Consider the following 253,536-nt stretch of genomic DNA (forward strand, 5'->3'; position numbering starts at 1 on the left):
AGTGCCTGAACTACAACAAGGATGAAGCTCATGTAACTGTCTGAACTACAAGGATGAAGCTCATGTAACTGCCTGCACTACAAGGATGAAATCCACGTAAGTGCCTGAACTACAACAAGGATGAAGCTCATGTAAGTGCCTGAAACTACAACAAGGATGAAGCTCATGTAACTGCCTGAACTACAACAAGGATGAAGCTCATGTTACTGTCTGAACTACAAGGATGAAGCTCATGTAACTGTCTGAACTACAAGGATGAAGCTCATGTAACTGCCTGTACTACAAGGATGAAACCCACGTAAGTGCCTGAACTACAACAAGGATGAAGCTCATGTAAGTGCCTGAACTACAACAAGGATGAAGCTCATGTAACTGCCTGCACTACAAGGATGAAACCCACGTAAGCGCCTGAACTACAACAAGGATGAAGCTCATGTAACTGCCTGCACTACAAGGATGCTCAAAACACATGTAAGTGCATAAACTACACGCACTGAAGAAACATACCGGTATTTAAGCACATGCACATTTACTGCAATCAAGAACCTTCAGTTTTATGTTTAATACTACTACCACCATCAAGTAAAAGTTATCTATCAATACTTGTGACATGGAAGTGAATAAATAGACAGCTGTAGGATGGGAGCTCAGCAAACCATAATCATCTGATCCTTTCATTTTTGATGAGCTTCAAAAACAAAAGGATCTTGTTTTTGTGTCTTGGTGATGCCGGGGGGGGGGGGGGGGGGGTGTGTAAAGAGTGTGAGGGGTAATGAAGTTGATCAGATTTTTATTCCAATTATGTCATCTAAATTTTACTACACATTTCTGTGTATAAAAGGTGTACTTCATGTAAAACAGCAATAATTCTACTTAAAATGAAACTGACTTGGTTGCCAATTTGACATATATTATATGGAAATATGCTCAAAATATACTTGAGGAAAACTGACGTAAAAAAGTTTATACAAAACATCAACATTTGTATATAAAATAATAACAACAACAAAAATTTTAAAAAAACATGATATTAAGCATGAATGGGTAAAGGCATATACTAGTATTGTACACGTATGTATGAAGGGGTGGGGTGGGGGGTGGGGGGATTGATATTACTGGTACCATTAGGTTGTGTGCACAGTATGAAACTACATGGACAATACAGGTGAAGGTGATCATGCGTCGTGACGCGAGAATGTGAACTGAGGTGCGGACACAACATTGAACGGGGCCTAAACATCGGAGATGTTTGTCAACATCAGACTTTTACCTTCTGTACAGTGTTACCATCCAACCAATCAGAACACAGCATGAAATCAGACGAAGTGGGTGTTAGTATTTTCTATTAAACAAGGTAATGATTCAGGAAAATGATTAGTGTTAGTATGTCATACCAGGTGCTTGAATGGAAGAGATTAAAGTCAAGACTGAACAAGGCATTCCATTTGAATCAGAGACAGTTTTGATGTATGATAGAACCGAGAAATATTTCAAAACTGAGAGCATCTGAATCCCTCCAACATGTCCCCCACCAAAAAATCGCCAAATTTTAACACTGTAACAAGCACTGATTTCAAATACATTAGATGTTACGTCTTAACAATGGAGTGTTGATACCACAGAAAAGTTTTAATGATCTATTTATTTGATTGGTGTTTTACCCAAGAATATTTCACATATACGATGACGGCCAGCATTATGGTGGGAGGAAACTGGACAGAGCTCGGGGGAAACCCATGACCATCCGCAGGTCGTTGACAGATCTTCCCTTGTACGATCAGAGAAGCCAGCATGAACTAGATTTGAACTCTCAACGATCACAATAGTAAGAGCTCCTGGGTCATTGTGCTGCACTAGCATGCTAATCATCAGGGCAAGGAGACCCCTGACATAAAAGTCTTAACCAGGCATTGAAACCAAACACGTTTCAATTGATAATGATTTTAGTAATATGACAGGTATTCCTTAAGTAAGTGTTTTAGCAAACCAGAACCTCTAATTTAATACAAAATTTTACAGAAACTACCTGCTACATAACAGTGCTAAAAGTTTTGGCTCTTAATCTGGTTTGGATTAGCTGACATGTTGGTTTGCTGTTTCACTCATGAATATTTTGTTCATTTGATGCATTCAGTTTCATGAGTGGAAAACGCGAGTGTCTGGGTAAGCCACAGGCCTTTGGCCAGTTACAGACGTACATTTTACTTTGGTCAGTTACAGACATACATTTTACTTTGGTCAGTTACAGACATACATTTTACTTGGCCTTTGGCCAGTTACAGATGTACATTTTACTTTGGCCTTTGGCCAGTTACAGACATACATATTACTTTGGCGTTTGGCCAGTTACAGACAGACATTTTCCTCTGGCCTTTGGCCAGTTACAGACATACATTTTACTCTGGCCTATGGCCAGTTACAGACATACATTTTATTTTGGCCAGTTACATACATACATTTTACTTTGGCCTTTGGCCAGTTACATACATACATTTTATTTTGGCCTTTGGCCAGTTACAGACATACATTTTACTTTGGTCTGTAACCAGTTACAGACATACACTTCACTTTGAAACTTTTAATACTTTTGCCAATGTATTTCAAATTACATGAAAACATGTCTGTCTTTTGGATAGTGTGTCCAATCTGAAGACAGTGGCTTCAAGTGAATAATTGATAACCACCTGACAGAGACAAAAAGTCCACTGCAAATTGAATAAGTTACCGTCCACAAAATACAGATATTATCACTTACCCAATTCATCAATACTTTCGTCCAAATGTTTTGTCTGAAATTATAAAAAGAAAAGGAAACAGTTAACAAACCATCAATAATTTTCAAAGCTGACTGTCGGGAATTAGCTGATAAACAAGATACCTAAAATTTACCTGACAAAGAGCTGCACAATAGGTAATGGCAAAACAAAATTACCTCCCAAACCAGGACTTCATTTCCCCCAAACCAGGACTTCATTTAGGTTCAAAATCTTTACATAAATCCATACACAGTAAACCCCTACCCCATCCCCATTACCCACAGGTGTGTGTTTACCTGCTGTTTGACGAGGTTAGAGTACACCCCATTCTCCACCTTCATCAGCTCATCATGGCTCCCCTGTTCAACAACAACGCCGTTCTGGATGCCAACGATGACGTCTGCACCTCTGACAGTGGACAGGCGGTGAGCGATGACAATGGTGGTACGTCCATGGCTAGCCTGAAAATCACGGAAAACAAATACACTACACACATCTCAAATACACATCACAGACAGTTCGTGGAATCCAAGTATATGTATATGTGCTATAAGCGGAAAAGTGACAATGAGGCAGATTATTCTATATTGCATTTAGATATAGAGTGTTGGACTTTTCCAACTCTTACCATTGTAAAAATTTAAAAAGACAGTATAAAGTATCACACCTCTGACAGACAGGCCGTGTTCAATCCAAGATTCCTTCATTTTATTTTAGAGGAAAAATGAAGTAGCTGACATGAAAAAATATCGTTTATTAAAAAAAAATTAAATAGAATAAATAAAAACCATTCTTGAAGAGTCAATTAATTTTTAAAAGTGCATGAAAATGTTAAATGTTCTAATGCAGAACTTCATGTGGGGTTTTTCCTTCCCAAAATTCAAGGCCTACGTCCATGTAGCTCATATAATTTCTCAAATACAAACACCCACATGTAGGAAGTGAGCTACAATTTGGTCATACACTTCTCCCAGGACTGGAACTTTAAACACAATCTCAAATATGCATAAAAATTTAAAAACCAAAAAGTATTGAGGAAAATAAAGAAAAATGTGCCAAAAAAAAAAGAGAAAAAGTTTATCACTGTAGATATTGCAACAGTACAACTCTTGTCAGAGTGCAAGAAGACAATGCCCTGGGAACTGTCCTGTCACAATTCTGTACTTTTCAATGATCTGGCCAATTTTCCCAGTTTCTTATTTTCAATTACCATCTTTTAAGGTTATTCAGGCCTTGCACAAACATATTTTTTCATAAATTTTGGATAATCTGGCTTCTGTACGACAAGACAAGGTTGTGTCAGCAACCTTGGATGGGACCTCCTGACAGCAGCAGTACCTTCTCCAGGGCCTCCTGAACAATAGATTCACTCTCCATGTCTAAAGCAGACGTAGCTTCGTCCAGCAGCAGGATTTTGGGATTACGGGCGAGGGCACGAGCAATGGCTACACGCTGCTTCTGACCACCACTGAGCTGAGCGCCTCTCTCTCCTACTAGCGTCTCGTATTTCTGAAAATACACAACACTGTGCTTTAGAAAAGATCTGTCAAGACTATCAAGTATCAAGACATACTAAACTGATTCATTTATACCACTGCTGTGTTATGCTTTTTTCAATCACTCATTAATTTGACTGGCGTTTTACGACGCTCTCGCTAGAATATTTCACTTATACGACAACAGCCATCATTATGGTGGGAGGAAACCGGGAAGAGCCTAGGGAAGAGAAGAGCCTAGGGAAGAGCCTAGGGGAAGCCCAAGAACATCTGCAGGTTGCTGGCAGAAATTTCCACGTACGGCTGGAGAGGAAGCCTCCTCACACACTTACTGAGAAACCTCTATTCCTGGAGAAAGGAGGATGCATATGTTGGAAGTCGAGTGGATTACAATATTTGTCTTAGGATGTACTTGGCCTATGTAAATGAAGTTATGTTCTCAAAGGTATCAACCCTGTAATAACTTTCAGTAACTTGACTGTAAACAAAATTCAAGCATAAACTCTATAAGGTTTGAAGAAAATGTATGTATGCTTGGGATTTAACATCGTACTTAACAATTTTTCAGTCATATGACAAAGAGGAGTCAATATGTGCATGTTCTTATATTGTGTCTTCCTGTGGCAGGGTAAATCCATGCCACGAGTCAATGCCACGAGTCCATGCCAATAGTCCATGCCATGAGTCCATGCCACCAAAGTGCTGCCACCACTGAAATCTCACAGCAAAAAACACCAGACAGGACACCCCACCCAGTCACATTATACTGACACCAGGCCAACAAGTCTTGTTTCCTTGCTCTAACCTCTCAGTGCTGAGTGCCAAGCGAGGCAGCAGCAAGTACCATGTTTACAGTCTTTGGTATGACCCCTGAGAAAATGCGTTCAAATAACTAACCTGTGGGAGTTGCATGATGAAGTCGTGAGCGTTGGCCTGCTTGGCAGCCTCTTCTATCTGCTCTGGACTGATGTCCAACCGACCGTAGCGAATGTTCTCCGCGATTGTTGTCCCAAACAGCACAGGTTCCTGACTGACCACTCCGATGTGCTGTCGTAGCCAGCGGACATTCAGAGTTCGGATATCACGGGAGTCCACCTCCACCTACAAACGGGAGTGGAATTATTTATTTGATGGTCATTTCACATCTTACTCCAGACTGCTTCACCGCAAATATGATGGCAGCCTTACATGTGGAGGAAACCACAGTGCTTGGAATAAACCACCGACCTTTGGTAAGTTACTGACAAACCTCTTGTACTGTACATTATACAGGTTTTACACCGTACTCAAGAATATTTCACTTATATGACAGCAGCCAGCATTATGGTGGGAGAAAACCGGGCTTTGTAACTGAGAGGTGCAGTGTAAATCCCTAAACAAAATTATCATATACACGCATAGCATGAGCTACTGTCAAGAACTTTGGCAAGATTTTCCCCTGCATATATGCATATTCTTTCGTTCTTTCCTTTGTTACAACACAATTATCTGTGTATTTTCATGCTCATAAAACATATACCTATATTTCTGAAGTCCTGCTACGTCACAAAACAAAATGATGTATTCTACTACGATTCGAAGCTTTTGTGTATCTCGTCCTTGAGTCTCCCATTATTTTATTTAAGCTCAGAAAATGGGTAACCAACTTGGAGCATAAAAAGTCAGCAACAAAGAAAAAGTTTTTCTGTCAAACATTAAAATGAAACTTTGCCATTTAACACATGAACATTGCAATCTACCTTTACACACGCCGCTGCAAGGTGTAGACGTTTGTGACAGTTTAATTTAGGATGGAACTACTCTTGTATTATATTATCTATTATACAGTAACAGTGTAACTGCATTGTCTGAGCGATTATTGCCTGGACACATGTATCACACAAGCCATCATCCAGGTATTATCCAGGTATGTGTGAGATTGGTCAGTATACTCTCCAGGCACGGTCAAAAACAGAAAGGAGCGATGAACTAACATAAAATCTAACATCTACGCTCAGAATATACCCTAATCTCAGACAACATGTAACCTACGACAAAGCGTGAAAACATGAAGAATTTATTTCCCACAGCATATATGTAAGCATGACAATGCTTGAAATGGTGACAAACTTTTTAATCACGTAACATCAAAATATATGATTATATACTCCTTGGTTAAAGCCACCCTCAAGAATTTTCCACCTATATGATGGCAGTCAGTTTAATGGGTGGAAATTGGGGCGCCCAGGGAAAACTAACAACTTTTCACTGGGTAGTGGATTCTGATATGCACTCCGTCCAGACTTACCGTGCCGGAGGCTGGATCGTAAAACCGCTGCAGAAGCTGGACAGTGGTACTCTTACCACAGCCACTTGATCCCACCAGAGCAACCGTCTGGCCAACCTTCACCTGAAAGCTCAGACCATTCAGCACCTGGAAAAACCAGCAAATTCACATATTAAAATCCCACAATAAATATGCAAAACTTTTGTTAAACTTGAAAATTACACAAAATCTTATATAGTAGAATATGACTCTTTCGTATTCAATGTGACATTCAAAACATACAGAGACTCACTTTCATTTCGAATGAGGCTTTCCCACACTGACTCACCTTAGTGTCCTCTCGGGACGGGTAGGTAAAATGGATGTCCTTGAAGGTTATATTACCTTGAGCGTCAGCAGGTTTTTCACCTGCCTCTGAGCTGCTGTCTATGTGAGGATTCTGTGAGAATTAACAAAGGGGTATTCCAGGTAAATCCCCGATAATGAGGTCGAAGTTCAAGCATTATATCACAGGTAAATCAAAGCTAGGACAGGTATATCAGAAACATTACACATAAATCAGAACAATATTGTAGGGCAGGTGCTATTTTCAAAACCATTACAGGTAAATCTTTACTAGTTAAGGGAATCTCAACCAGTGGAGCCTACAGGCGATCTACACTTACAATAGGTAAACTCAGGTTCAACTTCTAAAGCAAAAGAGCACCGTTCATAAATTGCAACAACTAATTTGACTCCCAAAGTGATTAGTACCTACCACATAAAACCATAGCTACATACATGTATTTGCAGCATCGATGATAAGGAGTTCAATGCGACACATACAGCTGTTTACCTTGGCCATTAAACATAAAACACATTCCTCATGTCTCATGTCTAATTCCTCGTTCACACGGGCAGAGTTAAAACTGGTTTAAATCAGAAAGTGGATTTGAGCCAGTCTGACGTCATTCTGAACAGAAAACCAGGGCATTTAATTTGGTTTATTGTCCCTACTAATGACGTGACCAATTTCAGGTTTTGAGCTGGTTTATCTGTGCAGTATGAACGGTGACTGGATTAAATGCCCCGGATACGTGGAGGTCAGGGTGACGTTGCAATTTCTAAAACAGGTTTAAATGTGACCCCTGTGAACAGACAAATCCCTGAAGTGGCTTAAACCTGCATGGCCACTTGGTTGTGTGAATGCACACATTTTCGCACACAACTGGCTTCGATTTAAACTGGCTCAGAGTTGATCTGGATTAAATTTTGCCCCTGTGAGCGAGATATAACACAATTCAGAATCAGACTCAAGTCTATTGATGTAAACCCACAACTATATTTACCGCAATGGGAATTTGCTCAAGGGAGGCAACTGCTTACCTTGTCAATCATTGTATACACAGCATAAGCTGCCCCCTCTACCAGTAGAGAGTGTCTGTAGACTTGGGGCCGCATTGCCCATGGAAAATGCACCAATGATGACACTGAAGAACACCTGTGTAAAAATATAACAAAAGAAACTTGTAGTGTATCTGCTCTAAAATCCACATAAAAATGCATTTATTGAGAAAGAAAAAACCTCAGATTTCCTCCAGTATTTATTAATTTAATTGGTCTTATACAATGTATTAGAAAAATATTTCACACATACTATTGTAGCCAGTTTTATTAATTTAATTCTTTTATAGGTGTTTTATGCCGTACTCAAGGTAGAGATTCATACAAGTCAATTTTAGACCCGATTATTATGTGGTAAAATTCAGTTAAAAACTGGGTGGGGGGGGGGGGGCATGCTTTTCCTTATTTTTTTAAAACTCGAAGCTTTTTTTTATAGTGCCTTTTCGTCTACATTTTTATTCCTCCTTTCACTGTTCAGGCCGTGTAATACTCACAATGAGGGACCCTCCCTGCGGAATAGTCATCGTCTTCTCGGATTAGTTTGGACCCGTACCAAAAGCCAAGCGCGTACGAGCCAAACACTACCAGCCAGATGAATCCCATGCCAAGCCCGGTGATCATGCCTTTCTTCACTCCGGTTGTTCGAGCCTCCAAGAGGTTGGAATCATACCTGTGGAACGAAACACTGAATTAGAACAAGGTTCATCTGAGTATATGGTTAGTCCTCAGCGTCAATTTCCAACTGTCTGTCAAAATCACCTTCGATCTACCACATCCACAATCCTCATCCCTTCTTAACCTAGAACTAATGGTTTTTAAAAATTTTTTTTAGATTTTCTGGGGTGATGCTGCGGAATAGTCTCCCTAAAGCATGTGAAAAAAAAACAAAAACAAAAAAACAAAAAAAAACATGGAAATCATATAAAAAAAATATGTCTGTTAATTACGTGTGAATTTGTCTATGTTGTATTAGATTGTACATGTATAAAGGCAGTGCCCATCTTAGCTCAGGTTCATCTATATATTATATACACTGCATAGACTTAACTTTTAGTATGAATGTGCGGCATGTATGCGTGAGGGACTCCAGGAAGATTGGTCCTCCTCAGAAATCAAAGTATTATTATTATCACAACATAAATACCAGTAAGGGCAGTGATTTTTTTTCATTCATTTCATTATAGTTGATCTTCATACTCAAGAATTTTTTGCACTTCATTGGTTAGTTTTATAGGTGGAGGAAAACAAAGTGCCGGGAATAAACCACTGACCTTTGACAAGTAACTGATGAACTTACTTTTGTGATGTACATTCAGACTTATTTAAGTTTTCAACAACAAAGGGGGGAATTTGTGGAAATTCCTTTGTCAAGCAATTCTCTTAAAAATATAAATGAGCAATGCAAAGACAATGGGTAACTGCAAACTGTTTTTTTTTTTTTTTTTTTTTTTGTCAGATGGGTGTCCTGGTCGGAAGTATAAAACGCAAGTATTAATTTGTATCGTGTCAGTATGTGTGGACCCAATCCTCGGCACACAGAATGACACCGGCTCCAAAGATCACAACACTGTCTCTGACTTATTTCGCCACACTTATATGTACCCTTAGTCTTGACCTGTCGTATTGTTCCTGAAATTTATAGGCTTGATAGCCCTAATTTTGAAATTTGTCACGAAAGACTATTAAAAATTTGAAATAATACTTCACAGGGTAAGGCACAATATATAGTTTTGCAGTCCACTGCTATGACTAAATCTGATGGCACATGGTACATGGTACATGCATACTGGTATTACATCTTGGTGATTCCAGGTCAAATGACCTTGAAAACCTGTCCTTGAAACACTTTCCCTTCATTGTAACACACTTTAATAACGACAGTGTGCTATTTAGTGTGACATGGCCACACAAATGTCGGCCAAAGCTTTCACCAATGAAGCTGTCACTCCATACATGTACATCAGCAAGGTAACTTAAAAAGTTTTAAAGAAGATAATCTTCAGATTTTTGGTCTTCTTCGCCGATATTTTGGATATCATGTTATTTTTCTATGAAAGTCACAAGAAACATGATATGGTTTACAATTAACATCCATGAAGCTCAAACTGTGTATATTTCCTATCTGTTGTTCCCTTAATTTCTCAACATTTCTGCAAATGAAAGAGAACATTCAGTGCAATTTATGGACAATTGTATCATTCCATTTTTTGGAGACAAAACTACACTGGTTGGATTGGCCAATTTCAGGGTTTTCACAAAAAGTATACTTTTATCAGTCTACAACCCAATATTGCCTTCAGATGTGCCTGAATAAACACCTCGTGACCATGTGAAAAGGTTGAAGAATGACAGTAAATCAGATGTTATCAGTTGTTATCTAAGTTTAAACAGAGCTTTTATAAACCACTTACAATGCGATCCACAGATTTGTTCTACCAAGAGCAAGGTAATAACGATGGAAGGTGTGCTCTAATTCCTCAAACTATTCACATATCAAAGAGCGACTTACAGTGCCATTTATGCATCCTTTTTCATTTAATTCTGAAGACAAAAAAACTACATTGTTTGGGTTGGCCAACATCAGGCTTCACAAAAAGTTATATTTTATCAGTGTATACAGAATAATGCTTTCAGAGGAGGGCTTGAATAAAAAAGGTTGAAGAATTATCGTACAAGAGGTATGAATGAGGGGCAAGTCTCACCTTACGCACTCCTTCCGCTGGCCTCCAAACGCCACCACTGTCCTGATAGCCCCCAGCACCTCCTCTGCCACTGCCCCTGCTTTAGCATACGCCTTCAACTCCAGGCTTGTCATGTCCGCAGCCATCTGGTGACAACATCATCACATATGTATGGTCATCCACCGCAAATTAACAGGTTATATAGTTATTTGATTGGTGTTTTACTGTGAGCTCAAGGAAATTTCACTGACAGAAAACCAGGCACAGCCTTAGGAAACCAACGACCATCCGCAGGTGAGCAGACCTTCCAGCGAGGAAAACAAATGAACAGGTAACTGACAAACCATGAAATTGGCATGAGATGGGTTTCAGCCTGTGACCTCAGTGGTCAAGAGCTATAAATGGACGGGCTATACATGTACCCAGATTCCAAAAATTTTTACAATATGAAGGAGCAAATTTCTGTGCAATTTGCAGACATTTTTAATTTCATTTTGGAGATAAATACTACATGAACATTGTTGGACTGACCAATTTCAGGAGTTCACAAAAAGTATACTTAGATCAACCTACAGAGAAAAAATACCCTTGGGCTATGCTTGAAATAAGCATCTTGCACAAAAGCAGAGCAGCTGAACCAGGGATTACACTAAAATATTGAACTCTACTGAACTCTGTGAATCTAACCAAATAACAAATAGTATGGAGAAAACATGACAAAAAATAAAAATACTGTCATGGTGAAGAAACAAAATGAACAACCAGGGAAGCCACAGGCAAGCCAAATACCCCAATCACACATTGAAAAAAAAAGTCCTGTGGTCATATGTGTTAGTTGAGATGACATTTCAGAGTCTCTACGGACATCCACAACAACACAATATCTACAGTCAGATTCAGTGACTGGGCACATGCGGCAACAAGAACCCCATCAGAAAGTCAACATCAGCCTTAAACAATAAGAAACAGCAGAACAGTTTTGGTATCGATGCTTAATGGAGTTTCAGGCCCCTGGATCATGAAGCGACCTTCATCTTCGATCCTCGAGTCCTTGCTGTTACGTTTCAATGGCCATTGTTTGCACATTTTGTCCACCAACATGTACATGTTTTATGATTTATTTATTTCACTGGTGTTTTACACTGTACTAAAAGAATATTTCACTTATCTGACGGTGGCCAGCATAATGGGGGGAGGAAACCGGGCACTGCCCGGAGGAAACCCATGACTGTCCTTGGGTTGCTAGCATACATTTATTATGTTTTGGCACACCTGTTAAGTATGAAGGATAGATCGTTTCTGCTAACTGCCAGGATGTTTCCAGCCGTACACAAAATGCACTCAGCTTTGACATGAGGAATGCAGCAAAGATCCACGCAGGACTAACTGCCAGGATGACCAGAGTGAGTCTCCAGCCGTACACAAAATCCACTCACCTTTGACATGAGGAAAGCGGTGAAGGCCATTGTGCGACTATCTGTCAGGATGACCAGAGTGAGTTTCCAGCCGTACACAAAATCCACTCACCTTTGATATGAGGAAAGCGGCGAAGGCCATTGCGCGACTAACTGCCAGGATGACCAGAGTGAGTCTCCAGCCATACATAAAATCCACTCACCTTTGACATGAGGAAAGCGGTGAAGGCCATTGTGCGACTATCTGTCAGGATGACCAGAGTGAGTTTCCAGCCGTACACAAAATCCACTCACCTTTGATATGAGGAAAGCGGCGAAGGCCATTGCGCGACTAACTGCCAGGATGACCAGAGTGAGTCTCCAGCCATACATAAAATCCACTCACCTTCGACATGAGGAAAGCGGCGAAGGCCATTGTGTGACTAACTGTCAGGATGACCAGAGTGAGTTTCCAGCCGTACACAAAATCCACTCACCTTCAACATGAGGAAAGCGGCGAAGGCCATTGCACGACTAACTGCCAGGATGACCAGAGTGAGTTTCCAGCCGTACACAAAATCCACTCACCTTTGACATGAGGAAAGCGGCGAAGGCCATTGTGCGACTATCTGTCAGGATGACCAGAGTGAGTTTCCAGCTGTACACAAAATCCACTCACCTTCAACATGAGGAAAGCGACGAAGGCCATTGCGCAACTAACTGTCAGGATGACCAGAGTGAGTTTCCAGCCATACACAAAATCCACTCACCTTTGACATGAGGAAAGCGGCGAAGGCCATTGTGCGACTATCTGTCAGGATAACCAGAGAGAGTTTCCAGCCGTACACAAAATCCACTCACCTTCAACATGAGGAAAGCGACGAAGGCCATTGCGCAACTAACTGTCAGGATGACCAGAGTGAGTTTCCAGCCGTACACAAAATCCACTCACCTTCGACATGAGGAAAGCGGCGAAGGCCATTGTGCGACTATCTGTCAGGATGACCAGAGTGAGTTTCCAGCCTTACACAAAATCTACTCACCTTCAACATGAGGAAAGCGGCGAAGGTCAGTGCGCGACTAACTGCCAGGATGACCAGAGTGAGTTTCCAGCCGTACACAAAATCCACTCACCTTCAACATGAGGAAAGCGGCGAAGGTCAGTGCGCGACTAACTGTCAGGATGACCAGAGTGAGTTTCCAGCCATACACAAAATCCACTCTCCTTCAACATGGGGAAAGCGGCGAAGGTCAGTGCGCGACTAACTGTCAGGATGACCAGAGTGAGTTTCCAGCCGTACACAAAATCCACTCACCTTCAACATGAGGAAAGTGGCGAAGGTCATTGCGTGACTAACTGTCAGGATGACCAGAATGAGTTTCCAGCCGTACACAAAATGCACTCACCTTCAACATGAGGAAAGCGACGAAGGCCATTGCGCAACTAACTGTCAGGATGACCAGAGTGAGTTTCCAGCCATACACAAAATCCACTCACCTTCGACATGAGGAAAGTGGCGAAGGCCATTGTGCGACTATCTGTCAGGATGACCAGAGTGAGTTTCCAGCTGTACACAAAATCCACTCACCTTCAACATGAGGAAAGCGACGAAGGCCATTGCGCAACTAACTGTCAGGATGACCAGAGTGAGTTTCCAGCCATACACAAAATCCACTCACCTTTGACATGAGGAAAGCGGCGAAGGCCATTGTGCGACTATCTGTCAGGATAACCAGAGTGAGTTTCCAGCCGTACACAAAATCCACTCACCTTCAACATGAGGAAAGCGACGAAGGCCATTGTGCGACTATCTGTCAGGATGACCAGAGTGAGTTTCCAGCCGTACACAAAATCCACTCACCTTCAACATGAGGAAAGCGACGAAGGCCATTGCGCAACTAACTGTCAGGATGACCAGAGTGAGTTTCCAGCTGTACACAAAATCCACTCACCTTCAACATGAGGAAAGCGACGAAGGCCATTGCGCAACTAACTGTCAGGATGACCAGAGTGAGTTTCCAGCCATACACAAAATCCACTCACCTTTGACATGAGGAAAGCGGCGAAGGCCATTGTGCGACTATCTGTCAGGATAACCAGAGTGAGTTTCCAGCCGTACACAAAATCCACTCACCTTCAACATGAGGAAAGCGACGAAGGCCATTGTGCGACTATCTGTCAGGATGACCAGAGTGAGTTTCCAGCCGTACACAAAATCCACTCACCTTCAACATGAGGAAAGCGGCGAAGGTCAGTGCGCGACTAACTGTCAGGATGACCAGAGTGAGTTTCCAGCCGTACACAAAATCCACTCACCTTCAACATGAGGAAAGCGGCGAAGGTCAGTGCGCGACTAACTGTCAGAATGACCAGAGTGAGTTTCCAGCCATACACAAAATCCACTCACCTTTAACATGAGGAAAGCGACGAAGGCCATTGCGCAACTAACTGTCAGGATGACCAGAGTGAGTTTCCAGCCGTACACAAAATCCACTCACCTTCGACATGAGGAAAGCGGCGAAGGCCATTGTGCGACTATCTGTCAGGATGACCAGAGTGAGTTTCCAGCCTTACACAAAATCTACTCACCTTCAACATGAGGAAAGCGGCGAAGGTCAGTGCGCGACTAACTGCCAGGATGACCAGAGTGAGTTTCCAGCCGTACACAAAATCCACTCACCTTCAACATGAGGAAAGCGGCGAAGGTCAGTGCGCGACTAACTGTCAGGATGACCAGAGTGAGTTTCCAGCCGTACACAAAATCCACTCACCTTCAACATGAGGAAAGTGGCGAAGGTCATTGCGTGACTAACTGTCAGGATGACCAGAATGAGTTTCCAGCCGTACACAAAATGCACTCACCTTCAACATGAGGAAAGCGACGAAGGCCATTGCGCAACTAACTGTCAGGATGACCAGAGTGAGTTTCCAGCCATACACAAAATCCACTCACCTTCGACATGAGGAAAGCGGCGAAGGCCATTGCGCGACTAAATGTCAGGATGACCAGAGTGAGTTTCCAGCCATACACAAAATCCACTCACCTTCGACATGAGGAAAGCGGCGAAGGCCATTGCGTGACTAACTGTCAGGATGACCAGAGTGAGTTTCCAGCCGTACACAAAATCCACTCACCTTCAACATGAGGAAAGCAGCGACTAACTGTCAGGATGACCAGAATGAGTTTCCAGCCGTACACAAAATGCACTCACCTTCGACATGATGAAAGCGGCGAAGGCCAGTGCAGGACTAACTGCCAGAATGACCAAAGTGAGTTTCCAGCCATACACAAAGCCGATGATGATTCCGGCCAAACAAGCCGACATCCATTGGAAGAAACTGCCGATCTTGTCACCCAATCCCTCTCGGATCTTGTTCACGTCACTGAAACAAATGTTTTTAAATGTGCGTCTTGGTAAGACTATCATGAAATTCCTGCCACCTACATCTGCAAAATTACTATTACCAACACAGCATACTGCATCTTCCTAATTCTGACCAAGCCATGGTTCTAGGGGACGTGTAAGTTCTATTTAAGCATTTAATGTCGGAATAAAACGATTATAAACTGCGAAAAAATGAATAAGAGGCAGAATTTTGCTACATTCCTTTACTTACTCTGACAGTCTTGTGTTCAACTCTCCAGAGTCATTCATGTCAAACCAGCCAATCTCCTGCCTCAGAATATTCTTGAAAAACTTCACCCTGATGAGCTTGGTCTGACGTTCAGCGGCCATCGCCCACATGGACACCTGGAGGTAGCCCACCAAGATGACTGCACAAGCAATACCTGGTCGACAAACCACAAAAGAACTTGTCACGCTGAATTCTTATCTGAGACAGAACGGATGTGTATGAGACTGCATGTATTACGTCTATTTGATATTTGTTTTATTGTTCTCTAAAACTTTATTACTGTAATTCTTCAACCTTTTCGCACTGAAAGTTGGTCTTTCGTATGTGAAAAGGTTGGGGAATTAGGGTGGGGAATGTTTTACTTGAACAATGGTGGTCAGTTTTATTGGAGGAGGGAAGAGGAAGGCCTGTCATAAACCATCGACCTCTGGCAAGTTACTACCAGCCTTTCCAAAACCTGACATGCATACTTGAACTCCTTACTGGTTCAAGACAAGATGATTTAATGATCATTAGACTGTGTAAAAAGCAATATGAGTGTAGTTGACTTCAAACCGTCATATGCACCAGACCCAGTTAACGTAGGAGTGTAAATACAACACTGTCAACTGTTCGCCTGATTGGGATTGAACTCACACCTGGTGATGCGACAAGCACCTTAACCAATTAGCCAGGCCCTGCTCTAAGATTTATCTTTGAGTTTTTTTATTGTAACAATGATCAACTTCTGTCTCTGATAAACTAGAAGGCACTCCAAAATCACAAACCTCCACCCCAGCTAAATGTGAAAATTTCCGCCATAAAAACAAAAAAACAAATACATTTCTATCCAAAAATTTTTTCACCTAAAAGTTTCTGACTCAAAATTTTTATTTTAATCCAAAATGTTTTCATTTCTTAACGATTTTTCTTACCTTGATTTTTGTTTTTTACCTTGAAGATTTTAAATTTTATACAATGAAGACATTTTTTTTTTCTACACTGAATATATTTCGTTCTTCAAGAACTATAGGTTCAAGATTCACCAGGACAGCGACACAACCCTTTCGATTTTATGCTACAACTGAACCTGCCGGAAAATGAATCAATCATGCAAACCTTCCTGGTTAGGCCAGACCGTAACAGCCGAATGGTCCAGCACCATCTCTGAATAGTAATAATAACTACTCACCTATGTAATATTAACTACTCACCTATGTAATATTAACTACTTACCTATGTAACAGTAACTACTTACCTATGTAACAGTAACTACTTACCTATGTAACAGTAACTACTTACCTATGTAATATTAACTGCTTACCTATGTAATAGTAATTACTTACCTATGTAATATTAACTACTTACCTATGTAATAGTAATTACTTACCTATGTAATATTAACTACTTACCTATTTATTAGTAACTACTTACCTATGTAATATTAACTACTTACCTATGTAACAGTAACTACTTACTTATGTAACAGTAACTACTTACCTATGTAACAGTAACTACTTACCTATGTAATAGTAACTACTTACCTATGTAATAGTAATTACTTACCTATGTAATATTAACTGCTTACCTATGTAATAGTAACTACTTACCTATGTAATATGGACTACTTACCTATGTAATAGTAATTACTTACCTATGTAATATTAACTACCTACCTACGTATTAGTAACTACTTACCTATGTAATATTAACTACTTACCTACATGTATGTAACAGTAACTACTTACCTATGTAACAGTAACTACTTACCTATGTAATAGTAACTACTTACCTATGTAACAGTAACTGCTTACCTATGTAACAGTAACTACTTACCTATGTAATAGTAACTACTTACCTATGTAATAGTAATTACTTACCTATGTAATATTAACTGCTTACCTATGTAATAGTAACTACTTACCTATGTAATATTAACTACTTACCTATGTATTAGTAACTACTTACCTATGTAATATTAAATACTTACCTATGTAACAGTAACTACTTACCTATGTAACAGTAACTACTTACCTATGTAACAGTAACTACTTACCTATGTAATAGTAACTGCTTACCTATGTAATAGTAACTACTTACCTATGTAACAGTAACTACTTACCTATGTAATAGTAACTGCTTACCTATGTAATAGTAACTACTTACCTATGTAATAGTAGGCAAACGTCTTCATCTGCTCGAGAAGATTGGGTACCTCTGTAATAGGCACGCTGTGGTTATCACGCAGATACCTGAAATATATCAACATAAAGCAGTTCCACAGAAAAATGTATCCAGATTAACCATTTGGCTATGTTTTTATCTTTAAGGTAAAAACATTTATTTATTTATCTTATTTTATTTCTCTTTTTTTTTTTAAAGCCATACTTGAGAATGTTTCACTGCTAAAATGTTGGTCAACTTTTATTGGTGGAGAAAAACACTGTCCTGAGTAAACCACCAACTTTAGTTTCATTATTAACCATTTTAGTATATTTATTTATTTATTTATTTGATGACATTATATTAAACACAGAATGACGTTTGAACAAAAGATAATACATTGTATTTGATTTATTTATTTATTTGATTAGTGTTTTTTGCCGTACTCTATAATATTTCACTTATATGACGGTGACCAGCATTATGGTGGGAGGAAACCGGGCAGAGCCCAGGGCAAACCCACAACCATCCGCAGGTTGCTGGCAGACCTTCCCACGTACGGCCAAAGATACATTGTAAACTATAACATTGTAACATTTCTGAGGTAACAATATTCCAGTAGAATATGATCCTACCCGAAAGATGAATAGAACTCTGGGAATCAGGAAAAGACAAGTCCAATTTATAGTCACGCTCAAAACATTAGGTCACATGCAGTAAACACAGACACATTTCCCACCAGCCTTGACTGTAACGGCACTGACGTTATATTTATTTATCTGATTAGTGCTTTTCGCCGTACTCAATAATATTTCGCAGCGGCCAGCATTATGGTGGGAAGAAACCAGGCAGACCCCGGTGGAAACCCATGACCATGCGCAGGCTGCTGACAGACCTTCCCACGTATCACTGACGTTATACAACAACCACTGGTCAGTGCAATGCAGTGTAAGTCTTGTTGTCCGGGACGTACTCACTCTTGTATCGTCACGTTCCGAAAGTATTCATCAGATGTTATACCCTGCTCTCCCAAAACTCTGAAGAGAACGCCATAGCCGACAAAAGAGTCCACCATATCTCCAAACACGATAATCATACAGGGCAATGCTGCCCCATGGACACAGGCTCCAAGTGTGCCCAGTATCATGAGGATGAAGTCCAGACATGTAGCAAAACGGAACTGCAACAGGAACATCGCACATATAGTCAGTGCCAGTCAATCAAAGAAGTTCTCTATGTACAACCCTATAATTAGCCACTAGCCAGCCAGTGGTGTACCTTTGAAATGTCTCCGGAATGATAGCAGAATGGCTGTGGAATGATTGTAGAATGACAGTGGAATGCCTGCTGAATGGCAGTGGAATGTCTGTGGAATGGCTATGGAATGATTTTGGAATGACACTGTAATGATGGTGGAATGGCTGTGAAATGGTTGAGATTTGCTTGTGGAATGGTTGTGAAATGTCACTGGAATGATTGAGAAATGCCTGCTGAATGCCTATGGAACAATTGTGGAATAAGAAGAGATTGGAAACTTAAAAATACACTCAGCCTTACAGGATAAATTACACAGGATTATCACCTTTCAAACCTTTACGTGAAGCAGTTCTTCAAATAAAGTTTTGACAGAAGAAACAAATATATCTAAAAAAAAAGGGAAGAAAGCGTAAAATTTACCAGACTCATTCAGGAGCATCAGGCTTACTCAAAACTCAACAAATTCTTTAAGTTTATACCATAATACAACCCACAATACGGACGTATTCAGCTTTTTCGTACCAGACGCCATACATGTACTCACCAGTTCAAAGGTTCCCACCATTTTGATCTCCTCTTTCTTTTTTGCATCATCTTTTCCGTTGTTCTCGTCTGCACCACCGGATTTCCCATTAGGCATGTCAACAGCCGCACCATTACTCATATTTGCAGATTTCCCTCCTTTTGAGTCTATCAAATAAAATTTACAATAATACAGAAATAAGAACTTGGGAAGAAATATTACAGAGCTAATAATGTGCAGTTAACAGCTCAATGCACAGATTTCTACATGTACTGTCACTCATATTCATGACAGAAATCAGATTTAAGTGTTGAGGGTACTGAAGTGGCCAGGGTTATCTTCACTTCGAATTGGTACCAAGGCTACTAAAGAGCTCACCAGTATGATACATGTGAATGCAAAACTTCAGCTCAATGCATAAAACTGACTTTGTGAATTTGGTAATTTAGTGTTATTAATATGCTCAAGGAGCATCATTGTGCTTCATATGCATGCGAAACTTCAGGTCAATACATGCAAAACTTCAGGTCAATACATGCAAAACTTCAGGTCAATACATGCGAAACTTCAGGTCAATACATGCAGTACGTTTTAAGATACCAACCCTATCACATTGTTTAACAGTGATTCTAATACACACATCCCATCAACAATGGAATATCACCCCCACCCCCACCCCCCATCTCCTTGGATATTCTGTTCTACGTGTGTGCAAACACTGAGGTTAATATATGTAGTACATTTTGAGAAACCACCCTTAACACTTTGTTTAACACTGATTCTTATACACAATACACTAAGTCAGGAATTCTAGTAGTTATCATGTTTGGTTGGAGGGGGGGGGGATATAAAATATTTACATGGTAAGTGTCGAAATTGTCAGCAGTATCAGCTGACACACTCACTGTAAATATTTCGTATCCCCATTAAACCACACAATTAATAACAAATTCATTATCCCAAAGTGCTTCAAAGTTGTACTAAATTTATGGAAAAAAAAACAAAACAGGTGGTTGTTAGATCTGATACAAATCGTGTTTATTAATAGCTTGTCATGCCACGACAAGCATCCTCATTTGCATATAAACCGTTCACTTTTAAGCGGCCAACTACACTGAAAGGCAATGTAAGGCAAACAACTTGCGAAAAGTTCAACAGCATTGACTTTAACGGAAAACGAAAACCAGAAGCAGGAATTGGGAGGAAGTATTCACATGAACGAGGTCTCTGGTTTGATCACCGCAGGGATGGTAAAAAACGGTCACTTTGGATTTATAGCAATGTTGAAAGAGCCAGTTTTGTAACAGATGAAGAGAGATTTCACTCCTGACTTAGCTGATGTGCAGTTAACAGCTGTTGTGGGAGAATTACATGTTGACACATGACCTTATTGATACACTGCTAATGATGACAGGCCTTTGTGTCCAGTGACTGCCATTATCTGTGCTAACCTAAAGAGATTTCGTGACAAAACTGTCGTACCTGTGGCTCTCACACAGTGGTTTGTGTATTTCCTGGAAAACTTACACAATGTTTGACAGCCGAGACATGAAAGATGCCAGTGTTTTCTCTCCTACAGTAGAGTTGCAATACCATGTTTCATCCCTCAAAAGTAATCACGCGGGCGTTGCCACAACCCAAAACACTGTGGATGTTATTTGTTGACATAGATTTGATGAAAGATGCAACAGGACATAACGGATCAAATGAGGATTCCGTCATGACACCACCCAACGATTCGCAATCGTTCTCGCGATGATTTTTGTTAAGTTCATCAACACTCTTTTTAATGTACTTCCACTCTGTACTGTCATCAGTGAAAACCTTGAAAGTTTCCTTACTCACAGAATGCATATTTTCTTTTCCTCTACGACAAAAATATAGTATAATGTGGAACTGCGCTTTGTTAAACAGGCCTACTGTTGTTTGAGTTGACATGAACATTGAATGGTACATTTTATCTTTGTACTCCTGTGAAATTACAGGATGATGTTCTACGGCGCCATTTCACAACCACCCAAGTTCAACGAGGGCTGCTTGGAAAACAACATTTGAATCAGAAAAGCAAGAGTCTCAAATTTCTTATCATGTGGTGGGCTCTTAAGGCACCGGCTCAGGGAACACCTGTTCTCTAATAATGTGAATTTGTAGCAGTCTTCCCCAGGCTTTCTAGCATCCACGTAAAAATTTGTCAGAGCCTCATTTAGTTGAACTCGTCAAACCTTTCAGTCAGCAAGTTTTTGTTTCTCTGCTAAATACTCCCTAAGGGTGTTGGCAGCTGATTTGTTTTGCTCGCAGGGTGTTACTCGAGTGTAGTCGCTGTCCTTTTTCGATAATCTTAGCTGCGGTCGCCTCGTTGAAACGTTAGGTTATCAACATTATTCTTGACAGCTGGCAGATGTCAAATTTCACACGCATCCAATTCGGTGGTGCGGAAGCAAGGTTTTACCATGTCAGGTGTGTGGAAATGAGATTTCGCCATATCGGGTTTGTGGGAATAAGTTTTTGCCACATCAGGTGGGTAGGGAACCTGAAATGAGCCCTGATCAGAGGGTAACTGAACAATCAAATAGCTCAGAAATTACTCTGATAACAGAGTGATAATAAGGGGATAATAAAGTAATTTACGGTATTTAATATGTACACACGGAATCAACAAGGGAATATCCCCTTTGTGCTATTCTGCTCTACATGTGTGCAAACCCCGAGCTCAATATCTGCAGAACTTTTTGAGATACTAGCCCTTACATTTTGTTTCGCATTGCTTTCTCTATTATTCGATGTTGACACCATACTTTGTACAAGCGAGCTAAACATGTACCGACAGAGAACCACTCTTATATGATGGCGGCCAGCATTTTGATGCAAAAAAACTAGGCAGAGTCCAGGGGAAACCCACGACCATCCACTGGTTGCTGCCAGACCTTCCCACGAATCACCCGATAGGAAGCCAGCATGAGCTGGACCAACTCACAGCAACCATATTGGTGATTAAGAGGCTCCTGGATCATTGCTCCCCCTCAGGTACGTAGGCCCCCAGGAGCCAATCAGCTGCAGTAGCTTTTTTAAACACTTTTAAGTTTCCTAAATTCTGACAGAAAGATCATCTGGTTTGTGTTAACAATTCATGCAGTTTATTTGAATGGGTTTTTATGCATTTATTTGATTTGATTTGGTTTAACCTCACAGTGAAGGACTTAACACATATAATTGTGAGGATCACCATGGTGAAAGCTCTAAATGCCCAACACCAAGCAAAGAATCAACATTCCTTTTTTTGAAGCATCATACTGCAGTACACATACTGGTAATAGGGGAGATTTGTGAAATCCGGCCAGTTCCCTCCACAGAGCATGAAGAATAATGTCATAAAACATGTAACAGTTTTCTGCCCAATGCCAAATAAGTGAAGAATCAGCTACTCTGTTCTACAGGCACAATACTGATGTACAATGAACTGCTTTCTGCCCAATGCCAAATAAGTGAAGAATCAACTACTCTGTTCTACAGGCACAATACTGATGTACAATGAACTGCTTTCTGCCCAATGCCAAATAAGTGAAGAATCAACTACTCTGTTCTACAGGCATAATACTGATGTACAATGAACCGCTTTCTGCCCAATGCCAAATAAGTGAAGAATCAACTACTCTGTTCTACAGGCACAATACTTCTGTACAATGAACTGCTTTCTGCCCAATGCCAAATAAGTGAAGAATCAACTACTCTGTTCTACAGGCACAATACTTCTGTACAATGAACAGCTTTCTGCCCAATGCCAAATAAGCGAAGAATCAACATTTCTGTTCTACAGGCACAATACTTCTGTACAATGAACTGCTTTCTGCCCAATGCCAAATAAGTGAAGAATCAGCTACTCTGTTCTACAGGCATAATACTGCTGTACAATGAACTGCTTTCTGCCCAATGCCAAATAAGTGAAGAATCAACATTTCTGTTCTACAGGCATAATACTGCTGTACAATGAACTGCTTTCTGCCCAATGCCAAATAAGTGAAGAATCAGCTACTCTGTTCTACAGGCATAATACTGCTGTACAATGAACTGCTTTCTGCCCAATGCCAAATAAGTGAAGAATCAGCTACTCTGTTCTACAGGCACAATACTTCTGTACAATGAACAGCTTTCTGCCCAATGCCAAATAAGTGAAGAATCAGCTACTCTGTTCTACAGGCATAATACTGCTGTACAATGAACTGCTTTCTGCCCAATGCCAAATAAGTGAAGAATCAACATTTCTGTTCTACAGGCATAATACTGCTGTACAATGAACTGCTTTCTGCCCAATGCCAAATAAGTGAAGAATCAACTACTCTGTTCTACAGGCATAATACTGCTGTACAATGAACTGCTTTCTGCCCAATGCCAAATAAGTGAAGAATCAGCTACTCTGTTCTACAGGCACAATACTTCTGTACAATGAACAGCTTTCTGCCCAATGCCAAATAAGTGAAGAATCAGCTACTCTGTTCTACAGGCATAATACTGCTGTACAATGAACCGCTTTCTGCCCAATGCCAAATAAGTGAAGAATCAACATTTCTGTTCTACAGGCATAATACTGCTGTACAATGAACTGCTTTCTGCCCAATGCCAAATAAGTGAAGAATCAACATTTCTGTTCTACAGGCATAATACTGCTGTACAATGAACCGCTTTCTGCCCAATGCCAAATAAGTGAAGAATCAACATTTCTGTTCTACAGGCATAATACTGCTGTACAATGAACCGCTTTCTGCCCAATGCCAAATAAGTGAAGAATCAACATTTCTGTTCTACAGGCATAATACTGCTGTACAATGAACTGCTTTCTGCCCAATGCCAAATAAGTGAAGAATCAACTACTCTGTTCTACAGGCATAATACTGCTGTACAATGAACTGCTTTCTGCCCAATGCCAAATAAGTGAAGAATCAACTACTCTGTTCTACAGGCATAATACTGATGTACAATGAACCGCTTTCTGCCCAATGCCAAATAAGTGAAGAATCAACTACTCTGTTCTACAGGCATAATACTGCTGTACAATGAACTGCTTTCTGCCCAATGCCAAATAAGTGAAGAATCAACTACTCTGTTCTACAGGCATAATACTGATGTACAATGAACTGCTTTCTGCCCAATGCCAAATAAGTGAAGAATCAACATTTCTGTTCTACAGGCATAATACTGCTGTACAATGAACAGCTTTCTGCCCAATGCCAAATAAGTGAAGAATCAGCTACTCTGTTCTACAGGCATAATACTGCTGTACAATGAACTGCTTTCTGCCCAATGCCAAATAAGTGAAGATTCAACATTTCTGTTCTACAGGCACAATACTGATGTACATGTACAATGAACCGCTTTCTGCCCAATCCCAAATAAGCGAAGAATCAACTACTCTGTTCTACAGGCATAATACTGCTGTACAATGAACTGCTTTCTGCCCAATGCCAAATAAGTGAAGAATCAACATTTCTGTTCTACAGGCATAATACTGCTGTACAATGAACAGCTTTCTGCCCAATGCCAAATAAGTGAAGAATCAGCTACTTTGTTCTACAGGCATAATACTGCTGTACAATGAACTGCTTTCTGCCCAATGCCAAATAAGTGAAGATTCAACATTTCTGTTCTACAGGCACAATACTGATGTACAATGAACCGCTTTCTGCCCAATGCCAAATAAGTGAAGAATCAACTACTCTGTTCTACAGGCACAATACTTCTGTACAATGAACAGCTTTCTGCCCAATGCCAAATAAGCGAAGAATCAACATTTCTGTTCTACAGGCATAATACTGCTGTACAATGAACTGCTTTCTGCCCAATGCCAAATAAGTGAAGAATCAACATTTCTGTTCTTCAGGCATAATACTGCTGTACAATGAACTGATTTTTGCCCAATGCCAAATAAGTGAAGAATCAACATTTCTGTTCTACAGGCATAATACTGCTGTACAATGAACTGCTTTCTGCCCAATGCCAAATAGGTGAAGATTCAACATTTCTGTTCTACAGGCATAATACTTCTGTACAATGAACTGCTTTCTGCTCAATGCCAAATAAGCGAAGAATCAACTACTCTGTTCTACAGGCATAATACTGCTGTACATGGAACTGCTTTCTGCCCAATGCCAAATAGGTGAAGAATCAACATTTCTGTTCTACAGGCATAATACTGCTGTACATGGAACTGCTTTCTGCCCAATGCCAATTAAATGAAGAATCGAAAAACTGTTCCTGAAGAGTAATGCTATGGAACATGTTACAATATGTATGCGACTGACCTATAACCTCGACAGGGGGTAGTTTTTTACTGGGACTGTTCTCATCATCTGTTTGTACAGGGGAGTAGGACATCTCCATGTCGCCCTTGTCTACTTTGACTGGCACTTCTGAGGCAGACACATTTCCTGAAACAACAAACAGTTTACAATGTGTACAACACAGTTTACAAATGTATACAACAAACAGTTTACAAATGCATACAACACAGTTTGCAAATGAATACAACACAGTTTACAAATGCATACAACACAGTTTGCAAATGTATACAACAAACAGTTTACAAATGTATACAACACAGTTTACAAATCTATAGAACAGTTTACATATGTATACAACACAGTTTACAATGTATACAACAAACAGTTTATAAATGCATACAACACAGTTTACAAATGTATAAAACACACAGTTTACAAATGTATACAACACACAGTTTACAAATGTATACAACAAACAGTTTAAAAAAAATGTATTAAAAACATATTGAAAATGTATACAACAGTTTACAAATATATAAACAGTGGGCAAATGTATACAACACATTTTCAGGTCCCCTTACTACCAGTGACAATTATATAATTTATAACACAATATTCAGATGAAAAGGTAATTTAGATAAAAACAAATGAAACAGCTGACCATGGTTTCTAGCCATATAAATGAAACTTACACACCTATATGTAATAGAATCTGCAACTTTCTGATCTTTCATACACAAGCTCTCGGATTCATCAGCACCCACTGTACTACCTGTCAGGCTTTGAAATTAAGGTCACATATACTGTACTGCACTAAGTCTTTACCATATCTGCGCCCAAAAGTTTACCTGTGCGGGCATTCTGAGATCTCTAGACGTCTATGTAGATTTGCTTCAACTGCTACACTTGATCAATCACAGGTAGTACTATAGTGTGATTTTGTTTTAAATTACAAGAAAATGGTTTAGTGCACATGTACTTCAGCATGGATGTCTTGTCCTTTGTATGGATTGCTGCATCATAAGAATTACTGTGTTTCCTTGGAAACATACATGTAGCTACAGCAGATGCCAGACAACGCGAGTTAATACATCATAAGGTACAAGGCACAGGGAAGATAAGAAGTCAGTAACCATGGTAACGGTCGAGTTTGTGACATGGTAATATGTGTATGTATGTACAATGGGATCAATGAGTTGACAAATCATTAGCAAATCAAACAGGAAGTCACAAGCTACAGAAAACTGTTCAAATACATGTACTAAAACAAGCCAACTGCAAAGATCAAAAAATTATTTCTTACTTAAAATGTATTAAATTCTAATTGTTGCTCGAGTTCCGGGGGTTAATGGCAAGCTGTATAATCTAAAATTGAGCTCTTACTTTTGCTGAACATCAGACTGTTGCCATGGTATAAACATGGATGTGTATTTTAGTGCTGCACACTTTCATATTTACGTATTTGATTGATTGGTGTTTTATGCCATAGTCTAGAATATTTCACTTATGGTTAGCATTATGGTGGGAGGAAACGGAGCAGAGCACACGGGGGGGAATCCACAACCATCTGTAGGTTGCTGCCACACTTTCATATTTACGTATTTGATTGATTGGTGTTTTATGCCATAGTCTAGAATATTTCACATATGGTTAGCATTATGGTGGGAGGAAACGGAGCAGAGCACACGGGGGGGGGGGGGGGGAATCCACAACCATCTGTAGGTTGCTGCCACACTTTAACAGACATAAATCTTCATTTTTAGCACACAAAAGGGCAATGTTGGACATTGTACGAAACTTTTTGAATGTGATAAACTTCAGAGCTCCAAAACATACACAATACTAATGACACGCGCTAAGAGGTGAAGGACTTCCAGTCTTTATATCAATGTTTAATGCACATCCATTTACACAACATCAACAATGGACCAAACCTATCAAATCCAGAGATTTACCATGAAACCTACACTTACTTGTATATGTACCTTAGTTCCACTCAACACAAAACACTAGCAATGAGGCTTTATAACGTCATAAAAATGGAAAATGTCTCCAGAACAAAAACCAAAACAAACCAAACAAACTAAGCGCCAGTAAATGCCCACTAGCTTTCCATAACAGATGCAGTAAGATGCCTTTTCCAGGTGCCTGATACAAGTACATGTATGGTGTAGCTTTACTGTGTCTTACTGATTCTGCTGCTAACCATCAGACCTGCACTATTCGGCTTTAGAAAGTGATACTGTGTCCACCTGATCAATGTTAACTTAAGACAAATGTGTCTAACTTTCAGTATACCAAAACCTAAGAGTTTTAGAAGGTTTTAAATTTTGACTTAGGTCAGAAATGGCTTTGTGTGCAATCAGCCCCTGGCGTCATTACTTTAAATACGGCTAAAAGAGAGCACGGAGTAAGATGAATAGTTACTTATGATACTGCTGCAGAATGTCCCCAAGGGGCTTTTATAGAACATCTTAGAAAGGTGTTTAAGATTTGTTTAGAACATAGAATTATATCCTAGTGACAAAAAAAAAACAAACTATGTTTCAGAACCAAAATAATATTTTAAGCCGTATATTTTCCTCTAGAAATGCACTTTTTGGGGGGGACAAATTTTTAGATCTATTACGGTATTTAAAATGGGGTGTAGGCCTGATAATAGCCCTGTACATGTATACAGTTCTCCAGCATAAAACCCCAGGGTAGGCCCACCTGGCTCCTAAGGTCAACACAAAACAAGGTCAATTTCAGGCAACTCTAGGGCAGGTTACATCAGCTTTTCATCTCTTCTTTTGCTCCCTGATTTTCACAAAACATGAGGCGTGATAAACGTAATAGCTTGTCAAACTGCTTCACAATAACCCATGTGTATCTGACAGTGTGGTTAAAAATGATTCATTTAATTATCAATGAGTGTAATATCAACATACCGTAAATCACCTAAAGTTCAGCATTTTTATTTATGTATTTAACTGATTGGTGTTTTATGCCATACTCAAGAATATTTCACTTATACGACGGCAGCCAGCATTAGGGTGGGAGGAAACCCAGTCAGCATTTTCAAGTGTACATGTATTTGGCTTGACTGATCTACCTTATGATTGTAAGACCACTAACAAGTTTCTGTGAAGTTTAATCAATTTCTTAAGAAACACTTCTTAGGCTTGTAGGCTTCAAACTGTCATTTAAAGCCTTCATGTGCTTTTAAAAGTGCACTTTGACACACAAAGCTTGCACAGAAATACAGTACATGTAATTAGCCTGTGACCTTTACAATTATGTACCCGTACGAGAAGTTGCCAGTGTTTCCCAACTCTCTCCCAAGTAATACCCCACCTTTCTTCATAACCATAACAAGCTTAAAAGGCAATGTTACAGGAGAGAAAAAACAGAAACATCACAATTTCACTAGAGATTTAACAAAGTTACTCATGATGTCTCAGTCTGTGGGTTCTAAAGGTGTTTTAAACTTCAAAGCTATTCTTTGGATGGTAGGGTATGATACCATATTGGAAGAATGTAAGTTTCAGCACCAAAAATAATATATAATCACATATATATATATATATATATATATATATATATATATATGTATTTTTATTTTTTAATTATCAACACATTAAAAGGGTCAGGAATTTCAGTAACAAAACTGATCAATCAAAACAAGCCATTTGTCAAAAAGTCCATTCACTCTGGATGAACAGGTAGTTCAGAATACCAACTGGTACTAATCCTGCAGGTAGGCTAAGCTACAAAGCCATTAGCACCGGTAGTAATTAACAAGTACAGGTGAGCTAATACATCCACAACTTAAGACGCCAGGTAACTCAGGTAGGCTTCTCTTTCAGCTCTGGACGAACAGGTCACTGGATCAGTATTAGGGCATGAGAGTTTTTATTTTAAGACTAAGAGGACGCCTTATTAAATAAGACATTAATGACAAAAATTAAAATTAGCCATTAAATTCAAATCCTGAAACAATCAGGAATGTTATCTCAAACCTTGTTACTAGGTCTGACCTAATATGTTAAAGACGTCTTTGTTATCTCGGAGCCAGGTGTATCAGTAATGCACAAGATGTACATCATTAAAGTAATAACAAATAACATATGTTTGAACAAAAACAAAAAAAAAAACAAGAAAAATGAAGCTGGTTGGTGCAGGGACTTGTTACATTTCCTGGTTCCATACACCATTTACCTGTCTAGTTTTCTCGATACAGTCATGCCTTAATTTGACCTAGCACGGCATGTACACCACATTGGCTAAGACAACACACATCAGATAATTTGCATGTGTATACATACCTTACTAATTCTAGACAAAAGAGCAGGGATTACTGTGGGTGGGAATCGTCCCAAACAGAACCACAGATGTGAGGTAGCCTCAGATTTGTCTAAAGCAGCCCATGAATGACCCCCAGCCGGCAGGCAGACAAGTTTAACACATGGACATGGCCACTAGCCTCTCCCTGGTAGCCCCATGATTCACGATTCCTGCACATGCCCACAAAGGTACATGAGCAAATTGATCAATAATCTGTTGCTAGGCAACAATGGCGCTCGTGTCAGGAGCTGTGTTTACAGCAGAAGAGGATAGCTACTGCGTTCACCTCGACAGCCTGAAAGGTACAGCTGTTGGGCTGACTACACAAACTAGCCTTGGTATTTACACTATCCATAAATAGTAGTTCTTGGGGGAATCTGGAGGATAACATTTTAAAGTACTAAATACAGTAGAATCTCTAAAGAAAAGACAAAAAACTAAAAATAATAATAAACAAATACAAGAAGAAATGAGTGTGTATAGAAGTGAATGTGACACACACAAACTCCTCATGCAGATTCAGCAGAAATCTGACCGACTTTGTTAGTTTGAACAAATAGGAAGTACTCTATCCTCACATAAGCCTTTATAATACTAATAATGATGATACTAGTAATAATAATAATTCTTTATTTCAGACTGAATATTCCAGATTTCATATTTTAACGAAGAAAAAGGGATATAAAGATGTATAACTTATTTGACAGGTATATTTCATGGGATTGTGAGCTAAAAATAAATGATTATAAAGGAGGAAAGACTCATCAGTACATGAATATGTAAAAAGCATTGCAGATTGAGACCTGAAAAAATACGCATGTTTTTCCTACCTCCTTCAACCGGAGACCTCTTTACCACCCAATCCCCCATCTCCCAAACCTATGGCTATTTAATTAATTATTTAAGAATCATTACAGAAGTGCTATAATAATAATAATAATAATAATAACATGATTTTGGGTTTTAACAATATCCTTTCATGAATTATTGATCCTTTTACAGATAAAACCTCACACAGGGTCCTGGGATACAGCACAAATGAAAACAATCAAAACTCATGAGACCTAGCATACACTGTGTGTCATACATATCTTTGTATTGTTTACCTGTAAATGAGACATGTTCATTTATAATTAAGCATCAGTGTGTCACAGATGCTCAATGCTATCCGCAGTTCTGTCCAGGGGACAGTTTTTCACCGACTCTCCTGTGCAGAGGCCAGCAGGACAAGTCAATGATACCTTGCTGTACCCATTTGGACAGACAGGCATCAAGCTCCAGGTTGTATGTCAGCAATAATAACAGTTTTTGGCTTTGCTCTTCAATTAACCCTCAAGTCAATGTACATACATGTACAACCACATTATTTGGTCTAAGTACCAGCTCTGTTGATCACTCTGTTGGAAAGAAGACAATGGAAAGAGTAAAGGCAGAGGACTTCTCACAGCTCTCACCCACAGGCTGCAACAAAAGCCAAACCCATCCTTTATTTACATGTCCTGCTCATGTATGTAATATTTTGCTCATGTATGTAATATTTTGCTCATACACAACAATATGCTGAACACAGGAAATCAGTTATAAGCCAGTTATCGTTGTTACTGTATCAGAAGGTCAAGTACACGCAAACATATGTGTTAACACGAACACATGTGAAACTACTAGTTGTCAACAAACCCACCATGTGGGCACAACTGGGTCAGGCCATCCCACAACTATGTTTGGCACTTCACCTGTCAAGTCAAGCAAGTCAAGAATGGGAACACTTATTAGAAACACAACACCTGTATTCAAGTTTACCTGTATTCAGAGCCATCTTTAGGCAGAGCAGGAAAAAACTTAGCTCTTGGGTGACGAAATCTTCAACAGGTGAATAGTTTTTCTTTGTGAGGTCAGGTATCAGCATACACTATACCTGTGACAATCAGTCCATCCCAAATTGGAGGTATGTAGACTACATTTACCTCAATGTAAACAAGTGTTCCCTTCCTCACACCGCAGAACCCTTAACAATGGTCAGTCAGTGAAGTCAACAGCCTATAGCAACAGTTGATCTAAGGCCATGACCACTGAAGCATGGCAGCATTTTTTATATAACGCACATGTGGGTTAATCCAGTTGTGTGGGGAGGTCTCGGACCATGCTTTTTAGGTATGGGTGTACATACATCAATGCATCTACAATGCTTAGGACATATGCACCTGTGATGATACTATTGTACTAAATAACTCAACAGCAACAACAATCAAAACACGAGGTGGAGATTAGGGCTTAGCCAGATTATTGATCAGATTATGAGATTAAAGGCTCCTGAACAGAAGTTAAATGCTTACTTTATGAACACCTACTGCTTACATAGAATATAGGAAACACTGCATGGCTATCCAGTTATTAAGAACAAGTTATTACCGTAATTCTTCTAATTTTTGTGACAGATATTAGTAGTGCTGAAAGTAGAATATTACATTTCTTTACCAACCTTTTGGAAATGTAAAGATATGAGTATGTTGTTTATCAGATAGTCTAACCATGTGAGGAAAACGAAAATCAATATTCCTGCTAGAATTACTCATATATTGGCTAAAATGAGCAGACTAGGTGTCCCAAAAATTAGAAGAAATAGGGTATGGATCTTTGCCTAAACACCCCATACTATAGGCTGAGATTCATATATAATAATCTCAGCTCTGACACAGCAATATTTATTTATGGTGGGAGGTAACCAGGCAGAGCCTGAGGGGAAACAAATGACCACAGCAATATTTAACTGTCGGCTTGTGTAATCAAATCAATATTTAATCATTTTTCACAATAGTAAATGAGAAAATCCTGAACTTTGGAACTTTGGATTGTAAAAGTCAGTAGTCATGGTTGTTTTAGCGAATTTATATTAAGATCATCTTTCAAAAATTCTGTCCTGTTTTTTGTTGTTGTTGGGTGTAACGAGATCCTATCAGAAAATATAGGGATGGCTGGTTGAGAATTCCATAGCATATATGTGTAGCATATAACTGTATTACAGAATGATTTTCATGAGGACTACTCTACATGTCATTCTTCAACCGTCTCTGCGACCAATATTCTGAAACATTCTGAGAGAACTATGGGGTGTAGAGAAAATTGGTATTTATGAAGCTTCCGTTTCTTGTGACACAAACAAATCATTTTCATAACAATTGTGTGCATAAAAAAGAGAAACTGCTTTAGAGGTTGAAAAGACTGAAGATTTACAGAAGTTTCCATTGCAGAATACCCAGACTGAATGGAATTAAAGGTACACTGAGTGAATCCATGTACACTGTAACGTGAAGCCACGTACACTGTAACGTGAATCCACGTACACAGTAAAGTGAATCCACGTACACTGTTAAGTGAATCCACGTACACTGTAACGTGAATCCACGTACACTGTAACGTGAATCCACGTACACAGTAAAGTGAATCCACGTACACAGTAAACTGAATCCACGTACACTGTAAAGTGAATCCACGTACACTGTAAAGTGAATCCACGTACACTGTAAAGTGAATCCATGATTATGGCTCAATACTACTGGATATTCATTTATTTCATTTGTTTGGTGTTTAACGCCATACTAAAGAATATTTCACTTATGGCGACAGCATTGGTGAGAGGCTTCTGGGCCATTGTCTGCCCTAGAATGGTAGCCTTTGGGCCACTAGAGGCATACCAGTCTACCTGCCCACCTGAATGAACTGCTTGTGCCTTCATTTCCTATCAGGTATATTTTTGAAAGGACTGTTAAAATTTGTTTATCACATATACATGTAGGATGAAAAACTCAAATTATATACACTTGTGAGGAAAGCCAGGTTTATAAATGCTTAAGCAGAGCTACATCTAGAAAATCGAAAAACTGAAAAACCCTGATCACAAAATATCACAAAGGTGACATATGATGGCCCTGCAAGACTTAAGAGTATTTAAGTCTGTGACTGAAAGAATTTGTACGAAAACTTTTTTAGTACACCAGTACTTTTTTTCAATTTACCTGTTAGTTTTAATACAACTTGATTAGTTTGGGAGTCTTAACGGCTGTAAGGAAATCACAGCACCATTAAATGACTGCACCATTAAACCACTATGTTCCTCACTAACCAAAAACATACACCACAGCCAACCCTTCCAAATCCTACTTACATAAAAGATTGAATTTCTAAAAAAACATTCTTGTACATGTAGCATTTTATTTTAAAAGCATGACTTAAGAGAAAAGCTACCAAAAAAAAAAAAAAAAGAAAAAAAAACATCATCTAATCAAAATTTTTGTTAAAATAGGTTGGATTTGATGCAGCGACCTCACGCATGAGGTCAAGACTTCCATATTGAGTCAGGTCTGATGGATCTGCCGTAACAAGGTCAATGGTTTCCCACAGCTGACGCTTACCTGTACATGGACCGCGTATACATGCCGTTTCATCTACATGGGGTTGATTCACAGGACTATAGTAATGTTTGACAATGGTGAATATGTCCTGCCATTCAGTACACCCATTATCTGCTCAGGTATATACCTGTATCCTCACACAGTATGCACAGGTGTACTGTAAATTTCATCAGCTTAAAAAGACCTACTGGTACAGCTAATGTACACAGCCACTACAAACTTGTGAGTTAATAATGTAAATTTTGTTGATTTGAACATTTGCAATGGTGGGATAAAGGTTAATTTTCTTTAATTTTCACATTATTGAAATCTGCACTATACTAAGAGCATTAATTTGAAAAAAATTACTGAATATTACTATTTAAAAAAAAATGCACTTCAAAAGTGAGCGAAATATATTAACAATTTAAAACAGCTATACATGTACAAATAATATCAAGCTCATTATTCCTGCCAAAGGGTGGTGTTTTTGCCAACCTCTTGCTGACTATCATCATATATGTACACGTATATCCACACACATCAGTGTAACAGTCTACACGATAACACCAAACGCCAATCACAGAAATAACTAACTAACATACATGTATGTCTACTTGCGCAGGAATATGTAGCTAATTTCACATGCAGTTGGCAAAGACGGGGTCAGAATTAAGGTACATGTACATGGGCTATGTGCACAAATGCGATAACTACTGTTTGTGTGTTTAGTGAAACGTGTAATTTATGATCCCAACCGAAAGCTAGCAGCTGGCTGTTGACTCTGCCAGGCTGGACTAAGGTGATGATAAAGGGCAATACAACCTTGCCATATAAGGGCAACACAGCCACGCCCACCCACCAACACAAAATGCACATTATCATCACAAACTGACAAACCACCATGACTACAGTTCAAATCCTTAACATCGTCACAACTCTTCATCCCGTACAGCATGATAATCCTTCATCCGTCACAGTATGTGACAAAACTGAAATCAAAATACCCAATCATGTACAATGTTACTGATAGTAACTTAGATGTATATGTATACCTGTAAACAGGAAACATGTGGATAACTAGCCTATCCTCTCTCTTACCGTTTGCTGTGTCAGGCCTGGCAGCCTTGTACCCCAATAGTTTGGGTTCGTCCATGCTGGACTGGTCTCTTTTTGATAGGACGCTGGTCAGGGAACTCAGTATATTAAGCTTCCTTGTAACACGTTCTTATCTAAAAGAAAACAAAACAGAACTTTGTAACAGACTGAGGTTCATCTTTCTCGTGCCAAGCCAGAATACTACGATATTCATATACTCACTTATTTATTTGATTAGTATTATTTTGACTGGGATTAATGTTGTACTTAAATATTTAATTATATTTAATATTTAATATAAAATTTCAAAAGTAAGTCAAAAAAAAAACAGCAGTCAGTTTTGTGGGTGAACAACACTGGAGTGACAACCATTTAATTTGCTATGCTATAACATTAAGAGGACAATATTTTCTACCCACTTCGTCTGTCACTACCCCTTTTCCTTAACCTTTCGCATATGATAAAGCAATTTTCAGTGGAATTTATGCACACTTTTAATTTGAATTTGAAGACCAAACTACTTAGGTTGGATGTGTCATTTTCAGGGATTCACAAAAGTATATTTTTTTCAGTATACACACAATAACGCCTTAAGAATATGCCTGAATACACACCTTGCAAACATGCAAAAAGGCTGAAGAATTACAGTATAAAGAAAATGGTCTCTTAAGCTTATGGACTGTGTTACAGATGTAACATTATATAACATCCCACAACATTACCACGAGCTCGTTACATGTTACATGTAGGCCATGTAAACTGAAATGGAATTAATACATGTATGAACAGATTTTATCTGTGCAAATTAGGACAATGAATTAAACAAATTTATCACAGATGTGCCTGGTCAATATTTAGTAATACCTTAAATGACCTAAAAATAAGACCACAAAAGAGCATTTTTGGTGGCAAATAAATGTCATAAGATATTACTTCTGGTGCTGAAATTTACATTTTCCCTGAAGTATATCATCCTTCCTTTCAAACACCTCTCAGAGAAACTTTTTAAATTTATAGAACTTCCGGAATCTGAAAAAATGAACAACTCAGTCATGGACAAATTTTTATATCATTTAGGGTAGTTATGAAGATTCCGGGTTGCTACATTTCTAAACCAGATTACTATCATGACTGGTTCACTAAGAGTTTTAAACATTGGACAAATAAATAAATAAAAAATAATAGTTCATTTCGTGTCACATTAACCGATAATTTGACATGATTATCTCTTCGCCATACAGAGTATGAGTAAGTATCAGAGCCATACTTTGTGGTATTGATGTATACAGTACCAGCTGTTACACTTTAGGCAATGACATGAGCAAAATTCACCATAGAATTTATTACTTCCATTCTTGTTGTCTGTGTTACTGAAACACTGCCTTTTCTTTTCACCAAGGTGCCTTTTGAGCCTCACTTCAGTCTGTTGAGAAAACTTTATTTTTTACTTTTTTTTGAGTGTGTGTGTATATGTAACAAGCCCGCCTTAGTCTGTTTCACCCCACTCGCCCACCCACAAGCCAAATAAGGGTGGGTAGATATACATTACACACACGTACAGGACAGACATTATAGTTTCAGATAGACTTTGTACATGAGAATGACTTATACCCTGTTCAAATTTTCCCAAATCCACAATAACTTTGCTAGCTGGATGAATCAATAAGATGGCCATTCACATTTCTAGGGCAGCATGTAACGCAGTCTGACAGGTTGCTCCATGCACCAAATGAACACTGTCTGGCTGTTCTGTTTCACTCTTCTTGCAGAATCATCTACAATACTGTCCATGCACATTTCTGGGGCAGCATGTAACCCAGTCTGACAGGTTGCTCCATGCACCAAATGGACACTGTCTGGCTGTTCTGTTTCACTCTTCTTGCAGAATCATCTACAATACTGTCCATGCACATTTCTGGGGTAGCATGTAACGCAGTCTGACAGGTTGCTCCATGCACCAAATGGACACTGTCTGGCTGTTCTGTTTCACTCCCATTGCAGAATCATCTACAATAATGTCCATGCACATTTCTGGGGCAACATGTAACGCAGTCTTATAGGCTGCTCCGTGGACCAAATGGACACAGTCTGGCTGTTCTATTTCACTCCGCAGGGGCACAAAAACTGGGTAATTTTTAACAACATGATTAGGAGTTTATAAACGGGAGAAGCTAAGATTTTCTAAGTTAGCAGCTAATAATAGTTTCAAACTACAGTACTGTATTTGACCTGAATTTCATCCACAACTAGATTACTTTTTTGCCAAATTCTGAAAGTTCTTCTGATCTTAAAAAAACGGTTGATTTTGTTTTTGTTTTCTTTATTCCTTTGCTTTATTTTCCTCAGTTGACCGTTTTGTAGTGTTGAGGTTAATCTGCTGGTCATGTTGAAAAGAAAGGACAATATCTCAGTAACATTTGTTTTTTTGTTGTTTTTTCTTTTAAACATTTGCTTAATCCAGCCCAAGCCATGCCAATAACTTGTATACCTAACTGTCCAATAAACAATGTCGGCTGCAGTATGAGGGAACGATCCAGTTTGATAGAAACAGCCAATTCAGTGTAAAGACTCACTGACCTCGTTTATTCATTATTTCATAATGATTTTTGGGAAGGCCAAAACGTTGCAAGTGCAATTACTGACATGCCAGGAAACACAGGTATCCCATCTCAATTACAGGTATTAACCCATGCTGATTACAGGTAACAAGCTGGAGGTCTTAATATCCTACTAAGACTCACCTGACAGCTATATGTGCACACCTTTACCTAAGTGTAGTCTAACAGTGTCCCATGATTCAGTACCTGGACATACAGGTACACAGAGTTATCCATGCGCGAGTAAACGCCCTGTTTTTATGATAATGCCTTCCACTTGTAGAATACGATAATGCACGTGCTGTGGTATACCATAGATGGTAATACAAAGGGGAGAAAACTCTTTCACACAGTTTCATGCCTATATAAAGCCATCTTTAATACACTCATGTCCTAGAAGCACCATATATGGGCATCTCCACAAGTCTATTCAAGTCAGCCATGCTTCAATGTATGGCAGGACCCCCACCATATGAAGCCGTCCAAGGCTGACTGCACCAAATAACAGGCACGCATTCCCACAACCATGAGAAATCAATATTAATAGCAGAGAGGATATTGATGCTGTTTCACATACCACCTGTACAGATCGAGAACTACATGTGATACCTGAGAGCCATAATCACATGTAAAAACTACAACTAGGTCAAGCAGATAGCCAAGGCACGTGGCTACAGTTCTACACAAAGTCATACTTGTCTGTCATGTGACCGAGACACTAACAAACTACTGTATTTCCACAGAAGTTCAGCAATTTAAAGTAACACATCTTGCTTGATTCAGACTGACTCTTCCACCATGCAGGGCCACTTGAGATTTTTTTGGTGACATTTAATTAATATCTGATCAGTTGAACTCCACTGCTGGCATCAAAAGTGTTATTTTATGGCCTTAATATGCTCCTAAAAACGAATCCTCAGGTGACATTCAGTAGTCTATACCCACTTCCATACCAAACATATTTGTTCATTAAAGTACTACTCTAATTCCTCAATATTTTGAATTTAAAAGAGCGGCTTTCAGTGCAATTTATACACATTTTTAAGCTCACTTTGGAGACTAAATTACAATGGCAGATTGGCCATTTTCAGGGATTCACAAAAAGTGCAATTTCATCAGTCTAAGGGATAATGCCGTCAGAATACGCTTGAATAAACACCTTGCAAACATACATGTAGGCCAAAAGGCTGAAGAATAACAGTACTCAAAGTCTTAAAAAACAGTCTTAAAAGGTCTTAAATTGACATGATGCCAGAACTACAGTTGTTTTTTCCAATTTCACAACAAAAACTCTTCAAACAGGCTGGACAAAGGTAAGATGGACAAATCAATGAGAATTACACAAAATGTTTCACCTGAAGAAAGCTTAACTTAAGCTGAAACAGGGAACTGAGATTATTATTATACCTATTATTTATGTATGTTTACGTACAGTACCTGATAGATTTATTTATTTATTTGATTGGTGTTTTACGCCGTACTCAAGAATATTTCACTTATACGAGCGGCAGCCAGCATTATGGTGGGTAGAAACGGGGCAGAGCCCGGGGGAACAGTACCTGATTGCGGACTAACCCATGTCATATAGGAGACTATATATGTTATAATATACTACAGGGGTCAATTAACACCTTTCAAACTATCAACCAAGAACAGGTATTTCACCACTCATAATCAGTGTCGTTGATTTACGGGTTAACCTGGTCTCGGGCACACGCTTGTTAATACAAATGTTCAGTCTTTGTGTTGACGCCATGACGTAACAATTTCTTTCACCAAGAATGAATGAATGATTATGTCATTGCTTTGCCTCAGTAAATACAGTCTAAATACAGTCTAATGTTGTCACAAGACATCAGGCATGCGAGATACATTAATGAAAATGAACGGCGGAGAACCTGAAATGCCCGGTCAGTCTACAACCACCCACTGGCAAGTGACAGGAAAGCTATCATCATAATAAATACATTCAGCGTACATTAAAACAAAGCTGAAGTGTGAAAAGGGAAATTACACAAATCTATATACAAAGCTCATGTCGGAAATCCAGAAGATTCCCTGTAACTGTTTGACCATGCATGATGAAAGCTGTAGTTTGAACGCTTTGAAGAGACCAGCATGTATATATACTCAAGAGTTTTGTCAAGAAAACGATCAGTGCACTTGATTTAGATGTTTTTGCTCAATATGTAGTCCAAATAATTACCCTTCACAAAATACATGCATCAGCCTCATCCGTGCACAATTACTCTTCAAGATCGGTAAGAAAGTTCCAAGAAATTCATAAAGCTTATTATATCTTTTCAAAATATGGTATCATCTTTAAGCGATTAATACTAGCATAACGGGTACAAGTCTGATATTTTCTGAAGGCCATAACTTGAGCTATTCCTGGAAAATATAGAAACTTTGATTTGATTAGCAAATATGAATTTTTTGCACAAAATCTCTGGTATAGCCTCTTTAAAGAGATATTTGCAACAGCCAAAAAACTGTGCTGCTATTTTAAATATCATCTACATAAAGTTAAGATTTCCAGACGTCTATTGACATGTCTTTGAGTGGACAATGGAAGTGTTATTTGGGGTTTCTCTTCAACCATTCACTCACTCGTCGTTATATTTTGAAACGTGGCCGAAGATTGACTTTTTTTACTGGGTTACCCCCTCTTGTAGAGTACAAGATGTGAGATATTCAGTGACATTCAAATAACATGGCACTGCGTTGTAATTATGCGCAATACCATGTAATTCCAGTTTGGTTGTACAGATCTTTGTGAATTACGAACACTTTATGATACATTATCGATAGAAAGGAAGGTTTTATAGTAGACTTATAATTCGCTTTCAAACGTTACATTGTTTACGTGTGCGATTCACCAGCAAACAAGGCATTGTGGGAACCCCTGTGCTGCTCTATTTGCATGTTGTCTGGTGGGCGAATAGTTCACACCAGTGTTGGATTTCCTCTCTGATTCTCTTAATTGACACTCAGCTTAGTTAGCAGTCCAATGTATGATCATGTTTTCATATTTAGCTGAAGGAACTATAAAAATCTGAATTTCTTTCGACAATATATCCCTTCAAAATTCCATCTAAAGACAAACAGTACATTCATAAACACCCATCCAGCCAACTTAGTGTTCACCATTTACAGTACAAGCTTCAGTAGCTACATGAGGTAGCTCTTTTCTTCTAGCCGATTCTAGATGAGCACATCCGTATGTACACGTGTAGAGAGAGGGTTATATCTCCGGCTTAGATGTGACTTATTTTTTTATTCTTTTACAATGTGCGTATATGTGTGTGTAAATTACTAAAGACAAAAAATAGAAATTTTGTCAACAGCATACTGATATGAAAATCAAGAGTTATTCATGACTATGTATAGCTATAAATGAGTTCATCCCCCTCGGGGTAAATGTTAATGTTTGTGGATGTTTTTATTTTTTTGCACTCTAATGTAAAATAAAGTCTTAACGGAACTGTTATGTATTCACCATTGTACGTTTGTTTCCTGTCAGGCTTGCCTGCCTGTATACACATGCCATGAAATCCTGTTTCACCTCACCGTTAATAACTCGTGATGCAACACGCGTGTTATACGACTACCATAAATAATGCAAATATATCTGGTGGTCCACAAGAGACAAAAAACAAACCTCCGCAATTCTCAGCTTTTCAAAATGTTTCAAAATTAGATTTTAATATTTCATACAATATCAGTTGATGGATATCATAGACACATTTCATCATAATTTCAGCATTATAGGTGAAATATGTACACGTAGTACTGAAACTGCATTAAAGTCATGTACAATCAAAAGTGCATACCTGAGTGATCTGAAAGATGCTTGTGGTCATTTCAGACTTAAATGAGCATGTGCTTTCAAATTTGTACTGTCTTTTTATAAAAAGTAAATGTGTATATCATCTATTAAATTATGAGCATGAAATCTGAAAGTTTTACATTTTAAATCAGTCTGAATAATTGCATACTGTATATGGTTACATGTTTTTTCCCCCTAAAAAATCAAAAGAAACATGTGACTATCAAATGTCATGTACAATGAAAGTCCATACCTGAGTGATATGAAAGACTTAACTGAGCACTTCAGACTTAATTCAGACTTAATGACTGGACCTACCTCTCCAGACAGCCATATCTGTCAACATTGTTTAATTTGTTTCCACTTTCGCCACACACCTGACTACAGCCAAAATACAGCCAATCAGTCAAACTGGCAAGTTTAACATGAATGTACATATATGAAAGAACATCCTAGTTTTCGAGCATACAGATCTACTGAGACATGACAAACACATATACACAGATGTAAAACTACACAACACACCTGTAAAACGCATCCAATAGCCGTGACTTCACTGCTGAGAGAACATATGAAACCAGGTATACCACAAACTCAGAGCCAGCATACTGTTCACACAGGTCATATGTTTAGCGGAATGATAGCACGGACAAAGGCACTGACCATGATAGTGTGACAAATGTACAGAATACTGCGACACGGTGACAATATATAAAGCCCACTGTGTTAGAGCTGAAGGCAGACAGTGTTACACATACATTTTGTAACATTCTAAGGGTGCATAAAGCTGCTTGCATAACTGTGAATCAATTCCATGAATTATGATTTAAAAATAACTCCGAACTCAGCTCTCGTGAATACTGCAGTGTCATTCTCAAACACGCATCCAGTATCACTATAATAAAAGAGTATTCAGAGTTATCTAGCATTACCTGGAACTCATTCATGGACTATGAATTTGAACTTTGATATGGAATTCATGCCTGGAATATCCACGGTCTGCCCGGCATCATTGAAACTGCTGACCGCTTCTCTCGTGTGTTATCGGCTTTATTTCCTATTTGTATAATTTCTTACATACCTTTGTCTTTGGGAGCTAGTGTTAAACGTTGTTTTGGAAATTGGACCTTGCGATTATCGACTTGGAACGCCCTTTACGGATTACGAATGGTATATGAATGTCAGACATAACGCTTACATTTACAATATATTTGATTTATTATTTCATTCGTGTTTTACGCCGTACTCAAGAATATTTCACTCATACAACGACGGCCAGCATTATGGTGGGTGGAAACCGGGCAGAGGCCCGGGGGAAACCCACCACCATCCGCAGGTTGCTGACAGACCTTCCCACGTACAGTCGGAGACATTTACAATATAAATCTAAATCACCTGCATAGCTACTCCAGAGTCAAGATCTATATGGCTTAATAGCAGGGTTACATGATGACCACAGGGATAGTTTTCTGTTCATTCCCATTTTGCCTGGTGCAATGTCACACAAGAAACATTTGACATCACCCATCGCTGATGTATAGCCACAAATAACGTCATACCTCCAAACGCGTATGACGTTAAGCCTGTTTTGTCGTGACATAAGGAATATTCATCATGTCACAACTGGAAAATTTTACAGAAACTTACAAGCTTGTGGAATGATTATGGTCTGCTTGTGGAATGATTGTGGTTTGCTTGTTGGAATGATTGTGGTTTGCTTGTGGAATGCTTGTGGAATGATTGTGTGTGCTTGTTGGAATGATTGTGGTTTGCTTGTGGAATGATTGTGTTGTGCTTGTGGATGATTGTGATGTACTTGTGAAATGATTGTGGTTTGTTTTGGGAAGATTGTGGTCTGCTTGTGGAATAACTGTGGTTTGTTTGTAGAATGATTGTGGTGTGCTTGTGAAAAGATTGTGGTTTGTTTGTGGAAGAGTATGGTCTGCTTGGTGGAATGATTGTAATGTATACACTGAAAGATTAGGTACATGTAATTTGCACTTGCACAGGTATACATACACGACATGAAAATGTTGACGAGTGTTCTTTTGTAAACAGATGACATGTACACATGTATATGCTTAGGAACAGAAAAACATTCCAAAAATGTTTCCAGCTCTTAGCTCAGGCGCTCAGGTAGAATTTTAAACCTCTTGAAATGAGTTAACATTATTTCATCACCTTAGTACATTCATACAGGTAACTGGGTCAGCCTAAGTACATGTACATATGCCTAGATAAACTGTCACAAACCGGGTTAATTTAACCAGCAATCCTAAAACTGAAGTAAATTTACACAAGCATACTGATAAATATCAGATCAAATATTTTTAGATAAGCTCCTACTGATACTGTATGTAGGTCTGTAGGTCTCAAAATGTTTGGTAGGCACGCTATTGTGGTAGGATCAAAGGCTCTCATACACATGTACTTGTCAACTCTCAAGCTCTTTTCATCCAAAATCCCATTCACACAATGAATGTATTAAATCTCACAAAAAAAAACCTCACTTAAAAATATGCAAAACCATTTTCTCCTCGGAACTTCATTCAATCCTAAACCCCAAAAAGCCCTGCTCCATAAGACTCAGGTCAAATCACATGGGTTTGCTGCTCAGAGTGTCATACTCAAAATAGGAAACAGACAACTTGAGCCATCATGTGGAAGATCAAAACCTTTGGTAATTCACAATGATTAGCCTCAGATCTGAGATGAGCTGAGACTTATACGTCAATCACCCACAAACTGCCACACCCACCAGGTATGCTACATGTGGATGACCAACCACCTGACTTCATTATATCAAACCAACAAGAATTGGATCTTAGGATATGCAACCTTACCTGACATATATACAAACACTATTGATCCGCATAAACTATCTTAAGACTTAGAAAGTCATACTATAGTCTTAACTTGTATTGTTCCTGAACTTTTATTTATACATAGCTCTCTGGCCGTACATGGGAAGTTCTGTCAGCAACCTAGTCAATGGTCATGGGTTTCCCCCGGATTCTCCTAGGTTTTCTCCTACCATAATGCTGGCCAACGTCATATAAGTGAAATATTCTTCAGTAAGGCGTACAACACAAATCAAATACATCATTTAAACATAAGTGCAACTTTCAATTTTGTCTTGGTCAGGTCTTAGTATTACAAACTGTGTTGAGTTTTAATAACAACACAAATCTGGATAGCTTTTATTTCCTGGCACTAAAGATTACAATTTTGACAGCCTCAGACAAATGTGTCAAAATTTCAACTTCTGGTCTGAAATGGAGAACCTTTAGAGCACTCTGCCAGATTGGGTTCAGGGTTCAAGAACAGCTCTGTGTCATTATGTACATGTACTGATACAGGTACCATGCCATGGTAGCCTGACTAAAGACCTTTATATTTACACTACAGGTGTGTCAATTTCCTCTGCTCAGTAGCTAGTCCATCTGTAGAACATGTAGAATTACTCCGGCCATCTTTACAGAATTCCTTGTTGGGTGTAACCTGACCCTAACAGAAACTGAATGGTCAGTTGGTCACGAATTCTGCTTGTTTTTTTTTTTTTTTAATTCAGGTTTGAAGACAGGTATGTAAAGGAAATTAACATCAGGAGAAACAATATATTGAAGATTTAAAAATTCCAGTAAAAAACTTTTAGAGCTAGCATGGCGCCCATTTTTAGAGAGTCAGTTGGGTTACCCCTAACAAACATCTTTTTCATACCAGTCCCACTCACCCTTTTAAGGTTACGTGACCTTACGCTTTAGTATTTCAGTGTAACTGATCTATATCATGAGTATACAATTCCAATATTTGTTCTATTTCTTTGATTAGTGCATTACTCGCAGCACAAGACTGATTACTTCACTAGACATGACGATGCACAGGTATGACCTATACAACGTAGTGTACAGCCAGAAGACAATAACGCCTGAACACAGCTGTGTACAACCTATACAATGTAGTGTATAGCCAGGAGATAACGGCAGGAGATAATAACGCCTGAAGACAGCCTGAAAACAGCTGTGTGCAACGTATACATGTACAATGGAAAAAATGTACCCTGGACAACCACCTTGACGTAAACCTGCTGCCAATGTAATAAAAACCTGGATCTGTTGTTCAATGGTTACATATAAAAAACCTTCACTCAGAAACCATAAATCACTTGGCCAGATAGCCCTACAAGTCTCCTAACTTCCCTCCAAAAGCACAGTATTTAAATATCACTACGTGGTGAGCCCTGTAGACGTATTTGCCAGCATGTGTCTCCCCCAAGTACATGTGCACAGGATGAATGTATATTATAGTGACAGATGGGTCTCAAAGACAGGGGTTCATCTGATGAGATGGGCTACATAACCTTACCTAAATCTGAATTTACAATGGGTTACTACAGAAAACATTCACCTCCTGCAGTCAGACAGTACTATATATACATTAATACCATTGGAATGGACCTGCCACTCGCACACATCAGCTACCTAGGGCTCCTTTTTTCGTCAAATTCTGCCAGATTCCTGCATATTCAAATGGTCGTTTCATCCATCCTCTTGAGGTAAGCCAGAAAGTTTCAATGTGACTTTGCTATTAAAATTGGATTCCAGCATTCTCTTGTAATATATACCCTGCAGCAGCATGTCTGTTTAATATAAAAGTGTACCCGGTACATGGAAAAGGGTACGTGGAAACGGTGATCAAAATACTGTTGAGATCAAGTGACCTCAAACCACTATAAAACAGCCATACAAATACACTACCAATGGGGAATTTAAGTCACTAGTACAACTACCCTACATGCTTCCTCATGGCCTGAAACCATACAAATACACTACCAATGGGGAATTTAAGTCACTAGTACAACTACCCTACATGCTTCCTCATGGCCTGAAACCATACAAATACACTACCAATGGGGAATTTAAGTCACTAGTACAACTACCCTACATGCTTCCTCATGGCCTGAAACCAGGCAAACAGTGACCTGAAACTTTAGCAGAGAGCTTCCTGAAGGTCTAACATCTCAGTCAATAGATTTACTTATTTATTTACTTGATTGTTATTTCACAACATACCCAAGAATGTTTCATTTATACAATGGCTGTCATTTCAATAAATGTGGGAAACTGGACTGACTGGGTATAACTTACCACTAACTTTTGGTATTTAAGTTCCTGACAAAACTTTCTTACATTTACATGTGAAATCTTAATACGCACACCACATTGATGCAAGACAGCTGGTCACAATCAAAAGTTAGAATATCTAGTATCAGACTATAGGCACTGCACATGGCCACATGGGCACGGTTGACAGCTTACTGTCATCAGCTCAAGTCAAAGATGCACAAAAACGGAGAGCAGTAGATGTAAATGAAGGCATAATTTGCAACATACAAACTGGTGTGCCATAAGTTAGCAAAACCGTCAACAAACGGAATTGTTTTAATATGGACAAAATCTAACTAATGCTTCACATTTGTACTTGTCGCCAACAGTAGCCTTGTAAGTAATTAGTGTACAGCTCAACCATCACACCTGAAGATCCTACCTGCTCAGGTAATTGGCGCTATCTGCCGTGCCACACTGCTCTAGCTCTCCTGGGCGTTCTGATAGCACACACTGAGGGCTGGGGTATTTAAGTCATCCAGCTACACTTGAGGTCTACCCCAGCTTGTCTGTACTCACTGACCTAAATCCGTGGTGTGAGGTCAAGCAAGACCTGCCAGTGACTGACTAAAGATTGCACCATCCACAGAAATACCAACTAATGAGGCCCTGACAGAGGCAGTAGTAGGAGAGGGCTGCTTGATCTTCATTCATCGTAAAGCTAGACTGCTGGGATGACTAACAGCCGAAGTTATCACCAGTCATATCATTAAATAGCTCTATTTGTTGGGTTGTCTCCCTATATGGAAATCATTTATAAATGTTCAGACACAATCTAGCATCCTCAAACTCTAGCGAGGAAACGTACATGTAAAAAACAGGATCCACGTACCAGTAATGCGACAGATGTATTGTAGTTAATAATAAACTAACACTAATAATAACAACACATTATTTTCTAAGGGAGATCAGTTAGTTACAAAAACAATCCTCTCTGAGCCCCTTAAGCATACACACATTCACACAAAAGGTTATTTACAAAGTTTATACAGTTTATAAAAAATATAGATAAATCTGATATAAGATGATCAAAGACTACATACAATGTAGCACATCACAGACAATTTCGTACTTAATCAACAGAGGCATATTTTGACCTGAAAAACATTTCCGTTTTTTTTTTTTAACATTAACATTCTGTATAGATTATAGTCCATTCCACAATGTCACCTCAGAATATCTAAAAATTTTAAATAGCATTGGTTGCATGTTTTGGAGGGATGAGGTTCATTGAGGTTCTAGATTGAAGGTTAGCGTAGGTAAACTGGCTGAAAGGGTAGCTTGGGTTTAATCCGTTAAGGTATTTAATCAGTAAACAGTTTAATGCAATTATGAACAGCTATATACCAATCATCCTAATAATTCATGACACTACCTAGTAAAACGAGTTACAGACAGGCTGTGTATACACCTGTAGTGGTCAAGTGTAATGTACATGTAAAATAGTTATAATAGACATGTGACATACAAATAGTTAAATCAAGCTATAGACTGGGCAGTCAACTGTGTCCAGCTTGTTAACATAGTTAAGTAGATTAAGTGTGGGGATTAACTTTCCACATGTGCATTTGACTCATCAGTCAGTGCTTGTAATTAAAGAACAAGTTTATACCTGAAAGCAGCAACTGTTACTAATAGTTAAGTAAACAAACAATTGTAAGTATAAATATGGTTGTTTCTCAAGTAGAGAGGGGAAGGAAAAAGGGTTTAGGGTTGACCTGTAAGGGCCTCAGGGTCTGGTCACTCCCATGGTGTTATGTATAATAAATTCCTGTTGTTAACTGAGAATGCCTTGGAGAGTTTTCCTATCTACGTTAGACATGGAATGAAGATAAATGACGGTGACCATCTTGGTCACAATTTTACTTAAGACCCTAACCCGGTCTTACAATACTCCGGAATATTTCACGAGGATGCCAATTTCACGAGGAAGCCAATTTTAGGGCTTCACAAAGTATAATTTTGTCAGTCTCCCACGGCTTCCTCTGGGTCAGTATAATTTTGTCAGCTCAACCTCTGGGTAGGTATAATTTTGTCAGTCTACAAGGGCTTCCTCTAGGTAAGTATAATTTTGTCAGTCTACAAGGGCTTCCTCTAGGTAAGTATAATTTTGTCAGTCTACCAGGGCTTCCTCTGGGTCAGTACTTCTTTTAGCCAGTCATTTTAGCCACTCATCAGATTCTGTAGCCAATACTATTTTTCTTTAGCCATACTTAAAGTTTGCGGTCTTAATCTCTTGTGATAATCATCTGATTGAATGGAAGCAGTATCCAGGACTCTTGTAGATCTCCATCTGTAATTTGTTTTTATCTGCCTTGGTGTAGCTGCTAGAATCAGTTAGGTCTCTTCCAGCTCTATCTGGAGTTTATCAAATGTTACATTTAGAACAATTGCCCCTTAGCAGTATGTTTTTGTTTATTTGAACAAAAAATCAATCCCTTTTTCAACCGTTCTGTGTAGGATCCAAGTAAAATGTGATTTCCTCTATGAGAAAAATTTGTTATGAAATAAATTTGTAAATTGTTTGTTTAAATGCAGCATTATGATGAATACATTGGAGTAACACAGTATGTACCGGCACATACAGTATTCTGAAACATTTACTTTATTTCAGATCCCAAAAAAATAGTTTATAAAGTAGATAAGTTTAAATTCCTCATGGAAGGTAAATTCATTCACACGTGTAACTCTACCTTGCTTTATCTCCCTTGATAAATTATTTAATGTAAGTCAACTTGCAACAGTGCTAAACCCCCTTCGTAGATTTTTGTCAAGTAATCGCCATATACAACTGTGTTGTTGTTGTTTCGCAGAGATGAGGCCATTTGAATTGAAAGTAGGCCTAAGTGGATTATTTTCATTAGAAAAGTTGCGAAAATCTGCTAGAAACCCCAGAAAACTCTCAAGGTAGATTTTGCATAACATTAGTATTTTTTCTTAACTAAATAAATTTGTCGCCAAAAACATTCCCATTTTTTTTCAAATTTTATTGCCATTTCAAAAAAATTGTTCTAAATTTGCGACAATGGCGACTGCCGACGGAAGCCCTGGTCTACTGAGCGATACCCTCAGAATATGCTTGAATAAACATCCTACATACAGGAGAAAAGCTTGAAGAATTACAGTAGTATGTTTAAAAACCAAAGGGCAAGTCACTGACAAATTTTCCAGCCTGTGTCACATTGATGCAGGACAAATTTGAGGTAATTTATTGTAACTGCCACTAGGACGCCATGAGAAGGTACACATACATGTAATGACAAAATATAAATGAAATACATCAAATTTTATCAACATCAGTGCATATTTGAAGCAGCTATTGCACAGAAACCAACAGCCAATTAAAATACAGCAAATCATTCAATATGCGTGAGGAACCGTAATCACTGAGGGTAAATTACACAAACGACTGCATGCACAGAAAATGTCATAAAAATCTGACATTATTTAGCGCCATCATTACTCAAAAACCAACCACCAATGAGAATCATGGAATTCACTAAATATTCAAACTTATTCATGGATTAGGCCGATTCAGGGATTTGATCTTAGGTCTCACATACACCATGATGATGTAACCTGTGAGTTTCCAACCAGAATCAAGGAAAACTTTAAATATGCAAACTTATCCGCGGATTAAGCTGATTTAGGGATTTGATCTAAGGTCTCATGTACACCATGATGACGTAACCTGTGAGTTTCCAACCAGAATCTCGGAAAACTTTAAATATGCAAATCTTATTTATTTATAAATTGACTTATTTATTTCAATAGTGTTTAAATTACGCCATACTCAAGAATATTTCACTTATACAACGGCCAGCATTATGGTGGGCGGAAACCAGCCAGAACCTGGGGGAAACACACGATCATCCATTTTAACTAGAATCAGACGTTACACAAATGACTGCAAGCAAAATTTTGTAAAAATCAGAAATTTTTTTAGAGCAGTTATTGTTCAACCAATGAGAATCAAAGATCCAGAGAAAAAGTGTATCCTGAAGGTTGTGAAATGGCGGGCAGAGAGTACGTGTTTCCGTAAATCAGTGGCCAGGGGTGTGACAGCACATGTATTACACAGACTCATGACACCATCAACAGAAACCTGTACATCAACTACATGTACATGTAGGTCACATTCCTTCAGTTGTTCACATGTGTACATAGAGTATATCCTCAGCCACCTCCCCCCCCCACCCCCAACACGAAACACACACACACACACAAACTATCATGCCCCCTCCCCCAAGAGGTACAACTGGTCCATCTATTCAGCACAATCATATCTATACAATATCCACTTGAGAATTACTGAAGCACAACACTGACACAAGACAACTTTCTAGAATTGTGTCATTTTTTTTTTTTTTTTTTTTCCAAAATGATCATTTTATATTTTTCATCCTATCAAAATCACTTTCTATTCAATTCTTCGAGTTCGAATTCAGTGAGTACTTGTTAACTATTAAAACATCACATTATTCTATAAACACTGGATTAAGTAGAACAGTTTTCCTTTCTCATGTTCCTGTTTTACTTACCCTAACACTTCAGCCTTTTCAACCAACAGCAGTATTTTCAAACATTACGAGAGAACTTACGATCAGAAATAAGGGCCACATTTTTACGGGGATTTAAGAGGTTAATTGCCTCTTTAGTGACACAAGCAAATCATTTTTAGTATCATTTTCAAAATAACTGTTTGCTTAAAATGCAATGAAAGAGTGCTTTAGACGTCAAAAAAGTTGAAAATTATTGATAAACAGTATTTTTATTTACATGAAAAATCTGTTTTACACATAAAACATGTATACTCATATAATTCAAATAAACAAAAACAAAACATCTACACATGGCTACACACCAAACACAGTCCTGACACTGGATGATCATCTGCACATACAGTCAGAGTACACCTGTACTTATCTTCCTTCAAAATAACTCACTTGTATTATAATGCTGTACTTCACATCAAGTTTACCATTTCTCAAGCGACACATTTACCTTGATTTGGTTGATTCGTCCACCTTACCTAGTCATACGAGCCTGATTAATTTCTTATCAAGTGTTGGCATCAAAAGTATCATTTTAAGGCCTTATGTCCTTCTTCCAGAGCATTTTTATACATCAAACTTTAGGTGAAATCCAGTAAAAACAGAACTTGTTTTCTCTGGTGCATTATTCATGAGGTGTTTTGATCGGAATCAGGGAACAAATGTTTCTCAGTGCTTGGATTCCGCATGTATTAATTAGAATTCCCTGATTCATTGATAAAACAGGTGTTCTACACAGCATGCATGATGACACAGTATACCACCATGTCCACACACTCAAAACAGTTGTCACAAACTTATAAAACTGCCGATCATGTTCACCTGTATCCTTCAATCCTTGTCATATCATTTTCGTATTACATCATATTCTATACCGTGATATCTTTACCTAATGAACCAGTTAATACACCATAAATGCACATGTGTTATACTCTGATTTGCTGGGTACAAACAAAACAACCTGTACCCAAAGTGATGCACATGCTACACGTGATAGATACACGTAAATGCACAATATAAATCTATTTATTATAGAATATGAGCTAACTCCACATGTTTTCATCCTCATCCCTAAAATAACATTTACTCAGTGAGATAAGGCACAACTAATTTTAACCACCAGGAAGCCAACCATGCATCCTCAGATATCAACTTGACTCATCACTGTATTTGCTCAGTGGATAACCCTACATTTTATGCAAATACATGTATCTTGTTTTCCTATACAGTACATGGAGGGTGACGCGACATGCTCCATAAGTCCAAGTTTGAATTGAACAATATGGTATGTTTGGTTGGTAAGAATGAAGGGAAGAAAAAAAAACAGCTTTACCAATAAAACCATCAAGCACATTACAGTACAGCTTGCAACATAAATCAATGTTATTTCGAATGAGATTAAAAATAAAATAATAGGCTCTGCTATACACTCTGTACATGTACAGGGCACAGAATCTTTCCCATCCAAATCAGCTGAAATTTAACCCCCATTAGTAAAACAAAACACAAATTCTTCACTTTAGTAATTTGACTGTTGTTTAACGCAATATATACTGCAGAATTTCTCACTTTTATGATACATAACGGTCAATGATATGGGTGCTGGAAACAATAATGCCAGGAATAATCCACCGGCCTTTGGTACGTTACTGACAAACTTTCTCACATTTGACATACAGACTTACAAGTACAATCATGATAATGGTGGGAGGAATGAATGAATGCTTGGGGTTTGATGTCATACTTAACAATTTTTTTTGACAAAGAGGAGATATAAGGTGTGTGTACATACACTGTGCCTTCTTGTGGCACAGTCCATGCTTCTTCCTCCATGCTGGCGAAGTGCTGCCGCCGATGAAGTATCATGCTGAAGACACCAGAAGTGACACTCCACCCCGTCACATGATCATTATACTGAGACTGGGCCAACCAGTCCTGTTTCCTTTCTCTAACCTCTCGGTACTGGGCACCAAGAGAGTATAATTTAGCTGTCATTGTTGCACATGGGCATTGAGATTTTTCAATGGTTTGAATGTCCTTCAGGCAAGTAGTCAAAAAGAGTTAATTTTGATCCGTAAAATGATCTTCCATACAGCACAGTTTTTCAATCTCTGAACCAATCAACCAATTTAATAGCATGATGATATATTTATTTATTTAATTGGTGTTTTATGCTGTACTCAAGAATATTTCACTATACGACAGCGCCCAGCATTATGGAGGGAGGTAACCGGTTGGCAGACCTTCCCACATGCTGCTGGAGAGGAGCCAGCATGAGTTGGACTTGAACTCACACCGACTGCATTGGTTAGCGGCTCCGTGAGCCTGGAGGCCCCACATGATGATATAAGAGCTCATGATCAGTAACATGACAGTAATTGTATGACTGCCATATCAACCTGCCTGTATTTAACAATAACGATCACAATATTAAAATTTGCATAATTAAATTTTTACCAGAACTCAACACAGTACATAACTACAGCCATGACCAGGACTCGAGGAGGAGCTACATAGAATTCTTCTGACTGAGGTTACAGTGCATGTGTACTCCATACATGTTTTAAGAGCTTGCATACGCTGATAACTGTGACGTAATAAAGGAAAGAACTATAGGGATCATAGCTTTGGGTCAGCTTCACAAGAACAAGTTTTATGATTCCTCCATCTGGGCATCTTTTTAGTTGGCTAGGCTAAAATATTTTCAGATATGAAGAAACACTGTTAATGCCTTATACAGCAAATTATAGTGTCAACTGAATATTACTTTTAAATTCTGGTAAATTAAGTTCACATGAATTCAATGTAAGGAATATTAAAAACATTTAAGCCAAATTTAGCTTGCATAATATCACCCCCCCACCCCCAAATTACATGTAAGCCTGTTTTAGGGTATGTTGTAATTTAGGTGTCTCTAAATGACATCAAAATGTGCTAGCTTGTATTTGACCCTAATGATCTCCAACAAGGAGACCTTACATTTCCTGGTCATATTATCACAGATACTGATACCAAAACAGACTGACTCATGCTTGACACTATCGGTTCCACATAGACACTGACAACTCATACATGTGTGTGTGAAACTGTAAACATACACACAACTACAATGATCCACAGATTTATTATATGTGCCTGGTATACAGTGTACAAGTTCATGGAAAAATAAGAGATCAAGGACCCAACCCTACTCCACTGCCTCCAACTCTGTAACTGAAACTCACCCTGCCACCTCACCCTGCCTCCTCACCCTGAACTACAAAGGTCCAGACAGTGAGGTAGGGAGACGTGACCCACCCTTATTGGGTTCCATACATCTAGGTATATACTTGTCTCTGATTAAATGTGGAGTGGTGGTATTTTGACCGGGGTGGTCTGAGTTAATCCTCTTAATCTATAAACAATAGTCTTTGTGTAATCACTCTCAGAGGCCTGGTAGATTACATTCAACGTTGCATACTGACTTCCTTATAAACTAATTTGGTACTGTTGTGACATAGGTACATATAAAGTGTATAACAACTCTTTGACTGGTCATAGTATTAGGGATTTTGTGGGTTCGTCACTAAATAAACTATGCAATTTTCAGGGTAATTCAACACATTCACCATAGAAATTCAATCCAGAAGGACACAGAACAGAAGGACCACAACTCATGTCAAGTTGAGCTTTCCATGGGATCTTTAAACATGGTGAAAGAATTCGCTGTGGCACAGCTGAAGTTGGTAGCGCACCATACTACACCAAAACGGTTTGCAGCACGCCTTACTACACCATAAGAGCTGGTAGTGCTCCATACTACACCAAAGGGGTTGGCAGCGCACCTTACTACACCATAAGAGTTGGCACCATACTACACCAAAGGAGTTGGCAGCGCACCTTACTACACCATAAGGGTTGGTAGCACACCATACTACACCATAAGAGTTGGCAGCACACCATACTACACCAAAACGGTTGGCAGCACACCATACTACACCAAAACAGTTGGCAGCGCACCATACTACACCATAAGGAGTTGGCAGCACACTATACTACACCATAAGAGTTGGTAGCACACCATACTACACCATAAGGGCTGGCAGCACACCATACTACACCATAAAGGTTGGCGGCGCACCATACTACACCACAAGGGTTGGTAGCGCACCATACTACACCATAAGGGTTGGCAGCGCACCATACTACACCATAAGAGTTGGTAGCGAATCATACTACACCATAAGTGTTGGCAGCACACCACACTACACCAAAACGGTTGGCAGCACACCTTACTACACCATAAGGGGTTGGCAGCGCACCATACTACACCATAAGGGTTGGTAGCACACCATACTACACCATAAGGGTTGGTAGCGCACCATACTACACCATAAGGGTTGGTAGCACACCATACTACACCATAAGTGTTGGTAGCACACCATACTAACTACACCATAAGGGTTGGTAGCACACCATACTACACCATAAGGGTTGGTAGTGCACCACACTACACCATAAGGGTTGGTAGCACACCACACTACACCATAAGGGTTAGTAGCGCACCATACAACACCATAAGGGTTGGTAGCACACCACACTACACCATAAGGGTTGGCAGCACACCACACTACACCATAAGGGTTGGTAGCACACCACACTACACCATAAGGGTTGGTAGCGCACCATACTACACCAGAAGGGTTGGTAGCACACCATACTACACCATAAGGGTTGGTAGCACACCACACTACACCATAAGGGTTGGTAGTGCACCATACTACACCATAAGGGTTGGTAGTGCACCACACTACACCATAAGGGTTGGTAGTGCACCACACTACACCATAAGGGTTGGTAGCACACCACACCACACCATAAGGGTTGGTAGTGCAGCATACTACACCATAAGGGTTGGTAGCACACCATACTACACCATAAGGGTAGGTAGCACACCATACTACACCATAAGGGTTGGCAGCACACCATACTACACCATAAGGGTTGGTAGCACACCATACTACACCAAATAAGGTTCACAGGCACAGAGTCCCTCATGGTTTCACTCATAACTCGTACATCAAAGATCAGACCAATAGTCATATCAGTGGTTCGGGTACGAAGAACCTGTAAACTTCACAAACAATATTATTCTGGCTGCTGCTGATCTGACTGATTGACTGTCAGACGGTGACTTCGCTGGACAACGTACAAGGCAGTTTTGGTACGGGCTACTGGCTCAATTTTACTACTAAACAGGGCCAAAAAGGATGTCTTTCTCCATCTTATTGCGTGTAAGGCAAACATTACAAAATCTCTACCAAAAATTCACAGCTCCTATTCAAAAAGACATAAATTTGTGTTCTTTCTAATAGTTTGTCCCCGAGCAAAAACAGAAATCCCACCAACGCAGTCGTTGTGAGTTCAAGTCAAGATCATGCTGGATGTCTCTCCGGTCACGTGTGGGAAGGTCTGTCGGCATTGTACAGAGTTTCCCTCGGGCTCTGCCCAGTTTCCTTCCACCATAATGCTCACCACAGTCATATAATCCAAACATTCTTGAGTGCGACGTAATACACCAATCAAATAAATAAATCAAAACTATCTTGTTCTGATTATGACACTGCGGGGGATTGCGGCTATGACGATCTACATTCAGCAAAAGTAATCTCTTTGAGAACAGAATCTCGGGTATTACTGATCACTGAAAGCAGACCAATTACTAAAGAAAGGATAACACATATTAACTATACATTTTTACAATTACAGATGATTAATACTCCTTTGTATCAGCCTTTTCACATGTATGGTACAGATGTTGTTTATTTTTCTTTGTAATTTGAGAGTATTTCATTATTCTTATTCTTGTGTTTGAATTACGCTGACTCAAGAATATTTCACGTATACGACAGCAATATGGTTGGAGGAAACCAGACAGAGCCCGGGGAAGCCCACGATCATCTGCTGGTTGTTGGAAGACCCTAACACGTACAGGTCTAAATTAAAAAAAACCAATAATATGACTACCTGCTTTGAAGCTATGATGTTTGTGAAGCTAATCCGTATTCAATTTTTGTGTGTAACTAAAATGTATTTTAAAGTTGCAAATTTCACGAGTGAAAAAGTTGAGGACTAAAAGGCTACATGAAAAGGTATTACGGTATTAAAGGAAAGGTATTACGGTATTAAAGGAAAGGTATTACGGTATTAAAGGAAAGGTATTACGGTATTAAAGGAAAGGTATTACGGTATTAAAAGAGGAGCTTGGTGTTAAGGAACATGTGGAGAGATTAAAAGATGAGCTTGGTATTGAGGAACATGTGGAGAGATTAAAAGATGAGCTTGGTATTAAAAAACATGTGGAGGGATTAAAAGATGAGCTTGGTATTAAGGGACATGTGGAGGGATTAAAAGAGGAGCTTGGTATTAAGGAACATGTGGAGGGATTCAAAGAGGAGCTTGGTATTAAGGAACATGTGGAGAGATTAAAAGATGAGCTTGGTATTAAAAAACATGTGGAGGGATTAAAAGATGAGTTTGGTATTAAGGGACATGTGGAGAGATTAAAAGAGGAGCTTGGTATTAAGGAACATGTGGAAAGGAAAACCAGAAAAATAAGGATATTTTTTCATTTTTGAGGTACATTTTATAATTCTGAATAGCCCATCTATTTTAAGTCTATTTTCCATCAATGGTTTGAAATATTCAGAACTGATGTCATTTATGAACACACTGGGAACGCGGCACAATTAAGCCTAGCTTCCTACAATTCAGACTCTCTCCCCCAAAAAGTTATAGCCCAAGCAGGCCATAATTTCTGCACTGACTGGTTGGGTCTTTACAAAAATTGTGGTTTATAACGCCATTTTTACGACACAAGAAGACTTAATCTTTTGGACTCTAACTCACAGGTTAAGCTACATCACATACTACGTATTAAGAAACATACACCAAGTGTTCCGTGCATATCTTTTAATGCAGGTACACCGCGAGGTACAGCTTTAGGAACCTGCGGATGGTCGTGGGTTTCCCCCGGGCTCTGCCCAGTTTCCACCCACCAAAATACTGGCCGCTGTCGTACAAGTGAAATATTCTTGAGTGCAGCGTAAAACACCAATCAAATAAATAAATCAAATCTGCTTTACGCCATGTAACTTGTGTATATCTGTTGGCTGTTGATTACATTAGCAGGAACAGAAAGCCAATACATGGTATATAACAAATTTATTGCAGTGAAGAGCTCTAAGACAAGAACTTTTACTTGTTAGCTACTTTATATAACACTTGTTTATAGAAAAAGGCAGATGTACATGCATGTAGTTACCTCCCTTGAATACATATTCTGCCAAAAAAACAAAAAAAACAAAACAAAACAAAAAAAAACATGGAGATGTTTTTATAACAGCAGACAATTTACTGACATATTATCACTATGTAATCCTACGTTACTGCAGGATTCCAAGTGTATTAATTCAAAACTCGCTGTCAGTTGTGGGCCATGTGCAAATATACATATTCAACAGACAGAACCTTTGAAACAACAGAGTGTGTAACGCCACACATAGCCTGGTACATTTACCTCCCCAAGTAACCTGGCAGGGTTAGTAACACCTGTTCATTTCTGCATATAAAGGGATTTGAACTTGTTTATGTGTTAGATTTGTTCATACGATTTATTTTTACCTACACACAGGTGAAACATTTAGGAGATTTAGGAGGCGGTGAAAGAGAACGGCAACATGAAATATACTGGATTTTTTTTTGGCTTCCTCTTCACTTTTTGGAGCAAAATTAATTTTGACACCTTCGTCTTGGTGTTTGTTGTGAACCTGGTTTCACACCTCGTCAAGTCCCTGGTATGCTGAGCATTCTCAGGTTTTGACTTACTACAAAACAAGGTTCAGTGATGTCAAGTTACACAATGTTACACAGAAACTATGCTCCCTTGAATCTGTTACGCTAAGCTATTGTTAAAATTGCGTCACACTTAGAGTGTTACTTCAGTCGCAAGAGAAACCACTGAGGAAATATTAAAATGATATGAAGTATACCCTATGGAAGAGAGTTAACGTCACAGTTCAAAAAGATTTCAGATGAATAACTCTAGTTAACCTCTACAAATGAAAAGTCCTCAAAAACAAAATCTTCAGCAGTTTCTGTTAAATATTCCTGTTGTGACTTGACAATATTAGTTACACCGTCACTCAGTGATAGGATACGCAAATACATGGTGTCAATACTCCTCATATTGGGCGGGAGATCAAAGGGAGATAACCTATTTAGCAGACACATTTGACCTCGTCTGTATGATTAGAGAATATATCTGTACCCCCACGTGATCGTTGTTGTCCAATGAAAAATGGAGTATTTTGTCTGATGCAGGCTAATATTCCTTATGTGATGACAAATTAGGCAGATATGACGTCAGGTAAGGCAGATATGCCGGAATGACGTGTTTGAAAGTATGACGTCATTAGTGCGGTGGGCCTTGACACTGAAGTAGCTCTTTAAGCTTAAAGGAGAAAAGTTAGATGCACAAAACAGGAGCACAGAAAATAACTGACATGCACTAAATACACCAAAAACTTTTAAGTGCACAGATCTACATTGAGTATACTGGTATACACCCTCATCTAAAATCAGATGTCTTGGCTGTAGAAATTATCTTCAAGACTGATAAAATGTTTGCGATGACTGCACGTGGACACTGTACCACTGTGCCCCTGTGTCAGAGGTTTTCTACATATAGTCAGATGCTGTAATTCTTCAACCTTTTCGTTTGTTTGCAAGGTGTTTATTCACGCATATTCTGACATTATACTTTTGTGAACCTCTGACACTGGCCAGTTTAACTCCTGTAGATTTGCCTCCAAAATCAAATGCAATCTGATGATGATATGCCGTGATTGGTTTTCCTTACGTGGGCCTACTCTAAGGGCATTTTGGCCTCCGGTAGCTTGAGAATGTTTTTTAGTCACTGAGTTTAATTATTGACAATACATTCTCATCAGAATGTTCCTCAATTCCCCCAAAACGGAGACTGATGGATCTACTGTAGCGCTCTTGGTCTATGACTCTCTCAGTTAGAAGTTTCTAACATTACATTTCGCCAAGCCTTTAACATGGTTTTGGACATCGCTCGTTTCGCTTTTGTTTGCCGTAAGTTAATGTTTGATATATTTAAGTTCACGCCCAATAGTTTCAACGACTTCCTGAATTTTTTTGTTGTATATTTTCCACGGTTAGATCCATGTGGGCTCTGAGTTGCTTAATGTGCTGGTGCTCCTTAGGGCCTCCACCGGGAGCACGAGCAAAACGTGGTTACTCCCTACCATTCAAAGTTGCTCTTTTCACAGATGAAAAGGTTGAGGAATCAGGGTAAATGGTGCATATGTGCATAACCATTACCAGCTTCGTAAAACCTTTGGAGACTTACACGTTTTTCCGACCAAGCAGCACATAAGGAAAGTAATCAAACCTTTTTGATGAACAACAACTAAAAAGACTGAACAAACATACTGGTCACAGTCAAGCACTGCTTCTTAATTTGGGTGCCTTTTTGAGTCACAGAATTTGGGCAAAATGAAGAAAATGTTGAAATATGTATGTAAGGATGCATGTAACGCAACACCAAATTCAAACCTTTATACAATCTGTATAAATTGACGCTTTTAATATCAACCGAAAGTCTACAAGCAAAATTCTGACTCCGAAGCTATCAGTTTAACCCAGAGCTGATGACAAATGAAATTATGACTGAGACAAACCACATGCCACATGTGACATTTGTCACAAAATGTACAGATCTAGATTTCACTCTATCTTTCTGCCAATATTTCACACAGGACAACAATCCTCCCATTAAAATGACCCTCAAAACACAATTTATACATATCATAATATAAAGTCACTTTCGCATTTCAAACAATCACCATTTTTTAAGAAAGAAAAGTCATGAGATCTTACAGTTCACAAGAGCTGGGTGCTAATTTTAACTCAAAAGCCTACGCTTTAACCTAGTGGTGGCACGATTACTACATTAAATATCTGTTTCACTGTACATTCACAAATATCACACTGTAAACTTTATATCAAAGAAAAGAAACATTCTGCTTGCTGCTTGTTGAATGAATCACGCAAGCAAACAGGCATACGATAGTTATCCTGGTCCAGTTACATTGTTAAACACAGCATTCTGAGTATTTCTAGACCAGTGACGTCTACAGACTTGCAATCAACATCACTGCATTTTGTTATTTTGTTATTTTGTTGGCTAATTCTGCTTAAGCCGTCATGACACGGGATGTGAACACTTGGGACAAAACCCTCAATAACCATTATGCGTGAGAATTTGCCAGCTATCACACTGTCACCATTGAAGGAGCCACCGTCCGACTTAATTCAATTAAATTAAATGTTTAGGTCTATTTTCAACAATTTCCGATATTTACCTGCCTCAACGTTTAATCATTGACATGAAAGTCCAATCAGTCCATTCCACAAATCATTTTGCATAACAAACTGGGCCTTTAAATCAACCCTAGAATGGCTGCACACATCACTTTCTCACCTGGATCGAGGAGAGAAGTATCTCTTCAACCACTCATAAACGTTTAAATCCGGGTTAAATAAACTGGGTGCATCCAAAATTCAGATTGTATCTGAGGCCACGTGCAGGAAACATGGATAACCAGACAGCTGCGCAGGCCATAGCCACAAACCTTGACTTACATCAGTTGTAGGCTTCGAAATGAACTACGTTAAAATCTGTTGGTTTGTACTTTCGGAGACAGGAGAAAAGTGCCTGAGGTGCCAACTGGAAGAGCTCTGGCATTACTCCAAGAAAATCAAATAGAACGTTGTCTATCTCTAGTGTTAGGGAAGGTGTAAAGGTTCTCAAAACTAGCGAAACCTGACGTCAGAGCAATCTGGGACAACAGACACTGTTGAAAATAAACTGACCTTGACGTTTAATTTTTATAAGGAAGGCAGCTTGCTATAGGTAATGTGGGTACGAATACAGACATAGTTATCTACCCTTCTCTACAGCCTAAGCAAGTGAAAAACATTCTGGCAGCATCCCGTGCAAAATGAATCCTGTGCAAAATGAATCCTTCTGAATTTTAATTAAGCCCCTGTTCCACATCCATCTCAGAATGTTGTAATCTGGGAGATTTCCTCCCCAGTATTATTTTATTCTGCCCGAGATGATGGCCTTAACAAAAATCTACTTACCAAAACATCAAGAATCCAAACCACACTCGCACCATTATAGAATTCGAGCAAACATTTCAAACAATTTATAGTCTAACCTATGCTCCAATTGGGATTGCCCATTTCCTTCCGGATACACCTCAGTGTAAGGTATAGATGAATGAGCTGTATCAAAAGTATACCTTAGCCACAAGCATACACCTCAGATATGCAGAACACTTAATGAATATGAGATAATGTACTGTATCTCAGATACACCTTGGCAACTTTGAAAAAAAAAAAATAAATAAACACTAAGAAAATACACCTCAGATACACTTCAGAAACTTTGAAAGGTAAAAAGAAATGTATGATGTACCACAGGTACACCTTACAGACTTGGCAAGTTTTAAAATAAGAAATCAGATTTAGACATTTACTTCAAACGAAATGGTGACTACAAAATTACAAATGTTTGTGAATGTACAAAAAAAAAGTTTACTAAATAAATACAAGCTTTGCCTCACCTTATGCTGATTTTTCAGTTTTTTGGGGCAAATACTGACCAATCAGAGAGTATAAATATATTTTCTGCCTCAATTATTCCAAGATGACTGCCCCTAACAATGTGCATGTCCAGGCTGTAGGAAAACAAACCTATTATACATAAGACAGATGCTTCCTGGTGCAAAATTTGTTACATGTGTAGGCATATGAAATGTTCTAAATTGCACAGAAAAGAGCTTAATCAAGCAGTTAGAAAGCGTCATGTAAATGTATATCACTGTTGTTGCTGTTGTTGTATGCCAGCTAAGATTTACACATAGGCCTACTATAAACAAAGAACTGCATCTACAAACTTATAACTTGATTTATAATTTATACAACCAGAATATTTTGTGTTTTGAGGTAGTTTTCTATCAAAATGAAAGTGAAAACAGTATGTTAAATGGGAGTTACACTCAGGCACATCCTCCTGGCAAATAAGCCTATACCTCAGCTATAACTCTGGTACACCTTCCCACGTACGACCGGAGAGGAAGACAGCATGAACTGGACTTAAATACAGAATAATCAATACATTGAGGGTCACATGACCACCCTTTCTAGTTTAAAACAAAATGACCGGTCACTTTTTGCCACTTCGCTAGTGACCAGTAACGCCTAGTTGTACAATATAACGTCAAGAAAGCTCTGCAGAAATACTCAGTCTATCTGGAAAGATGAAAATTATACAAATCCAACAGATACAACATTGCTCACAGCGATTCAGAAATAGGCATTTTCCTATGCAATAACGTTGGGAGGACTGTTTTCTTCACCCACGTTTGTTACTAAGGAGATCACGTCTTACAGAATTGTATCGTTGGCACAGACACAATGTCTAGAATTCGATAGGCTAAGTAATGCCCTGCGTTCGCACCTAGGCTTTGCCTATTTCATATCAACTTTTTAAAATGTAACTTTATGTTGGCATGGGTGAAAAACTGGATCAAAACTGTGGAGAAAAAAAACAATTTCTAAAGTCTAAACTCCATCCTTACCTGTACAAAAACACTTTTTGACGGTACCTCTTCAGTGTAGTCAGAGGCAACAACTACAACATCAAGCACTTCACGGCAACGCCTTCATCCCCTGCAAAACAAAGAAGTCATGCTTTTCAACTGGTGTCATGGTTACGTATTTCAAGTTTGTTACTCGTATTCGTGAAAATACATTACAGTATAAATGTAACAAAACTTCGCTTGGGCTAATTACCTGCTACGGTTCACCAATCTCTGATCGAAAACACGCGGGAATGTGTCACGTGACGTGAAAAACAAGCCTTCTTTTACCGTAAAACCCATAGAAAACGAAAAGAATGGACATCTGTGGAGACCCGTTATCATCCCAATCGCCAGCAAATACCAGATATAAAAAGAAATCAATGAAATAAATAAATAAATACTGTTAGTTCAAAATGTTAAATTAATCTAACGTTTCTAACTTCCAGGAGATGAAATCACAATTGAAACTTCTTAAGCAACATGTTTTGTTGTTTTTTTTTTTACCTCAAAAATTGTTTTGACTCCATATGGATACGGCAATAAATAAAGAACCAGGGAGCGATTACACAAAGCCTTTTCTGACTTAAGTCAAAGTCTGAAACACAATCTTAAAGTTTACATTTGGGCTTTCGAAATGAAAATTTTGTCCCCCTCCTCAGTGTAATCTTAAGACAAATGTATCCAAATTTCAACTACTAAGTATCCTAAGTACCAAAAACTAAGCATCGTAGAAAGTTTTTAAATTTTGACTCAAGTCTAAAAGGGCCTTATAGAATAAGCCCCTGGCCGAGGAATCAAGAAGCGATCTTAGACTTAAGTCAAAATTTCAAATCATTTAGTTGAGTTATTTAATATAGTTATTTCTTACTTAACTAGATCAAAATATTGCTTGACAATGTAAATTCTGGGTAAGTTATTGTAAAACAAATTTCAGCTAAAAGATTGGAAATGACTCCACAGTTTTGTCTTAAGTTTAAGAATACTTCGTGATCTCTGGACCTGGACCCGGTTGTTGAAAAGTGTATTGGCCAATACCGGTATTAAGTCATATTATATATTAACGATTTTTTAAAATTTATTTATTTATTTATTTGGTGGGTGTTTTACGGCGCACTCAGGCATATTTCACTTAAGCGACGGCGGCCAAATGGAGCAGCAGCCAATTTAGCTCATATTTGGGGCCAAGTACAAAGTGAAGAACTGGCTTAAGGGTTACAGTTAAACCATGCATTATATGTTTTAACACAGTATTGAACAACTGGGCCCTGTACTAGGCTAAATCAATGCAAGCACTACATTCAAAGAGGAAACATTTTAGGCAGAATAAATTTACGTTTTGTGTCAGTGCCTGAGATGTGAGGTGGCAGAGTCTGGTACTACTCCAAGACAATCAAACAGAACGTTGTATAGCTCTACCCCATAGTGTTAGCAAAGGAGTAGAGGTGCGTGGAGCCAGCCAAACCTAACGTCAGAGCAATCTCGGACTACTGGAATTGTTGAAAATATACCTTTATTTTGAAAATATACGTTTAATTTTAATAAACTGAATTTAATATCCCTGCAGTGGGCCTATATAGACTAAATGAAAGCAATACAATCAAAGAGGAAAACATTTTTGTCATTTTTTTTTCTGAAAGAAAATCATGTTTCCATAACAACCACTGTATAACCTACACGTGTACAGCACGATGTACCATTTTCAACTTGGCTATACATTGTCATTTTCTACATTCGTTATACAAACATGATGACAATATATTACCCTACCACATTTTCCACAAAATTTTAGCGTGCTAAAATGTTTTCATGTTGACACTTTGGTAATGAACGAGCACATCATCTGACCCAACGAGCCCTATAAGTCAGCGGGATTTCGCTTCTAATCTCAAACTATCCCAGGCCGTAAATGAAGTAAAGCGTTGTCACAAACTATGGCAAACTGAGCGGAACGCCTCGGGATAGGGCCGTTTTCATCACTCCTTTAATCCTGTTGTAAAACTGCAAAACAGTCTTCATTTTCCCTGCAATATTGCCTATTTCATATTGTGACCTTAAGTCACATATTCATTCATTCGTCGGCCCATTTAACAAGTAACAGCCTGGATCGCATGTTGACATACCGGTACCGGTATATTACTATTGGTAGTTAGCCTATATATACTTCTGTACCGTGTATTTATTTTATCTATTTGGTTGGTGTTTTACGCCGTACTCAAGAATATTTCCCTTATACGACGGCGGCCAGCATTATGGTGGGAGGAAACCAATCAGAGCCCGGGGAAAACCCACGACCATCCGCAGGTTGCTGGAAGACCGTCCCACTTACCGCCGGAGAGGAAGCCAGCATGAGCTTGATCTGTATGGTGTATGTAATGGCCGTAAATAGGTTTTATGTGATGCAAGACTTTATAAATGGTACTTGTTGCTGCCTCGCTTGACACTCAGCCCTGACAGGTTAGAGCAAGGGAGAGAGAGAGAGAGAGAGAGAGAGAGAGAGAGAGAGAGAGAGAGAGAGAGAGAGAGACCAACACACACACACACACACACACACATACACACACACACATCGAAGGACTTCTCGTCATATAACTAAAAAAATGTCAGGTACAACGTAAAAACCAAAGCAAACAAATACAGATACCATATATGTATAGGTCAAAATATAAGATCATGTGTTGTATGGTGTATTAGACAAAATGTGACTGGGCGAATTGATTAAGCCATGCGTATAATGGGATATCTCTTTCAGTGCATGTACGTGTTCGGCTACGCCTATATACTTATGCCCTAGTCGACGTACGTTTAGGCATGTGTGGAATTACACACGCTCTGTTTGGGATGTGGACGCAGGTGCGGCTTATAGGACCTATATGCCAATTATATTAACGTGTTTAATCTATTATAGGTCTATAGAAGCTTAAACCACTGCTCCTGTCGTATCTGGTGTCGCTAAACTCCCCTGAAGGAAAAAGGCTGGCCTTTATACTAACTGCCAATGTGGATTATATCAAAATATATCTATGATTCAAAACTCACATAACATTACATCAGTTGATCTAGATTTGTCAAAAATGTGGATGGTCCACCCCTGTGAGTAGTATGGAATTGAGATCGGAAATTACGCTGTCTGTGATATACGAAGGAAAGAGAACGCACCGTGAGGAATATGCGGAAGTTGCAGATATATTTCACCTCGAGTATATAAGAATATCTTATATCTTATAACACAGGAAAATTCCCTAGTAATACCCTAGTTCTTCAACATTTTCAAGCTTTTCTGCCAACAAAATTTTGAAACATTCTGAGAAAACTATATGAGAGTGTAGAGAAGTAATTTGCACATTTTTTTAGGAAAAATGCATCTTTAGTGAGACGAATAAACCATTCCCGAGTCGTTCAATTCCTAAAAATTGTATGCACAAATGCCACTGAAAAAAGTGCTGTAAAGATTGAAAAAGTTAAAAATTTACAGTAAACAATGGAACCCTGCGCTCTGAAAGCAGGATTAGGCATCACTGAGTCTGAGTCCAGATACAGATAGGCCTCAGTGTGCGCTCTGAAAGCAGGATTAGGCATCACTGCGTCTGAGACCAGATACAGACAGCCCTCCGTGTGCGTGCTGAAAGCAAAATTAGGCATCACTGAGTCTGAGTCCAGTCTGAGTGTGCGCCCTCAAAGCAGGGTTAGGCATCACTGTCTGAGTCCAGATACAGATAGGTCTCAGTGTGCGCTCTGAAAGCAGGGTTAGGCATCACTGCGTCTGAGTTCAGATACAGATAGGCCTCAGTGTGCGCTCTTAAAGCAGGATTAGGCATCACTGTCTGAGTCCAGATACAGATAGGTCTCAGTGTGCGCTCTGAAAGCAGGATTAGGCATCACTGAGTCTGAGTCCAGATAGGAATAATCCCCGATGTGTGCTCTGAAAGCAGGGTAAATTTAGGCATCACTGAGCCTGGTAGTTTTGAGTGCAGACACAGATAGGCCTCAGTGTGCGCTCTGAAAGCAGAATTAGGCATCACTGAGTCTGAGTCCAGATACGAATAAGCCCCGGTGTGCGCTCTGAAAGCAGGGTAAATATAGGCATCACTGAGCCTGGGTGTTCCGATTGCAGACACACATAGGCTCCGGAGTGCGCTCTGAAAGCAGGGGTAAATACAGGCCTCATTGAACCTGAGAGTAGAGAGTAACGCAGTTACAAATAGGCGTAAGTGTTACTCTGGGGTAACATGCAGGTTTAAGCAGAGCTTGATCAACGAATCAACGGGTTCGAATCCATGTCTCGCTGTTTCGGTTATACGTCTTGAATTTGAAGATTCCTTAGGCCAAAATTGGTGGCTGGTGTCATGTATGGTGTCCGCATATTGGTGTCTGGTGTCAGAGTACTGGTATCTGATGTTAGCGTACAGGTGTCTGGTGTCGGTACATCAGTGACTGGTGTTAACATACTGGTGTCTGGTGTCACGTCTGGTGTCAGCATATTGGTAGGTTGTCATGCTTAATGTCTTCTGTGGCATGCTTCAGCCAGTCAGGCAACACGTTGGTATCGTTCTGCCATGAAGAGACTACACGATGCCATGTACATCCGTAATACAGCAAAATCCTTTTATAATTTAGTCTGTAAAAGTTTTCTTTGTGAAAATAATTGATTGAATTTAAAACTTAAAATAAATCCTTACTATTGTCGAGTGTAACGTGATGCCGAAACCCGCTTATCTCTTTTTAGGACGCCGATGGAAACGTCATTGGTTGTGCCCATCATTCAAAACTGGAGCGTCTTTTTTAAACATGTTTTTGACGGTCAGATTAATTAAGCGGGGACAGAGGAGGGAACAAGGGTCAGATGAGGGAACTAGGGTCAGATGAGGGAACCAGGGTCAGAGGAGGGAACCAGGGTCAGATGAGAGCACCATGGTCAGAGGAGGGAACCAGGGTCAGAAGAGGGAACCAGGGTCAGAGGAGGGAACCAGGGTCAGAGGAGGGAACCAGGGTCAGAGGAGGGAACCAGGGTCAGAGGAGGGAACCAGGTTCAGATGAGAGCACCATGGTCAGAGGAGGGAACCAGGGTCAGATGAGTGAACCGGGGTCAGATGGATACATTGAGATAAGATGAATAATCCAGGCTCAGATGAATGGGCCAGGGTCAGATGAATGAACCAATGTCAGATAAGTGAACCAGGATCACAATGAATACACCAGGGTTAGATAAGTCAACAGGGTCAGAGGAGTGAGTCAGGGTCAGATGAATGAACCAGGGTCAGATGAGCGAATCAGGGTCAGATGAATAAACTAGGATCAGATGAATGAATCAGGGTCAGACCAGTGAACCAGGGTCAGATGAATGGAGCAGAGACAGACGAATAATCCAGGCTCAGATGAATGGACCAGGCTCAGATGAATGGACCAGGTTCAGATGAATGAACCAGAGTCAAATGAAAGAACCAGTAAGATGAATAAACCAGGGTCAGATGAATGAACAGGTTTCAGATGAATCAACCAGGGTCAGATGAGTGAATCAGAGTCAGATGAATAGACAAGGGTCAGATGAATGAACCAGGGTCAGATGAATACACCGGGTACAGATTAATAAACCGGAGTCAGATGAGTGAACCAGTCGGATGAATAATCCAGGGTCAGATGAATGGAAAAAGTTCAGAATGAACCAGAGTCAGGTGAATAAACCAGGGTCAGGTGAGTAAACAGGGTCAGATGAATAAACCGGTGTCAGATGAATGAACCAATGTGCACGACATTCCATAATCCGAGGGGAACAAGCCATGGTATTAGGCAAATAGACTGACCAGTTTGGTGCGGTTTGTTCCCGGCCAAAGATAACCTACAATTCAAACTGCATGCACGTATACTGGTGTACAAAATGATAGAGAAACGTAACACAGTCGCTAATATATATTTAGCCAGATAACTTTCAGTTTAAGTTCAAAAAGTTTTGTCGCTGAGCTTTAAGGAAACGGTCATACTGACAATCACTATTTAAATTCAGCCAGTATTATCTTTAGGTTGTTTTGTTCCACTTTTCTCTTACGTAATATCAGCGACTCCATTAAATCCTGTTCCGGGAAACATGATAGTAGTATCTATAAGAGTGTATCTTGGCATTCAGGGGACATAACCCGTTCACATGAGATTAGTTACTCCGATCGTCTTGTTCAGTTGCCTTTGGGCCTATTTGCTGGTACACGTTTATTTCGCCGGGACGGCCCCAAGAATATCGTCTGCATTACCATTCATTCATTTTGCAGTCGTCAGGTTAAGGATGGCGACGCTCTCTGGCACGTGCGTTACCTTGGTGATCCTTTTGGCGGACTGTTCCTTAGGCGCCAATCTAACTCCCAATGGTAGAGTTGTGGAGGACCCTTCTCAGAATGCTGCTCCTCCAATGACACTGGGTACCATTCGGACTCTTAACCTGGCCCACCCCCAAGGGGAGTCCGTTTGTGATTGGAATACCAGAATTACGCAATTCCTTTTGGATGAAACCAAAGACAGACTCGAACTCAAGTTCAACCTGGAGAAAAAAATCAATGAGCTATACGAACAAATTGAACAAATGAAAAGTCTCTTCGTGAAAGAAGAGGAAGAAATATCAGGCAAGTCGCTGAAACTTTTCCTCCCTCTTTTTTACCTCTTAAAGTTATTAATTTCATTGCGTATATTATATGGATCGTTTATGAATTTACATGAGGCTTGACATAAGTTAATTGAAGGCATCTTCATTAAATATTCGACCAAACATGTAAGTACTCTCTAGCATGTTTCAGGGCTATAGAACAATTCAAAACAATGAGAATCAGCATGTTAAATATATGAAAAAAGGACAAAATTAACATTAAATTTGAGAACTCCGATATATGGAACGATGATTTATAAAGAAATATTCTGTAAAGTTTAAGCAAAAAGTCTGTTGTCTGAGTGATTCTAGGATGTATTCTGTTATATATAGTGCCATATTCAACAAAATGTCCCGTTAGTCTACCTCAATGTTCATGTTCAATTAGTAGAATACGTGTGCCATATTCAACATAATATCCCGTTAGTCTACCTCAGTGTTCATGTTCAATTAGTAGAATACGTGTGCCATATTCAACATAATATCCCGTTAGTCTAACACAATGTTCATGTTCAATTAGTAGAATGCGCGTGCCATATTCAACATAATATCCCGTTAGTCTAACACAATGTTCATGTTCAATTAGTAGAATGCGCGTGCCATATTCAACAAAATGTCCCGTTAGTCTAACACAATGTTCATGTTCAATTAGTAGAATACGTGTGCCATATTCAACATAATATCCCGTTAGTCTAACACAATGTTCATGTTCAATTAGTAGAATACGTGTGCCATATTCAACATAATATCCCGTTAGTCTAACACAATGTTCATGTTCAATCAGTAGAATACGTGTGCCATATTCAACATAATATCCCGTTAGTCTAACACAATGTTCATGTTCAATTAGTAGAATACGTGTGTCATATTTAACATAATGTCCCGTTAGTCTAACACAATGTTCATGTTCAATCAGTTGAATACGTGTGCCATATTCAACATAATGTCCCGTTAGTCTAACACAATGTTCATGTTCAATTAGTAGAATACGTGTGCCACATTCAACATAATATCCCGTTAGTCTAACACAATGTTCATGTTCAATTAGTAGAATACGTGTGCCATATTCAACATAATATCCCGTTAGTCTAACACAATGTTCATGTCCAATTAGTAGAATGCGCGTGCCATATTCAACATAATATCCCGTTAGTCTAACACAATGTTCATGTTCAATTAGTAGAATACGTGTGCCATATTCAACAACATATCCCGTTAGTCTAACACAATGTTCATGTTCAATTAGTACAATACGTGTGTCATACTCAACAAAATGTCCCGTTAGTCTACCTCAATGTTCATGTTCAATCAGTAGAATACACGTGTCATATTCAACAAAATATCCCGTTAGTCTAACACAATGTTCATGTTCAATTAGTAGAATACGTGTGCCATATTCAACATAATATCCCGTTAGTCTAACACAATGTTCATGTTCAATTAGTAGAATACGTGTGCCGTATTCAACATAATATCCCGTTAGTCTACCTCAATGTTCATGTTCAATTAGTAGAATACGTGTGCCATATTCAACAAAATATCCCGTTAGTCTAACACAATGTTCATATTACATCAGCAGAATACGCGTGCCATATATTCTAGCATCACCCAGATAACAGACTTTCTGTTAACTTTAACGGACTATTTATTTAAGAGTAGATATTTGTGACAGAAGGAAATGAAATTTATAAAGCGCACCCATATATTATATTATGCTATAAGAGCCTTTTTTCGGCATTTCCATTAAACCTCCCGTTGGGTTTTTGTTATCTATCTTTAAAACTGGTTTAGCACATTCTAACCGATGGTTATAAAATCATATAGCTAATAGGCCTATGGATATATCCTGTAAATTTGGAAAACACTGTCAACCAAAAAACTGTAAGAGAGACGGGAAAAGTTGCGTTATAAGTTTCCTTATGTCGAGATTAGATATATATATACGGGCGAGGCAATGCTGAGACGCACAACTCTACATGGTTAAGATGTGTCATGTTGGTGTTTACATATTTGTGTTCGCGCTAAAGACCTCCAGTGTCAAGAGCCGGCTCCAATTCCGTGTTTACTGGAACCATCTTTCAACGCTTGCCGCGGCAAAGGTTGGAATTTGTTGACTCATTTCGCTGTAATGAAGGCTGATCCACACAATTCCGGTTAAGTTGGGGACATTTATTTATATATTTGACTTTCAATGTCGAATAACACCATACTTCCAAAAATACTTCACTTATAACATTTTTACGTGTGAATGTATGGAGAAAGACCATAATGCACCGAGTGAACCACCGACATTTGGCATGTAACTGACGGACTTTATCACAATAAGACACGATGAGCTTCACCAGCGTCACAGTGATCTGCATGCTTTATTGATGACGTTATTAACCGACAGCTGATTGTCACCAAGGCCTCAAAAGAGCACTATACTCTCGGGAAAATCCCTGCCAGACACTGGGTTTGAACGCCCACCCCATGTGTCTCAGTGATTCAAACCATCCTTCCCTATTCGAGCAGGGCAGAGAATATAGCCTTATTTATAATCATGAATATGTCTTATAATAAATCGATGTAATATAAATGTATTTCGTAAAAAATCCGTTACTCAATTAGTTTTCAATGACCGCTTAGCAAATCTTGTATATATTCAAAACACCCTTAAAACACTACAGTTAATAATTATATAAATGCTGTAAAATCTGGGAGCCAACACCTTATAAATGTTTTGTAGCCCGATGATTATTTCCCGTTTTAGACCGCTTAGGTGGCTTAATAGTTAGAGTGTCCACGTCGACGTCTAAACACTCGGGATCAAACTCGGGTCGGGTCATACCAAAGACTTTATAAATGGTAATTGTTGCTGCTTCTCTTGGCGCTCAGCACTGAGAGGTTAGAGCAAGGAGACGGGACTGGTTGACCCTGTGCCACTATAATGTGAATGGGTGGAGTGTCATGCCTGGTGTCTTCGGCATGATACTTCAGGGCGGCATTACTTTGGCGACATGGACTCACCCGGCCACAAGTAGACACAGTACATACACACACCTAATGACACCTTGTTGTCAGTATGACTGAAAAATTGTTACGTACGACCTTTAACCCCAAGCATTCATTCATTTATTCATTTCCAAGTAACGTAATGTTAAATTAAGATATTTAACATTTTATACGATGGAACAACATCCACAATTGTTAATTTGGCATATGGTGTCAAGATAGTGTTAGATTACAACGTTTGCAAGTCTTTAATAAACTGTTTCATTTTTAACAAGTGTCGATCTAACATCGTAAATGGTTTCCCCGCATTCACTATGCACGGGGAAAATTTTAGATTTAACTTGCCAAAGGTCCATGGTTTACGCCAGGCACTCTGGTTTCCCTCGCCCGAAAAACTTTACCGTCATCGTGAAAGAAAAATGCAATGAAAATGAAAAATTATTGACTATGACATTACGGAAAATTCAAACGACGACAGTGTGAGAGCTAGCAAACGGTCATATACAACCGGTGAAATACGGCCTTTTGTCAAATACATGCACCGATAGATAGTCTTTCCTCTTTACCACACGCTTTGGGATAGAGTACATAGATGGATTTGCTCGTTGTGTATGAGTCAATTCAGCTTCAGAAGAATTAAAAATATTCCGTACAAAACCAGACACTATAACACGAACAATTCTTGACCATTTCGCCTTTGATCCTCAATACTGACTGGCCGTTGCTCTTCTCATTTGGATAGCAAGGCCGCCATGTGGTAAACTTGCTTATTGATGATAAGTGGCAGGGATCTATACACACGGCCGAAGGGAGAACATTAGACAATGATGAAATACTACAACAGCGAGCTAACAGAGCTATTTTTGACTACTCGACTCCACTCTTATCTTTACAAGCATGGCCAATTAACTGGCAAACTGGCGCCTATACATTTACATACAAAATTGTACGACTGAAATAAATACATGTACATTGAACTTAAGTACGTGTACGTTACAACTGGAAGCAGGGCGTGGTCGAATGATTCAAGTGCTTTCGTTTAAATCGTTATAGATCACACGAGACGAAGATCAACATCATTCTCGGATCGTTATAGATCACACGAGTTGTGGGCTCAACACCATTTTCGGATTGTTATAGGTCACACGAGATGTGGGCTGAACATCATTCTCGGATTGTTATAGGTCACACGAGATGTGGGCTGAACACCATTCTCGGATTGTTATAGGTCACACGAGATGTGGGCTGAACACCATTCTCGGATTGTTATAGGTCACACGAGATGTGGGCTGAACACCATTCTCGGATTGTTATAGGTCACACGAGATGTGGGCTGAACACCATTCTCGGATTGTTATAGATCACACGAGTTGTGGGTTCAACACAATTTCGGATCGTTATAGGTCACACGAGATGTGCGATCAACACCATTCTCGGATCATTATTTGTCACACGAGTTTTGCGATCAAGGCCATTCTCGGACATGGATTTCCATGGAGACCACTTGCCTGAAAAGTTACTCAGCACAAGGAGTTAAACAATTTCAAATGGATGTAAGCCGATAAATATGTTACACTTTTCGCATGACTACAACCTCTGGAAAAAGCAATCACGCCAGACAGGGTTAAACACAATAACGTAGGACCTCAACCAAAGTGAAAGGAACTGGATTCGAAATCACGGCCTGCATTTTTTTTTCTTTTGCATACAGTATGTAGTATATTTGTTACATGTTCACGCTACTTTCCACATTGTATATGTTCTTGGAAATGTGTTTAGATGTATGTGTTTAGATGTATGTGTTTAGATGTATGTCATTGTTATTCTATAATCGGGGATCTGTGTACATGTAGCTCCTGTAAAACTATCTGTTAAAGCTCGAATAAAAAAAATCGTCTTTACATTAAGTTTCTTGAATCTTGACTCTTGAAACCATTGTGTAAAGTGTAGTCTAATGTAGCCTGACCCCAGGAGCAAAGTCTGCCCCGGGGTGCTTTACAGAATCCAAACCATCCTCATCTATTTTCTGGTGCTTATAGAATTTGGACATGTCGTAAACATTTGGGAGCACATGTGGAGATCGGTGGGGTGTTCTGGTTTCTCTCCAGGGGGACCTTCACCTATCACCCACTGAAAACAGATCCGAGCCTCAGGGAACTTGTTTACCCATTTAGTGTATATGGAACTTTCGCAAATATGGCAGCCTCATTTATATTCCATCTATGTTCGTTACCGAGAACAACTATAGTGCTTAGGCCCATGAAGGCTTTCCTACTTCATGTATATTCAGTACTGCTTTCAGTCATGCATCGTGTCTGTTTTATTACTGTATCATACCGTTTAAGTGTACATAAAGTCCAAAGTAATGTGTGCCTCAAATGAAGGGCAGCAGGGAAAGGTGTCTGGAAATATTTCAATTTTTTTTTTCTTACTAAGAAATTTATTTATTTGATTGGTGTTTTACGCTGAGCTCAAGAATATTTCACTTATACAACGGCTTCCAGCATTATGGTGAGAGGGAGGTGGGCAGAGCACGGGGGAAACCCACGACCATCCGCTTATTGCTGTCAGACTTTACCACGTATGGCTGGAGAGGAGCCAGCATGAGCTTGACTTGAACTCACAACGACCGCATTGTTGAGGCCCTTGTGTTATTGCGCCACGCTGGTGTGGGGCATTAAAATTGTAAAATTTAAATTACATGAAAGCAGTTTTGAGCACAGTACGTGTCAAATGGCGCTTGGAATGACACTGTGACTCGCCGAATGCGTTAATAAAAATACGTGCATATGATGAAAACAAGTGGTGTATAAGTAGCAAAAACCTGATGGGATGTCACTGGTCCCAGTATGGGGAGTCCAAAGTTCCAAATGCATCTTTCTGGGTTGAAAAAATGCTAAGAAAAAAAATCCAATTATTTTGTGGACAGTTTTTAAAGTGCGCAACTTAGATTGGTTCCTGCTAAACAGGTAATCTTTAAAAAAATCAAAAAGATTGTAAACTATTTCAAGGGACTCTAACTTTAACAGTAAGCCTCTATATGCTAAACTCCGTCAAACGCTTTGGAAATATCAAAGAAGGGGAGGTATATCTACTTAACCTGATCTAATGATTGCACGATATCAAAATATTTATTAATAGTTAAACAGGAGGGAGAAAGCCGTGTTAATTTGAACTCGTACTGCGAAATGTCACTTAGGAACTAACGAAATACATTTTGAAAGGCAGCCGTCTCAAAGCCTTTACTAACATTGCTTTACGAAGAAACGAATGGCTTGCGCTTACATTTGCCTTTACCAACGCTAATATGGAAAATCGCTTTACTAAGGAGAAATGTTAAGTAAACGGGATAGTATTAGTGCACTCCAAAAAATAATCTTTTAATTTTAACGAAAGTCTGTTGTCTGAGTGATGCAAGAATGTATTCTGTGATGATAACATGGCAATGTGTCATACTCAACACGATATCCTGTTAGTCTGATACAATCTTTATGTCGAATTAATCGAATGGGTGTGCTGTAATGAACAGAATAATCTGCTGGAATAACAGAATAGATTCTAGCATCACTCTGACAACAGTCCTTCTGTTTAATTTAACACATTTTCTTTAGTGTACCACGATGGATTACCCTCAATAAAATTCTCGAGCTCACAAAATCCGGACTAAATGTTTTCAATTTTTTTCTATATATTACTTAGGCTCTCCATTATTTCATTTGAGGTGGCAATGATTTCAAAAAGACTATTATCAGGAGTGTTATGTCTTATATGTTTGATGGGATTTGACTAATTTGAGATTAAGGCTTAAGACAGACAACCGTCTGTTTGACGGTTGAAGAAATCGGAGGCCAGGAGCAAACCGCTCATTTTTGTATAACTTGACAAACAAACCGCACACGTAACAGTAAAAGCTGGATTCGAACCTTTGACCACATTGGCCAATGGCCTGACATAGTCACACGGAACCATGGAGCTTTAGTGAATCAGAAAAGCAAGCGTAAAACACTAAATTATATGTATACAAGTTACCATTGCATGTACCATTCTCGTTGTCCCCCACGACATGAAACAGAAGATCGCCACTGATAACAAGTTCACTTTTACTTTCGCTTTCAGGAAGCATGTCGGCCAGGCTACAGGGAGCCAACACGGTTGATGCCGTAGCATTCTCAGCTCAGGTGGAATCCCACTTGACCGGACTTACGAGGGACCAGACCATAGTCTTCTCCTCCCCACGGACGAATCTCGGCAACGCCTACAACTCGAAGACGGGCGTATTCACATGCCCAACAGCCGGGCTCTATCTGTTCACGGCGACAGTTCTCAGCAACCTGGGGGACCGCATAGAGACAGAGATTATGCTGCACAAATCAGAAGGTGATATGAAACAGGAGAGCGTGGCAAAACTCTACTCCGGGGCCGCCAGTACCGAACGGTACGGCTCCGGCAGTAACACTGTAGTACTGGAACTGGCGAAAGGAGACACGGTGTGGCTAAGGGAATATAACGGTCTGGGCTCCTTCGTCTACCAGCAGTGGAGCAGCTTCTCTGGAGCGCTCATCCAACGGCTTTAACTTGTCTACGACAACTTTTTGTTGTATGTATAAACACAAAGAGCGCCACAGCTTCATAACAAAACCATGACGAACATTAAAACTTTGGTAATACGGCTGTAATGATCGAGAGCTTTCTTTTTTTTAACCAGCAATAATCCATATATGTTTATCAGAGTCATTCGTGGTCACAGTGTTTGAGTGTCCAGTGTTTTCATACACGCCCATGTCGTGTTATAACAACATTGCTCACGTGATAATTTGAATTATTTGGTATTCCCATAGTCTGAAGGTCAGCAATATGAATTACCTTGTCGCCACAATTCAGCATTTCACCATTTAAATATGCACATTAAGCCGTCATAATCTAATTATTTGATCAGTTGCCTCCCGTAAATGTGCCAGCACTGCAACTCTTATTTGATTTTATTTGATTTATTTGATTGGTGTTTTTACGTACTCAAGAATATTTCACTTATACGACGGCGGCCAGCATTATGGTGGGTGGAAACCGGGCAAAGCCAGGGGGAAACCTACAACCATCCGCAGGTTGCTGGCAGACCATCCCACTTACGGCCGGAGAGGAAGCCAGCATGAGCTGGACTTGAACTCACAGCGACCGCATTGGTGAGAGACTCCTGGGTCATTACGCTAACCAACTGAGCCACGGAGGCCTCCGCTTATTTGAATGTCGTTTGATAATATGACACAGTCTAACATTTGATAACATGAATCTCCTACCTGGTCCTTACAATCTAACATTTGATAACATGAATCTCGCCGATGGTGTATACAATCTAACATTTGATAATGTAATTTGAATCCCCATGTCCAATTATTTGACCCTTGATAAATTGACTCCGCTTAATCCTATTGTTAAACAGTTAATAATTCAAATCCGTTGTGTCGTAGTGTATGATAATCTGATTCCCCGGTGTCCTATTGTCCTATCAGCTGTGTATTCTTGTTTGACATTTGATCATTTGAATCCGCTGTTTACCATTGTTTGACATTTGATAATTCGAATCCACTATGTCCTATTGTTAACATTAGATAGTTTAAATCCGCTACGCTACCATTGTTTGGCATTTGTTATCTTCAATATACATATAGTCTCCCATTCGATTATTTGAGTCTTGTGAAGGCCTTGTCTCTGTGTTACCAAAACAATTTATAACCTATAATTTGTAGAGCATGGTATAACCTCTAATCCGTAGAGCATGGTATAACCTATAATCCGTAGAGCATGGTATAACCTCTAATCCGTAGAGCATGGTATAACCCACAGAACATGGTATAACCCACAGAACATGGTACAACCCACAGAACATGGTATAACCTCTAATCCGTAGAGCATGGTATAACCCACAGAACATGGTATAACCCACAGAACATGGTATAACCCACAGAACATGGTATAACCTCTAATCCGTAGAGCATGGTATAACCCACAGAACATGGTATAACCCACAGAGCATGGTATAACCCACAGAACATGGTATAAATGCATGCATAAATGGAGTAACCCATGGAATTATTTAGTAATGTCAAACCATTTTCAAAACGTAAAAGTGTTCCCTGCTTTCTTTCGTTTACAGCCACTGACAACATGGCCGCATCACTGTCTTCTGCTTATGGATAATAATGAATACGATAAGAAATCAATTCACAGGCTGTCATAGCCTGTCGGTCTAATCAATTGATTTAGATCTGATGTATAAAAGATGTCTGAAAAACTTATTGCGTGTTTTTATTTCATGCTTGTGTTTTTTTTACAAAAAGTTCTTACATATTTATTTGTATAGTTCCTTTTTACTGTAGTCCAAAGTTATAATGAACATTTATTAAATGTTAACTGTCGTAAGCTGAACAGCTGGGTTCAACCTCGAGTCATAAGTGTGTGGTATGAGTATATGGGGGTGTCATATCTGGTGTGTTCAGCATGATACTGTGAATCGATTGGGTGTCATATCTGGTGTGTTCAGCATGAAGCCGTTATTGTATGAGGTGTCGCATCTAGTGTGCTCAGTGCGATACTGTGACTGGATGTGGTGTCATATCAACTGTGGTCAGCATGATACTTTGAATCGATGGGGTGTCATATTTGGTCTGTTAAGCACGATACTGTGACTGGATGAGGTGTCATATCTGGTGTGTTCAGCACGATACTGTGGCTGCACGAGGTGTCATATCTGGTGTGCTCAGCACTATTCTGTGACTGGATGAGGTGTCATATCTGGTGTGTTCAGCATGATACTGTGAGCGTGTGAGGTGTCATATCTGATGTGTTTGGCACTATTCTGTGACTGGATGGGGTGAGACATCTGGTGTGTTCAGCATGATACTGTGAGCGTGTGAGGTGTCATATCTGATGTGTTTGGCACTATTCTGTGACTGGATGGGGTGGGACATCTGGTGTGTTCAGCATGATACTGTGAGCGTGTGAGGTGTCATATCTGGTGTGTTCATCATGATACTGTGAGTGTATGATGTGTGATATCCGTTGTGTTTAGCTCGATACTGTGAGTGAATGAGGTCTGTTATCCGATGTGCTCAGTGCGATACTGTGACTGGATGGGGTGTGATATCTGGCGTGTTCAGCACGAAACTGTAAATGTATGAAGTGTTACATATGTCAGATGAATGGAATTGTCCGCAGGGAAATAAGGTTGGATTTATTTGAAACATTTGAAAGTTTGGTGTCTTTGAGGGTTTTTCTCTCCATTTTGAAATCAGTGACGTCACATCAGTATTTTGCCACTTCATACGCTCGGACTGCTACAGAATTCATCCTTTAAAATGCATTTACATAGAGGTCGATGGATGGATTTGTAGTGAAATATTTCAGGCAAAAATACTGATGCGACGTCAGTAATACCCTCACTACAGGTCAGTACAGGACATCAAGTAATCTGAAATTGAAATAAAAAAACATTTTACCAGCTTTGAAAAATTCAAGAGAAATAAGTCGAATTAATTTCATGGACAGTGAAGGATTTCACCATGCGAAAGGTTCTTCTAGAGGAGCTTCTCAAAGAGAGGAGTTTATCCGGGCCTTTCTGTCACGCCGATATACCATACAAATAATCGCTTTATTGCTTTATGCCATACAAATATCGCTTTATTGCTTTATACCATACAAATATCGCTTTATTGCTTTATACCATACAAATATCGCTTTATTGCTTTATACCATACAAATATCGCTTTATTGCTTTATGCCATACAAATATCGCTTTATTGCTTTATACCATACAAATATCGCTTTATTGCTTTATACCATACAAATATCGCTTTATTGCTTTATACCATACAAATATCGCTTTGTTGCTTTATACCATACAAATATCGCTTTATTGCGGGGTGGAGAAGCCGCACCATCAAATATGTCAGTCACCATCAGATACTCTCTTAACGAAGGCGGTACAAGAAGTACAGCCAATTTGGGGAAAAGTACTTGTCGTGCAATTGCCAAACGTTCAGACGTCAAATTGTATGTGGATTCTTAAACACTCCAAAAGTCTCTCTGAAGAATTACAGACTCTGAAATACACGTACCGTATAAGGACATCTCCACCTGTGGTTTCTCCACTGAGTATACTACAATTATTCACAAGGATTTTATAGATAGAACTTTATCACTAATTCTATCGGTGCTTAATAAAAGGCAAACAAAGCCTTCTTCGGGTCAACAACATACAAAGGATACCATTCTTGGGTTGTTGCAATGTTCATCGAGTTGCTTGAATTTCTCATCGATAACATCTCACAGTGTGGATTTTTTGGAAACCATATATCAACGGTGTATAGGTATTCCGATCGGTACAAACTGTACCCCCACGCCGGCACCTTTTGGCCGACCTATACCTGTTCTCATATGAATACGGCTATATGCAGACACCATTAAGGAGTAGTCCTCTCCAGGCCAGACATTTCTCATTCACTTCACGGTGTATTGGTGACCTGCTATAGCTGTAAACAATCCGATTATAGAAAAGGCTGTGAAAGATAATATACCACCTTCGCTGGATTTAAGGGAAACCACAGACACCTTCGCTGGATTTAAGGGAAACCACAGACACCTTCGCTGGATTTAAGGGAAACCACAGACTTTCCAGATGATAAATCTTATCAGGGCCTATATTTGTACAAAGCCAAAATGGTTTGCTCTCTGTCAGACTTTATGACAAGAGAGATAATTTAGATATACCTTACTTAGATAGCAATATAGATTTAAGGAAACCACAGACACCTTCGCTGGATTTAAGGGAAACCACAGACTTTCCAGATGATAAATCTTATCAGGGCCTATATTTGTACAAAGCCAAAATGGTTTCCTCTCTGTCAGACTTTATGACAAGAGGGATAATTTAGATATACCTTACTTAGATAGCAATATAGATTTAAGGGAAACCACAGACACCTTCGCTGGATTTAAGGGAAACCACAGACTTTCCAGATGATAAATCTTCTCAGGGCCTATATTTGTACAAAGCCAAAATGGTTTCCTCTCTGTCAGACTTTATGACAAGAGGGATAATTTAGATATACCTTACTTAGATAGCAATATAGATTTAAGGGAAACCACAGACACCTTCGCTGGATTTAAGGGAAACCACAGACTTTCCAGATGATAAATCTTCTCAGGGCCTATATTTGTACAAAGCCAAAATGGTTTCCTCTCTCTCAGACTTTATGACAAGAGGGATAATTTAGATATACCTTACTTAGATAGCAATATACCGAAGGATTCCGCATATGGCGTGCCCGTAGCCCGCCTTGTCGCATTTGTTAGATCGTTTTTTATGTGACGATTTCAATCAATGTCACAAGTTATTACTCAAACAATACTCGTCCCTGCTTCATTACTATGATTAATTCCGCTTACCCTGGGGCTATACATAGATATTTTATTATCGACAACTTATATGCTAGCATAGTACATGATTTGGAATACTGAATTCACTCATACGCCTGGAATGTTTTTTGTGTCTTTCCAACATCACTGAAAACTGTTGACTCTTTTTCCATGAATCTGTCCTATTTTCGTACTTTCGTAGTTTGTGTTAAACGTCGTTTTAGGAATTGGCCTTGCGAACATTGACCTGGAACGTCCTTCTTTGTTAACGGGTGGTATACGGATGTCTGCTTGGACACATAGGTTTCCAATATTAATGAAAACTGTTGTCTGCTTCTCTTTGCCTCATTCCGTCACTAATGTCGTACTTTACGGGACTATGCTTTCTTGGTTCATTGCTCCATCTTAGTTGCATGCTGGTATAAGAATGTGTGTTTCGACGCATTGACTTAGTTGTCCTTCATCTGGTATATATTTCATTTTAGTATAACTATTAATACTGTTCACTGCTTGTCTAGGCATGACTCCATCCTAACTTCTTACCTTGAATACTTTCTCAGTTATTTGATGATTAGTGTTGAACACTTGATGGAAATCGGCGTAGTATTTCACCGGTTAGGTGCGACCATTTGCCAGTTTTATAGCTCTGGTTATACCTTCTATTTATTTATTTGATTGGTGTTTTACGCCGTACTCAAGAATGTCTCACTGATAGGATGGCGGTCAGTATTATGGTGGGAGAAAACCGGGCAGAGCCCGAGGAAATCCATGGCCATCAGCTGGTTGCTGCAGACCTTCCCAGGTACGGCAGGAGTGGAAGTCAGCATGAGCTGAACTTGAACTCAAAAGTGATATCTCTTTCTCTATCTTTTTTCCTTTCTAATTTCGTACTTGATGTACTTTCTTAGTTCTTTGGTGGTTTGTGTTAAACGTCGCCTTGGGAATTGGCTTTGCGATTATTGACTCTGAAGGTTCATTTTGATTAAGGACTGATATACTCATGTCTTGTCTGCTTCGAGTGAGTGAGTGAGTGAGTGAGTGAGTGAGTGCTTGGGGATTAACGTTGTCTGCCTCGACGCATAGATCCTAATCTACCTGGGGCCGTTTGCATGAAGGGATCGTAAACCTAAGTTGATTGTAAATCACTAAGATCACGATCGTAGCCATAGTTACGACCGACACCCTCTTTCACGAAGGGATTGTAAGCTACGATAATCGTATCTTACGATCAGAAATTACAATCTTATCGACCCTGTTGTAAATATTTACAGTTGAAGTTAAGTACAAATATTTGCCATAGGCAGACATAGGCAGCTGAATCATTATGAACTCTTTTGACATGAAGGCGAGGAAAAAGATTTGTTCTACATTTATGCAGATTTGGTTTAACGTCATTTCCGGCTAGTGGTATAACCCGTTCTAATGATCACGTTAGACACCGAAGAGCTATTACACTGTCGTAGATGCTCTGGTTTTACTCTTTATGCCGTACACCTATCACAGTGTCGTCGCTGCTCTGGTTTTACTCTCCATGCTGTACGCCTATCACAATGTCGTCGCTACTTTAGTTTTACTCTCTATGCTGTACACCTATCACAGTGTGGGTGCTACTATAGTTTTACTCTCAATGCTGTACACCTTTCACAGTGTCGTCGCTACTTTCGTTTTACTCTCAATGCTGTACACCTTTCACAGTGTCGTCGCTACTTTCGTTTTACTCTCAATGCTGTACACCTTTCACAGTGTCGGCGCTACTTAGTTTACTCCCTATGCTGTACGCCTATCACAATGTCGTCGCTACTTTAGTTTTAATCCCAAGATGTAATATTTTATACTGAAGAAAGAAAACTCTTATCATAAAAATATATAAATAAATTATATATAGAATGTTAAAAACGTCAGCTGCATGCAGAATTACTTGAACTTTGAACTACATTTGAATATAAAATTTGACCGACAGCAAGCCGGTTTGTTATTTAACGCCATAGTCAAGAATTTTTCACTTATGTACGATGGCGGTCGGTTTCATGGATGAAAGACAAGTGGTTCTTGATGAAGGTACGTGTAAGACATGATGAAGACAAGTGGTTCTTGATGAAGGTACGTGTAAGACATGGATGAAAGACAAGTGGTTCTTGATGAAGGTTCGTGTAAGACATGGATGAAAGACAAGTGGTTCTTGATGAAGGTACGTGTAAGACATGGATTAAAGACAAGTGGTTCTTGATGAAGGTACGTGTAAGACATGGATGGAAGACAAGTGGTTCTTGATGAAGGTACGTGTAAGACATGGATGAAGACAAGTGGTTCTTGATAAAGGTTCCTGTAAGACATGGATGAAAGACAAGTGGTTCTTGATGAAGGTTCGTGTAAGACATGGATGAAAGACAAGTGGTTCTTGATGAAGGTTCGTGTAAGACATGGATGAAAGACAAGTGGTTCTTGATGAAGGTACGTGTAAGACATGGATGAAAGACAAGTGGTTCTTGATGAAGGTACGTGTAAGACATGGATGAAAGACAAGTGGTTCTTGATGAAGGTTCGTGTAAGACATGGATGAAAGACAAGTGGTTCTTGATGAAGGTACGTGTAAGACATGGATTAAAGACAAGTGGTTCTTGATGAAGGTACGTGTAAGACATGGATGGAAGACAAGTGGTTCTTGATGAAGGTACGTGTAAGACATGGATGAAGACAAGTGGTTCTTGATAAAGGTTCGTGTAAGACATGGATGAAAGACAAGTGGTTCTTGATGAAGGTTCGTGTAAGACATGGATTAAAGACAAGTGGTTCTTGATAAAGGTACGTGTAAGACATGGATTAAAGACAGGTTGTTCTTGATGAAGGTACGTGTAAGACATGGATGGTAGACAAGTGGTTCTTGATGAAGGTACGTGTAAGACATGGATGAAAGACAAGTGGTTCTTGATAAAGGTACGTGTAAGATATGGATGAAAGACAAGTGGTTCTTGATGAAGGTACGTGTAAGACATGGATGGAGACAAGTGGTTCTTGATAAAGGTACGTGTAAGACATGGATGAAAGACAAGCAGTTCTTGATGAAGGTACGTGTGAGACATGGATGAAGACAAGTGGTTCTTGATAAAGGTTCGTGTAAGACATGGATGAAAGACAAGCAGTTCTTGATGAAGGTTCGTGTAAGACATGGATTAAAGACAGGTTGTTCTTGATGAAGGTACTTGTAAGACATGGATGGAAGACAAGTGGTTCTTGATAAAGGTTCGTGTAAGACATGGATTAAAGACAGGTTGTTCTTGATAAAGGTTCGTGTAAGACATGGATGAAAGACAAGTGGTTCTTGATGAAGGTTCGTGTAAGACATGGATTAAAGACAGGTTGTTCTTGATGAAGGTACTTGTAAGACATTGATGAAAGACAAGTGGTTCTTGATGAGGGTTCATGTAAGGATGGATGAAAGAAAAGTGGTTCTTGATGAAGGTACGTGTAAGACATGGATGAAAGACAAGTGGTTCTTGACGAAGGTTCGTGTAAGACATGGATGAAAGACAAGTGCTTCTAGATGAAGGTACGTGTCTGAAGTAAATAGGGAGGGGGTGTTCAGAATATATGGCACCCTAGTTTATAATGGTGTCTACTTCCGTGCACTGACCCCTTCGGTGGCCTAATGGCTAGATTGTCCACCTCGCAGTCTGGAGATCCCGGGATGCGTCGGGTCATACCAAACACTTTAAAAATGGTACTTGCTACTGCCTAGTTTCGTGCTCAGTAGTGAGAGGTTAGAGCAAGGAAACAGGGCTGGTTGTCCAGGTGTCAGTATAATGTGAGTGTGTGGGGTGTTATGTCTGGTGTTTTCGGCATGATGCTTCAGTGAGAGGAGTACTTTGGTGACATGGGCTCGCCCTGCCACAAGAAGACACAGTATATGTACACACACCTAAAAACTCCTCGTCGTCGTCATATGACTGAAAAATTGTTAAGTGCGACGACAAACCCCAAGCATACTTACATATGCACACTTCCGACTCAACTCGGCAAATAGGGGCTGTATATGGTCACACTGGATATATGCACAGTTGCAATCAATGCACATAGTGAGATACATATACATCCTGTAAAGCGGTACGATACATGAGATTGATTAAATGCATGAATGATGTCTCTATTAACGAAATCAATATTTGAACCGACATATGCGCAGTTTGAGATTTGCCTCCGAACTGAAGTGTGAAGGAGCACTGATTGGGTAAAAATCAGACATTTTAGGTTGTTGATACACTTAAGTTTCTGCACTGCCATTTTGCTACTGGTTAAAATATATATTAGTTTTGTCTGTTTTGGAAAGAAATGAAAACTCAGTGCCCAGTTTGACTACCCACCCACATGAAGTTTATCAAGGTAACAAAATGCTGTGACTCTATTTTCACCAATCACCGCTCAAAAATTGTGGTCATGCTAAGTCGATTTTTTGATATGTTGTAGAGAAAGTGCCAGATGCATGTGGTGGTATGGCATGGTGCCACCCGAAAGTTAGGGGATAAATATTTTTGAGCTTGAAGTTGACAAATTTACTTAATAAATAGAAAGGAAAATCTATGTGCTCCTGTAACCTATAAGAGACGGCGTTGGAAGGGAGTTAACTCTTTCGAAATTGCGTAAAATCGATGGAGATAGTCAAAGCGCTGTTTGAAAGCCGAGCTCGTGTAACTGCGCAAGGCTGACACAGAATCACGATCACAAACACCGGTCGCCTTCAGCATAATGATAGCGAGACGCGAGACCACGTGACTACTTATTATTTAATGTCTCGCTGTGGCCTGCGCTGAGGGCTCGTGTCGAGACATAAGCACCTTTGCTGCGAGTGTGAGGGCTTGATAGCTGTGTGGTTAACGACTTTCGCCTAAACACTGGACTCTCGGGTCAGCCTATTGTCGTCTACAATAAGGGATCGGGGAAATCCGTGTGAGGACGCAATCCTTGGCTGTTTGAGGAGGGTAATCAGGCGCAACACTACATATCGACGGAGAGTTCACTTATTACTGAGTCTGTTCAAAACACGGGCATCTGGTGTTCACGTCTCGAGAAAAGGACACCCGTCAAATCGGACGTTTTAGACTCCAATTTGGACGTGATTGGAATTGAAATAAAACACAGACCCATTGTAAGCCCGTTCCAGGTAAGACATTTCCTATTTTTAATTGTTATGATAAGTTTTAAAATCATAATATCGTTACTAGTGAATTTACTTGATGGCATTATAAGGGACCAGTGTCTGTATGCTAAGGATGTGTCCAAGGCAACGACCATGTTTTAATGAACTGAAAACGGCAATATGATATGGGATATATTTAAAAAGAACCTACGTCTGTGCCTTGAATTAGGAGGTGGAGGATGTGTGATAACTGCTACCGTGTACATGTATGTAGGTGTAAAGACGTATGAAAGGATTTTTTTATCAGTGCCATATTCGGCTGCTTGTACGGGATCACTCGCAGGATGGCTGGAAATGTGGAACTATGTAAGGGTTGGCGTGGTGCACGGGAGGCTACTGGGGAAAGGGCAACGTTCCATTTGGAAAATTTGACTTGCCACATCGGAAAAGTGTTGTTTATTGGCCCAGCCTTTATCTGATCTCATTAGGCCTATTCTTATAGTCGTGCAGGGGTTGTCAAAGAGGACCGGTGCAAACCAGATTTCATTTGCGGAGCCGATACAATTCCTCACAAGACTGCCATTACTCTATATGTCTGATGCTAAAATAATCCTACCATATGACGTTGTTACATGTCCAGGATCTTTCTGCGTGCTTGATGCGAAATTGATGGCCGTTTGTGTTCGCTGTAGGCTCATAATGAATTGATAACCGTCCATGATGAGCTCCTCGTGAATGTGGGGCATCTGGGACATTGATATTATAATTACATTTAGAGGCACATTATAGATATTTGTACACGTTACCAGCCGTATACGATACAACAACTATTTGTCACCACACGTATAACGGTATGATGCCAAACACATAGAACTATGTGGTACCACATGATACCACATGTATATCTGTACGGTACCAAGTGTAACCTCGTAAGGCACCGCACATGTAGATGCCACATATAATTATATGGCACCACGTGTAAAATTGTAGGTATCACACGTGTAACTATATGATACTCCATATAACTAGATGGAACCCTGGGCAAAATTGTAGGTACCACACGTGTAACTGTATGATACCACACGTATAAGTGCATGGTGCCACGTGTAAAATTGTAAGGTACCACACGTGTAACTATATGATACCACATATAACTATGTGGAACCACGTGCAAAATTGTCAGGCACCACACGTGTAAATGTATGATACCACACATAACATATGGTACCACGTGTATTTATTTATTTGTTTATTTATTTGATTGGTGTTTTAGGCCGTACCCAAGAATATTTCACTTATAAGACGGCGGCCAGCAATATGGTGGGAGGAAACCGGGCACAGCTCGGAGGAAACCCACGACGATCCGCAGGCTGCTATCAGACCTTCCCACGTACGGTATAACTGTATTGCACCACACGTATAATTGTATTACACCACACGTACAACTGTATTACACCACACATATAACTGTATTAAACCACACGTATAACTGTATGGCACCACACGTGTAATTGTATTACAGCACACGTATAACTGGATGGCACCACACGTATAACTGTATGGCACCAAACGTGTAATTGTATTACAGCACACGTATAACTGTATCACACCACACGTATAACTATATGGCACCACACGTACAACTGTATGGCACCACACGTACAACTGTATTACACTACGGGTATAACTGTATGGCACCACAGGTATAGCGGTATTACACCACACTTATAACTGTATGGCACTACACGTATAACTGTATTACACCACACGTATATCTGAATTACACTACACGTATAACTGGATGGCACCACACGTATAACTATATGGCACCACACGTGTAATTGTATTACACCACATATACAACTGTATTACACCACATGTAAAACTGTATTACACCACACGTATAACTGTATTACACCACACGTATAACTGTACTACACCACACGTACATCTGCACTACGCAACACATATAACTTTATTACACCACACGTATAACTGGATGGCACCACACGTATAACTGTATTACACCACACGTACATCTGTACTACGCCACACATATAACTGTATTACACCACACGTATAACTGGATGGCACCACAGGTATAACGGAATTACACCACACTTATAACTGTATTACACCACACGTATAGCTGTATTACACCACACGTATAGCTGTATTACACCACACGTATAGCTGTATTACACCACACGTATAGCTGTATTACACCACACGTATAACTGCATTACACCATACATATAACTGCATTACACCACACGTATAACTGTATGGCACCACACGTATGACTGTATGGCACCACACGTGTAATTGTATTACACCACACATGTAACTGTATTACACCACACATATAACTGTATTACACCACACATATAACTGTATTAAGCCACACGTACAACTGTATGGCACCACACGTACAACTGTGTTACACTACAGGTATAACTGTATGGAACCACAGGTATGACTGTATTACACCACACGTATAACTGTATTACACAAACACGTACAATTGTATGTCACCACACGTACAACTGTACTACGCCACATGTATAACTGGATGGCACCACACGTATAACTGTATGATACCACACGTACAACTGTATTACATCTTACATAAACTGTATTACACCACACGTATAGCTGTATTACACCACACACGTATAACTGTATTACACCACACGTATAATTTTATTACACCACACGTAAAACTGTATCACAGCACACGTATAACTGTATTACACCACAAAAGGTCAAGTTCTGTGACGTTGCAACTGGGATAGGGTAATACAATGTTAAGTCATAACTTAACACATGTGTTATCTTTATGTATCCCTGGACTTATGCATGGGCACAGCTTTTAAAACAGACCACAGTTTTGTTTGTTACTTTCCCTGGTCTTGTCGTTTTTAATGTTCTTTCTGTCATTTTATGACCAATAGAAAGCCTATACGAATATTGAAGCATTCACTGTTCTGCGTTCAAAGCCGTCTGTGCTCCTTGCGTTTCCTTGGTCTGAGATGGAATAAGCGACCACTCGTTGCACAAAAATGTTGATGGAGCTGATGAAAGTGACAGTATTTTAGTATTAATGAAGCGTACCTAACTTGTAGCTCGTTGCAACTGTTCTCACATACGTACATTGACACTTTAAGGTTTGTTTGAAAATGCAGACCAGACAAGGTTTAGTTAAGTAGCAAGTCAGTTGAAATCGCCCTATACTTAACACCTTTACCCCAGGCTTACATTATACCACTAGCCTTCACAGAACAATCCTTTGGCGCTGATGTCCGCTGACCTGTCCTTATGCCCGTAACGTTAAACAACCTTTCCACCGCCATTCCACATGCGCGCCACGGGCACGCCAATAACAGGTATGTGGCGCGCTACTGCGTGGGAAACCCGCTAAGAACTTTTAACACGCCTCGTTTTGTAATACTGACAACTGAGATTTTCTTTTCATAAAATTCCGCCTATTATGGAGCAAGGAATGCTTTACAGGGGAGAAAGATATTTCCCTTTGCAAAATCGATTCCCTTTCTGAAATGGGGTAACCTGCCTGCATTTGTTTCACAGTAATCACGGATTATCTCCCCGTGGTTGACCTATAAATTGCTGAAGACAGAACACCACCACATGTTCCCGAGACGAAGGGGCCTGTCACTAACTACGTCAGGCTTCCTGATCGATTTTAACTGTCACGGGCTGGATGTGGTACCGAATGAAGATCAATAAGTCGCCTGTAGATTCTTGACTGGATCCAACAGCCAATTCTGCGGAGTCGTGTTGAAGCGAAGAAAATGTCGCACCAGTTCTTGTTCAGGAATGCCAATATCGAAGCCACTCTCAGCTAGTCAGGTGATAAGCACGCTAATGGTCCATAAGTGTCCAAGGACGATATTGAGCTGAAAACTCATTTTGACGCCGTCAACAAAGCATTGAAGGATCCCTGAAATAATTTTGATGTCTTAATATGCATTTTTTGGTATGTACAAGAAATTCTTTTAAATACATTTAAGCTGCAGCTTTCCTAAAGCTAAAAAACAAGTAGAGCTCTCAAAACAACTCAGTTTACAGAATAGTCCAATTGGGAGCGCTAACATGGTCCCAGTATGCCCACATTACAGCTCAGTTTTCACGTCATTTACAAAAATTGCCGACCATTGACGGAAAATCTGCATAAAATTCGGGAGTAATTTTGAGACATAAAATATGCCGCAAAAATGAAAATTGATATTTTTATTTATCTAATTTTTCTGGTTTGATTTTTTAAATTTCCCCACATAACCATATTATTCGCTTGAGAGCTATTTTTCATAAATGCTTAAAGACGACGATGCTTTTCTAAAGCGCGTATTGTCATTGCAGTAAAAGTAGTTAACTACAGTTAAACAAACCATTACTTAGAGACAATAGTCAAAGAAAATAAGCTAAATACACCACATCATCCAGAAATGTGTGCAATTTAGGACAAAATAATTGTAAATAGTTCGTTAGTCAATATATTGACTTTGTCAGCAGATATGTACATGCGTAAAATTTTCCCTGTCGATATATTTCCCGTCGATCTGATCATTAAAGCCTCATATCACCCCCTCCCCCACCCCCAATCCATAACAGATTCACAAACAACGTACCTTCAGGATTGAATGAACGATTACGAATAAACGCCACCTGTATTTCGCAATATGTCAGCTCGTTTTTTTTTTGTTTTTTTTTGGGGTTTTTTTTTCTTTCTTTTTTTTTGCTTTATTTCATTGCTGTATTTTACGCAATTTTCGGGAATATTGGACTTGCATGATATAACTGTCGGATTTATCAATAAGTCGAGTTATAAAGAGAAACAGAAAACCAGATTATTCCGCCTGCCGGTGGCATGTAACATCAATCATTTAGTCGTGCAATCCTACGAAACGCATCACACGTAGCACGATCATATATAGGCCTGTACACGGGCCGCTCGTCTTTTGTCCAAATGGACCAATGAAATCCTGGATGGTGGAATTTGAATTTGAATTCGCATGTAAACACTCTCTTTACATGCTTGAAGAGGAGTAAACAAGATAACCAATTAAAGTATTAAGGTCACCTTTAAATGTGAAGGCCGTGGGGTCAATCCAAGCTGTGCTCTCGAAGCATCAAGAAAGGACACAAAATAGCACTGGAAGTGCACGCTCAATATAACCGCGGGTTGTTAATGGATAAAAAGGCCTAGAGCCTTATTTCTACTGTGATATGCGAGCTGTATGCGGTAGTGCGCATGCGGAACGGATTCCTAGCTCTCTAATTTACACAGTATTTTCCATACAGGAGTTCTCACCCGTACGTATTGATCGATCAGAGCGACCAACGGGAAAACGGGACAACCTCACGTGGGCGTGAAACCACGTGACAGTTAAAACAAAAGTAACGTCATCAGAATGAGAAAATAACTCATAATATGACTGCCCAGTTTTTGGACTTTATTGAGAGCTGGCCAGGGTTATGTGTAAAAACACTAACGTGCAGCAATCCATCATTCTTGCGGAAAGTAGTAGGCGGGGGTTGTGGGGGGGGGGGGGGGGGGCACTCGTGAAGGTCATCTTAGAACTAAAGTCAGGGTTTTGCTACTGTGGAAATCCAGTGGCGTTAGCACGGTTGGGTCAAAATGCCCTCTATTAAAACGCTAAATCCTGACCATTGAAGTCGTTAGGAAAAAAGGAAATAATCTCTTGTTAGATGGCGTCAAATTGTCCTAACATGAATACTTGAAATTGAAGCCGTTTCCAAAAGTGTTGATTGTGGCGAATACATTTATGAGCAGGCTCACATAGTTGAAGCGACCTAAATAGCAGCGATTATGGCTATAGTTTGTGAACCATGTTTGAGCTGCCGGTATTTGTAAAGCATTTTCCTAGGCACGTGTTGATGGTCGTTGATTGGCGTTGTGGATTTGAGTATTGCGTTTAGCAACAATCAAAATAAGTATTTAGCTTTATAGACCGGTCCAGTGCTCTGGATTGTATCGTATCCCAATATTTCCATGTAGAAATGAGCCCTTGTCCACTGAGGACGCGAGTTCAAATCCAGCTTTGGGCTATGAAGAATTTTCTTAGGTACGTGGGGACAGTCTGTGTTTACTAAGGGCACTCCATCGATACATCTTTACAAACAGCGTTGAACATCACTCAGTCAGTCAGATGTTCATCAGGATTTTGAACTTTATTTCTAGAATAATTAGATACATCAATATGTTCTGAAAACTATTTTTTTGTATAGAGGAAGTCAGCATGAGCTGGACTTGAACTCACAAAGATCGCACGTTGGCATTTTCTATAATGCTTTAGTTCGTTCTGTTGTTAAAACCCATCTGGAACTAAATTTCCGGAGTAACTGAGTAGGAAGTTTGTCCATCAATGCCGTACATTACTCTGAACACAGGAACTGATTTTAATGGAATCCCTATGTGACTTTAATAATTATGTGTGTCTGTGGTTCACGTGGGAGTCCAAGTGCACATGCACCCTTTTGCGTTAATTTCTTTTAATATCTAATGCAGATATCAGATTTGTGCCAAAACAAACTTATCTCACAAGTTTTGGCTGTAATCGATTATACGTCTGTGTTATGGTAATACAAAAATGTTAGTTGATACTAAGTGTTAAATATAGATCGAGCACGACCAGAATTGAAGTGCAGTGCAAGTGTTATGGCTTGTATCTCATAATGCATAGATATACATATACATTTAGCTGTTAAGTAAAGCTTGGTAGATTTGAAATGTATGTAAAACAGATTTTTTATGTGGTGCACTTTAACCGCCATCTCTGAAAGGAAACGGTAATATTGCATGTGTTACCAGGATGCGCTTAGGTTGCCTAACAGGTACTCACAATGTCCGTGAGGCCTTGACATAGAACGCTTGGCGACGTTTGCTGAAGGTCATTTGTGCTCCATCAACAAAGTGTGTACACATGTACGTCTGACGTGGGAAAGTTTGTCAGTGACTTGTCAAAGGCACTCCGATTTTCACAACCATGCATAAAACTGACCGCCATAGTATAAGTGCGGACACTTTCTTCAGTATGGTATGGAGCAGCAATTAAATAAATAAATGATAATTAATGTCGTTGTTGAAGTTGTTCCGTGAAGCCACTTGTCTTCCACCAATATGGCTTTCAAGTCTGCACTCCGGGGCTTTGCCCGGTTTCCTCCCGCTATAGTGCTGACTCGTCGTATAGGTGAAATATTCTGGAGTAAGGCGTAAAATACCAATCAAATAAATACATAAATAAATTCAAATCTGCATACCACACACGCCGGAGATTTAAGTAACGTTTCAAACCTCCTTGGTTTTGTCCGGACAGTCAGGTTTTATCCAGCTATTAAACTGACCGGTATTCTGTGTGTGAAAAATGATTTGGTATAACGTTCAACAAGGGTAAAATAAATAATTATCACGTTGGCGTACAAAAAAAAACCAAAGAAAAAAAAACCCATAAAAGACCTCAGTGGATTAATACGATAAACATATATTGAGTATAAACCAAATGAAAAGTGCCTTAAGCAACTTGAATAATGGGTTGTGTATTTGTGTTTTATTTAGGCATACATGTTCACTAAGGTAATAAAATCATCTCGACGTGACATGGACACGCATGCGTGCTTCGTATAATTACATCACTGAACAAAGCGCTGTGCAAATATTGTCTTCTTTCATCGTAAATTTTATGACGTAGACTATTTTTTCTTATTTTCTTGTGCGCTTTCTTAGTCGGTGTGATAGCAACCACTAAATCTGATTTGTTGAGATTGAGGATTAGGCCGACTTCTGACGGTTAAAAATCACTACTTCCATATTTTGTCTGGATTTAGTTCATCAAGAGAGGAGAGTAGTCAATGGTTAAAAGATAGGATGTCCAAAATACAATAAATACAAGCATTTATGTAGCAAGGCTGATGAATTTATTGCTAAAACGGAGTAATTTAATGTTGGCAATGTATACGGTGAACGTTATACAGCGGGGCTTCCTCTCACCATAATGCTGGCCGCCATCGTGTAAGTGAAATATTCTTGAATACGGCGTAAAATACCAATGAAATAAATAAATAAATCATAAAGCGTCTTATTTCCAGTTGTTCGATAAACATGTTTAAGTATGTTACAATTAAACATTAAACACGTTTATTATCTGCCCAAAGATGTCTGTTTTATCATTGCAGTTATCTTTTATCGAAAAATTTCTTTATTTTTTAAATTATGTCTCAGTTTTTGGTTCATTTATATCTCAGTAATATTTAGACGTTTCAGGGAGGGTTGTTTTATTTCCCGGTTATTATCCATCTTTTGTGTAGCCAGTATAATGCTGAATTACATTATTTCTTGGATGAGGTTTAATGCCGCATTTCTTTATATCTCGAACATGTTTTAATGACTTATTACCGCATGCATGGGACGAAAGAAAACAGGCTGCAGATATGAACTGCTGGAAGAGACGCGAACTATAGCATATTACCTGCAGGGATGAAGGATGTCTCGTTCTTGTGCACTTAAGCTTGTTACATTCAGCGAGGTGATTTTCCCATGTACATGTGTTAAACGAGATTGTAGGGAGTCATATCTTACTGTGCACAATGTCTCCTGTAAACATACGTAGATGTTAACAGCGGGTGAGTTTGTTTTGACGTCCAAAAACGCTGCCTTGTTGTTCAAACTGAGCTAATACTAATCTGGTTGTTGGCTCTGGATTGGGGTGGTTCTCTCTCTCTGCCGTCAGATGGCGCTAATCTCTTCAGTCACATTCAAGATATACTGCATAGGTCAGGGATCATGACTGGCTGTGAGTGAGTTCTTGGACGATATGGAATTTCTGGCTTGCTGTTCATATTGAACACTTAACAATCTGTTGTTGACGGCAAAGGAAGTTCTTAGACATTACCGAATTTCCGGCTTGCTGTTCATATTGAACACTTAACAATCTGTTGTTGACGGCAAGTGAGTTCTTCGACGATATGGAATCTCCTGCTTGCTGTTCATATTGAACACTTAACAATCTGTTGTTGACGGCAAGTGAGTTCTTGGACGTTACCATATTGAACTCCTGTCAGTGTGACGTTGACTGCGGGTGAGTTTTTGTATGGTATACTGAAAACCACCTTTTAGTTCCCATTGAAACCATAACAGCCTGTTGTTGCCTGCATGCAATGAACTCTTTGACGTCACTTAAAAATGGAATTTTATTTAATTATTTAATTGGTGTTATACGCCGTACTTATGAATCTTTTACTTATAGTACGACGGCCCGCATTGGGAGGGAACCGGGCAGAGTAAGGGAGAACTTAACCCCATCCACAGGCTACTGGCAGACCTTCCCACTTCCTTCTTCATTGTTGCTTTCATTTTTAGGTTGGATTTTGTTTTACTGGAATTTAAAAATATGCCAATCAGAACAGCAAGAAAAGGAAATTAACTGCCTTTTGGCACTGTACTAAATACAACGCCAGTGAAAGTATAATAATAACGAATATAAAATGTTTCTCTAAATTATCGATATTATGGTATATGCTCAATTTATACGCATATTCATTCGCTCATTCATTCATACGTGGGTTATTTTCATCATGCTCGTTTAATCAGTGGCCACATCTGCAGGTCATATACATTACGCTCGCTTTATCCGTGGTTAGGTTGCAAGTCAAATTCATTACTCTAACTTAATTAGCCGATACCTCTGCCAGTCACAAGATGCGAGGAGCTGATCAACTGTTGAGCGTTTTTATGGTCCTACATGTATATCGCTCATCTTTATCATTGGCTTAGGCGTTTCCCATGGACTTTCACTATTGAGATCCTGTGTTCGAATCCATCTTAGGCTGGCACGGCTGCAGATTTACCTGCTGATAACTATTCTATTATGTTTCAATTTTTTTGTTTACGCTTTATTTTAATGAGTCACCAAGTGGGGAGAGATATCTATAATACATGCAACAAGTGCGATAATTAGAGTAGTTGCGAAATCCTTTAATAGTGCTAGTGACCTTATACGTCAACAACGTTGTATTAGTTTCTACTGTAACGGCGTTTTGTTTTGAATGTGATGTCGGGGTGAAGGGGGGCAGTTGGTTAGCGCGCTAGCGGAGCGTAATGACTCTGGAGCCTCTCACCAATGCGGTCGCAGTGAGTTCAAGTCAAGCTCATGCTGGCTTCCTCTCCGGCCGTACGTGGGAAGGTCTGCCAGCAGCGGATGGTCTTGGGTTTCCACCGGGCTCTGCCCGGTTTCCTGCCACCATAATGCTGGTCGCTGTTGTATAAGTGAAATACTCTTGAGTACGGCGTAAAACACGAATCAAATAAATAAATTAATTAATTAATGTGATGTCAAAATGATGAGCTGGAAAGGAAGGTTTGACGTCCATTAAATGGCGCCAAGACCTTAATGGAGAACGGTTCGCCATTGGGTACAGTATAGGTCACGTTTAGCTTTGTTATGTATAAATGGCTCACAACAAACTTCGAAGTCCACTCGACTTGCGTCTTTTGCAGCTTGGTTTCAGATGGCTTGAAAGATCTTCTAGAAATGGTAAAGCCTCATTTAGTGGGCAGAAATTTACGAAAGGAAGCTTTAACATTTAACAACATATCACAATATATTGTTTTAGGCCAACTATATTTTAACAGAATTTCAAAATGAGTGATCATTTCGTATCATCGTTACATTTTTATATGCGTGCGTTTTTAAATGCTTGTTTATTCATTTTACGGCGGCGGACCTGCAAATGGTCGTGGGTTTCCCCATGGGGTCTGACCGGTTTCCTCCTACCATAATATTGGGCGGGTCGTATAAGTGAAATATTCTTGAGTACGGTGTAATAAATCAAATCAAATACATTTACGACGGTGATCAGGTTTATGAAGGGAGGTACACCCCAAAAACACTTGTGTTGTTTGATTCAGTACATAAATGTGTTACCCCAACATAAACATGCGTTAAATAAATGTGACGTGCACATGTTTGTGTTAAAGAAAAGATAAATAAAGCACAAACAAGACACTTGTGTTAATTAAACACAAGATAAGAGTTATTCAAATATGACACAAGACTTTTGTTGGAAAGAACAGAAGTTTGTGTGTTTTTTGTGTGTAACAGTTGGGGGAAATCCACTGATAAATAAAGAACCACATGTACCGTATTTGATTAACATCATATAATCATGTGAACAAATCTTCCGGGGTTAATGGCCTTAATTAAATAATTATTTATTTAGAGTAATTTAGAGTTAAGATTTTCACTTGTACAATGCTGGTCAGGCTTATGCGTGTAGGAAGTAAACTACCACCCTCGGCAAGGTTCCTGACGGAAACGTCTGTTTGGGGTAAAATCGGGCAACTTGGGACGTTCGGGTGTTTAAGGACAGATCACAAAGCAGCTCATCGGGATAATTTTAAGTAAAGTCGAAGTTCCATATAAAGTTCTAAACAAGAAGAGGCTTCATTTGTTGATGAGAACTGAAAGGCGAATCCGGCAAATATTATCCAGTTCTGGACTTGGATTTTTTTATAATTGTTAAAAAACAAAAGACCAGTCTAATATAACTATTTACATAAAGTCAATTATTTTAAAAAAGTGTTCGAATGTACCTGACGTATATATGTCTGAAATTCGCCGAATATGATAACCTTGATAGTTCTCAGTCAATAAATGAAGTTTACGGAAAAGCTGTTTATAGCATGTGCTTGAAAATATGCTCAAATTCTCTGCTATTCCGTAGATTTCATATAAGAGCTATATACGGACAGAATATTTAGTATTTTGGCCCAGAGTGTTCAAAGTTCATCGACTCTAGCGACAGCTGAATTCGAGCCTGCGAATAAATAGTCCTCTTAACAACACAGTACGCCTGGCGAAACAGGTATACATGTACCAAATTCCTGGTGTTCAAGAATCCGCTTAACCTTTTTCGTTAAAAACAAAGAAAACATTAAATGAAGAGCATACCAAGTGAAAGGCCATTAAACACTGTTCATGAGAATATCCTGATTTAGAATTCATCCAGCCGAGTAAAATGGTTCTAAAACATCAGAATCTATAGTCTGTAGTGACCCAGAGGGTATCAGTGACGTCACATTCATATTTTCCCCTGAAACAGTGCGTTTCAAGGTCCATTCAGCGAGTGCATTCACAGATCTACATGTGCATGGGTTTATAACGATGGCATCAAGCTGTGTGTGTTTATTCAGTGGCAAAAACCGGATGTGACGTCACTGGTCCGAAGTTGGTCAGATAGGACTATTTTGGTCGACAGTTTTGATGGGCTTTCATCTGCCACATATTTCATGTTAATGTTTTCTTTGCCTTCAAGGTCCAGTTGTACTCAGATCTATTTGCTCAGTCATTGTCAGGCTTTGTGTTTACAGTGCAAAATATCAAATGAGGAGAAGTATGTAAATTCAGCCGATATGACGCGTTTAGTCAACACCTAGACGTTAATCAAAAGGATAACCAAAAGGATAGCCGTATTTATGGACACCGGGAAGATGCTATACATTCGAAAACCTTTTTCAATAATCGACTTTTGCACGTAATTATACTTTAGAATAATCTCTACATTATAAATTTTATTTATTTATTTATTTATTTCATTGGTGTTTTGCGCCGTACTCAAGAATATTTCACTAATACGACGGCGGCCAGCATTATGGTGCGTGGAAGCCGGGCAGAGCCGGGGGAAACCCACGACCATCCGCAGGAGACCTTCCCACTTACGGCCGGAGAGGAAGCCAGCATGAGCTGGACTTGAACTCACAGCGACCGCATTGATGATAGACTCCTGGATCATTACGGTGCGCTAGCGCGCTAACCAACTGAGCCACGGAGGCCCCCAAAAATTATATTCTTGGTAAATACAGAAAATTTGCTGTGATTAGCAAATATGAATAACCATGTACGAGATGATCGGGTGATGAGTCAGCGAAGGTAATTGTGTATTTTATTAATAGCTGCAAAACCTGAAGCAGCTATATTCAGTACAGTTTTCAAAAGAACATAAGGTGTAGAATCATCAGTACCCAAAGTTCGTCAGTTAGTTGCCAAATGCCGGTGGTTTACTAAAGGCGCTCTGCCGTGTGCGTCATATATATATAACACTGAATTCAGTGGCTATCTTAATGAAATAAATAAATAAATAAATAAAATATACATACAACTTTAATTGTAGGGAAACAATATAAGGCGGTCTATAGCATACAGCTGTGCCGAATGGAATTCTCATTACAATCCGCAATAACAGTGTAAGCCAATTTGACGTCTTTTCTGACTTACGTTTACCCTCAGGATGTTCCCATTGTACTGTAGCCCAACATCAACAACAGCTGTCTCAGCCTGCGGGGCATATGTATACACCCAGCACACGCTATACTTAAAGTATTGCAATCTGAACGAGGGGGCCATCGATCTCGTACATTGTCGAGGTACACACACTTGTTTACTCTTCCTCCACGTTGACACACGGAGTCGGGCTATACTAAACAACTTAGAACTCAACTCATTCGTGTTATATTATTTTCATCGTCTGTTTCACGTGGCTGCACACAACACACAGCTTTACTAAGGACTATCGGCTTAACTTTCAGTGTCGCCTGTAGGAAAGACAGCTGTTTATTAGGTATGTGATAACGTGTGGAAGAAAACAGGAGTCGGGCTAGTTATATTTACTTTGATATACACCTTCCCGCCAGTTCAGGATTGCCCGAGACTTCAACTGTAAGCCCCTTATCTGGGATGGGTGTAATCGACAGTATGACACACGGAAAGACTCTATGATACATATATATCCCCGTTGTATCCCGCCCTGAGTACCCTGAGTACATTGTTGGTGAATTAGTCCAGTGAATCCAGGTCTATTGCAATGCCAGCAATGTGGTGGGCTTCGTAAGCACCTGGTGAGTTCATTTGATTTTTTCGTTTAATTGGTTTGTATTTTTCGCCGGATTCAAAGGCACGTGCTTGTTGTAATCTTGTAGTGTGGTAGGTGCTCCACGGAACTTTATTCCACAATAAAACACACGACTGCCATCTTTTAATTCAGTCATTGATAAATACTATATTTATTTATTTGATTGGTGTTTTACGCCGTACAGACCTTCCCACGTACGGCTGGTGAGGAAGCCAGCCAGAGGTTGAACAGCGACTGCATTGGTGAGACGCTCCTGGGCCATTTCGCTGTGCTAGCGCTCTAACCAACTGAGCCACGAAGGCCCCGATAAATACAATAAGTCAGCACGAAAAAGATTCAAGTGTCAGCAGCAAGTGTTGAACATGATCTGACGTACTTGGTCGTATCAAGGACAGTTACACTCCACTTGTAACGTACTCGTCTGATACTGATGAAGTGTAACAGGCACATTGCCGTATACTGTCATCCAACAATTTAACTTCAATGTCACTTTTTTCTCACCCAAATAGATGTCAAAATGTAATTTAATTATATAATAAAATCCAAATCGCCTTTGTTCAATTCAAGTACATCAGCGTACAGTAATATGGCGTTACATGTACCCACAAATTGCAACGAAGCTGTGCATGACATTTTCGGCATACTGTGTGTGGGTGTTACATTTAAGCTGGGCCTTACATTATGGCTGATGTCTTCGGCATACTGTGTGTGGGCGTTACATTTAAGTTGGGCCTTACATTATGGCTGATGTCTTCGGCATACTGTGTGTGGGTGTTACATTTAAGTTGGGCCTTACATTATGGCTGATGTCTTCGGCATACTGTGTGTGGGTGTTACATTTAAGTTGGGCCTTACATTATGGCTGATGTCTTCGGCATACTGTGTGTGGGCGTTACATTTAAGTTGGGCCTTATATTATGGCTGATGTGTTCGGCATACTGTGTGTGGGCGTAACATTTAAGTTGGGCCTTATATTATGGCTGACGTTTTCGGCATGCATTCTTTGTCCTTAGGGTGTCTCCTTGTAAGATGCACAAGCGTTTATTCTCTACGGTCTAGTCTGTCATTTGCACAAATGTTTCGCTCTGCTATAGTTTCTGACCAGTAAAGGCTCCTGAACTCATGCGGTGGTGGTTAGACATAGCGACAAGGAGTAAGGACACATTTCACGTGCGACTCAGCTTTGTGGAAAAGTCCGCAAGGCTAAGCCTAGTCTAGTCCGACACTCGTATACCACCCGTAAACCATAAAGGAATGTTCCAAGTTGATAATCGTAAGACCCAATTGAAAAACAACCTTAAACACCAATTCCCAAAAGAATATAAAACCGAAAATATATACATAGTGAATAAAGCTGGTAACATATAAGAAAGGATGTTGCTGCCTCGCTTGGCGGTCAGCACTGAGGGGTTAGAGCTAGGAAACAGGACAGACTGGCCCAGTGTCAAGATGATGTGACTGGGTGAGGTGTCATCTCTGATGTCTTGGGCAGGACACTTCAATGTCGGCACCACTTTGGCGACGTGGACTCGCCTCACAACAACAACTATTTCTACACACACCTAATGACTCGTCGTAGTCATATATGAGGAAAACATTGTTAGAACGTATGTGTGAATGCTCGGGGTTTAACGTCGTACTTAACAGTTTGTTAGTTCGACGCAACACGCCAAAGTATACATATATACGTATATAAGTAAGAGGTATTCAGTAGTATTCATTGATGAAGGGATAGACGGTATTCCAGGCATGGGATCCACTTCAAATTTTAAACTCGAAATCCGTAACAAATTTCCAAGTCGAATACAAATATAGGTATCTCAGAAGCGCCATAAAAGGAAATGTGGATGTAATGCCAGCCACGATATGGCTGTGACATTGCCGATGTGACGTTAAGCCATAATCATTCATTCTTGTGCTTACATCCTGCTTAGCCCAGGATTGAGCGTAACCATGACAACTATGACACAGATTGCCAGATGTACTGAACGCTCTGTCCATTTTTCATACAAAACTGAGACATTACGTTGCATTATGTGCCTAATGTGCACGTGCAGGGGATTGAATATGTTGAACAGTTTCAAGCAACGGACAATCTGCAGAGGTCACCATGTGGGCTACCGTACACAGAGCCCCATCTCGGGGTTTATGTGCAATCTGCAGAGGTCATCCTGTAGGCTACCGTACACAGAGCCCCATCTCAGGGTTTATGTGTAGAGCCTAAGTGTGTACAGCGTGTGACAGTTTCTCCCACTGAATACACTGAAGACAGTGTGCAGAAATGCAGCTGTTGTGGTATTTCAATTTTGTTTTCATACAAAGATGGATTTAGGCCTTTGGCAGAACTGGACCTGGACATACCAGTGGAGCATTGTTATGTGCCATTTTGATTCGCTGATCTGTGGAAATGTAAATACTTGTATGTCTATATAAATACATGCATATCTATGTAAATACTTGTATATCTATGTAAATACTTGTATATCTATGTAAATACTTGTTTATCTACGTAAATACTTGTATATCTATGAAAATACATGCATATCTATGTAAATACTTGTATATCTATGTAAACCCTTGTGTATCTATTGTATACATGTTCTGTCCATTTGTTGGGTAATTTTTATTGAAATAAATGTTATTTCAGTACAAAACTGTCTAACTCTCATGTTAATGAAAAATAACAGATCTTGCGATTTGTATAGATGCCTTACCGATATGCAATAACCCAGATCACTCCCCTTGAATGCTGCAGGGTGTCCTACTCGTTATAGAATGTGATGTATTTAACATTAAGTATTTAGCCTATGTGTTTCTTGTTTGACGAAGACAGACCCATTACCCGATGAGTATCAATTAAAATATTTCAAATTTAAAATCAGATTGGTAATTATTTTATGCAGGAAAACTTTTGATACAAACATAGTCATTTATGGTCATTGTGGAAAATACAGAGCCCAAAGCTACCTGGAACGTTCCTGCCGTAACGCCCAGCTTTGGTCATATAGACTTCCACGCTGACGCTGAAAAAAACACATCTCAAACCATACCTTATTTTTGCTATCCACCGTTTCCCTAAAACGCCCGAAATGTAATATGTCAAAGCCTACATTGGTAAACCACCTTTCAGTAGTAGTCCAGCCGTTCAAACTTTCGAATCGAACAACTCAAATCAAAGTCTTCCATGTCTGGATTTGTTTTTCAAGGTAGTGGAAATTTTATCCCACCCATATTCTCTTTAGGAATTGCATGCCCTGTAAACGGAATATGGGGTGAGCTAAAATTTTCGTGGCCCATCACTCTGCACGAAGATGAAAAAAAAAATGTCCAAACAGACGTTGATTTTTTTTGCGTTGTCCGATTGGAAAGTTTAAACGGCTGAATTACTGTTGAAAGATGGTTTACCAGTGCTGGCTTTGACATATTAAATTTCTGGCGTTTTAGGGAATCGATGAATAGCAAAGATAAGGTAGGATTCGAGCCATTTTTTCTTTTTTTTTTGGTGAAATTATTCATTATAGACCAATGAATAATGCACAAAATATTGACAAACACAGATCGATAAACACTGTAGTCCTAGTTGCCATTGCAATGGCTTTCAAGATTCAAACGTAGTTACACCCCTAACACGCCCAGTAGCCCATGCCGTCTTTAATTACTGTATTTGGCTTCAAACTTCGCTCTAGGAAGCAGATTTTTCCAGGCAAATAAAACTCATAAGATAGTCTTTTTTGTGCGCAACATTTTTCAAATGAGAGAATTCTTTCTCATACTCTTAACTTATTTGTTTCTACTTCAGAATTTCGGTACTAGAGCCGCCCCTTGAGGGAGCCACTAACCACCGTTACCATGGAGACGACAGGGAAATCCCCCGACTCGGAGTCCACCTACATCTTGAAGGACAAGTCTCCGTCACAGGTCCGTTCTTACATCGTATTGATCGAACCACAGAAATGCTCACCGTCCTAGTCTCTATATAAGTCAAATTTCTTATCTCCGATCAAATCAGTATATAAAACACAACTCTATATAGAGAGTTAAACCAGAACGTGCTGCTTCCTGTTCTAAGTCCTGGTGTCTGACCCCTTCTGAAGCAAGCTGTTCCCTTTCTAAGTCATGGTGTCTGACCCCTTCTGAAGCAAGCTGTTCCCTTTCTAAGTCATGGTGTCTGACCCGTTCTAAAGAATTCTGTCCCCTATTCTAAGTTATGGTGTCTGACCCTTTTCTCAAGCAAACTGTTCCCTTTCTAAATCATGTTGTCTGACGCGTTCTAAAGAATGCTGCCCCCTATTATAAGTCATGGTGTGTGACTCGTTCTAAAGAAAAGGGTCCCCTATTCTAAGTCATGGTGTCTGACCCATTCTAAAGAATGCTGTCCCCTATTCTAAGTCACGGTGTCTGATCCGTTCTGAAGCAAGCTGTTCCCTTTCTAAGTCATGTATGGTGTCCGGCCCGTTCTGAAGGAAGCTGCTCCCTTTTCTAAGTCATGCGTGGTGTCCGGCCCGTTCTGAAGGAAGCTGCTCCCTTTTCTAAGTCATGCGTGGTGTCCGGCCCGTTCTGAAGCATGCTCTCCTCTTTTCTACATCATGGTGTCCGACATTAAGTAAAGTATGTTGTCCACTATTTCAAGTACTCCGGCCGTAAGTGGGAAGGTCTGTCAGCAACGTGCGGATTGTCGTCGGTTTCCTCGAGCTCTACCCGGTTTCCTCCCACCGTAATGCTAGCCGACGTCATATAAGTGAAATATTCTTGAGTACGGCGTAAAACACCAACCAAATAAATAAATAAAGCAGTAAATAAATGCATATTTTAAGTCATTTTGTCCGGCCCATTCTAAAGCATGCTGTCTCCTTTTCCCCAGGTACCCCATGGCTGGTAATCAGAACTACCGATCAAAGAAACAAAGTTACTTGTAGGCCTATTTAGTTGGTATAGATGAAGCATAAATGTCTTGGCTATTTGTTGAAAACTGTTTCGCTTAATGACATGTCATTAAATACAAGCACTAGTTAGACGTCCTTTGACTTCAGAAGCTTTCTGGGTGACACATTGTTTTGATCTTGCATCACGTATTACCACCATTCACCCCCAAAGTAGTGTCCACCCTATTGTCTATACGTTAACACGGCGGTCCCCTATTGAATACACAACCATCTTGTTTTCCCAAAAAGGGAATCCCTGTTAAGAGTCACGTCATATGGTCCATAGTTTCAAATTTGAATCATACGATCCAGCATTTGATTGGCCAGATTCCAGTTCCAGGTATGTTACGGCAAGAACAAAAAAAACACGTTAGATTTTTGCAGTAAAATGCTCGCATGAGATACATACTGAAACCAACTGCCTACAAACAGTGGACTTTTTCCACTTCCGCTACCCAGATTACCAGGCAGCTCATTAAACATCTCCTCTCGGGTCGTAAGTGGGAAGGTCTTCCAGCATCCTGCGGATGGTAGTGGGTTTTCCCCGAGCTGTGCCCGGTTTCCACCCACCGTAATACTGACCGCCGTCGTATAATTGAAATATTCTTGAGTATGCCGTAAACGCCAATCAAATAAATAAATAAATTAAACAGCTCACAGAAGTTTCTATAAGTGCCTCACGTTATACATTTAAGACGTTGTGGTTGTGATAAAAAATGTGGCACCCACGTAGGGGTCTATATTAGAACCTCAACCAAGGCAGCAGGTAGCCTATATTTTAGAATATTCCAGTGGTCACAAATATAGCTACTGTTATCTCTCACCTTATATGACGCCACAGGACTCTGGTCACACCTCTCACATGACGGATGACTCACGCCACCTTGTGGAACCTGAATCAGACAAGAAGAAAATACAGAGTAACATACCCTTTACCAGCTTTAACTTCATTAACTCGATTGTGGGTTCCGGAATTATAGGTAAGGATCAAACTCTTACGAGTGCACTGCAGATGACGTCATTTTGTTATTTCATCATGCATCACCGATTGTCGCGTGACGTCACTTCTTACCTAACTTAGTTATCAAGGGAAGTAGAGGGAACGTGAGCAAAAAATAGATGCCTATCCTTCTGAAGAGGATAATGCGTCTTTCCAAAATGGTTTCATGAACTCCAACGGACAGAAAATTGAAAAAGGAAACCGGCTCATGTTGGAGTATGATTTTATAACAGAAGGAAGCGTGTGGTTGTATTACCGACTGCAACAACCATCTTGCATTGTATCATACCAAACTTATTTCTGTGTCTAATGAAAAAGACTACATCATACAGAGTAAAACCAGATCAGCGACGACGGTGTGATAGTTGACTAATGGCCACACGTGAAATACGGCCTCTTGTCAATTTTACCTCGGCGTTTATCTAACATCACTTCCTGCCTTCTCCGTACCCTACTTCATCTCCGTGACCTCAGTCATTTGTCTCTGGATTTGACTTCCAATGCTAAAGGTTGATACGTTATGGTTTTGAACTCCAGAATTTCGAACTTATCTCTTCCTAACATTTTCGACGTTAAATAAATTTTGTAGCTATACTTATTACCTACACAATATGATTCGACCTCTTTCTATGTCCATTACTGATTTAATGTAATTTTTAAAATAAGAATATATGATTGTGAATTCTTTACAGAACATTTCGAAAAGCTTCATAAATCTATAAATAAACGTCTTAAACTTCATCATTTATCTCACGTCATTTTTTGTAGCAAAGTTCATACGCAGGAGGCAAATATAGTTTGCTTTTTAAATGAGAAAACCTTTATTAACATCATTTCCAAATGTTGCCATTTTGTGAGATAGGAGGGCTATTCGTGGATTCACGCTGCTATGCCTGACAATATGCCGTCAGCGTTTATTCGAATCTGCCTAACATTTATGCAAAGAATGTTGTGTTTTTAAAATTTTATATTCAGAGTACGTTCACATCTCAGTAAAGTTCTTCGTTTTTCTAGGTATCCCTTACGCCATTAACCAGGCAGGGTTTGGACTCGGGATCCTGTTGCTCGTCCTCGTTGCCGTGGTTACAGGTAAGCTGCCATTTCATTGGTTAAGAGCGCCCGAAAATAGAATTGCCAATAAGTAAACTTATGATTATATCATGGCAGTGTCTTTTCAAATGTTCCCTCCACGTGAATCGAATCAAAAATTTATTCATGGGCAGTTCTGTGGTAAGAGTTATTACTGCATATAAGTATATAAGATTTATGTGTTACTGGTACAACTCAGTTTTTATGAACTGATTATTAGTCATATTTGTGAAAATAAAAAAAAGTGAAAAAAAAGATAGTAAACAGCTTAGAGATAATCTGTAAATATTGTGAATTACTTGTTATATGCATGCCTTGACTTGGAAAAAATGCATGTCTTTATTGTACATAAAATCAAAGTAAACTTTCTCGGATTTTGACTTCATATATTTTCAGATAGTTAACCAGCTTTGGCAAATGTTGTTAGTATCGAAATGATGGAACAAAATAAAACGAGGCCTTCATAGAGAAACACTTGAAGTATGTAGACGTAATACTTGCAGAACAAGGATCGAGCTAAACCAGCCTATAAATTACATACTCATTCGTTTGCTCTAACAACAGAAAAGGAAGCAAAAGATTTATGAGAACGTTTGTGTTCCAGATTGCTCAGTGCTGATGCTAATAGAAGCGGGTTACATTACCGGTCTGACGTCATACCAGGTAGGTGATGTCACGCACCGAGGTGACAGCAAACGTTTACACACTTACACACAGAAGATCACTATAGTCTGTTGCAAGAGTGGTAGGCCCATAGCTGTTACAGGATTCCTTCCAAATGTTTCTTCGAATGATTTGTTTGTTTTTTGCTGTTTGGAAAAGAATTCATTAGATGTGTGTTTCCGTGTAATCTGCAGCTTTTTTTCACTATATTTTCATTTTAAATGATACATGAAAAGGTACTCGGATATGATGAGTATAGTTTAGTTTCAGGAAAATGAAAAAAAAAAAGATATGTCAAAACATGCAGATTAGAACATTTTTTCATTTTCGAGGCATATTTTATATTTCATAATAACCCCTTTGTTTTAAAATGTTTTCCGTCAGTGACCTGGACTTTCCGAAATGACGTAATCGGTGAACATACAGGGAACGCGGATCGCTTAGCGCCCCCATTTCGGGTTTTCCTCCCAACGAAGTTATTTTCACAGATATCACAGTTGACGTCACCACCGTAGGCTACTTAGTTCCGGACTGTTATTCCATATCCTAAAACTCCTTATTCAGAATTAAAAACAAAGCATTCCATGTACCGTGTAACAATGTTTCATCCGTGTGCCTCAATTCACGGCTCTGTCCTGGCTCATTCGTTTACAGCGTTGGTCTCGCAGCAATCAATCGTCTCCTAACCAACACGGCAGCTGTCTGAAACCGTTCCAATGGATAGGCTGCGATTTTAAGTTAGGATCTTTGTCATGTTCCTAGGGAAGGGCGGATGTTTCCTCTGAGCAATCTTGCCCCCCCCCCCCCACCCACTTTCACCGATCAGCCTCACTGCCGTCAAATCCCAGAAAAGTTGTCCAAGACTAGACCAATAAATGTTGGTTTTGTTCTTCCACTCCATGTTGTCATCAGTACACTACTTTCATTCCAGGATTCAGTCTTTAACCGTTATTTCATTACATAAATACTTACAATCTGTACCTTTTTTTTTGCATCATATGGACTTCAAGCAGTAACTTTTCAGAGATTTCCGTGTACGTTCTATTGAAAAGTCGATGGCTTTAAGTGGTCTTACTAACACTTCTTTTCTCAACGCCAGGATGTAGTGAGAACAGCGATGGGCAAGCCAGTGTTTTACATCCTTACCTTGCTACAATTCACCTACCCGTTTATCGGTATGTACACATGGTATTAGCTTACGTTATACCGTACAATTGCTGAGAACAGTTCTTTGGGAAACAACAGTACCGTAGAAAATACTGAGAAGTGCTATTGGAAAGCAACAGTTGGGTAAAGATAATGAGAACAGTGATGGAAAAACAATATTACGGCTCTATATAGTGTGAACAGTGATGGAAAACAATATTACGGTATTACATAGTGAGAATAGTGATCGAAAAACAACACTACGGTATTGCCAAGTGAGAATAGTGTTGGAAAAATAACATTACGGTATTAGATAGTGAGAATAGTGATGGAAAATAACATGACGGTATTAGATAATGAGAATAGTGATGGAAAAACAACATTATTTTATTAGCTAGTGAGAACAGTGGTGGAAAAATAACATTATGGTATTAGATAGTGAGAATAGTGATCGAAAAATAACATTAGGGTATTAGATAGTGAGAATAGCAATGGAAAAATAACATTATGGTATTGGATAATGAGAATAGTGATGGAAAAACAACATTATTTTATTAGATAGTGAGAACAGTGGTGGAAAAATAACATTAGGGTATTAGATAGTGAGAACAGTGGTGGAAAAATAACATTAGGGTATTAGATAGTGAGAACAGTGGTGGAAAAATAACATTATTGTATTAGATAGTGAGAATAGTGATGGAAAAATAACATTATGGTATTGGATAATGAGAATAGCAATGGAAAAATAACATTATGGTATTGGATAATGAGAATAGCAATGGAAAAATAACATTATGGTATTAGATAGTAAGAACAGTGGTGGAAAAATAACATTATGATATAAGATAGTGAGAATAGTGATCGAAAAATAACATTAGGGTATTAGATAGTGAGAATAGTGATGGAAAAATAACTTTAGGGAATTAGATAGTGAGAACAGTGATGGAAAAACAACATTACGGCATTAGATAATGAGAATAGCAATGGAAAAATAACATTGTGGAATTAGATAGTGAGAACAGTGGTGAAAAAATAATATTAGGGTATTAGATAGTGAGAATATTGATGGAAAAATAACATCGGGGTATTAGATAGTGAGAATGGTAATGGAAAAATAATATTACGGTCTGATGGACCCCATTAATAGTCATATATAATATGGCATCCACGCACTTTTTTGTCTTATTTGTATACGTGTAAATTTGTTTCGGTTCAGAGAGGTTTCACATGGAATACACGATCAGAGGGGTAGAACATGACATTTCTGGCATCACTTCACAGAGATATTGCCAGATCATCCACGGAATATTTATTTATTTATTTATTTGCATGAAGTTTTATGTCGCTCTCAAGAATATTTCACTTATACGACGGCGAGCAGTTTTTTGGTGGGAGGAAACTGGACAGAGCCCGAAGAAAACCCACAACCATCGGTAGGTGGCTGGAAGACCTTCCCAAGAACCCATCGAATAGATCGCAATTGAATGGAAAGTTCACAGAAATGCCCTGAAGTAAATACACTATAATATGTGTGCTTTGTTTTCAGCGATGGTGAGTTACAATGTGATTATCGGGGACACCATCACCAGGCTGTTCGTGAGAATTGGCGGAGGTGAGACTGGGGCCTGAATTCAGATAACTCAAAGTACCACCCATTTTAGGGTTAGAGGTTTGAATTTTGAATTGGGGAGGGGGCTGAAGGGGGGGGGGGGGGGGGCTGAAGGGGGGGGGGGGCATAACTGACACAAAACTAAAATAAGTTGTATTCATATACACTGCAACTGTTTTCACCCGCCAGGGCAGTCTTTACACCTGGATCGTCATGAGTCTTCCATTCACCCCCTGGCAAAGTTAAAAATTAAATCATAGATATGAACAGCAAAAAATGGAAAACTTAAAGGAAGACTATGGAAATCAATTGAATATTGAGAATATCAGATGACAAATTCGAAAATTTCCGTGACGACTGGGAAAATTTCCGTGACAGATGGGAAAATTTCCGTGACAAATGGGAAAATTTCTGTGACAAATGGAAAATTCGCCTGACTATTAAAGGGTAAAGTTTGCTGAAAATGAAAAAATCACATAAAGAATATGACATCCAAATGACAAATGGGGAAATCAGATGAAACTGGTTAAAGTGGGCGAAAATATGAAATGAATTTTGGTTGAAGACGAAATATTACATGCCACATCCAAAACATTGTGGAGATCCGCTCCCGTTGATAAATCTGCCAATTCAACAGTACAACCTGATAAATGGCTTCCACACCTCAGTGAAACTGCTCGCTCTTTCTTTCAGAATCCCTGAGTAACACTGTCCTCGGTAACCGTCAGTTTGTCATCCTCCTAGTCACTCTAGTCATCACCTTGCCCATCTCTCTCTACAAGAACATCGCCAGACTCAGCAAGGTAGGCCCTGGATCATGAAGCGGCCTTAGACTGAAGTCCAAATTTGTAGTCTTAACTTAAAATTGTGAGAACTGAGAGTTGTCTTGGTCCTTTATGACGAAAATGAAAATTAATGTTTAAGTTTAAATTTAAGTTCAGAAGTAACACCACAGGTTAAGATTAAGTTTGACTGAAGCTCAAGTCGCTTCGTGATGCTGAGACCACAGTCACGATATGTATGGCCCTTTCTAGCTATACAGCAGGCGATCATTTGACTGTGTAGAGCACTGTAGCTACATGTAGTTCTCATTTACCACTGAATCTTAAGTAGCTCACTCCCATGGTATAGTGATGAGTTCAAAGCAATTTCTGTGTATGTTTGTTTGGGGTTTAACGTCGTACTGAACAATTTTTCAGTCATTTGACGACGAGGAGTCATTCGGTGTGTGTACACATACTGGGGCGATTATTGACCTGGAATTTTTTTATAGGTTGACAGCTGGTATGCGAATGTCTGTTTCGGTCTGGCAAGAACCTGCGGATGGTCGTGGGTTTCCCCCGGGCTCTGTCCGGTTTCCTACTACCATAATGCTAGCCGCAGTCGTATAAGTGAAATATTATTGAGTACGGTGTAGATCACCAACCAAATAAATAAATGTCTGTTTCGACGCATATATTCTTGTGGCAGGATGAGTCCATGCCGTCAAAGTGCTGCAATCACTGAAATATCATGCTGAAGAGACTAGACATGACACCCCATGTAGTCACATTATACTGACACTGGGCCAACCAGTCATACTTTGCTCTAAACTCTCAGTGCTGAGCGCCAAGCGAATCAGCAGCAAGTACCATTTTTTAAGTCTTTTGTATAACCCTATCTGGGTTTGATCCTGGGATCTCCCGAATTCGAAGCAATTCGTCAACCGCTAAATCAATCTACCCACCTCTTAGTCTATCGATCAACAAACCAATCAGCCAGTTCACTCCGCAGTGAACGAATAGACAAGTCAATCAGTCCTCCCCTCAATCAGTCAGTAAACTAATCAACAGACGATCAAGACCTCCGTTAATCATTTAGCCCATCCGTTTTTCGTTTTCCCCATGCAGTGGGCCTTCCTGTCGATCTTCCTGGTCCTCGTCATCCTGGTCATGGTCCTCATCCGAATCCCAGATTTCGCACAGACTATGTAAGTGACTTCACACAGACTATGTAGGTGACTTGGCACAGACTATGTAAGTGACTTCATACAGACTATGTAAGTGACTTCACACAGACTATGTAGGTGACTTGGCACAGACTATGTAAGTGACTTCACACAGACTATGTAGGTGACTTGGCACAGACTATGTAAGTGACTTCACACAGATTATGTAAGTGACTTTACATAGACTATGCAAGTGACTTCACACAGACTATGTAAGTGACTTCACACAGACTATGTGACTATGTAAGTGACTTCTCATAGACTATGTAAGTGACTTCATACAGACTATGTAAGTGACTTCACACAGACTATGTAAGTGACTTCACACAGACTATGTAGGTGACTTGGCACAGACTATGTAAGTGACTTCACATGGACTATGTAAGTGACTTTACACAGAATATGTGATTTCACACAGACAATGTAGGTAACATACCACAGATTGTATGCGTGATTTCATGCAGACTATACAAATGACTTCACGCAGACTACATGCATGTACATGAAAGTGACTTCACACAGACCATGTAAGCGACTTAGCATCGTCTTTTGTTTCAGTCCAACCACTGCCGATTCCTTCACGTTTGCACGACCCAATGTGACCCAGGCTATAGGGATCATGGCTTTTGGTAAGTTTGTGATCTGTATATTTATGACCAGGTAATCAGTCTGTCTGGCTATCTGTCTGTATATTTATGTGTCTGTGTGTCTGTCTGTTTCTGCCGGTGTGTTTGTCCGTCTGACTATCTGTCTGTCTCTCACTGTGTTGCTGTTCATCTGTCTCTCCAAGTGTATGTTTGTCTGTCTGTTTTTCTTCCCATCTTTATGTCTATCTCTTTGTCTCTTCATGTGTATGTTTTACCCGTCTGGCTTTTTGTCTTCCCATCTTTATGTCTATCAGGGGCCTCCGTGGCCCAGTTTGTTAGCGCGCTAGCGCAGCGTAATGACCCAGGAGCCTCTCATCAATGCAGGCGCTATGAGTTCAAGTCCAGCTCATGCTGACTTCTTCTCCGACCGTACGTGGGAGTGAGTGAGTGAGTGCTTGGGGTTTAACGTCGTACTCTGCAATTTTTCAGTCATATGACGACGACCGTACGTGGGAAGGCCTGGCATAAACCTGCAGGTGGTCGTGGGTTTTCCCCGGGCTCTGCCTGGTTTCCTCCCACCATAATGCTGCCCGCCGTGGTATAAGTGAAATGCCTGTCTGCCTATCACCAGCGTCCATGTACCAACATAACGTGTCTATTTAACCGATGTCTGTTTGTCTGTCTGCAGCGAAAGTGCCTCCATAACGTGTCTAGTCAACCGCCTGTCTGTCCGTTTGTCTGTTCGTAGCGTTTATGTGTCTCCGTAACGTTTCTGTTTAACTGCCTCGCGGCATTCATGTGCCAGTTTAACCGCCTATCTGCAGCATTCGTGTGCGGCCTGACGTCTATTTAACCGCCTGTGTGTATGTGGTCAGCGTTCATGAGCCACCACAACGTGTCTATTTAACCGCCTGTCTATCTGTCCACAGCGTGCATGTGTCACCATAATGTGTCTAGTTAAGCGCCTGTCTGTCTGCCTCTGGCCAGCGTTCATGATCCACCACAACGTGTCTATTTAACAGCCTGTCTGTCTGCTTGTATTTCTGTTCGCAGCGTTCATGTGCCACCACAACGTGTTCCTGATCCACGCATCGCTGGAGAACAACACCTCGAAGCGCTGGAAAATCGTCACTCATTCCAGCTTTATCGTCTCTCTCGTCATTATGATGGTTATCGGCGTGGCTGGTTATGTTACCTTCAAGACCTACACACAAGGTAATAAACTATCTACCATCGCTGTGCCTTACGCAGGCTCCTATGGCGTCGTGGATAGGGCGCCTGCTTCCTATACGATAAGTCTGGGGTTCAGTTCCGAATAATAGTCATACTTAATACTTGTAAGATCAGGGAGAGATTGAACAAGGACGTCTCTGACTAAAGTAACAGTCTGAAATACGATCTTAAACTTTATTTTTCGGTTTTTATAAAGTAAAATTTTATCCGCCTCATCAGTCTTATCTTAAGCCAAATGTATCCAAATTTCAACTTTCAGTTATGTTGAAAGTTACAAACAAACAAATCTTTTGTCTTTCTTGTTTCTCGTAGCAAAAAAATTTTATTACTTTTGAATTTTTTTTTCATTTTTGTTGAACTTTTCTCTTATACAATTGCCGTCGGTTTAAAGGTGAAGGTGCCTCGAGTAAACCACTGAGCTTTGGAAATTTACCTAGGGTGAGATAATGAACGTAAAATTGTGCCAAACTGTCAAACTATTAGCATCCATAAAATATCTTAATGCTTTGGACATTTGTTTGTTTGCTGTGAGTCGCATAAAAAAGGAAAGTGTCTGTCTATCTGTCACAACAGACACAAAAAATATGTAAACAGATAAATATTTGAAAAAACTCTATTTTTTTTTCTTTGACTTCTTTAGGTGGTTTTTTAAAAAAAAAATGAAAAAAAAAAAGGAAATGGACGACATATGTAAAAACTTTTTATTTGTTCCCGTGGCTACTTCAGGTGATCTGTTGGAGAGTTATTGTCACAGGGATGATCTGGCCAATACGGGGAGGTTTCTTTTCGCTGTCACCATCATGCTGACCTATCCAATCGAATGCTTTGTTACTAGAGAGGTGAGTGGAGGTTTCTTTTCGCTGTCACCATCATGCTGACCTATCCAATCGAATGCTTTGTTACTAGTGAGGTGAGTGGAGGTTTCTTTTCGCTGTCACCATCATGCTGACCTATCCAATCGAATGCTTTGTTACTAGAGAGGTGAGTGAACTCCATTCTCGTTGATAAATCTGCAAGAGCTTGCTTTATTGTGATATCCGCTGGTGCATACATTGTGAAAATGTACATTCCATCTCTATAATTGCATATTTTGTCTACTGCCTCCTGCAAGACTGAACGAATATAACTTCTACTTCTGAAATTTCGCCTGAATCCTATAGCCAGTAAACATGTCTGCTTATAGGTTCATTCAACCCATGAACAAATTGGACGGTGTGAACCAAATTCTAATCACCTAATCAACCAGCCAAATCAATCAGTCATTGTATCCAGCGGTTTTAATAATGAACAGTTGCAAAGATAAGATAGGATTTCATGGTCTACAGAGAGAGAGAGTAACGCTTACCATACAATTCTTTAAAACATCACATGGCTGATGGTATTGACAATAAGTTAGATAGCGCTGTGCCCAGATTGCTTCGCCACGGGACAAACAGATCCACTGGACTGTGATACTCGCCAATCGCAGTGCTTTCATGCGATATTCATTCTAGCGCGGAAAATAATTACGCCGTGAACAGAGCGAACACAAGATGCGACAGGCGGATCTTTCATCTGTCCCGAATTCAGTACATTGTTATATTACAATTTTCTACACAATTAAGCATAATTAGCCAGGACGGAAAAATAACCGAGATACCGGTAGTATTTGATGATATATTGTAGCCTTGTTAAACCTAACGTCCGCAGTTCCAAAGTACATGTAACTCGATTGTATCGTCGACGTATATAGAGGCTGGTGATATTTTCTGGCGCCAGACAAGAGTCATAAATTGTACACAAACTGCAGGAAAGTTATTTATTAATTATCGCCTTACAAGTGGGTAAAATGAAGGAAGATAATTTTGGGGTGTGATATTGTGATACCCATTAAAATGACACACATGGCGTGAATGAAGCATTGGTGAAGTGCTCGGAAGGAAATGATCACGGGTGAACGCACTAAGCTGGATAGCTGTTTCGTGTGGTGTGTCATTACGCATGCGCAGGACGGACCATACGTGGGATAATCAAAAGCACATTATCCTTTATATCTATGTTACAACATTAGAGAAAAATTACCGCCACTTAATTGTATCAACGTAAACTAGGGATGCATTTGAAAATCACACTCATTAGACGTTAACAAGCGAGTCTGTATTATGTATGTTAGATAGTGTAGGTTGAATGGTAAAAATTGCTTTATACGATAACTTGTACTAAAGCGAATGTAATTACGGTTGAGAGAAAAAATATTTTAATGCCGGCATTAATTAATGTACCTGAAAAAAAAAATGCCATGAAATGCCTGTGATGAGATCATCATGGCCCATCAGGCACCGAATAACGCTATTACACGAATGCTAGTTAATATGCGAAATGAACCACAAAAAATACTGCGAATACTTAACCCATGACATGAACCACTGAGAATACTGGGAATACTTAACACACGAAACGAACCACTAAGAATACTGGGAATACAAGAGTACTGGTAAGACTTAATCCACGAAATGGGCCACTAAGAATACTGGGAAGACTTAATCCACGAAATGGGCCACTAAGAATACTGGGAATACTTAACCCACGAAACTAACCACTCAGAATACTGGGAATACTTAACCCACGAAACGAACCACTAAAAATACTGGGAATACTTAACCCACGAAACGAACCATTAAGAACACTGGGAATACTTAACCCACGAAACGAACCACTAAGAATATTGTGAATACTTAATCCACGAAATGAGTCACTATGAACACTGGGATATTTAATCCACGAAATGGGCCGCTAAGAATACTGGGAATCTTAGAGTACTGGAAATACTTAACCCACGAAACGAACAACTAAGATTCCTGGGAATACTTAACCAACGAAACGAACGACTAAGAATACTGGGAATACTTAACCAACGAAACGAACCACTAAGAATATTGAGAATACTTAATCCACGAAATGGGCAACTGAGAATACTGGGAATACTGGAGTACTGGGAAGACTTAATCGACGAAATGAACCAGTAAGAATACTGGGAATACTTAACCCACGAAACGAACCACTAAGAATATTGAGAATACTTAATCCACGAAATGGGCAACTGAGAATACTGGGAATACTGGAGTACTGGGAAGACTTAATCGACGAAATGAACCAGTAAGAATACTGGGAATACTTAACTCACGAAATGAACCACTGAGAGTACTGGAAATACTTAACCCACGAAACGAACCACTAAGAATTCTGGGGATACTTAACCAACGAAACGAACCACTGAGAATATTCAGAATACTTAATCCACGAAATGAGTCACTAAGAATACTGGGAATACTTAACTGACGAAAGGAACCACTGAAAGTCATGGGAATACCTAACTAATGAAACGAATCACTAAAAATACTGGGAATACTTAACTCACGAAACGAACCACTAAGAATACTGGGAAACCCTCTGTCGTTATTTACAGGATTTATTCACATGTAACGGGGCATTTTCAGTTATTTTCATACGTTTTGCTATAACAAGGAAACCGGAGTGGTTGGCCCGGTGTTAGTATTATGTGACTGGGTGGGGTGTCATGTCAGATATCTTCAGCATGACACTTCAGTGGCGCCAGCACTTTGGTGGCATGGACTCGCCCTGTCGCAAGAAGACAGAGTACATGTGCAGACACCTTTTGACTCCTCGTCAACATGTGACTGAAATATTGTTAAGTACGACGTAAAAACCCAAGCATACATAATTTTTGCTAATTTTCTGGTACAATATGCGCTGTTATACCACGAAAAGAAATTTACAGCTTTCAACTTACATTGCTTTGATGAAGAAGTTTTAATCACCACCAAAGTCCCAAATTTGCATGTTGATATGTGCAATTACATGTACATTATGAGATATTGAATTGATTAGACGGTGTCCGAAAAGGGGAATAAATCTTGTAAATGATAAATCGAAAGTTACATATCTGTGGAATGTCGAAGCGGAAAAAAGTTCTCAAAATAGAAATATTAATAATAAAGCTCCTTTCAAAATGACGAAATTTTTAGGTACAAAAATTAAAAACAACTTGATTTTTTATAGTTCAACGCGTATTTTATGATTTAAATAAACATCCTGAGGATCCATTCCTCCAATGATCTCCAGGCTCTTACAGGCGTCAACGTGGTTTTACATTCCCTGGCGATCACCTGTCTGTCACCAGTGGCGTACATAATAAGCTCGTTCGCACGTGGGAAAGTTCGTCAGCCCGATGATTCTCCATAGTCACACGAGGAAAAGCTGGTCAGGCCGGCGATTTTCCATGTTTACATGTGGGAAAGTTCTTAAGGCCGGTGAATCTCCATGGTCGCACGAGGAAAATTTCGTCAGGCCGGTGATTTTTCATGTTTACACGTGGGAAAGTTCGTCAGGCCGGCGATTCTCCATGGTCACAAGTGGGAAGGTTTGTCAGGCCGGCGATTCTCCATGGTTACACCTGGGAAAGTTCGTCAGGCCGGTGGGAAAGTTCGTCAAGTTCCTTGGCGATCACCTGTCTGTCACCAATGGCGTACATAATAAGCTCGTTCGCACGTGGGAAAGTTCGTCAGGCCGGTGATTCTCCATGGTCAAATGTGAGAAAGTTCGTCAGGCCGGTGATTCTCCATGTTTACACGTGGGAAAGTTCGTCAGGCCGGCGATCCTCCATGACTACACATGGGAAAGTTCGTCAGACCGATGATTACACGTGGGAAAGTTCGTCAGGCCGGGGATTCTCCATGTTTACACGTGGGAAAGTTCGTCAGGCCGGCGATCCTCCATGACTACACATGGGAAAGTTCGTCAGACCGATGATTACACGTGGGAAAGTTCGTCAGGCCGGGGATTCTCCATGTTTACACGTGGGAAAGTTCGTCAGGCCGGCGATCCTCCATGACTACACATGGGAAAGTTCGTCAGACCGATAATTACACGTGGGAAAGTTCGTCAGACCGGGGATTCTCCATGTTTACACGTGGAAAAGTTCGTCAGGCCGGGGATTCTCCATGTTTACACGTGGGAAAGTTCGTCAGGCCGTCGATCCTCCATGACTACACATGGGAAAGTTCGTCAGACCGATGATTACACGTGGGAAAGTTCGTCAGGCCGGGGATTCTCCATGGTCACACGTGGGAAATTTCGTCAGGCCGGTGGGAAAGTTCTTCAGGCCGGTGATTCTCTATGGTTTTACCACCCCGACAAAGAACTGACTGCTGTCCTACAAGAGAACATCAGTGAAATGAGTGAATAAATTCATAGTAGGCCTACATCAAGTTTTATTACTTGGTAAAGTTGTACTCGATGACGCTACGTAAATGGAAGTGCCTTTGAGATCGTCAGATTACACCAGATGAATAAATGCAATCCAATCATCTATCTCCGTGTGACGTTTCTTTCAAACAAAAAACAAATGATAGGACAAATGAACAGCAGTCTGTCTGATAACAAGTAAATCTGGTTCTAAAGCGTGATTTTACCCCACATGAATTTCACGCTGTCTTATTTGCTGTGTATTTCATCAGGTCGTGGAGTTGTCTCTGTTCGCCAGCCGTCAGCCCTCTCCGACCCTCCGACACATCGCTGTCACCGTCACCATCGCCATTCTGGCCGCTGCCCTCTCCATTACCACCGACTGTCTGGGCATTGTACTGGAGTTCAATGTGAGTAGCCATGAGTATGACCTTGTTTAATAACAGTATGTCTCAATATGACCTAGTTTATTGTGAGTATGTCTGGGCATGCTCTACTTTAATACGGGTAGTTGTGAACATAACCTAGTTTAATGTGGGTAGATGTGAGCATGACCTAGTTTAATGTGAGTAGGTCTGAGCTTGGCCTAGTTTAATGTCGGTAGATCTGAGCTTGACTTACTTTTATGTGAACAGATGTGAGCATGAGCTAGTTTAATGTGGGTAGTTGTGAACATGACCTAGTTTAAGGTGGGTAGATGTGAGCATGGTCTAGTTTAAGGTGGGTAAGTAAGAGAATCACCTTAGTTTAATGCGAGTAAATAACCTAGTTTAGTGTGAGTATGTCAGAGTATGACGTGGTTTAATCTGAGAAATTCTTGAGTACGGCGTAAAACACCAATCAAATAAATAAATAAGTTTAATGTGAGTAGGTGTGAGCATGATTTAGATTAATGTGAGTAGATCTAAGGATGACTTAATTTAATGTGAGTAGCTCTGAGTTTCACCTAGTTGTCTGAGTATATATATATATATATGTATATATATAAGCGTCATGTCCGACATTCGTATACCATTCGTAGTCTGTAAAGGGCGTTCTAAGTTGATAATCGCAAGATCCATTTCCAAAACAACGTTTAACACTAGCTCCCAAAGACAAAGGTATGTAAGAAATTATACAAATAGGAAATAAAGCCGGTAACATACAAGAGAGAAGCGGCCATCAGTTTTCAATGATGCTGGGCAGGCAGTGGATATTCCAGGCATGATGTCCATATCAAAGTTCAAATTCGTAGTCCATGATCTAGCTTACTGTGGGTAGGTCTGAGTATGTCCTAGCTAAATATGAGTAGGTCTGAGCATGCCCTAGCTAAATATAAGTAGGTCTGAGCATGACCTATTTTAAGTGAGTAGTTGTTAGTATGAGATAGTTTAATGTGAGTATGCTAAAAATGTCGTTGTTAGATGCGAGTTTGACCTAGGTTAATGAGAGTATGTCTGGATGTGTTCTTGTTTATAAGAGTATATGAATATACATACCATTGTCTGATGGGAATACATCTGAGAATGTTCTAGATTAACATGGGTGTATCTGAGTATCGCAAGTATATCTGAGTATGACCTAGGTTTGTGTGAGTATGTTTAATTAAGTTTAATGGGAGTATGTCGAAGTATGGTGTAGTTTAATGACATGAAAATGTCAGTGTGATCCAGATTTATTTGAGTATATCTGAGTATGGCCTTCTTTAATGCGAGTATGACTCACATTCATGTGAGTATATTTGAGTATGGTATAATTTTATGGGAGTATATCAGAGTACATGTATGTCATGTTTTATGGTGAATGTATGTTATTATGACATGCTGTAATGTGAGTATATTTGAGTATGGCCGTTTAATGTGAGTATATCTAAGCATATTTTACTTTTATGTGGAATATAACTCAGTACGTCACAGTTTAATGTGAGTATATGCGAGTTGTCATGGTTAAATATGAGAATCATGTGAGTTTACCTGAGTATGACCAAGTTTAATGTGAGTTTATCTGAGTATGACCAAGTTTAATGTGAGTTTACCTGAGTATGACCAAGTTTAATGTGAGTTTACCTGAGTACGACCAAGTTTAATGTGAGTTTACCTGAGTATGACTAAGTTTAATGTGAGTTTACCTGAGTATGACCAAGTTTAATGTGAGTTTACCTGAGTATGACCAAGTTTAATGTGAGTTTACCTGAGTATGACCAAGTTTAATGTGAGTTTACCTGAGTATGACCAAGTTTAATGTGAGTTTACTTGGGTATGACCAAGTTTAATGTGAGTTTACCTGAGTATGACCAAGTTTAATATGAGTTTACCTGAGTACGACCAAGTTTAATGTGAGTTTATCTGAGTACGACCAAGTGTAATGTGAGTTTACCTGAGTATGACCAAGTTTAATGTGAGTTTACCTGAGTATGACCAAGTTTAATGTGAGTTTACCTGAGTACGACCAAGTTTAATGTGAGTTTACCTGAGTATGACCAAGTTTAATGTGAGTTTACCTGAGTACGACCAAGTTTAATGTGAGTTTACCTGAGTATGACCAAGTTTAATGTGAGTTTACCTGAGTACGACCAAGTTTAATGTGAGTTTACTTGGGTATGACCAAGTTTAATGTGAGTTTACCTGAGTATGACCAAGTTTAATGTGAGTTTACCTGAGTATGACCAAGTTTAATGTGAGTTTATCTGAGTACGACCAAGTTTAATGTGAGTTTACCTGAGTATGACCAAGTTTAATGTGAGTTTACCTGAGTACGACCAAGTTTAATGTGAGTTTACTTGGGTATGACCAAGTTTAATGTGAGTTTACCTGAGTATGACCAAGTTTAATGTGAGTTTATCTCAGTATGACAAATTAAGTTTGCTGTGAATATGCCGGCTTACTGAGATTATGATCTTATTCACATGAACAACTCCTATCTTATTTTGTCGGTAGGGCGTGCTTGTGGCCTCCCCCCTGGCCTTCGTCATCCCCTCTATCCTGGTCATCAAGCTAAGGGGAGAGCCATACTTCAGCTGGAGGAATGTCGTCCCCACCCTCGTTTTTCTCTTCGGCGTCTTCGTCTCGGTGGTGGGCACTGTCATGGCCATCATGAACGTGGTACAATCAAATACGTGTAACCATGGCGCCGAGCCGGTCTATTGTTACCCGGAGGTAGGAAGGAACCACACCGTTCCATATTTCAGTTACTCTGTGTAGATGAAACGATTGGAGATCCCGAATACGAGTGCATGCTTCGGGATTACTCGGCAGTTGTCGGAAAATGTTTCCTTGTGAAGGTCACCTAAATCTGATATTTTCCGCTTTTGTGCTTGTTCCAGGATTTGGTCAGACGTAACTGGCTGAATGTCCTCCTCAGATCTTAAAGTTCCACTGACAAATTATGACAATAATTAAGACACTAGCCAATGGATTAGAATCACTGCTTTGCTAGTGTGGTCAAACGCTTCTGCTGTTTGGCTCATTTTCAAAAAACACAAAATTAATGTGTGAATTTACAGTTCTTTGATTCAAACATACTAAGTAATTGACCAAATAAGTACTAAGTAATTGTCTACTGCTGAAATAATTGAAGTAATTATGGTTGGTCACCAAGTGGAGATCTAGATCCAATTTCAGGATAAGATCATGTCTGTAGTCTCCAATGCCAAGATCTACTTATTGTGAACTAAGCATAATGGATCAGTCGACCTCTGACCTGCTAGGTAGTTAAATCTCATTATCCAGCCACAGATGCTGCGTCTCATGCTTGGCTGTGACGTCACTCTGCAGCTGACAGTATTTCCTCTGGCGTAAATAGACGCCATCTTGATTCATGTGAGAAGAAATTTTCTCGAGATACGCAAGCGCCCAGATATTTCGTACATAGAGTTTGTCAAAAGTAAAAGAGTCGTGGTGTTCCAAGTAGTATTCACATGAATTCAAAAGCACGGGACCGGTGACGTCACTGTTGCTGCTACAAGTATATGTATACAGGTCTAAAGCGAATTCACTGGTAGAATGGTAATCAGTGACGACCTCCTACTTCAACGTCTGCTAATGACGGGAGATCTTTCTCCAGTCTTGCAGATTTTTTTCTTGTGATGGTTTTTATTTTTTCATATTTATTTATTTATTTATTTTGTTGTTGTTGTAAATGTCACGTATTGTGCTGATATACGCGTACTGTTAGCCTACTGTACAGGATTGCTTGGCACGGATACGTGGAGGCCGACACAGCTTGTACGAAGGGGGAACTGTCTAGTATACACGACCGCTTAAAAGGATCCAGAACTGATTCTGATTGGCTGGTGTGAGAGACAGGCCATCCATGATATGCCTTGCCTAAGTTGAATTTTAGGATGGTACATTTATTTAAGTGTGACCAAGGCTGCAAGATAGCAAACTCTATCTCCACTGTTAACCAATCAGCGTTGATCATGTATCTCTTTAAGACGCGCCTCAGTCAAATACAACAGCCATACAGAGTCTGGTCTGCGATTATCCTACTCATGTTTTCGTCACATCCCTTAGTTACTCGGGTCTCATCGATGAGTAATACTGTTACTCGATATTGACAGCTGAAACGGCTTAGAAGTAAATGCCAGACTATAGCTCTTGCCAGTATGTCTATCTTCCCTCTCGGTATTTGACAGTTTCTGGCAGTTATCTGTTGATATCCTATTATTACATTTGTGAAATATTATTATCCAGTCATGACGTGACCCCTATTATTCACTGTTTCCATGGTGACTGAAAGTTGTAGTACCTGATTCCTAGTTGATTTATCCTGAAAAAATGGTGGGTATGATATGATCATTTCTGGATATGTTACAGTGGGAAATATCAGATTTCTGACAGTATGTATGACTTTGATAAACCACTAATAGCTTTTGGAGGAATTCCGTGGAGAAAATGTTACATAAATAGTAAAGCAATTTTAAAACTGTATAAACTGTACCGCCACCCGTCCTGAAATCTGACCCGTACCTTGCACAGCCCTCAGCATTCAGACGGCCATTTTGACGGGGAGACACTGGTGGGTTGTAAGATAATGGCCTTTAGGAGTATACATAGTCTCGGCTGATTAAACCAAAATATCAAAGGGCGATGTAGGTCTATGGTCCAGCTGACAATGGTGAACAATTATTTTTCTACGTCCTGATGACCACATAACGTATAAGGATATATCCGACAGATCAAAGGCTACCGTGCCTGGTAGTTTGACCGAAGAACTGGTGGCCATTTTCGCAAAACGTCGTATACCGTATACAATGTATCTTCGTACTGTAACGAAGCCTTTCGCTAAGGCGACATCAGGCTTTCCTACAACAAATCAAAAAAGTAATTTGGCCTCAAATTAAATAGCATAGAATTATGACAGAGGTCTTAAAATTAGGGCGTCATGGCGTCATAGCGCGATACTTACCAAGTGAAATTAAAACTCACAAGAAAAGGACACCAATATTACATATATATGTCATCGAATTGTTTTTATTTCATCGATTCAGTAAAACAAACAAGAATTAAAGAATCAGGAATCGATTCACGGCCTCAGAAGTATAAATTGCCGTGGATCTATCTTACAAATCAAATTAAAAGAAGATTACATGTGCATGTGCCATGGTTCGAAAGTCCTTGATACTAACAAAAACATGACGCAAATAACACTAACTTGGCTAGCAAACCGTCACGAATTTAACGCTACCTCGATCTGGCAGGGGAAACGGAAGCTAGGCGCTTTTGTCACAAATAAAGATCAACGTCATTCAGGGCTAGTAAACATTCCGACTTTTGGCGGTGGTATGAGCTGCATGATGGGAAAGTGGCGCGAGGCTATTCTTAGGGTGAATGACCTTAGCCCTAGGTCCCTATTCAAATTCATATCAGGTCACAAATGAAAAGGGTTTTACAATCAAGTGCAAACTGATCTCAAATGGATCATAATTAATTGTTTGTTTGTTTATTTATTTATATGACGCATTATAAAGTGAATGTTTGTTTGTTTGCTTGTCTCAGGTTTCTTTTTGGTGCTTATTATTGCTACTCACAGCAACCAGTTATTTCCTGACCCGAATTGGTTGTTTCGGTATTCACGGATTGTATAATCTGAGATCAGCGAACTTCTGGTCTGCGTGTAATTCATTAATACACTGTTCTTTGAGGGTATAACATCTATTAAACCTTTGTAAAGGACAAGAGGGACGTCGGGTAATGTGATGTTAGAAGCTATAATAACTGACACCCTTAAAAATAGTCTACCTAAAACGGATATTCGGATATATAGAAGAATAATGTAAAATATGTGAATTCTTACATGTTTGGGGATTGTGTAGTAGGCCTACTTAAGCCTATTGTTTGAGATTTAAATGTATTCATTCGGAAATTTTAGTATCTTGTAATTTGTCTTTTCTGAATCCGTATAAAAAGAGAGAACCATGTTTCTCGCCAACTTAGTAGAAAGCAGCAGATCTTCAGAGCTGTAAACATGTTTTAGATAACGAAAACTAACTGTTTGTATCACAAATGAAATAGTACTTAATTTCACCTGGAACAATCAGTTGTGTCAAATTCAGTATTATGTCAAGCTCACAACTCCCTCACAATAAAACATACAATATAACTGGTAATTTCAATCACTTTCAAAAATAACCATACATTTGCAATAATCGTCATAAGAATCACCGGCTTAAACGCATTTGCAACTGACGAACTTAGATTCCTTTAACCTTAGATTCTGCATGAAAATCTGAATAAGTTTGATGCAGAACGCTGATATTCTGGGGTTAAAATGTTGCTCGTACGGGAGGGGAGGGAAGGGAAGGGAGAAAATACGCGGCAAATATTTTGCCCTGTTTACAAGGTTATTCAGGAATGGTAGGGCGACTTTTGCGCGAGATGGATGGAGTATGGGGGAGGGGAGTAGGGGGAGCAGGAGGGGGCAGAGAAGGGGAGAGTACATATTGGCATTGTGGTGTTTCCTTTGTGTGATATTGTAATGATGGTATGCCATAATACAGTGATGTTTGTGCGTATACATGTGTTGTTGAATTTCAAAGTTATATTCCAGAGTCTACATGTAAAACTATACAGATATATTTATTTAATCTATTAAGCGTTATCAGATAATAAATGTTACTCTGCAGACCATCAACATTACCGAGTTGTGTTGCCTTTCTTGTTTTCGAGATAGTCATGAGGAATTTATTAACTTTCTTGTTCTTGTTTTCTTCGCATCTTTCAATATACGTCGACTGCTTCGTGTCATAATGGTGAGAGCGTCCGCCTCTAAATCGGGAGGCCTGGGTTGAAACTCGGGTCGGATCATACCAAGGACTTTAAAAATGGTACTTGTTGCTGCCTCGCTCGGCGCTCAGCACGGAGAGGTTAGATCAAGGAAACACGACTGGCCGGCCCGATGTCGGTATAATGTGACTGGATGAGGTGTCATGTCTGATGCCTGCGGCATGATACTTCAGTGGCCTCAGCCTTTTGTGGCATGGACTCGCCGTCACAAGAAGACACAATCAAGAAGATTGTTACGTACAACGTTAAACCCCAAGCATTCGTCCATTCAATATACATCAGGCCTTATCATACTTCGTCATCACATGGTTAAAATATGCAGGGTTGGAAAAAGGGAATCGGTCTGCAGTAACCTGCGGATGGTCGTGGGTTTCCCCCCACCATAATTCGTTCCATCGTCGAATAAGTGAAATATTCTTGAGTACGGCGTAAAACACAAATCAAATAAATAAATAAAACATTGTGCAGTTCACACCAGACGACACCATATATTTTAGTGCTGTCTCAGATGACACCCGATGTGGCTCCCCCCCCCCACCCCACATTTTAATGCTGTCACACTGATACAGTGTACTTGACACTAGATGTGACACCACACCTTTAGCTGTCTAGCTGAGACGTGCGGTTGACACCAGATGTGACACCATACATTTTAGCGATCTCACTGAGACATTATGGTTAACACCAGATATGATACCACACGTTTTAGCGCTCTCATTGAGACATTATGGTTAACATCAGATATGACACCGCTCGTTTCAGCGCTCTCATTGAGGCATCAAGTGGTTGACCCCAGATATGACCAGACATTTTCATGCGGTTTCCCTGGAACATAGTGCACTTGACACCAGACGTGACACCACACGTTTTGGCTCTGTCTCTCTTAAACATCGTGCAGACACCACCAGATGTGACACACTACACGTTTTTGTCCTTTCTTTTTTATACAACGTTCGGGTATCACAACATGTGACACCACATTTTAACGCTGTTTCACGGACACATCCTTTATATGGATACGGAACTGTGAGCCTACCAGCGTTCAAACAAATGTGGTATTGACTAGATGAATGTAACACTACGAAAACGTGAGCTTCAGAATCTCTGGCATTCTGCTTCATACCTTTGGGCTGTATTTATCATGAATTGGATCATGACGTTGGATATATGAGCGGTTGAAATCAAAGCGCAACTGAGTTACATATTTTGATTGACGACAACCTATATAGTAGCATGATGCACGATTTGAATACCGATTTCATTTAATCGCGTGGAACATTCCTTCATACTCCTTGAAGTGTACGGGCCCCGACAGCACAGTTGGTAGAGCTAACGCTTCGGGAGGAAGCGTTAGATCCAGGGTGAGTCCTGGGTCGAGTCTCACCTAAGACTTTAAAAGAGGAAGTTGTAACTTCCTCGCTTGGCGTTCAGCATGAAGGGGGTAATTCAACAACTGGTTGATCCGTATCAGTCTAATGGCTCGGGTGGTGCGGCATACTTGCCTTCGGTAAATCGTCTCAGTGAAGCAGCACTAGAGTGGTGGAAATCCGTCCTGCAAAAAGGAGGCACATTATATGCATTCTAAGGCTTCCTTCGTCGTCATATGACTGAAAAATTATAAAGTACGACGTTAAACCCAAAGTACTCACTCACTCACTCACCGCTCTATACGCTCGCTTTACATCACTGCCACCTCTAGATAAGCTTGGCATTTGGAGCCTGAGCGACACACGTGGGCTTGTTTACGCGTCCAATTTAGCTGAGGGCTGAGGTGCGAATGTCAAGCATGGAAGCTACAACTTCCTCTTTTTTAAGGTCTTAGGTGTGACCCAATCCCGGATTGATGCTGGATCTACAACCCCCGAAGCGGAAGCCCTACCAACTGTGCAACTTTAACACATCAAAAATGCAGGAAAAATAAAAACTATCGATGGTAAAACTGTTTTTATTGACACAAGTCTTAAATACAATTGCTATATACCTTCAACTAAGACAATGTTAAAAATACTTCTACATTACATCAAATTATTTATATGTTAACAAACACAAGAATTTAAAAACTGACGATTTTTTCCAGCTAGTTTGGACAATCAGCACAAAGGCACATGGACCCATGATCAATGCCTTATTCATGCGAGCACATGGTACACTTTCGCTCATTACATTACGAAATGTTACGAACCTCCACTTTTCAACACATCAATGGCAGTTATCTCCCCTTTACAAAAAAATTAATGATTATTTTCATCCCATTTAAACAAAATATTATCCAAAACAATAATAACCCAAAAGTAAACTAAATATGCCTGGGATGCACTGAACTAAAAAATCTCCAGAAAAGCATGTTCTGTCTAGCCTATCAGAACAGCCAAGATACACGTACAGGTATTTTGCATGTAGCCCAGAGGTAATATATTAGGATACCATTTCTTTTGAACAGGTCTGATATATGTTTAGAGGGAGAACAATAGTTTCAAATGCAATACCTACAGATTATTTCCTCATTTTATTATTGAACTGAAGGCATTTGATTATTGTCATGGAAACTGGATCGGGGAAGGGAGGGTGATTCAGGTGGGTGGGTAAGTTTAGAAGGGATGGGTATGGAATGTTTGGAATTCACGATGCATTTCTTTGCTAACTTTCTGTAACAGTTGTCTTAGCCTACATCGAAGAGAACGACCTCCATTCCTTGTGGAAGGCGTCAAGATCCAGATATTAGTCTTTCTGTCAGTATTTAGTTTGCGATGCGAACCATGGTGTCAACAGTAATTACTGTACAACCCCAGCTTACCTGTACAACAGTTGTGGTTTTACCTCTGATCTGTAAGGTGACACCAACTTCAAATGTTGTATTACGGGCACATCAAATGTTTTTCTATTTTCCGAGGAGGGAATAATAAAAAAATTTTAAAATCTGCGGAAAGTGTAGGAAATCTTTATCGTGTTGACACATTTATATAACTGGAAAGCCTTGAAAAATAGGAAAATCCTAAAAAACAAAGTGCAAAGGTGGATTTTCAGTTTTATTGTCATTCATTTTGGTTTTTTTTAGAGTCACCTCACCTGCAAAATGCAACATAAAAACTGGTGTTGCCTAAGCTACATGAGACATGTGAAAAGAAACCAGAAGCTCATCACAGCAAACATTCAGATGAATTCAATGGAAAATCCCTGTCCCCTCCCACACATCCCCTCCCACACACACAGAGTGTGATCCTCCCTGGGGAGTCAGACCTGGTAAGAGGTTTCAACACACGGAGTAAAACCAAGAACAGGTATGTTCCCCTTGATGATGAGCGCCTCAGTAGCTGTCATGTCAAATCAATTATCCGCCATCAGTGTAATTTTTTTATGACGCAAACATGGACGGAAAAATAAAAAGTTACATATTGTTGTCAACATGCCGTATTAAAAGTTTCTGAGCAAATTTTCCGAAAAGTGCAGCAGTTTTCTACAAATGAAACAGCCTATGTTTTGATATTTGTTAATACCAGCTCAGTCAAAATCATATGCTACTTGATTAAACCCTAGAGTGTAGATGCGAACAAGAGGTCTGAACACAGGTGTAGTAGCACAAGATCCACCCGAGAGCTTTGTCAACACTGAGTTTAAAAAATACTTGAGATCTTATTTGCATGTTCTATGTAAAACACAGCAGTTTACCACATCTCAAATGTACTTCCTTACTGTATCAAACGTACTTCCTTACTGCATCAATACCGCCTCAGTTGCCACTTATAATCTACATGTAAACAGGTAAGTAGCACAAGATCTGTTCTGGAATCTTCTGCAGGCAATTCTAACCTGCTAGTTACCTGCTCTGTTGAAACGTCACCTGATAATCTAAACAGGTAAGCAGCACAAGATCTGTTCTGGAATCTTCTGCAGGCAATTCCAACCTGCTAGTTACCTGCTCTGTTGAAACGTCACCTGATAATCTAAACAGGTAAGCAGCACAAGATCTGTTCTGGAATCTTCTGCAGGCAATTCTAACCTGCTAGTTACCTGCTCTGTTGAAACGTCACCTGATAATCTAAACAGGTAAGCAGCACAAGATCTGTTCTGGAATCTTCTGCAGGCAATTCTAACCTGCTAGTTACCTGCTCTGTTGAAACGTCATCTGATAATCTAAACAGGTAAGCAGCACAAGATCTGTTCTGGAATCTTCTGCAGGCAATTCTAACCTGCTAGTTACCTGCTCTGTTGAAACATCACCTGATAATCTAAACAGGTAAGTAGCACAAGATCTGTTCTGGAATCTTCTGCAGGCAATTCTAACCTGCTAGTTACCTGCTCTGTTGAAACGTCACCTGATAATCTAAACAGGTAAGTAGCACAAGATCTGTTCTGGAATCTTCCGTAGACAATTCTAACCTGCTAGTTACCTGTTTTGTTGAAACGTCACCTGATAATCTAAACAGGTAAGTAGCACAAGATCTGTTCTGGAATCTTCTGCAGGCAATTCTAACCTGCTAGTTACCTGTTTTGTTGAAACGTCACCTGATAATCTAAACAGGTAAGCAGCACAAGATCAGTTCTGGAATCTTCTGCAGGCAATTCTAACCTGCTAGTTACCTGCTCTGTTGAAACGTCACCTGATAATCTAAACAGGTAAGCAGCACAAGATCAGTTCTGGAATCTTCTGCAGGCAATTCTAACGTGCTAGTTACCTGTTTTGTTGAAATGTCACCTGATAATCTAAGCAGGTAAGTAGCACAAGATCAGTTCTGGAATCTTCTGCAGGCAATTCTAACCTGCTAGTTACCTGCTCTGTTGAAACGTCACCTGATAATCTAAACAGGTAAGTAGCACAAGATCTGTTCTGGAATCTTCTGCAGGCAATTCTAACCTGCTAGTTACCTGCTCTGTTGAAACGTCACCTGATAATCTAAACAGGTAAGTAGCACAAGATCTGTTCTGGAATCTTCCGTAGACAATTCTAACCTGCTAGTTACGTGCTCTGTTGAAACGTCACCTGATAATCTAAACAGGTAAGCAGCACAAGATCTGTTCTGGAATCTTCTGCAGGCAATTCTAACCTGCTAGTTACGTGCTCTGTTGAAACGTCACCTGATAATCTAAACAGGTAAGTAGCACAAGATCTGTTCTGGAATCTTCTGCAGGCAATTCTAACCTGCTAGTTACCTGCTCTGTTGAAACGTCACCTGATAATCTAAACAGGTAAGCAGCACAAGATCTGTTCTGGAATCTTCTGCAGGCAATTCTAACCTGCTAGTTACCTGTTTTGTTGAAATGTCACCTGATAATCTAAACAGGTAAGCAGCACAAGATTCGTTCTGGAATCTTCCGTAGACAATTCTAACCTGCTAGTTACCTGTTTTGTTGAAACGTCACCTGATAATCTAAACAGGTAAGTAGCACAAGATCTGTTCTGGAATCTTCTGCAGGCAATTCTAACCTGCTAGTTACCTGTTTTGTTGAAACGTCACCTGATAATCTAAACAGGTAAGCAGCACAAGATCAGTTCTGGAATCTTCTGCAGGCAATTCTAACCTGCTAGTTACCTGCTCTGTTGAAACGTCACCTGATAATCTAAACAGGTAAGCAGCACAAGATCAGTTCTGGAATCTTCTGCAGGCAATTCTAACGTGCTAGTTACCTGTTTTGTTGAAATGTCACCTGATAATCTAAGCAGGTAAGTAGCACAAGATCAGTTCTGGAATCTTCTGCAGGCAATTCTAACCTGCTAGTTACCTGCTCTGTTGAAACGTCACCTGATAATCTAAACAGGTAAGTAGCACAAGATCTGTTCTGGAATCTTCTGCAGGCAATTCTAACCTGCTAGTTACCTGCTCTGTTGAAACGTCACCTGATAATCTAAACAGGTAAGTAGCACAAGATCTGTTCTGGAATCTTCCGTAGACAATTCTAACCTGCTAGTTACGTGCTCTGTTGAAACGTCACCTGATAATCTAAACAGGTAAGCAGCACAAGATCTGTTCTGGAATCTTCTGCAGGCAATTCTAACCTGCTAGTTACGTGCTCTGTTGAAACGTCACCTGATAATCTAAACAGGTAAGTAGCACAAGATCTGTTCTGGAATCTTCTGCAGGCAATTCTAACCTGCTAGTTACCTGCTCTGTTGAAACGTCACCTGATAATCTAAACAGGTAAGCAGCACAAGATCTGTTCTGGAATCTTCTGCAGGCAATTCTAACCTGCTAGTTACCTGTTTTGTTGAAATGTCACCTGATAATCTAAACAGGTAAGCAGCACAAGATTCGTTCTGGAATCTTCCGTAGACAATTCTAATCCACTACTCACCAGAACCTGATCAAGATTGAGAATCTGGTGAAATACACTTTGGTCTGAGCGCAGAGGCCGTCGCGTTCAACAACGTCATCAGGTGAGAGTGAAGCTGCAGAATCTCGCAGGAACGATACCGACTGATCTCAGCACTCGTGAAGTTTTTACTGAACATTTCTATGTGTCTGAGAAAACTGTCCTTGTCGACTGTAATGCTCTGGTGGTTAGACTCGATCTCTGCCACTGACTGTTCCTTGGTGACGTTACTGCTCTCCTCCATCACATCGTCATCTGCGTTTGCTTTGGCAACATCACACTCATCATCTACACCATCAATACTGGTGTTCATCAGAAGTTCACCTGAAAATTATAAAAAAAAGAATAATAACGGGATAATTCAGAGGATTTGTATAACAGGCAAAAAATGCAACAATTATACGTGGATTGAACAGGGTTTTGAGCCTGACCTAAAATGTGTCATCACATTTAACATGCAAAATCATGGGTTTTGAACCTGGCCTGAAATGTGTCATCACATTTAATATAGAAATCATGGGTTTTGAGCAAGACCTGAAATGCATCATCACATTTAACATACAAAATCATGAGTTTTGAACCTGGCCTGAAATGTGTCATCACATTTAATATAGAAATCATGGGTTTTGAGCAAGACCTGAAATGCATCATCACATTTAACATGCAAAATCATAGGTCTTGAACATGGCCTGAAATATGTCATCACATTCAACGTACAAATCATGGGTTTTGAACCTGGCCTGAAATGTGTCATCACATTTAACATACAAAATCATGGGTTTTGAACCTGGCCTGAAATGTGTCATCACATTTAATATAGAAATCATGGGTTTTGAGCAAGACCTGAAATGCGTCATCACATTTAACATACAAAATCATGAGTTTTGAACCTGGCCTGAAATGTGTCATCACATTTAACATACAAAATCATGGGTTTTGAACCTGGCCTGAAATGTGTCATCACATTTAACACACAAAATCATGGGTAAACAAAGAAATAATCACCATCGCCCACAATTTTGGTGAGAAAATAACCAAGCATCCAGCCATACCATTAAACTTCCAGCTTACCCTTGGAGGGAGAAAGTTCCGAGAGGGCATCCTCAACTGCTGGCAAAACATCATCATCGTCTGTCTCCTTAGCAACTGTGTCCATGACAATGGGTTCCCCATCTCCTTGGGCCTGACTTTTGTCAGCAACATCTTGATTGGGAGTCATGTGCATTTTAGTCTCTGATTGGACAGTTTGGTCACATATCAGACTACTCACAGTGTTTGTATCCGGAGGGGAGCCAGGTGGTGTATGGGAAGAGTCCATTGCCAAATCTACAACAGGATGAAGAAAGATAACTCAATCCAATGATATTCTGACAATTAGGCCTTGCTGGTCAAGCAAACAGCAAGGATGGGAATTTTCTTCCACTCAGAAGTCTTAACTGATATTGCACGGATACACTGCAACGTGCAGAATAGAATCCAAACTGAACCATTCGATGTTTGTCAACCATATTTCTAATGATCCACTATACAACTGGCCAGTATTTTACTAGTCATAAGAGGATAATGGGTTTTATTGAAAATTAAGCAACGACTATTTTGCAATAAAACCTTGTCATCAGCTTGAATCCACGTTGTACACAAAATCCACAATTTTACAGTTAATTTTCACCCTACGATCTTGAATGTGTCCAACTTTCCTTAATAAAGAGGTGCCATATGGCAAAGCCAACATTGAATCTACTACATATATAGTTACATGAAAAAGCTGTAACGAAATAGCAAAGAATACCTTTCTCTTCAGCAGAAGTGGATTCCACTGTCTCAATATTGCGTCCAGAAACTCCAGGGACACCCTTGCCTCCCCCTGAAATCCCACCGCTGCCACCAGAAACAGCAGTCTTTCGGTCAGTTCTGTCCTCAAACTGTTTCAGGACTTTCCGTAACGTGGGCACTTTTGGAGAGCGTATAGGAAGATTATGCACTTCATATTCACTGAGGTTACACAAGTCACCAACAGTGCGAATATTACGTGATCGCACAAGCTGTTCCAAGCCACGAGACCTACAATGTGGAGAAGTATTCACAACATGTATCACAAACAAAAACTTCTATAATCTTATAATTTACCCGTTGCCAACAAGACTATTCATAATGTAAAAACTTCTACACTTTGCAACATAATCACAGTACCCTAAAGTACAGCTTGAAATTAATTTCACCACAAAAAAATTGATATATTCTCTTTTTTTTTGTAGGAGTGAGAGGAGGAGGAAAAGGTTAAGGTTAGTGACCACAGTACAATATCATTCAACATTATCACATGCTTTTATGGGGGTCTATTGTGATTTGAATTAATAAATGGTTGGATTTTAGGGTACAGCTAAAGGGAGACTACTCTACCTCAGGAGGGTATGAACTACTGTGCTCAACAAACACGCAAAGCCAGATGTGTGGCCAAGTAGTACTGAGAACCACACACACCTAATACAAAGTTTGCTATGGTGAAATTAATAGAAACATAGATGGATGGGAGTTGAACTGAAGCGTTACACTAGACCTTCCTGAATGAATGCCAAACTTGTCCTACCAAAAGCTAAAGTTGTTCTGTATACTGGTCACCTGCGCATTCTGCCCATTGGTTACCTGGGCATTCTGCACACTGGTCACCTGGGCATTCTGCACATTGGTCACCTGGGCATTCTGCACACTGGTTACCTGGGCATTCTGCCCATTGGTCACCTGGGCATTCTGCACACTGGTTACCTGGGCATTCTGCCCATTGGTTACCTGGGCATTCTGCACACTGGTCACCTGGGCATTCTGCCCATTGGTTACCTGGGCATTCTGCACACTGGTCACCTTAGCATTCTGACCATTGGTCACCTGCGCATTCTGCCCATTGGTCACCTGGGCATTCTGCACACTGGTCACCTGGGCATTCTGCACACTGGTCACCTAAGCATTCTGCACACTGGTCACCTGAGCATTCTGACCATTGGTCACCTGCGCATTCTGCCCATTGGTTACCTGGGCATTCTGCACACTGGACACCTGGGCATTCTGCACATTGGTTACCTGGGCATTCTGCACACTGGTCCCCTGGGCATTCTGCACACTGTTTACCTGAGCATTCTGACCATTGGTCACCTGCGCATTCTGCCCACTGGTTACCTGGGCATTCTGCACACTGGTTACCTGGGCACCCTGCCCATTGGTTACCTGGGCATTCTGCACACTGGTCACCTGGGCATTCTGCCCATTGGTTACCTGGGCATTCTGCCCACTGGTTACCTGGGCATTCTGCACATTGGTCACCTGGGCATTCTGCACGCTGGTCACCTGGGCATTCTGACCATTGGTCACCGGGGCATTCTGTCCATTGGTTACCTGGGCATTCTGCACACTGGTTACCTGGGCATTCTGCACACTTGTAAAACATGCTAGGTACTACTTTCAGATTATACAATGGCTTTCACCAAAAGAAGGAATAATAGGATCCAAAGACGGAGTTATGGAACATCGAGTGGCACTTTGTCACACCTCACAGGTGAAATACTTCTACATTCTGGCTATTGTTAGTCCCCAACCAGTTCCCCATGGGCCTACTAAAATTTTACAACAAAATTATAACCATTTTCAAGGCTTTTACTCTGAATTTAAACTTGGTACATGATATACCAAGACAACTTTACAATAAACTGTATTTCACACAAGGTTTAGCGTGGGAAGGTCTGCTAGCAACGTGCGGATGGTCGTGGGCTTCCACCGGGTTCTGCCTGGTTTCCTCCCACCATAATGCTGGCTGCCTTCATATAAGTGATATACTCTTGGGTACAATGTAAAACACCATTCAAGTAAATAAATAAATCCGTAAGTCCAGTTCAGGTTTTTGTTTTGCTTCTGAAAGTGCAGTTTCACGTACCAAATTTTAGGTGAAATAAAGCATTATAAGGCTTACAGCATAGAGAGTAAAATCAGAGCAGCGACGAAAGTGTGACAGGTGTACAGCATAGAGAGTAAAATTAGAGCAAAGACGAAAGTGTGATAGGTGTACAGCATGGAGAGTAAAATCAGACCAGCGACGACAGTGTGATAGACGTACAGCATGGAGAGTAAAACCAGAGCAGCAACGACAGTGTGATAGACGTACAGCATAGAGAGTAAAACCAGAGCAGCGACAACAGTGTGATAGACGTACAGCATAGAGAGTAAAACCAGAGCAGCGACAACAGTGTGATAGACATACAGCATAGAGAGTAAAACCAGAGCAGCGACGACACTGTGTTAGCTGACAAATGGTCATACAAAACCGGTGAAATACGGCTACAGCACAGAGAGTAAAACCAGAGCAGCGACGACAGTGTGATAGATGTACAGCATAGAGAGTAAAACCAGAGCAGCGACGACACTGTGTTAGCTGACAAATGGTCATACAAAACCGGTGAAATACGGCTACAGCACAGAGAGTAAAACCAGAGCAGTGACGACAGTGTGATAGACGTACAGCATAGAGAATAAAACCAGAACAGCGACGACAGAGTGACAGACATACAGCACAGAGGGTAAAACCAGACCAGCGACAACAGTGTAATAGACGTACAGCATAGAGAGTAAAACCAGAGCAGCGACGACACCGTGATAGACGTACACCATAGAGAGTAACACCAGAGCAGAGACGACAGTGTGATAGACGTACAGCATAGAGAGTAAAACCAGAGCAGCGACAACAGTGTGATAGACGTACAGCATAGAGAGTAAAACCAGAGCAGCGACAACAGTGTGATAGACGTACAGCATAGAGAGTAAAACCAGAGCAGTGACGATAGCGTGACAGACGTATAGCATAGAGAGTAAAATCAGAGCAGCGACAACAGTGTGATAGACGTACAGCATAGAGAGTAAAACCAGAGCAGCGACGACACTGTGTTAGCTGACAAATGGTCATACAAAACCAGTGAAATACGGCTACACCACAGAGAGTAAAACCAGAGCAGTGACGACAGTGTGATAGACGTACAGCATAGAGAATAAAACCAGAACAGCGACGACAGAGTGACAGACATACAGCACAGAGGGTAAAACCAGACCAGCGACAACAGTGTAATAGACGTACAGCATAGAGAGTAAAACCAGAGCAGCGACGACACCGTGATAGACGTACAGCATAGAGAGTAACACCAGAGCAGAGACGACAGTGTGATAGACGTACAGCATAGAGAGTAAAACCAGAGCAGCGACAACAGTGTGATAGACGTACAGCATAGAGAGTAAAACCAGAGCAGCGACGACAGTGTGATAGACGTACAGCATAGACAGTAAAACCAGAGCAGTGACGACAGTGTGATAGACGTACAGCACAGAGAGTAAAACCAGAGCAGCGACGACACTGTGATAGACGTACAGCATAGAGAGTAAAACCAGACCAGCGACGACAGTGTGATAGACGTACAGCATAGAGAGTAAAACCAGAGCAGCGACGACAGTGTGATAGACGTACAGCATAGAGAGTAAAACCAGAGCAGCGACGACAGTGTGATGATTGGTAAATGAGTCTTCCGTGAACTAAGTCTGTTTTCAATAAGTTATGTCTGTTCTGTTGTGGACTGACATTCTGTCGCTCAACTCGGTTTTGAAAGCAATACTTTCAGACTGCTTGTTCCAACTGTTTCAGAACAGTGTATCATTTTGTTTTCAGTGGCCATTAGCCAGAGATCACACTGTCATCCCTTCTCTCCATGCTGTACGTCTTTACTTTCATATTTCAGCACAACATTCATATTTCAGCGCAACAGGAGAAAGTAATGTTGTAATAATGTCAATATAGGAAGGCTCACCACATGGATGATGTCAGCTGTGACAGGACATTCTCCACAGGCTTGGTACACTGCTGTAGTTGAGGGTAAACAGGTTCTGTGCAGTTCAGCTGAGACTCCTGTGTGCTGCCACAGCTACTCTGAGACTGGCTCTGACTCACCCCTTTCTGGAGAGCAAAATGAACTCATCCATACTAAAACAGTCACATGGTACAATATTTATTTATTTGATTAGTGTTTTATGCCGTACTAAAGAATATTTCACTTATACGATGGCTGCAAGCTTTCTGGTGGAAGGCAAGCAGGTAGAGCCAGGGGAAACCCACGACCATCCTCGCGTTGCTGGAAGACCTTCCCTTTGTACATGGCAGGACATGGTGAAGGTGACAAAGCACATTGTTAGATGCTAAACTTTACCGAAGTATGGAAAATATACCACAGTATTTTTCACTTAAATACCCTTCTTCAACAAGCCAGTAAAATAGCTAGACAAATAGCTAGACAACCATCAATCCTCAAAATTTATACCCACTCCCCTTTCCAACATATCCAAAATCTCCGTATTTAGATCTTTCAATTTTACACATCCATATTATCAGCAATTTCTTTCACATTACATTTCGTAATGACGGTCAGAATTATGGTGGAAGAAAACCGGGCAGAGTCTGGAGGAAACCCATGACCATCCGCCAATGAATTCAGAGCGAATGCATTGGTGAGAGGCACCTGTGTCATTGCGCTGTGCTGGCGCGCTAACCCCCTCGACCAGGGCACCCAGCTGGAAAAAAATCCGAGGTGAATTGACAAAGAGGCAGTACTTCATTGGTAATAAGGGTGACCACTTGACAACTATCACTCATCACTCTATGCGATTATTTTTCATATTAGTTTGCCAAAATAATTTGACTTTGAATGCACTGAGGTGAAATGTCTAACAATAAAATAAAAACCTTACAGCACAGAGAGTAGAACCAGAGAAGCAACAACAGTGTGATAGTTGGCAAATGGTCACACGTAACCAGTGAAATATGGCCTCTTTGTCAATTTCTGGGTTTTATTCTAACTGTTCATGTAAATGCTCAAAAAGTTGCAAATTACACGGTACCTAACATCATGGCTTAAGCATCCTCAGGTAAAAAAAATGCAGTGACTGGAATTAATTAGGCACCACTGGCCTAAATCTTCTCAAAATGCCATGATGTCTTATAAACATTTAACATATAATAATATTAAAATACAAACGTAGAGGCCTAACATTTCCCATCAAAGTATACCTATGCTTAGCCAGGGTGAGACTTACCTTGTGAGAGGTGGAAGAGGTGGAAGGGGACCCAGGGGTGGGTAGGTCCAGGCATCGGTTCACTTGAGTCGTCCTCAGCGGGGAGGATGGCGCTTCTTCAGCCATGGAAATCGGCTCTGCAAAAGAAACTCGCCGTTGCTGAAACAAAAGTGAAGAATACTTTATTTATTTATTTATTTGATTGGTGTTTTACGCCATACTCAAGAACATTTCACTGATACGAAGGCGGCCAGCATTATGGTGGGCGGAAACCGGGCAGAGCCCAGGGGGAAACCCACGACCATCCACACGTTGCTGACAGACCTTCCCACTTACGGCAGGAGTACTTGAAATAGTGGACAACATACCTGAGTAATGTTGGTATTACCATAACCACAACCTACAGTTCTCACATGACGAGCAAGATTTGTGCTGACAAATAGACTAACTACCAATAGCAAATATGAATATACACAGGTGTCTGAAGGCATCTCATGCATAAGATTAAATTAACTTTAGCCTAGAGGCATTTTAGATTTAAAAAAAAAACAACAAAAAAACTATGTACTCCAAGTTTCCAAACTTTCATTAAAATAAGCAAGAAAAAAATATTAAGAACAATTAAAGCAAATGAAAAAACCGGCATATTTTCTCTCTGACCTTCAATGGAGGAGATGGTGAATTGGTTGCCATGTCTCCGCTGAGGCGACGTCTCTTCAGGATGCTGGCACTGGGTGACGCAGACGGTGAATAGAGACACGGCACTGTCACAGGATGAACCTTCTTCTTCTGAAGCATACGCGTCCATGGGCTGGAGAAGCGCTGCATCTTGGAGAATCCCCTGGATGCTCCCGTGTGCTTTAAGATTCCCCGGGGAGACGTCTTACAGGATTCCCGATCTTTCCACAGGAGGTTTTTCCGTTCCAACAACTTTGAGTCAGAACTTGGAGCAGCCAAATCAACCTTCCTCGATGGTATTGGCGAATCTGGATTGTTCTGTTCTTCATTCTTGGGCTCGCCATCCATAACATCATCGGCGAATCTTACACGCCCTGGAGGCTTTATCTCTGTGAACATTTCCTTGCCATTATCTTGTTTGGAAAGGCTTTCAGGCACTGGGACACTTTTCATATTTTCCTCATTTCCTGCTTCTGTTGATGTCTCTATATCCACATCCACTGGCTGGACCCATTCCTTATCCTGGTTGACTCTCTCTGCGTCTTTGTTCCCTGCGTCTTTGTCCCCTGCATCTTCCTCAGCAGCTTTGCCACAAGCATCAGCTTCTTCCTCAACATTCAATTTCTTCCGTGTCAAGGACAGTCGTTTCCCTTTAGTGGCGGACTTCGGAGAATCGCACGGCTCGGCACACTCTGCTTGTTTTGTTTTCTGCGCTGACCGTGTCCTTAGGTTGATGGGAGACGTTTTAGCCACTTTGTATTTTGGCGGTGCACGTCGAGTTGGGGTGCAGGCAACATCACTGGAGGACTCTGGACGTCTTGTTTTTTCTTCTTCCCGTTCATCCATTTTCTCAGATTTGCTTTCACATTTGTTCTTGACCTCTTCCTCAGGCACATGTTTTCCTGACACGGAATCTTTAATCTGATCAACCTTAGCTTCCAAAAGCTGCTCACTGTCATTCGCGTCTTGCGGTTCTTTACTCTTTCCTGACAAGACATCCATCTTCACTGAGGAATCTTGAGAAGTAAAGGTAGAAAGCGGCACATTTTCCTCTGAATCACTGCCAAATGGATCTACCGTGGTTAGACTCTTCCTCGCCTTAGGCGTATCGGGGCGGGAATTTAAAGCCGATCCCTTTGCATCTCTTTTTACGATCAACGTACTCTGCCGTTGGGGTTCTTTCTGGATTATTTCTCTAGAATCTGGTGTTCTATCTGGTGATAGGTCCTCTGGAATAGCAGTGAGTAAGTTGTCCTCCGCACTGGAAAGTTTGTCAATGGCTGGTGTATCTTCAGTCTCTGTTCTACATTTGAAGGTCACCTCTTCATCACATGCATTTTCATCAAGCTTTTCCTGGCCACGCCGTCCTCTTTTAAGCCCTCGCCGAGGCGTCCTGTCCTCTGCGATCTTCTTCTCCACCAATTCCTCATTCTGTGATTCCTTCAGAGCTTTTGTCGACCTTCGCCGAGGTCTGGCAGATTCAGAACCAGACAGATCAGTTGAGTCTTGACTCGACGTGTCAGTGTTTTCCTTCGCTTCTATACATGAGCGGCGGGTCTTTCGAACAGTTCTCTTCTTCTCTAAAGGCAACTTGTTTTGCGTGTTTTCAGACATCCCATCTGATTTTTTACCACAATGGAGAATTTTGCCCTGACTAGTTTCCAAACTTTCAGTAATTTTCACATCATCATTACTAGCAGATGCCACATCATCACTATTATCTGCGGATTTAACGTTACCATTATCCGTAGGTCTCACATTTCCACTATCTGTAGGGTTCTTACAAGTATCTTCAGGGTTCACATTACCGCTATTATTGTCTTTACTGCGAGTTTCTTTGACAGACAACCTGGTTCTCAATCCTTGCTTGCTTTTTGCTGTGAGTGTTTGGACTGCTGGCATACTTTTCCTTCTTGCTCTTGTATTATGAACAACAGATTCTGATTTCAGAGGAACATGGCTTTTCCGCCGTGATTTCGTCTCGGATGAATTGGAGAGCGTGGAGGCAAGTTCTGGGTTGTAAGTGTCTGGCACATTCTCCTCAGTGTTCTCAGTCTCTTGACTTTTCAAACACTCGTTGGAATTTGGTTCGGAATCTCTCTCCCCCTCTGTTGCTGATGTCGATGGTGCTACGGGAGAAAGTTCCGAAAACAATTCTGTGGAATTCTTCAAGGTCGGTGCAGCATGATCTGGATTGTATGGACGAACAGAGACTTCATTCTGTGTGGATGTGATAAGGTCTGGAGAACTGAACTCCTTACTATTTTCACTTTGCTCTCCTTTTACCGTTGCACCATTATTCTGTACATCACCGTCACTTTCCATTGCACTGTCTTTGTCTTTACCTTCACCTTTGCTTTCACTTGATTCAGAGATGACTGAAAATCCCTGGGAGAGCTGCACCTCAGGGGAAGTAACTTCTCCAGAAGTGTGAGAATCCTGCTTGGACTCTGATGCATCTTTTTCAGGCATCACAATTCGTGCATCACCCCTAAGCTCCCCGCCAAAGCGCCCACTCTGCGGATGACTCAAACTGCGCCGCACTCTCGTCGCTGCCAGACATGCTGACTGTGTTGATTCTGGCTGCGACTGCACAATATCATCATTCTGTGAACGCCTTATTCTATGAGGGCTGAATTTACGTATCTCCTCTCCGGACAATCTCTGAATCTTAACAACAGGAGATTTCGTTAACACGGCTGACAGCGAATGATCACTTGCATCATCAGCGTTTTCATCAGACTGGCCATGGAATAGAGCTCGACTAGTGGGTGTTGTTGCCAAGGTAAAACTATCGTCCACAGACTTTACCGGTGTCTCCATCACAGTCTCCTTGTCAGGGTGGGCTGTCTCTGTTCTCTCTGGACTCAGCATATCTTGTGTGTCTTCCACCACAGAATCCATGTTCACTCGGGTCACCATGGATACAGAACAACTATCATCGGAACAAGAAAACAGCTGGCCGAAACTCGAAGTCCTCGAACTGTCAAGGAAAGAAGATGCCACTGATGACTTCTCCTTCAATTTTTCTTCTTGTGTTACAGTTTTCTCATTTTTATTTGACTCTAACATGGAGGCAGATGCAGATTTGTCACTCTCCACCACCATGCTGGATTTACCTGTAGAATAGCTGGAGACATCAGACAAAAAAACACCCATCGCATCCTGTGGGTTGGGCTTCAAGAATAAGTTGGATCCTTGCGATGGAAAATCCACAGATACAGAATCAGATTTTTCCTTCTCTGCATTTTCTACTTTATCCATGTCGTTATCATCACACTTGTCCTCAGACGTTCCTTCCACAATTCTGGAGCGTTTGAACCCTGTGATTTGCCTAGCTTTTGGTTCAGCAGGCTCTTCGAAAACCTCGTCACTAAATCTGATAGAGCGCCTGCGCTTTGCACCTCTCATCACATCCTCTTGACCATGAGAATCTTTTGTCTGCAAAACAAAAGCAGTTCCACGTAGAGATGTGATTTTGGTCAACAAAAAAAAAGAGCTGGATTTCAGTTTGCTATGTCTAAACTACAGCACAGGGTCCAGTTTTTGTCACCTAATTTGATATCTCACATCTAAAAATCAGCATCACCACAACTAAGAGTTGGTGGAGCACACTACTGAAGGGGTGAATATCTCTGAATCGATTACTCTAGTTCATAACCATAAAAATATTTATTTTTTTGCCAATAAATACTTTCGCTGATGTTGCAAATGAAACAATGGATTTGTAAAAAAAAAACAAAAAACCCCAAAAAACGAAATTCCGAGAAATTGGGCAAAAATCAAATGCCTGAGGAAAGACTGATCTGGGTTTAACATGACATTGGCAGTATTTTAGCCATATTGTGGTGAGAACATGTTAGGAATTGCCTCTTGACAGGAGAACACAATGTCTTAAATGATATGAGCCCATTCTGTTCTCTGGGCCCACAGGGGAGGGCTGAGGACCCATTCTGTTCTCTGGGCCCACAGGGCAGGGCTGTGGACCCATTCTGTTCTCTGGGCCCACAGGGGAGGGCTGTGGACCCATTCTGTTCTCTGGGCCCACACGGGAGTGATGTGGACCCATTCTGATCTCTGGGCCCACAGGGGAGGGCTGAGGACCAATTCTGTTCTCTGGGCCCACAGGGGAGGGCTGTGGACCCATTCTGTTCTCTGGGCCCACAGGGGAGGACTGAGGACCCATTCTGTTCTCTGGGCCCACACGGGAGGGCTGTGGACCCATTCTGTTCTCTGGGCCCACACGGGAGGGCTGTGGACCCATTCTGTTCTCTGGGCCCATAGGGGAGAGCTGTGGACCCATTCTGTTCTCTGGGCCCACATGGGAGAGCTAAGGGTTAATCACCATTTACCTGAAAGTTCACCCAGAGTCTTGAAGTGATATTCGTTTATCCCAGAAGTGAATCTTGAAAAAAACACTGACAGAGTCTACACTTACCTGCTTCACATCCTGACTATCCAAAATAATCACCGAGTCACTCTGTGAGGCTTGTCTGAGGAGAGACGTCAGAAAAACACTAAACCTACTGGTGTATGGAAGACGATTTTGTATACTTAATGGAAAGAATAGCTTCACTGATAACCTCTAAACTGAAATATAAATTTGTTATTTTTGTTTCCTCATTACCCCAATATTTCATGTGAATTTTCCATTAATGACTAGAAATGGTTGGAAATAATATCAACGGTTAACCTGTCATCTTAATCTATTGATAACGCTCTGAATTGAACAGACAAGCATGACAACTGGCTCAAAACAATTTTTCTTATAGGTTTTAAAATTATAACAAACAGTCTTTACATTTTTGACCTGGTTTGAGTTAATACGAACCTTGAGTGTTACTATACCAACTTATTTATAAAAAAAAACTTAAGTTTGATGACATACTGGACAGAAGATGAACAGTTTACCATTGCACTTCTGTTTTTCCAAGGAAATTTAACATACGCACAATAGCATAGATAATGTTTCTAACAGCTATGACACTACATTTGTTTTACAACACGTAGAGATTTAATATGTATGAACTTACTCATTTTGTGTATCCGTGATGAAATGTGCTGACAAACTGACATCTTGGGATTGTTCCAGGTTGTTATACATGGCAGGCAGAGTGCTAACAGACAAAAGAAGTCAGTTAAAAATTACTCTAAAAACCTAAAAAATTCGACCACAAAAGAACATTTTATAGGCAAATAAATGTTATATTACCTCTGATGGTAAAAGTTATATTTTCCCAGTAGGATATTTGAACTACTAATTAGCTAACTACTTGAACAATTGAACTGTTATTGGTACAGAGGTTTCCAGGTTTTCAATTTGAGATAGCTAGCGCACTCTGTTCAATTATATCTGTGTATGTATGAATGCTTGGAGTTAAACATTGTACTTAACAATGTTTCAGTTTTGTTATAACAAGGAGTCATTAGTGTGTGTACATATACTGTGCTTTCTTGTGGGGCAGAGTGCTGCCACCACAGAAGTATCTTGCTGCAGACACCAGCCAAGACACCCTTCCCAGCCACATTATACCGACACCAGGCCAACCAGCCCTGGAGCAGATTCCACAAGGGCATTTCTGACTTAAGTCAAAATCTGAAATACGATCTCAAACATTACTTTTGGGTTTTAGAAATTAAAACTTTGTGATTTGTGGAATGGGCCTCAGTTTCGTTACATCTCAGTGCTGAGTGCCAAGTGAGACCATAAACAGCTGGCGAGGCTCGCGTGCCTGTTTGCACAGTCTAATCCTAACACTGTGCATGTCTAAATACCGCCAGTAACATGCCAAAGGTCGGTGGTTTACCTTGGTTACTTCAGTTTGCTTCACCTATAGAACTGACTGCCATTGCATAAGTGAAAATTCTTAAGCATGGCATTAATACAGCTGTCAACCAAATAAATTTATCCACAACACTGGCAATCTGTGTAGCAAGGCAATTGCGGAAATGGACAAATGTGAGGTGCCGCACCCCGTCTCTAGAGCAACCAATCAAAGGAGTAAATAAATTACCTTCTTTCTCTGAGCACCTCCTTCTGATGATCGGTCAGAATTGTTTTGTGTTTGGGAGATGGCGCTATTACAACAAAGTCCTGAAACAGTCACAATCAACCCAGGGGTTAACAATTTATACGAAAGGTCATAACGCACTGTCATACACACTAACATTGATTTATTTATTTATTTGATTGGTGTTTTATGCCGTACTCAAGAATATTTCACTTATACGATGGTAGCCAGCATTATGGTGGGAGGAAACCCACAACCATCCACAGGTTGCTGACAGACCTTCCCGCGTACACAATGACACTGGGGTAACTAGAAATGACATTGCTACAGATGGCGAGCGAAAAAACAAAAAGGACACCCCAACTGATAGTGTCATGTTTTACTTTTGTTGCACTTCTGAGCACATGAAGAGTGCTGATTATATATAAACAGCTCCATGTAAACTGGTGCATATGCATGTTGATGCCTTATCTCTTGTATCTGGTTCCTTCCTTTACCGGACGTACAGTCTACACTGTACCTCACCCCGTCATTCCTTTACAGGACGTACAGTCTACACTGTACCTCACCTCATCATTCCTTTACAGGACGTACAGTCTACACTGTACCTCACCTCATCATTCCTTTACAGGACATACAGTCTACGCTGTACCTCACCTCGGCATTCCTTTACACGACATACAGTCTACACTGTACCTCACCTCGTCATTCCTTTACAGGACGCACAGTCTACACTGTACCTTACCTCATCATTCCTTTACAGGACATACAGTCTATACTGTACCTCACCTCAACATTCCTTTACCGGACGTACAGACTACACTGTACCTCACCTTGTCATTCCTTTACAGGACATAGTCTACACTGTACCTCACCTCGTCATTCCTTTACACGACATACAGTCTACGCTGTACCTCACCTCATCATTCCTTTACAGGACGTACAGTCTACACTGTACCTCACCTCAACATTACTTTACAGGATGCACAGTCTACACTGTACCTTACCTCATCATTCCTTTACCAGTAACACCAAACTCATTCCTTTACATGTACCTCATCTCTCAAACCTGGCTCATTCCTTTACAGGACATACCTCATCCCTTATATCTGATTCATTCCTTTACAAGGCATATCGCTCAAACCCGATTCCTTACATTACAAGACATACCTTACACTTCTCATTCATTCTATTACAGGACATACCTCATCTCTCATATCTGACAAAGACAGGTTTTTCTTGGCTTTGCTAACTGACGTTGGCTTGCTGTCAATCTTTGGAGCTAGGGGTCTGGCTGGCGACTTCTTGATGTTTGGGGAGACGGCCTTGTTGAGGAAGCTCCCGCAGACTTTGCGAGGGGACGGCATACCTGGGAGATGTGGTTCTGGTGCACATGATCCTGCCTGCCAGACACACACAACAAAATAATTTAGTTTTAGGAGAGTTTTTCTTTGGCAAGGGCCATAAGCTTACTCAACAGATGGCAGTGTTGCTATATATACATGTAATGGAATAAAATAATTTATATGATTGAGGTTTTACTCAAGAAAATTGGACTTGAACAACGACAGACAACATTATAGTGGGAAGAAAACGGTATGAAACCCTAAACCATCCACAGGTTGCTGCCAGACCTTTCCACGTAAAAACCGTACCACAAAAACAAAATGGCTAACACCAGTCACAAAACTAAGTTCAATGATTGTCTCACTGACTTCAAGCCACTGTAAATATGAACCCTGTACCACTTTCATGGCCGAAAAGAAAATCACTGCCCTCCTTACATGTGGTTGGTTGTGTACAATATGTCCGGTCTACAGATCAGCCCACACTATATACGTACAACATGCTGGTTTTCAATTTGAAGGCTCTTCCAGACCCAAGCACTTAAGCTCCTTATTTCAAAGTTCGAAAAAGGCCATGAAAAGCCTGGGACCTTGAAAACACTGAAAAGCCTGCAACCTTGAAAATATTGAAAAGCCTGGGACCTTGAATATATTGAAAAGCCTGGGACCTTGAAAACATCTGAAAAGCTTGGGACCTTGAAAACATCTGAAAAGCTTGGGGCCTTGAAAACACTGAATAGCCTGGAAAGATGAGGGTAATAATTCTGCAGTTTTTTCACCTAGCTAAACTGACCGACGGGTATTTCCTCTATGACAGGTACATCTGACAGAATCCATCCAGGTATAATAATGGAGGAAACAATTTTCACCAGGCTAAATTCACTAAAGGGCGTTTCCTCTACAACAGGTACATCTGAGGAAATCCATCCAGGTAAAATTATGCAGGTAACAATTCTCACCTGACTAAACTGACTGATGGGTGTTTCCTCTACAACAGGTACATCTGTGGAAATCTATCCAGGTAAAATCATGCAGGTAACAATTCTCACCTGACTAAACTGACTGATGGGCATTTCCTCTACAATAGGTACATCTGTGGAAATCCATCCAGGTAAAATAATGCAGGTAACAATTCTCACCTGACTAAACTGACTGACGGGTGTTTCCTCTACAACAGGTACATCTGTGGAAATCCATCCTGGTAAAATAATGCAGGTAACAATTCTCACCAGGCTAAACTGACTGATGGGCATTTCCTCTACAACAGGTACATCTGAGGAAATCCATCCAGGTAAAATAATGCAGGTAACAATTCTCACCTGACTAAACTGACTGATGGGCATTTCCTCTACAATAGGTACATCTGTGGAAATCCATCCAGGTAAAATAATGGAGGTAACAATTCTCACCTGACTAAACTGACTGACGGGTGTTTCCTCTACAACAGGTACATCTGTGGAAATCCATCCAGGTAAAATAATGCAGGTAACAATTCTCACCTGGCTAAACTGACTGATGGGCATTTCCTCTACAACAGGTACATCTGTGGAAATCTATCCAGGTAAAATAATGCAGGTAACAATTCTCACCTGACTAAACTGACTGATGGGCATTTCCTCTACAACAGGTACATCTGTGGAAATCCATCCAGGTAAAATAATGCAGGTAACAATTCTCACCTGGCTAAACTGACTGATGGGCATTTCCTCTACAACAGGTACATCTGTGGAAATCCATCCAGGTAAAATAATGGAGGTAACAATTCTCACCTGACTAAACTGACTGATGGGCATTTCCTCTACAACAGGTACATCTGTGGAAATCCATCCAGGTAAAATAATGGAGGTAACAATTCTCACCTGACTAAACTGACTGACGGGTGTTTCCTCTACAACAGGTACATCTGTGGAAATCCATCCAGGTAAAATAATGCAGGTAACAATTCTCACCTGGCTAAACTGACTGATGGGCATTTCCTCTACAACAGGTACATCTGTGGAAATCTATCCAGGTAAAATAATGCAGGTAACAATTCTCACCTGACTAAACTGACTGCTGGGCATTTCCTCTACAACAGGTACATCTGAGGAAATCCATCCAGGTAAAATAATGGAGGTAACAATTCTCACCTGACTAAACTGACTGACGGGTGTTTCCTCTACAACAGGTACATCTGTGGAAATCTATCCAGGTAAAATCATGCAGGTAACAATTCTCACCTGGCTAAACTGACTGATGGGCATTTCCTCTACAACAGGTACATCTGTGGAAATCTATCCAGGTAAAATAATGCAGGTAACAATTCTCACCTGACTAAACTGACTGACGGGTGTTTCCTCTACAACAGGTACATCTGTGGAAATCCATCCAGGTAAAATAATGCAGGTAACAATTCTCACCTGGCTAAACTGACTGACGGGTGTTTCCTCTACAACAGGTACATCTGTGGAAATCTATCCAGGTAAAATAATGCAGGTAACAATTCTCACCTGACTAAACTGACTGACGGGTGTTTCCTCTACAACAGGTACATCTGTGGAAATCCATCCAGGTAAAATAATGCAGGTAACAATTCTCACCTGACTAAACTGACTGATGGGCATTTCCTCTACAACAGGTACATCTGTGGAAATCCATCCAGGTAAAATAATGGAGGTAACAATTCTCACCTGACTAAACTGACTGACGGGTGTTTCCTCTACAACAGGTACATCTGTGGAAATCCATCCAGGTAAAATAATGGAGGTAACAATTCTCACCTGACTAAACTGACTGACGGGTGTTTCCTCTACAACAGGTACATTTGTGGAAATCCATCCAGGTAAAATAATGCAGGTAACAATTCTCACCTGACTAAACTGACTGATGGGCATTTCCTCTACAACAGGTACATCTGTGGAAATCCATCCAGGTAAAATAATGGAGGTAACAATTCTCACCTGACTAAATTGACTGACGGGTGTTTCCTCTACAACAGGTACATCTGTGGAAATCCACCCTGGTAAAATGATGGGGGTCTTCTCTTTGACTTTCACCAGTATTGGTCTACAGAAGGAAAAAACATCCACAGTTAAATCAGTTTATCTCTAACTTCAAAACCTTCATGTGTATAAAAATGCAGTCTTTAAATTCATGTCAATATACCAAGTCTCCTTAATTCCACTTTTGCATGTTTCTTCTTGTTTTGCACCTATTCATGCAAACACCTGTACTTTGTTTTTTCCCTTTTTACACATTCACACAAAGCTGCAATGGGTTTACAGAGTATAAAGTGAAATTTTTGTACTTATTTGATTTTTTGAAACAAAAATTATTCATAAATATCACAATAATCTTTCATGAACAGTACAGTTAAAACAGTTCATTTTACATGTGAATGAACTCAGCTTTGCTATGGAAAACAAAACCCAATGCTAAAAGGTAAACTTTCCTTTGATTGCATGGGGTGGGATGTGCTGGGGCAAATCAATCATATTAACACGGGCAGGTATATACAATAAGTAATATTATTCATGATCAATTTTATCACCTGAAGTATTTATTTTTAGCGGAATTGCAACGTAATTCAGGTAGTTGAAGTTTGTGGATAATTTTCATTACTGTGTATACCCTAATTCCTCAACTTTTACACACATAAACGAACAACTTTCAGTGCAATTTATGCACATTTTTGATTTGGCTTTCGGGACAAAACTACATTGGTTGGGTTGGCCAATTTATGAACTTTTCTGAATGAAAAGTGTAATTTTATCAGTCTACACAGAATAATGCATTGAGAATATGCTTGATTAAACACCTTGCAAACATGCGAAAACGTTGAAGAATGACAGTACCAAGCAATGTTAAAATGCAGTGATTTACCAAGTGTGTCAGAAAGTGACATCGCATCACTAAGGGCATCACCACACTGCTGTAACAGTCACAACTGGAAACCCTCCTATATTACATGAAAACATTCATCAGGCTAACACTTACTTCAGCGTTTCGGGATAAACAAGGGCCAAGGATTTACTGAAGGTAGAATTCCACAGAAGCACGGTCTGAGTCTTAATTTGTCTCCGAGAGTGAGGGAAGGTTACCTCCAGCAAGGGAGATAACTGGCAGAGAAAGTCTGTGTCGTAACCACCTGTGTAACGTGTCTGTAGACAGGTGGCGACATCCAGCCAAAGCTTCTCCAGCTGTAAAATAAAAAGTTGAAAGAATTAAAAATCTCATTACAGGAAAGAAACTGGGACCAAAAGATTTTGAAAAGTAAACATCACATGATAAAGAGCTGGAATAGAATAAAAAAAAACAACAAAAGTTGAGCCTTTCTCAGGTCACACATTTTGCTTGATTCTGATTGATTCATTCATTGTATAGCACTACCTAAAAGTCTTTGGTGAAGTTTAATTAATTTCTCATCATCAAAACTTGAGACTTGTTATCAATGTGGTGCTGAAAGCGCATTTTCACAAACCAAAACTTTAGCTGAAATATACTACATAAAAACATGGATGAATACATAACCATTTCACCAGCCAATGAAGTTCACTTGGTCTAACCAGTCCTTTACAGAGAGTCTGTTTTCCTGTGCTTTTATTCTATTCAAGGTTAACTTCCAGACAGCAAGATTGAAAAGCTTGAACTTCGGTATAAAATTACTGTTTTACTATGTCAATTCTTTAAGACCTTATTTAGGTGAACTACAGACCTTTTGTTGGAAGGAGGCAGGGTAGGCAGGTGCTCCTTTGCTGCTGGCTAACTGAAACAGCATGGCCATTGGTTGAGCAAGTTTGTCCACCAAGCAGCCAATGATCTGTGAGGAGGTCACATGACTGAACAATACTGTCAACATTCCCACAATGCAACTCCACACTGAGAGAATCAAGGCTTGGTTCTTCTGTGGAAAAAAAACAAAACCAAAGCTACAACCAGATTCAGATCAATGCACATTTATATCAGTCATATTGATCATCTTTTTTCACTGTCCAACTTTAGAACCAGAGATAAGATTATGGTCAAGAAAAAAATTAGATTTTTGTTCACTATGTTTAAGCTACCACACAGGGTCCAGTTTTTGTCACGTAATACAAAACACAATTATTCAACAGATCATGCCAATAATTAATATTGCCATAAACAAGAAGTGCTGAAGCACACTACTGCAGTTGATAACGTCTGAATCGATAACCATAAACAAAATGTTTTTTTTTTCTTTCCAATACATACTTTCAGTTGTTGTTGCAAACAAAACTAGGGATTAGTAAAAAAAAAAAACAGCTATTTGTATCACATATCAGACTTATCCCACACAACTACCTATTATTAAACTATTATCATTTTTTTTTTCTTTTTCTCTCTCTAAACAAGATATTTCTGAAATGTATAAGAAATCGTACCTGCTTTCCTGGTGTTCTGTTAGAAACAGTGGCCACTTCATGCAGAGACAGGATGATGTCTGCCAGTAACGTCACAAAAGAGTGGATGTTTTCCAGGGGGCGTTGCTTCTTCTTCATCCAGCGAGAAGGACTAAAGGTGGCTGATAACATAAGTAATAAAAAAAATATTAACCATCGAACATAAGAATTTTTCAGTCATATGACGAGGACGAGCTAATAAGTGTGTCAACATGTACTGTGTCTTCTTGTGGCTGCGTGAGGACATGCCACCAAAGTGTTGCCGCGACTTAAGTATAATGCCGAAACCAGACATGACATCCCACGCAGTCACGTTATACAGACACTGGGCCAACCAGTCCTGTTTCCTTGTTTTAACCTCTCAGTGCCCAGCGCCAAGCAAGGCAGCAACAAGTACCATTTGGTAAACAAAGTCTTTGGTATGGCCTGACCCAGGTTTGATCATGCAGTCTCCGGCCTTTGAGGAGGATGCTCTAACCATAAGCCTACTAAGAGGCGGTCATAAAAACTGATGAAAATTCCAAGGGATTTTGAAGTCCGGAGTGAATACAGCTACATTACTTAGACAGAAACTGATTATAACTATTTTCATTGATATTTAACACTGCATTCATGAATTTTTCACTTCATCTAAACCACTTGGCCATGTCGCTGTACTAATCGCATCACAAGCACTCATCCCTGCCCACTGAAAACAGTGCTAAAGTCTTACATGTACCTGTGAAAGCCCTGGGGGCTCCTAACGAGGAAAAGTCCACCTGTCCCAGAATCACCTCCATCATCTGAGTCAGAGGGTCCAAAAAACTCAACTCCTGAAATAAGAGAAATTTGGATGTGTTTGATGTAAACTACAGCGATAGTGAGGTAACTTCTCCCATGCAATGGTGACCCGCTGACTAACCAGATTGCCCACTGTTCTCTTGTAACAAACGAGAACATATCAGTTTGCAATGGTACAACAAACTGGCTACAGTGTTAGTTCAGGAAGTGTTCTCCGTAGCATGCCAGCAGCTGACACCGCAGGTACAACAAACTGGCTACAGTGTTAGTTCAGGAAGTGTTCTCCGTAGCATGCCAGCAGCTGACACTGCAGGTACAACAAACTGGCTACAGTGTTAGTTCAGGAAGTGTACTCCATAGCATGCCAGCAGCTGACACTGCAGGTACAACAAACTGGCTACAGTGTTAGTTCAGGAAGTGTTCTCCATAGCATGCCAGCAGCTGACACCGCAGGTACAACAAACTGGCTACAGTGTTAGTTCAGGAAGTGTTCTCCGTAGCATGCCAGCAGCTGACACCGCAGGTACAACAAACTGGCTACAGTGTTAGTTCAGGAAGTGTTCTCCGTAGCATGCCAGCAGCTGACACCGCAGGTACAACAAACTGGCTACAGTGTTAGTTCAGGAAGTGTTCTCCGTAGCATGCCAGCAGCTGACACCGCAGGTACAACAAACTGGCTACAGTGTTAGTTCAGGAAGTGTTCTCCGTAGCATGCCAGCAGCTGACACCGCAGGTACAACAAACTGGCTACAGTGTTAGTTCAGGAAGTGTTCTCCGTAGCATGCCAGCAGCTGACACTGCAGGTACAACAAACTGGCTACAGTGTTAGTTCAGGAAGTGTACTCCATAGCATGCCAGCAGCTGACACTGCAGGTACAACAAACTGGCTACAGTGTTAGTTCAGGAAGTGTACTCCATAGCATGCCAGCAGCTGACACTGCAAATTTTATGAATGTTTCACCATAAAATACTTGGTTCCTCTGATCATCTTTCAAAAAATTCTTTCTATGGACAAAAAAAATAAGGTTGGCCAGTAGACAAATCTTTCTTCTAAATTTTTATTATGGCTGGTGAAATTTTATATCTAAATGTTTCACAAAAATCCGAATCGAGTCACATTCAGGAGGGCTAATCTAGTTACGTCCAATGACATATTTTTATTTATGGTGTCATACTAGTACGTTTTCAAAAAAGATTTTCATTTTTTTTGGTTTGGTCCAACTTGATTTTTGCATACTTCTATCAGACGACTACAGAATAGAGTAACCAAAGAATAAGTAATATTGGTATTTCAATTACGTACATGTACATTCATTAAAAGCATTACTCCTCCCTTCCCCCTCCCTGATCGTACACACCCACCTACCTGTGCTGAGGTAAAGTCAATAGCTGTGTGAATCCTGTGGGATAACTGCTCACAACTCACATTAGCCTCCGCGTTAGTCACCATTGAGGAGAGACGGGCAAATGTCCTGTACAGCTCAGACCAAGTCTTCAACATCACCTTTGTGGTGCCCTGCCAAAGGTAGCACAAATTCAACTGTTCCATTTTATTCAGGTTCAATTCTTACAAAAGAAACAGGTGAAGCGAGATCATTTATATCCAATGATAAATATGTGAAATGCAAGCACCAAGCAGGATGGTTTTCAAACTCACAAAACTGGATCAAACTTGATCAAATGTCAACTAAGAATTTGCAAAAAAACCAACAGCCAATCAAAATTAAGGAAATTGCCATACATGTAAACTGTAAGCACAATTTTCCCTGGTTCTGAACTGACCCTAGGCACCGAAACAAGCCTTCACACAAACTAAAAACCTGAAACCTTGGTGCCTGCCATACGACTAGTCATACGACTAAGCCCTTTTCTGTTTCCAGGTTGGCAATTCAATGCACTTCCCACTGAACCCGGCAATGGCATTAATTCAGATCTCTGACAATTTTTCTGACATGTTACATTCTTTCCCAGCAAACCGTGATGACGTCCTAATTAGAGATCTGGCACACCATGTATAGATGAGATGCAGAGCACCCATCTGGGCTTACATCCTCCCCAAATTACCACCAATCATTCAAATTTTTGGTGCAGAACTAGATTCCTTTCTTCAGAAGACAATAAAAGAAAGTCATCCATGAATACGCTAAATACAAATTCATTTTCAGAATTCAAAATCTGATGCCAAAAAGGTATAGTTAAGATTCCCATTGATTTGATCTCCATTTAACTCTTCTGAGGTTTGGATGCAATCCTTCGATGGCCACAACACTAGTCTTCTGTATTCATACGGGACATACCTGAGCCAGGTGTGCCGTGAGAAGATGAGAGATGGGAAACATGAGGGCAGTGTACATACAGGTGAAGTCATGCTCCAGCACGTCTCCCTGGTTCACCTCATTTGTCTGGGGAGTCATAAAACACAGGAAGAATGTGTAAGTAATGAGAGACTGAGAAAATGTAGATACCGGTGAACTCATACAAAACAGGAATAGCACAATGCACGTTCATGACATTGACCCTTTAAATAGGCTTCCTGTAATCAGTTTACTTTGGCCAATATAATGTGCCTTTTGTCACTCCCCGAGTGAACAAAAGACATCATTTTAGCCCTAGAGCTCTATAATCTGTGATGTCAGGAGATGTATAGTCAGACTAAAAGCATCAAACAACTCACTGTTATAGACTGACACTTACCTATTAAGAAAGGGGGTTCAATCTGCCATCGTCTTTTGAAGTAAAAATACAAATGTAGTCATATCGTGAATCCCAAAAGGGGTGGCACACCAGCCCTATGGTTACTTACACCAAAACAGGGTGTAGTAAAATAATCTGTTTTATGAAGCTTGCATCTCTAACGGCACAAACAGATCATTTTTAGCGTCATTTTCATAATAACTGAATGTATAAATTCCACGGGGGAAAAAAGTGCTTTAGTGGTTGAAAAGGTTGAAGATTTACAGTGGTTTAAGTGAGATCGGGCCTTTAGTGAACAGATTCTTACTCTTAGCTTACTCTTAAATAAGAGGGCATGTCAAAATTTATGTGTCAATTTCATACATTTAAAAACAATCACCTCTATAATGTGTTTTTCCAGGGGAGTGAAAATCAAACTCCACATTCTCCACAACTGGTCACTTGCCACAAACTGAGCGTGTCGGTCCAGGACTTGGAGAGTGAACTGTGAGAATTCCAGCACTGCTCCGTGGCTAACTCCAATCTCTACCAGCAGGCCAAACAGGGACATGTACCTGAGGAGTAATAAGATCAGGTTTGTGCAGACATACCTTGCTCTGCGGGCCTCAGTATCTCAATAGTGCTCAGTAAACGATCTATAACATCACATAATATAAACTGAAGCGCAGAAGTATGATCAGTGGGAGAAACATCATGTGGAATTATATCGGATTTATACCGGAATATTTCACACAATGCCAAGTCATTTTTCATAACTTTGGCACCCGCAGGGTGAATAATTGGTTAAAAAAATAAGTCAAGGAAATTACAGGTGATTTCCTGTATCTGATGAACACCAATTAGACATTTTCTCTGTTTCTAATTTTTCTCTAATTTGCGATCTCATTTAATAATTAAGCCTTTGCCTTATGTTTATCATATTTATTTGACTGGTGTTTTACTCCCTAGTTAAGAATACTTCCCCTATACCATGGCGTCCAACATTATGGTGGGAGGAAACCAAGCAGAGCCTGGGGGAAACCCACGACAATCCGCAAGTAACTGGAAGACATTCGCAAATACGCAAGTCGGCATGTAGCTGTACTTGAACTCACAGCGACCAGATTTGTGTGAGGTTCCTAAGTCATTAGGCTGCGCTTATCATACTAAGGAGGTGCGTCTTTATTTTTAATTTACTACATGACTTGCCATCAAACCTAAAAGAATTCGTAGAGGCAGTTCCGAACCAATGATCTGATAGCAGTACCTGACTGTGATTGTTGGTTCGCAACTCTCAGTGGGTCTCATACAAAAAAAAAAAAACAGTTTTAGAAGCTTTTAAACTACTTGGCAATAAAATTCTGTCAGGCAGTTCTGGAGATATGTTGCAGATAAGCAGTAGTCAACCAGACTTGCTATTAAGCAGAGTTAAACAAACAGGTAAGTCTAATAAACCAAATGTAATAAGTTATCAAGGTATTAAATTCTGCCAAGAATACGTCAAGTCATCCCCACTGATCAGGGAACTGATACTCAGCCTTACTTCTCATTCTGCACACAGGACTCCAGGAGCTTGGGTGTGAGCAGAAGTTCGGTCAGGAAAATCACCGGCGTGCCCTGAAAAATACATGCTGCGAGTTTCAAAACCACAAAACACACTCGTCAGAGCAGAAAGAATAACAGACAATGCCCGATCGTCCAGTTTCAAAAGTGTATCAAATACTGGGAGACTTAAATTTTGAAGTGATATGGCACACATGTTCACTAAAATCTTCATCACTACTGTATGGTGCTAGATTACACGAGACGTTTAAAACAAAATCCTCACAGAATTATTGCACATCATAACTACAGAATTGTCATATGTGCTGGTCCCTGACAGGTCAGGGGGAGGCAGATCCAGGGTCAACCATGGGTTGGGTCAAACCTAAGACCTTGAAAGAGGAAGTTGTTACTTCCTTACACTTGGCATTTAGCTTTAAGGGGATAGTGTAAGGACTGGTTGATCTGTATTAGTATAATGGCCCGAGAGGGACAGCTTACTTGCCTTATGTATCACTGAAAAATGGTTTATAAAGGTAAACCTCACTCATTCACTCACTCACTCATGTCCCATTATTCTTCACTGTAAGTAGCTGGATCTACTTGCGCCTGAATGTGGAACCAAGAGGAATATTTCCTTCCAAGAATCAATTGTTTGTCAGTTTGAAAAGCACTATTCACAGTCTAATTATTAGCTACATGTAAATAAACTGTGACGTATTTCATGTAAGCTTACATGAAGAACCTCCCCTCCTCCTATCTGATAGGCTGTAGAACATAGGGCCTTTCTGGGCAGACAACAAACTGCCTGGAAAAGTTTCTGAAATAAACAGAGAGGAATGTAATGAAAGATGCAAGCATTCTGAAAATTTATTATTATTTGATTGGTGTTTTACACCGTACTCAAGAAAATTTCACTTATATGAGATGGCCGCTAGCATTATGACGTGCTAACCATCTCGACCATGGAGCCCCTCCTCCTGCAATATGTGTACCCTACCGGTCTGAGCTTTCCAGTGTGGCCCTAATCAAATTGTAGCTTGGGTATTTTGTAAAGTGAATTCATTTGATTATTGAAACAGTGGTTCTGATTGGTTCACAGGTTTGACCTCTCCAGAGAGGGATCATCGGACAGGCTGGGAAAAGGTGTTTTTATGAACTAGTAATCTACACCATCAGCATGAGTACCAATAACTACTGTATTTGGCGTAAAAATTCAACAAAAAGAGCATTTTCAGAGGCAAAATGAAAGTAAACTAATTGACCTATAATTCTGTAAAATCTTTAATGGGTGGATGTAGTTAGGCCACCAACCTTTGCCAAGGTACATGTGAGACGCACTCATATGCACACCGTTCTGGTCAAGACAAAGTTGTCTGCATCAAAAGTTGTGCTAAAAGACCCAATCTTTATAAAATTAAACAAATCGTTTCTCTACACCCCATAGTCAAAATGTAGGTCACAGAGGCTGAAGGAATGGTTGAAGAATTGGAGTAATTCAGTGAGGCCAGAGCTATGAGTGACACTCATTGGTTACTCACCAGCACTTTGCTGTAGTCCATGGTCTCGCTGAGAAGGATCAACTGGAATGTGTTCAGGAAGGACGTAAGAACGTCTCGGCTCTCCGACTTGGCCCCAGACTCCACAACATTTTTCACGTGAGCCACAAGAGAGTACCAGATGTGACACAACAATCCCTCTGGTGGGACAACAGAAAACAGCAAGCTAATGTCAACTACAGTTTACTACAGTAAATGTTTTGAATTTTTCAAAGCAGTCTGCTTATTTGGAAAGTAGCATAATATACTACTGGAAAAATATAAGTTTTAGAACCAAAAGTAATCTTTTGTATTACATTTATAAACTTCTAAAAATCAATTTCATGGGGCAAACTTTTAGATGCAAGGAATTTCAAATGCAAGAAAACCATTTTTTCTACAGCCGACTTTAAGGCAAAATATAAGGCTTTTAAACATGCTCTGTATTTCTAGGGATACAGAATCAATGCTGATTGGCTGAGTGTGGAGACAGGATTTCCTTAGTTAAACCTTGCAGCCTTGGTCACACTTGAATAAATATACCATACCTAAAATTCCGCTTAGTCAAGGCAAAGCCTGGATTTGCCTATCTCTTTAACCAGCCAATCAAAATCGATTCTGTATTCCTTTACATACATATTCATACACCAATCAGAGCCTATCTCTCTAACCAGCCAATTAGGATGTATCCCTTTACATACATATTCATACACCAATCAGGGCCTATCTCTCTAACCAGCCAATCAGAATGTATCCTTTTACATACATATGCTTACATCAATCAGGGCATGTTGAGTAGCTAGGGCTACACCAACTTAAGTTGACATTTTACAGGCAGAATAAATCTTTATTCAGTGCCAGGTGACAGGATATAAGTACAAATAAAAACAATATTTTTTATTGAATTTTTTTCACAAACTTTGGGTACTAAAGACATCAACACAAATCCAATATCGAGAATCAAGAAAACCCCTAAAATTAGACATTAAGAAATTAAAATGAATCAACTACTTCTTGATACTCAAGAATCAGTAAATCATCAAACCTTGTATATTTTGTCCCTGGCTGATTAACAACTCTTTGGCACAGGACAAAATGGTGGCTGACTGCTTCAGGAAGAAGGCTGGCCCTGTCATCACCTCTGTACTCAGGGGCTCTGTGGATAAAACACACTTGCCTCTGTAATGTGAGCTCTTCCAAAATACCTACAGGTTTGGTCAATTAATTTATTCATTTTATGAATTAAGGCTTAATAGTGCTATACTATCACATATCAATGGCCCAGAGGAAAATCCCAAAAGGGCCATGCTGAATTACCTCCCTTGAAGTCACACTCCTGTTTAAAAGTTTAAAGCAGCATTAGAGACCTAGTTTTATCACAGATTTTAATTTGTAAACTTAAAAGAACCAATAATCGATGTGTAAAACTGAGTGTAAAACTCAAGTTTGTAGTTAAAAAATGAATATCAGAGACCTTTAGTTCACTTGTAACTTCAAACTAGAATAGGCTTTTATTTGTTGATAAAAGTTACAAACAAGTTCTAACGGAAGGTCTCTACCTTCAGTTAAAACCCTGTTATACTGTGTTACACATTAATTCAGCTAGATGGGTGTTTCGGTGTCTTCAAAACACCTAATGCTAGGGAAAATAGCTTGAAAAGGATAGGAAAAGAGAAACAAAAGTGAAACTCGCGCACCTAAATCTGACTAAATTTATGCACACTACTTTTCCAAGACTAATGACAAAACACCTTCACTTTTCAGGCCCTTTAACTCCTGGAAAGTTACCTGTACTTTCAATTCCAGTCTTTTCAAGGTTCAGTACGAACAAGGATGTAAATACACCGTGACATATTACCAATAGAAACAGGACTTTTCCAAGTTAAACTATAAAACAGCCTGAAGTTCGAAGGGGCGTTTATAGATTTTCAAGGACCATCACAAACCCTTATGTACACACAAACCTTTATGTACTCCCATTACCAATGGAAAAGGGCACTCTTCCAGGTATGATTATACAACACCCTGGATTTCCAGGCTTTTCTAGGCCATGCCCTGACCCTGTTTTCACTGAAACACTTTACCTATGGAAAACTGGACGGGAGTGATGTCCTCGTCCGGGGGTATCTCCCCCAGCAGCCTGGCTAGCACCTCACAGCCCTTAAGCTGGAGGGAGGGAAGGTCGGCAGTTGGGAGCCAGGGTTAGACAAGTTCAGCCTTGGAGTGATAGGACTCGTGCCTGCAGTCAACATACCTGCAAGAAAATACAAGATGCAATGTGACTAAACTGCAAGTCCTATATCTTTAAAGTTACAGTGTAAAAATTACAGGTAAAGCAAACACTGCAAAGTAATCATTGGATTCTGTAAGACGGGTTGCAGGTTGGCGGTCACGTGACCACCCTTTCATGTCTAAAACAAAATGGGCCACCCAGTGTTAAAGCATTGGGGAAAAGGTCACTTCTTGCCACTTTGTCGCCACGATATGGCTGAAATATTGCCGCTGTGGCGTTAAGCCATAATCATTCATTCATTCTTGCCACTTTGCTAGCGACCAGTAAGGCCTATTTTCACGTCACTAAAGCTCTGCACAAATACTCAAGACATTCTGGAAAGCTGAAAATCATGCAATCCATTGGATACAAGATCGCTGGTAGCGATTCAAAAATAGGCATTTTCCAAGGCAATAAAGTTGAGAGGACCGTTTTCTTCACCCACCCATTGTTACTAAGGAGATCATGTAGTCTCCTAGCTTCTGATCCCTGTTAAAAAATAAACTATGTAAATATATTGTCACGTATTTCCTATAATTAATTACAAGTTCAAATATTTGCATTTTAAGGCAGGTTTTTGGGACTGTATTTGTATTGGTAGGTTCAGTTCATAATCCAGACTCCAGGAAAAGTTCTGTAGGCTCACACTAGGACTGCACTGAATGACCTCCCTTATGTCACTCTCCTGTCAAAAAGGTGCGTTTTAAGAGTAAGCTGTGCTTAGGTGGACCTCAGAGAATGACCAATTGCAAGTTTAGGAGTTAAATCGGCATAAGATATTTGAAGACCTAGTTTAAGACAAATTTTAATTTTTGTAAACTTATTTGGAAAGCCTAGAAAAGATGTTATGTATTTTTTAAATCGATTATTACAAGATTTTAAAACTCTGGATCTAGTTAAACAGCTTCGGTAAACTCAGGCTGAAAAACATTTACTTCACTTAAGATCTCCCGATATTTCTGCAGCTCTTTAAAAGGCTGATATAATATTCTTACATCTTGTTGCAAAGACAATATTTTCGTAGCCTAACCTACTTATTGTTTGCTTTAATAGATGAGATCCCACTTCTCGTAATTTCACAACTCATAGTCGCTGTCGTGTAACAAGCCAGATAATTCAGGGCAATTGTTAAACTGGTTATTCAAAATTGCATATTTGGGGGAAAATGTATACCGAGTCTGTCAGCAACATGCGGATGGTCGTGGGTTTCCCCCGGGCTCTGCCCGGTTTCCACCCACCATAATGCTGGCTGCCGTCGTATAAGTGAAATATTCTTGGGTACGGCGTAAAACACCAATAAATAAATACACTGCAGAGCTGTGATTTTTGAGTAATTTTAACTGGTATCACATACCTTGAATAAAAACTTGTGAAAGAATATTTAAGTTAATCAAAACTAACCATACGAACCCTTCGCTTTTATTATTCCAGAACATTTCAGAAATGTTCTAAGAATATGTAAAAAAATTCTACACCGCTTATCAACAAAATATATAGCAAACAATCGTCAGTACCTATCCACTCATTTGGTGACACCATTTTGCAATGATCTAGCTATCTAGAGTGACGTCACAAAACCTAATATCCAGCTAAAGAGTATCAGCTCTGTTCCTTTTAGATTGGCACTTGCTCAGGGCGATGTTCCTAGACACAAGAGTCTTGTTCTGCTTGTACTCATCCTGCATGGGTTTAAGCATTTGGCCTGGCTAGCTGAACTGACTTTCACCAATTTACCCAACATAGCAGGACTTCTGATTCATAATAGACTCTTCATTCAGATTTTTGAGAAGATATTTTCGTAATAAAGCTGACTTTGCTAAGGAATAATAACAATATTTTTCTTCAGGCAATTACTTTCAAGAGGCCGTTTTCTTCAAAGTTTACCATCACAAGTTACCGCAGTATCTTGCCCAACATGTACACGTTGTGGCACGGCCCGCCAATGTCAGTTCCCTGCTCACAAATGTGTTGTCCAAAATGCAAACACTTAAACTAACCGCAAAATCCAATTTATTGCATCATCATCTGTCTATCCACTACATGAAACCACATTGAGAACTGAAGGCTAATAGTTTTTTTTGACGTGACAGCCAATTATCACGTGATGCTGGCAGAGCTTGTGATTGTTCAAGTTCATAAAGGCTTCTAGAACATGGCTCCAAGTCTGTCAGTGCCATATCCCCAATGCTGAAGCTCATCTTCTCGGTTTTTCAAACCTTTGCAGAATTTTTTTTTACATATTTTTTCTGTGATAGCTGTATCCTGTATAATTTTCTCCATGTATATAGAGTGGCAGACTTTATGTTCACTCTAAGCTACGAGAAATGTAACACCCAGGTTGTGAACTGACCCATTCATTCACTCAACAGCTCCCTGTCACTTACGTTTCTCCCTCCACTCTCTCCTTCACTCAACACCACTCTCCTCTCCCAGAGGTACAGATGTCATACGATCCACTCAACAGCATACAGATAGAGTTAGCACCCTTATCACCCATGCACCCACCCGCCAATTTCTCCCCATTACTTGGTGTGCTCCACACACATCTGCAGGAAACACACACACACTCCTGGGTACAGAGATTACCACACAGGCCAGTGTGTGTCAGGCACCTGAACAAGTGAACACCTGACAATGGTACTTACCGACCCTTGAGAAGGTGGGTGTGGTCAGACTCTGGGCCACATTCCCCCCTAACTTAGTGGAGCCCACACACATCTGCAGGAGAGGAACACGCACTCATGGGTACAGAGATCACCACACAGGCCAAATCAGGTGTGTCAGGCACCTGAACAAGTGAACACCTGACAATGGTACTTACCGACCCTTGAGAAGGTGGGTGTGGTCAGACTCTGGGCCACATTCCCCCCTAACTTAGTGGAGCCCACCCACATCTGCAGGAGAGGAACACACACTCATGGGTACAGAGATTGCCACACAGGCCAAATCAGGTGTGTCAGGCACCTGAACAAGTGAACACCTGACAATGGTACTTACCGACCCTTGAGAAGGTGGGTGTGGTCAGACTCTGGGCCACATTCCCCCCTAACTTAGTGGAGCCCACACACATCTGCAGGAAACACACACACACTCATGGGTACAGAGATTGCCACACAGGCCAAATCAGGTGTGTCAGGCACCTGAACAAGTGAACACCTGACAATGGTACTTACCGACCCTTGAGAAGGTGGGTGTGGTCAGACTCTGGGCCACATTCCCCCCTAACTTAGTGGAGCCCACACACATCTGCAGGAAACACACACACACTCATGGGTACAGAGATTGCCACACAGGCCAAATCAGGGGTCCTCAGGCACCTGAACAAGTGAACACCTGACAATGGTACTTACCGACCCTTGAGAAGGTGGGTGTGGTCAGACTCTGGGCCACATTCCCCCCTAACTTAGTGGAGCCCACACACATCTGCAGGAGAGGAACACACACCTGCAGGAATAGAGCAGTTTAAATTTTATGTTAATTTGGGAACACCATGTATTGTAATTTCTGGACAATATTTTGGTGCATCGAAAATTTCCAAGGCGTATCTTTACTGAATATAAAGGTCACTAAATGAATCAGGTAAGTTCATTGGGTCATTGACTCATCAAGTATTGATGGTGAAATGAACATCTTAGTTCGTTTAAAAACATTAAATGCGGCGAAAAATGTCGTGATAAGGGGGCAAAGATTACTATTAAATATTACCACTTGCATATCACTTGCAGACATTTTTTTAAGGGCATTCAAAATCCTGGAACTGTTTTTTCAGAACAATATCAGCAATTAATTAAAGCTGTGCATCAACATCCTTTGCCAACTTGATTTTCACCTGCGCATGAAATCATAAATTTTACTTATTTTTCTTCTCATTATTAAACCAAGCTGCATTTACCTGATCAAAATATAAAGACAATTTAGGTCCCAGACAGCGAGTAAACTGCCACCAGACGGCAAATTTCTTCTCTGCCACGGACTCAACTTTGGCGTTGTTAATCTTGAACACTTGCATAATCAGCTTCACTCTTTTTGCATCGCAAATTATGTCTGAAACAAAATGCAGCCTAAATGTATCCACAGTCGCAGACTTATTATTACATGTACAACTGGTCAAAAATAGTTTGTTAAAAAATGTTTGTCTTTTCAAGGTATGGAACATTGCATAAATTGTTTAGTTTCACAAAATCATTATATTGTCAAAATATATAAACAGAATATTGCACCGTTAAGTTTGAATGCCATAAATATTTTTCTTACCAAAGGTGGAAATGATATCCCACCTGATGTTTTGTGTCTCATCATGTACACCTGTCACTCCAATAATCTTTATGGTACTTCACCATCACGGTGCAATTTCCTCTATACACACATTCACCTTACTCACCGAGGAATAGAACACACGAGGAACAAGAAGAACATAAAACAACATAAAGAAGCTTTACCTGGATTAAGGGCGAAGTTTTCAATGAGGTGTTTCCACGCCTGGAAGGCCTGACATTTCACCTGAGGGCAGGGACTCTTAAACCCTAACTCCACCAGGGGTAAGATGTGATTGATGAAGCTCCCACTGTGCAACACCTGAAAAAAAAAACAACACCACAGGCTTATGTATAAGGCATTACAGAAACTAAAGATTCTGAGATTCCCCCACTGAGTGTTGGGCAGAGGAGGTATAATACATTTAGAACAAAAAAACCCACTAGACTGAACGTATGTATACACTGATGAAGTATCCCACATGAAGGGTAAAAAATCGTAACATTTAATTTTTGTGAGGTTGAATAACCTATATATTTCTGTTTTAAGTAGGCAACAACGCACACACGTAGAGAATCGTTAACACCAATTATCAATTTTAATCAATCAGGCGCAAGTTCTCTCTTAACCTGCCGACGTAGCTATGCTGCATACGTCACCTGAACCATATTTTGCCTTTTCACCATATGCAGCAAGGATACCCGCTCTATCGCCCGTTGTTCTAACATGGTGCATCCCATGGCCTTTCAAGAATTCTAGATATTGGGGACCAATTTGCAGAGTTACCAATCACGTCAGGTCCTTTAGGTCTGTTTCTACTCCTCTTGTGAAATAACTTATGTTATCACCATGTGATCCACACAAGCATGTTACAGGTATGTGATTATGGTTAAGAAAAAATTATCAGAGAGGTACCACAAGAGGTCCAGTCCCCGTTACCTAAGACAAAACAATTATTTGATATATCACTGCCAAAAATCAATATTACCACAAATAAGAGGTTATGAAGCACCCTCCTGAAACATCTCTGAATCGATTATTCTAGTTCATAAATGTAAAAAAACATAACATTTTTCTTCTAAAATAAATACTTTCTATTTCTGTTGCAAACAGATCCATGGATCTGTGAAAAAAACGGATTTCCACCATATTTGCAGAAATATCACATGCTGGTCCTACCTTTCCCAGAATCTGTACAACAAAAGACCATACTGACAACACATACATCTCATTCTTGGACTGGAACAATTTTGTCATCTCAGATATCCATTTCTGAAAAGCAGCAAATTCGAAACTATAAACATCGTTTTTTCAATTTTCTCAAATGTATTTTAGGACTTTTAAGAACTCTCAAGAACCTGTTCGAGCCCAGACATTGCTGAGAAAAAACAACTAGCCTTTGGCAAATTACACCGACGGACCAATGTAAACTTCATCTGAAAGTTTTTACGCTCCATTTTTTCCAAAAATCCTGCAGTCAAAATTGACCATGATTGAGAACTATGGAACACCTTGGATGTTTCTGACATTACAAACTTTTCTTATTCCACACCTAGTGTTTTTTATATTCGAATGGCTTGTCCTTCAGGTACATGTCCTTCTGCATGAAGTTAAGCTGGCTACTGGCCCTTTCCAGCCAACATCAAACACAAATCAAATCCACCACTCACCGACTTGAGATCTGATATGAGCGACGTTGTGAACTCCTTATCCATCTGGACCGTAGACAGGACCTTCTGTAAGACGGCAAACGCCTTCTCTCTCACCTTCACGGCGTTGTGCACGAGCATAGGGAAGAGGAGCTTAGCCCAGCTCATGTACGCATTTCCCATCTCCTTCGGGACTTGATCCTGAAGTCTGTACACACAATTCAATTATTTCATGTAGGTATACACAAAAGGTATGGGTTTTTTTATATATATTATACCAAAGCCTTCTTGTCCTTTTCTTTGGGGGGGGGGGGATGTTGTTTTATTTGTTAATGCAGTGGTCGGTTCGTGCATTACATGTAAGCATTGTGCAGTCAAGCGTATCATTGACTATATCTGTCAATAGAATTCTCTTGAGGAAGAACCTAAATAGGGTTGCTAAACTTATCCAACTCAGCCTGTGATTTTATTAAAAGTAATTTTTCATTTGATTTCAATGTCCTTTCTTAAAATTTCTTTCACTGAAGAAACATACTTAAAACAAAAGTGTGATTAACATGATTAAGAAATATTTTATTTATTTAATTGAAGGGCGCTTTATGCCGTACAGCTACCAACAATAGGCAGTGCCTGGGAGAACCCACCAGCCTCTGCATGTTGTTGGCAGACCATCCAATGTAAGACCAGAGAGGAAGCCAGCCTCAGCTGGACTTGATTAATAAATATAAAATATGTCCCAAAATCTGAATTTTTTTTTTTCAGTTTTAACTGTAAAAGAGTAATATACTACAGTATTACTTTGATGCTTAAAAATTTAAATTTTGGCTTGTTAACTTGACGGAACACAGCTGTATTTGTAACATCACTCTATTGCAGAGGTCAGCAATACCTGGCTACAGTGTTGACAGCTTCAAACTCCACTGTTATGGACTGGCCTTTCCAGTGGTCCAAAGCATGCGCAACAGCATGCAGTATGCCATCCACCTGAAAATACGCAACACCGTGTAAGGGGTATAATTTGTATGCAATTTCCTACTTCAAGACAAATTTCAACATATACATATTTTATTTTTCAAGTGACACATTTCGTTTGATTCTGATTCAACAATCCATCTGGTAGGGCAACTTAAGATCGTTTTGTGCAGTTTGATTAATTTCTTATCAGAAACACCCAAAGGGTTGGCATACAAAGTCAAACTTTTAGGCCTTTACGTGCTTCTTAAACTGCATTTTCAGAAACAAAATTTTAAGCGAACTACAAGATACTGTAAATAACCATTTCGTCCATGACTAAGTTGCACATTTTTCAAGATTCTGGAAGTTTTATTGACTTTAGACATGTGCTTTGCGGGTAGGATAATATCCTACTGGGAAAATGTAAATTTTATCACCCGTAGTAATATCTCAAGACATTTCTGGTCCCCCAAAAAAGATTTTTTGTGGTCAAATTTTGAGGTCATTTAGAGTCTATGTCAGAATTATCACATTACAAGTCTAATTTATTTTTCAGTCCTGGCATTAACCTTGTATTTTTCGAAGGCATTAGCTATTGTATCAGCCAGTGTGAAATGAGCTTTGAACTGCAGGTACAAATACATTTCTGAATTCCCTTTAAGACACCTGTCTGTGTGGCTTAAAGGAATAGATCACCTTTTAACAGTGTGAGGTTTTCTGACATTTCTTTAAAGTGAATAAAATATACATAATAATTCAAGTCCTACAGTAGACTTTATGGACGATACTTGACAAGCTGAAGCCGCAGAGCTGCGGGACACCTGTATTTCTATAGTCAAGATAAATACATACACCCTGTAAGTATGGTTTTCATGAGGAAATGTATGTATGTAATGATTTTTAAGGTACATGACGAGGAGTCATCATCAGGTGTCCATGCATTACAATGGGCCTTTGAGTGCCAGTCCATGCTGCCTAAGTGCTGCCAAAGACACCCCACCCAGTCACATTATACTGACAACAGGTTTCCTTGCTCTGAACTCTCATTGCCGAGCGGCAAGCAAGGCAGCAACATGTATCAATCTTTGTTATGACCAACCTGTTTTAGATCTGGTCTCTCTCGGCTTTGAAGCAGACGCTCTAAGCTGGACTTGAACTCGTGGCAGGTCGAGTCCATGTCTCCCCTAAAGTATCATGAACAAAATACCAGACCTGACACCTCACCCTGTCACATTATACTGACACCAGGTCAATCAGTCCTGTTTCCTTGCTCACCTCTCAGTGCTGAATGCCAAGCGAGGCAGTAAAAACAACTTTCATATGACCCGACTTGATCCTAGGTCTTCCAATTCAAGGTGGACGCTCTGACCATTAGGTCACCAAACAGGCTGTTTGGAATAAGATCATGTTACACGGCTAGCTAAATCTAACCTCCCTGTATTTTGGCTTGCTCATTATGATCCAAAAATCCTTTGTACAAAATACGAATTATATTTCAACTGCATTCACCAATCACAAAAATGTAAAAGCAAAGAGCATGTCTATCCATTTAAAAAGAATCTATGATGTCGTTCAGCTTCAGCTTGTTGTATACAACCCAAAGTCTTTCATGAAAAAATCAAATATTTCAAGCAGCATGAAATGACCTACAAGTTGATCCACACTTCAAGTGTGCTGTAATTAGTCTGTACCTGTGTGGTGAGGAGGTGAGGAGGTAGGCATTGCCTGGACATACACCACAGAGCCCGAGTACATGTCAGCTTGTCAACGGTCTTCTTCACACAGTCACACAAATCTGTCAGCACTCCCTTCACCTCCGCAACAGATAATACCCTGAAACATTTACATTTAATACCTTGCAAAGTTAACCCTCATCACTGTTTGTCAATTGTATACATCACAGCAAACCATATCCTCTGTTCACCACAGAGCAATTACCTCCCCTTACGTGAGATCACCCCAAAAAAGTGTTTGCTTGAAATAGCTAGGCTTGTCCGTCTCAGGACAAATAAATGCGAAACTAATTTTGTTTTTTTTACATTGCATAAAATGGCTACTGTGTACCTGACAATATCTGGATCATGTAGACAGAAGCCCAGCACCTGGAGAGCTCCCTGCGCCACGCTGTCCCACTCCGTCCTGATATCATTCCTGAGGACTGCCAACACACGTTTGCCCTCTACTGTAACATCCTGAGTAAAGAGAGACAACTCCTCCTCTTTCAAATTCCTGCAACAAATATGCAGTTAACAATTCAAACTGATGCATGTTTATATGTAACAGACAAGTTGAATAATTTTAGAATGAAGTAGAAAGTACTGAAAAACCGGCCAATTCCAAAAAGCCAAGTCAAAAGTCTGCGATATAATTTTTACCTATTGCTTCCTTGAAATTGAAGTTTTTACCACCTTCAATGTTAACTTAAAACGAATGTGTCAAAATGTAAACTTCCAGTGCCAAAAAGTAAGCACTGCTACAATTCTGACTGCATTCAGCAATGGTTAATAGGACTCGGCCTCTGATGAATGACATATCATGGGTAAGTATTGTTCGATTAGAAACTCCAGATACTTAAGAACTAGACAAGTTTACATGAGCAGTTCTTCTATAACCAAGGGAAAAAATTTAAAGATTTTCAGGAGTTTGAACAACATTTTTGAGGCAAATCTCTAATCAACTAACAACAATATATATATAACCAAATTCTGAGGCTGAAGTTCTCAGTATGACGAATAAGTAGCTCATCCTTAACAACAAAGTCAGCTAACAATGATCTAATCAGCAGACAGATGTAACCACTGACCTGCTGTAGTAGAGGCTTCATAATAGTAGGTTGGAGATATTTTTGTCATAGAATTATTGCCAGAATTATTCCAAAAAGATTGTGTGTACAAAAAAAATTCACATATGGAATATTTATCAAGTTGAATGATATTTACTCAACAATATTTCACGTGCATGACAGCAGTCACGTTTAAGCAGAGTAACCGGAGTGAACCACCATCCTTTACCAGCTACCTTAAAAAAAACCCTGACTGGTCAAGAGGACAAAGCAACGCTATAGTCACCACACAAACCTGCAGATGATGTCATAGGCCTCGATCTTGTCATCCCGTTTTGCTGTCTTGGACTCTAATGTTGACAATAATGACATCAAATTTGCCTCTGCTCTGGACGCCATGGTAAAATGCTTTAAACAGAAAAAAAATGACAAAAATGTTAATTCACTAAAACATAGGGCAAAATTAAAATATTAGATGTTTGATCTTATGCGACCGACCCATCAAAATATCTAAATCATCCCCTCAGTGCCTAGATTTAATTCCTGCCAATTCTTCCTTTGTTAGGTGATGTAGTGTAGTCAGTGTATGGTCCATCAACTCAAAAGCTCACCCAGAAAACACCAAACAAACAGTATACACATATTGACATCCATGGCCTTTGAACTAGGGAACCCTTCCCTTAGAAATAAGCTGTCAAAATGTGGTATAAAGCAACACCGTTTCCTCATTTGAGCAGAAAACAAAGGGGCATAATCAAAATGAATGGTAGAATCGAAAAAATCAATTCAGGGACCATACATGTTTCACAAATATACAATTACATGTATCTCCATTACACCTACAGCTGTAATACCTTTACATAGTTTGCCATCTTTGATTCTGACACACTTGTGTCAATATTTCTAATCCATGGGATGGAGAAGACAAGATATGACAAAACAGCTCTTCAAAGTGTCCAATTTTCCCATATATATACTTATTACTCTGAAAAAAGGTATATAAAAGCATGTCACTTCAAATTCTATATCTTTCTCCACTGATTCGGGCCTCCCGATTTGGGTTTGGCAGGAAGTATCACATGCGTTCATTCTGACTTTCAACAATGCTCAGCAAGGATGTTTAATGCGAATGTTTAGTGGAACTGTTCACCTGTAAGTCAGTACATGACCGGCACTGGGTGCTACATTATCACAGAAGAAAAGGCTGACTGGGATTGATGCTCCCGCTATTTTGCTTTACCCAAGAACCAAATTTATGGCATTTTGGATGATATCCTAGCTGCATACTGTTGTTTACAGGTAGGTATTTTTCGCCCGGCAATAACTATATGTGAAGTCCAAACTTAGTCCTGGATGACTTATATATACTGAAATGCAGGGACCACTGGCCATCCTTAGCCCAAGAGTTATGTCGACCCGGTATAATGCTTACAAAAGAGCTACCCACCCCGTTCAATTCTGATGCATGAGCATTGGCCTCTTCCTAAATACAAATATAGCACAGCAATTCGGAAAGCTAAAATATTTATGCACACTGTGCCACAATCGCTACTTGCCTTTACATCAACATTCTCCTGTAAATCTTAGACGAAGTCGAAAATAGGCTCGTATTTAGCAGGTTGCCGCATGCTGCCATGTTTCCAAAATATGGGTCAGCTAGGCGCACATGCGCAGCAATGGTTGCCCTTTCCATAAAATTTAGAATGAAACTGTTGCCAAGTACAACCCCACTTTTTTACTACAAACTTAATTTGATATTTTGTACAAATTGTGTGGTCTGTCATTCTGCTCCATAGCCTTCAGACAACTGCATATTTGCACCTCCACAGTAACATGGCTTTCTGTCTGTCAGAACTGACATCCGGCTAATCAAAACAGACACATGATGAAAGGTCAATCACGCATTCGCATCTAGCAACAAACTGATTTATTAGGTCACAGTGTCGACACGGCACATGAGCCAAAGTTACAACTGTGAATTATTTTGGATTTACCGCCCTTAAAGGCTACAGAATGTGGTAAAAATTGGCAGAGGAACAGTGAATATCTTGGTGAACATAATTTATTGAAGTTTTGCTGGGTAAATCCATGTATTGGTTTCTTTTGCTCAGATTTTTGTGGTGCAGAGTTTCTACTCGCCAAGCTGTTTTTAAATACCACTGTTTTAACCTGGATGAATCCTCGGCTGTGATCTACGCCTTACCCCATATTAAAAGATCACAGCCGAGATCCTTGGCTATGGATGACCACGCTTGAAGGGGCTGCGAGACGCTGCGAACAGTCATCCAGTGCTAGTCAGAACTATATATCACAGAGCCATACTGCATACAACTACTGGGTCTACCATTAAAGGTGGAATTCAGTGGTCAGTTTTCCAGCCTTACGTGAATAGGCTAATCAACAGTCAGAAACGACCTTTGGCTACGAAATCGGAAATAGTGTAACTTTCTCATCTTGAAGAACCAGGTTGGTCAGTTTTTTTTTGTTTTTTTATTTCTGCATCACGCAACACAGAGTACAGATCTGACCTTTACATATGTCTCACCTTTTCCACAGTTTTCAAGACCACTCTACATTACAATAAATCCCATTTTTTCCAATTCCTTGTACTTCTCATTTCTGTCACCACGCACTGTCTTGTTGCCTTGCTCAACTCCCACAACTTCGCGCGAAATCACTCCCGCGGTAACAAAGATTGTTTGTGATTGGCCTATTCAACCCCACGTGACGAGAGGCTTTGGCGTTTTCTCTAAAATAATAAAACATTTCCGGTTTGGTGCTTTAGTAAAATAAATCGGAAACGGACACAATTTCCTCACTTCATCTATTACGTGAATTTTCTTGTTCTAAGACAACTCTTGTAATAGATAACAATGATTTTGTTAGTAGTAGGAAAAAGGGGCAGTTTTATGGAAACGTCTACGACAAGTAAAGCATGCCCTCCGTCTTTAGACTTCATTTCTATTCCCAGTTCGCTATTTTACAACAGTACTATTTTACAAGCAATCAGTCACCTACGTACATGTACTAGCCTCAAGAAGAAAGCAACATGAAAATGGAAGAAGCGACAACCGAACTTGAGCGTGCTCAAGCCCTTAGTGTCACAAATAAGCAAGGCGCAATCGAAATTCTTTACGGTCTTGGTGAGTGTTTGGATGGAATAAATGAATAAAATCAGTTGATGCCAAAATTTGTCCTCATTGGCTTTGTAGAGTGATGACGAAAAACGGCTGAATCACTCTTACTTCATTTGTTCCTAGATTATCAAGATACCAGATTTCGCGATCATGTCATTGTCCAACAACGGCGAAATCAGGAGTGTACTCTTGTACGAAATTTTGAAAAAAACTAATCTAATGATATATTGGGATTCACATGATTAACGAATTCATATCAGATAATTGAAGAATCTGATTTTCACAATGAACCTCTGAAGACGCCTTCTCTTGTACTGGCCTAGCATCGTGAGAGCCTTGATGCTTACAATGTTAATGTCGTACTCAATGTAGGTACATGTCGATTGTCTTTGTCGTCGAACAAGTCTCGCGCAAATAAAATACCTCAACCTAAAGACCTGCCACCATACCATCCTACTTGATTTAGAATAGATTTATTATAGTTGTGAAGGCTTCCAAAGGTCACAACTGTCAATTACATGGAAGGAAAAAACTTAAGGATATGACAAGTGACAACTTTTCCACATCAGATGACATTTACATATTCCATATAGATGCCCATATTTTAAAATTCTGACATTCATCAGAGTCCGTCCCTACGTCTCAAGTCCAGCAAAGCTGCATATAATAGGGTGAAGCGTACTTAGCAATATATATATATATATATATATAGATGACAGTCTGCTTAGCAAACCTGGAAACAAGCAAGAGGACAAGGACAATGTCCTGCACCAAAAAGTGTTTTCTCAGGAGCCCGCTGTTAAGGGCGGGACAAAACTGCCATGTACATGTAAATAACAGTGTAACTTTCTAAAATAATGTGAATAGCTGGAAGATTTACTATTATATCTTGTAAAAAACTTAAAAATTATTTCCAGGCTTATTTTCCTACTATCTGTGTTGACAACAAGTACTGATTTTGTATAGGAGAAACACTTTACTGGTTCTGTTAATGGGCCAGCTTGTCAACAGTGTGGTAGTTGGCAAATGGTCACACATAACGGGTTATATAGAGCCTTATATCAGTTAACCTCAGGGTTTGATTCTATAACTTTTCATGCAAATGCTTAAATAGTAGTAAATCACATGTCCCATGGCACCAAAAGTCACTTTTTAACTTATGTTTGGATTTGCATCTTCTGGACATCGGACTGGATTAGGCACTGTCTACTGGAATTGATCAACCATTTGCAAGAGTATGGGATTAGAATTGCTTTATTGCAATGTTATGTAAAAATCTTGTAACTTTTTTTTTTCTTTTAGTGAAGAAAGATGTAAACTCAGAGGAAGATGTGAAGACAAAAGAGCAGGCTATCCTAGATCTGGGATCTCTTTTCTCCAAAACTGGGCAAGCAGAAGGTATATTATCTGAACTGAATTATGAATTAGAGCCATTCTGATCAGCATTCCTCATTGTCAACTGTTACAAGACTTACAGACAGTATTAACATACCATAATTTCTCAACCTTTTTGCATATTAAAGAGCAGCTAGTTAGCAGTTCATCGCATGGTGCAGCACCATGTCTATTGAGAGGTCCGCCATGCCTCTGTGAAGCCACACCATTGTGCGTCCTGCCTCTAAAAACACACTTTAATCGAGTTGCTGTCCTTTTCGGCCAAACAGTATTGTAAATACTATCATCGGCTTGTCATATCATATTCACTGAATAACTCTTCCTATTGCAGGATGACTTTTTCCCCTCCAGGTATCGAAGAGTAACTATAAAATCGTAAACCTTAGTTAGCCTCACATTTCTTACCCTGAAAGTAGATTTAAACCTGGATCGACAAGCTTGCATCGACAAGTTTGCACAACAATTAAACTTGAACCACAATGTGCGGCCTGAAACTCATGAGTCAGTATTATAGGATAAGAAAATCATTATACAAAGTTCTCCTCAAGCAGACCAGTCAAAACTATTCAAGAAAATGAATTTGACTTTTTTGTTATTCAAAAATGAAAAAATGCATTTGATTCTAATGGTATGAATTTTACAAGTAACTTAACTCATTGACTTAAGTGATGTCAGTCACCTTGTTTTGTTTCAAATGCCTTTAATACTCAGTACTGTTAGTCATAATTCCCGAACAAATAAAATTCATTTCCATGGTGCTATTTGTATTTGATGTAGTGGAAATCACGAAAAGTAAAATAAATCAAAAAGATAAACATACATAAAAGAATTTTGTATTGTTTTGGTCTTAAGTTAATAGGCTGTTTGCTAAGGAGTACTTTAAAAAAAGTTCTTTCCCTTTAAGAAATAAATTTAATGCGATACTTATGCAGTATCTGCAGACAAGGCTTACATGTATGTGAAAATATCCATGTTTTATTATCAGTGGAGGTCCATGGGTGACACGGTATTAATATTGACAATCTATATAAACCGTAACTTAAACTAGATCTAAACCGCAACATAGCCATCTCCAGCGATGACCAGTTCTTGGAAGCCGGTGGACCGCGGACACCTGTCTGTTACGGCCAGTACACTCATCCCCCGTGCCTTCCATTAATCCTTGCTACGGTTCTGTTTCATTGCAATTTATGCACATTTTTAATTTGATTTTGAAACAAAACTACGTTGGTTAGATTGGCCAGTTTCAGGGCGTCATAACAAGTATAACTTGAATAAGCACTTTGCAAACATGTGAAAAGGTTGAAGAATTACAGTAACTCAGTTAGCAGCTTTCAGGGACCTAAGTGATGGTTTTCTCCAAGAACTCGACCCATAAATCTGATGTGTGTCATATTTAAAAGTCAAATAGTTTACAACATTGACCCCTTCGGTGGTAAGAGCTAATCCACAGGACATGACACCTCACCTTGTCACATTATACTGACACCCAGCCACTCAGTCCTGTTTTCTTGCTCTAAGCTGAGTGCCAAGTGAGGCAGCAACAAGTACCATTTTTAAAGTCTTTGGTATGACCCGACGGTACTTGTTGCTGCCTCGCTTGGTACTCAGTTCTGAGAGGCTATAGCAAGAAAACAAGACCAGTTGCTTGTTGTCAGAATTATGTGACACGGGGAGGTGTCATCTCTGGTGTCTTTGACATGATACTACCTGTGGTGGCAGCACTTTGGTGACCTCACCCTACCACAGGAAAACAACTGTATATATACACACCTTTAATGACTCATCGTCATCATATGATATAGAGCCTCAAGCATGCATAAATACATACATACATACACTCATACATTCATTCATTCATTCATTCATTCATACATACATACATACATAGATACATACATACATAGATACATACATACATACATACATACATACATACATACATACATACATACATACATACACACACACACATACATATACACACACACACATACACATACACACACACACACACACAAGGGCCTCCGTGGCCGAGAGGGATGGCAGGCCAGTGCAGTGCAATGACCCAGGCGCCTTCCACCAATACGGCCGCTGTGAGTCCATGTTCAACTCAAGCTGGCTTCCTCTCCGGCTGTATGTGGGAAAGTCTTGCAGCAACCTGCAGATAGTCGTGGTTTCCTCTTGGCTCTTCCCGGTTTCCTCCTACCTTTATGCTGGCCGCCGTCGCATAAGTGAAAGTGCATCATTCTTGGGTACAGTGTAAAACAACAATCAAATATATAAATAAATTAAACAAGACTGAAATAAATAAGCCAATGAAATAACTAGACAAATTTAATTACAGGTACAGTGTTAGATGGCTCCAGTGGACTAATGGCTGGCTAGCATACTAGTGCAGAAAAATGACTCAAGAGTCTCTCATTTTCCATATCATGCTGACCTCGTATCCAGTCTTACGTTGGCAGGTCTGACAGCAACTTGTGGATGGTCATGGGTTTCCTGTGGGCTCTGCCCAGTTTTCTCCCACCACAATGCTGGCTGTCGTTGTATATTAAAGTGAAGTATTTCTGAGTACTCAAGTCAAATAAATACATAAATTACAGTGTTTGCCTTGACAGCTTGTATGTTGTTCCCCTGTAATGTTTCAGAGTTAGCAGGCCTGATCAAATTCACTCGGCCATTCCTGAACCAGGTCAGTAAGGCCAAGGCAGCCAAGCTGGTGCGAGCCCTGGTCGATGAGTTCCTTGACATGGAGGCGGCAACAGGCAAGGAGGTCAGGCAAATTTTTCTACTCCTCCAATGGAACTTCGTACTCGTTTGCCATGGTATTTCATTGGCTGTCACGGATTACGCGTTACTGTAATTGTTCTACCTTTTTCGCATGTTTGCGAGCTGTTTTTGATATTGTCAATGCACTATTTCAACCTTTATTGTTTATTGTATGTGTTGATGTTTATTCAAGCATATTCTGAAGGCATCCCTCTGTGTATATAATCTTATACTTAAATGTACTATTGTCTCCATAATCAGATTAAAGATGCGCATAAATTGCACTTTAACTTGCTCTTTCATATGCGAAAAGATTAAGGAATTAGGATAATAACTGCAGAAATGTGTTAAAATTCAACGAAGATAATTTAATAGCAAACTTAAGCAGAATTTTATATTTGAACCTTGATCTGTGTTGTGCTGTGCCTAGGTTGGTCTCTGTCAGGAGTGCATTGAGTGGGCCAAAGATGAGAAGAGGACATTCCTTAGACAAGCACTAGAGGTAAGGCCACACCAGTTTTAATTGATGTTTTATGGGCAGGTTACACATTGAAGGGTAGAATACCAGAAATATTGTTTGAGTTCAGTGGGTGGGGGGAGGGGATCATTTTCATCTTTTACAAGAACAGTATTTATGTTATTCAACCATCACTGTGCCATAATCTGTTATTATATCTGTTATAATTATTTATATTTAGACAGATCATGATTTTGTGTATCTAAACAACTTTAAGCAATGCTTTTAGCTGCAGGCTTTCACTGTCTTGTGTATTTATCGTGGTGTTGATGACGCCTTGTGCGATGGGGTGTCTTGTTTACGCAACATAGGAGTGGTGAAAGTGGGCTAAACATGCTTAAAGAGATCATCCTGCTGAGCTCAGATTGGATTGTCCTGAAACGAAATGTTTGTTTTGTGATGTGATAACACCTGGGTATGAAATAGCAAAATGTAATAACAAAGGTGATACACATACCTAAACAATACATCATTTTCAATGTAGGAGGAAGTTATGAAAATAAAACGTGAAAATTGTCTAATTTGTCAAAAATGTTGACTCTTGACAATTTTTTCTGTTAAAGACCTATTTAGATGATCAGAAAGCCTTGAAAAACAGGAAAATTATGAAAATATCAAGATCAGACAAAATGTAAAGTTTGATTTCCAGTTCTGTTTTTAAGAAATGTACACTGTCCCAGCAGGTTTTCCTGATTAATATGTGTTCATGTCATTGAAAGACAGGAAAATTATAAAACATTGAGGTCACACAAGATAAAAGGGTGTATTTTCATTATTTATTTATTTTTTTTTGATTTTTAGAATCATCTCGCCTGTATACCATGATAAATTCATGTTACCTAAGTATAGGAATGAAAACAACTGGACGTCTGATGCAAATGTCTTGAAATTCTGCGAAAAAGACTTACTGGAGCAGGTTTCTAAAATACAAGTGTAGACTGTCACTAAATCTAGCCTAATTATGACCAGTGAGGCGAGATACGGGAGTAGTTTGGATGTTTAGCTGAAGAGTATGCAGTCTATGAAAACTGAAAGCATTGTCAAATTTGATACATTAAAACTTATTCCCACAAGGTGCCTCTGTGGCTGAGGTGGCAGTGACCAGGAGCCTTTCACCAGTGGTGTCGCTTGTGTCCAGCTCTTGCTGGCTTCCTCTTCGGCAGTACGTGGGAAGGTTTTCTAGCAATCTGCAGATGGTTGTGAATTCCCCCGGGTTCTTCCACCATAATGCCGTTCCATTCTGTGTAATATTCTCGAATATGGCGTAAAACAGCAATACTTCTACAAAACTAAGCCACGAATTGGTTCTTGAGGTTAAAAAGGAAATTGTAAAAGCTTGCACTTTTAATTCCAGTTCCAAATTTTCATTGATGAAATCTTATAAATTTTTTTTTTTCTTTTTCAAATATTGGATCTTTTTTCGTTTCCACAGGCTCGGCTAATATCGTTGTATTATCATACCAAAAACTACAGTGCAGCATTACAGTTAGGTGAGTTCGGTGGGGGGGGGGGGGGGCGTCTTTGTGGTTAGGTCAGTGTTATTGTAATGCATGTTCATGTACTAGCCATTTTAGGTCCTGAGGGGCCTCTGTGGCCAAGTTGTTAGTGATCCAGCACAGCACAATAATTCATTAGCCTCTAATCCATGCGGTTGCTCATACTAGCTTCCTCCCCAGTAAGACATGGGATTGCGCATGGTTGTGGGTTTCCCTTGGACTCTGCCTGGTTTCTCCCCAAAAAGATGCTGGCTGCTGTCATATAAGTGAAATATTTTTGAGTATGGCTTTATACAACAATGGAATAAATAAATAAATTTAGTTCTGGAAAGTGTTTGGGGTCCCAGACTGATGAGTGAGTGAGTAGGTGCTTGGGGTTTAACGCCGTACTTAACAGTTTTTCAGTCATATGACGACGAAGGAATCTGTAGAGTGCATGAAATGTGCCTCCTTGCTGCAGGATGGATTTCCACCGCTCTTTTATCTAGTGCTGCTTCACTACGATGCCTTACGAAGGCAAGTAGCCACCCCGCCGGAGCCATTATACTGATACGGGTCAACCAGTGGTTGCACTATCCCCTTCATGCTGAACACCAAACGAGAAAGTTACAACTTCCTCTTTTAAAGCCTTAGGTGTGACTCAACCCAGGATTGACCCTGGACCTGCCCAATGCAAACGCTCTGCCAACTGTGCTATCAGGGCCGATCCAAACTGATGAAGCTGTATTAAAACTAGAATGGTTTACTAATAAAATATACATATAAATAACACAACTGTCTAGCTGTAAACCATCCTATTTGGTTGAAATTACTTTTTATCAGGTAATACAGGTTGCATAGTTTGGAAGCCAGGGTATTTTCTAGAACTAAAGCAGCTCTAGACATAGCCCCTGGGCCCATTTCACAAAATTCCCATCTAAATCTATGGCTGTTAGTCATTTGGCTGATTCATAAGACTTCTGAAGATGAATTGGTTTCCTCTCAGCTACCCTCAGATGTAACTAAGGAGTTTGTGCTATATCTTTCAAAATCTAAGACAAAAAGCTTTGCGGATAGCCAAATATTTCCTTTGTAAAACAGGCGAGACAAGCTCACTAATCAGCTATTACTGAGTTACATGTAAGTGTAGAAGATTAGCCTTAGATCTTTTGTTAAACAGGTAAGTGGGAAGGTCTGCCAACAACCTGTGGATGGTCATGGGTTTCCCCTGGGCTCTGCCTGTTTTCCTCCGCTGAAATAGCCTTGAGCACGGCATAAAACACTATTCAAATAAATAAATAAATGAATTTACGATAAAATAAATAAATGATAGCGCAATGTAATGACCCCAGAAGCCCCTCAACAATGCGATCGCTGTTAGTTCCTGCGGATGGTCGTGGGTTTAGCCCAGTTTCCTCCCACCTTAATGCTGGCCGCTGTAGTATAAGTGAAATATTCTTGAGTATGGCGTAAAACACAGATCAAATCAAGTAAAATTTTGTCAGACGGGCCAGTGATTATATTAGCTGACTTTTAAGTTGTTTTGTGGAGGTATTTTTGATATTAGGCAGTTTCATTGGTGTGTCTGAATATGCACTATAGTCTAAACTGTTCTTATTTTCCTGTGACGTTATTTTACAGGCTCCAATTTGTTACGCGAGTTGAAGAAGCTCGATGACAAGGCTCTGCTGGTTGAAGTACAATTACTGGAGAGTAAAGTCTACCACGCCCTCAGTAATCTTCCCAAAGCCAGGTAAATACGAGTAAAGTCTACGCCACCCTCTTTCATCTGCCCAAAGCCTGGTAGATACATGTAAAGAAGTCCACTTGTCTGATGCTTAGCTAGCGTAAAGATAAATGTTCCTCCATAATATATATATATATATATATATATATATATATATATATATATATATATTTTTTTTTTTTTTTTCTGTGAAGTGTGTTGAAATGTTGATAGCTGGTGTATTACCAAATTATGCCACATAATATACATAATGGAAGTATATGTTTCATTTCAGAGCTGCCTTGACATCAGGTCGTACAACAGCCAATGGTATATACTGTCCCCCCAAACTTCAGGCGGCCCTAGACAACCAGTCAGGTAAAACACACATAAAACACACATCTTGTGTTCACAATCCCACAGTTACCTCCCTTTAAACTTGTGTCGCTCTTTTGACAAAGTGGGTAAATTTTGTGATTGTCTAGATTAGACTGTCTGGTTCCCTTGAATGTGACGTCAGGTAATTCTTTTCATTTTTAGGACCAATGTTAGTAGTATAAAAGAGCCAAAAATTACCTAAGTTTTTTTTAAAAGAAAAGATATGTAGATGTTGTTCATTAGATGGACTAATCATGTGAGAAAAGAGAAATTGTGTATCCCTGTTATATTCACATGTGTATCAGCTAAAAGGAGCAGACTAGATATACCAAAAATTAAAAGAATTCCAGTACATTACCAATCTATCTGTCTTACAATTGGTCGTTTCTGAATAGTAACACTTTCGCAGTGGGAGGAGTCTACAGTATGAACGAGGTATGACATATGAAAGGGTTGTTGTGACGTCCCAACGCTAGAATTTGACGTCACAACGTACAGCACAACTGTGGTGTCACAAAACTACGCACATCGGTAGCTGTAGCGGTTACATAAATTACAAGAAAGTCGGAAACAATAGCGTGAGGTGGGTTATGACGTTCCCACACCAGATCTGGTGCGATGAATGTGTCCTGCGCCTGCCCTTTCGACTGAAGTGAGAAGCACCATCTAACGTCGGAGGGATGGTGTATTTGACAGTTGGGTGAATTTCCCCCCTCCAAGCCATGTTTTATTGCTTTTCTTACCTTCTGGTTTGAAGAATATCATAACAAAAAGGAAGGCTAACTTACAGCAGAAGCTCCATAATGCAAACTGTCTTGCTCTGCTGATCGCGTACTGTAATACAGCATTTAGTGACATTGTGAGCTCTAAGTTTACTCATTAGCCAAGTTTTAGGTCCATATTCCTTGTAACTGATGGTCCATTAACCAGTGAGGTTGCATGTTGAATCACAGCACACATTGCTTCGGTTGCTGGATGTCTGTCAGATATCTGGCACCAAAAGTGAAAAATTCTTGAATACACAGTCTAACGACAAGGAAGAAATTGATTTATGTTAAAGAGAATGTTTCAATTTTCTGTGAATTCATCAACGTTAAAATTAAAAGTGATTGGTAACACCTTCTTTCAGTTTTGTTAAAATTGCTGTCATCAGGTTTGTCTTGGTGGTGGTGGTGGTGGTGTGGCATTGTATCAGATTGTTGACGAAATATAAATCTTCATAATTCTCCAATATAATGTTAGACGGCTGTATCCGTAGTTTGTCTCACCTTTGTTTTTTCTAATATTTTGAACAGTGATCCCGGTGATTCATGTTTAAGAAAATGTAACAGCTTTATAACATCATTGACGGTCAGATGAATGAAACATGGCCAAGGGCCACTTTCACAAAACTTCGTAACTGATATTTCTTGTAACTTTTTGCATAAAAGACATCTGGGTTATACTCACATAAGGCAACGTCATTTACGTGAAAAGTTAAAGAAATATTGATTTACAAAGTTATGTGAAAATAGCTCTAGATCATACACATGGTGAGCGTCCCCATAAATTGTCTGCCTTTTGTCTGCAATATTTCAAACGATTGGTGTTGTTTTCGTTTGTGGGACGAAAATTTGAGACAGTAACAGACATGTTTATTTGAAATGGTAACAGACACATTTATTTGAAACAGTAACAGACACGTTTATTTGAAACAGTCACAGACAAGTTTATTTGAAACAGTGACAGACAAGTTTATTTGAAACACGTTTATTTGAAACAGTGACAGACACGTTTATTTGAAACAGAAACAGACACGTTTATTTGAAACAGTAACAGACATGTTTATTTGAAACAATGACAGACACGTTTATTTGAAACAGTAACAGACACGTTTATTTGAAACTGTCACAGACACGTTTATTTGAAATAGTCACAGACACATTTATTTGAAATAGTCACAGACACGTTTATTTGAAACACAGGTTTATTTTTTTGCAACAGATCAGACCAAAAGTATTCCTCCGACACAGCAGTAAATGTTAACATAATCACCACAGTTGTGTTTTATGGTCCCATAACTTCGGTTTCAGATCGAAAGCCATTAGAATTCTCCTTCAGGGTGTATTTAGCTTTTGTCTGTTATACATGTACTTTCTGTGCAGTGCCACCTTCTTTGAATCAGTTGTCATTTGGTTTCTACAGGCATCCTCCACGCTGCCGATGAGCGAGACTTTAAGACGGCATACTCCTATTTCTACGAGGCATTTGAAGGATATGACTCCATAGACAGTCCCAAAGCCATCATCGCTCTCAAATACATGTTACTCTGCAAGATCATGTTAAACCTGTAAGCTGATATACATAAAATACGCCATTTATTCAACCTTTTCTCATGAGTAAGGGCTACATTGAATGTAATTTATCCACCATAATGTTTTGTCTACAGAGATACTTTTAATTTATTTATATTTGGTATAACCTGTTCAAGTTCATTGACAGGTCATTGAAATCCATGACAATAGCTGTATCCTAAATCATGTATTCCTCAACCTTTTAGCGAGTGAAACAGCAACTTGAAATTGGTCAGTTCCACAAAGAGTAGAATTTTATCAGTCTACAAAGAATAATACCTTCAGAATATTCTTGAATAAACACTTTGCAAACATGCGAAAAGGTTGAAGAATTACAGTACCTGAAGTTTGTAGTAGGTTTATTTTTTTTTTTTTTAAGACTTTCAATATCCTTAAAGAGAGTTTATTTCGAGAAATGTAATTGATTTTTCAATGTCTAATACATGATGTTGTTTACAGGGCAGATGAGGTACAGGCCATAGTCAGTGGTAAATTAGCACTGAAATACGCGGGACCAAACATAGAGGCTATGAAGAGTATAGCTCAAGCCAGTCATAAACGGTCTCTTGCAGACTTCCAAAAGGTGAGTTTTGTTATACTGTAGATCTTCGACCTTTTTGACCTCTATAGCACATATTTTGAGTGGCCTTTATGCATATAGGTGTTGTGAAAATGATTTGTTGGTGTTCATAAAGATGCTAACTTTATGAAGCTGCACAAATTATTTCTCTGCACGCCATAGTTGTTGCAGAATGTTTTTATACTACTGGTTGCAATACTGTTGGTTGCATAGGCGATTGAAAAGATTAAAGAATTGGGGTACTTCTCTCTTCCTAACAACCATTGAGGGTTTTATAGTTGGCATGTGTGTCATATTGGTCACTCGTCTTTCTCTCAATTTAGTTTATTGTCTTTGTATGTATGTACTGTAGATTTTGTAAGGTTTTTAGCTGGTTATTGCTAAGCATTTGTATTTCACAATTTCTGCATTAGGTTAAGTTGTAAGCTCTTTTATGAGAAAAGAGCAAAGAAAAAGTTTTGACATCTCAGCAGAACAAACTCCGTATGGGACATAAAGTGCAGCTGTAAATACAGTGTATCTAAATGCATTTTGAGTTCAAGTTCAGCTCATGCTGGCTTCTTCTCCGGTCTTATGTGGCATTGTGAGTTTCCTCGGGGCTCTGACTGGTTTTCTCCCACTATTATGCTGGCTGTCGTTGTATAATTGAAATATTCTTCACTTCAAATAAATGAATAAATTGTATGCATTTATTTCTGTTCAAGAACAGTTTGGTGAAGTGCCTTGTTCTGAAATTTCCTCTCTTCCAACTTTAGAGTTCTCAAATGACCACCAGTGGCTAGATAAAGAATCATTACATCTTAATCAGTGTGTCAGTCAGTCAGAGACTGGTGTGTATGATGATGATGATGACGATGACTGGTACTTATTTATGCATTTCTGTTGCAGACATTGTCTGTGTATAAAACTGAGCTGGTAGATGACCCCATTGTGAATGCCCATCTCAAAACACTCTACGACAACCTTCTGGAGCAGAATCTCTGCAGAATTATCGAGCCCTTCTCCAGGGTGCAGGTCGGTTCAGATATGTGAAGTGCTTGATAATAAAAAGTTGGATTTTAACTATACAAAGGTTGCAGGGTCTAATGCTGAGTTAGGTGTGACCAGGCCATCCGATGCTATCAGAAAAACAGGGTCTGTTGGCATGTACTTTTTGCTCACCTTGCGAAGTAATGAGAGGTATTGTGAGAGGGAGATCAGATGCTTTTGGTGTCCAGTTTGGTTAAAGTTTTTGGCCTATCATAGGGTTGCAGTGGCCACCGATAATACACAGATAACCAATCATCGGTAGTGATTTGCATATCAAAGACCAAGGAAGTCTTTTACCTCATAGCTCAACATTTTGCTTAGCTGTTCACAGGGTTGCAGTTGCTGTAGTACATGGATTGACAAATGCAGTTCTCAGTTTGCATATTAACGGCCTCTGTGGTAAAGTTGTGCACGAACTCCCCACAGTGTCATTTACCACCACAGTGATTTGCAACTCCATAACATACGAAACCAGAGCTCCGCAATCCTTATGCATATGGTAAAGAGTCATAGTTGTGACGGTATAATAATTTTGTTTGTTTTTTATTGATTTAATGGCAGAATCTTAGCACTATATAATTAGAGGATAATCTCTATATAACAGTGTCAATCATTCTACCTTTTTTTAAGTTTAGAGGTCAATATTTGAATGTATCACATGACTTGAACATATGCAGTTTTACAAACTGCTCAATCAGGCTAGCCAATTGTATCCATGAATGCCTTGTTTTCTCTTCTGGCCAATGACAAAGATATGGATTTTAAAAAATTTAACATGGAGAGAAAACTATATTTAAGAAAAACTGGGCCCTTTCTGGTTTTGTCTAGTTATGCCCAACAAACATATGATAATGACGGCCCTGAATGGGTAGTTGTGATAATACATGTAGGTAGCTTGGTGCTGTCGGTCAGGTACAGGCCAGGTTTGTGTGAGGCACTGTGTCTGAGAGAAGTGTTACGTCTAGATGGACAACGGAGAGACGTTCCTTTGCACCGTAACAGTGTCTGTCTGCCAATTGGGTGGTGTATATTGAAAGTTGTCCCTACATCATCTGTGATTCTCAATGTCTTTGGCTGATCAGGCGGGTCAAACTGTTGACATACACTTGTCAGGGCTGCAGACCATGCCCACATGGGGTATATACATACACTTGTCAGGGCTGCAGACCATGCCCACATGGGGTATATACATACACTTGTCAGGGCTACAGACCATGCCCACATGGGGTATATACATACACTTGTCAGGGCTACAGACCATGCCCACATGGGGTATATACATACACTTGTCAGGGCTGCAGACCATGCCCACATGGGGTATATACATACACTTGTCAGGGCTACAGACCATGCCCACATGGGGTATATACATACACTTGTCAGGGCTGCAGACCAGGCCCACATGGGGTATATACATACACTTGTCAGGGCTACAGACCATGCCCACATGGGGTATATAAGATTTAAAACCAGAACAGCTGAATTACTATGCTTGCTGACGTCATCTTTGTGACCCTAAATTTGTACCCTGTGCAGCTAAATTACTGCGCTGGCTGACGTCATCTTTGTGACCCTAAATTTGTACCCTGTGCATCTAAATTACTGCGCTGGCTGACGTCATCTTTGTGACCCTAAATTTGTACCCTGTGCATCTAAATTACTGCGCTGGCTGACGTCATCTTTGTGACCCTAAATTTGTACCCTGTGCATCTAAATTACTGCGCTGGCTGACGTCATCTTTGTGACCCTAAATTTGTACCCTGTGCATCTAAATTACTGCGCTGGCTGACGTCATCTTTGTGACCCTAAATTTGTACCCTGCGCAGCTAAATTACTGCGCTGGCTGACGTCATCTTTGTGACCCTAAATTTGTACCCTGCGCAGCTAAATTACTGCGCTGGCTGACGTCATCTTTTTCTGTGACCCTAAATTTGTACCCTGTGCATCTAAATTACTGCGCTGGCTGACGTCATCTTTGTGACCCTAAATTTGTACCCTGTGCATCTAAATTACTGCGCTGGCTGACGTCATCTTTGTGACCCTAAATTTGTACCCTGCGCAGCTAAATTACTGCGCTGGCTGACATCATCTTTGTGACCCTAAATTTGTACCCTGTGCATCTAAATTACTGCGCTGGCTGACGTCATCTTTGTGACCCTAAATTTGTACCCTGTGCAGCTAAATTACTGCGCTGGCTGACGTCATCTTTGTGACCCTAAATTTATACCCTGTGCAGCTAAATTACTGTGCAGGCCGACATCATTTTTCTTTTTGACACTGCTTTCCATGGCACGTCATTATGACATCACTCCACCATACAAGTGTTGTCTGCAGTTAACATACCAACATGTAGCATGATTTTTTCTTAGCTCAGCTTTGCGTATATGCAAGATTGGCTCCTATTTGTTAAATATTGTAGGGTAAAAATCGTTATCTGTGTGTTGAGAAGGGTATATGGGAATTTTAACCCTTGGTGTGAAATTTTAACCCTTTGTCTGGGTCTGAATTAAAATCCCCATGTACACTTCTCAATCCGTGGATAACGTATATTATGAACTATGTTTGTGGATGTGTTTTGGTGCCAAATATTGCAAAGAAAATGATATTCTACCAGTAGTGCTGTCTGACCATGAATCGTGACATATGAAGGCCGCAGCAACAGTAGCAGCAGTAGCAGTGTTTTGCACAGGGATGTCACAGTTAACTGACTGTTGTAATGATCAGGAGACCCAGGGTTTAACCAGGGTCGGGTCATACCAAACACTTTTAAAAGGGTACTTGTTGCTGGCGCTCAGCACTGAGAGGTTAGAGTAAGGAAACATGACTGGTGTCAGTATATGTGACAGGGTGGGGTGTCATCTCTGGTGTCTTCGACATGATACTTTAGTGGAGGCAGCACTTTGGCGACATGAACTTGCCCTGCCCCAAAAAGACACAGTATGTGTACACACACCCAATGACCCCTCATCGTCATATGACTGAAAAATTGCTAAATACAGTGTTAAACCCAAAGCAATCATTCATTCATTCTGACTTATCCAGAAATCTCTGTACTGATATACCGCTAGCGCAGCAGAATGACAGAGGAGCCTCTCACCAGTGTGGTTGTGGTGAGTCCTGCCTATCCCATGCCGGCTTCTCTCCAGTTGTATGTGGGAAGGTCTATCAGCAACTTACGGATGGTCATGGGTTTCCCTCTGACACTGCCAGGTTTCCTACCACCATAAAACTGACTGCCATTATATAACTGATTAATCCTTGAGAATAGTGTTGAGAAACAATCAAATAAAATAAAGAAGAGGCGAAATTTGCCTGAAACTTTTGTCCTTGGCAAAGTTATTGATTTTGACTGAGCTCATTCTGAGAGTTCTGTTGACCTTAGAAAGGGGTTTTGAGGTTTGCTGTGGAAGGTACGATGATGTTCTATGGGAAAGATGGAAGTTTCAGCACCAGAAGTAATATCTCACGGCCTGTATTTGTTTCTTAAAGTACACTTTTTGGGGGGCAAAATTTTACACGTCTAAAGATTCTTCCTTGCGGTTATTCAGCTGCTGGTCTAGTGATCTGGTATTGAAGTGATAGACGTGAGACTAATGCTTTTTTGTTTTCTTTTTCCTCAGGTACAGCATGTTGCCAATCTAATCAAATTGCCAGTGGTAAGTCCAGTTATTTTACCTCTAGACAAACAGTCAACATTGACCAATAGTCATTGTTGGCTAGAAATTTTGAAAACAAACTTATTTCTGATAATAAAATTTGATGAACATTTTTATCTGAACATTAAGGCAAAGAAAGTGATAACATTAAGTATAGGTCAGATAAAAGACCATTAAACATTGTCCAGGAAAATAGTTAAATTTGTTTTTTCCAACCCTGTAAAATGGTTTTAAAACATCGGATTCTGCGGTGATCTGTAGTGACCGTGAGGGTATCAGTGGCATCGTATACATATGTTTAGATAGTTTCAGTGTACATTCAGTGAATGCATTCATAGATCTATATGACTGCATTTTGAATTATGAAGTTTAACAGTCTATGTGTGTTAAGTGTCAAAATCTGTTGGGGCATCTCTGGACCCCCATATGGGCAGAAACGGCCACTATAGAATCCTAAGCTTCAATGCATTTTACTACGTTGAAAAAATTCATAAAGAATCACAAGTTAATCCATCTGTTTTTATGGACAGTATTTCCTTGTCTTTCAACAGATACATACTTCACATCAGTGGTTTTTTGTTTTTTATTTTTTTATTTTTATGCTTTCATCAAGAAGCTTATTGAAAATAAACATAGTCAGCCTAAAAATGAGTTATGTCCCTTTTGGGGAAACATTCCACCATTATTAGCTCACCTGTACGAAGTAAGGCGAGGTATTGAGGGAGCGGGGAAATGTTTGAGTCGGTGATGGTGCCTGGTTAAGCTTTTTTTTTTTTTAGCTCCTGTACATGTATAATAGGCTCTTATACATGGATTGAAGGTTAAGCTTTTTTTTAGCTCCTGTACATGTATAAAAGACTCTCATACATGGATTGAAGGTTAAGCTTTTTCTTTTGGCTCTTGTACATGTATAATTGGCTCTCATTCATTGATTGAAGGTTAAGCTTTTTTGTTTAGCCCTCTACTCTAAAGTATGGTGTGTAAATGCACATATTAGGATGGAAGGTTTTTTTTTTCGCTCCCTTGTCTAAGCTATGTTGTGTAAATTTATCTGGTATACACAGTATCTGTTGAAAGCTTTCCACATCTGTATTAGTACTAGGAGCATATGACACTTGCCAAAGCATGTGCCTTCCTATACTTTGACGGAATGTTTAAACCATCCACGCAGACATTGACTGCAGTCAGCTGAGTATTTGCTCAGCCAATCAGAGCGCTGCATTGGCCACCCATAGTACACGGATAGCCAATGATGGGAAGCAATTGGCACATCAAAGACCACTCCAGCCAGTGGGTGCTCGAATGTCCCGCAGTGAAGTTTTTTTACTACCATATCTCAACATTTGCTCAGCCATTCACAGCTTTAGAAATCTTCGCGGATTGCTGCATGCAGTTTACAATTTGCATATCAAAGACCACTGCCTCAATTTTGTGAACAAGCTCTCCATGATCACGTCTTTACCACCACAACCCTTAACAACTTTTATCTTTATCCTGATTCCATTGTCTAGTTGACTGCTATAGCTGGTGAACTGGTGGGATTCTCTGAATGCCTTGTTTTATCTATAGTTTTTGTATTCCTCTGCAATAAAAGCCTCTTCATAATTTTCTCAGAGCTGGAAGGTTTGCGAGCACAGCCTAGACTTTGCTTTATGCAAAAAGGTACATTGGACTGAATGATCTCATTAAATATCTCTGGTGGCAAAAGGTTTATCTGCTCATTTTGTATTGGGTTTAAAAATAATCACTAGTGCTTTTCTGGGATTTGAACCTCATGCTGGCTTCCTCTCCAGGAGTGTATGTGGGAAAATCTGCCAGCAACCTGCAAATGGTTGTGGCTTTCCCCCGGGCTCTGCCCAGTGTCCTTCCACCATAATGCTGGCTGCCGTCATATAAGTGAAATATTCTTGAGTCCGCCGTAAAACACCAATCAAATAAAAAAATAAATAAATACAACCCAGTGTTAATCTTAGGTAGTGCCTAACACAAGTTTGATAATACTTCTACATGTATTTCCATCTGTGTGCAATTATTTCCCAATCTGAAGTCTATGATGTGTAACAAACCAACCCTTTCACTTTCACTTTACAGGGTGTTGTAGAGAAGAAGTTATCTCAGATGATTCTAGACCAGAAGTTCCATGGTAAGACAATGAATACATAGATATCATGTTTAAATGTTATGTCTGTGATAGAATTTAATACAAAAGACAACACTATACCAAATGTATGTCTGCATCGAAAAAGCATAGCTTTCTATGTTTGTGATGTTGCATAAGCAAGATATGGCAATGTAATGTAAGGAAAATGGCATAAATCATGAACCATATACTGTGCCTGAATTCTGTGGTCATTATTATGAACCATGTCAGTAGTGTTGAATGACAGTGAAACCAAGTTTTTCTAATATTTTTACCTTTCGATGATTTTTTTCTTTTTTGAAAACAGCTATTTTAACATTAGATGCAGTATTTATTTTGGATTAAAAAACATTTTGTGGCATCATTGACATCTAAAGTGGTCCCAAAAGTTAAACGGTTGAAAAAAATCTAAAAAAAAAAAAAAAAAAAAAATTTTATATACATATATCTTCAACCTGTGAATATACATGTATATATATATATATATATTTTCAGTGGTGTTCCACTGATACTGAATTTATATTTTTGACCGTCACAGTAAATGAACAGATTAAAGCATATTTTTCTTCAGTATGTCCTGATTGAAAAAAATTCCCTTGTTATGGCAGTTTCAAGCAATTTTTGGGCATTAAAAGCTTAAGCTTAAAATTTATTCCGAGTTTGGTTAGCTGTAGCTCTGTCTTTTTCTCAGGTATTCTGGACCAAGGCTCTGGTGTTTTGATCGTGTTTGATGAATCCCCGGTGGACAAAACCTACGAGAGCGCCCTGGAGACGATTCAGAGTATGGGAAAGGTTGTTGACGCCCTGTACAACAAGGCCAAGAAACTCACATAGAGCTCTGCAGCTGACACACACTGCCGCTACTGTTGGAGCGATTTCTGTTGAATTCTGAACTAGTGAGAGAGAGAGACTATGTTGAGGATGTTCGTGGATTTCTGTATGGACTTGACAAATAGCAATAGACGAACATGATGGGAGAAGCCAATGTTATCAGGCCTGAACATTGCTTAGGCTGTCAGTAACATTGTGGACATGGCTCTTTAAGATCAGAAATAGGTGATGGATGAATGAGCTGTAGTAAAACGGATAAAGTGAAAAGTAAAAGGGTGGAAAAACCACCTGAAAACACAGCTGACTGTAGAGTCTTCACAGGTTTCAGTACACTATATCTGTTCACTGCTTGTCTGCATGGGTTATTTTCTGCTGTGGTATTTCTCTTGCCTTTCCTTTTGAACCTGACTTCTTCCTGAATGGGTATTTTACAGACTTGTTTGTAAGCATATTTGGTTACAGCTTTGCCATATTTTTGATTTATTGCTTTCCTCAGTTATAGCTCTCTTCAATTATAGGTCTTTGTCACATATCATTATCAAATAATGGTAGGCTATGTTTAAGACAGTGTAACGCATCAATGTTTTGGTAACTGGAATGGTAAACATGGAGAATTACTGAAGGGTTATTTAGTCAATTGACCAGCTGGTGGCATTACCCTCTCCTATCTTTCCTAAAGAGCGACGGAACAAGTATCATTTACACTTACACATTTACACAGTTTCCGGCTTAACACCTGCAGTTGGTCCTGCTGCTATGTCTAAATTAACACTAACCTGTTTTAACAAAACACCCACATTGCTGTCCTCTAACTTTGTGAATGTGACTTATTTGCAGGAAGTGTTTTGGAGGGGGGGAGGGGGGGGCAGTGTTTGGTCAAGCTGACAGTATCTGCCCTCAGCTGGCAATATCTCTCAGCTTAACCAGTTCATACAGTGGTCTATTAGACTCGACTGAGCCCCATGCAGATATAAAGCTAGCAGCCACCCTGTTTTCCGTTATGAAAGCCTCAGAATTACATTGTATAGTTCATATTATATGATGTCTGATGTAATGTATTATTGTCTTCCTGAGTGTTGGATTTATTGATTTACAGTATTTCACCTAAAGTTTGGTAGGTAAAAATGCATTGTCAGAAGCACAAATAATGAGATTGTAAATAATGGTATTATTTGATTGTGTTGCGCCATACTCAAGAATATTTCTCTTATATAGTGGAAACCTGGGTCAGGTCATAAGACTTCAAAATGATACTTGTTGCTGCCTCGCTTGGCACTCAGCACTGAGAGGTTAGAGCAAGGAAACAGGACTGGTTGGCCCAGTGTCAGTATAATGTGACTGGGTGGGATGTCATGTCTGGTGTCTTCAGCATGATACTTCAGTGGCTGCAGCACTTTGGCGGCATGGACTCTTCTTGCCACAAGAAGTACAAACACCTAATGACTCCTCGTCGTCTTATCACTGAAAAATTGTTAGGTACAACGTTGAACCCCAGGCATTCATTCATTCATTCTTATACAACGGCAGCAAGCATTGTGGTGGGTGGACACCACGCAGATCTTGGTTGTTTGTCGTATAATTAAGACGGAGTTGTCTAAATTGCAGGTGTGTTTGATTTGATCTGACTGTTGTTTAAAGCCATACTCAGGATGTTTTTCAGTTATAACGTGGTCATCACTGTGGCTGGAGGAAATCGGGGTAAACCACTGACATTCGTTACGTAACAACAAACGTTCTAATACTGTATGTGATTTGCAGATACATGTACTTATACCATATGGTGGGAGGCTCGTGGTCCTGAACAAATGTTAGGCTGTGTAAATGATCACACAACTGTCACTGACTGGTTGCTACAGGGGCAAAAGTGGCTGTGCGGCTTCGTGCGTGTAAATACTCGTGGTCCTGAACAAATGTTAGGCTGGGTAAATGATCACACAACTGTCACTGACTGGTTGCTACAGGGGCAAAAGTCGCTGTGCGGCTTCGTGCGTGTAAATACTCGTGGTCCTGAACAAATGTTAGGCTGGGCAAATGATCACACAACTGTCACTGACTGGTTGCTACAGGGGCAAAAGTCGCTGTGCAGCTTCGTGCGTGTAAATACTCGTGGTCCTGAACAAATGTTAGGCTGGGTAAATGATCACACAACTGTAACTGACTGGTTGCTACAGGGGCAAAAGTCACTGTGCAGCTTCGTGCGTGTAAATACTCGTGGTCCTGAACAAATGTTAGGCTGGGTAAATGATCACACAACTGTCACTGACTGGTTGCTACAGGCGCAAAAGTCGCTGTGCAGCTTCGTGCGTGTAAATACTCGTGGTCCTGAACAAATGTTAGGCTGGGCAAATGATCACATAACTGTCACTGACTGGTTGCTACAGGGGCAAAAGTCGCTCTGGGGCTTCGTGCGTGTAAATACTCGTGGTCCTGAACAAAATGTTAGGCTGGGTAAATGATCGCACAACTGTCACTGACTGGTTGCTACAGGCGCAAAAGTCACTGTGCAGTTTCGTGCGTGTAAATACTCGTGGTCCTGAACAAAATGTTAGGCTGGGTAAATGATCACACAACTGTCACTGACTGGTTGCTACAGGGGCAAAAGTCGCTGTGCAGCTTCGTGCGTGTAAATACTCGTGGTCCTGAACAAATGTTAGGCTGGGCAAATGATCACATAACTGTCACTGACTGGTTGCTACAGGGGCAAAAGTCGCTCTGGGGCTTCGTGCGTGTAAATACTCGTGGTCCTGAACAAAATGTTAGGCTGGGTAAATGATCGCACAACTGTCACTGACTGGTTGCTACAGGCGCAAAAGTCACTGTGCAGCTTCGTGCGTGTAAATACTCGTGGTCCTGAACAAAATGTTAGGCTGGGTAAATGATCACACAACTGTCACTGACTGGTTGCTACAGGGGCAAAAGTCGCTGTGCAGCTTCGTGCGTGTAAATACTCGTGGTCCTGAACAAATGTTAGGCTGGGTCAATGATCACACAACTGTCACTGACTGGTTGCTACAGGGGCAAAAGTCACTGTGCAGCTTCGTGCGTGTAAATACTCGTGGTCCTGAACAAATGTTAGGCTGGGTCAATGATCACACAACTGTCACTGACTGGTTGCTACAGGGGCAAAAGTGGCTGTGCGGCTTCGTGCGTGTAAATACTCGTGGTCCTGAACAAATGTTAGGCTGGGTAAATGATCACACAACTGTCACTGACTGGTTGCTACAGGGGCAAAAGTCGCTGCGCGGCTTCGTGCGTGTAAATACTCGTCCTGAACAAATGTTAGGCTGGGTAAATGATCACACAACTGTCACTGACTGGTTGCTACAGGGGCAAAAGTCGCTGTGCAGCTTCGTGGGTGTAAATACTCGTCGTCCTGAACAAATGTTAGGCTGGGTAAATGATCACACAACTGTCACTGACTGGTTGCTACAGGGGCAAAAGTTGCTGTGCGGCTTCGTGCGCGTAAATACATGTACCAACTAGCAATGCGACTACTCCTGAATCCGAAAGTATCAGTGATCACTGGCATTGCCATCAAGGCCCTTCAGTGAACAGTCTGGTTAAGTTTGTGCAGACTATCTCCACCTTCACATTTTAAAACACGGTAAGGCCACACCAATTTGATTTCTTCTTTTACAAGCTGAATGAATCTTCTTTTTTTTTTTTTCAGGGACGGAGGGTATAGAAATAAAATGAAAATCACCTGACTCATGGGAAATGTGGGCTGTCTCAGCAATTTTTCCAGTTAAATATGTACTTGTACCACTGGAAAGTCTTGAACAACAGAAAAACCATAAAAACCTCGAGGGGACAAAATAAAAAAGTGCATTTACATTTTTTAGTGTCATTTTGCCCGTAAAACATGAAATAAAATTACTGATGATGTGGCAAGATCATGCTTTGCGAATGATGTGGCAATATCATGCTTCGCAAATGATGTGTCATGCTATGGTGATAATATATCGGTAACATGCTGCATGGATGGTGTGGCAACATCTTGATGCATGGATGGTGTGGCAACATCTTGATGCATGGATGGTGTGGCAATATCATGATGCATGGATGGTGTGGCAACATCTTGCTGTGTGGATGGCTTGGCCATATCTTGCTGCATGGATGGCTTGGCCATATCTTGCTGCATGGATGGCTTGGCCATATCTTGCTGCATGGATGGTGTGGCAATATCTTGCTGCATGGATGGTGTGGCAATATCATGATGCATGGATGGTGTGGCAACATCTTGCTGTGTGGATGGCTTGGCCATATCTTGCTGCATGCATGGTGTGGCAACATCTTGCTGCATGGATGGCTTGGCAATATCATGATGCATGCATGGTGTGGCAATATCTTGTTGCATGGATGGCTTGGCCATATCTTGCTGCATGCATGGTGTGGCAACATCTTGCTGCATGGATGGCTTGGCAATATCATGATGCATGGATGGTGTGGCAATATCTTGCTGCGTGGATGGCGTGGCAATAGCTTGCTGCATGGATGGCTTGGCCATATCTTGCTGCATGGATGGCGTGGCAATAGCTTGCTGCATGGATGGCTTGGCCATATCTTGCTGCATGGATGGTGTAAGCAACATTATGCAATGTGGATGATGTAACGTCAGGTTAAACATGAGCATGTAATCATGGTAATGGTAATACTTCCCTGGGCTCGGCCCGGTTTTCAGCCACCAAAATGCTGGGCGCCGTTGTTTAAGGCCTACGTGGACCAGGCCTACTAGTCTGTATAGAGTGGGTGATGCCTTGGCACGGTGGGGCAGTATATCTGGTGTTTTCAGCATGAGCGTCCAGTAAGCCAGTATTATACATCTACCGTCATTAGTGTCGCATGTACCGGTACACTGCATGTCATTTACGACATTGATGACATTGCTTTACGGTAGTCAATGCACAGCTCAACCGACGTGCTCGTCAACAGATGTTGTGTCTATCATTATTAATATCGTCCAGTTTTCACGTTACAATTTGGTCGACCCTCCCACATGGATACACTGGCTGTCGTAATAGGACAGAAGTAGTGTAGAGAACGACCTTAAACTCCAAGAAAACGGTATCGGCACATCGTTAAATCGGGGAATTATCGATATTGTTGGTATTCTGCTGAACTTAAATATTGGTTAATGCCAGTGGCGTGAAGTAAACATTGAATAACACACAGAACAAGGAGCAGTTAAGTTTTATTTTAGCCTTTGGGCAGAAGGTGACAATAGTCTGCACTGCTGTCAAATCCAGGGAACTACAAGTCACTTTGTTCTTGTGCCGTTAGGACGCAAAAAGAGACTTAGTAAATGTGGAGTTGTCCATGTCCAGTTTGTATTGTGGTCTTCAGAAAGTCACTGGCATAAGATTAAGTTCTTTGTTTTCCCCATATACAGGTAACGGTTTTGTGTAGACAGTGTGCTGTCAACCACGCCAGCATTACAGTCGAACGTGTTGACAGCGTCTGATTTTATGTTCCTAGAAGGCGCACAATAGTGAACTTTTGGGTTTCTTAAAACTTTCATTAATAATCATTTATATGAGTGGCCATACTGAAAAAAAAAACATTAACTTATGCAACAGCAAGGCACAGCGTTAAAGTGCTCGACCCTGACGACATTTCACACGAGGTGGGAGTTCAATTCCGGTCTAGGGCAGGGAATTCGCAGAATGCCGTAATCCCATTATTCCCATTTATTTCCATTTGTTTTCGTGTGTCTCCCTTTGGTTTCATTCGTGTTCATTCTTCTCTCAGTGGGGTACGTTTGCTTTGATCTGTGGTTATTTCTTTTCATTAATCTGTACACCTGCTTGCGCTTTCATTTGTGTTCATTTGCTTTTATTCATTTTCCATCACGTTCATTTGCTTTAAACGTGGGTTTTTGGGGGGTTGTTTGCTTTCGCGGGTTTTCATTCCCTTCCATTTGGGTGCGTCCACGTTTTTTGGGTCTACCAGCAACTTGCGGATGGTCGTGGTTTTCCCCTGTGTTCTGTCTGTTTTCCTTCCACCATAATGTTGGCCGCTGTCATATAAGTGAAATATTCTTGATTAGAGGTGTAAAACACCAATCAAATAAATAGATTTCGATTTATTGGATTTCTTTAAGCCTTTAGCCTTCGTCACGCTTAAACACATGTGTTCTACCGGTACCTAAAATCCAGCAATCACAAGCTTCACCTGGACTTGCCTTTTAACTCGCATCAGCCAATCATCGACGATCCTGTGTCTCCTTTAAGGAATTTTAACAAACATGCAAGTAAACACAGCACATTACAGTAGGTACAAATGCTTTTAACTATAGAAAGCATCAGGCAACATAAAAGTAAGTAAGCAGTTTTTCTTCATTTTTATTTTATTTTATTTTTTTTCGTCGTCCATGGGAGATGACCACACGTAACATTATATATTATCTCGGTGAATCAATATCAAGTAACCACGTGACACATGACATGTGTATTGTGTAATAACAGTACCCGTTTTATCGATATCTTGGATGCCATAAGGAACAATCAGTTACATTTGCTATATTAAGGTTATATGTATACATATATATCATCGTATTTATATTCGGGGACATCACAGGCAATGTTTGTTAGAGGCGAGGCGACACCTTAGGTCACGTGGTGCAGGCTGTACAAGGTACAAGTCTAGTGGGAGAACAGTTTCCCTTTCACATATATCGATTTGCCGAATAACAGCTCCGTGTATATGCATACGTGTATATGGATCGATTTGGGAACTTAAAAATACAACAGGAAGAAAACCGTTAACGCAGAAGTATGAAGATTTACGCATCGTTTTAGTGGAACAGGCGAGAAATTATGTCGTTGAAATTTAAAAAAAAAAAAACCCAACAAAAAAAATCCGCATATACTTCAAACAGGCTATACAAGGGGTTTAGACTTTAGTGGTCTTACAACAATAAATTGCTTACAGAACTGAAAGCATTGTACAGGAATAAAAATACATACTTCAACATAAACAAACACTTCCAGGCAAAAAACATACAGGTACGCAATTTCGCGGAAAGAATCACGGTTTCCTTGTTCTTTTGGATCACAAATTTTTCACCTACGCACCGTGCTGCACTGATGTCAAAATAAAACGGAATGTTTACATTTAGAAGCATAACTGCCATTAAGCCCTTTGTAATTTTGTTAGCATTGGCATATTTGTCAAAAACAACACAGCTCATCGATCATTCCCCAGGCATTTTACATGCGCCCCTCCCCCATCTCAACGCCTCAGGCAAGAAAAACCTGATTTTCCTTTAAGCAGGCCTCCTCAGAAGCAATTTGAAACAAAATCAGCGATTGGAAATCCAATAAAGCGAAATCCATTTATATGATGCATTGGCATAGGAAACACGTGTATTCCATGACCAGGCGGGCTGAACCGTTTAGCGTTGCTCCTTGTATGGGTCCATATCTTTTACCTCATGAAATGTGACGCTTTTCAAAGTTTATGCATTTATCACATTGTTTAACAATTCAATATTATTATTATAGTGACACACCGTCAAATATCAGGAATACATGCCAGCATTTCGTACGTCCGATAATCTCATTGGTTATCTCTGAGTATGTACATTTCCATATAAGCCAATCAGACGAGTGTTGTCTGTTAGCATTAGGCCTATAACTACAACATCAATTCTGTATTAGTGCACTTCAAATACAACGTATTGGTACACTTCAAATGGGCTACAAGGTATTGAAACACTTCAAATACAACTTATTTGTACACTTCAAATACAACGTATTGATCACATCCGACATTCATTATCAATTAACGGCAGTTCACGGATTTGATAGAAGAAAAAATTAGACCTTTATCCCGAATGAAAACAATACAAAGCACATACTCAAAATGCTCTTCGCTTTGCTTTCAAGTAAGCTTAAAATTAAAAGTCCCGGAAAATGTCACTTTTAACTGCCCGGTAACTAAAACAAAATTGAATTATTTCTGTAAACTATAAGTACCGGTAGGTCTAAAGTTTTCATCTAGTTTGTCACCGTACACAAAAGACCATGTCACAAGATTTAACACTTTCGTTGCGGACTTATCTTTAATTAAGCTTTGAGCAGTTAATAAACTGTGATGTTAGGAGAACTGAAAGCATAACTATGACGTGTGTACAGCGTCCGAATCTGAAAGTAGGGCTATACCACGCAGGCTATGGTGGTCTACGTTATGTAGACCAGCGTAGGCCCACACTCACTTACAACAGTGACACATGTCTGTATTTAGTAACATCATAATGTCAAACAATTCATGTAACATTTATCATATATTTATATATCATCTAATGTCACAGCCTGTTTGGTGCCGACAATTTTTGTCGTATACAATATGTGGCAGAATGATGTTTTCGGGCCAGAAGGTCCGTCACCATGGGCGGGGGAACACACCGAGTTATCTGCCCTTCATACATATCCATGACCGGTGGTCTCCCCTTGACTGTTCGGTCTCTCCTCGGCGATTTACGCCACCGCCACGCCCGTGAGTTGTAAGTTGGTGAGTCGTTCGCAAATTCGGCCAGAGCTATATACACGTTTCTATCATGCTTAAATGCTGATTTTCGATTAATTGGAAAGATGTCCTGCTTTCATTTCAGGACATAGGCTAGGAATGGAGATGATTACTCTATAAATAAACCCATATTGTAGGCCCCTAATCATAACAGAATATTTCTCCTAAATAAGAAATCTTATATAAACCTACTAGGCTCTTTGTCGCTGTAAATGTTTTACCATGGTAGGCCTGTACATATGATTAAAACTAAGATATGATCCGAGGAGTTAGGGCATCTGCAATTTAGAGAAGAACGGATTTTTTTATATACCAAACTAGGTGTAAAATCAGCAGGATCTTCAAATTCAGATTTTATCCATTAGACATACACTTTGGGGGGAGCCTCCAAACAAGAACATCAAAGCCATCATATATGTGTGCATCTCCTGTTAGGCCTACGTCACAGCGTATTGGCGCATTTGAGCGACGTTTTAATTGTAGCCTTCGCCCTGCATGTTAGTCCTTCACTATGCATGTTAATCCTCCACAATGCTCGTGTGACCCCCAGACTGCATGTCTGACCTCAACAGTGCATGTTAAAACCCCAAAGTACATGTCAGACATCCACAGTGCATGTCAGACCGCCACAGTGCATGTCATACCTCCGCAGTGCATGTCAGGCCTCCACAGCGCATGTCTGACGGCTTCCGGTTCCGATCACGTAAGCCTACAACAGTTAGTCGATAGTGTCTTTAATACCTTTCACAAGGACGTAATCTTTCAAAGCACGGGGCATCGGTAAAGTTTCTACTTTTTGCAGAATGCGATGACCTATGTTTTTGCGGATGCACTTCCGGCAGAGTTGTTGTAGAGATGTGGCTGTGTGCATGCGCTTGCGCAGCCACTGCACTATCCGGTCTTGATCTGTCACCCTTGACGGTATGTAATTGGGGTAAAAGTGACCTCTGGCCTTGAAATCCACGTATCCGTAGGATGCTAGTAGACGGCAGATAACGAAATGTCCCTTCTCCGCGGCTAGCTGGAACAAGGATTTGTAGGTTCCATCCGGGTAGTATTTTCCCGGTATATCAAGATCACAGTTATAAATAATCATCATGCGGACGATGTCGGACTTGTTGCTCATCACGGCCTCGAACGCCGCCGTCTCGCCCTGATGGTTGAAGATGTTATGGCGGCTACCGGCGGCGAGCAGTAGCTCAACCACCGACGTGTAGTTACGTCGAATGGCTATATGAAGCGCAGTATCGCCTGTCTTGAACTCTCTCCGGTCCAGATCACAGTTCGCTTGTATTAGTAGAGCCACGGTGTCTTTGTGGTTGTAGCAGACAGCTTCCATCAGTGGCGTCCGACCCCAGTAGTTCTGTACGTCAAAATGGCTGCCGGAGGATAGGAGGATATCGAGGATGTCGGCGCAGCCATTCCTGGCTGCATAGTGTAGCGCCATGTCGCTGTTCCGGTCCACCAGGTTGAGGTTACACTGCGCTCGGATTAGCCGCAAAACGGCGTCCGTTTTGTTGTTGCGCACAGCCTTCATCAGTGGCGTCTTTGACGTTATGTCTTGGGTGTTTACGTTGCCCCCGCGTCGCGTGATGACGTCTAGAATCTGACAGTAGCCGTCGTCGGCGGCGTAGTGGCAGGGCGAGTTGCCGAACGTATCCTTGGCGTCAATTTTGGCGCCAGCGCCCAGAAGCAAAAGAAGGCAAGCCATCTTATGTTGCAGCACAGCAAAATGGAGGGCGGTTCTTCTCAGTACGGCGGTCGTCAGATTCACGTCACATTTGGACTCGATAAGGAATTGGAGCATGTAAGTGTAACCTCTATATACGGCTAGGTGAATAGGACACAGGTCCGCATGGTTTTTCTTACGGACGTCCACAAACTTAGCGTTTAAGTCGATCTTGTGCTGGGCCACCAGCCGCTTGAGAAGCTCTAGCTCGTTGTTAAAGACAGCATCATAGAACTCTAGTCCGGCCATCTGCGCTCGTAACACCAGCAACATCAACGCTTCGAGTGAGCCACACACACGCGTGGAATATCAACACTGTTTCTGTAATCATGCTCTTCCTCGCACAACCAAGCACGATAGGCAGCACGGACCTGACAGAAAACCACAGGTGATCTCAGCGCCCGCTCTCACTATATACACTGCCCTCGATGTGCGGTTACCTCAGTAAGTCTCATTCGCAAAACAACATGGCGGCCAAAAAGGTGCGCTAACATCAAAACATTTAGCCTCATGGTGAAATCCACGGCTTCCTCATACCGACCACGTGATCATAATTTATGATTATAAACCCACGCAGTGCGCCATTGATTAGCGCACTGCCCACCCACCAGATGGCGCTGCCAGGTTATCAGCAGACGAGAAATCGATAATCTGTGTAGCAGACGACTCTTCCCAACTGTTATAACTGCATGTAGAAATAAGCTTCCCCGACCGAACAATTCTCCGTCAATGCAACATGTATAAAGGGAGTGGCCCTTTTCAGCTAAATGGGAAATGGGCCCACGATGGTGCTGTAATTTTTATCATGCAGAAAACAGGAAAATTTACGTGAATCAACAGTGCAATTACTGGACGGGAGCGTTGTGCCTCATATTATTTGTGTTATCGCAAGACAAAAAAAACAAAACAAGATCAAAGATTTCGTCAGTTTAAAGCCTTGTCCTGGGAGAATTCCCATCATAATAAAACTATTATTTGTGCATATATGGTGTCAGGTAAGATTTATTTATTTATTTATTTATTTATTTATTTATTTATTTATTTATTTATTTATTTATTTGTTTGTTTATTTGATTGGTGTTTTACTCCGTACTGTATTTTGTAGACTATTCCAAAGTGTCCGGTTGGTTCGGGCGATCATAAATTTATTAATCGAAAAGAAAAAAATTAAATTTTTGCTAAGTCCATGGGACACTGGTGTCATTTTTGCTAAGTCCATGGGACATTGGTATCATTTTTGCTAAGTGCATGGGACATTGGTATCATTTTTGCTAAGTCCATGGGACATTGATGTCATTCTTGCTAAGTCCATGGGACATTGATGTCATTTTTGCTAAGTGCATGGGACATTGGTGTCATTTTTGCTAAGTCCATGGGACATTGATGTCATTTTTGCTAAGTCCATGGGACATTGATGTCATTCTTGCTAAGTCCATGGGACATTGGTATCATTTTTGCTAAGTGCATGGGACATTGGTGTCATTTTGGCTAAGTCCATGGGACATTGGTATCATACGTTGGCTATGTTAAGTTTTAATTATGATGCACTTAATTAATACACTCACTTAATATTTTACGTTGTTGGCTATCGACTTTGACGTCAGCAAATGTTAAGAATGGGCAAGTAGTCCATGGGACAAGGCCTAAAATTTCACATATTGGTACAACGCAGGATGGCCAAATCTCCTTGCTATTTTTAAGTTGGTAAATGTCTTTAGTTTATGTTGCGATATTATTGCCCTCGTAAATAGGTTTTATTTATTTATTTTATTTTATTTGATTGGTGTTTTACGCCGTACTCAAGAATATTTCACTTATACGACGGCGGCCAGCATTATGGTGGGTGGAAACCGGGCAGAGCCCAGGGGAAACCCACGAACATCCGCAGGTTGCTGACAGACCCGTAAATAGGTAGCTCCCTTTAATAGACGTACGTATTGTTCAATGTGCTAAATTGCCACCAGTCATGCAGTAACATCGTTATTTGAACCCCCATAAATCAACTCAGGAACAGTGTTCACTTTTAGGAATACTTCCTGTACTAATTCAAGCTATCCTTCTCAAACATAAAAGCAGATTTGTTGATGAAAGATGAATTTTAGCACTATCTGGCTTGGCAGAGGGGTGAGCTACAGGAGCGACAAGGGCTGCATCAGCAATTTTCTTTGCAGCCAGAAAACGATAGAAGACATAAACTTTTAGGTCATTTTAAGCATTCTATCGTGGTTGTGTTAACAATTAACTGTTGATTTCAAGTTTAAAGATCACTGGTAAATTCAAAATGGCACACAGTTGGGGTCTTCCCACGACTCCAAACACCAAAGGAAACTTTCGATTCTTTCAGAGGGACGTTCACACTCTCATTTATCTGTGAGCGGTACCTTGGATGTTTAACTAAAATCTTTTTCCTGAATTTGATGTCTTAATTACATAGTGGCTTTACTTGCGGTACCCTGGGTGTTGGCACTCATTGGTTCGCTGTAAGGTCAAGTTGTCTGGACAGAGGGGAAATTTTTTGTTCTCATCCGAAAAACAAAGTAATTCATCCTACTCACTCTGAATCATGATTGTTTGTGGACGTTTTGACCGGTGGATGTTAAATCTGTCAAGCATAACACTTTTTGTGTTATAAGTTTTTCATTTTCACGTATTTATTAACTTCTGTTGTCCTGTTGCCTGATGTTCCACGAACTTAATCTTCTTGCGATGTCAATGATACGATAATCACCAAAACAATGAATGATGCCTGACTGCTCAATTTGCATAGTAGTGTCTTCGTCAGCGAATGATATATCCATTAAGAAATAATTTGCTTCAGGGTTCATTCAGTTAATGCATTTATGGAACAAATATGTCTGTGCATTTTAATGTAGTAGTTTAGCAGTTTGTACTTACCAAGTGGCAAAAACCTTACGTGACGTCACTGTTCACAATATGTTCAGGAAAGGCAACTACAATATCTACTGTTTTAAAGGCAATTTACTAGGTTGTAAAAAGTTGGAAAAAAGTATTTTGCTTGACATACACTTCACAATAATGTGTTTTTCTCTTCTTTTTTTCTCTCTATAATTTCAAAGTCGACATTTACACTCTGCAAAGAGTATTACGGAATAATATAGTCCTTAATCTTAGTGTTTTGACGGTAGTTTCCAATTACATATACCAGTATTCTTGATTGAAAGTCAAAAAATCTGATCAAACTTTGCTCTATCATTGAAGTTTTCAAACATGTAGATCTCAGGTAAGGAAATGACACGGACGTTTACTTACCTCAGCTAATCTGCCTTAACTCACTTTAATAATGGGTGTAAATAAAAGAGGTACACACCTGGGCAGTTAAACTATTGATAACTTGTTATCAACCCAGCCGAAAACCTTGCAAATCTTACATGTAAATGTACAGGTCAACTGAATATTCAGCTAACAGAGTATATGGAATACAGATAAAATGTGGACTGCTGAATTGTCTTTGCTCAATAAAAAATACAAACCACCCTTTTAAAGTAAGCATAAAATCTGATACTGTATATACACAGAAAAAATGATATAGGACATAGAAAAATATGTAAAAAATTCTATAATGCTTTGAAAGCCGAGAAGATGAAGTTCGGCACTGGGGATATGGTACTGACGGACAATTCACTCCGAGCAGCCATGTTATAGAAGCCCTTATGAAATTGGCCAATCACTAGCTCTGAAAGCGTCGATAATTGGCTATTAGTTTTCGACTGTCATTGTGGTTTCTTATAGTAGATAGACAGATATCGATACAATAAATTGGATTTTGCGGCTAGTTTAAGTGTTAAACTGGTGCATTTTGGGCCACACATCTATGAGCAGGGACTGGGAATGGCTGCCCGTGTGAAAATGTGTACATGTTCGGCAGCACACTGCAGTAACTGCAGTCAGGGTGAGCTGGCAAGAAAACCGCCTCGGGAGATTCATTGCTTGAAGAAAAATATTGTGACTTTGCATTATGTTTCCTTAACAAAGTCCGATTTATTACGAAAATATCTTCCCAAACTCTGAATGAAAGAGTCTGTTATGGGCGTTGCTTTGGAGCTACGAACCCTAGTCATCAATTTCAGAAATAAAGCGCCTTCTGTGGTCTTTGCACGTACACCCCTACATAGTAACGAACACTGGTGTGGTGTTAAATTTTGGCATTCGACACTTCGAAGGTGTGAGGTCAAGCCGAGATCAGCGATTCGAATACGCCCTCTAATGTGTATTCGAATACAACCCTATTGTGTAGGCTCCTAACAATTCACACAACCCTCACCAATTTATTCTTTTGCCTCCTCTTTTATTCCTCTTTTTCCCAAACCTACATACCCTGCATGTGTTGATCTCGTAGCACGCCTTGGGCTCTTCTCTATGATGTCTGTCTTTACTGGCTGCATACTGACGCCCCGTGATAATCTCCCATTTATACAACAGGCCAAACTCCACACCACCACTGCTAGATCCGGTCGGGTCGTGCAAAAGACTTTAAAAATAGTACTTATTGCCGCCTCGTTTGGCGTTTTGTTGGCCTGGATGTATAATGTGACTGGGTGGGGTGTCATGTTCGGTATCTTCGACATGATACTTCAGTGGCGGCAGCACTTTTGTGGCACGGACTCGACCTGCCACAAGAAGACACGGTATATGTACACACACCTAATTACTCCTTGTCGTCATATGACTGGAAAAAACCCATTGTGGGTGGATACCGGTCAGAGCCCGGGGGAACCCCACGACCATCCGCAGGTTGTTGGAAGACCTTCCCACGTACGGCCGGAGAGGTAGCCAGCATGAGCTGGACTTGAACTCACAGCGACAGCATTGGTGAGAGGCTGGTGGGTCTTTACGCTGCGCTAGCGCGCTAACCAACTGAGCCACGGAGGCCCCTTACATACACACATACATGCATAAATACACAGGCACACACAAACATAAATATATACATACACACATACATACGTACGTATATACATACATACATACACATACGTACTTTCTGACATGCATACTAACGTACACACATACACATACGTACATACTTACATACGTACGTACCTACATACACATGCATACGTACATACATACATACAGATTGCCAAGGATAAACCTTTTTATATGCATGTATATCTGTCAAAATCATTTTATTTTTACTCCGAAAGAGATATTAAGGGTACCAACCAATCAATGATCAAATGCTATACATTTCAGTATACACACGATACTAAGTTACAAGTTATTTTGATTGATTGTAACATTTGCTACATGCCATACACAAGGAAACTTGTTTCTCACTTTTATGGGTGAGGGAAACGGGAGTTCCCGGGTAAACCACCAACCTTTGGTAAGTCACTGATGAACTTTCCTACATGTGTACAGATATGCACATTTGATGTAAACAATTTGGTCTTCAATGAACGTTAAGCTACCGGAGCTACAAAATCCCTGTCAAAGGCCGGGATTGAACCCACATCTCGAGCGCTTCTAACCACTATGCCACAGCCAGCTTCACACGCCAAATTCTACTGTGCAAGAATGTAACAATAGGTTCAAAATGCCTGGTTAACACTTCATTCATGTTGCATTTTCAACAGAATATTTATTTATTTATTTATTTCATTGGTGTTTTACCCCGTCTACTTAAGAATACAGGACCGCGGCCAGCAATATGGAAGGAAACCTGGCAGAGCCCGGAGGAAACAGGCTGCTCACAGACCTTCCCGCGGCCGGAGAGGAAGAAAGCATGAGCTGGACGAACTCACAGGCACCACTCTTGAAAAGCTCTCGGGTCAGTGCGCTGGCGTGCTAATCCCCTTGGCCACGAAGGCTCCCTATTTTCGTTGTAAGATAAACTCTTTTATGGAAAAAATTGAGGAAATTTAAACGGCATTACACAAGGCTACTGAGTAAAACCCAAAACAAACATACAAATTAGATGTAACTAACCAATATTTATGTGTTATGATTTTGTTTTTCTTCTGGTAAGAGAGACATTCCTTTCCTTCCAGAAATTATTTGTAAAATGGGTGCATCAGATGTTGTACAAACATTATTAACAATGACTGCATGGGAGGGTCTAATTTTAACTAGGAAGCCTGCGTCATAACAGTCTATTTTAATTGACCAATTTTTACCACTTATTTTTAAATGAACTAGACACATCAACGTTTAGGCAGCTTGCAATGACGCTTGTTACTGTAGGGCCAGGACCACGGATACCACTGTGCATTTGATTCCGTGGCGTCGGCATGTTTTGCTAATCTCCGAAAAAAATATAACTTCCTGGCTACTGCGCGCTTTATTTCCGGTACGGAGACGGATTGCAGTTATCTCTTCCTGCATGCATGATTCCAGTTATTTTCACTTGTTTATAGTGGTCTTCCAATCCACTTCTTTTTTGGACATCTTCTTGAAAATATAATTAAATATGTACAACACAGAGAGTAAATCCAAGCAGCAACAACAGTGTGATAGTTGGCAAATGGGAACACGTAACCAGTGGTATACAGCCTCTTGTCAACTTACCTTAGTCAGGGTTTTATTCCAACTGTTCATGTAAATGCATGCATTGCATGACTGGACGCTACTTTCATATTGAATAAAGCCTTTGCAAAACTCTCGCCTGAATTAAGTCCAAAAACTGCACTCAGAAAATTAATGTTAATTTTAACAGGAAGTCTGTTGTCTGAGTGACGCTACAATGCATTCTGCTATTGCAACAGATTATTCTGTTAATATAACACACATATATTCTATTAGTTCAACATAAAGATTCTTAGACTAACAAGATATTATGTTGAACATGACAGAATATTGTGTTATAATAACAGAATATATTCTGGTATCACTCAGACAACAGAATTTCTGTTAAAACTGACAGGTTAACTTTTTCAGTGTGCTTAATTTATCTGTTTGTTTGTTTGTTTATAACGTATGGTTTAACGCTCCACTGAAGACTTTTGCACATAAAAGGCGGCATTCCCCGGAGATACCTGACAAGGTCGTCACTTGTAGTCTCAATCAAACCAGCTATATTCGAACTTTGACCTCACTAGCCAGGGGTCGATCTACTGCTAATTTCTAGAAAAGAATTAATTTTTTTTCATTGCTATCAAAATATTTACCTTGCCCTAAGTCTGCTTTAGTCTGTTTATAAAGTTTAAAATTCCTGGAGACATGCTCAAAAATTAACGAACAACAACAACAGAATTTGTGAAAAAAAGAGCAAATAATAACAAAAAGTGCGAAATTAGTAATAAATAAAAATAATTAATGAAACTATGAAACCAATTACTTCTAGCGAAACCTAGAGTTCTTCAGAGCGAACATCTCTCAAACTATCATTTCCCTCAATTTGCCGGATGAAAATATAATTTAAAAATTCAAATCCGGGCTTGTTCACGTTTTTGAACAGCTGTAGCCTAATTACTTGCACGAGATCGAGTTTTAATGTTGATATTTAACCGAAGTACATGGTTATAATGGCCGGTTTATGTCCAGGGTAGGTGTGGTGATGATAGTAGGCCTACACACGAGCTGATTCAGGCTTACATTCTGTACATACAAAAGCCTCTGGCTGTGTAATTACGACAGTTTTATAGTGACATTTATCATTTTATCTACAACTAATAGCTAATGCAGGAAAACAACGTGTTCGCATTTTGAATGCGTATACACGTAGACAAAATTCATTCCCTTCACTGCTAATATCTAGCCGATTTTCGAGCGAGTCCTATAGTACATGTAGACCTATACTGTTAATGAATTTATGCAGACAGTGGTTCCGTGGTCTTCAATTAACACATCTGTGTATTGTCTGTACTGGTTTTTGCGGACCTCTGCGAGAGCAGATGTAGATGCATGCGCTGTTTCAATTCGAAACAGCTGCCCCTTTCTGCATGTTCAGCGCGTCTCTTGTGAATTAAACATGGCGGCTGTTATTGATCGGCGTGGAATGGAAAGCAGCAGACGACAGCCTCACGCGACTGGGCGGATACAGCAGGCTGAATAATGTCTCCATGGAGATGATGTCACCCTGCATCCCTTGCGCATGAGAACATATTATTATGTTAATCAGTGAGTTTATTCCGACAGGCTGTTATACGTCCTCAGAGGCGGCTGTATAGCGGACATTTCCAACATTTTCCAAAACTCGTACTCAATAGCCATGGTGGGAAGAAGTTTCCTGTCCTAACTCAGGGACACGACAAACGGGGAACCTACTGGTTATCTTGGTTTCCCCCGACGAAATTCTTCCTAGTCTTCAGTGGAGAATTCCACCATATTCCAGACCACATATCGTCGTGAACTCGGTGGGCCAAGGGCATTGATTATACTCTCTACAACGGAGGAACAATCGAACGGTCTTCAACATCCAAGACTTCCTCATATCGTTTATTCATATGGCCATAAACACACTGTGTACTAGGATACCGTTATCAGAAGGCTTTGAGAATTGACTGTGGTGTAGACTAGTGTGTTTGGGATAATCCGAGGTGTGTTACAGCAGAGGAACTGGTGCTTGTCCACAACAGGTGAGTGTGGCTTGTATGCTGCTTGCCTAACGGAACGCCGCTTCTCAAAGATGGGCACCGTTCTGTCGTTCTCGCCTCGTCCGCGCAAGCCCATGTACGAAGACATTCACCTGAACAATTTCAATTACGAAGTGTTGAACAACAACAACAGAAATCTTAATCAAGTCAAAGACAAAAATTTCAAGAAACACTCGATATTTCTCAGTGCTTTGAGTTGGAAAAAATTCAGCGTTGCGACGAAGAAGAAAGAGAAGAACAATTTCATCAAGCTCACGAATTCCATACCTAGTCGGATAGACAACAATTACAATGTGGAGAATCTTCACTTCAACAAAAACATCCAGAAGTCGATATCGTGTTACAATCTACAGACGGGTCACTCGACCAGCGGTCATGTGGACGAGAACGCTGTGAATAATAACCATGTCGTCAGTCTGAAGAAGTTCGAACGACCTGCCAGCCCAAAGAAAACCGTAATTCAGGCGTCGACGTCGGAGCTTCTCAAATGCCTGGGGGAATTTCTGTGCAAGCGATGCCGAAAGCTGAAACATTTTGAGCCGAGTGACGTGATCATGTGGTTGCGAACAGTGGACAGATCTCTCCTGCTCCAGGGCTGGCAAGATGTCGCCTTCATCAACCCCGCCAATATCGTGTTTGTGTATATGCTGGTCAGAGACCTGGTACAGAGTGACGTGGACACTGAGCACGAACTGCAGGCCGTCGTTCTTACTTGTCTCTACCTGTCGTATTCGTACATGGGCAACGAAATTAGCTACCCGCTGAAACCTTTCCTGGTCGAGGAAAACCGGGACCGTTTTTGGGACCGTTCCATCCTCATCATCAACAGGCTAAGCTCCAATATGCTCCAAATAAACAGTGACCCCAGCTTCTTCATGGAGGTATTCACCGAACTCAAGTCTTTCTCACCCCTTATATAACACTGAAGGTGTTTTGATAGCAATATCTATATAAGGGAGCAACATAAGACATATCAAAAGCAGAGAAATAGGGAGAGAGAGTGACGTCGATCGGCTTCAAAGCAGTTAAAGCTTGGTCAGCGCCGACTGCCACTCTCACGTATGTCCCATTTCCTACGTGGCCTTTAGAAGCTCCCATGCACGGCCAAGATTCCAAAGACAATCCCAATGCATTATACTTTGCATCAAACCAACAATTTTTCCTCTCAGCAATTCTATCATGTGTGGATCGAAAGGTGTTTTTTTCTGGGCTTCATACTCTTGGATCTGTAACGGGGGAAAAGGTCTGAATGAAGAGGATGAATGCAAGGAAATGATCATTTTAGCATTTTATTCTAGACTCACTATGTGGGGCATTGGAACATCAGAATTTACAATCAAGAAAAGAAGACAATTTCATCCGAAATACTCAAAAGTCTGCGGCGAATTACAAACTGGAGACTGAGCTGATAATGACAAGGTTCGTGGTGTGTTGTGAGTGAACGATGTGTATCGATAATCAGATGATATGAAATTGGCATCATTATAAAATCCCGCTTGGCATTTACGATATAGAACGACGAGACATGCTGGTAATTATTTAGTCGACTTTGTTTGGTCACACGAGCATCTCCGGTGAAATTGCTTTATTGATGAGGAGAGAGAGCGGACATAGTCCGTAGATATTCGGTCAACATTTTCATTAATTAATTGTTGCGTGTCACATTCCAACTCCTAAAATACATTCCCACCAAAGCGATGAACATCAAAGCTGCCATTTTGTGACGTCATTTTTTTTTATTGAGACATTCATTTTTAGTTGTATATTGGGATGATAATCCAATATTGCTTATAATGTTTATAAATATTCCTATGGTCATCGATGTTATCGATGTAATCTGTAATCTGTAATTGTTTTGACACACAGCTATCCGGGTATCATATCCGGACATCATTTCCGGACAGTTTATATATACATGTATATAACTGAATGGTCAGCTGACTTACGTTAAAAAATCTTCTATGGAGTGATCTATACATCCATATATATATATATATATATATATATATATATATATATATATATATATATATATATAATATATATATATATCCTTATGGAAATCATATATGTGCATGTTCTTACACAGTGGAATATGTCGAAATACGTGTGAATAGGGTTAAATGCCGTAGTCGGTGCTCCACGAATGGCCGGACATTTGTATGGATCGCTTCCAAAAACTGCATTTTTGATGTAAAATGTTAAAGCCACATCATCCATAATTCTTGGAAGATATGCCAAGGAAGACTTGTTTTTCTGTCTCCCGTTACCCTAACCACCTCCACTTCTTCTTCTTTTTTTTTCTTTTTCTTGTTTGCCGTCTTTTTAATCGGCATCTTCCTTTTGGATTTCTTTCATTCAGTGTGATCTATGGTCTATAATGGGAATATTTTAGGGGGGGGGGGGGGTCCTGGTGGCAGAGGTCAAAATCGCGGAAAGACAAGCCATAGTGGCACTGACAAGTGTCTTTTCTCCTACTATCCGGGACATGTCACCGGTAGGTTCGTGAAGGTTTGTGATTGTACCTTATCTCGTGGCCTCACCACCCCGACAGTATCAGGCCTAGTCACAGCTTCCTGTCCGCGAATCAGTCTTATTTAATACAAAACCAGGTTCGCACTGACGAATGAAAAATCGATTTTCGTCAAGTCTGCTCCCCAGGTTAGCGAATATAAAGCAGTGGAGCGCGATGAGCGAGCCAGCCTTCTGCTGGAACTATATAGCGCACACAAAGTATTAATGAAAATGGCCTAGACGAGAACGAAGCCTTGACGCAAAGGCAGAACACTGGTCTGTCCGATCTGTCTAGAAAATAGGACGCGTAGATCGATAAATACAGCTTAGAAAACTGGCTGTGTCTAGAGAAACCTTTACCAGTCATGGCCTCCTGTAACAGCCTACAATGAATAGAGCCAGCCGAATTGGCTTTCCCCGCTCAGAACTGGTCTATCAGTTACAAAACAGCCAAGGAATTGGGTCGATCAGCCTTTAAACGACGACCGACTTGTATATAAAACTATGTGTTTTTGTTACCTTAAACTGGGAATATATTGGTTCTAATTACAAAGGCTGTCGTTTTGTTGCTCAAGTAAGGGAATTAAAGGAGAAAAGAGATCAATTTTACATTTCATTGTAGTTTGAATTAAAATGTAACAGTGAGGCTCATTTTGAAAGTGAAGGTAAAACAGCCAGGCTTGTCTGTTTAAAACTTGGATACCATTCTTACATCGACTTGGTGTATTTTCTTCAGATATATATCTATTACTGGAGAAGAGTAGATGAAATAACCTACGTCCACCGTGAAAGTGGGAATCCTTAGGCCGCACCATTCGTTGTATAGAAAACCGCCATGATCTCATAGCTTCCCAACTATTTTTTTTTCTCATAGGGAAACCAAGATTACAATTTAAAGGTAGATTTAGGCAAAACCCGTCCTGCGGATCATATCTTTCGAAATTTGGCCTATTGAGGAAGAATCCAGGATGTTCAATCCTTGTTTTCAATGGTCAAGTTGCTTTCGTATTCTTTTGGATTTTTCGTGTCAATATTCCATGATTTTGTTTTCAGACATTTGTGGGTAAAGGCGTTCAAGTTTGTTTAAAATTTCAACCAGGAAGGTTAATTTTTTGGTGGCTGGGTGGGGTATAGGTGGACAGAATTTCGTTAATTTTGTGTTCATTATTATAAATATTTGAAAATGGTTAATCCAGGTTGCTGTTATAAGGTGTGGACTAAAATGATCCCTCCTACGATAATTTATGTCTGTTTTGTACTAGATGCAGTTCTGTCCAAAATAAATGGTCGTATTCCATATTGTACCGGCAAGCGAATCTCCTTGTGTGCGCATTCTTTCCGGTTATCGCTTCCCACCATATCCCCAACCGGAAGGAAGTTAATTTAAATACTCCAATCTGATTGGTTGCTTATAAGTTACGATTTTGTTACCTGAATTTTCAGGATGTCTTTCATATCAGAAAGTATATGTGATAAATTTGTGTGTTCCTAGAGACGTTGACGATTAATTTTTGTATAGGAAAAGAAAAACGCTTTTGATGTTCTTTGTGTTTTGTATTGATGAAGTTGTCAAAATAATATGTATTACAAAGTGACCTAGGTGTATGTTTTCTTAGTTTATGTCACAAATCCGCAAAACTGATGACGTTATTGTGAGTGTTATTTGTTTGTCTGTAACAAATTGACGGAATTCAGCTATATAACGTAAGACGGAAGGTTAGTAACGGAAGTTGTCTACAGGGATACGTGTTATACAGTATAGTCAGCTGTCAGTGCTGCCCAAGACCCGTTTTACGAATGTACTTACTATGATGACGTATGCCACTTTTCGAAAGTATCTTTGCTTCACTCCGTTCCGTAAGTGATGACGGGTTGCATTTTCGTCGATCTAACGAACTAACCTGACCCTGAAAACATAGTTAACCCGTTCCTGATAACGAATTAATCATGCTACTGTTAATCCGTTAGATGGACGACAGTCCACTCACACCATCGCTCAGGGAACGGAGATAACGGGAGATCTTTTTGTGAGTGCGCTAGGCTACACAACAGAGTCCCACACGGTTACAGAATGCCTGCCATCCAGGAGGAGGATGGTGGGAACTCAACTGCCAATAGCATGTATACTCAGCTCTTGCACTCACTCAGCACCTTATACCATATTGTCTTGTTTCGAGCAGATTACACTTTGTACTGAGTATTTACTACGACAATACTTAGCGCTGAGTACGTGACAGTTGACTGGTATTCTCATCACGAAATAATCGATTGTGTGCGTGTTTTCTCTTATCATACTCAGCCCTGTATTCATCCAAAGCTACTCAATTGCTTATTATACATTGTGATATGACGCGGCAGTGAGAGTTGACTCTGTACTTAGCACTGGCCATATCGGCACTCTAATCCCTGTATATATTCACAACAATCATGAAGGACAATTGAGAGTACTTGCCACTTAAACATTACCGTGTTGTGTCTAGTGTTCAATGCATTTTCTCTGCAGTGTTGACATGAATACTGCGTTGTTGACATGAACACTGTGCTGTTTATATTAACACTGCGTTGTTGACATTAACATTAACACTGCATTAACATTATGGAGGCACTGTCTGAGCCTAATACTGCAGTGCCATTTAAACAAAGATCTGGCACTGATAATGTGGCATTCAGAGTATGATTTTACAAGCTTGGCATTGAGTGCTTGATTCGTAATTCAGTACATCGGAGCCATATTGAGAACAACCGTGACATTAATAATATTGCATTTAGAGAACTGGTTACACAGGATGGTAAATGGGTGGAGTACTGAAGTACTATTTGTCTGCCTCTAGTGCACAGAAAGGTGGATCAAAAACAATTATCCAAGGGAAGGTTCTCCTGTGTAGGTAACATGAGAGGTATTGCATACCAAAATGTACCCCTTTGTCCAATTGTACTGTTTTATCACTTGACAACGACATGAAAACGTGACTTGATAACAAGCACGCGAAAAAAAGAAAACATTAGTTAAATTGGCAGCTAAGAGAAAATTTGCACCTGATAAATGAACAGTCTCCAACCTTCAGCGACAGTAAATTAATGACGTACATATCTAAGTAAGACGCCTATCTTCTGGTATAGTGCTAATGACCAAGGCTGAAAAGCAGCCCGAGTTCACAATAACCCGACAATCCTCGTATACAAGATAACCTGTCGGTTTGCCAAAAATGTGACCGACTGACTGATCGAATGACCAACATACGCAGCTGCTTAGTCGCAGCCCGCTGAAAACAATTATCACTTGTACAGCTTGTAAACCTATCAGAGACTTAACTGCCTGAACTCCTTTGAGGACAAGTGGGGCGAGGTTTGTGGTGTTATCTGCGTAACACTGCCGAGGCCTCGAACTCACTTGCCTTTGCCAATACGGTTAGTTTGACTGATACGTCTATAGTACGCTTAGTACGCATGTCAGACTGTACAGTATAACGTTAAACTAAGACTGTCATGTGGACCATGATCGTAGCTTAATGGTAGAAAAGTCAGAGTGCAAGCCTACCATTCGGGCTGGTGTATAAGCTGATTGAATGCGCGGTATACTGTAACTGAGCCAGATACAATTCATATTCCGCTTTTCAACGTTGACCTCCTTAAGAATAAAATGATGAGTGTGACACGTGAACACGAGTCTGATAAACTGCAAATCTCGTTCTAAAGCGTGATTTGGCGTAACATGAATTTTACGCCAACTGAACGGACTACCCTAGCTTACACGGGACTGCCGACGGAAACTGGTTGTGTCATATAGGCCTACTGCTCCAGCTGACGTAATTTGTGTGCTGTCAATAAAGTTACTGGAAACAAATAATAATATGATCGGAACAATGGCAGTCAGTAGGAAGGGGTTCCGTGCAATGCACTGAAGTGTAAACTGATAGGAACAATAGCATGGCAGTCAGTATGAAGGAGTTCCCTGCAATGCACTGAAGTGTAAACTGATAGGAACAATAGCATGGCAGTCAGTATGAAGGAATTCCCTGCAATGCACTGAAGTGTAAACTGATAGGAACAATAGCATGACAGTCAGTATGAAGGAATTCCCTGCAAGTGACTGAAGTGTAAGCTGATATGAACAATAGCATGGCAGTCAGTATGAAGGAATTCCTTGCAAGTGACTGAAGTGTAAGCTGATATGAACAATAGCATGACAGTCAGTATGAAGGAATTCCCTGCAATGCACTGAAGTGTAAACTGATATGAACAATAGCATGACAGTCAGTATGAAGGAATTCCTTGCAAGTGATTGAAGTGTAAGCTGATATGAACAATAGCATGGCAGTCAGTATGAAGGAGTTCCTTGCAAGTGACTGAAGTGTAAGCTGATATGAACAATAGCATGGCAGTCAGTATGAAGGAGTTCCTTGCAAGTGACTGAAGTGTAAGCTGATATGAACAATAGCATGGCAGTCAGTATGAAGGAGTTCCTTGCAAGTGACTGAAGTGTAAGCTGATAGGAACAATAGCATGGCAGTCAGTATGAAGGAGTTCCTTGCAAGTGACTGAAGTGTAAGCTGATAGGAACAATAGCATGGCAATCAGCATTGTGATCTCACAATATACATAGGAATGATTTCATCTCGGGTTGAAGAGTATCGAAAATTACAATTTATTCCATTCCAAGACAACTTTATCTATATGTATTATTTCATACCGGTATACATTTGTTAGAAGAAAAAAACAATAATAATGACATTATTATTTTGTGACTTTTTTATATTATTGTTTTGATAGTGAATTTGTGAGTACATATGTTACGTTATATTACGTTTTCCTTTATATATATATATGAAAAAAAATGTTGCTTTGTGCTCAAATTTGGTCCAGCCTGATGCATGATACTGTCTGTGGATCAGAATGGTTATATCATATGTTGCATTCCCTGTTTCTTTTTTTGTTGGCCGCCGCAAGGATTGTTTGATGGTCTCAATAAAATGTCCTTTATAAATAAACTGAAGATGCCTTCCGTGTCTTTTACTTGAAAGAAGTGTATAAGTTTGATTGTCTTGGGCTTTACGTCAGCAAATGTATGAATAACGGTGGCACTTCATGCGGGTTATTCCGGGTTTCTCTCCCACGTTCATGGACAGCCATGTTTTAATTGTTCTCTGTATTGGCTGGAACCTAACTTTTATTTATTTATTTATTTGATTGGTTTTTATGTTGACCCTATTAAAGACTGTTTCACATATATCACGGCCGTCAGGATTGTAAGTGGAGGAAACTGGTGAGCACGGAAAAATATGGAGGTCTGTGGATACTTGGCGAGCTGTGAGTTTTCCTGTGGGTTCCTGTCAAGCTGTGATAATTTCCTGTGTGTACGTGGCGAGCTGTGATTTTTTCCTGTGGGTACCTGACGGGCTGTGATGGTTTCCTGTGGATACCTGGCGAGCTGCACTAGTTTCCTGTGGATACCTGGCGAGCTGCACTAGTTTCCTGTGGGTTCCTGACGAGATGTGATGGTTTCCTGTGGGTTCCTGACGGGATGTGATGGTTTCCTGTGGGTTCCTGACGAGCTGTGATGGTATCCTATGGGTACCTGACGAGCTGTGATGGTTTCCTGTGGATACTTGGCGAGCTGTGGTGGTTTCCTGTGGGTTCCTGACGAGCTGTGATGGTTTCCTGAGCGTACCTGACGAGCTGCTCTAGTTTCCTGTGGGTACCGGGCGAGCTGTGATGATTTCCTGTGGGTACCTGCTGAATAAAATGAAACTAAAACCGAAGCGGATTTCAAAACAGGACGAGTATATGATGTTAAACAAACATACAAATATTAACAGGATCACAATTTTCACAAGCGAAAGCTATTTTGACATGATAATTCACAGTGTAACTATATAATCGTTTGTGGTATAATCAAATTTCCGAGAGCGGCTAATCCATCACTGAACAACGTCTGTGCGGTTATCAGTCCCCTGGTGATTATTTGCTATACATTAATAATAAGTAACACAACCGATGGTGGCGTTATCTGGGTAGGATGGTGGTGGGATAAAGTGGGGTGTGAGAGAGAGTGTGTGTGTGTGCGGGGGGATTGGGGTTGAGGGGCGTGCGAGGAGGGGTTGATCAAGGGGGAGGGGGTGGAAATGAGGGACAGACAGGATAGCCAGGAATATGCATCACAAAGCGGCGTACGACATTTTTTATCGTTTATTTGTCGTATGATATTTTGTGCGTCACTATTAGCGTACCATTGTTCTGTATGTGCGATATCGTACGATATCTTTGTGAAAGTGGCCCCCAGACGCTCCACGTCTTCGTGAATAAACGCCCACGGGCTGCTCTTGAGTCAGCCTGATCAGCGCTTTATAAACTATACATTAACAGTACAAAGTGTACATTTACCTAATGGTTGTAACGGAAGTCTGTATAAGTTAATTACAGACTCGTATTCGTACCATTCCAATCAGTAAAGTGTTGGTTCAAAGTGAAACATTTTCCGCTTAAGCCAGACGTGTCCAAGCTGAGTAAAACACATCTTTCTCTACCGTTACGCCGTAGTGCCTGTGAACTACATCTTCCCTTAATCTTCCCTTAATCTTCGATTGATTGATCTTCTTGATTATGGATTAATCCAACAATGAATTCAATCATAATCAAGACAATACTTTAGTGCGCGGACGAAAGTGCAGTCCGTCATCACTTAAGGAACGAATTTAAAGGGATAGGGCAGGATTTGAAGTTTTCTACGATGAGTGGTTTGGCGGGTATTGATTGAAAGCTGGATGAGCGGATGTTGGAAGCGTAGTACACAGTTCGCGTCACTCTCTCAAGCTGACAGCTTCAGGGCCCTCCTTGTGTGTGTGAGGAGGAGCTGTATACCTTGAAATTTCACCGTCATGGCTCTTCTGATTTTTTTACATCAGTGATATCTCACTATGCCCGTACATGAAACCTCATCCCCTTAACTGACCTAGATCGTTTTATCAACCCTGATTTTGAAGAATATATGCGCTAACTGGTGTGAAACGAACAACTCAGGATAATGTGACCAACCAGTTTGGAAGATTGCTCCTTGATTTGTGTTTCGCTCTCAATCTGTATATTTTAAATGGCCTGTTCGGTGGTGATGGAGGGAAGGGGGTATTTACTTATATATGTCATAATGAGGCGAGCGTTGTGGATTATTGCGTGGTTTCTAGCGGCTTGTGCGACAGTTTGTCTTCGTTCTCCATAGACGGTAAGTCAGAGTCACACCACTTTCCTCTTTTAATTTCTCTTCTGCGGAGGGCAGTGGGTTTCCCCCGGGCTGTGCCCTGTTTCCACCCACCATAATGCTGGCCGCCGACGTATAAGTGAAATGTTCTTTGAGTGCGGCGTAAAGCACCAATAAATAAATCAAATAAGTCAAATAAATAAATAAATTTAATTTCTCTTCGATATCATTATTCCATGCTATGAGAAAATAAGATGAAGCCAACTACTGGTACCTAATTTTAAGGCTGAATTAGAATCAGAGGGCAACCTGCGGATGGTTGTGGGTTTCCCCCGGGCTGTGACCGGTTTCCGCCCACCATAGTGCTGGCCGCCGTCGTATGTGAAATATTCTTGAGTACGGCGTAAAACACCAATCAAATAAATAAATAAATAAATAAATAGAATCAGAGGGCTACAAACACAGTGTAGTAATTGCTACTCAAATAATAACCGAGAATGTCAACCATAGCGTAAAATTACTTTTCAAAATTTTATTAAATGCTGCAGATTGCTTTAAAGTGAAAACTCTAGCGTCTCCCTCAAAATTCACGAATAAGTGGTAATACCGGGCATGTAAGACATTGAAAAGGGAAGGTAGGCGTATTTTACGGGTACTTTGAAAGGATTGCGGCAACAGTAACCTCTCCGCATATACATCGCTTCACAATAAGTATAAATCCTGTGTACGATCCACCATACACGTTTTTAAATCACGTCAACTACAATCCCTTCAGCAATCGGTAAATGACAAAAATTTTTCGTCCGTGCTCCATCGCATTCGCTCCCCGAATCCATGTAGTCCCATACCAAAGCATGAACTGTTTAACTACTTTAAGCACCTGTTTAACGTTAACGTGGGTGAAGAAAGCACATTTAATACATATGAAGATTTGGATCAGTTTGAAAATAATGAAATCCTGAACAGCACAATATGTGAGGAAGAAATAGCATTTGCCAGAGTGTCAGGCAAGATTTCGGCAAGGGTAATCGACTTCGGACAATATCTTTACCCTCTGGTCACCTATCCACAAGTATCTCAGTAAATGTAAGGGGAAATCGCCAAAAACTGCTGTATCTGTTGTATAAGCATGGACGAATTCATTTATTTATTTATTTGATTAGTGTTTTACGCCGTATTCAAAAATGTTTCACTTATACGACGGCGGCCAGCATTATGGTGTGTGGAAACCGGGCACAGCCCGGTGGAAACCCACGACCATGCGCAGGTTGCTGGCAGACCTTCCCACATACGGCCGGAGAGGAAGCCAGCATGAGCTGGACTTGAACTCACAGCGATCGCATTGGTGAGAGACTCCTGGGTCATTTCAATTGTCTCAAGGGTGTTTATAATGCTGGGAAAGCTTGGGTACATTGTAGGTCAGATTTAACGGATGTATTTGCGTGCCCAGTCGGGTCTCCGTCAAGGCTGTATCTTAGACTCGTTGTTATTTTTGTTATATATTAAACACTTAAGCAACGATGTATGTATGTTTGGTAAAGATGGGGTTCAACTATTCCCCGAATTTACTGATATATTTATATTGGTTTTTGCAGATGAGATTGCACTTTTTTTCATACACTCCCCAGAGATTGCAACAACAAGTGGATACACTGTTTGATTATTGTCAGAAATGGAGCCACTTCGTAAATTTAGATAAATCATAGGTATGAAGTGCTAGAAAGAGTTCAATATTTAGCATGCAAACAATTTTTACAAACGGGCAAAAGCACCCCTAAACTAATACCTTTAGGCATATGTGGCCGATTTCCTCTGGTTTGTAATACCTTAGTAAAATGTGTTAAGCATTGGTTAAGAGTTGGTAGCTATGCTGAAGACAGATACCCAAAAAGGCTTAATATATGCTGCTCCATATGGACTCCCAAGGGAAGCGCAATTGGGCTACCTCTATGAAGTGGTTGTTGTTCCGCCTGGGGTTTAGATATGTGTGGGTGACTCAGGGATTTTGGGATGTTAGGTCTTTTCTTTGGAGTTTGCGTGAACGACTGCATGATATGTACAGGCAGGAATGATCTGCATCACTCAACTCCAGCGGTAGTTATGATCTCTACCGCGATTACAAAGTCCACTTACAAGCGGGAGCATGTCTAACAAATCACGTGTTAGCCAGGTATAAAAAGGATTTTGCTAAGTACCGTGTGGGCACAGCGGGCCTTGAAATAGACTCTGGCAGGTTTAGAAATACCCGCGGGCGTCCGGATGTTGTCGCATGTGTTTCGTTGATTTGTTTGAATATCCATTTCATATACTTTTTGTATGCCCTTGTTATGAAAGCTTCTTATACCGCAGAAATTTGTTCGAAGTAGAAACTTAAATCATTTCAATATGCTCATGTCTGCTAAGAATGTAACGGTTTTGAAAGGCCTTACTAAGTTCATTCATGTAGCCTTAAATACAATTACGCATGTGCAAATGATGGGAATGATGGAAAGTGTCTGTTAGACTGAATTCAGACCTATGGTGTTACATGCTGAATACCCTGATGGTTTTGATATCTCACAAAGTCAGTCAACAGCGTGATAATTAGGGACTGAGGTTTGTTGATTTGCGGCTCTGAGGGTTAATCATCAATCAAATAACTTAAAAATGAACTGCATTCTGTCACTAGTGTATGTTTACATCATTTACCACAGTCTCCACAAACAAGCCTCTGCGTTACAGATAAGAAATGGACGGACGTCCGGTGGTTTTATTTATGTAGTATTCGATTTAACACCACAATACTAAAGAGTTATAATCCTCTCAGACTTCCCCGCCTCTCACGAAAAACGAAACTTTGAATTTATTCGCGATTTCTTTACCATACTGTAGAGCAATAAGTGAGTGTTGTTTACGCTTCAGGTTTTGGGTCTGTTTCATAGGTAATATTTCTATGTATTCCTGTCCTTCCATTCCATGTCCTTGTATTTCTTCTATTCCTTCTATTCCTTTAATATATCCCATTTCATTCCAAAGGTGTTTATTCCATACAATTCCTTGTGTTCATTCCATACCATTCCCTGTGTTCATTTTATACCATTGCTTGTGTTCAGTCCACGTCATTGCTTGTGTTTATTCCATATCATCCCTTGTGTTCATTTCATACCATTCCTTGTGTTTATTCCACACCATCCCTTGATTCGTTCCATACCATCCCTTGTGTTCCTTCCATACCATTTCTTGCATTCCTTCCATCCCGCCCCTTGTATTCCTTCCATACCATTTCTTGTGGTATTTCCATTCCATCCCTTGTTTTCCTTCCATTCCATTTCTTTTATTCCGTCCATACCGTTCCTTGGGTTCCTTCCATTCCTTCCATATTCCTGCCACACCATTCCCTGTATTCTTTCCGTACCATTCCTTGTGTTCCGTCCATTTTACCTCTTGTATTCCTTCCATACCATTCCTTGTGTTCATTTCATACCATTCCTTGTGTTTATCCCACACCATCCCTTGATTCGTTCCATTCCATCCTTTGTATTCCTTCCATACCATTCCTTTGTGTTCCATGCATTCCATTTCTTGTATTCCTTCCATATCATTCCTTGTGTTCCTTCCATTCCATTTCTTGTATTCCTCCCATACCATCCCTTGTATTCCTTCCATACCATTCCTTCCAAACTTGCTTCCTTCATCTATTCCTTCCTGCGTATTATTTGGGTTTGGTACGGTAGTCAAGCTTGTATCACTTATACAACCACTGTATAAGTTTTACTGGTTGACGAAACAGAGCAGATCTGTCAGAAAAATCAGTACCTTTTACCAGGTAGCGGTTCCATACTTATCTCCTGAAGCTGAGTAGACGGTAAGCACAGATGGATTATCTTGAGTGAGAACAGGTGGATTATCTCCAGCCAGCACAGATGGATTATCTTGAGTGAGAACAGGTGGATTATCTCCATCCAGCACAGATGGATTATCTTGAGTGAGAACAGGTGGATTATCTCCAGTCAGCACATATGGATTATTTTCAGTCAGCACAGATGGATTTTCTAGTCGAATGACAAGTAAATACGCTCGGCGCTTGTGTCAAATGTTTTGATACGGTCTTTAAGCTGTCTTAATCTCACTGGGTTTGCATAATATTATAAAGCTTGTGGAAATCCCGGGCTATGATTTTGCCGCCAAGGGATGTACATGTGTACCTACTGACATAGCCATCTACATTGCTGAATGCTCTTGTACGAACACCAGGGCACTTTATATATTAAGCTAATGGACACGTTTTCTCCGTACTACACTCGACGGGATTAAAAGCTTTTGTTGAAATAATTCGCAGTGTATAGAAGGCGCCATCCATCTAGAGCAACATAATAAAACTTGGAGCCGGTGTCCTTAAATCCGTCGCCAAATTACTGCCTTTTGGTGCTCGAACTAGAATAAAGCATCGGTTTTCTGTCGCCCCGAAATCCGAGTAGAGAAACCATCCGAGATAAACTTAATTTTCTGAAGTGCTACAAAGACATATCGAATATCGTGTCAGTTTGATTGGTGGAGAGAGGAGAAGAAACAGCTGGTGGGAGATACTGGGGTTTGGGTGGGGGGGGGGCTGATGGGGCGGGGGAGAGTGGATTATGTTGAATCATTATCCGAAGACATCAACCTAATTCTTAAACTGTCTGATCGAATGCAACCCTGTTTTCCCGGATTTGGGTCATGTCTGGATCTGTAACTCGGCCAAATCTCACGTTATACGGGTACAATCCTACATAGTTCCTTCTTAGAAACTGAGCGTTTTTCAAGTCACATATAAGTAGGTCCAGTGAGTAGTGCCAGCTTTATATGTGCAAATTATATATAATTTGACTCCAGCTCACGCTGGCGTCCTCTCCTGCCGTACGTGGGAAGGTCTTCCTGCCACCTACAGATGGTCGTGGGTTTCCCCAGGGCTCTGCTCGGTTTCCTCCCACCATAATGCCGAACTTTGCCGTGACAGTATCACTGCTTGTCTTGTTAACACGGGAAGGCAGTTTGCTATAACCCTCCTTTCTCACGATAACTCAGACCCGGCGGGTAAGAATTACGACCCGGACTGGCACGGGACGACAATTCGAATTATGACCAAGTCTAGCGCCCAGGGCGTAATAATTACGCGCATGCTTAGTGTACGGCGCGAGACATCAGAATCCACGCAAAGAATATATTGAACGGATTAACCTATTATCGGTTTAGACGACTCAACATCCATCCTTTGAATTCGTAATACATTACCTCGGTTTACGCTAGCAGGAGAGATTGATGTGGATAGCATGGTGCCTAATGATATTTTCCAGTACAACTATATCGGACCGGTTCCGAGTGAATGACCTTTCCCCCAAGACACCTTGAATTCACTGTAAAACTAGATAAAACTAGGCTGCAAATCACAGGTATATGTGTTTCCAAATACTACAAGGGAAAATATTTAACATGGCATTGTTCGTTACAGTCAAACCCATAAGAGTAACCATAAATCAAAGATACATTTTTGAAAGTTTACTTTGAGAGGAGGAGTTCAGCACAGAACCTATGTTTTGTATGAAAGCAAACATTACAGATGTACGTACATGTATGAGATACAATAGGTCATCAGACAAACTAGTCTACATGCTGGAACGTTACCTATGTTGAAACAACACGTGCTATTTTTAAAAAAAGTTTGAATGAACAGCATACATTTATGCAGTCGATTCCCCATACAGATGTCCGCTAAGATTATAGTTCACAAGCTGAATGTCGAATCAGTTTAAGGTCGAACGGAGGTCTAGAGATCAAGTCATATTACAATAACACCCTGCCACCATATTCACAAAATATTACATATTTCAGCATATCCTAGTGGTGTGCATGTTTGAGCGTAATTCTGCGATTCATGCAGGCCATGCTTATGTTACGTCAGTGAAATGCGCCGAGCTAATATCTTATTCCCATAAGATGAAACAGATACCAAACATTTCCCATTTGTAAGGAAAACAGTAAGAGACTGATATTCTACCTTGGACATAAATTGCTAAAACTGTGTGGTATAATTTAAGGCCATAATTGGTTTACTGCTTCTACCATTAAGAAGTTTAACACGTCCATACCATGTAATGAGTAAATAATTGGGATCTGAAAGGCGGAGCGCAAAACAACTTATCTCATCCCCATGACTAGAGTTCACTCGTGGACTCATCGTAAATTTCAGTCTTGTTTACAATTGCGGTAGGATTAAGGCCAACTCCGTGATCCGGTCTGGAGTTCGGCATCCAGGGAGGCGATCAGCTTTCAGATGACCTCCCTGTTCACATCAGAAAAATGTTCATACAAAAACAATTGTATAATTAAAATGAAACATTTAACATTGATGTTATTATGATTGTAATTTTTTGTGAGAAACAATGTCACATGTAGAGCTTCGCAAAATGTCTTCTCCTTATTAAGTGCGCTGCGCTGTGTTAATATTAATCAGAGTTCTTTTTGCTGAAGTCTATTGACTCAGGAGGCAAAATATCCAAGAAAGCAATTCCGAAGTCATTCATACACTTCTGTATGAAGACTTCCAGATTTCGCGTGAAAATCGAAGTGTCCCTTGGCTTGTATGTCAACGGCCAAAGGTTGACTGATCCACAGTCAAAATAAATTGTGGAGAGCCACAAACAGCAGATAGTGTCTGAGCTTCACCATCTGCGCAAGTCTACCAAACCAGCAACAGACCAAGGCGTGGAGTCTCCTTAGGGCGCAGCAGGAGAAGAGCAAGAATTGGGATCACCTCTTCTGGATGCCGAGGATGAACTTAAAGATTTTCTCGATAACGAGCTCTGTATGTTAACGTCTGTAAAGTAAACTTTCTCGACGGATCTCTTAGGTCCGGTGTGAAGACGCAATGACCGACAGGCTATATATAAGTTTCAGCAAGGCAGAAATTATTGTAAATTAACATCCACAAAGGAAACTAATGTGAAAAACCATTTCTATCTATATATAGGCTCATCCAGAAATAATTTCAGGTCTACTTCTTGAATAGGCCGGAATCGTTGGCCACGGAGGCCATTTTCAGTTGTTTACCAACACAGCCTGTCTTACCGTTGTGATCACGTAACTACGACAACCGAGCCGAGCGATCTCGGTCGCGTTCTTCTTCAGTGAGCTCGTTGATATCGAACCAATAATGTAAAAACAGTTGATATAGTACATCAACATTTCTGAGTAATTTGAGACGCGATTTATTTAGTAAGTGCTCTTGATGGGTGCCCATGCAGTAGTTTATGATGAACGTGTATGTTACATGGTTCAGTTTACCCGTCCCTTGTAGCCGACTCCTGGGTAATCCTGTCTATATACTTAGCCGGTCTGTCATTCTGGCCTCGTTTCCGTGCTAACGTATTGTTCTGTAAACTGCATTCCGGACACTTTTCTGTAGGGTTTATGTATATCCACAGAGGATCAATCCGTCAAAATGGTTTCCAAGTTCTGGCCTTCGTTCTAACTAGGTGCCAGAAATTTTAGTACCATGGTTCCATACTAATTTATCAAAGTGCTGAAACAATCTAAACGTTGGAACGTCTTATATGGGTGGCCAAAATTAAGTTCTATTCAATCTTAGATCAGGTCATGTCATGTATGTGTATATGAGATTAATCTGACATAGGCAAGATTGTCTATATTCGTCTAACAGGTAACATACGGGTAGGCCCTAATAACTGTGGTTAACAGCGTATGAGTGTTGTACATCTCTATTAAGGTATACCAATATGCACATAATGTACACCTATTCGCATGGGAGACATTGATTATGTTTTACTTAGGTCCAGTTATATACCCTGGCCATGTACGTGTGTCTTTTGTAGATTCATAATGACGGATATTTGCATGCTTATGGGTGATTTTGTTTCTTGTTTTGCTTTTGAATGGTTTAGTCTAATTTGGTATAGGTCCCAATCAGAATAGTTATAGTATATGGGGATGCATTATGTATCATTATAATCCATCAGGTGAATTGTGGAGTCAGCCTAATGGTTTTCATTTATACTTGTAAGTCCTGTGTATTTTAAATATAAGACTGCCTTTGTGTATGGAAAATATATGAAATGGAAATAACAACTCAGCTGATTTATCGTGGCAAATTATTTTCATCGTCGAGACGTACCAGCTGTACCACTGGATCAGTTTTATTTATACTGAAGTGTTAAGAACATGTAACATGTAGATATTTCGTTGTATTTTTCGTCAGGGTGGGAACATTTAGTGTAGCTATAATGGATATGTTGTGTTGAACATATATACCAATGGCTTGGCGCACACCATTTAATAGAATGGAGCTCGTCGCCATAAAACTACAGCTATCATCATCATCAGTCTGCACAGAGATTCAGACATTTGCATTCTCCTCACGCCCTAGAATATCAACCATATACTACATGGCGATGGCAGGACATCTTTGGTTCAGATGGTTCGGATCTGTATGGTGGTGTTCAGTCCCGTGTGGGCTGTTTCATGTCAGCACTTTGTAGACGCCGCATGGTGCAGCGCAGTCTAGAACCATGCAGTACTACATATCGCTGAGCCGTGTCACACCTGCTCACTTCTGTTGTTCAGAATGCCAAGCCGTTTGCGGTTTAAGAAATTTAACAGTTTATGTAAGGAGACATTGCAGTAATGTACCACTATCTTGCGTCAAACAACACTTTTTTGTGTATATATGTTGTATGTGGCATTTTGTGTTTAAACATCTAATCTAACATTATATACCTTCCATGTAGTCATTACTCGATTTAATAGTTTTAAGATGTGTGCAATCACATTTTACAATATTCAACATGATTTATCAGCTTAACACTTATAGAGAGTGTTGACATTCTGACACTTACGTTTATATCGCAAGGATTATGGAATCACCTTGAACGGAAATGTTATCGCACTTAAATTAAAAGTATGTACTGAACAGTGTAACAACGACAACATGATTTCTCATGAACAATAAAGCAGAACGGGTCGAGCATCAGTAAAAAGTCTTTGGCAGACCTGCTTGCCCGCCCGGTTAAAATTGTACCTAGCCTACAAACCGTCTGGGGGCCTCCGTGGCTCAGTCGGTTAGCGCGCTAGCGCAGTGTAGTGACCCCGAAGCCTCTCACCAATGCGATCGCTGTGAGTTCAAGTCCAACTCATGCTGGCTTCCTCTCCGGCCGTAAGTGGGGAGGTCTGCCAGCAACCTGCGGATGGTCGTGGGTTTCCCCCGGACTCTGCCCGGTTTCCACCCACCATAATGCTGCCCGCCGTCGTATAAGTGAAATATTCTTGAGTACGGCGTAAAACACCAATCAAGGAAAAGGAATCAAAGAATCAAACCGTCTGTTGGTTGACTGAGCCGTTCACATGTGTCTGTGCGAGTGTAAATTCTTTGCTTATCTAAAACGATATTATGTTACCGGCAATACCTGAGAACACAGTCTTATTCACTGCACACGGAATTCACTGAAGGACATGCCCTAGTTGGCCAGCATTGTTGGCTACCGGTAATGGTTTTATTTCCACATGTCACTTGAGCTATGAGATGGACTGTTTGAACTAATCTGTTGCTATAGATGGCGAATGGGATGGAGATAGAATTTGTGAACCAGACTAATAAAACTTTGTACTTGAGGATAACTTGAACAAGTTCGAATGAATATTTTAACATATCTGTAAGAACTTGAACCAATTCGAATGAATATTTTAAAATATCTGTAAGTTACCACCTCAATGACTTCATGTTTATATGTAGGTAGAATACTGTTTCTGGGAAGGTCACCTAGCCATATCATCTGTTTTCTTGGTAGTGAAAACTGCTATTTAAGAAGAAAGATTTAAAAGACTATAATGTCTGTAATTATGTTCCTATTTCTTCACGCCGGGTTAAAATTGTACCTAGCCTATAAACCGTCTTTAGGTTAACCGAGCCGTTCACATGTGTCTGTGCGAGTGTAAATTCTTCGCTTATCTAAAACGATATTATGTTACCGGCAATACCCGAGAACACAGTCTTATTCACTGCGCACGGAATTCTTTTATGGACAGGCCCTAGTTGGCCAGCATTGTAGGCTACCGGTAATGGTTTTCCGCTAGACTGCCTGTTTACCTGTAGCAGGTGTATATTTAACATTTGCGAGATAAATTCAAGACCCTGCATGATGAATACAATAAGGAAAGGCTTATTCAGTCTACTATGGTTCAAACATTATCAGTATGTCATCTTGTATCTCTGGGCGTAATCCTTATAGCTCGTGCAGTAAAATACGCATAAGCGTAATTATTACGCCCCGGGACGCTCTGCCTGGTCATAATTTGAAGTGTCGTCCCGCATCAACCCGGGCTATTTCTTAGGCGCATTTCTTAAGAGACTGCGGCAAAGTGGGGTTGTAGCAAACCCCATGTCCGGGTGAACAAGACAAGCAGTGATCCAGTAACCGCAAAGTTCGCTTCGATACACGATCTGGATATAAAGACAGCTTAATAACTTCAAAGGGCCATTGATTTTTGGGTTTTCATCACTTTATGCTGATGCTGTACAGAATGATAAAACAATGTTCAAAGAATTTGTCACATAGGGATAAAAATAAATGTATACATGAATAGGTTTCTGAGCTTGAAAATCTCTGCCACCAAAAAATATGTCAAAATCTCAAGATGGTTTCAGCTGGTTTATTGGTTGCACACTCTGTCATTCATTATTCACTCTATTATTCATTATTCACTCTATTGTTCACTATGTTGGCGGATTATCACTTGCCGTCCACTGACGTAGTGTACAGACGGATTATCTACTCAACGCTCATTTCGTGGGTAAGTTTGTCAGTAACTCATCAAACTTCTGTGGTTTCCAGGCTCTCCGGCTTTTTTCCACCCAAGTAAAAGTGAGCGCCATCGTATAAGTGAAGAAAACTGCGTGTGGATTCTAATAACTACGAAATCGATCAAATAAATATATTATTAAAACGGTAATACATTTGGAGATGTCTAATTCATGATTGACAAGAAATGTATATTCATTTCCTGATAATAAACTTAACCGCATTATTAATAAGCCCTTTTCTGTTTTTCGAAATGTGAAATATAATTTATTTTCTTGAACCATGGTTTGTGTTGCCGATGTTTGTGGTATTCGCCAGTCGTTCACCAGTTACCCTATAAGATTATTCATGGTATTGTTACTCGTGTTTGTCCCTTGCAAACCATTTCCTCCACTGCCTACGTTATACCTTACTTTGTTAGATGTCCAAACGAAATGAACTATATAGACATTATATGGCGAATTGTGACCGTGCAATACTTGTTTAACTGGAAGGTCTTGTGAAAGTCGATGTTTGTCAGGAAAACACTAAGGTCTTATCAAAAAATAACCATGGCACAGTCTTCACCACAATGAGCACAAGTGAAGGGCACAAAAACTGTGTTACAGCCTCTTGTATACATTAAAATGGCGTAAACATGCCACCCGATCATCTATCATTGTGGTTAATAGATATTATTATTTAATTAAAAAGTCGAGTATAGCGTAAAATACCAATTAAGTAAATATACATAAAAAGTCTGAGAAACTAAGGTCTGTTTATAAACGGGAAAAACTTTGGACCTTCCACTCATTGCACTGGTCCAATCCCCTTTATAAATATTGTTCTGTTCCAATATTTGTCCTCCATTTGATATAACTGCTGATTAACGCCATATACCGGTACTCCAGAACTCTTCCCATTCACGGCGGCGGTCCGTTTTATATGTGGAGGAGATTGAAATGCCCAGGATAAACCACCAACTTTTGGCAAATTATTAATGAGCCTAAGACGTGCCATATGCTGTTAGCCAAAATGGACGTTCCAGATGAATAATCGTAAGGCCAATTTCCAAAACAACGTTCAATACAAACCATCAAACAACTGAGAAAGTACACAGAGTAAGAAATTAGGACCGATTCATGTAAAAAGAAACGGTCAGCAGCTTCCAGTGATGGCACTTATGATACAAGGAATATTCCTGGCGATTGAATATAAATCAGTATCCAAACTGTGTTCCATTGTGGTTTATAAATTGATGTGTATCTTTTGCGCTTTAATTCTCACTCTGCACATATCCAACGTGGACATTTGATTCGACACGGTGGATTTGCTGCCCCAACGGGTTCAGCCCGATCATGTTACTCATCTGGTGACCAGCGCGCCCCGTTTATCGGGTGGATTCGGTAGTCACATCGCTTAACACCAAGTAATGCTGCGAGCACGAAACTGACGTAATGACTTTATATACATCATTTACGTCAATCTAATCCTGCTCACCCAGCCGGTAAATCAAGAGAAATGACTAGGTCATATTGCACCCATGCAGCTTGAATTCAAAAATATAATAATGACAGCATGGAGGGTAAAACCAGATCAGCTACAACTTAAACACCCACTGACTGCATGGTTCAAGCTGATTTATTAAAAAAAATGCAGTAATGTATTTGACGTCAGTAGTTTAGAACTGGTATTCGCGTATAGAGAATGGGAATGGTTCCTGTCTCCCACATTCACCGGAAGTGTTAATAAGTTCCGACGGTAAAACGGCTATTTCCCTCTCCGGTCGTAAGTGGGAAGGTCTGGCAGCAACCTGGTCGTGGGTTTCCTCTCACCATAATGCTGGCAGCCGTCGTATAAGTGAAATATTCTTGAGTACGGCGTAAAACAACAATCAAATAAATAAATAAATAAATAAATAAATAAATAAAACGGCTATTATCAATGGTCTGTTCTCGTTTTCCTGGACCCAGTTGTTTAAAAGCGTATTAACTAATACCGTTATTAAGTCATATTTTATATATAAAATTTTAGTCAAACTCAGCAGCAGTTTTAGTTCATATTTGATATAATGTTACACAATTATTTTCAGGCTAAGAATAAAATTGAACACTTGGCTTAAAGTTAAACCTGGTATTAAGTTTTGACCCAGTTTTGAACAAGCGGGCCCTGCGCTGTAGACTGTCCATCCGATGTGGTTGACAATACATATATAGGCTGAAGCGCCTGGTATGAATACACTATTATAAGCAGTGGTTAACATACAGGGAACAAGCAGTGGCCGAGTAGTTAACGTGCTAGCTTTTCAGCCCCTAGGATACACCAATAGAAGGTGTGAATATATTTAAGTCTTACGTGGAAAAGTTTGTCAGTAAGTTGCCAAAGGTTGGTGGTTTTCTCCGGGCATTCCGCTTTCTTCTACCCGTAAAACTGACCGACATTGGATAGTTCAAAAATTTCTTGAGTGTGGCCCTAAACAACAATTCAATATAATGTTATGTGCACAACTGCCGTCAGCTTCTAAATTTAGCTTGCCACTGTTTACATATGCTGAGTTCAGGGCCTGCTCTCTGCCTCTGCCTTAGAATGTTCCAGAATACCCTCAGTTCGGGGCCTGTTTGTCTACAACAAGTGTTCAAGAATTTTCTTATTCTAGACAATTCCACCAGTCTATATAAGACCTATGAAAGCAGGTCAAAAGGAGAGAACGGAGAACGGAGAATTATTGAGAGTTTTGGATGCTTTCGCTGTGTATTACCTTTTAGGCCTTTTGTGCTGAATTTTGGTGTCTTTATAGCCTCTGGCTTTGTTATATCATGTCTCCACCGAGCACTTGTTCAGTCTGAACTTGTATATTTAATTTGTGCTCTTGTGTACACAGTGTTTATTAGTACACGGATCCTGTCCGTGGAATTTTGTGTATATTTCGTCATACAATCAGTTATACTGTGGATTTTCCCTCTTATGAATATTGCCTCTGTGCATTTATGCCTGTATGGTTTTCAGCATTGTGGAATGTATGCGTCCGTTTGGACTTGACACCGTTGAACATGTAAGTACTTTAGTATTTGTATAGATACTGCTATCCTTCTTGTTAAACTTAAGTACTTTAGTATTTGTATAAGTCTTGTTATCTGTTCTTGTTAAACCTAATAAATTGTTGTAAAATAAAATCTGCTGGTTTTGGTTACTTTTTTGTGCGGCTAAACTGTCGTGTATTTCGAACAAGCCATCTCTTCATAATACAGACAGTTTGGGTCGTAACAATAATCAAGTCGGGAATTCACTTTTCAAGCAATGACGTATGATGTGAATCTATGAATCGTTTCACTTCTTTGGAGCAAACCAAGTGGATCAAAAGAAGTGCTTTTTTATTTTCTTTTTTCTCGCTTTGGGTCTTTCAAACCGGAACTTAAGACCACTTTATTTTAAGCCTGGTTTAAAATGCCACACCGCCAATGAGGTTGTGGTCTTCCAGTCGTTTCCTTGTCTCCTTTCCCGTCTTTCCCCTCTCCCTTTTCCCGTCCTTTCACTGTCTCTTTTCCCGCCATTTCTCTGTCTTTTTTCTCTTCGTTTCTATGTCTCTTTGCCAGCAACCTGCGGATGGTCGTGGGTTTCCCCCGGGCTCTGCCCGGTTTCCACCCACCATAATGCTGACCTCCGTCGTATAAGTGAAATATTCTTGAGTACGGTGTAAAAACACCAATTAAATAAATAAATCAAATAAAATCTTTGTCTCTTTTCCGACCAATTCTCTGTCTCTTTTCCTGCCATTTCTCTGTCTCTTTTCCCGTCGTTTCTCTCTCTCTTTTCTCGTCCTTTCTCTGTATCTTTTCCGACCAATTCTCTGTCTCTTTTCCCGCCATTTCTTTGTCCCTTTCCCACCGTTACTCTGTCTATTTTCCTGTCGTTTCTCTGTCACTTTTCCTGTCGATTATCTGTCTCTATTCTCGTCGTTTTCTCCGTCTGTCTGTCTGTCTGTCTGTCTATCAGCAGCTTTACGGGAAGATGTATGCATGGATTTGGAGTTTTGAAAAAGCACGGCCCTTGTATAAATAACACCAATCCATCAAAGAATGTTTATTTATGCCGAAGATCGGATCACGGCAATCAAAATGTCCGTCAAACTTCCGTCTGTCGTTAGTTGTGCACCACAGTGACATGGAGGAGAGGTCATATATTCTAAGATTTGCCCCTTAATTACAAATCATGGGTTGCACCCTACGCTCGATGTATATCGCTACTACCAGTAAATTTCACACGAGGCACACGAGAGCTTGTTTACGCTAAACTTTACTTTATGCTGTTGAACATTTCCAGAGAATGTTTCACAGTGTTTTTCAATGTTTGAGAAATCGAAAGAAAACCCCTAACAGATTACCAAACAGAATGGAAGAACACCGGGAGGAGGGGGGGGGGGGGCAATGAAGAAATCATTCAGCGCCTACGTCATCAACCCACGCCCAGTCCACAAATGGATCATGAGCCCAAGTCGAATGTAAATCACCAAGATCACAGTCGTAACCATAGCTTAAAATCGACACCCACCGGGCACAGTCAGTAGAGCGTCCGCTTCTGGGGGCGGTAGATCCAGGGTCAATCCTGGGTCGGGTTACACCTAAGTTGTAACTTTCTCGCTTGGCGTTCAGCATTAAGGGGATAGCACAGGGCGTGTTTGACCCGTACCAGTATAATGGCTCGGGTGGGGCGCCTTACCTGCACTTCGGTAAGTACAGACTAGGCGTTAAAAGCACAACCATTGATATGTCAAGCCGACCTGTTTTCAGGTGTAAATTGGAGTCACCTTCTGCATGTAATTATCGGCGATAAAGCCGAATGCATATTAATCAAATATTAATAAAAACAAAACAGCTGGAGGCAGAGTTGTTGGGTTTTCAGGTTTTTGCTGACATCCCTTTTCGCTTCATTTCCGTGACCCCAGTGACCTTGGCGACGAAAATAGGCCAAGATATGTGTATAAAACTTGCTACTTGTGGCAATGATGTAAGGTCATCGTATGGAGATGCGCATGCGCAGTGAAAAGTGTGGATTTCACTGCTGGTCCAGTCTTTCTACCTGCTGCCTGTTGTTGGATGCTTGAGCTATCGCCTGCCACCCAGAATCTCCAAACCCTTTGATGGCGGACTGTATCGATCCAGGAGAGGTGGAAATTAGCGACTGTGTGCAAGAGCCGTGAAGGACCCAGGGTAGACATTGTGGAATGGTCAGAATAGCATCCAGTTGACCATTTCACTGTTGCCTTTTGGAATCGCTGGCTATTTTGAGCTCGTGTATAGAGTACAGTCGTGCTATATCCGTTGTCAAATTATTACGTTGTATAAAAGTGGTGAAGATTAATGGAGTAGAAAACTAAACAATCCTGTTAATTTCATGTGAAAGTCTGTCAAATGGTATCTGTAAATAGGGAATTCCGATTGAAGACAAAAAAAATGTTTGGTGGGTATTTGGGACTATTTGGTATATGTAAGTGCGACACATTTCTTCATAACCACTCTTTATTGAGGATGTGATGCATGTCTAATGAATTTATTAGTGCTTGGATTTGGTATCTTTTTCAAAAAGTGCGTTAAAGCCGACTTTTAATCATATTGATATTTTTTCTACATTTATAAATATTGTCAAAATACAGAATATAAATAACAAACTCACATTGAGATAGATTGGTCTTTTCATCATTTACAGTATATCAATATATTTATGCATATCAATGTTACCATTATAGATATGCTAGAGTTCCATCAAACCAAGGGGTGGCTCCAAACACCAACCATACCCAAATCATCTCCAAATGTCATTTTCTTTCGTGAGACAAAGTCGAAGAAATCCTGAAAAGTGATGCTGACTTTATTAATGAAAACTGATTTTAAGGAATTTGTGATTTGAATGCTTAGCTTACTACTGAAATATTGAAAAAGTCACCTGAATAATGATAAAGCGACGCATGTCCGTATTTTCTACATCATTTCGTCAATAGTTAGTAGGCTACTCTCCAGAAATGAATGCACTGTCCATTTGACGTCATTGGATGTTTATTAAATTGGATACTTCCATGTATGGTCAGGGCACTTGTCCAATCCGGATATAAACTCATTTTCGCATGTCAGCTGTTCTTTTTGGCTTCGCTGCAGGCGACCCCTTGACATGATTGCATGTTGCTTCTTGTTCAACCCAGTCACAGGTTGGTCTTGTGGGTCATTCAATGAAGTCTATCGGCACACATCTTCATTCACATACCGTTCCTATACCAATGCTGTGTGATCATGTGTCCTCCAGTAAGACTGACGCTCTTGAGCGATTTAAGCGATCATCTTCGCTTAAATCCATTACTTCAACATAACTATTTAAGTAGAAAGATTTCTAGAAATTGACAGATTACACGCACGTGTGTATCCTTGTTTTCTATTTTTGCTTTATCCTTTGCTATCTATATTATGCGTCTGCGTGTAACCTGTTATGTATATATTTGTAGGCTATATGTGTCCATGTACTGTTATGTTTTGGTGTTTATTGACCTGGGATAGAGTAATCTCCTTGAGCTGCTTGCTGGCTAGATCATCACGTTTCCTTGTCTTGTAGGTTCCTGTTATTTTTACTCGTTACTTTTACATATGTGAGAAAGTCAGCATAAAGGGATAGGCCAGGCATTGATTGGCCCTGTGGCAACATAAGAGGACAGGCCAGGCACTGATCGGCCCTGTGTCAGCATAAGAGGACAGGCCAGGCAATGATCGGCCCAGTGTGAGCATAAGGGGATAGTCCAAGCACTGATCGCCCCTGTGTCAGCATAAGGGGATAGTCCAGGCAATGATCGGTCCTGTGTCAGCATAAGAGAACAGGCCAGGCACTGATCGGCCCTGTGTCATCATAAGGCGGTTCTTCGGCGTGCCTGCTTTCGTTGGCATACCTGGTGTCTTCGGCAGGTCCACAATGACAACAAACTTTCTTCAGGGAGTTATCTTCAAGATACAGACGAAATAATGTTAAACTGCAAGCAACTAAGTACACAAACAAAATCAGAACAGTATGTCCACTGTTCGAGTTTTAGCAGTTTGTATTTAGGTGCTGATAACTTCTAACTACTCTGTTCATTTATTCCGCTACCTGTGACCAGGTAAGGGATACAGAATCGTTTTTGACTGGAAAGTCCTGGCTATACCTAACCTAAGCTGAATTTTAGGTATTGGAGATTTTTTCAAGCGTGACCAAAGCTGGAGGGTTTAACCCAGGAAATCTTTCCTCCACTGTCAGCCAATTAGCATTGATTCTGTATCCCTTTAAGCTGTTTTATTCATACGCTGACAGCTGAGTTTTTGATTGGTTGATTGGTTGATTGATTGATTGATAGGCGTTTAACGCCATGGCCACTTGTTTTAAATTTATACCAAGGCAGTCAGGTTTGTAGGTGGAACAAACAGGAAAGCTCGGAGTACACCACTGACCAATAACAGGTTCCGTAACTGGGAAAGTCTGCCAGCAGCCTTCGGATGGTCGTGGGTTTCCCCCGGGCCCTGCCCGGTTTCCTCCCACCATAATGCTGGCCGCCGTCGTATAAGTGAAATATTCTTCAGTACGGAGTAAAACACCAATCAAATAAATAAATCAAATAACCCTTTGAATCAGCCATTGTCACATTCGGACATTGGTCAAGGGCTTTATTGTCGCGGGGGAACAACTGTTTGAAAAATCTGGTCTCGCGACACTAGTCTAATCGTTTGCTTCAGAACAAGGTCATGTTAACAACGGCCAAAATCAATACCCACACAACGACGATGAGTGCACACTTGTCGTTTCCATGCCAACTTAAAAGGTATGACCGAATAGAAGGCAATCATGGCATGTCGTTACTTCATCAGGTTACTTTCATTAGGCACATAGAAGATCTAATCTAAGAAGGCTTTAATCTAAATGGCAGAACTACAAAGGCTTGAGTATGTATGCGTGAGCAGGCAATGAACGTATTTCGGTGTACTGAGACTCGATCTTTGTGCTATACTTAGACGTTGATTATTAAGAGGTTGTGGTAAGGTCATTTGAGTATAAACTATATTCAGATAATAGGATTCCTCTTATATATCAGTATTTATAATCACGGTTCACGGTTTTAATCAAGATAATTTGCTCACATTTCTGACTTTTAGACAATGTTTGAAAATGAATTAGTTAATTATAGTCAGGGTAGTATAAAATACTTACCAAGGTCAATTTTGTGACATTGATTTAGTTTTGTAGCACTGTCTTACAGTTTTGTAATATGGACTTACACTTGTGCAGATATGTATCTATTTGATCGGTGTTTTTACGGAGTTCTCAAGAATATATCACTTATACGTCGGGCGCCAGCATAATGGTGCAAGGGAGGAAATCGGACAAAGCCCGAATGATACTAGTGTTGTAGCAGGGACTTATTGTCTTGTTTGATCGTTTTGTAGCACAGTTTTGCGGCATTGTAGAATCAGGGACTCATATAGTTTTGTAGCATCAGTTTGTAGCAAGGACTGATAGTTTTGTAGCATGGATTTACGGTTTTGTAGCATGGGCTTACATTCCTTTGTCATCGTCATATAACATGAACCTACAGTTTTGTATCATCGACTTACATTTTTTTTAGCATCTGAGATTAATATCTTTGTACCATCGTTTTGTACAATAGCAAACTACCACAAACTGACGCAATACGTACAGCCTTGCAGCCTCGTTCTTAAGTGATGATAAACAACAGTCATATAAGATAAATATTGGATACAATTAGATTCGACAAAATAACACGAAAAGGGATTTGCGTCGTTCTGGCACGTGAGTCTGTCATGTGAGTCTAGCATGTTATTTATTTTTATCATCTATACAATCCTCCGGCTGTATTCTTCTGCTGAGGTCATTGTGTTTTTCTTGCTTTTCATTGACGTCATTCCGGTTTTCTCCAGCCAGATATTTATGTGTCGAAACAGACATTCGTATACCAGCGGTCAACCAATATGGATGTTCCGGGTCAATAATCGCAATGCCAGTTCCCAAAAATACGAAATTAGGGCGGGATTATGCAAAGAGAAGCAGTCAACAGTTTTCAGTGACGTCCAAATAGCACAATGTATGTTCTAGGCAAATGACTGAAATCAGTATTCAAATCGAGTAACATGCTAGTAAATAAGTTGTCGATAATAAAATATATAGCTGAAATACAGTCTGTCAGATAACTGGAATATTCACGAGGATTGCGCCCCTTTGTCAATTTACCTAATAGTCAAGGTTTTTTCAACTGTTGGGATAAATCCTTATCTAATAGCAGAAAGAGAATTAAACAAAAGCAAACTTCTAAAATTACTGGTACAATTACTGGTACAGTATTACATAAGGATGGAGTCGTGCAAAGAGAACTAGTGTAATGCTCTCAGTGATGCTCAGAAGACGCAAGGCATGTTCATAAAACGTAACTAATATGGCCTTGGCTGCAACTCTTCACATCCAATATGTCCGTTTTACCCAACATAAGGCGAGATATGTACTCGCCGGCATATTGCTATTCACGTAAGAACTCTTAATAACAATGTCAAATTCAAATATCCTTCATGTCGTAAGGCGGCGTGATAGGAAACATTCATCAAATAAATAAAGAAATAAAGTAGATTTGGACAATCATGCAAACACAGCATTTTTCATGGCGTCATCCAGCATTGAAATTTGGACCCGGAGAAAGATCCGCTAGTGCAGCACATATACCTGAGAGAGTTCAATGGTGTGACTGGTTTGGTCACGTGTTGCCAGGCAACGGTCATCTGAGAATGAGATTCCGTCACCATTGTCAGTTGATGAAAACACATTTTGGTTCATGCAATCAGCCCTGTCTTGGCAAGGGTTCCCCCGAGTAGTTTTGCATGTCACAAACGCAAGATTAACTGCGGATAACGATACACGAAGTCTGTCTCAGGGGAGATAGTGGGATACAGGGAGAGGACCGATGCATTTCTAACCTGGAAATCGGAACTGCTCGTCTTTGGCATACGATCAATATGATCCTCGGCGTATTTTGACAACCATATTTGTCCAAGGAACGTAACTCAATAACATACACATAGTGCAAACGTTCGTCTGCAAATTTTCTAAAAATGGCCGCTGTTTGGAATCAGGTTCATTCCAGTGACAAATATTCCCTGTAGAACTGAGAGGATGACAAACAGAAATCAGGTTATGAGTCCGCCCTGCCATATATGTTCGTGTGTGTTATGACCACACGCCATCCTAACATCCAGGTCGATCAGGGAAGGGAGATCAGAGATCAAAGCTCTAGAGAATGCTGTAGAGGCTGTCATATATGCAACCCACACTCTTAGTCTAACTCTCACAAGTCACGTAGACCGTTTCAGTAGCCTAACGATTAAAGTGTCCGCCTCGAAATCGGGCGATCCGGGATCAAACCCAGGTGGGGTCATACCATAAACTTTAAAAAATGTACTTGTTGATGCCTCGCTTGGTAATCAAAAGCTGGAGAAAAGTCTCAGTATTATGTGTAAAATTTACTAGTGGTGGCAGTGATGTAAAGCGAAAGATAGAGAGCGACAAATGCGCTGTAAGGAGTGTGGTTATCCGATAAACTCGTGTTCGCGTGTCAGTGCTGTCATTTCGAATTAAGGGTACGCTGATGTGAGATATTGGCAAATTTTTTTTTCGACCATATCTCGGTTGATACATAACATAGCCGAAAAAATAAAAGGCTAAAATAACCCTTAACAATCAGTGAATATATACAACATATATAAAACAACCAGTAATTACGATTAATCTAATTATGATCTAAGACAACGGCATGGACTGATACACCCATATGTTTGCATTTCTCACATAAAACAACTCATGCGTGAATGTAGGGTGTCCCACCTGTGCTTTTTGAAAATATCACATTTTTATATCATTAAAGAACTGAAATGTAACCGACATAAACTGTAAACTTGCGATGATTAATTTGACACTGTTGTTGTCGGAATTTCCAAAAATGTAAGTTGGGTGCCTTAAAAGGGATACACAGGGACTGTTATGTGTCATGATATGCGCCATTGAGTTCAACATTTAGAACCTTTTGCAAGTGCTTGTCCGTGCCATTGTCAAGATAATGATACAAGATACACGATAATGTCATGTGTATTGGCGTAATAAGCGTAATGAGCGCATAGCCTCGTTGTGGCCTGTATACTCCACATGTTTTGGGGAGTATTTCCATGGGTTGGCTCTTGTGCTCTGTGAAATAGGGACAAAGATACAGCCAATTACAGATACGCACATGTTTTTAAAATGCCACATCAGGATTCCCATTACATGAACTAACTAATTTCTTGATGGTACGTCAGTTTCTTGTCAAAAGCTGGAACTTTACTACAGAATCTCCGGTTTCCTCCACCCAGAAAACTGTCAGCCGTAATATGTATGGGCGATATATTCCTACAGACGAGTCATTAATCCGTCAGTTGATATCCGTTCCCGTTACCAACACGTCAGAGACGTGACCAAGCCATGCAAACGTACAATGCTGCAGCCGATCCTTCGGGAGTGCTATCTGAGAAAGTGAAGGCGGTATGCACGCTTGACTACCACAGTCATATTAGTTCAATTTGTGTCGAAAAACTGAGACAAAGCGGTTTTATTTAATGTGTCTTCGTTAGACTACTACAAATTTCAAATATTTATTTGTTAAAAAAAAAAAAGATAAAATCTAAGTGTCACATGCCCAGCATTTTTTTTTAATCTTTTTTATCAGATGCAAAACTAAGTCAAATTTAACATATATCGATCAACGGCACTTAAATCAACCTAGTTTGCATTTGATAACATGGAATGTTGTGTATTTCTGATTATATTTTGTAACAGGTGACACATCCTTCCCCGATCTCCCCTACTTGTTCTTTGGGGGTTCGTGTTGAACGTTATTTTGGAAGTTCGTCTGTCGATTATTGGCCGGGAACATCCATTATTTAGTAAGCACCTTTGCCTTGTGCTTGTGTTACGCTTATTTACATGTACTAACGAGATAGGATCTGAAATCAAACATACTAACTCTTAGCTGTAGGAATAACTAACTAACTGGGATATTTTAAGGTCTGTGTGACTGACAAGAAGAGAAAATGTTCGACTGCTGAAGATAAACATGAAACTGTATGAACAGAGACTTCAACCTCAGAATACGTCAACAATAGCCTGTGAGGTATAAAGTTGATACAGGGCTCATATTTTCCCATGTTGAATGGATCATCATACCCAACCTTGACGTACAACTACGTCTTCTTGGGACCGTAGTGATAAAACTGATTTCACATCACAAACTTCATGCTGTAAATATAAGGCCTTAGATGTGAAATTAGTTTCAAGCTAACTCTCACTTGTCTGATTACCAGAAGGGAATATACTGTCTTCTTTCAGCGGTATTCACTTTTAATCCTACGAACTGATTTTGTTTCTTATTCTCCACGAAATGACTAATGCTTCAATAAACAGGCGAAAAAGGTAGCATATGTTTTTGACTACATAAATGGTGCCTTTATTTTAAACTGTACATCCTGATACCTTTCTAAGAGTGGTGGCTCATTTCACGCCTTGGTTCCACCTATAGATTCGGGTAGAGAAGGTGCCATTTACCGTGATGTCTGAAAGACGCATCCAATGAATGAATGAATGATTATGGCTTAAAGCCATATCGAGAATATTTCAGCCATATCGTAGCGAAAAAGTTCAGCGCCTAGAAATGAAATCGGAATCCAAACTGCCTACCATTCTAATTTATAAGTAATATATAAATTCTCATATATCTATCTCAGTTGCACTGTGATGCCAACTATTGATATATCCAACGTTGCGGTCTAATTCAACATGATGAATACGCGGCCCGGATTGACGGATTCAGCAGAATTAACCAGTTACGAAATTTTCGACACCCATAACTGTTCTCATTGTTAATGTATAAAGCAGATCAGAATGGAACCGTTTGAATGAATATCATTTACAAACTAGTTTTAAGGCAATAATCTGCGACGTCGATTGAAACCATCACACAACACACCGTCATCTCTCGACAGTTCATGTTCAACTCTTAACAATTCTGGACATCTCATCCCTCGGCAAACACTATCTGTACATGTCTGTATGTGAAATATAGCGTCCATTTTTTTCCCTCGCGTACAGCCCGGGGAGAGCCCACGACCATCCGCAGGTACGCAGTTTAATCAAAACCGTGCCCCCACGGAACATGCACCCTTAACAGCGACCTCCGCAGCATTTGCGCCCCCCCCCCCCCCTCCTCGAAGAAGGGAGCAGATCTTAACACGTATGACGGGAGAGGAAACCAGACTGAGCGGGAATAAGAATGTTTTTATAAATTAAATAATTAAATTAAATAACTAAATTAAATAAAGTTCCTTGAATAGAACTGATTTTATGGCACTTGTCTCCAAAATTATAAACATTTCATAACACTCGTCTGAAAAATACTTTGTTTTATTTCATAAATACATCTAAAAGGAGCTAAGTTTATGGATAACTCAGCCCATGCAGGACATCCAAACTCTTAAATAGCTTTTAGTGCGGAGAACATTAGATAATCTGATTGGTAAAGTTTACAACATCATGTGATCAGGGCAACCAATCAGCAAAGAGTCCCAGCAGATGTACAATCAATCAGTGCTTTCCTAGACACGTAAGCCAATGACGAAAGTCAGCATTTCTCAGAAGCAACAATAAAACACATTAAAGTGAAATGTGTGCAACTGAAAAAAGATATAGATCATTGCTGGCATGGTAAAACACCTATGCCATTCCTTGCTTTATAAGATCAATAATAACCGATTATATACTAACTTGGAAGCTATCATACAATATAACAGGTCATTTGCATAAAAGTTAACAACATGATAAGGCCAGTAACAACTCAACATTTAAAAACAAAATCCCGGAGTTTAAAAAAGTGTATAGTTGAACATGATACACGGAGGGTTTGTGTTGATCACCAATACACCGGGGGGGTGGGGTGGGGGGGTGGGGGGTGTGTTGATCACCAATACACGTGGGTTTTGTGTTGATGACCAATACACAGGTTTTTTTTGTTGATCACCATTTGAATTTGTACCGTTTCTCCACCATGGGTGCAACAAATAGGGTTATACTAACTGTAACAATCAGTGTAGAAAACCTGTTGGGGTTAGTCTGTCAGCCATATTGGAAAGAATGGAGGACTAATTGGAGTTTAATTCCACACTGGCAGTATTCCAACCATATTGCGGTGACGATCACATTGGTGACCACTGGTTTAAGCCACTTTCTGTGAAGTGTTCTCATTGGATGGATAGATCTTCACCCACAGCCCAAAAAATTTACTACCCAGTTTTGATACTTGTCTTATGTCAGCCTATTCAGAAATCTTCAGATACTTCAAACGGACCTCAGTGTCTACGTGCAGATTTTAACATTTCGGAAAAAAGAAGAAAAACTGAAATATAAACACTCTGTTCAACCAAAATGACCTCCACATGACTGGACACAATATGTAACGTATCTGATGGACTCCAAAATGGCAGTTTGGACACTACATGTAACATTGCTGATGGCCTCCACAATGGTGGTTTGGACACCATATGTAACATTGCTGATCGCCTCCAGATGGCTGTTTGGACACCATATTTAACATTTCTGATGGCCGCCACAAAGGCGCTTTGGGCATCAGATGTAACATTGCTGATGGCCTCCACATGGCTGTTTGGACACCATATTTAACATTTTTGATGGCCTCCACATGGCCATTTGGACACCATATGTAACACTGCTGATGGCCTCCACAATGGCTGTTTGGACACCATTTGTAACACTGCTGATGGCCTCCACATGGCCGTTTGGACACCATATGTAACATTGCTGATGGCCTCCACATGGCTGTTCGGACACCATATGTAACATTGCTGGCTAACCCTATGATGTATTGTACATTCCACATTAAACTCAAGAGAGCTTTTTGTCACATTTAAAATAACCAGACTGTATCTTTCTATATAACAGTTAATAATTGCAACTAGCACACTTGCAACAAGGGCATACGTATCTGTACAATCAGATTGATATAACACAAACGTAAGACTTTAAACAGCTCATAAATAGGAATCATGGCGTTCTGTGTTGAACAGTAAGTACAAATTTATGTTAATTAACAGGTATAAAAAAAAAATACAATATCAACTGTAATTAAATTCGGTGAAAACTTCATGGTATAAACTTCAAATTTGGTGACCATTTTACACATGTTCATCAAGTTGTGTACTTTTATACTTATATGTCAAGAACATATATAAATGCATAGCATTGACATGCATAAATGCAAAATTATATTCACCATCGTATATAATGTGCTCTATCACAAAATTGAATATTACAACATCTCTGAATGTCTCCCCCCTCCGCAGCTTACCCACAAAAAAGAACATATTTAAGGTCAAAACAGAACAAAACCGTACAATGTACATAAGAAAATAGCAAAAGACACACTCCCACTTCATAAAATCCTCTTCACAATACAAATAAATGTACATAATAATGTAACCACTAATAAATAACTGCACCACTATATACCCATATAAAGTTTATAGCTAAAAATATCCAAAAACATTGTCATAGATTGCAAACAATTTCTACACCAAGGACATATTTGTTTAGTTGCCATAGCAACCATACAAGACCATTTACACCCCTTATCAAAGCATACAACACCCGAGTCCAGCAATAACCCCCGCACTCAACCCAACAAAGGCTTTAAATTTACATGTACTGCCCATGGGTGGTCAGAGCTCTAGCCCGCTAATTTAAAAAAAACAAAGAAAAAAAAAAACATGATACTTTATATAAAAATAAAAATAGACTTGCTAGCACTGCTACTAACAAGCTCACATGTAGGGGACACATGAATGCCAAACTTCAGCTGAATAAATGGAGCACGTTTTGAAATGCTACCCTTATCATCATTAATATGAACATGGATTCCAACTGTAATTATCAGTAATTTAAAACGCTTATACAGAGTGTATCAACCATGGAACTCTCCCCTTGTGTCACTGTGCTTTTAAGACATGCATGCCAAACCTCAGCTCATTGCTTGCACACACTGGAAATTGTGTGTTATTTATCCTTCACCTCAACATCGATACAAATACACAAGAGCCTGTCATGGATTTTTACAATTATGGTAATTAATATGCATATGTGCCACCGAAGATGTAACCCCCTACTCGTAGTGTAGTGTATTTCATGTATGCAAAAACGCAGTACTTTTGTGAACATCACATTTTATGTTGTTTCAACTGTCATTGGGCGCTGATGCTCGGAGAAAGGGCACAGATTCTGCAGATGCAAGCCACACATGTAAGTCAGACATTGGCAAGAACACTGGGAACAGCAAGAATGCCAGACAGATTTGTCTGTTTATATAAAGCCACCATTAAGACAAAAATCCTAGGTATGTGAGCTAAAGGGTGCACAACCTTCTTGCAAATGATCAGTAAATAAAAATCTCCAACAAAAACTGGTTGTCATCAGGACATGCGTTAATCAAAAATGGTATTCTGGTAAATGCTGAAAAAAAAAAAAAAAAATTAAAGATTTTACAAATTACACAATATATCCCCCAAAAGGTAACGGACAATCTTCATTGTGCATAGACTGAAGCACCTGTGTAAACTGAACGGAATATTAATTAACTCATTCACCACATTTTTGTTTGATGTGTTGCCATGGAAATCAATAACATCATGGATACCTTTATCACATAATAACTACATTAAAGTTCATCTCATGATGGGAACATGCTACAGATATTTATCCCGTTCCTTGATAAGAACAAGACATTCCAAACTTCTAGCGCATAAAATATGATTTTACAAGGTTACGCAAGAGCATTTTGTAAGCGAGAGACACAAGCAATATTCCAAGTGGTTGTCTTGCTGTCTTGTACAAAGCCGGTCATAATGTCAGCTGGGCATCCCTAATGGGCTGAAACTTTTACGTCCAAAATACATATCAGTCAGGGGTTGAGCAGCCGTTCTCAATATGAGAAACAGCCCTCTGGGGTATTGGGCAGGAGATGGGAAATCAGAACAACATGACCATTGGTTGGTCAGTAACTGTTTAAATGCTGTAATGTAGAAAATTACTGACTGAAATCGTTCATTATGACGGACATCTGGTATACGAATCCCTGCGATGTTTTGATGTTCTACCTCACAGAACAACCATCCAGCCAGAGGTCAGGCCAGTCCTACCTCACAAAACAACCATCTGGCCAGAAGTCAGGCCAGTCCTACCTCACAGAACAACCATCTGGCCAGAAGTCGGACCAGTCCTACCTCACAGAACAACCATCCAGCCAGAGGTCAGGCCAGTCCTACCTCACAGTACAACCATCCAGCCAGAGGTCAGGCCAGTCCTACCTCACAGAACAACCATCTGGCCAGAAGTCAGGCCAGTCCTACCTCACAGAACAACCATCTGGCCAGAAGTCAGGCCAGTTCTACCTCACAGTACAACCATCTGGCCAGAGGTCAGGCCAGTCCTACCTCACAGAACAACCATCCAGCCAGAGGTCAGGCCAGTCCTACCTCACAGA

General features: G+C 40.1%; 8 protein-coding genes across 8 annotated transcripts in view; 4 read left to right on the forward strand and 4 right to left on the reverse strand.

Moving 5' to 3' along the window:
- Positions 1-64,716, reverse strand: part of LOC135477756 (ATP-dependent translocase ABCB1-like) — a 78,070-nt gene extending 13,354 nt beyond the window's left edge. Inside the window, 18 exon segments of the mRNA XM_064757959.1 lie at positions 3,073-3,217; positions 4,095-4,265; positions 5,150-5,353; positions 6,540-6,665; positions 6,847-6,957; positions 7,884-7,919; positions 7,921-7,998; positions 8,406-8,571; positions 10,604-10,728; positions 15,190-15,361; positions 15,596-15,767; positions 17,759-17,844; positions 18,733-18,935; positions 19,557-19,702; positions 25,829-25,954; positions 35,623-35,753; positions 64,480-64,570; positions 64,694-64,716. Of these exon segments, the coding sequence (XP_064614029.1) occupies positions 3,073-3,217; positions 4,095-4,265; positions 5,150-5,353; positions 6,540-6,665; positions 6,847-6,957; positions 7,884-7,919; positions 7,921-7,998; positions 8,406-8,571; positions 10,604-10,728; positions 15,190-15,361; positions 15,596-15,767; positions 17,759-17,844; positions 18,733-18,935; positions 19,557-19,702; positions 25,829-25,954; positions 35,623-35,677 (2,122 nt within the window). The 5' untranslated portion in view covers positions 35,678-35,753; positions 64,480-64,570; positions 64,694-64,716.
- A 5,964-nt stretch (positions 64,717-70,680) lies between these two features.
- On the forward strand, positions 70,681-78,682 carry LOC135477447 (heavy metal-binding protein HIP-like). Its single transcript, XM_064757553.1, has 2 exons — positions 70,681-71,091; positions 78,222-78,682. Exons 1-2 carry the CDS (start codon positions 70,754-70,756, stop codon positions 78,673-78,675), a joined length of 792 nt encoding a protein of 263 aa, XP_064613623.1. The 5' UTR covers positions 70,681-70,753; the 3' UTR covers positions 78,676-78,682.
- A 9,705-nt stretch (positions 78,683-88,387) lies between these two features.
- Positions 88,388-126,129, forward strand: LOC135477916 (putative sodium-coupled neutral amino acid transporter 11). Its single transcript, XM_064758134.1, has 14 exons — positions 88,388-88,667; positions 106,387-106,505; positions 108,351-108,489; positions 109,524-109,598; positions 110,203-110,261; positions 111,361-111,436; positions 112,954-113,019; positions 113,710-113,819; positions 114,906-114,985; positions 115,562-115,632; positions 116,644-116,805; positions 117,550-117,662; positions 122,340-122,477; positions 124,983-126,129. Exons 2-14 carry the CDS (start codon positions 106,437-106,439, stop codon positions 125,244-125,246), a joined length of 1,422 nt encoding a protein of 473 aa, XP_064614204.1. The 5' UTR covers positions 88,388-88,667; positions 106,387-106,436; the 3' UTR covers positions 125,247-126,129.
- Positions 126,130-135,052: 8,923 nt separating this feature from the next.
- On the reverse strand, positions 135,053-177,251 carry LOC135477757 (telomere-associated protein RIF1-like). The gene is given in 37 exon segments (XM_064757960.1): positions 135,053-135,134; positions 135,230-135,962; positions 136,710-136,964; positions 137,428-137,699; positions 141,473-141,618; positions 142,752-142,889; positions 143,391-146,849; positions 147,847-147,901; positions 148,442-148,525; positions 149,423-149,502; positions 150,625-150,822; positions 153,705-153,810; positions 154,741-154,943; positions 155,459-155,647; positions 156,147-156,286; positions 156,883-156,976; positions 158,311-158,460; positions 159,242-159,346; positions 160,018-160,192; positions 161,161-161,234; positions 161,896-161,979; positions 162,701-162,858; positions 163,743-163,853; positions 164,782-164,880; positions 164,883-164,951; positions 167,615-167,687; positions 167,971-168,039; positions 168,303-168,413; positions 168,862-169,013; positions 169,409-169,544; positions 170,403-170,495; positions 170,894-171,080; positions 171,762-171,856; positions 173,518-173,659; positions 173,891-174,055; positions 174,904-175,016; positions 177,154-177,251. Coding segments are annotated over 35 exon segments (8,103 nt in total). The 5' UTR covers positions 175,008-175,016; positions 177,154-177,251; the 3' UTR covers positions 135,053-135,134; positions 135,230-135,630.
- Positions 177,252-177,619: 368 nt separating this feature from the next.
- On the forward strand, positions 177,620-197,643 carry LOC135477518 (26S proteasome non-ATPase regulatory subunit 11-like). Its single transcript, XM_064757652.1, has 13 exons — positions 177,620-177,751; positions 179,048-179,143; positions 181,792-181,916; positions 182,343-182,414; positions 183,862-183,919; positions 185,546-185,657; positions 185,926-186,008; positions 188,193-188,337; positions 188,801-188,924; positions 189,810-189,935; positions 193,571-193,606; positions 195,698-195,749; positions 196,438-197,643. The coding sequence occupies exons 1-13, from the start codon at positions 177,658-177,660 to the stop codon at positions 196,578-196,580; spliced, it is 1,266 nt and encodes a 421-aa protein (XP_064613722.1). The 5' UTR covers positions 177,620-177,657; the 3' UTR covers positions 196,581-197,643.
- Positions 197,644-200,523: 2,880 nt separating this feature from the next.
- On the reverse strand, positions 200,524-201,168 carry LOC135477758 (coagulation factor V-like). The gene has a single exon (XM_064757961.1). It carries the CDS (start codon positions 201,166-201,168, stop codon positions 200,524-200,526), a length of 645 nt encoding a protein of 214 aa, XP_064614031.1.
- A 1,777-nt stretch (positions 201,169-202,945) lies between these two features.
- LOC135477538 (serine/threonine-protein phosphatase 6 regulatory ankyrin repeat subunit C-like) lies at positions 202,946-207,771 on the reverse strand. The gene has a single exon (XM_064757679.1). The coding sequence runs from the start codon at positions 207,103-207,105 to the stop codon at positions 205,822-205,824; it is 1,284 nt and encodes a 427-aa protein (XP_064613749.1). The 5' UTR covers positions 207,106-207,771; the 3' UTR covers positions 202,946-205,821.
- Positions 207,772-215,017: 7,246 nt separating this feature from the next.
- Positions 215,018-217,364, forward strand: LOC135477889 (cyclin-dependent kinase 5 activator 1-like). Its single transcript, XM_064758098.1, has one exon. It carries the CDS (start codon positions 215,420-215,422, stop codon positions 216,305-216,307), a length of 888 nt encoding a protein of 295 aa, XP_064614168.1. The 5' UTR covers positions 215,018-215,419; the 3' UTR covers positions 216,308-217,364.
- The last annotated feature ends 36,172 nt before the right edge of the window (positions 217,365-253,536 follow it).

This window comes from Liolophura sinensis, chromosome 11, assembly GCF_032854445.1.
Source record: "Liolophura sinensis isolate JHLJ2023 chromosome 11, CUHK_Ljap_v2, whole genome shotgun sequence".
NCBI classification, from domain to species: domain Eukaryota; kingdom Metazoa; phylum Mollusca; class Polyplacophora; order Chitonida; family Chitonidae; genus Liolophura; species Liolophura sinensis.

Coding starts and splice junctions, on each gene's coding strand:
- LOC135477447 (XM_064757553.1), top strand. CDS start 70,754: ATGGCGACGCTCTCTGGCACGTGCGTTACCTTGGTGATCCTTTTGGCG. Junction 71,092..78,221: donor GAGGAAGAAATATCAGGCAA/GTCGCTGAAACT, acceptor GCTTTCAGGAAG/CATGTCGGCCAGGCTACAGG.
- LOC135477916 (XM_064758134.1), top strand. CDS start 106,437: ATGGAGACGACAGGGAAATCCCCCGACTCGGAGTCCACCTACATCTTG. Junction 111,437..112,953: donor ATTCACCTACCCGTTTATCG/GTATGTACACAT, acceptor CTTTGTTTTCAG/CGATGGTGAGTTACAATGTG. Junction 113,020..113,709: donor GTTCGTGAGAATTGGCGGAG/GTGAGACTGGGG, acceptor TCTTTCTTTCAG/AATCCCTGAGTAACACTGTC.
- LOC135477518 (XM_064757652.1), top strand. CDS start 177,658: ATGAAAATGGAAGAAGCGACAACCGAACTTGAGCGTGCTCAAGCCCTT. Junction 185,658..185,925: donor AGTAATCTTCCCAAAGCCAG/GTAAATACGAGT, acceptor GTTTCATTTCAG/AGCTGCCTTGACATCAGGTC. Junction 193,607..195,697: donor ATCTAATCAAATTGCCAGTG/GTAAGTCCAGTT, acceptor TTCACTTTACAG/GGTGTTGTAGAGAAGAAGTT.
- LOC135477758 (XM_064757961.1), bottom strand. CDS start 201,168: ATGTTGCTTACACCATCCATGCAGCAAGATATGGCCAAGCCATCCATG.
- LOC135477538 (XM_064757679.1), bottom strand. CDS start 207,105: ATGTTGCTGGTGTTACGAGCGCAGATGGCCGGACTAGAGTTCTATGAT.
- LOC135477889 (XM_064758098.1), top strand. CDS start 215,420: ATGGGCACCGTTCTGTCGTTCTCGCCTCGTCCGCGCAAGCCCATGTAC.